This window comes from Myodes glareolus, chromosome 21, assembly GCF_982192425.1.
Source record: "Myodes glareolus chromosome 21, mMyoGla1.1, whole genome shotgun sequence".
Classification (NCBI taxonomy): domain Eukaryota; kingdom Metazoa; phylum Chordata; class Mammalia; order Rodentia; family Cricetidae; genus Myodes; species Myodes glareolus.
In genome coordinates this window covers 42,121,450-42,338,565 of record NC_142046.1, presented here as the reverse complement: position 1 = coordinate 42,338,565, position 217,116 = coordinate 42,121,450, and the positions used below count along the sequence as shown (strand labels likewise).

At 41.6% G+C, this 217,116-nt stretch overlaps 2 protein-coding genes and 1 long non-coding RNA gene across 19 annotated transcripts; 1 reads left to right on the top strand and 2 right to left on the bottom strand.

Annotated features, from left to right (window-relative positions):
* Positions 1–37,293: 37,293 nt before the first annotated feature.
* Positions 37,294–161,884, top strand: Ly75 (lymphocyte antigen 75). Of its 3 annotated transcripts, XM_087899998.1 has the most exons (39): positions 37,311–37,457; positions 44,174–44,545; positions 52,374–52,544; positions 55,136–55,300; positions 57,078–57,188; positions 58,633–58,773; positions 60,762–60,953; positions 61,857–62,014; positions 63,362–63,472; positions 63,984–64,072; positions 64,184–64,353; positions 67,076–67,275; positions 69,533–69,675; positions 78,145–78,226; positions 80,610–80,678; positions 83,728–83,842; positions 85,296–85,331; positions 86,012–86,187; positions 87,668–87,735; positions 87,996–88,075; positions 88,885–89,024; positions 90,515–90,620; positions 91,019–91,179; positions 95,492–95,621; positions 97,387–97,613; positions 100,614–100,779; positions 102,642–102,809; positions 104,830–104,946; positions 107,143–107,337; positions 108,453–108,679; positions 110,794–110,962; positions 113,841–113,990; positions 116,838–116,960; positions 118,605–118,772; positions 142,438–142,548; positions 153,341–153,457; positions 154,613–154,783; positions 156,810–156,836; positions 161,399–161,884. In XM_087899998.1, exons 1-39 carry the CDS (start codon positions 37,364–37,366, stop codon positions 161,593–161,595), a joined length of 5,613 nt encoding a protein of 1,870 aa, XP_087756124.1. In that variant the 5' UTR covers positions 37,311–37,363; the 3' UTR covers positions 161,596–161,884. The 3 variants fall into 3 exon arrangements, with proteins under 3 accessions (XP_087756122.1, XP_087756124.1, XP_087756123.1); XM_087899996.1 differs by lacking the exons at positions 142,438–142,548; positions 153,341–153,457; positions 154,613–154,783; positions 156,810–156,836; positions 161,399–161,884 and adding an exon at positions 121,273–122,900 and having other exon boundaries at positions 37,294–37,457; XM_087899997.1 differs by lacking the exons at positions 37,311–37,457; positions 44,174–44,545; positions 52,374–52,544; ... (29 more) ...; positions 116,838–116,960; positions 118,605–118,772 and adding an exon at positions 130,033–130,191.
* LOC148118717 (uncharacterized) lies at positions 63,471–68,415 on the bottom strand. The gene is made up of 3 exons (XR_015735856.1): positions 68,227–68,415; positions 64,860–64,954; positions 63,471–63,985 (listed from the first exon to the last, which is right to left on the bottom strand). It is a non-coding gene; the product is annotated as an uncharacterized LOC148118717 (long non-coding RNA).
* A 1,775-nt stretch (positions 161,885–163,659) lies between the features above and the next one.
* Positions 163,660–200,998, bottom strand: Marchf7 (membrane associated ring-CH-type finger 7). 15 transcript variants are annotated; one of them, XM_048426352.3, is made up of 11 exons: positions 200,820–200,967; positions 181,652–181,816; positions 180,848–181,058; positions 178,521–178,688; positions 175,709–176,807; positions 173,838–174,007; positions 171,089–171,198; positions 168,920–169,033; positions 167,454–167,502; positions 165,390–165,414; positions 163,660–165,015 (listed from the first exon to the last, which is right to left on the bottom strand). In XM_048426352.3, the coding sequence occupies exons 2-11, from the start codon at positions 181,802–181,804 to the stop codon at positions 165,003–165,005; spliced, it is 2,112 nt and encodes a 703-aa protein (XP_048282309.2). In that variant the 5' UTR covers positions 181,805–181,816; positions 200,820–200,967; the 3' UTR covers positions 163,660–165,002. The 15 variants fall into 15 exon arrangements, 13 of the variants coding, with proteins under 13 accessions (XP_048282309.2, XP_048282304.2, XP_048282308.2 ...); XR_014998838.2 differs by having other exon boundaries at positions 164,961–165,015; positions 171,066–171,198; XM_085681072.2 differs by lacking the exon at positions 163,660–165,015 and adding an exon at positions 183,130–183,229 and having other exon boundaries at positions 165,031–165,414.
* Positions 200,999–217,116: the final 16,118 nt, after the last annotated feature.

Below are 217,116 nucleotides of genomic sequence, written 5' to 3'. Positions count from 1 at the left end.
CCTGCGTTGTCTCAGTAATGACCTAACTTTACTGAATTTAAGAAATTTTTTTTTATTATTTCTTTGATTTTAGATGTTCCAGCAGTAATGGAGCATCCAGGAACAGGTAGGTTCGGAAGGAGAGAGAATATTTAGCTGTTCCTTAGAATCAATAAGAGAGAAAGCAGGTGTGTGGCAGCATCTCCTCTCTTTGTCTTTGTCTCCCTCCAGGACGGAACCACAGCATCGTTCCTCTGGCGGTCTCGCTGACGCTGATGGCGATCCTGGCCTTTGCCGTGCTCTGCTTCTGGATCTATAAGCAGAACAGTGGCTTCTTCCAGAGACTCACAGGGTCTAGGGGCCTTTACTACCCTACGCTCAGCTTCAGCACAGCACACTTAGAAGAAAACGTCCACATCTCTGATCTCGAGAAGAATAGCCCGTGAGCTAGCTACAAAAAACAAAGGCGGCTACAAAGGGAATCCTGTCTGCACTGCCCCTCAACAAGACACCATTATAATGTGAATTGTGACCCTGTTTTAATTATTTTTCAAGCACTGGTTTTTAATTTTAACCAAAGCAGATGAGGTTTAATGTATTCATTTCCTTATAACTGTGGCCCATTTTGAAAAGGGGCTTTGGGTTATTATTTAGAAAGACAAGAACTACTAAAAAGAATACCGCGTTGAGAACTCTCAAGGCAATCTGGCACACATTCAGACATGGAAGTTCACTCAATACATTCAAAGAGAAAGGGGGCAGGGCTCTGACTTTATTTGTGGGGAAGGTGCTTCTAAGAATCAGTGTTCTGTTTGATTCTGGTTCAATCAGTTTTAATAGCCTGGTTTGGGAAAGTCCTGAATCTAAACATCCAGGTTCTGGGCTCTCAGCTGATACTCCGGATGACATTAATTTTTATTAGGTCTGATTCTTAAGCTACACAGGAGAAACAGCACCTTCTCCTAAATACAATCTTGGTATGCAGGCGCTCTCGGGAACAACCATGTGGTTACAATTGTTGAGCCAAAATTATCTCAGGACCTGTACCTCGAGGCCTGTAGGACAGAGAAAAGCCCGGCTGGAGTTTGAAGGATAGTCTCAAAAATACCAAGTGAGGATGAGACAGCAAAATCTAGGTAGACGCCCCTCCAGCCAGAGGGAGGGGTTGGCTGTCTCTCATTGGCTAGAGAGACCCCTGCATCCCATCACCCCAACATCACTTAGCCTATATAAGCAGATGCTCACAGTAATAATAAACTGAGGTCCTGCTTTAACTTGACTCCCTACCGTGTCTGATTGTCCTGCATCTGATTGTCCTGTGTCGTGGGGCAGCAGAACAGGTGGTGAGTGCACTCACCTTTTCCTGGGAAATAAGGCTAAAGAGGCCTGGCACCAATGTGGCATAGACCCTCCATCGCTAAGTGATTACCATGTTAAAGGTATTTTCTAAGTAAGTTCAAAGAACTACAATGGAAGTTCAATATCAATAAAGTTCACAGACTTATTTAAAACTAAGGTAATAAAATAATATATAATGATCTTAACTGGGAGATACAGAATATGTAACTCAAACCTAAAGAGAAAAAAAGTGAAGATCTGAATTATACTCCCATTAGAACCAAACTAGAGGTGATGTTGAGAAATACTAACTAAAATGACTCTGTAGTAGTAACCTAGATACATTTGTCAAATGTTCACTTGGTGCGTTTAAATAAACTATCAGTTTTGACTATCTCTTTTTTGTGTTGGACTAGTTGATGCCATTGGCTGGTTAATAAGGATTAAAAGTATGATATTTGAGGCTGGGAAGTAGCTCAATTGGTAAAGTGCCTGTTGTGCAATTACAAGGACCTGAGTTCAGAACCTCATCACCCACATAAAGGCCAGGTGCAGTGGTGCACACCTGTAACCCAGCTCTGGGATGGGGTGGGATGCAGTGGTGCACATCTGTAACCGCAGCTCTGGGGGTGGGGTGGAACAAAACCAGGTAAATCCCTGAAGCTCATTTACCAGGCATCCTGGCCAAATTGATGAATTTCAGGTTGTGATGGACTTTGTCTTAAAAACTAATGTGGAAAAGACACCTAATTGTTAACATTTTGCCTCTACATGTCCACACACAAATTAAAAATTTAACGTATACTTTCTGTAAATTAAAAGAGTCACAGGTATGATATTCCTTTATTAATTTTTGCTAAATAAAGGTGGCTCCATAATCAAGATTGAAAAGTTACTTCTCATATAAATGTTCACTGAACATCCTTTTAAGACAGATGTTCTGTTCTAGAATTGGTCCTGGGTGTGAGCGAGTCAGGGAGGTCTCTATGCTCATGACACTTTACCCCAGAAAGGCGATCAATACACAGAAGACAGCAGTGGCTGTGGAAATTACATATAGTCCTGTGATAAACATGAGGTTTCTCCAGACTTGCCTCAGTGTGCATTTCCACCAGTACAGTCAACTGCCTTGGTGCTAGTGGCCACTAGTCATGAGGGGGAGCTCTGAGAAAAAATATAAATGTGTTTCTGCACAGCAAACTGGGATTGTTAGCAACACAACACAAAGTTAATAGTCCTTGTGGATGGACTGTTAACAGTGAATACAGCTCCTAGTCACGGCTCTTTGCTACGTCAGTTGTGTAACTAACACACTGGGACAATCTAGTTTCATTTTTTTCTACATCTTAAGACTTCACTTTTAAAATCATTGCATTATGTAGCAGTTGTATATTTCTGACTCAAAAGAATAATTGTCTTAACTAACCAGAGGGTATAAAAACTCAATTTAAAAATCTATCAAGTAAAATTAAAATTCCTTTCATTTCAGTAGATTTGATGAAGCTGTAATCAGTTAACCTCCCAGTGGAAGTCTATAGCCACACATAACAATGTGAGAAAGGTATGCCATTGCAGAAGTGGTTTTGCTGAAAGAACTGACATGACTTGCCAAGACTCGGCTTTGTAACATTTAGTGTGACCCTTATCTGCAGAGTCTGTCCCCATAAACAGATCATGCATTCATTTCCATTTAGGAAACTTCAGAAATAAATCATACTAAGGCACCCTGCTTTCCATGCTGTTGACGCTCTAAAGTCTTCTGAACACATCTAATTTTCTTCTTTAATTTAAAAGCGTTTTACATACAGTATATTTTGATCAAATTCGTTCCCCTCCCCCAACTCTTCCCAGCTCCTCCCCATTTCCTTCCCCACCCAACATCATGTTCTCTCTCTCAACAACAATACAATGAAAATGAAAACAAACAAAAATCCCAGTAAGACAAAAAACAAACAAACACACAAACAACATAGAACACACCCCCAAACATACATGACATTCATTTTGTGTTCACAAACTGGCTGATATACCCAGAATTACATCTCCCAGGAGTTGTCAATTGCAAATATCTTCTTGGTTAGGAGTGGAATATACATGTATTTTTTTTTATCAGAACCTAATTTATTTATTTATTTTATGTGCTTTGGTGTTTTGCCTGCATGTATGTCTGTGTGAGGGTGTCAGATCACCTATAACTGAAGTTAGAGACAGTTGTAACCTGTCATGTGGATGCTAGGACTTGAGCCAGATTCTCTGGAAGAGCAGGCAGTGTTCTTATCCACTGAGTCATCTGTCCAGAGCCCAAAACTTAATTTCATAGCTACAGCATAAACTAAACTAAAATAAAATTAAGGTAATAAGATTACAAACTCACTCATGATTAATATGCACCTCTTAAAAATATATTATTCTGTGAAGGGCCCTTAACCCTGTGTTGCCCTAAAATTTAATGGGCACTGGGACCACTAAAAATTAAAAGTAAAATATGTATATATGCAATTTTTCCTGTGACTGACCTGAGTATCTTTATAGATTCCCAAGGATTAGAAAGTCTTGAATTTGTTTCAGTTAATAATCTCTTGAGTCCTTCCCATTCTAAACTGATGACTCGTCTCATTGGAAGCTCCACACTTGAATGATCTCTTTAGATGAATGTTTAGCCTTGACGTCTCTTTACCTCTTTGAAACGGCCAAATTCATATATGGTAACTTCTGAATATCCAGGACAAATGACAATCACAGGAATGACATATATAATTACCTTGACATTGTGGTTAAATCTATTTAACATCACTTTTTTATATGGTGATATGGAGTGAGTCAGAAGAGGCAAGTGCCTAGCCTTCAAACATGAACTCACATGAAAAATATCAGTTTAACATCTATATCATGTCATGTGTTGCATGACCAACATAGCATATGCTGTAGTGTTCATAATTTTATAGGCATGAAAATAGCAGCACACATCCTAAGAAACTAAAGGTAAGTAAAATTAGAAAGAGCATTTAAAAGTTCCGTGTATTTTAGAACTACGTAAATTCCCTTTCCAATGGACTCCTGAGGCTCCTGGGGGTGATTTATGATACTGCATGGCATTTATATCTGTGTATGGTCTTACAATTCAACATAAGATAACTAAACTTCAGACTTGCCAATTGCTTATGTCGCAGAGCCCTGTTAAGCCTTCTGAATGTGACTTTACAGAGTCAGTTCAAAGAAAAATGCCAGTGTTGTAGGCATATTGTAAAGAAACACGTGGAACGTGTGTTTCATCTCCTAAGTCCGTCTCATTACTGCTATTGCATTTTCGTTGTCTTTAAAGAGTCAACAAAGGTGCCCAAACATGAAGTGCTAAATAAAGAAATGAAAGTCTACACAGGCCTCTAATTCCTGGTGAGGAATTCTAATTGCAGAATGCAGAATATCTCACTAATGTCACAAATTGAGCCCCACGTATGCCAGTGACCATCTCTACTCAGAGTTAATTAACACAAGCACTTGCTTCTTGCAGAGCACTTTGCTGTAATTTAGAACAAATTAAGAGAAAAATCGTTCAAGTGCTGTTTTCCTTCACACCATGAAGTGAGTGTGATGGATCAAATTTAATGCGTTTAAAATATTCTCATCCATTTCTTGTAATGGTGAATAGCAATAAATACCCATATCTTCTTCTACAAGCTATCCCAATCTATATTATTTTTAATGTTTCCTATTTATTAATGAATGCTGAGTTTCAAAATTAATAAATGTCTTTTCTATTGTTCCCATTAAGTCTCTTATTTACATTTGATTCGTTGTATGCGTCCCTGAATATTTCTTAAATAATATGACAAACAGTTAAAGGTTCATTTTGATTTTCTCTTCCCTCTTCCCCGCTCCTGAAATTACAGCTTTACTATGGTTTCCACATGGTTTGTGTCTTAACTGGAGTTCCTCTCCCTGGATCACACCTTATGAGGTCCTATCTTCAGTGGCTGAACTTTAACCTCTTAATAGGTAGGGCTAATCACGGGCGTGATTAGCTTTCTTAAGTAATCAATTAGTTAATGCTTGATTAATGATTAGTCCTCTTTCCCAGTAAACCCTGGAACCTCCCAGAGGAGATGTGGAGCAGAAGGAAAATCACGGAAAGACTCACAGGAAGGAGGGAGGAGCCAACAGGAAGTATCACGTAGGTGAGCTCCAATACAAGAAGCATTTCTGCAGAGGCCCGGGAGGAACCCATTGGCCGCTGAGCGAGCTTGATACCAGTGATGCTTACTCAAGCCGCCCTACTAGGAGTGCTTAAGCAAGATGCCTCTAATCCCTGCTCTAATTCCATTCTGGATGGCACTTCAGAGTAAACAAAAACTCCAAGTCTCCACACATCGAGCAGGAAAGAAGCTGTGCCTCTGAGCGCAGGGAGGAAACTCAGAGCTTCCCAGAATGATACTACAGTAGAAACACCCTGGCATTGATAGTGGATCTTGTGCTAAACTTCCCAATAGAAGAGCGGTGTGTGTGTGTGTGTGTGTGTGTGTGTGTGTGTGTGTGTGTGTGTGTGTAATCTGCTGCCCCCTCCATAACCCACTAAATAAACTTTATACCCAAACTCTCTCTGCATGGTCTACCTGTCTGTCTCCCGCCATGGCCTCAGGTTCCATCGGGACCCTTGTGGGGCAGACCTAGGGTCACCAGCATCATGAATGATAATGGGAGGATGGGGGGTGGCATATAAAGAAAGCCGTTAGCCTGTAATGGCATATTAATGGTAAATTAATATTACAGTCTAATTATAACTTGGGTCTGTTACCTAATGAAGTTTTACAGATGGCAGCCACTGAACTTATCACATGGTTATTACTCCTACTGCATATGATGCAGTTATATCAGACTCGGCTGAGACCTCAAAGAACTTTCTTTTAAATTAGTTATAAGAAGGGAGTCATGAAAATTGATAAATGTTTGGCTTATACATGTATCTTCAATTAGAACACACCCAGATGTACTCACTCATCTTTTGGTATAAGGACAGCACCATTCATTTTGCTATTCTTTAGAGTAGATCCAATCAGGTTTCATCCACAATCACCTGCTTTTCCATCCCTAGCACGTGAAAATGTCCTGGAGATGCCCGTGGACCAGTCTAAGTGCACACTCTAGATTTCTGTCCTCTCCACCCATATCCAAGATTCCCTCGTTCCATAACAGAAGGCTTAGATACTCACGTTTTTAAATCTTCACAAAGCTGCCAGTTTAGTTTTTATAAAAGAACTCTCACACCCCCGTTTTATGTCGCAGAATGAATTGCAAAGTAATTTGTGGTACCTAGACAGCTGGCACAAGTAGATTTGTTTAACAAACGTAACCAGCCAGTGTTGAGCACAGGGAAGAATCAGTGGGCATGGCAACAGGGCCACATCTCATATAGAAGCCTTGGCAATTAATTGAATGGAATAGTTAAGCAGTTAGCTTTGGGGGCCCTTAGTGTTGGAGGCTTTACTCTGGATTCAGAAAGGAGACTTTACCTCAGAATTTAACTCGGAATCCTCACTGGTTGGGTCTAAACATAAACAAGCCAGAAGACAAGACAGCTCCGAGGTAACCTGTCCAGAGGAAACTTGATGAGGCACGCCTGAAGAAGGAAGCGAGAAAATGCTGACGAAGCAGACGCCATGTCAGACGAAGCAGACGTCATGTCAGACGAAGCAAGCCCTGACAGAGCATCCTCAGCAGCCCAGGCGTCAGATCAGGGCGTCTGAAGGCAAAGCTCTCTGTGGCATTTCAGATTTCAAATCTATAAGAACATCCTCTGGCGAGATGGATGATATATCAGGCTGTCTTTCCTTCTGCCATGAGCGTAATGACTTCATTTGTTCTATTTTCTTGGTCACTAGAGTCACTAGTTAGAGAATTCGATCCTCGGGATGGACTCGCCTAATATGGAGAAAACATGTGATTCCCCAGTCTCTGATTCTTAGCATCCTAGAAAAGCCTTTGCTAAAAAGCAAACCACCAACAACAACAAAAGACCACAAAGGCTTGTGGTTGCAATTTAACTTAATCCCACGTAGCTTCAATAGAGGTATTGATATATAAAGTGGTGGTTCCCAACCTTCCTAATGCTGTAACCTTGACCCCCTCAGCCATAAAATTATTTCATTGCTACTATTATGAATTGCAATATAAATATCAAATATGCAGGATAATTGATATGCAACCCCCAAAGAGGTTTCAACCCACAGACTGAGAACCACTGATGCGAACATTCTAGTCTTAAATGTCTTTGTCTGTATGTGTGTGTACATGTATGTATGTGGAGTGGAGTGGAGTGCATGTGCCCATGTGCTTGTGGAGGCCCAGGTTCAGTCTAAGGAGCTCCTCAGACATTGTCTTCTCTTTTCTGATGGGATCCTCTCTGGCCTGGAACTCGCCATATGGTATAGGCTGGTTAGGCCAGAGAGAACCGCCTGTCTCCATCTCCCCAGTTCTGGGATTACAAGAGTATAGTACAGCGCCACACCTTCCTCCTTTTTGTTTTTATTTTCATTTTTATTATTTTTTCACAGGTTCTGGGAATCAAACTCAGGTCTTCGTGTTTCCAAGACAAACACTTTACCAACTAAACTATCTCCCCAGCCCTTGTCTGAGAATTCTATTTATCAACCAATACAATTGACATCATAGTGCCTTCCTTGGTCCTGTGTATGGCTTTGCTGGGTTGTAGTAGTTCTGGTGCATTGCTATAGAAGAAGGTCGATATAGGCACTGTAGTCTCACTGGGTAGGACATCTTGACCCCAGGAGCCTGTCCCAATGCTGTGACTTCAGAACAAGCATGCTCACTTAACCGGTCTAGCAGCCACACTTTGGGTTTATTATGCCTACCTCAGCAGCTGCGGGTGCTTAACTATAGTCAGCCAAGGTACCACACTTCTCATCCCAGAAAACGGTCTGTTTCTATGATAATCAACAAGCAATCCCTAAGAGCCCTGGCAGTCTCCAAGGTCCAGTCCATCTCTATTCTGACTCTCATTCCTGGAAAAACAGTGAGGCTTCCTAATGGATCACTGGTTCTCATTCGAACGACTTCACAGCAGGGTTTAAAAGATCACAAACCTATTGCAAACATCATTTTATAGATGACAAGAGACAGAAACGTTCTGTTTTGTAGGTGATAGACCGTTGACCTATAGTGAGATTGGACTCCAAATATGATTCGTGATTCCCAGTCCTGAGCAGCTCTCATCAGTAGCTCATGTTGCCTGCAGGAAGATTGACATCCAGAACCCAGGGCAAAAGGGTGAGGTTGGAAGAAGTCACGGGAGACCTGGGACAGGCAAAGAGACCTTGTTATTTGACCAGGAAATCAGAGCAGGGCAAACAGTCTCCTTACTCAAACACACAGGGGGTGAGGCAGTGGCAGTGGCGCTTTGGAATGCCAGTTGGCATTCGGAACAGGGCAAGGATGCCCCGCAAAGCTCTCAAACTGGGGAGTTGAACAAGGAGGTTCAGGGAGGGCAGATCAGGATCCCAGAGGAGCCGCACAGAACAATACAAACAAGCAGAAGCAAAGTTACACCTGTTATTGTTTCCTAATGAATCCTGCATGTGGTGATACTTTCTCCAAGTTCAGCTGGCACAGTATTGAGATCTGGTTGTTTCTAGTCTGGGTCTGTGCTCCTAGAAACGGATCCGTTCCCATGAAGGCAGGTGAGCTGCATTCCATCCAGACTACAGATGCAAGACAATCCCCTCTGAACGTTATGCAACCCCAGGAAACCGAGAACTTTAAGGAAGTCTCTTTGGCTAGTAGAGAAAGGAGAGAGGAAAACGGCAACTAGGAATGGAGTCTGATTCTAATTGATCACTTTTATAACAAATATGAATGAGGATTTTTTTTTGGCATCAAGGTTTTTAATTCATCCTTCTTAGCCTTGTGTGGGCAGCCTTCTCTTCCTCCCATCTACAGACCACCCACCCTTCATGCTTTAGGGAACATGACCAGAAAGACCCCATTTGACCTGAATAAGTCAAATGGAGTCTTTGTTAACCACCCAAGCAGAACAGCAAAAGTGTTCGTGACCTCCAGTTGGTTCCAGTTTCTAAGGGCAAAACGCAATTGTGACATACACAGGCCAGCAGCTCTGGACATCTGCAGAAAGCAGGCGCGTTTGCAGAAGTGGAGAGATAACAGTTAAATGGGCAGGCAGTTAACCTTTAGCTCAGGGCCACACTGCACAGGAGCTTAAGGCAGGGCCAGAGACCCGTACGTCTGATCTAAGTGACCAGAGACCAGTTTTACCCACGACAGTTTTAGTACTTAAAGAAATCTTAGGAATACTTTCATGAGATGTCATAACTATGGTTCATAAGCCAACTACACTACAAGTCACAGTCGTAGCCCTTAGATGTCCTTGTCTTGTAGCCTCAGTGAGGTCCAGCCCAATACAGACTAGGAAAGAAGAGTCAAGGACAAGCCAGAGAAGCAAAATTGAGCCTGTGGGTTCCCCAAATCCTTCCACGCCTTCTGCAGCCATGTGGAGGTGGCTTTCTTGCACTAGGTCTTCTATCTGTCACTTGCCTGTCCCTCAGTTACAAAGCTGAATCATTTCCAGGTCCGAGGCCACCAACTCCATGTGCTTCTCTAGACCTGGCCCAGGGAAAGCTGCCCAGTGCCTGGAGTTGGAGCTGAACTTTGACTTCACACCTTCACTAAACTGTTTTCAATTACCACCCCCTGTGATCAGACTTCTCCTGGGGAGCCCTAAGGACAAGCGTGGACCCCGCTTTGGATGTTGGGATGGTTACTGTTTAGCCGTCTGGACTCTCTGGGAGGGTGTTGCTTTCTTTCTTTCTTTTTTTTTTTTTTCCGTATGAAGCTTTTCCAACACAACATAAAATTCCAATTAAACACATGTTCAGCCCAACTGGACTCCAAACGCAAGCCTGGTAAATCATTCCCCAGTAAACCATTTTTGAGCTGAAATCAGAGTGGTCACTGCCGAGGGAGGAAAAGGCTATTATCAACTCAAACTGTTAAATTATACTTTCATGACTGAACACAACTGTAATCCATATTATTATTTTAAATTGCACTATAAAATGCAGTCATTTATCGCCTGTCCGAAACTGAGGGATAATGTATTACCAAATTATCAAGGGTCCTTTAATAAAGCTCTTGAATTTGATTCATATTGCATGATGTAGCTTATCCTTGAGGAAGAGCCACTAAAAGGTATCCTTAGTTTTAAACCTAGTGACATAAAATCTCCCTCTAATGAGCTGCCAGAAAGCTTCCGCTTCGATGCTTTGTTGATACTGGTGTCAGCAGGACATTTAAGCTTCAAGCTTTTTATGTTTGATCAAATACCAACATTACACTGAAGCAGAAGAATTAATTCAGAGTGAAGCTTCCAAAACCCCCTATAAGCCTCCCCCTTCCTTCTCCCCACCACTGAAGAGGTCACTTGAATCAGAGTTTAGTGACAGAAGAGTCTGTGAGCGTTGGATATAAACAAAATTGCTGCAGAACCAAAGGGGAACTGTGCACCGACGGACTTCTCTAAAAACGTCAGTCACATCTAAGACAGGAGGCTGGATCCTGTGCTGGGAAGGAAGAAGGTGGCCTGGATTTTACTTCATCTTCTAAAGAGAAGGGGAACACCAGAGAGGCCGAGAGGCTGCTCCAAGCTCTCAGCTAGTGCATGGGAGGCTGGAGTCCAGCACACACACACTGTGGGCCTTCCTGAAGGAAATCCCTCAGCAAAGAGGAGAAGAAGGAGGAGGAGGAGGAGGAAGAGGAGGGGGGAAGAAAAAGAAGAAGAAGAAGAAGAAGAAGAAAGAAGAAGAAGAAGAAGAAGAAGAAGAAGAAGAAGCCTCCAATCTTAGAGAAAAATAATCATTTTCTCACCTAACTTTAACTTTTTCCCATTGCTTTCTAAAGCTTTCTGAACCCTCTAAAAGGAAATTTTTATTATCCTGACATATTCACACACACACACACACACACACACACACACACAAATACACCCAAAAGAACAGATTGGATTTTCAGAGTCTCAGAAATCAACAGGAAAATTATGTCAACAATAAAAACAGTGTTCTTGAGAAATAATTTACACACAGAGCCCAAACTACTTGACTACCATCTATGCAGTTGGGATAAATGCTGACCCGATAATCTCTTACCTGGTTCTCTCTCATCCTTGAATACACACACACACACCCAAATGTAGCATTACTGTCCCCACAGTAGAGACCCTCCTCAGCCTCAGAAAAGCCTCCCACCACGCCCACTGTGTCACTGATGAGACCTGTCAGACCTAAAGATTATCTGGTAGGTTCTTTTTCTAAGAGCATGATTAAGAAAATAAATATCCCCTGCTACTTCAGGGTGAGAGGAGAAGGAGGAAAGATCATCGCTAACATAAGGGAGCACATGGGAATTGGGGAAGTGGGCTGGTATAGGAAGGACCACCTCAGTTTGTTGGGGAAATTACATAGTAAGGAGTTGAAACTGGATTGTTCTCTTTCCACTGCCCAAGTTCTACCCATCATAACTTTTTGGTCAATGTGTGGCATCAAAGGGGAGAGAGAAGAGAGAAATGACGCTATAAACAAATGTTATTCTTAGGGAATTTGAAACCTAATTGAATTTCTCTTTTAGGATCCAGGGACAGACTTTCCTGCCTTCGAAGGACAGTTCTCCATGTTTGTACCCCATACTCTCTTTTGTTCTGTTTTCCCATTAACCAAAATACAGAAAGCATCTTTTCAGATCAATGGGATTCCTTGTCAATAGCTGGCATGTCTCAAAATCTGGAGTATGAAACACTCGGCGTCAAATATTTTTCCCACTTTAAAGAGCCTAGGTAGCTCATGACATAGAAGCGTGGGTTGCTTTTGCTATTGGTTTTATTTTGATGTTTTATTTTGGTTTGGTTTTGAGTTTTAGGTTTTGGTTTTTTGAGACAGGGTTTCTCAATGTAGCCTTGGCTGTCCTGGAACTCACTCAGTAGACCAGGCCTGCCTTGAATCACAGCGATCCGCCTGTCGCTGCCTCTCGGGTGGCATTAAAGACCAGTTGCAGATATCTGACATGACTGGGAGCTCTATCATCGTCAAGCACTTTTTACTTCCCAGGATGTCTTGTGGTTTGTGAGTACTCATGATCTAGGATCCGCCAATACATGATGGATGTCCACATTTAAGAGATGTCCACACTTAAAACCTCAATTCAGAAGTGATCAACACCATGGCAGGCTTAATAACAGTCTCCAGAGATATACAAATATCACTTTATAGGGCAACATTTTGGCCAAGGTGATACTTAGATGAGGACATTATCCTGCAATTATCCAGATGAGTACTAGGTACCATAACATGAACCTTCTAAGAAGGGGTAGAAGGTCATTTGAGGGCAGAGGACGTACACACAACAAAGCAACAGAAAGGCAGAATAAGGAGGGTTTGAAAATGTGGTATTGGAAGGTTCTAGAAATGTAGCCACCAGCAAAAGAAACCCAGTGTACCAGATGCTGTGCAAGAAAGGACGGATTCTCTCCTGGTGTTCCAGCCCAGTGGGACCCCGTTCTGGGCATTCTGGTCTCTAGAACGGAGACAGAATGCATTACTGATATTTTAAACCACCTGGTTTATGGCAGTTTGTTACATAATGAAAATTAATACCAACCTGAAGAAGTTGGTCCTGCACAGAATCCAGTCTGGAAGGGCAGTGAGGGCACACAGGACAGGCTTACACACAGAAACTGCAGGACTACTGCCTTCCAGTCATGGTGAGTCGCTGCCTCTGCCCAGAGGATGTGACTGTGGAGTACACGGGGTGATTTCTGCTGAGCAGTCTATCACTCTGTCAATCATCTTTTGAGCTCATACTTTCTTAAAATTTTATTGATTTTTATCGAGCTCTACATTTTTCTCTGCTCCCCTCCATTCCTCTTCCCTCCCCTTCAACCCTCTCCTAAGGTCCCCATGCTCCCAATTTACTCAAGAGATCTTGTCTTTTTCTACTTTCTCTCTTAGGGTCCTCCTTGTTGTCTAGGTTCTCTGGGATTGTGATTTGTAGGCTGGTTTTCTTTGCTTTATGTTTAAAACCCACTTAAGAGTGAGTACATGTGATAATTGTCTTTCTGGGTCTGGGCTACCCCACTAATAATGATGTTTTCTCGTTCCATCCATTTGCCTGCAAAATTCAAGATGTCATTATGTTTTTCTGCTATGTAGTACTCCATTGTATAAATGCACCACATTTTCCTTATCCATTCTTCAGTCAAGGGGCATTTAGGCTGTTTCCAGGTTCTGGCTATGACAAACAATGCTGCTATGAACATAGTTGTGAGCTCATACTTTTACAATTGCCTTTTCTGTGGGAACTAGAGTGGGCTCTTTATTGTGCAACATGGAGCTCTGGTCATACAATTCTGGTTGTATTATCTCAGACATGCTGGGCTGTCCTGGAATGCAACAGAACCCAGTTTCAGTATTTTTTTTTTCCTACCGTAAGTTCATCCATGGAAAATGTCATTCAACTGAGATGTCCAAGTAACCGTGGAGCAGAGCTAAAATGGTGGATTTAGAAGCATATCCATTGTAATTAAAATAAACTCTCTGTCACCAATTTAGCCATCAAAGTCAGTCCTTGTTCATAAAGAGACAAAATAAGAATGTTAAAAACGGTAGCTCATTGAATGTAAATGCTAAACAGGTCCTGTTGTGCACACCTGTAATAACAGCTCAGAAAGCTGAGGCAGGAAGATTGCTGCGAAGTTGAGGCTTGTCTTGTCCACATAGCTAGTTCTAGGCCAGTTGGGGCTACATGGAAGATGCTGCTGCAGATAAAAAGAAAACTCTTGCCCTGTGCATTAGAATAAGATTGAGCTTCTTTCAAGGGCAGTGGTTCTCAACCTTCCTAATGCTGCGACCCTTTAATACAGTTCCGCATGTTGTGGTGACCTCCAACCTTAAAACTGTTTTGTTACTACTTCGTAACTGTAATTTTGATACTGCTATGAATCGTAATGTAGATGTCTGATATGCAGGCTACCTGATATGCGACCCCTGTGAAAGGACCAAGAGGTCTTGACCCACCGATTGAGGACCACTGCTCTAGAGATCTGCAAGTGTGGTCCGGGGAACTCAGTGTTACTCAAGAACTGATTGGGAAGACTCTCAGGCCATCACCGAGGATTCCTGAGCCAGATCCTGCATTTCAACAGGATGCTCATGAGATAATCCGTGTGCCTATTGAAGGTCGAGCAGACCTTTCCAAGGGGACAAACTGGACCTTACAGAGGGAAATTGCGCTTGAGTTGTGGCTTGGGTTTAGTTACAGAGAAAGGCACCCCAGATAAAGAAAATATCCAGAACAGCATATGAAGGTAGGGAAGCAATAGGCCACCACAAGGGATTGTGCAGTAGTTTTCAACCCTAGATAAAGGAGACGTGAACAGAAGGTAAGTTAGAATTAGACCGTGAATGATCAAATGGGAGAGTTTTCACATTAACCCAGGGGCACCGGAGCGACAGGAAAGGGCAGGTGAAATGGTGTGTACTCTAACCAAACGAGTCAAAGTTGATTCAGGAAACGGCTAGAGATAGGGGACATATGGCAGTTGTTCAGACAAGAACAAAGCAGCAACAGCAGGAGGAAAAGGAAGTGTATGTGTTACAGGGCAGGAAAAATAAACAGAACACAGGACTATTCATTTGGCCAAGGATGTAAAGGAGGGAGGAGATTGAAATTTTATATTAAGAGTGTCCAGGAAGGAAGAGAGAAACTGATTATCAAGATGAAAGTTAATGAGTCTGGGTTAGTCTGGCTGATTTTGATGTCAGGATGTCATCCAGGGAATGTGCACTTGGTAGTGGGAGATTATCCAGTCCTCGGGAGAGAAGGGGGGAACCTACAAAAAGACTGGGAGAAATGGTCACAAGGGGAGGGCTGTTACCTGAGAATTAAGTGAGTTTTTCAAAGGCCAACATTAGGTGGAGATAGGCAGGCAAGACGAGATTGTACAGAATTCCTTCACTTAGAGGGGGAGAAAGACAGTTTGCTGGCTACATAACTTAGGGGCAAACCACAGCTCCCTCCAGCTCTGGTGCCCTGGGCAGAAAAGGGATTCCATAGGAGCAAGAGCTGGAGAATAGAGATCAGAAAACAAGAGGAAGAGAAATGAGGCAGCCATCTGTGAGCTGCAGCCACAGGCTCAAGGCGGCCACAGCCTGTGCTGCCTGCAATGGGTGTGCATCAGGACTGACGCCATACTGCCTGAGTTTCTATCTTTCCCTGGAAAATATTTCCGATTGTCCCATGCAAGACAATCAGAAATTGTCAATCAGGTGGACGGGACACCAGTTGGGGCCTAGTACTTTAGCAGGAAGAGGAGGGGAGTAGAAGAAAATGGAAGGGAAAGAAAGGGAAGTGGGGAGGGGTGGAGAGAGAAGTTACCGCCCCCATCCAAACCCCATGGATTCTTCTACCTGCCTTCCCACCACATCCCAACTACTTCCTCAAACAGACGCAGGTCTGGAAGTTGACAAACGTTCACTAAAGCAAGGAGGAAGGAAAGAAAGAAATCGGTACTGCGGCCTCACAGGAGAGGAGAAAAGAGTGGTCACATGATCGCTACCCAGTCTGGCTGCAAAGGGTGGTTCACTATTAGCAGTTGAAGTCATGGAGCATCAGTCGGTCTGCAAATGAGGAAGTAAACGCCAGACTTTAAGAAAATAATATAGAGACAGAGTGAGGTGACAACACGGTCCATACATAAACTACCTTTTTTATTATTATTATTATTATTAAATGTGGAGGGAAGTGTCAGGGGCGAGCCACCCTACTAGGAGTTGATGGCCAGAAAAGTCCTTGAAGGACCCCCAAAAATATAAGCCATTGCCAGTGCCCTTGACTGCCCACTAGCAGTGGGTCGTAAGACCTGACTGCTGAAGACACCTCAGCATTTAGTCCCCAACATAGAGAAATCAAGGTGAAGCTGCGCTGGGCGCTTCCTCCGTGCTGGGCAGCCCTGACATTAGAAGCAGCTGTGCAGGCTGCAGGGAAGGAGACTTCCACTAACAGTCTGCCATGCTCAGCTGTGGACTCCGTGGGCCATACTAGTGACGATCCAAGCAGCATGCACACACTGGTGTAATAGCGGCATGCTCTAGGGGTACAACCACCTTCCTTCCAGTTGGATTTGAGGCCCACTATGCAGGAGGGAATTCACTTCTGCTACTGTAAACCTGGGCAGAAACCTGTGGTTAGGGAAGACTTACACCCTAGCGTGGAATCTACTGCTGTTGTTTTACTAACTGGGGACGATGCGCTTCTCAAACTCGCCTTCTAAATAGTGGGCTGTGCCCACATAGATTAGTGCTTCCGTCTGCTGTGGTAAGAGATGCTTGCTTTCCAAGTGGGCAGTGGATGTTGGAAGACCCATGAATGGTCAAGTGCTGAGAATTAAGATGACTGTGAAGTACTGAGCCCCAAGTGGGACACGGATATCAGTCCCTGAAAGACCCAAGGCACATCGTGGAGAAGAGGGTGGGAAGCAAATAAGAACTGGAGGAAGTGAGGGAGTGCTGTAGAGTGAGATCGTCCAGGCATGGCCTGGCACCGTGCTCTTGACCACTCAGCATCCGTGAGCGCATAAGGTGTGCGTGTGATTGAGCCTGTGGCATACTGTCAACAGGCAGATCATGAAGCTACCCCTCCCTGAGGATGTAAAGACAGCAGTGTTGCTGAGGGAGGAAAAGACGTGGTCTTCTGCTATACTACAGCCATAGGTAAAACATCCAAGCTTGTAAATATGTTCCCATAAGCAACCCCAATTAAACTCCATGGGTCATAGGGGGGGGGGGACCTGCCAGTGGAAAGGTGTCTTAGTTTCTTTTCTATTTCTTTGATCAAATACACTAAGTGGGGAAGGGTTTATTTGGTCCAAAGTTCCAGGTTACAGTCCTTCATGGCAGGGAAGTCAGAGAGGTGGGAGCTGGAGAGAAGAGGTCACATGACATCCACAGTTACAATCAGAGGACAGTGTATTAATACAAGCATGCTACTGTTCAGCCTATCATTCTCCGTCTTATATAGTTCAGGACCCCTGTTCAGGGACTGTTCTCACCCACAATTAAGATGGGTCTTTTCATAACAATTAACAAGACAATCCCACATATACATTCTGGTCTATTCTAGGCTGAGGCCCACTTTCGCTGCCATTCTGGAGCGCAGGGACATGAATTGAGTTTATCAGCTAAGCACAATTCCTTAGGATTAACAGCGGCAGCCATTAGCCTAGTTCTGTGGCAGGACTTTGCCTGGGTCATATCTACTGCTTGCTGCGGTTCATTCTCAGAGCTGAATTCTCTGGCCTTCCAGCAACTCCACAAGCCTAGATATACCTGAATGCCTGCCTACTGGATACCAAGCTGACAATACTACCATCACAAAGAGGAACAAGTTGTTAGAAAGAAGAAGGGCAGTGGGAGAGGGAGTGGGGAAGAGACAAATAATTGGGAGCAAATATGGTGAAAACATTTAATATACATATATGATATTAAATCATATATTTTGTTAAAACCCATTATTCTGCTTAGTGGAGATGAGTTATCCATTGCTTTAGACTGTGGAGGTAAAGTCCAAGGAGAGAAACATAAGAAGAGTTACTTATGATAAATGGACATCTGGAAGTATTTCAGACCAGTGTGCAGGACTCTGCAAAGGCAACAGAAAGGTCCAGATGAAAGAGTAAAATCTGATCCTAGCCAACACAAGAGAGGGAGCTAATTTAAAAAGAGATACGGGTAGAGGGGGTGGCTGTAAGCGGAAGGGCATGAGGACAAGCAAATCCTGGAGGGGTTCCCTGATTTAGTTTAACTGATGTGAAATATTGTCCCGGGCAGGTATTTCGCTGGAAGCTGCAGCGTGCATAGACCGGAGCAGGGCAGGTCTCGTGACTTCTAGCTGATGAGCTAGGGCCCATTAGATTAGATGAGCGCTAATGTTCATTCAGCCTTAAATGTGTTAGCACTTTAATATTTTAAACTGCAAACATCAATACAAACAAGTGAGAATTTAATAATGCCGAACAAGATGCACATTGTTATGGGAGTTTGGGACAGAAAGCAAATGCTTCTGGCTGCGGGGCTTCAAGGACAAAGCTGAATCCTGAAGGGCAAGGAGACAAGAAGACAAGGAATATTTGTCTGAAACCTCTCTGTCTCTCTGTCTCCGTTTCTGTCTCTGTCTCTCTGTCTCTGTCTCTCTGTCTCTGTCTCTCTCTCTCTCTCTCTCTCTCTCTCTCTCACACACACACACACACACACACACACACACACACACACACACACCGGGTATTAGAATAGACCTTTATATGGCTTGGGGATGTAGCTCAGTGGTAGACAGCTTATATAGTAGACAGCCTGAGTTTAATCCTTGTTACAACAAAGAAAATAAATAAAATGGGTGTTTACTCATCCCCTTTCTCCCTTTCTTTGAGTTTTCTTCATGGACAAGACAGAACCATCTCTCTTAGAAAGAGCTGAGTCTCAGAATTGAGCTCAGTGTTCACAATCACTGCCACTTAAGTATAGGCCCAAGGACATGGGTTAGGTTAATCAGTTAAGCACACATTCCTGGGTTCAACAGTAGCAGTCACTGTGCTAGGCCTGTATCATATCTACTACCTGCCAAGGTTCACCTCAGACTCTGGCTGTCTGCCCTTCCAGCCATTCTACAAGTCTTCTGAAATGTTTTCAATAAATTTATTTACATTTTTAAGCTACCTAGATTTTCTGGTGTTTGCATGCGAACATCCTGATTCATACCAGTGTGGTCACAGGAAGCCCACAACCCAGCTTTGGGGAAGAGGCAGGCGAACGTTAGCCATAGATGGTTATGTCAGAGAAACAGAAACCTCGCTACATGTGTCAAGCAAAAAAAAAAAAAAAAGGCATTTGATATAGGACATGAGAGGACGGCTCGATCTCCAGAAAGGACAGAGGAACCAAGGCCAGGAGATTCTCTGCTGAGATTTAAGAAATTAAAAATGTGTGGGCTGTGGAAACCACTGTGCTACCCAGGTGGAAATCGCAAGTGGGCTAGGCCAAGTTCATTCTTCTAGTGTTGACAGGCCCAGCCCTTGACTGCTGGAAGCCTAGGGTTTCTTGGCAGGCCAGAGACTTATGGCCCTGCCCACAAGGGCTGGGCCTTCCCATTCAAAATGGCTTTAGGCACCTGTCTCCCTTAAGCTGCTGCTTTCCAAGACTGCTGGGGACTGTCCTAAGTGGTGCCCAATGTCATATCAGCCCACCGATGGGATTCCTCAATCCAGGCTGGCAGGCTTCATTAGGGACAAAACTCCAGCACCATACAGTCTGGTCTGTTTAGTTGTTTTAGAGCCTGCAATGTGTCCCAAGGGAACCACAGCTCACCTTCCCCTCAACCACCTAACTCTTCACTAGGTGCCGATCAACTCTACCCCGTCTCTTCCACATCTCGGATTTTCTAGGCAATGGCCCGATGCCTACTCTACGGAGAAAGCAAGGAACAGAAATGTGGGTTTTCCTGTCTTCAGACCTACATACTAACCCGCATCTGCCTTTGGTCTTAACGCTCTCTGGAGTGGAGGAGGCAGTCTTTTCTTGCTGATGGCTTACCATTCCATGTATGATCCTAACCTTGAGTGATTGTCTCTGGTTTATTGTCTCTTACCTAAATACTCCAAAGTATCTCCCCTTCTCCATTCTCTGCACAAGGATATCTAAAGTATTCTTACACATTTAAAAAAAAAACATTTTGAAATGGTGATATAGTAGATGAAGAGGATCCTTCTTTAACTCTACACACACTCTTCTTCCCTCCTTCCTGCTGTCATTTTCATAGCTGAAAGAATCTTGAATTCTAATTCCATATCTCCACCAGCCTCACTCGGGCAGACCCTGCATCTTGCACAACCTTTGAGGTCAGCCTGGACTCAAGGTTCGCGAGAATTACTTACTTAACTGTGTGGCTCAGAGCACTGACACTGCATCTGATTTTCCTCTCACATCGGGGACAGTCATAGCATCCAAAGAGTATATGAAAAGTTCTTAGCACAGGGTCCACAGTTAGTATGTGTGAAACGAATTCAGCCCGCTGGCAAGCAGGCCCCAAACTCTAACATCTGCTGCTTTGCCTCTGATGCTGAGCCTGACCCACCCAGGCTTCCTCGGACTTCCGAGTTGATGAAGATTTTCTTTTTAGTTGCTAAAGCAGTCTTTTATTTACTCTCTTCAAGATGTCCCAAGCTTCTGACTCCTGTGCCGTAAACCCAGGATGCACAAGATGATCCACTTGGTTGTAAGAAGAAAGACTCACCACTCCTATTGATCGAAAGATGTGTGTTTGCTTTATGTATCACTCCGAAGAAGAAACCAGACTGCTGAGATAGCTCAGTGCACCAGGGCGCTTGTTGCCAAGATTGATACCATGACTTCAGTCCCTGGGAACCAACGTTATGAGAGGGGAAAGCCCTGATTTTTACAAGCTGCCCTCTGACCTCCATATGTGTGCTGTGGGACACACATTAATTAATTAAAACTATAAAAATAGAATTCAGGAAGGAAGAGCAGAGCCAGGCATGGAGGCACATGCCTATAATTTTAGCAATTGTCAAGTGGAGGGGAGAGCATTAAATGTTCAAAACCAGTCTCTGTTACATAGCAAGTCTGAGGCCAGCCTGGGCTACATGAGACCTTGTCTCTAAAAGGAGGAGAAGAAGGAGGAAGAGAAAATAATTGTATCTTTATCTAAATCTACAGGTCACAATATGATTATTGTGACTAAGTTCTTATTTGGTAGCCACCGATAACATCATTATAACAGGTCCCTAACAAAATGGGGAAATAAACACCTTAGGGAGGGAAAATACATTTTGTTCATGTCTAAATTGTTTTGTTAGTAATTACTATATGTATTGAAAATATATGCATGTAACTCATAATATACATATACTGATTGAACATAAAATCTAACTGATTTAAACAATATCCCTGCAAGTGATGGTCTCTTGTGACTTTCTTCTTACACTCTGGATTTTTATTTGTGGCTTCCTTCATTTCTCCTCTGTATTTCCCCTTTGTCTGACATGTAAGCATTCCCCCAACTTCTTCATTATTTGGACATTCCTGTAATTTTACTTCCTCTGCATTACTAGGGCTTCAGCCTCTGTCTTCAGGACAGACCTCCTCTTATTTCTGAAAGGATTAGTGATTCTTTTCTTTTCTTTTTCAGATTACAATACCATTATATCATTTCCTCATTTCTTGTCTTTCCTCCAAACCATCCCATATACCACCCCCCTTGCACTTCAAATATAGGGCCTCTTTTTTCATCAATTCTTGTTATATGCATAGGTAGACAGATAAATAAATAGATAGATAGATAGATAGATAGATAGATAGATAGATAGATAGATAGATGATAGATAGATAGATTTAGATATAGATAGTCCTAAATAAAATCTGCTCAGTCTGTATAATGTTACCTGTATGTTTCAAGGCTGACCATTTGGTATTAAATAACCAGCAGCTGTGCTCTTCCCTGGGGAAGACTATTTCTCCTACTTTCAGCATTCCTTAGCTGCCTGCAGTTCTTTGTGTAGGACTGAGGCCTCCTGGGCTTCCTCCTATCCACTTTGGCATGTCTATCATTGTCCTTGCTGAGCTCCTGTTTAAGCAGTCATGTTGGTGAGTCTTCATGCATGTAGCTTCTGCCATTATTAGGAGACACAATCCCACAGCAAACTTTCTGATCCTCTGGCCCTTCCAAAAAAAAAAATTTTTTTTTTTTTTTTGGTTTCTCAAGACATGGTTTCTCTGTAGCTTTGGAGCCTGTCCTGGAACTAGCTCATGTAGACCAGGCTGGCCTAGAACTCACAGAGATCCGCCTGCCTCTGCCTCCCAAGTGCTGGGATTAAAGGCGTGCGCCACCACCTTCCGGCTTCTTGCAATATTTCTTACTTCTCTTCCACTATGTTTCCTGAGACTTAGGTGCAGGAGTTGTACCCACTGAGACTGGGCTCTACATCGCTGTATTTTGATTGGTGTGATTTTCTGCAATGATCTCTTTCTATAACAAAGAGAAGTTCCCTTAATGAGGGGTGCAGATTACATTTATTTGTGGGTATAACGACAAATATTTCGAACGTAGTTAGAGATTATTCTGGTTTAGTAAAGTAGAGGTTCTAGATTCTCCTTCAAGTTCCATGACTTCACTAGCCCTGGGTAGTTGAGTGAGTTTCCAATGCCAGGCATGCTTTTCCTTTTGTTGATGAGGTCTTAAGTCCAAACAGAGAGCTGTTGGTTACCACCAAGGTATAGTGAGCCACTATTGCACCCTTACAGTTATGATGCCATTCTGGTCATCATTATATAAGTTCATAGGTGTCATTCCTGGGTAGGACTCTTGATTGCTTTCCTCTTTTGGAAACTTCCGTATTTTCTGGTACCATGAAAGCTAGTTCTATGGGAGCCAGAATTCAGATCAGTTTCAGCTCAGCACCCTGGGATGACATACATGATGTCTTCAGCACTTGGGGGCACTCTCAGGGGGCAAGCAAGTGATACTTTTTACTTATCTATATGATGGGTACTTTAAATTCATCCACTCTGAAAAAGAGCTGATCTGTGCTTGCATCTTCCTTTCCTCCTGAATCCTTTGTCACAGCTAATGACGGCAGCATTTGCCAGTTGCTCACTTAGAAGCCTGGGATTAGCTTTCCGTTCCCTGCGTTGATCATTTCCTGATGGCTGTAGAGTGTCACCTACTCTCCCTTCCCACCGCTACCACTCTCACTTGGGTGCCGGGTGACACAGACAATATGTAATGTTTAAGAATCAATGGCTGAATCTACGATGTAAAATCTAAATGAAAAAATAATTTGCATCATTAGTTTATCACGCTAGAGTTACCAACATCATCCAAATGGCCCCGAACAAAGACATCTGCTGTGGGGAAGTGTGTGCCAGAACTCAACACAATATTGTTTTAAGCCTATAATTACCTGGGATGTTGAATTGATTTTTTTTTATCTTATAATTTGGTGTCTAGCGCCTTAAGTATCCGACTGTTAGAGAAAATCCCATTACGATTTGGCAAGCGATTCCAGACTGGATTGATTAGCCATGAAATGAATGCAAGCACTCTGTGCAGTTTAAATATGCACTTAATAGTTTAAATATGAGATGACATTGACAGCTTTCCAAACAGTGCTGAAATTCTAATGAGCAATCCACCAGCATCTATCAATGCAATCCTTACATGGTAACATTTCACAATCATTTTTTCCCCTTTTCATTTGTATCTCGACTGCATTTTTAATTCTTCATTGTGGCATTTCTTAGGGACAATAGATGATCTCAAATACTAGTTAAACTACAACAGCTATCAAAAGATCACCGATTGTTCTCCTCTTCCAATGATTGCCATTTGAAGAGAAATAATTCCTTTAGGTAGATGTGACAGCAAGTCGGGGCAACAACTATGACAAGTTGAAGAGCCAAAAGTGTTGTCTGTACTCAGTGCGGAAACAGCAGTGCATCATTTGCAATCAGGAAGCGGTATTATAAAAGATATATGCACACTGGAAACAAATCCATGAACACAGCTTCAATAGAGAAAACACAACACGTATACAGATATGCATGTGTGCATGTATGCCTCGCCCCCCCCAAACACATAAAAGCCCCAGAAATCCACCCTTATCTCTGAAAGCAGCAGGAAGCTAAGCCACATTTAATAACTTTAACAATGCCTCCTTAGCTCCCGTTAAGTCACAGGGGAAGTCTGACCACCCATGGGGCAGAAACCTACTACAGCTATTTGCAAGGTAGCAAAGATACACCTGTATTTATTGCTGTCTTCCGCTTTTAGCTTTTGAATTGTTAAGTACATACCTTTCATTCTGCACACTGCACAAAGTAATCTGGTAAGTGATTCCTAGATTAAATTATTGTTCCCCAAGATTAAAACACTTCAAATTTAATAGCTACATAGCTCACAGAGAGATATCACAATGCCTCATCAACACTATAAAAAAAAAAAAACAAAAAGCCCAAACAATAAATGAAATCACAAAACACACGGGTGTCTTAGAAGGAAATGAGGTCAGAAATACTCTCCTGGGTTTTTTTTCTGTTGCTGTGATAAATGCCATGACCTAAAGGAAGTGGGAAGGAAAGGGTTTATTTCACCTTATGGGGCACAGTCGAGGAAGCCAGGGCAGGAACCTGGAGGCAGCAGGTGAAGTAGAAACCGTGGAAGAATTCTGCTTATTGACTGGCGCGCTCCCAGGTTCATGTTCAGCTACCCTTCTTGTGCACTCAGGCCTACCTGCCCAGATATCACTACTCAGAGAGGGCTGGGCCTCCATGTATCAATCACTAGTCAATACGGTGCCCCCACCGACATACCTCATGACTGATCAAGACAATTATTCAAGACCAGGTGTGTCACGTTAACAACAAAACTAATGAGACTAGATTCTCTGTAAGGACTCTGCCTAGGTTCCGTGTGGTGATACACACGTCATACAGCACAGGAGTCCAAGTGAACACCCAGAAGGGAAAGGAAAACCTAGTATCCATCAGTGGAGCAGAAGAAGGCTTTTGTTTTTACTCCCACACTATCAGCCATCATTGACAGGCAGTGTTCTCTTCCTTACAGTTAAGAGTCATTGTGAGCTGGTGAGACGGCTCATTTGGCAAAGGTGGTTGAGCCAAGACTCATCACCTGAGTTCAAACCCGGAGTCCCACATGGTGGAAGAAGAAAAGAGACTCCCTCAAGCTGTCCTCTGACCTCCACACACTGGCCATACCCTCCTACTACACACTAAATAAATTAATGTAATTTTTAAAATTAGTGATTTGTGCAAGATAATCGTGGATAAAAATATGTTTGTGACAGCTACCACAAGGATTTAGATACAAAAGAAACCCTGGAAGGCATCCTCATTTAAACTGATGGAATGAGAGTTGGCCTTATGGAAGAGGTCTATTTGCACTTGGAGGTAAATTTAGATTTCCCGAAGATAAGGCCAGACGCATGTTGGGACCATTTGGAGTCCTGGCCTCCAGCTGCTCTTCCCTCCTATAGATCTTTACTTCCCTTCTGGTTTGAGTTACTAAAGGCTGTGTCAAAGTTGCTTACCAGCTCTGCTTCACGAGCACGTGTTGCCTTGGCCTTGAGGATCAGAGGATAAGGTTTTCACCTGTTGGCCCACTTGACTGTTGGGTATTTAAGCCTCCATGGTGTTATTGAATAGAGGGCTTCTTACCAGTGACTAGAAGTCCATGTCTCTGTCTCTCTGTCTATGTGTGTTTGTGTGTTTCAACCTCCAGCCCCTTGCCCGAAGCTCACGAACTGTATGGTAGCGCATAGAGCGCAGACAGGCGTTGTGCACTGCAGAAGCACGATGGCCTTATTCCAGTGAGAACCAATTTTCTCAGCCACAGGTTAAGGCAAACCCAAACCTTGGCATCTTTTTCTTTCATTCAACTTTCTTACAAGAGAAGCAGAAAGCCTGTTGGTGATTTTTTTCTTACAAAAGAGAGTATAATTAATTTCTGGAAGTTTCTGTGAGGTATCTTATTGTCATTACCACTGCTACCACTAACATTCAGACTTCAATTATTTCCCTAGGCCCTTATAAGGTTCCTGACTGATCGCTCCATCAATCTCCAATCAAATTGCTACCCCTCTCAAACCAACACTATTCCTACATGGTTCTCATGAAGCCGCTCTTTCTACTCAAAAATCTAATGAGACTCAAAAAATTACCAAATCAGGCACATATTCCCAGCTAAGCATTCAGACAGATGCAAAAGCTGGCCAGAGTTTTAAAAAAAAAAAAAGCAATGACATCTTCATGAATTCATGAAGGAAAGATCAGCATGCTCCAAGTGCAGTCTCCCTTAAATTAAACACAGTTTCAACAAAGGCAAATAGTTTTTCATTAAATTACACTAACTTCGAAGTTCATAAACAGGAACAAGAGGGCAAGAATATCTAAGACAATCGTGAAAGGAAAAAATAAACCAGATGAACCATCTTACCTTACCAGAAAGTGAGATGATTTTTTTATAAAGACGTAATGTGGGCCTGGGGAGTGACTCTGTAAGCATGAGGTGTTCGTTTGAATCCACAGCCCCCACGTAATAAAGTCAGGCAGTCATGGCAGCTCACAGTGTTAACTCCAAAACTGGACAGGGCAGAGACAAGAAGATCTTTGGGGCTCACTGGCTGCTGGATTAGTTTGAGGTTCAGGGAAAGATCCTGCCTCAAAAGAATAAAACAGAGCATGATAGAGTAAGATATAACATCCTCCCCTGCCCCTGTGTGTACATGAGTGTGAGTGTACACCTCACACACATGCACACGTGTGCACATGCGCACGCACACACACCCCACTAAATAAGGAAATAATATTTTAAAAGAAGTTCAAAGTCATGTTTCCACAGTAAGTTCAAAAGTATACTGAGCCACATGAGACCCTTTCTCAAAAAGAAAATCAATTTAAAAGTAAAGATATAAGCTGGGTGGTGGTGGCACACACCTTTAATCCCAGCACTCAGGAGGCAGAGGCAGGAGAATCTCTGTTTTCAAGGCCAGTTTGGTCTACAGAGTGAGTTCCAGGACAGCCAGAATGCATGAGAAATCCTGTCTCAAAAAAAAAGCACATAAAAAAAACAGATAAGATATATAATGTATAAAAATATTTTGTTACTATTGGTGCAAAGATGGAAAATTTTTTAATGAAACTATATACAGAGTCATATATTGTCCTGTAAATTATGGGTAAGTTTATATAACACAAGTGGTACTACTAGACAATATGGAAAGAATGAGTTTGGTATACTTAACTAAAATAAAAATATTATTTTTGTTTGTCATCACATAGTCAAATATACGCTAGGCCCTAGAGTCTAAGGGAAGTGAAAATCTAAATGCGTGAAGGGAAGGTCAAAATAAGGAGTCTCAGCTCACAAAGATGTAAATACAAGCAGGAAATGTGAGATGGTGAACCAATTGCTGGCTTCAGTACAGGGTGATGGAAACACAGAACTTAAATTGGTGTAATTCTGAGAATAGCAACACTACCATGCAAATATCAAAGTATCTAGTTATTTCTTACCTACTTATATATTCCAGAAAAGAAACTTCTATATGTGGTCTCAAAGAGCCTTTTGGTCACCAGTTTTCTTATATAGGTCCATCAAATAATAGCTTACCTCCACTGTTTTGTATGATGTGGCCTTCCTCTACCCCTCACCCCTTTGTGGGAGTGAAGGTAATGAGGTGTGCCATGGGAGCAAAAAGATTTTGAGACCTCAAATTGGCCCTTGCGCATAAGCAAATAACTGTTATTGCTATTATCTATTCTTTTGCAAATGAAAAAAATGACTTTAATTGAGTGTCTTGCTTACCAATATATCTAGAACATTGTAGAGTGGGCTAAAACCCACATTTTTCTAACTTCAAAATCTACAATGGAAATAGGGACCAACTCAGCAAGAACGAAGACTCCCATGCCTACTAGTGGTCTCTAACACTTTCTGCTAAAAAGCAAAGAAACCAAGAAATGGCCGATCTGGAGTCTGGGACAAGAAATGCACAGACGGTGGCTGAGACATCCTCATCCAAGTCACAAAGAAGCCTGAAAGACTCCTGCATCCGTGTCTCCCCTCAGTGATCACGGGGCAGGAGCAGCACCAACCTCAGCAGCAGGAGCAAGGGATCTGAAGCACATCACGTGTGTTTAAGTGATAAATAAGGTATTCAAATCCCATTGTCTCTCAGGGATGCTATGGGAACCACCTCCCTACTTTCAAAATATATAAGCAAAGGGAAATAGGTAGTTAGATCTATAACCTCATAGATAAAAGCTTCCTAAAGAGAGAGCGTTTCTCCTTAAAGAAGCATCCAGCTAATAAATGAAAAGTAATGGAACATCTCTATACATTCCCATTTTTAACAGATGAATAGATTCAGGTCATTTATCAGGGCTGCTAGCATCATCAAGTGAGTGGGAATGATGTGTACATCCTGATAGGATGGCCCAAAACATATGAAATAGTATTGCTAAAAATAAATTGAATCTAAACCTCCAAAGCCCAACAGTAATTTGTGAGAAATATGAAGGTTAATGGAACATGCTAAACACGACAACAGTGGGTGACCAAGATCCAAGCTGCAGCACCCTCCAAGAGTGGGATTCTTTTTCGCTCAGTGATCATAAAGGAGAATAAAATTTAAAGTTTTTTTAAAAGCCCAAAAAGTCTCTGAAGATTTAATGATACTTAAGGGATATAGCAACTAGTCTTAATTTGTAAAAACTTGGCTTGAATTCTGATTCAAACAAACTGTGAACATTAAACAAGGTCCTTTTAAGGCAATTTGAGGTATACAAACATTGAATAGCTATTTAGCAGGACTAAGAACAAATAAGGAATTATTGCCAATGAGTTTATGTGAATCACACATTCAGGTTCTATTTTTAGAAGGCTTTGATGTGTATGTGTGCATGTGTGTATTACAGTGTATGTGAGTGTGTCTTTGTGAGAGATTGTGTGTTAGATGTGTGTGCTTATGTGTGTGAGCAAGTGTGTGTGAGTGTATGTATAATTGTGTATGAGTTAGTAGTGTGAGAACATGTGTGTGTATGAGCGGTGTGTTTGTGTTCGTGTGTGTGTGTGTTCATGTGTGTGTGAGTGGTGTGTGTGCATGTGTGAGTGTGTGTTAGAGTGTGTATGAATGTGTCTATGTGAGAGAGTATTATTAGAATGTGTGTATGTGAGAGTGTGCGTGAGTGAGTGTATGTATGATTGTACATGAGAATGTATGTGTATATGAGTTGTGTGTTTATGAGTGATATGTGTGTAAGTGTTATGTGTGTGTATGAGTGGTGTGTGTGTGTGTGTACATGTGTGTAGGAGTGGTGTGTGTGTGTGTGTGTGGTGTGCTCAAGAGACTGAGCTTCTTACTTGGTGTGCAATCACTCCGCCAGTGAACTGCGCTCAGGCCCAATCTTCACATTGTGCCGATGTATTCTGACACATCTGCAGATCAAACCCTCCGCCTCTGCCATTGACTTTACACTAACCTGTCGGGAGCAGAGCACGGGGAGAAGGAGAGATGAAACCGTCTGCGTTTGTAGCTGCTGGAGGAGGGCTCTCGGAACAGCGAATTCAGAACACTGTTTTCTCCAACTTTAGTGTAGTTCTAAAATTACACAGTAAAAGGCTACAAATAAAAAGAATTTTAAGGCATGCTTGACCGATGGCTGGAGAGGTCACGGGCCCTAGAGGAGAACCCACGACTGATATTCTGCTAAGTGACTTGCTGTCAAACTGTCTTCTAAATGTTTGTCTATGCTCAAAGATTTGTGCTGCTCTTGGACCTCGTCGGAAAAGCTTTTTGCAGAGGGTGGTGGAGAAGGTAGAAACTTATACCGGGTCAAAGTGCTGAGAACAAGTGACTGTTGGGTGCTTGGCCCTTTATGGGGCATCTGTGTCACTTCCCACCCCAAGGATCAATGAATGTTTCAGAGGAAGAGGAGCATATAGGAGTCAGAGGACACCGAGGAACGCAGGGAAATGCTGTCTCTGGAAATGACACAGCCGCTGTACGTAGGAATTCACACAGCAGTGGTCATCTGCACAAGAGCTGCATGACATTGGACTTGCCAGCTAGTCATCGTGGATGGGGGCTTTGCCTGAGATATTAAAGGCATTGCTGTTGAGTGTAGGGAGTGTGTGTGTGTGTGTGTGTGTGTGTGTGTGTGTAGTAATAAGTGAACAAAACCCAGTAGTGACAATGGCAAGTACAGAGATGCCATAATATACTTCTTGATGCTAAAATTTCTTAGTGGAACCTCACATCAAAAAGACAAAACTCAAGAACTCAGCTTTATTAAGCTTCCACTGACCTGAAAGGTTAGATGGTCTAACCTTGTCTCTGGGTTATGAGTCCGCTTTGGTAGAGGTTCACATCAAACTGACTCCCAATTTAAAAACAAAAAAACAAAAAAAAACCTGTCTCTCTCTTGTGCTAAAGTTGGAAAAATATTTTTTAATGTTTTGCATGATCATTTTCCCTAAAGAACTAAGTCCCCTGGGATTTGGTTATTTATCCTCTTAGCTGTTGTTTTCTTGGGATAGATTTTGATGATGACTGTAGTTAGTTATGAGCAAGGTTCTTCCAATTACCTACGTAAAAATCAAATGTGTCACCCAACTTTTTAACTCCCTGCCAAAGCAGAGAACATGTGTGTCTGTCAACATAAAATTGTCCCTTAACCACTTTTCCTCTATTCAGGAAGTGATCTGTGCCTCTGAAATTACTGTATTATTATTATCATTATCATCATCATCATCCTTGGGTTGCAAGTGTGCTAAAGCTGCTTCCTAGAGAACTGTCACCATTTGCGAGCTATTGTTCCATCCCATACACATTCCTGACACTTGTAAGTCAGTCCCACCAACAAAAGCATTCCGTTGATCTATGATCTATCCCTCTACGCCCAGATTTTTCTCTTGTTCTGTTAGACAGTTGGCTCAAAGCTCCTCTCATTGGCATTTTTGGACTCTCGGTAGCCCCAGGAGTACATATCTAACCTCTGATGCTTCTTGTATTCACACTGGATACTGAATTCTCTAGGCCTCTCTTTCTTTGCCTTTAATCTACAATCCCTGGAGTCTCTGCGTGGTTAAGCTAACAAGGGAAGGGGTCAGCCATATCCATTCCTTGTTCAGCCCTTTGGGTCTGTGTTCTTAACAAAAAGATTCTTCGTTGGAAAATCCTACAGCTTAAAGCCTGTAGGAAGGAAGTTTGATTTATTTATTATTGTGTATGAACCTGAATTATACCCTTATACTGGCCCTCTAAGGTCCACCTACATCTTGATTATAATCCCCAAGAGTTTAGTTATGACCAGGAATGAAAGCAGATCTTCATTACCATGATGCAGTGGGAATTGTTTAACATTTATTTTTAAACCAGGTCCTTATCTGAACCTCCTGAGTCTTGCTTACCACACCTGAGGCCATCTACGGGCGTCGCCATTGATGCCTTTCAGAGCCGCCCACACTGGCTCTCTCTGCAACACAATTACTCAGGCTGCTGGATGTGCTTCGTGTTTAGTTTTTCTCCCTCACATCTCCGTTTTGGATGCTGTCTCAGAACCACTCTTCCCTACACTGAATCAGTATTGGGACGGTTCAGTAAACCTTTTAAAATTCCACACGAAGTACTTCAACACATAAAAGGTAACATAAGGAAGTAACTCACTACCGAAGTTTTTTGAATATGTGTTAAGGAAGCTCCCTAAAAAGCATCAGTTAGAAGAGGCTACCATTATCTACTAGGGAAGCAGTGCTAGGACCCATGGCTATTCTGTGGGAGCTAGAACCCTGGAGACAGGACCACACAAAAGGAGCTAGAGGCTTGCCAAGAGCTGCCTGACGCAAACTGAGTCAGAAAGCACAGATCCCAGACAGGAGCCAGAGCCCCAAAGGGATCACAGCCCCTGGCAGACGTCTTCCCAAAGAAGAAAAGAAAAAAAAAATACCCTCACTTCTTCTGCTCATCCCTCATTTCTTGTGAGGGACTCCCACTGACTGAACCTAACCAATAGACAATGAGCAAGGGAGTCTGGGAAATTCAGGTTAACCCCCTGGAATTCAAACAGGGAAGGGCAGGGAACGACTCAGAGAAAACAGGCAAACAATCTGCCGAAGAACAACAGAGGTGGAACTAAGCATAGGAAGTTATGTCCAGTCTCATCTAGTAGTTAAGGAAGCACAGTTTTAACCCAGGAGGGTTTAAATACTGATGACTGTGCTCAGCAATTGGGATGCTTATCCACAATAGCGACAAGCCTTGTGTGATGTGGAGCACACCCTACTCGAACGTCTGCCGGCAAGGCAGTGGGTGCCGCGTACTGTATTCTTATAACAGAACGCTAAAATGAGCTAACTACAGAGATACACCGTGAATGTCATAGCCATAATTATAAGCAAAAAAGAAAGGCCTCAGAAGAACCTACCTCAAAATGAGATTTGTAATTTTTTTTTTAATTTACAAAATTAAAAGCACTATTTACAGGCTGAATCGTACATACTCAGCAAGACTATAAAAACAAACAAACAAACAAACAAAAACCACTGGAGTAAATGAGATGGCTCAGAGGTTAAAGGCACTTGCTGCCAACCTGATGATCGGAATTTAATTCCCGAAACCCAGAAACTGGAAGGAGAGACCCGACTCCCAAGACTTATGGTATGACAAGCACACACACTTAGGTGCTCGTGTACACACACACACACATACACACACACACACGTGTGCACATACATACACATTTAAATAAAAGTTATGAAAGAAAAACCAACTACCAGGAAAGGAATAATCCACTGGGGTCTAAGGTCAGTGGTTGAACACATGCTGAGCATATTTAAGGGCCTGAGTTCGAATCCCAACACTGAAAAGAGAGGACAAAGGATTGACAAATAGTTCAAAGCAGTGGTTATCTTGGCAGGAAAAAAAAGGCAGCAGCTATGACTAGAAAAAAACCTACAGTATATCAACTCTTGATTTTTAGGTACAGAACATTTTGTCACTAAAAGCAAGACTTTAGAAGCCCCAAGAGTTCATTTCCTCTCCTCCTTAACTGTTACTGGGAACATTGTTTTATTGTACTTAATCAAATGTTATCTCACCTGCTCACGCAGGTTCTTTACGGAGAATGCCACTGATATCTTAGCTTGTGGTTATTAACCTCGACCCAGATACCGGTCCTCCATATGTTCTTATTTTCCACACCCACAAAGTGAAGGCACCGGGAATGCCTGTTTCATAGGGAGATGACTAAATCAGATTGAATATGAGAAATGTTTATTCCAGTTGTCTGGTACCCAGAGATCTGCAGATGCCACTCCATTCCCACTGCTATCTTCCCACTGTCTTTTACGACTTAATGCAGCCATCTGAGGGCATCCAGTCCAGTATCTGAAGATCTCTCCTCTTGACCAAGCCCATTTCTCCATCTTCTAAATACATAAACTCCCGTTGCCTGTACCATTTTATGAGGCATCTCCTATCATTCATTCATTCGTTCCTTCAGGACCCCATGCCAGGTACTCCACACACAGAAGTCAGGAAGCAGTTGTTTCCCCCATGGAGCTGGCATTCTGGAGGGCGGAGGAGGAGAGAGAAGGGAATAGAGAGAAAAGAAGTGAGAAAGGAAGAAAATAGAAAGGGAAGAAGGGAGGGGAGGACAAAGGGAGGAAGAGAGGGAAGGAAGGACGGAGGGACAGAGGAACTAAGGGAGGAGTGGAGGGACTGAGGGAAGTAGAAAGACAGGCCACAATTATCTAACCCAGATGTATTGGGTTCTGTCAGGAAAGGGGGCGGGATGTTAAGGAACCCTGCAGCAATGGAAGGTCATCCAGACCATTCAGTTCAGAAAGACTGATTTTTTTTAATTGTCTTTATTGAGTTATATTTTTCTCTGCTCCCCTCCCTTCCTCTCCCCTCTCCTCCTACCCTCTCCCATGGTCTCCATGCTCTCAGTTTACTCAGGAGATTTTGTCTTTTTCTACTTCCCATGTACATTAGATCCATGTACGTCTCTCTTAGGGTCCTCTTTGTTGTCTAGGTTCTCTGGGATTGTACATTGTAAGCTGCTTTTTTTCTTTATGTCTAAAAGTCACTTATGAGTGAGTGTTATGATATTTGTCTTTCTGGGTTTGTGTTACCTCACTCAATATGTTGTTTTCGAGATCCATCCAATTGCCCACAAATTTCAAGATGTCAAGATGTCGTTTATTTCTGCTGTGTAGTACTTCATTGTGCAAATGTACCACATTTTCCTTATCCATTCTTTGGTCGAAGGACATTTAGGTTGTTTCCAGTTTCCAGCAAACAATGCTGCTATAAATATAGTTGAGCACATGTCCTTGTGGTACAATTGGGCATCCTTTGGGTATATACCCAAAAGTGGTATTGCTGGGTCTTGAGGTAGGTTGTTTCCTAATTTTCTGAGAAATCACCAAACTGAAATCCAAAGCCGCTGTACCAGCTTGCATTTCCACCAGCAATGCAGAAGTGTTCCCCCACAACCTCTCCAGCATAAGTTGTCATCAGTGTTTTTGATCTTGGTCCTTCTTACAGGTGGAAAGGCCGATGTCTTAACAAAGATGCCAACGAAGGAGTGACCTGAGAGATGCACCACCTTTCACTGTCACCACTAGCAATATTTGTCTAGGCTGTGTAACCGCAGCAAAGCATCCATGCACACGGACCCAAAGGAACAAAGAACATCGGAGACAACAATGCTCAATGCCAAAGGCAGAGTGAACAGAGTGGACGGCATTGTGCAGATGGAGGGGATACTTCTGAGAGGCAGATGTAGATAAAAAGTGAATTCTGCTGAGAAAGTTAAGAGAAGAATGGAAATAAGGCAGGGAGGGGGGGATCCTAGTTCTGTTTGGAGCCACACATCCATAATTCCAGCACTTGGGAGTCTGATGTGGGGTTCCCCTCTGCATGTTATGAATATGTTTTATTCCTATTGGTTACTAAAGAAACTGCTTTGGCCTATGACAGGGCAGAATATAGCTAGGCGGGGAAATCAAAACTGAATGCAGGGCGAAAGAAGGTGGAGTCAGGAAGATGCCATGTCACTGCCCAAGAAGCAAGATGTGAGGTAACAAACCACGAGCCTCAGGGTAAAATATAAAATAATAGAAATGGATTAATTTAAGATGTAAGAGCTAGCTAGAAATATGCCTGGGCCCTTGATCAAACATCGTTGTAATTGATAAAGCTTTTGTGTGGTCATTTGAGTCTGGGTGGCCTAAAAAACAAAAGCACAGTCTCCATTTAGAGGAGTCTAATATAGGAGGTTTAGGGGTTCAAGGCCAGGCTGAACGGCATAGTAAGATTTTATATTTTTAAAAAGAAAAAATAAAAAGCACTTTCTTTTTCTTTTACTAAAACCTTTTAACATGCAATATATTTTGATTCTTCCCCCTCCTGCAGCTCCTCACAGCTCCTCCTCACATCCCTGCTCCCTGTCTTCATGTTCTTTCTTTTCTCTCTCTCTCCTGCTTTCAAGCAAAACAAAAAGCAAGAAACAAAATCAAAATCCTCCAAAAAAGAAACAAAAAAAACCCCCACAAAAATAAAAGTTGGCAAAAGTCTAATAAGAAAACCAAAGCAAAACGAAATAAAAAGAGCACAGAAATACCACCTAGTTCATCTGGGGTTGGCCAACTCCTGCTGGGCATGGAGCCTGCCCTGGGTTCTGGTTGATAAACCCAGTGATACTTCTTTGGGGAAAACTGGTTTTCCCTTTGCCAGCATGTGTCAATTGCAGCAAGTAGTGCTTTGGTTATGAGTTTGGGCAGAAACTGAAAGAGACAAGACCCGTTTCGACAGGTTGATGGAAACAGGAATACATCGGAAGGGAGTCAAAGAGCAAGAGTCACATCATAGAGGGACTCGCTTTATCTTAGAGGGAGTTTTCTTCGGGGGGGGGGGGGGTCACTGCCTTCTTTGGCACTCTCATGAGAGTCTTGAACCCCTCTCCTAAAGTAGAAAGTGTATTTGTCAAGGCAGCCATCCCCTTCAAGGAGTTCGAGGTCAGGGGTGAGCATGCCAGTGTTGCAGCAGGTGTTATACTAAGGCTTTCTACTGTCTGAGCCTTACAGGGAGAAAGCCATTCACAAATACCATCTCCTGCTGCCCTTCCACTTAGTCCCTCCCTGCCCTCCTTCCTCGCTCTCTCCCTCCCTCCCTACACTAGACTTTGAAACCCACTTTTTATTCTTTCTTCTCTACCTCTGCTCTGCCACATTTCCCTCCCTTTGTCAGCTTCCCATCTGTTTTTTAAGCCCCCGTTGATCAGTTGCCTTTCTTGCCTTTGTCTGATGTTCCTGTGCATTTTGCCCTGAGTTACTGTGGAGGCTTCATCTCTACCACAACTCCATAAACCCCAGAAGGCTAAGATGCCGTTCTAGCATCCCGGCTCATGAAGTGTCTACTTACTGTGATAAGTGCTCCCTGTAGTCACTAAATGCCAAGGCCAGAGTCTGGGAGAAGGGGACGGAACCAGGATGGGTTTGGAGTCACATGGGCAGTTGGAACCTGGAAAGTTGACCTGGATATATTCTGACGGTAATAGGCACCTTTCAGGAAAGGGGATGTGGGTTATCTCAAGTATACACCCCCTAAACAATAAATATGAGTTTAAAATATAAAATGTCCACCTCTGGTTGATTTGGAACTTGCCCTATTGGTGATAGTGTTGTTCAATGGACAGAGTAAGTAGAGTTGAATTTCAGATTCTAGATACAGACTTCCACATTTCAACTGGGTTATTCCTCCTAGATTATCAAAGGAAAAGGCTTGCAGAGGACAAATGGCTAAAATGCCTTAAAGAGCAGTATAGTCGCAGGAATAACTGTTACTTTCAATACTGTTTGACAACTTCAGGTCAACCTCCCAGGGCCTTTTTTTCTGCCTTTGTTCATGTAACCAAAATGACTGAGATGTTGCTAAGTAGAACTGAGGTCTTTGGCTTGACCACAGACTCCACGGATCCAAGCGGACACTTCCCCAAGCTGGAGTGGGTAGGGTTGGGTGCACATTTCCAGCCCTCCACGGTACGAAGTTCTCTCTCCCTGCCTTGTCTATCTGCACCGAAGGGCAAGTCCTAGAGGAACAGAGCCGCACTTCCCCAACTTTGCTGCAGAAGAAGGGGAGTCGGTACCACATGCACTGTGGTTTTCCTGAGCACTCTTCCCGCCTTCTGGAGGTCCCAAGCCCTCACAGAGGTCTGCCGTGGGTGGGGGAATCCTAAACGCCCCCCCTCGGTCCCCGGGCGGCTCTGATTGGTGGAAGGCGGCGGGGGCGGGGCCTGCACGCCCCAGAGGTTGCCCCAGCGGCACCGTGAGCCCCGCGGGACTCACTCCAGGAGCCGGTGTGAGCAGCCGAGGCCTGGGACCGGAGATGGGGACTCGCTGGGCCACTCCGGGCCGTGCAGCGGGGCTGCTCGTGCTGTTGCTGCGATGCTTCGGTCTTGCGGAGCCTTCCGAGCTCTCAGGTAACCGGGCGGCCTCGACGCTGCTGCTCTGAGCGTTTGCCTCCTCTGGATCGGGTCACAGTCGCCTTGCTCTGTGTCTCTGGAGTGGACAAACAGGGAGGTCTAGCCTAGGAGAGCCGTGGGCAGGGGCCATATGGTGCGAAGAAACCCTCTGCATAGAGGAAGCCTTACCACAGTCTTCTCAGAGTCTTCTCTGCCCCTTGTTCCTCGGCTGTCCCCTAAAATCATGTTTCCCCGGGGTTCCCCATTTTCCCTAGCATCCCTGTCGCCCCTTGGTTATCTTGGTCCCTTCATGATAAGGTTGAACTTTCACCCACACCGCAAGGATTCCCAGAGATCCTGACTTCATTGTGGGCACTGAACGCATTGAAAAGGAAGCCAGGTTCGACCATCGTCTCCAGAAGTCAGCCAAGAGTCTTGGGATGCCCTTCCCTGTCAGCTGAAGCCCTTCTAATTTGGTTATTATCTCCAAATACTCCCCACTCAGGCAGCTGACCCCAGATAGAAGTGCAGGTTACTTCCTGTCAGTGGGGAAAGGATGTCTTCTGCGAAGCCCAAGGAAGTTGGTGCCAGCGCCACCAACAAACTTAGATTCTGCAGTTAGATTTTGCTTTTACTTTCTCTTTTTGCTTCAGCAAAAGGTGTGCCAATGACCTTGTTACTTGATTGTGCTGTATATAAGTTGCAAACATTAACCCACTGTTTCTGCTCTCTTAAATTAAGATGGTTAAGGTGGATTTGAGAGCTGTGTGACTCTTGTTTTCTTTGGAGTTAAGCTTAGTTACTCTACGATGTAGATTGCCCAGAGTTATGGGAAGTCTCCTGAAAGGGTGGGTGTCATCAATCTCTCTGCACCAAGAGAAGAACCTTTAATGAGTCCTGTCTTGACTCAGTCCTCTCAATTTTTCTTTGACCCTTTGCTCTGGAAATCGCCAAAGGAGATATTAATAGTAAAATGGTTTACTGATATGAGAGTTCAATTCTGTCTGCTACACAATCCAAGAAGAAAATTCTACCTGCAGCAATTTCCAGCGAGAGAGGGCTGACCTGGTGCCCTCCAGCTATTCCCCCTTCCACTCTCTTACCTTCCATCCTGAGTCCTGTTTCATTTCCTCACAAATCTTTAGATTTCCTTTATTTTCCAATGGCCTGGTTGGGGTCTATGTGTTTGTTGCCAGCTCAACACAAGCTACTGTTACCTGGGAAGAGGGACCTTGACTGAGAAAGTTCTTCCATCAGACAGACTGTCCTATGGGCAAGTCTTTAGAGCATCTTCCTAATTAATGGTTAATGAGGGAGGGCCCAGCACACCTGGACAGATGCCCCTGGATGGTAAAAGAAAGCAGACTGAGCAAGCCAGTAAGCAGCATTCCTCCATGGCCGCTGCTTTGGTTCCCACCCTGAGTTCCTGTGCTGAGTGTGATATGCAAGACTAAACTGGAATAAGCCCTCTCTTCCCCATGTTGCTTTTGGTTGTGGTGTTAATCATAACGATAGGAACCCTGTCTAGCACACCACAGTCTCCATAGTCCCTATTCTGTCTCACTGACCCACAGCTTACATCTGTTCCCTTGTACTGCATCCCTTCTTCACTTCTCACAGCTGCCCTGCTGGTTTTCTCTCATTTTCAGGCCAGATTTGTGGCTTTATATTGGGGTGAACATACAGAATCGTGTGCATGCATGCTCACACGCACGCATGTGCACATGCCAGAAAGCCAGAGAAGGGTGTCCCATCCCCTGTTCTATCACTCTCCACCTTATACTCCTGAGACCAGGTCTCTCGATGAACCTTAAGTTCACCATTTTGTCAAGCCTGGCCGCTCTCGAGCTCCTGGGATCTCTCTGCCTGTCTCTCCTTCAAGACTGTGGGGTTGTGGGCATTCCTCTTTTCTTTTTTTCCTTACTCTTAATATAATGTGGGCACTGGGGATTCAAACTCAGGTCCTCATGCCTGACCAGCAGGCATTCTTATCCATTGAGTCCTGTCTCGAGCCCAGAACTGGAGTTCGACCTCCCGTCTATTTTGTTAGTTTGTTTGGCAGTGGGTCAGATTCAGGATGCTAGCAATGGCATACACTTGTCACATTAATGCAGGAGGCTTGGGCAGCTGGTCCTGACTTCTCACATGCTGAAAGAGTATCTCTCTGTTCTTGGGGAGATGTCAAGTTTATTTTTATTTATTTATTTATTATTATTATTATGCTTCCTTGGAAAGCTAAGACCATGAAGTAATGTGATTCTTCAGGGATTTCTGAGCATCTCATCAGCCACACCGTCCAATCAGGATGATTGGCTTTCTGATACCTAGTGTACAGTCATGGACCCCATTGTTCCTCCAGGACTTGTTTTGAACTAGCAAACTCAGATGTGTGAGTCTCTCCTTCTACATCGGTATGCTCTTTACCCTCGACAGAGGCCACAAAACACTTAGCAAAGAAAACTCAGACATTCCCTGGGAGTGATCGGTGCCACCGCCTTTGGCCTCTCCTCTTCCCCAGGCCTTTGTCCTTCCCGTGGGTCTGTGGTTATGATGGGTAATATAATGGGTAGTTCTAATGGGCATATGCTCACAGCCAGCCTCCTTCCCAGGATGTGCAGAGCCATTTGTGCAGGGCCTAACAACTGGCCTCGTGACTATGTTGAAAGCAGCGATTTTCCTTGCGAGAAATAATAATGCTAAAATAAATTGTCAATTATGACAGTGCTCTTTGACTATTCCCTTAAACCTCACCAAAGTCTTTATATAAAATGAAGCATATAAAAAAGACGCCAAGATGTAGTTGATGTTTCTTGCCACCAACCTCTGCCCTTTAGATTTGTCCCAAACACAAATTTGGAGGGGAATGTGAAAACGCTATCAAAGATCAGTGCAGAGATAGAAAGTGGACAGTGTGTACTATAAAGCTATGGGCAGAATCCCCCTTGGGGCTCGGAAAGACCTCAGTGCAAGGGCACTCGCCTAGCCTGCTCAAGATTCTGGATTTGATGCATAGCACCGAAAAATAATCATTAAAAATTGCAGTTACCTCCTCAAAATGCATTACATTTCTCAGATAGTTTATATGACCTTATAAAACATTTTTTCTAAATAAGAAATTATTTTTAGTTTATCAGTTTTCTTCCTTTCCCATTCTTCAATCCACAATCCCATAATGCCACAAAACTGAGGCAGACTGAAGGACTATCGCTTAAGGATAAAAATGATATAGAAAACTATTATGAGAAACTAAATCTCTCCCCCCAGCAAAGATATTGTTTATTAATACTTACACATACTTTGTATAGGAAGGCTAATGATAAGTTTTCTAAAGCATTAATGATGAGTCACTGTCTTTAGAAATCTCACTAATGTGTCAAACGTTGGTCTTGATTACACACTCAGTTCACGTGCAAGTTTAGTCTGACACACATAACTGCACTCCAAAGCACGACTTACTTAAGATCCTTGGCAGCTCCTCCTTTGCTGCTCTACGCTACTCCACACCTGGCCTGTAGTCTGCTCCCTACCAAGTTGGTAAGCCCACAAGTGTCCTGGGAGTAGCTTAATTGTGGAAAATGAAAAGTGAAACTCACTTTCTTCTGATAAGTGTTGGTAAAGCGAGACTTATGTAATCCACATGCCCACTATAAAGGACACGAGAATGACTTCAGATGCCACTAGCAGTACAGCAGCAGCGTGAGCTAGTAATGTGGACATTTGCGAGAAGAATGCGCAATGACCTTAGCAAAGGTTAGTGAGGCCCAGGGAGCTAGGGCGCTGGTACTTGGTGAAGGCGTGGGATGCCAGCTCTGCAATGCTTTACCTATATTCCACAGCTTTTGTCTGATACTCAGAGATATGAGGACCGTGGGAGAGGGAGGTGGCTTCCACGAATCTCCCAGCGAACAGTTCAGAAAAGTAGGTCTTCAATCCAGGGAATCCACTACTGCGCTTCACTGCCCTTTCCACCACACTCGGACTTGGACCCAAGCTGGTGAATTTTATTAAGAAATCTGTAAAGCATAGAACTTCAAAAGAAAGCAAAGCTGCTGCTTGCCCAGGAAACCTGTTCAGGGTCAAGAGTCTGGAGCTGAGTGTCCAGGAAAGAGTTCAGTGAGATCCATGACAACAGACTTTTCTTACCTGCTGTGGCATGTCACACTTTGGAACACAAAGTATTTGGAGACTGGGCAGGGAAGGGGGGTGCAGTGTTAAAGGATAAATCAGGTATCTGAGGGGCAACTGAATGTGTTGGAGAAGCAAATAAGAGAAAATCTTCCTTTTGCTCACTATCTTCCCAACCTGTGACCATCAAAGAAAAAATGACAGAGGGGTGTCAAAGAAGAAAGACTGGGGACAGATGCTGCTGCCCACACCCACCTAACAGCAGCCCCATGCAATGCTCTATCTGTGTGTGTGTGTGTGTGTGTGTGTATGTGTGTGTGTGTATACATGCACACCACACACCAGCTGAACTATAAAGAGAGATTGTTGGTCCCTATGTTCCACCTTATTTGAGTTGTGGTGTGTGTGTGTGTGTGTGTGTGTGTATACATGCACACCACACACCAACTGCACTATAAAGGGAGATTGTTGGTCCCTATGTTCCACCTTATTTGAGTTGTGGGGTGTGTGTGTGTGTGTGTGTGTGTGTATACATGCACACCACACACCAACTGCACTATAAAGGGAGATTGTTGGTCCCTATTTTCCACCTTATTTGAGATAGGCTTTTTTGTTGTTGTTGTTCTGTTGTTTTTTGTTCGTAGGTTTACCTTGGTTTTTGTTTACTTGTTTGCCGTGTATGCCAGGCTAACTGACCCAAGAGCTGTCTGGAATCTCCTGTCTCTGCCTTCATTTCCTGTGGGAACATTAGGATTATGTATGCCCATGCTACAGGCCCAGCTCTTAGGCGGGTTTGATGCCCTCGTGCTTGTGTGGCAAATGCTTTTAACCAGGGAGCCAGCACCCCAGCCTGTGATCTTTTCACAATTCAAATTCGAAGGCGGAAATAACCACCGCAGTAAAGTTTTCTTTGTTGTTATTTCCCAATGTTTGTCTTGCTGCTGCTGTTACTTAAAGTGAAACAAAGCAAAATTCCACCCAAAGTCCACATGATCAGATAGACTTCTGTAGCTGTGGCTTACGTGATAAAATTTCCCCTCTAGCCAACAGTGCCTAACGTGATCGTTTTTAATTCTTTAACCCGTGACTTGAGGAACTTTTCAGGGTTGGTAAGCTGCGAAGCTGACCTCAGAATGAAACACCTTTTGAGAACTGAAATCTTTCACACTGTTCTGCTGTACTTTGACTCGTTGACAATGACTGTTTAAGCTTCTCTGAAATAGTCTGACTTTAAGTTCATCACCGAGACCATCTACGCCATACTTTTTTCTCTTTGTAAAAGAACTGACCAAAGTGTTTCACTGTGATTTGTTGTAATACACGTAAATCCTGGTCCTCAAACTCGGTGTCTAAGAAACACCGAATCACTTTGTTTTTAGAAAATCAGTTAGATATGGTTCTGAGTTCCCAGTCTACTAGAGTGAAAGAATTTTTTTTTTCTTTTTGGTTTTTTCGAGACAAGGTTTTTCTGTAACTTTGGTGCCTGTCCTGGAATTAGCTCTTGTAGACCAGGTTGGCCTGGAACTCACAGAGATCCGTCTGCCTCTGCCTCCCGAGTGCTGGGATTAAAGGTGTGTGCCACCACCGCCCAGCAGAGAGATTTTATCTCCATCTCTGTTGAGGTTTTCCCAGGTCCTGCAGAGTTCTGGGAGATCAGTCCAAGAGGCCCCATCACTAGGCTTCTGCTTCCACTGGTTACTGCTCATTTTCTCTGTCCACACTTGCCAGATGTTGGCCCTGGTGGCTCAGGTTGTCCCTGAAGTCGTGTCTGGTCTCCTTCAGGTGCTTTACTTGGTGAATCCCCAGCCTCTGCCTCTCCTGGAGGTGCTGCAATGGGACTGGGCACAGCTCACCACCCTCGGAACCCAGATCCTTTATTCCCTTCCATTGCTTTACCCCGATTTTTCTACCCCTGCCTTCTCGGAAGTGTTCCCATCTCCACTGATGGACCTCAATGAGGCAGGCTTCCACGGAAGGCTCCGGAGAAGTGGTTTCCGAGTAGATTCCCCTTTGCATGACCACAGTAACTCGCCACGAGCCAGAGGAACATAGATCCAGCCTTCACAATGGGTGATGGGGAAGGAGCTGAAGTGAGAGCAAATTCCGATTGCATGGCCACTGCACTGTGGACACTAAAGCTGCAAGTCAGAGGTGTGGTTCCAGGTAGATGTAGGATGCTTTATCATTGGCCACAGACCGCTTGTGGAGGAAAAGGGGACACTGTGTAGGCAAAACAGGGAACCTTCCGCGGGATAGCAACATCAAGTGCACACCCCACTCCCTGCTGATGTGGGTCAGCTCTTTTCCGCATCCCCACCCCACAGTGTGAAGTGGGTGCAGCCTCACAAATGAGAAATCCGAAGAAGAAAAGCTAAATAATTTGCTCGGATCTCATAGTCCAGCAGAGGTAACATATAAGGCCAAGAAGACTGGCTTGAGGGGCCTTGCCCTTCACACACACTGACCCTCACTCCTTGTAAAACGCGTAAGCCCAAGGGTCGGGGCCATCCTGTGCTAATCACTCTCCTCCACAAACAAGCAGGATCAAAGTGCATTGGTCATGTGACTCAGAATCCTGAAATGTGTCTTCCTTCGCTATCTTGGCCCAGGTAACGATTCGTTCACCATCATGGATGAAAACACTGGCAAGTGCATCCAGCCACTGTCCGACTGGATCGTGGCGCAGGACTGCGGTGACGCCGGAAGTTTGTTATGGAAGTGGGTGTCCCAGCACCGCCTCTTTCACCTGGAATCCCAAAAGTGCCTGGGCCTAGATATTACCAAAACCACCGACAACCTGCGCATGTTCCGCTGTGACTCCAGTACCATGCTGTGGTGGAAATGTGAACACCATTCCCTGTACAGCGCTGCCCAGTACAGGCTGGCCCTGAAAGACGGCTATGCCACAGCCAGCACCAATTCATCCGCTGTCTGGAAGAAGGGAGGCTCCAGGGAGAGCCTGTGTGAACAGCCTTACCATGGTGAGTACGGGAGAGGGATTTTGACCCTCTTGCTGGAACGGTCGTTTAATTTGGCATTAAATATCACACCCAGCACAGCTCGGACCTGGAAGCCTTACTGGGTTCAGTGAGCTGATGGAGTGGTTCTCTCTACTGAAGCAACCCAGAACCTCAGCGTGTTTGTTAGGAATAGTGCAGCGGGAAGGGCTGCCTAGCCCTGGGAGGAGGTCTCTTGGGCTAGCAGTCTCCAGCTATAAACGTCCACGAAGAAGAACCTGCAGTGCTTGTTTTTGCACCCACACTGGTCAGTCGTAGGTAATTACTTGTACATGAACCACAGGAAAGCCTTGCCTTTCTCAGCCTGATCGAAATGGAGAAGGCTTTGCCGACTTTCCGTGGGTCTGAGGCATTGGCCCTGGGCGTGGCTGTGCCCAGGTCAACAATCCACTCTTCACTCAGGCTTTCCTTGGTCCCCATGACTGAGTTTAAATGAAGTCACAGTGAGCAGGCACCGTGAGCTGCAGTCTTATGCACCTGTGAGGCTGCTGGGTACCGTACCCGTCCGTCCCCTTCGTAGATAGAGCTGGAAAAACTTAGGTGTGCTATCAGGAGGCACACAAAACCCAGTCCTTGAATTCCTACACCTCGTTTACTTGCTATGATGGCATTCTGAATGCTAGGGGCAAAGAAATGTTAAATATGTTGATAGGAAATACTTCATATAAGCTAAAGGCATATAATCTAATAATATTGATCTAATCCTAAATTTAAAAAAAAATAAGAAAGAAAAAGAAGTGTTTTTGTTCCATGCCTGAGAAATTTAATATAATGGAAATATTTTGAAAGTCTCCTGGGTTTTTATAATATTTTCATCTTTGGCATAGGTATCACATGTTGCTCTTTGTCTTTATGATTTGACATTTTAAGTGTGAACTTTTCTTAGGTCATTTCCAAAAACAACTATATGAATATTGCCTTGACATTTGCTCTAGATTGCAATGAGTCTTCAGTTTTGGAAAAGTACTTTTACTCCTCGAGAATTTAATGCAACGTGTTTTGGACATTTTTACTTCCACCTCCTTCTCCAGCTACTTCCCAGGCCCATCCCCCACCTACTTAGCTTCCACATTTATATCCTCTTTTTTTTTTTTTTTAAATAGTAACTCACTGACTCCAGTTTCCGCTGCTCATGTAGCCCCAGCTGTGGGACCTTCCTCTGGAATACAGTCAACCTATCTGTAACACACCCTTCAAGAAAAGTGGCTCTCCCTGCCACAGACACCATCAACTGTCCATAGCTCCTCTGTTAGCGATGGGGGTTCGAGAACCCGTTCCCACCCCACGCTAGAATGTCGACCGGCTGGACCTGGGCCACCTCTTCTGCAGGCGACCACAGCAACTGCACGTTCCTGAGTGCAGCCGGCCTGTCGTGTGCAGGAGACACTGTCGCACGCCCATCCTCCCGCACCTCTGGCTCCACTGTCATCTTCCCATCCCCTCCTCTGGGCTGGTCCCTGGGTCTTGAGAAGGGCTGTGCTGTAGATGGTCCGCCTGCCGCTGAGCACTCTACTTGTTCTCTGCGCTTGGCCAGTTTGAGCTTTTGTGTTGGCCCCCACCACGACTGCACAAAGAGACTTGGCTGACGGGGTCTGAAAGCTGTGCTGATCAACGGGTAGAGAGGTATAAATTTAAATGGAGGTTTTATATTATGTCCATTTTACAGAAGAATAGTAGATTCTCGCTTGGACTTGTAAGCTCTCCAACCAGAGGTTCTTGACCATATTCACATGCCAGTCCTTAAATCCAATCAGGAATTTATTGATCACCCATTACATGTGTGCCGCTGTCCTACCCATAGGCATTTTCTTGCCACACTGGTCACCATTGCAGCTCACAGAAGTCATAGCTGGGTAAAACTGTTAGCAAACTCCCTCGCACTCCTAGCAGACTAGAAAACATCTTCCAGGACTATGGAAGCTAACCAGCAAGGTGAAAACTTCCTGCTCTGTGCCCACTCGATTTCTCCACGTCCTGTGACCAATAAGTGTGGTAACTTCAGCAACAGGGTCTGACCCTCAGGTTCTGTTGGGCAACCGAAAGCAATGTCAGTAGCCTGATTGTTTGGGGATTTTGGGGACGCCTCTGACCAACAGCTTGAGGGGAAGTAACGCACACTTGGCACTGGGCCTTTTATTTGCAACCTATGGCGTCTGTGTAGGGTAAGGTCAAGTAGATTCTTGCATATGAAAATATGCAGATATTCATTTATATGAAACTTCTACTTTTAAAGTAGGTTTTGTATGGCTTTTTAAAGCTTCCTAAGTGTTAATTATTCTTCTCTCAATCCCTCCTCCACCCTAGACTCCCACTCCTCTCCCCAATTAATTCCCCCCCCCAATATTCCTCTTTTCCCCCTCCACATCGCCTGTGTTCTACCCTTCCCCCTCCCTTAAGATCTTTCTTCCCTCTTCCTCAGTCTGTGGCCATAGTCAACATCAATGAGTTTGAAGGGAAGATAACGGACCCCTCTTAAACTTGGCCATAGACTTAGGATGGCAACTTAATTCCCCATTCTAACCATGATCTGCTCAGGATTTTCCGCCTAGAGGATCTCTTCCTATTTCTTGTGAAGATCAAAAAAAAAAAAAATCAGGACTGTGTAGTTCTGCTCTTCATGAAGAAGTATTAGAGACGTGGAGATGGGGTTTTCCTTTCCTTCAACTTTTAATCTTTGAATCACTAAATTGTTCCTCTTGGCCAGCTTCCTTTGGAACTTCAGGATTGTTACCTGAGGGCCAGCTCAGTGCAGAAAATGCTCACTGTGCAAGCATGAGGACCCAGAGTTTGACTCCTCAGCACCCATGAACGTCCTGGGTGGGTGTGGCACCCTGCTTATAATCTCACTGCCCCAGAGGTAGAGGCGAGCGATTCTTGGCTAGCCAGTCTAGGCCAGTCAGCAAACTGCGGATTCAAGTTAGGTGAAGAGTGATGGAGGAAGAAAACCAATGTCAACACCTCGCCCCACACACTTGCATAGGAGTCTGTGCCCACACAATACAAACATAGAATCTCTAACATGACAACCAAAAGACAACACTGAACCCAAAAGAATGGCTCATTTTATTTGTTTGTTTGGGGATCAGGAAGGATCACTTCCCTGGCAGGACTTTATTGTCCTCCTGCCCTCGGGACTTTTGAGAGAACAGTTGGAATCTCAAACTCCCTCATTTCACTGAAACTTGTTGTCTTTCTCATTTTATGTGTTTTATTTATGCGTTAATAATATCCACACGACTGCTAACATGATCACCAGCACAAAAATGAGGGGGGGGGGCCTCGAACCCTCCACAGCACTGCCCAGGAGAGGGACAGAGCCAGAGGCGGCTTTGTTTCTTTACCTTTCCAAATGTAATACTTGAAATGTTAAAAAGTTTTTAGACCTGGAACTCAGATTAGCCACCTAATTTAGATTCACATCAGACTTTAGTTGCACAGAGGCCAAGGCCAAAGCAGCCACCCTTCCCAGAGCCACTGAGTTTCTTCAAGTTGGGAATCTACAAGTCCCTCTTGAATAGTCCTGCTGTCTTATTCCACTCAAATTTAACCAGATATTGAGTTCTAACTTAAATGCCAATTCTAACTTCTAAAATTTACCTGTGCCCCTTCCTGTTTGAAAGTGAGGGACCTTTTCCGGGTCCCTCTAGCTTCCGATTCGGGTCCATGCCCAGCCATGCTGTCTATCAAAATAAGAATAAGGAAAGAAGGGTATTCAAGTCTCAACCAAGTAAAGTCCAAGGTCACCCAGCTTGTTGTAGCCAAGCTGGGGATCAAAATTAGGTATTGTTTTTCCAAATGAGTGTCCTATTTCTCCCTTAGCTTTTGTCGCCTAATTATTTTTTTACATTGACTATATTAACATTTATTTCCCATTATGTTTTGGGTTTCCACAAACTTCATCATATAGTCATCTTTATACGAAAAATGATTTGACTGTAAAATTTCTATGAGTGAATTGCTTTTAACTATGATATAATCACAATTGTATCATAAAATATCTTGACCTAACTGGCGTGTTCACATCCCACATGTCTGCCAACTCACACACAGAATGGACTAACTGTGAACTCTGTGTGCTCGTGGTGACTCTTTGAAGCCTGCCAAACCCTTTAACTAGTTGCTTGGTGGCTAAAGCAATTTGTTTTCCCTGTGAACACCTGATTCACAAATTTGTGTCAATGACACATTCAGCTGCAAGCCTGAAGACACTGTCACCTCAGACCCATACACCAGGAGAGGAATCGTGTCAGGAGAAGCTGTCTTACAGAGAAAACCCGTGGGATGCAGGTGGTCCATCAACAGCAAGGGGCAAGAGGGAATAAGATGCCTAATTAACAGAGAGCATCAGTTAGCTGCCTGTATCCAGCATGGCTGTTGTTTGCTTATTGGTTCGCAAAGCACTGTGTGACCCAGAGAACTGTATAATGACAATGGTCTTTGAGCCATGTGTAACTCGAAACCTGTAAAAGCCATTGTTGTGTGTCAGTGAGCTGTCAAAGGGGCTGTCCTTATCCGGGGCTTCGCGAAGAGCCACCAAATGTGTCCTTTTCCTCAAAAGTGGGAATTTCAACAACTCTGATCTCACAGGTTTGCGGTGAGGACCAAGTACAGAAATGTGTCAGGAAGCACTGTGTACAGGGAAATGCAAAGCTTTGGGGGAACCTGATGCTCCCAGCAGCGGCAGCATCGCGTCACCTTCTGGGAGTGTCCTCTCTGAGTTGTGATAGGGAAGGAAGACTGGTCATGTGCCTCGGGGAATTTTTTTCCTTTTTCTTTTTCTTTTTTGCTTTTGGTTTTGGGTTTTTCAAAAATGGGATTTCCCTATGTAGCTCTGTCTATTCTGGAACTTGCTCTGTAGACCAAGCTGACCTGGAACTCAGATAGCCACCTGCCTCTGCCTCCTGGAGTGCTGGGATTAAAGGAATGTATGCCTCCGGGAAATTTTTCATGTGGTCACATCTGAAACATATGTGATGCGCATGCTCCTTATAAAGCAAAGGGCAACCACACTCTCTAGCAGAATTGTTCTCTGGAAAGCCATTTATGGGGCATAGGAAAGCAAAATCAATGACCTGTGAAAGATTTACTTTTCTTCAGAAAGTATTTAGATGGTTCTTACTTCTTCTTTGTGTGTGTGTGTGTGTGTGTGTTTATTTTTTTAAAAAAAAAAATCTTTTTATTTTATATAACAGTCCCAGCTCCCTCTCCCTTTCCTCTACCTGCTCCTCTCACCTTCCCCCCACCACAACCCCCATCCACGTCTCAGAGAGGGTGAGGCCTCCCATAGGGAGTAAACAAAGTCTGTCATATCACTTGAGGCCCTCCTCCCTGTATCTAGGTTGAGCAAGGTATTCCTCCATAGGCAATGGGCTTCAAAAGCCCAATTCATGCGCTAGGGATAAATACTGGTTCCACTGTCAGTGACCTCACAGACTGCCCAAGTCATGCAACTGTCATCCACATTCAGAGGGCCTAGTTCAACCCCATGCAGGTTCCCCAGCTGTCAGTCTGGAGTCAGTGAGCTCCCATTAGCTCAGGTCAGCTGTTTCTGTGAGTTTTCCCCATCATGGTCTTGACCCCTTTGCTCATATTATCACTCCTCTCTCTCTACAACTGGACTCCAGGAGCTCAGCCCAGTGCTTAGCTGTGGATCTCTGCATCTGCTTCCATCAGTTACTGGGTAAAGGTTCTATGATGACAATTAAGGTAATCATCAATCTGATTACAGGGGAAGGGCAGTTCAGGCACCTACTCCACTATTGCTTAGAGTCTTAGCTGGGGTCATCCTTGTGGATTCCTGGGAATTTTCTTAGTGCCAGGTTTTTTGCTAACCCCATAATGGCTCCCTCGATCAAAATAACTCATCCCTTGCTCTCCCTCTCTGTCCTTTCCCCAACTTGACCTTCCTGATTCCTCATGTTCTCCTCCCTCCTCCCTATCCTCCCTCCCCTCCTCCTCCTCTCCCACATTCTACCCCCTATACACACACACTCCCAATTTATTCAGAAGATCTTCCAGGGAGATCCATGTATGTCTCTCTTAGGACTTTCCTTGTTTCCTGGTTTCTCTGGGGTTGTGAACTGTGGGCTGGTTGTTCTTTGCTTTATGTCTCTAGTATCCACTTATGAGTGAGTACATATCATGTTTGTCTTTCTGGGTCTGGGTCACCTCACTCAGCATGGTTTTTTCGAGTACCATCCATTTGCCTGCAAATTTCATGATGCCATTGTTTTTTTTACCACTGAGTAATACTTCTTTGTGTAAATGTGCTACATTTTCTTTATCCATTCTTCTGTTGAGTGGCATCTAGGTTGTTTCCAGGTTCTGGCTATTATAAATAATGCTGCTATGAACACAGTTGAGCAAATGTCCTTGTGGTTTGAGTGTGCATCCTTTGAGTATATGCCCAAGAGTGGCATTGCTGGGTCTTGAGGTAGATTGATTCCCAATTTTCTGAGAAACTGCCATAATGGTTTTCAAAGTGGCTGTACAAGTTTGCACTCCCACCAGCAGTGGAGAAGTGTTCCCCTTACTCCACATCCTCTCCAGCATAAGCTTTCATTAGTGTTTTTTGATCTTAGCCATTCTGACTGGTGTAAGATGATATCACAGAGTTGTTTTGATTTGCATTTTTCTGATGGCTAAGGATGCTGAGCAATTCTTTAAGTGCCTTTAGGCCATTTGAGATTCCTCTGTTGAGGATTCTCGGTTTAGATCTGTACCCCATTTTGGTTTCTCACTTCTTTTGTACTACGACCTGATACTTTCCAAGCTTCAGTCTCCGTTTCAGGCGTGTGAGCACTGGTGAATAGAAAGGATGTAGGTCGGATCCAATGCTATCGTATGCATACTTTAAACCAATCCATGAGACTTCGAGGGACTCCAAAAGCCTGATGAAAGTTAATGAGACTTGATGACTATACTCTCCCTAATGGCCATTCTTTCATTGGATAATAACCAGAGTTTTTGAAGAAATTGAAGCTAAAGAGAAACAGATGACAGATACATGGTTAGCTGCTCTGTAGGATGTATGTTCAAGAGGACTGTTATCAGCACAGTATTGAGTACTTCCTCTGGGGCCACAGGCATATCTAAATTGTGATCGTTTTCCAGTGCCTCTCTGGGGACCAGAGAAAATTATTAAAAAGAAAGCTAGATCTGCCACCTCACTAGTCACTAGTTTCTCCCATCACTGCCTAAAGTCCAGTTCTTTTTCCTACCTGAATTACCATGTCCTGACTCTCTCCAAATTTCTACCCAGGAATCTAGCAGCTCTCTTCCTTCACTTCCTCAAAAGCCACAACCTTTTGGGCAGTGATGTCCTTTGTCCATCTGTCTAATTACATAAATGGTTCCAGGTATTTCTTTGGCCCCACATTCACTAAAGAAATGGAGGAGAGTTGAATCTCTGTCAAAATAGCCATTTTGAAGAAGTAGCTGTCTCTGCCACCCATGCTGAACTCAGTCTCTTCTGACTTGATCAAGCCAGGGTCTTTCATTACTTATATCACAGAAAAGGGATCTTACTCTGTCACCAAATATACAATGGACAACCCTTGAGGTAAACACTGAGAGTCTCAATGCAAAAACTAAGCTTGTCTCTAGGCACAAAGGAGACCCCAGCTTTCAAAGTACAGTCAGAATCTATGCTGTTTCTACAGTCAGTAGCCTGCTAAGTATTGCCGGCTCATACGTGAAACCAACTCTCTCTCTTTTAAAAGTTTGAGAAAACAGCTATCCTAAGATGATTGCTCAGTTTCTAACTCTCCTCTGCTTCCTCCCCATCCCGCAGAGATATATACCAGAGACGGAAACTCCCACGGGAGACCTTGTGAGTTTCCATTCTTGGTTGATGAGACGTGGCACCATGACTGCATTCTTGATGGAGACCATAAAGGGCCCTGGTGTGCCACTACCCTAAATTATAAATATGATCAAAAATGGGGCATCTGCTTAAAAGCAGGTATGTATGGGTTGGTGAACTCCAATAGCAAGGAGAGAGTACCCTTTATACAAGGCAAAGGGGGAAAGGGGTTGCTGGAGATGACCTCAAAGTATCTGCAACAGATGCTTTCCTAGATGAGGAATGCGCCTTTGCGGAAGGGGAAGACGTCACACGGAGCTTGGAATTGGCCTTCAGGCGCAGGTCAAGAAGAGAAGCAGGACAGTTTGGGTCCTGGAAAACGAGGAGGGGGAGAATCGCAAAAGCTCATATACATCAGGGGAGAGCGGAAAGGGCATGAGCAGATGGGAAACTGGGAGAAGAACGTGGGATATAGGAGACTGTAGCTTGATTAGAAGGATGTCACTTTGGTGCGTTTCATGAAGCCAACAAGAGCAGCAGTCACAAATGGGCTGAAAAGCCCTCTTTAGGATGGTGACTACATGTATTGATGGTCTGAAGCCAGGACTGGAAGAGAAGGAGATGCATATCTTGGACCCTCTCCAACTTAGTGAGAATGTTGGCTCTGCCATGCCCGTGTATTGATCCGAGCATGTTTTCTAGTTGCTTCTTATGAACAGCAAAGTATCCGGGATATACTAAAGCATTCTTTAGAGAGATTCTTTAGAGAGATGGTCAGATCAAAGGAGTGCTTTTGTTGTTGTCTGGAATATAACAGAGACAGTGTCTTAGCAAACAGGTGAGAGTTACAAAAGACCACACTAGCTGGCGTGTGATAGACGGTTAGGAAGTTTTAACTGCCAAGTGTGGTAGCTAACACTTTTCATCTCAGCGCTTGTGAGACTGAGATGGGAGAATGGTGAGCTTCAGGTCAGTCCGAGCTGTAGCAGTGTGAGAACACTATCTCAAATAAATTTATGACAACAGGTGGAAAGAAGCTGAGGGGTTCTGATTATACTTCCGCCACAGACACCTGTCGGTCCTTGTCCCCATCTACACATTTAGCAGCGGATATCTGAGCGCCTTTAGGTCCATGAGTGTAGTGGAGAGCTGCGGGTAGGCCTGCTTTTCGTCCCACCCAGCTCCCGCACGGCTAGTTTAGCCCCAGAAATAACAACACACAAATTGTATTCATTTGAACACTGCCTGGCCCATTATCTCTAGAGAGTTAGTTACTGGCTAAATCTCACATCCTGGTTAACTCATTTTTAGTAATCTGTGTACCACCACGAGGTGGTGGCTTACCGGGAAAGATTCAGCATGTCTGACCTGGTGGCTGGCTCCATGGCATCTGCCTCATTGCCCTCTTCCCAGCATTCTATTCTTTTTACTCCGCCTACCTAATTTTCTGTCCTATCAGAGGGCCAAGGCAGTCTCTTTATTAACCAATGGAAATAACACATAACAGAAGGCCCACCTACATCACATAAGTCTATCTGATGTGTGAGTGGGGATAGGGAAGTCCCTTGGAAACCCCTGGGTAGAGCTTAAGTCGTGTGGTCTAGCCTGAATTGGCTTTTCCCTCTCTCTCTCTCTGGGACCACATAGGAAATTGAATATATTTTTGAACCCGTTATCTCAAGATCTATATTACTCAGGGTACAGTTTGTAGGTTCTTTATTTGAAACACACATTTCCATACCTGTAAAGAATATACCATGGGTCTGGAGGGGTAGCTAAGTGAGTAACAGTGCTCACTATGTAAACATGAGAACTTGAATTCAAATCTCTGGCACTCAAGTTTAAAAATAGAAAGCCAGGCATGGCTGAGGATGCCTGCCAGTAACCCCAGTGCCATGGTGGGTGAAGACAAGAGGATTGCGGGGCTTGCCGGCTGCCAGCCTAGCTTCAGGTTAAGTGATAGATCCTGTCTCAGGGGAAGACAGAGACTGACAGAGCGAGACCCCTGGGCCTTCCTCCTGCCTCTGCTTGAACATACACCCACTAGCACAGGTATCTGCAGGCACAAGCATGTACACATGTACCACATACACACAGAGATATATACTATGGATGCTCTATATTGTAAGTGTTTATTTATGTTTAATATATGTTTATATGCCTGTGTATATATATATACATACATTTGTAATGTGAGTTCTATAATATCAATTCTATCCATGTATCCAATCTTCTATTTAAACATTAAGATTTAAATATTAAATATTAAGATTAATACTTAAATGTTAAGATTTAAATATTAAATTTCCAAAATAGAGGAGTCTCTATGCTCAATATATTTAAGCAGCATGTCAGCACCCACACAGGCTTCCAGCTCTTTCTCTGTAGACAAGCCTGTAGATATCTTTGCCAAGTTCTGTTTTTCCATTGGCTCAGTGTTCCACACCTGTATATATTAGAGTCCCATCTTCAGGCAAAGGTTACACAGGAAGACTAGTGAAAATCCAGCGTTGTAGTTAACAGGGGATTTAAGGAAGGTGGAAGACCCAACCATCTGGAGTCATTTGGGGTGCTCTGACTACCATTTCAGAGCATAATGAAAGAACCAAAACATGGCCCATGCAATGACAGCCTCCATTCAGGCACAGCCTAAGAAAATGCGAACCAAACTGCAGTCTAGTAAGCACTCCAAGTAACAGAAAGCCGTATGCCCCCGTTTGGCGATCACTAATTTATCTTTTTATCAACAGAAAATGGCTGCGCGGGTAACTGGGAAAAGAACGAGCAGACTGGAAGTTGCTACCAGTTTAATAATCAGGAGGGTCTCTCTTGGAAAGAAGCTTACGTCTCCTGTCAGAACCAAGGAGCTGACTTGCTGAGCATCCACAGCGCTGCTGAACTAGCGTATATTACGGGTAGGCTTAACTCGCACGTGGTAGGGCAGACAGCTGGGCCCGCAAAGGTGTTTGCTTTCTTCTCCATTTCTTATCCAGGCGTGCTCTTTTGACGATATCTTTTCTGGCCTCTCTTAAAATTTAGACCTTAGCACTGAAATCTGCGCACACACACACACACACACACACACACACACAGAGAGAGAGAGAGAGAGAGAGAGAGAGAGAGAGAGAGAGAAGGGAAAAAAAACAAGATTGAATGTAAACATAATAATTCCATGTGTTCAAAGCATTTTCAGATAGAAACTAGAGAGAACCTGGTGTTTAGAAACTAAGTTCCCACCCGATGCTTATATCTGTATCTAGACTGCGGTCTATCCAGCTTCTCCAAAGCTCTTCCTTCTCCCCAGAATTTTTATGCCTTACCAGCCACTGTCACACATTTCATGGCTATCACTATACCGACTCCCCAACTGCCTGCACCCCGTGTGAACATTCAGCATTGAAGGTTTAGCTCCTGGGGCCTGGGCGTCTGCCTCCTTTCTTAACCCAGGTCCTTCGCAAATCCTGAAAAGTCCTGCTTTATGCATTAGCCTTCTACAGTAATCAGTGAGGGGATGATTGTATAAAACCAAAATTGCTCTTGAGAAGTCCTCCTAGTCTGGATATGTTTTCTTTCGGTGTAAACCCTATAGTCTATAATACATACACATAGACACCTGCTAGGGACATAATGTAATAATATACATTACCCTGGGGGTAGTGAGGAAACAGTATTAAGTAATTTACAGCTGAAGAATACTCCAACAAATTTATAAAGCTCCCCATCTTAATGTCTGTCAGCATCCCCTTTGTCGTTTATAGACCATTTCATCCATTGCTCTGTCTCTTCTATCAGGCCTTCAATTAATTTTTCAAATTCTTCCCTTGTGGTTTTGGTAAAATCCTTCTTTCCAGGTTCATGACCCCCTACATGGTGGTAAAAAATCCTTACAATCATTCTTATATTCCTTCTGGGTTTTCTCCAGTTTGTATGGATCCACACAGGCATGGGCACATCCATATTTTGTGTGTAGCATGGGCAACTAGACTTACTATGGAAATTATTTCTGCTTCCCTGACCTCCTCCCTTCTTTTGCTGATGGTCTTGATTATAAAATAATAAAATTGAATGACGCATCTCCCTGGCAACAAGGGTACGCGCGCGCGCGCACATGTGTGTGTGTGTGCATGTGTGTGTGTGCGCGCGCGCATGTGTGTGTATGTGTCTGTGTGCATGTGTGTGTGTGTATGTAAGTTCCAGAGGACCAGAGGATTGAATATATAGTGAAACTGCTGCTCTGAGAAATTCTAGTACCTCAGAGGAGGGAGAACTGGACAAGCTATTTGGAAAGCAGAACTGAACACATTTATTAGACTTTGGTCTTCTCAAAAGAAAATGTATTGTTGTCTCTTAACATGGCCTGCCTCTGTTGCCTAGACATTCCATAGTGAGATTCCTGCTTCAGTCAAGATGTCAATAGAAACATTGTCTGATTTATATAATTTTGTCACTATTAAAAATTAAATAATTCCATGTGTCTCTGCATCTATATGTGTTTCTTGGCTCTTTTTCTGTTGTTTGTTTTCTTTGTCTTATTCTGGTATATTTTAATTTTATCATTATTATATTATATGGTTGTTTATGTGGATTTGGAAGTGAGGAGAACCTGGGAGGTGTTAGGGAAGGGGAAATCATAATCAGAATGTATTATATAAAGACCTATTTTTAATTTTAAAAATTATACAATTCCTGCAGGAAAGGAAGACATTGCTAGAATTGTTTGGCTCGGACTGAATCAGCTCTATTCTGCTAGAGGCTGGGAATGGTCAGACTTCAAGCCATTAAAATTTCTTAACTGGGATCCAGGTAAATGTTCTCCCTCAACAATGTACAGAGTAAAAGCTTCAAAACCGTAGAACTTTTTTACTCATCTGGAGCCTTTAGAAGCTTCATGTACTATCAGACCTCATGGTTGCTGTCTCAGAAGGTTTTTCTAAGACATTCCTAACTGTGCTGCTATTTTAGCCAAGCTGAACCACACCATGAGCAAAGGAGCTTTTCCTTCGGGGCTCTAGAGCAAGTAGCCCTGGAGTTTGAAGAACAGAATGAGCCGGACACTGGTGCCGCAGGCCTTTAATCCCAGCACTGGAGGCAGGGGCAGGCAGGTCTCTGTGAGTTCGAGGCCAGCCTGGTCTACAGAGCAAATACTAGTAGCTAGGCTACACAGAGAAACTCTGTCAAAAAAAATAAAGAAAGGGAGGAAGGAAGGAAGGAAGGAAGGAAGGAAGGAAGGAAGGAAGGAAGGAAGGAGAAGGGAAGGGAAGGGAAGGGAAGGGAAGGGAAGGGAAGGGAAGGGAAAGGAAAGGAAAGGAAAGGAAAGGAAAGGAAAGGAAAGGAAAGGAAAGGAAAGGAAAGAAAAGAAAAGAAAAGAAAAAAGAAAAGAAAAGAAAAAAAAGAGAAAGAATGAACCCCACAACATAGCCAGAAACCATTCTGTAGCCCATCAGGTCTCGACTGCCAGTGTTGTGCTCAGTCTGCAGCTTGACTTTAAAGCAGGACTATTCCTCCCTTTTCATATTCTTAGGCTTTCCCTCACTATGGCACCTAAACACTACGAGCACAGCAGCTGGACCTTAGTACACAGATACCTACCTCAATGGAAACACCATCCTGCTTAGCCAGTAGCTCCTTCTGCAAAAGAAAGGACCAGGAACATTTGAAAGCTGAAGTCTGATGACGGCCAAACCTAAATAGCATTGGTAAAAGTGTCCTACCTACAGGGAGGAGAAATGGATTCAGTACTATCAAAAGGCCATGAGGTTTTCATTAACTAAATCTTTTTATTAGTCAACAAAGTAATACTCTATTGTGCCCACAATAGACTACGCTAGGCTCTGTGGCTGAGTTCCAGTCCCAGTTCTTAACGCAGTATTTAATGCCTTAAAGGGCAGACTCAGGTGTCAGTGTTTCATTTGGTTGTAAACATTCACGGAGAGTAACTTTAGTACAGACTCAGGGGCTCTGACCACAGGGTGTGTCGTGGAAGGAGCTCTAAGGCAGAGGCCGATGTGTTTTCTCTGCTGTGAGTCAGCTATCATGATCAGAGCGCTTCCCCTCCATCCTGCGTTCTAGACCGGGCTTAAATGAGAGTGTCGTTGTTCACTGCGGCTTCTCGCTTTTCAATTTAATTCTAAGTTTGAACCACACTGTGAGTTTCCATAAAGACTTATAAATTATGAGTTTGTATTATTTTAGGCACCACTCGGACCCTTAACCGCCTTCCACCCCCTTGAAAATCTTTCTTCCTAAGGCACGCCCGTTGCACCTATGATTGGCGGGTCAAGCTGCGCGAGAATGGACACCGATTCCGGGCTGTGGCGAAGTGTTTCCTGCGAAACCCAGCAGCCCTACGTCTGCAAGAAGCCGTTGAACGAGACGGTGACGCTCCCAGGTGCCTTGCTCACTTCCTCATCTGTCCCAATAAATTTCGAGGCCACAGCTCTGTGAAGTCGAGTAAACGCATGCCAGACACGCATTTTGACCTTTCCTTCACTGGATACTGCCAATGTTCTCTCCATCCCCAGAACCTACGCTAGAATGCCATGGTTGTGCATGTTTGAAATCCGGGGACTGGGGATGCAGTCCTGGAGGATCCAGAGTGCCCAGCCACTCTGCTTAATTGATGAGCTTTGGATTAATGAAAGGCGCTATCTCAAAGAACAGAACAAAAATGATACGCCTATCATTTTAATTTTGTGAAACTATGTGTTTGTGGAGACAAAAACTAGAATATGGCAGTGATTGTTTGAGTGCATTTCCATGTGATTTTTCTCTCTGTTCCTTTGCCATAACTGAACTGTCTCATAGTAATAATGAATGTCATTTAGAGCCTAAGTTATTGCATTATCAGCTTGCAAGGATGAGACTAATTGGACCAAAATTTTATCAGTTTGCTAAAAAAAAAATACTACAATTTTTTGTATTTATTTTTGTTTGTTTGTTTTTACATCCCAACCACAGTTCCCCCTCTCCTTCTAGCCTCCAGCCCCCATCAACTCCTCCTCTCTTCTCTTCAGAAAAGGGCAGGCCTCCCATGTATACCAATCAGCCATGGCATATCTAGTTTTAGTGAGACTAGACACCTCCTCTCCTATTAAGGCAACCTGGTAGGAGGAATGGGTCCCAGAAGCAGGCAGCAGAGTCAGAGACAGCCCCTGCTCACACTGTTAGGAGTCCCACAAAAAGACCAAGCTACACAACTGTAACATATATGCAGAGGGCCTAGGTCTTTCACATGAAGGCTTGTGATTGTTGGTTCAGTCTCTGTGAGCCCAGGTTAGTTGATTCTGTGGGTTTTCTTGTGGCATCCTTGTCCCTACTGGGTGCTACAATTCTTCCTCCCCCTCGTCCACAGTGTTCCTCCAGCTCTGCCTAATGTTTGCCTGTGGGTCTCTGCATCTGTGATTGTAATACTCTACATGTTTAAGATGACTGAGTTTACTTGTAAAAGAAAAAAGAAAGAAAGAAAGAAAGGAAGGAAGAAAGAAAGAAAGAAAGAAAGAAAGAAAGAAAGAAAGAAAGAAAGAAAGAAAGAAAGTAAGTTCCAGAGAGGATCTGGATAAGTTGAATAGTTTCTAGTTTTGCTAACCAGAGTAGTGGCCCTGTACCTCTGAAAGATTAGACTTCTCTGGGGGATTTCGTCACGGTCAAGCTGAGACTCACTGCTCTTTCAGAGTGGATGAAGGTGTATGAAGAAACCATTTGTCCTTCCCTCCCCTCCTGTACCATCTGAGTGTACATAAGTACCACATCCTGTTCCTTACCTCTCTGCTTGCCCCGTATTCAACAGTTAGTGTTAACATGCAGCCAGTTGTTAAGCTGGTCACACAAGAAAAGAAGGCTTGACATGGGTGAGGGTGACCTTCCAAATCTCAGAGCTGGAAAATGTTGTCAGCGTCTGGCTCACTCCACACCTGTTTTCCACCTCTTAAGACTAAAGTCATTTCCTTTCCTGGCCATGTCTATGCCCCTTGAACAGTCTTGTCCATAGCCTGTTTCACAGCAAGAACATTTCATGGCTGGGCGGTGGTGGCGCTCGCCTTTAATCCCAGCACTTGGGAGGCAGAGGCAGGCGGATCTCTGTGAGTTCGGGGCCAGCCTGGTCTACAAGAGCTAGTTCCAGGACAGGCTCCAAAGCCACAGAGAACCCTGTCTCGAAAAACAAAAAAAAGAAAAAAATTTCATATCTGAATCTCTGCAAGGATCTTTATGATGTTAGACACACGTTAAGCACAGCATCAAATTCATGTCACCCTGATAGTCTCCCAGTTTTCCTGAAGCCTTGTGATTCAAGAAAGAAAAACTCACAGTGTTGTTGATTCTAAACAGGTCTGTCCTTACTGGTAGATAAATTCCTGCTTCCTCCCCCCTCCCACCCAGATGTTTGGACGGATTCGGATACCCGCTGTGACACGGGCTGGCTGCCAAGTAATGGGTTTTGCTATCTGCTGGCAAATGAAAGTGACACCTGGGATGCAGCCCGTTCCAAATGCGGCGCCTTCGGCGGTGACCTCATCAGCATTCATTCCTTAGCGGACATCGAGGTGGTGGTCACAAAACTCCATAGTGGCGGTGAGTCTTTTGGCTTACTTTGTTTTGCTTTAAACCTCTTGCTTTAGGAGTTAAAGACATTTCTAGTCTCCCGGTTTTCACACTCTTGGTGGGAATGGGAGGCTTCCGGCCTGTCCCTGGATCAGCCCATCTCGGGGTGGAGGGTGGGGCGGTCAGTGGAAATGGACTTGTCCCGGGCCTGCCTTGCCCGGCGCTGCAGCTACCACGTGGTGTTTGAACTCTTGAAAGGTAGTCAGGAAGAATGAGGAACTGAACTATGACTTTTGTTTTGTTTCCATCTCCTTGCATTACAGTTCAAATAGCTACTGCCGCCCAGCAGCCACGATGTGATCGGAAACCCTCCCCGCAACGGTTCTGCTAACCCTAATTTAAGTTCTTCTAGAACTTGTCCTGGTGATCATTTCGCTTTAGTGACTCTCTGGAACTAGACCGATAAACAAAGGCATCCTCGGCTGCTTGTGTCGGCCCTCTTCCTAGACTCGGGCTGCAGGGGTCCCTGTTCCGTGTCAGCGCGGTGCTAATTGTTTCCCTGTGAAGACCGCAGTCATTTCAGGGCAGCATGGACACTAACCATTTCTAATTGGGATCTCTATGGTTGGATTTACAGAGTTTCACTCATCCCCATGAAGCAGCATTTATACGGTAGGCCTGAGACACACTCAGCTGGCCCATCCTAGCTCACCCTTCTCTCTAGGTACCTTGCCTCCGTGAGTCCAGGGCATCAAGACCCACCCTGTCTGCTCATCAACATTCTTAGTGGGTGACTAAAAAAAAAAAAAAAAATTAAAAAAAAAATACCACAAAGCTTCTAAAACAACATTATCAGCGCGTAAAAATCAGTAGCACACATATTACAACATACAGCGGAGAAAAATCCAAACAAATAAACCATTTTTCTTTCAGATGTCAAAGAAGAAATATGGACAGGCCTTAAGAACATAAACAGCCCCACTTTGTTCCAGTGGTCAGATGGTACGGAAGTTACTCTAACATACTGGAATGAGAATGAGCCTAGTGTTCCCTACAATAAGACTCCCAACTGTGTTTCCTATTTAGGAAAGGTAGGAGCCTCCCGTGGCTTATTTATAGTCTTTTTTTGTTAGAGCTATTAATAAGAACATTGTGCTAGGAATTTGTGTGCAAGCTGAGAAGGAAGAGGTAAAATCCTGTAGCTTTTCACTCTGAGAGCTACCGAGTGGAGGGTAAGTAAAGGCAGTTGCTGAGTAAGCAATGTGAGCCCTCACTGTCTTCTCGAGACGATATACAGATGCGATAGAGGTCGTATGTCAGACTGTCTCGGACAAGCTGCTTTCTTCAAGGGCCTGAATCTCCATCGGCCTTTCTGCTCATTATGATTGACATTTGGCAGGCCACCCCAGGTTAGCCTGGAAGGTGCTATCTTTCCATGCTGCGATTAAATTTTGAATTAATCCTAATTTGAGGCTGATTGGAAAACACTTTTCAATATTTCAGTTTTCACATGACTTCCAATATTTTAATTTTTAAAATTTATATAAAATACTGCGTTAGATTCGTTCATAAAGCTATCTTTTCCTGAAATGTAGCTTGCTAAACTTTTGTTGAACGTACTCCGGTTAGGAACCTAAAATAGGCTGTGTCTTGTCCAGAAGGACTTAAGCACCTCTTTGGTTTATGATTGGATGGATGGCTTTCCTATAGGCAGCTCTCTCCTGGTACTCAGGGTGACTGTCACCCAGACATCTAGAGAGGCTTTAAATGGAAGCAACATATTTAGAACTGGGTAGAACTGGTTCAGTGGTGGGGATGTGTTTGAGAAGGTGTCACACTCGGTGGCCTACTTTAAAAGCCAAGATGTCTCAGAACATTGTCAAAAGTGGAAGCAGCGAATGAACAGAAGGAGCGCTCCGCAGCCTGCCCCAATTCCAAACTGACCCTCGTCACAGGCAAGCCGCTAACATTTCACTTCAGAAGCAATGCGACTTAGTCAATTCAGCAAAATTAATTCTATGTAGCGTATTTGAAAGAGACAGTTTTGATGTCTATACTGGAGTAGAATTAAAAGAATCTTTTGACCCTAGACCCCCAGTAGTAGCTCTCATAACCACCATTTTCCTCGTGCATCTGAGGAAATGTGACCAGACATTAGCTGATGCTTCCCCAAGAATTTTAATCTGTGAGCAAACTGCCCCCTGGTCATGGGGACGTCACTAGAATCCTGGCCTCTTGGGAGGTACTTTTCTCTGTTGGACTAAATGGTTTTTGGTAAGGTTTCATTGTTAAGCTTGTGAGAAAGGATGTGTGTATGCGCTGTGTAGTAGGGATGACAGGTTGACTACCTTTCCTAACCCCCCATAGTCATTGTGATTTAATTCTATTTGGCAAATATTCTCTTTGGTAAGAATTATTTTTGTTTTCTTCTTTAAAAGTTAGGTCAGTGGAAAGTCCAGTCCTGTGAAAAGAAGCTCAGATATGTGTGCAAGAAAAAGGGAGAACTAACGAATGACACACAGTCTGACAGGCTGTGTCCTCCACAGGAAGTGAGTAAATCCCATTGTGAATTTTTCCTGAGCGGAATGAGCCCTCCTTGGTTAAAGATGATATCTGAAGTTTAAACAGTTCAGTCTTGGGAAGTAAAAGCACTGGTTTCTGTTCATTTATCTGAGAGGAAGCAAGAAGGAAGAGAATCCTAACACATTGGTGTTCTTACAGTAAGAAAAGATGTACCTAGTCACAGATCCCTCTCAGTTTGCAAATATGGCTGCTATCCTCATTATTGATAGCTTTCCTCCAGTGACTGTGTTCTTTCTGAAAAAATAGTTCAGCTAACAGCTGCAGTATAGGGTGATTTGGGTACCAAGGACAAAGAAAATGAGGCCTCGTCTCAATCATACAGAGGTGATCGGTTCCTAGCCGTATCCAGTGAATAATCACATCCTCCACCTCCTCGGATTGTACGAGTTTGTCAGAGTAGCAGAATCCCTCTTATTTAGGGGGTGGTGGAGGGGCATCATTAAGTCTCAAACACTGGGATGATATTCCTCTTCTTAGGGCTGGAAGAGACATGGAGAAAACTGTTACAAAATCTACGGGAACGAGGTCCCTTTCGGAACGAACTGCAACCTGACCATCACTAGCAGGTGTGACCCTCAGTACACGTGTACTAGGAAACTTTCAACTGAGTTTGGGGGGGGGGTGCTTTTTATTGCAAAAACTGTGAGACATTTGTGAGATTGGTCCATCTTTTGTAGATTTGAGCAGGAATACTTGAATGACATGATGAAGAAGTACGACAGGTCCCTTCAGAAGTACTTCTGGACTGGCCTGAGAGATGCCAATGCCCGCGGGGAATACAGTTGGGCTGTCACTGGCGGACAAAAGCAGGCTCTGACCTTTTCCAACTGGAATTTTCTCGAACCAGGTGAGTGTTTGATTAAGGACTGACGGCGCTTCAGGGCCGAGTTCACAAGGACGGAGCGGGTGCAGCGCTGAGCCCAAGGCTTTCATGTTGCAACAGACTCACAGTTACTCGTTCCCTGGTCTGCGAAGCTTGCTTGTGTCTGTCTGTTTGGGTTTCCCAGGAGACAAGGCAGTTAGAAGGCCGTGTGGCACTAGGGACAGACAGAAGCAGTCTCAGAAAGAGTGACTCACAGGAGGCCATAAATGAGCATTGTGCCAAGTCCACCTGTGATTCTGATTTTATGATTTTTCCAAAAGCACATTGTTCTAAGGTGAGAGGTGGAGTGGGGAGCTTGGGGAAGCAGAAGCTGTTCCCATGCTTGGGATTCAATATTTATTCTAAATGCTGACACATCAAAGATTATTACACTCATGCCAAATAGTTGTAGTGATAAGGTGGGGGCAGGACGTTTGTAGAGAAGGATAAAAGAGAGAGAGAAAGTTAAGGCCCAGGCATAGTGTACATACCTTCAATCCCAGTACTCAGAATGGAGAGGCAGATCTGTGAGTTCAAGGCCAACCTGGCCTATGTAGTGAGTTCCAGGTAGCCAGAGCTACATAACCTATAGAGGAAAATAAAAGGGCACAGGCTCAGTTCAACCAAAACAAACAAAATAACAAAAACCTATGAGAAATCAATGGCTAAAACCAAAAGTGTCAACTGTAACATGAGGGCCTGCTTGTTGGGGTTTCTGTCCTGTCCAGTCCTACACAGCCATTTAACCCCCCAAAAAAAATCACACAAAGAGTCTGCGTTAATGATAAACTGATTGGCCCATTAGCTCAGGCTTCTTATTAGCTCTTGTAGCTTATATTAACCCATTATTTTTATCTATGTTAGCCACATAGCTCAGTACCTTTATCAGTGGGGCAGGTCACTTCTTCGGTGATCTGTACGGGACTGGGGAAAGAGCTTCCTTCTTCCCAAAATACTCCTGTTCTCATCGTCCCGCCTATGCTTCCTGCCTGGCCAATCAGCGTTTATTTAAAACATGATTGACAGAATCCAAACAATTCTCCCACACGAGTCAGCCTCACTGAGTTCTGCATGAAGCCCCTTGAATGGGCACCTTAGTATAACACTACCTCCTGACAAGGTTTGAGAGAGGAAGGGCCCCATCTCTGCTCTTTTAGTTTTAAAAGATTTAAAGGGGGTGTCATGGAGGATGCCAACAAAAGAATACTAAGTGCAATGGGAGGAAAGTCTAGTTTTGTATTATGAAGGTACTACTTAATTTTTAAGAAACAAGGTGGCAGACCAGGAAGCAGTGGAATATCATGTCCCTCCTAAGTACACCTGTCACCTGTGTTTGGGTATAAGAGAGCCGATGATCTTCAGAACTGAAGCCTGTGAAGCCAGGAACGGAAATAGGCCTGCCCACCCCCCACCCAGTCCTCTCCATGAAGTCCAGTGCTTTCCAAAGCCAATGTCTGCCTCCACAGAGCCAGCCCCAAGAGTGTGAGGGCTGGTTTTTGTTTGTTTGTTTGTTGTTACTTTGGAGTTTTGTTTGTTTTTTGGTGTGTGGGGGGAGAGACATTTTGTTTTCCATCTTTTTTAATGTAAGTCTCAAATAAAATCTAGATGTTTCCTGTGAAGTGTTTTACATTTTTCTCTCTTTGTCACCTAGTTTTATCTTGCAGAGTTAAAGGTTTATTTGTATTAGTCTCAGTGAGCAGAAATGAGGAAAGCAGTGTAAGGTGGCATTTATTTCGAAAGTTAGTTCATTTTTCTCCAAACGACCTCAAGCATTGGTCATGATTTGCTGTGGAAAATAGGATTTGATGTAGAAGGGCCTCGGAAGCCCCATCTGATTTTAGAGATGAGAAAGTAAAGGCTTCAGGGACTTGTTTACTAAAATATACCTGGTTATTGAATTAATAAAATCCAGATCTTTCTGACTTCTAAGCCAGTGCTGTTTAAATTTGGCTTTGAGTAAGTTAGAAGTCCCAAGTCACTCTATTTTTCCCTCTTCAAATGTTTGATATTTTCTTGCATGCTCTTATGTAATGTGATCATTAAGGTATTTTTCTATAGCATGGAAACTGGACTGTGTGGTCTTACAATAGAACACAGTATTTTAAATGGAGAGTCTCCACAAAATCTGTGATGCATGATCATGACTACTGGTGTAAGCATAATAATAACATATTCTACCTTACAGAAGGTAGAATACAGATGCTAATCCTGATTAAATATCACTAACGCCAGAAATATTCTAATGGGTAAAACTTCTTGGTGGCATATGTCTGTAATCCAGGCACTTAGGACTGAGTCAGGAAGACCTCAAGGCTGAAGGCAGCCTGGACTATCTAGCAAGAACTTGTCTATTTTTTTCTTAAGATCTACTTACTTATTATGCACACAGTGTCCTGCCTGTGTGCATGGGCATTAGATCTCATTTCAGATGGTTGTGAGCCACCATGTGGTTGCTGGAAGTGGAGCTCCTCAAGAGCAGTCAGTGCTCTTAGCCTTTGAGCCAGCCCCTAGGTTTTGGTTTTTCAAGACAGGATTTCTTTGCGTAGCCTTGGCTATCCTGTAATTTGCTCTATAGACCAGGTTGGCCTCGGACACAGAGATCTACCTGTTCTGCTCCTGAGTGCCAGGATTAAAGGCGTGAGCCACTACCACCTGGCTGAACTTCTGAAATTTTAATTTTTAATTCGCTTTTCCAATTCAACCCCAGCATCTCCAGGTGGGTGTGTGGCTATGTCTACTGGAAAGACTCTTGGCAGGTGGGAAGTGAAAAACTGCAAAAGCTTCCGAGCTCTTTCAATATGCAAGAAAACAAGTGGACCCCAGGAGCCCGAGGAGGCAGCCCCGAAGCCCGATGAGCCCTGTCCTCAAGGCTGGCAGACTTTCCCCTCCAATCTCTCCTGTTTTAAGGTAAAGTAGCATCTGCATTCAGTCCTTCGGTGGAGTCATCCTCCTCTCGACCTGGTTCATGTTATTACACAAATTATGGGAGCACACAGAGCCTAACAAGTGCTTGGGAGTATGGAGTCCTTAGCAAAGCATCATGAGATTCTCGTATCGGACAGCTCAACCCACACCTTACCCATGTCCAGCCCTCAAAAAAGAGACCAAAGCCAGAGTGACCCCATGGTGTTGTGTGATGTTTTACTCTTTTGACTCTTTGGGGGGCCCACCACCCAGCTCCCAAATAAATCATACACAGAGGCTTATTCTTAGTTAGGAATGCCCAGCTTTAGCTTGGCTTGTTTCTTGCCAGCTTTTCTTATTTTAAATTAACCTTAATTTAAATTAATTAATTTTAAATTAATTAAGATTAATTAATTAATCTTTCCATCCTACTCCGTGGCTGGCTGAGTAGCTGGTGAGTGGCCCCTGAAGTCCTCTTCTCCTTGTTCTCTCGTTGCTCCTTCTTTCTCTCTCCTCCCAGATTTCTCTTTCTATTTATCCCCTCTGCCTGCCAGCCCCACCTATCCTTTCTTCTGCCTCACTATTGGTCATTCAGCTCTTTATTAGACCATCAGGTGTTTTAGACAGGCAAAGAATCACAGCTGTAAAGAGTTAAACAAATGCAGTATAAACAATAGCCACACATCCTAAAATAATTTTCTGCAACACCGTGGTCCTTTCCTTCTGAGAAGCTGAGTGATGGGCAGCATGCTGACATCATGTGTAGGATTCTCATAGGCCCCTCATTCTTCTTATTGGATTAAAATTCCTTCTTGTATAATGAGAGCCAGTTCTAACTGTGTTAAAAAAAAATAGATTGGGGTCTGTGTCTTAGGGTTTTCATTGCTATGAAGAGACACCATTACCATTGGCAACTCTTATAAAGAAGACATTTAATTGGGGTGACTTGCTTACAGTTTCGGAGGTCCAGGCCATTATCATCATGGTAGGGAGCGTGGTAGCATGCAGGCAGACATGGTGCTGGAGGAGTGGCTGAGAGTCCTATGTCTTGAAGGCAGCAGGTAATGTGCTAAGATGCTGGATGGTTTCCTGAGCAGAAGAAACCTCAAAGCCCATCCCCACAGTGAGACACTTCCTCCAACAGGACCATACCCACTCCAACAAAGCCACACCTCCTAATCCTGCCACTCCCTGTGAGATTATGAGGGCCAATTACGTTCAAAGCACCACAGCCTGTAACATTCACCTAGTTCCATAAGACAAACCTTCCTGTGCCACTCCCAAAATACACGGTGATTACATTTAGTTTCACATTCATAGACCTCTTGCTCAGTTAGGGTTTGACTGATTGGCTGTGAATTCTTCTAGCTGTTAGCTGGACTGGGCTGTAGGCTGTGACCTGGTGTCTGCTGCCCTTCACTGTAGGGCTCAGGCTAAGGGATGCCGGCTATCAGACTTTTTCCTCATAGTAAATTTCTGGAACCCAAGAAGGCAATCCCAACCAGGTTGGTGCATTTCAGGTTTCTGCTCACCTCACTGACACTAACCTCAGCATACTATAGGGTCTAGCCCCTTGTAAAGGCAGAGAGAAGCATGTTCCTCCCTCCTGGAGTCATGGCTAGAATGTGTATGTACAGGGGACTGAAGAATCCATGCCAGCCATCAGACAACTGTGGCTTTATCGTCTCTGCCTGCTCCGCCACCTCTTTCTCTTCTTTGAAATAGCTAGGGCTCTTTTGGCATAGAGTTAATCATCACAAATCAAAGAAATAGTCAAAAGTGCGAGGTTTTGATTTGGCACCATCTGTCGATGTTCACACAGCCATGTAGATAGCTCTTTGATTGTTCTTAATCAGAAAAAGAGCCCTGTTCTTCTGCAAGCTTCCATGCTTGGTGCTCAGAATTACACTCTTGGCATATTTCTTGGCAGAATATGTCTTCCAGAGTGTTCCTATGTGCCCTGTTCAGCCTTGGCCCTTGGTGCACTTTCTCTGCAAGGTCCTGGGAATGTACTTGTTGGAGCAGTTCCCCAGCCTGGTTGGGGAGGGCCACTCACCTGGTGACAGTGGCCATCCCCGGGTGGGCCTTTAGTTAGTTCATTCTGGGTCGGGCTTGCCCTGTTTGCTGTATGTGCGTTTAGTTATGCTGCCATTGCCCCTGAAAGGATTCATGTCAGGAACCCACACCTTCGACTGAAACTGAACAAAGCTGTAAATGTTCTATGATTATCCCAGAAGAACAACATTCTTTTTTCATTAAGGTGTTCCATATAGAAAGAATTATAAGAAAGAGGACCTGGGAAGAAGCTGAGAGATTCTGCCAAGCGCTTGGAGCGCACCTACCTAGCTTCAGTCATCTGGATGAAGTGAAGGACTTTGTTCGTTTGTTACAGGACCAGTTCAGGTAATATTTCTGGAATGAGTATTTTCGACCTAAGCCTTTTGTCTGCTAGGTATTCAGGTTGTTGTGAGTTAGCATTTAGAAAGCCAGCCAAGCTTCACACTCAAGCCTCATCAAGCACCTTTACTGCAAAATACTATGAGACCCAAAGTGGACCAAGTCCCTACCCCTTTGTGTAGCACCTACCAATTGCTGGGTTAAGAAAAGGGTGGCAAAATACGGGGCAAAGATAAGGATGTAACATGAATTATATTGGTATTAATAATAAAAACTCAGAGTCAGCTATTGGGATGAAAGCTGAAGGATCAAATCAGCGGAGCGGCCTGCCAATAGAGAGTTCTTGTTTCCGCCAATGCTTAGACCAAAGGGGCGATCCTGTGCTCAGACTGCATCTCCAGACTGAATCCTCAGAATGAGGGCCTCAGACTGCACTGAGCTCCTGTCTCCTCCTGCTTTATAATCTCCTCTCTGCCCAGCCATATCACTCCCATCTCCACCTCCCTAGTGCTGGGGTTAAAGGCGTGGGATTCCAAGTGCTAGGATCACCTTTGTGTGAGCTCTGTTTCTCTTTTAGACTGGGTCAATTTTGTGTAACCCAAGGTGACCCTGAACTCACAGAGATCCATCTGATTCTGTCTCCCGAGTCCTGGGATTAAAGGTGTGTGCCACCACTGCTGGCCTCTAGTGGTTTAGCTCAGCACTCCAATCTTCAGGCAAGCTTTATTTGTTAAAACACAAACAAAATATCACCTCATTTCCCCCCTTTCTATCTTAAATAAAAAGGAAGAACTAATATAAGAAAAACTATATACAATAAATACCATAACTATATACAATTTGTACAGGCAATAAGTACATCAACAATATCTAGTCCATTTGCATTTGACAAACTCAGAGAAAATACTCCACTATCTATCCCGTCTTAGTGAGTCTAAAGTCTTGTACCTAATTCACTTTCTATTCTAACTTACATTGCCAACTCAAAATAATCTTTTTCTGTCTTTCAACCTTATATACTTTACATTTCTTTAGTGAATTTCTTTTCCAAATCTGGTAAACAAGGAAAACTATAACTACAACTATCTTGTCTCCAGAAAGTAGGAAATGCGAGCAAGCATGTGAGCAATGACAGAAACCACTGGTTAGCTGGACAGTTACCCAAGGTTCCTCTGCATCACTGGGGCATCCATCCTAAGCCTACAGGTCTAGAATATTTGACAGACTTTTCTATGAATCAGGATATTCTGAAGGGCTGTTCCTCCTTGTCTTGACAATGTTTGGCAGTCACCCTCTTTTGTGTTGTTTGTCCAATTTGGACAACAAACCATCAACAATCAAGGCAAGAGCACTTTCTTGCCCAGTGGCTTACTTTTGTCCCAAAGAAAGTAAACTCTCTGTGGAGTTTCTTCAAAGCCCATTATCTTCCCTGAAATAGATTGATGCTGCCAGGAGCAGACATGTTTCATTGTCTAAAAATAAAAACACAAAAAAGAACCTATGCTATTAAAACATCTTAAATGCCATATTGTGCAGATCTCTGAAGTGTTTGAAGATGACCTGTCAATCTAAACTATATCTATTTTGACCTTGATAACACACCTAAAGTGACTACAAATTTAATTATAATAGGTGGCTAATTACTAACCTGCATTTCCTTATTATCCTAAATAGTTGGTAATAATAACTTTCAAGGATTAAAAATTTGCATTACATCCTTAAAAGAGCTATATAGATACAATACCTTAAACAAGATTACAAATATATGTACAACATGTTTTAACAAAATTAAACTCAAATTTATATCAATAAACAAAATTTGCATATAATATACAAAATTTAATCCAATGTAAAATATTTAAAACTAGTAGTTTCTGTTTAAAAGTAGATTCAATCATCTACCTTTTATCTATATCCTTCCCTTTTTCTTTTCAGAGTAGATTCAATAATCTATCCTTTTATCCTATCATATCTATATCCCCCTTTTTCTTTTCAAAACAAGAACCCTGAATCTAATCTTCTATGTTTAGCTTTTTACCTGACCATTACGAATAACAGCTTGTAACCAATTCCCCTAAACAATGACAAGCATCCATAACTCAATGAAAAGCCAAAAATCACCCTCCCCTCCTCTTGGGAATGTGTGCATCATGTTCTGAAATTTACTTCCTGCTGTCTAGGGTGATGGCATCTTTAGGTGATTCTGAAAAGAAAATTTTGGGTTAATCGTCAAGTCCTTGGAGAGGTAGCTGTATCATTTGCTGTCCAATCTCTGTGTAATGACAGAGTGCAGGGCTTGTCTCAAGTTCGGCAAGAGTAGTCTGTGAGGCTGGATCATCTCAGCTAGCCACCTTGAAATTGTTCTGAGCAGTTTGTAGTCCAAAGCTGACCTTTAAGTGGTGTTTTTCAGGTTAGCGGTGTTATCATAGTCCTGAAGAAATCATCATTGTGAGGTCCCATCATCTTTTTGGAGACTTCAGAGATCACATTAGGTCAGATTATTCCTTTTCTTGATAATTTTTTCCAGGTTGTTCTCCCTTCTTCTTTGGATGCTTATTTGTCTAAAGGTCTTAAATTCCTCAAGATAGTAAGGAACCAAACAGGGAGGGAGTAATTCTGGTGCAATCAGGGCAAATGTCATGAGAGGCTGAATCTTAGAAGGCAGGCAGTATTTTGAAAGGTAAGATAGGAAGAGAAGCCAGAGAACCCAAAATATACGCAGGGGTATGAGAAGAGAATAGACAGCTGTGGACAAAAGAGCCACGCAGCAGAAAGTGGGGTTGTGTGAAGGTGGAATATACTTGCTAATCAGCGAAGAAGTCTGATCTTAAGGAAAAGAAATTAAACAAAGTTACTCTCCAAATAAGCTAAATTGTAAAAAGGCTAGTTGTTATAAACCACCTACGTTCCTGTGAACAAACACACTTGTGCACAATCACACAGACAGGTCCAGAGCATGGATCGGGGGCGGCATGCTCACCTAGCATCTCTGAGGCTCCAAGTTCAATCCCCAGGAGTGCACAAGTAAATTAATAGGAATATAAAGAGCAGGTCTGTTGGTCTCAGGCAACTAGTGAGAAAACTGCAACAACTACCCCTGTGGAAAGCCCCGTGGAAGAAGGACAGGAAGGAAGGAAACTGGGAAGGTATCAAAGTGGCTATAGTCATTGCGGTTGTCGTGTTAGTGTGGAAGGCTTTTCTGATGTCCCCGATGTCCTTCAGGACAATATAGAAAAATAGAGGTCATAAAATATGATGCTTTCCGTACAATCCACAGGGATTAGGGCCTTCAATATCACAAAATTACTTTTTCTTTACTTTTCTGAAGACGACAAGGTGTTTGTTTAATCAAGGTGTACTAGGATAAATGACTTTAAAACACACACACACACACATAAATATATCCTAGTGAGTAATTTCTTTATGACTCCAAATCCAACAAAAGCCCTTTCCACAAAATAAAAGTTTACTAGAAAATCAGAACATTCTAACTAGCCTTGTTCTTTAGGACATCATTAAATATAAAAGCTATGTGAAGACTGTCATCTAAAGTATATTAAGGTGGGAGATGCTTGCAATGTGTTTGGCTCCCACCTAACTTCACTTTTGAAGAAATTGATTTGAACAATGTGTATTGCATCCTTGGGAGAAAAAAAAAACATATCACAGGCATACCCTAGCTCATACGTGAATTTTAAACATGAAGAACACATAGAATGAGTAGTTTATTATAAAAGGAGCCAAAGCAAGAATATAGTATAACCCCACGTCCTGACGGTTAAGGTATGTCATTCCGAGAACAGAACAAAACGATCCTAAATCTTAAAGGAAAAGAACATACTAATGGAGCATTTCAGGGGCTGCGGCGTAGGCTCCGCAGGTGAAAGCACTTGCCACGCATGCCCAGTGATTTGCGTTCCAGCCCAGAAGCCGTTTAAAAAGCCAGATGCCATGCACACATCACAGGTCTCCAGTGAGCAGATGGGAGGTGGAAACGGAGAAATGGCCAGGAGCTTGTGGCCCACCTAGTCCAGATATGCAATGTCCCAGAAACAAGAAAGACTGTGCCTCAACAGGGTCAAAGGAAGGGCTGCGTCTTGAGCATGGTCCTCTGACGTACACACAGGCTTGTTTGGTTTTTTGTTTAAATCTTAAAAGGAATACTTTGTTAAATATCAGGTTTTAAACACTCTTTCTGAACAAAACCTGGAATGTAGAAACATAAAATAATTGTGAAAATATGAAGGCATAATAAGTTATTTTATCTGGAAACTCCATTTTAGAAGCACGGATCTTATAAATATTAAAACTTAACATTCAGGGGAGCTTAAAAGTATGTGTCCATAAATCAGATGTAGCAGGGGAAGAAATCTGTGCAGTATTCATGTGGAGAATTATAAAGAAATGAAATAACCAAAGATTAATCTAGCATAAAATAAGTGGGCAACGGCCCAATTTGTACGTTATCAATTTTGATTAAGTCCAAGTCTACAAATTTGTTCAATAATGAAATCCAATTCTATTTTGCTAAAACATAAATGAAACAAATCTGGCCATTAGCGCTTGTCTAGCCTTGAGATTATGGTGCTTCCTTCGTGGGTGGAAAGAAACACAAAATGCTTTAAAATGGTGCGTTTCAGGGATAGCCCTCTTTAAGGGTAAGAGAAGAGGTGAGGCTTGGTGCACAGAGCACTGAGTAGTGGCTCACGGACACGGGCGTCACTCCGTTTGCCGTGTCCCTGGCTTACGTTTTGCTCCTTTTGGCTTGCCTGTGCTATGTGGTTGTCCCAGGCTAATACAAATAGAAGGAATTAACAACCACAAGCTAGAGATCTTGTGATTACAATAGGCACTAAAACTGCATCTAGAAAATCCCTAGTTCATTTCTGGCTTAACATATAAATATGTCATGTATTTGATGTGTTTAATTAATATATAAATACTTATTACACACACACACACGCATACTATCTAGTGAAGCGTTCTTGAAAAATATTTACAAAACAAGCGCTCAGTTCTATACAAGGAGTTTTTATCTCCGACTGGAACAAGAAACGTCATAGCCCTGTAAGGGAGACGCAGCCATTAAGAACATCTGTGGGCGGAGTGGGTTCCTCGAGGAGGCAAAGCTGGGTGGAAGGTGGCTACTTCTATTGATCTGTTTCCTCTTTAGCACTATCGAACACCCTCCTTAAAAACTGATATGAGTTCATGTGTGAAACTTGGACAGTACTTTAAACAGGAAAGAAGAAAACAAAAACCGTTTCTGATATTACTTAGAGGCAACGTTTTGTGAAAATATTTTCCACTTTCTTCAATTCCTGTATACATTTTTATAAAATTGTCTGAAGCATATACCACTTTAAAACAATTTCTGTCTGCAAAAGTAGTGCGTATTGGAGTTGGAAAAGATGAAAATGTAGGGAGAAAACCCTTCACCCCCGGGAACTGAATTGTATTTGTACACGCGTGCCAGCAGGCCAACCGAAGGCTATCTCCGCAGACTGTGCTACCTGATTAATAGACACACCATTACAAAGCGATTGTTTGCCCAGGCTCTGCTTAGAAAGAGAACGTACTTTAAAACCAAGATGGCCACAATAGTTTAAAGGAAAGGAAGGAAGCAGAATCATTTATGAAGTTCACCCCTGAAGGTGCTGCTTTTGTTCCTGGAATTGACCCTCTCAGCAAGAAGCCTACTGTCCGCCGCAAATCCGCATCCCGTGCCAGGAGTTTAGACTGGTGACCGCTCTATTTCTCATAGCCGAGGTTCTATATCTCTGTTTGTGTTTCAATAAAAAGGGATCATGATACAGCAACTCATTAAAGCCCTTAGATCATTGCAACTCTTAATGGTATCCCAACGGGAGGCCATTGTGGAGCAGAAACAGTCCTGGGATTAGAGAAGAAAGCCTTGTGCAGCCACGGCTGCTGTGTACATCCCCTCCTGTGAAGAGGCATGAATGGCTTTCGATATAAATCTCGGCTGTGCAGACTGAGAGCCCTCATTAAATAGTATTTATCTGGGGCTGTGCCTGAGATACTGTTTTCCTTGGAAACCAAGTGCAGCAGGAAATTGGGTTGACAATCGGAATTTTAACACACGTACACTGACTAACCTTTCGCGCGGTGTCTCCTAAATAGCCTTAACGCCATGTGCTTAGGGGGCGGAGTAGAAACGGTTTAGGAAGGAAATAGGAAGGTTGCATTTTGATCTGACTCCCCAGTTATGGTCAGGAACGTTTGTGGGGTTTTGTTTTTTGTTTTTGTTTTTTTTTTTTTTCCCTCCAACATCCTTGAATTCTGCACCAGGGGTGTGCAGCGGACAGTGTGGTTTCGGCCTGTTCTTTCCTTCATCTGGCAGCAGCTAAGGAAGGTCAAGTTCAGAAGAGGCTGTAATGTAGAGATTATTTTCTCCTTTATCCCACCCCCCACACACACACACACACAGACACAGAGAGAAAGAGAGAGAGAGAGAGAGAGAGAGAGAGAGAGAGAGAGAACCTGCTCTTCTCTGAATTAATGACACTAGGGAATCCCTTGTAATGAAACTGAAAACTAAATTCAGGGTCGAAATGGAGTTCATTCTCTGAAAAGAGTGACGCTTAGAGATATTTTGGACAACTGAGCAAACCTTTCTGTAAGAAACTGCCCTCTGCACGTCAGGACTCAGGGATGAACTTAAAGCGGAGATGTTTGTCAGTGGAAGTACAGGGAGTTGTTGGCTAGGAGGAGACTAATGAGAGCCCCCCCCCCCTTCCGCTGCGCTGCCGCCCAGGAAGCCAGGAAGGATTGGGCAGACCTCGGCAGAGGCTGGGGTATTGGGTAGTTACCTGAGTCTCAGCACCAGGTGATCTTCAAGTGGATAACAGACTGTTACTAAATAAGATAAACGTTCTAAAGCACATGTTAGGGGAAGAATTTCCCACGCCCGAGCATGTAATAAACAAAGACTTGGAAGAAATAGTTACATCATCATATGAGTTTGAGAAAGGAAACTTACCCCACCCTGTTTTAGCTACCTGGCTTAAGGATGACCTGTGTGTAGAAACTGTCTAGACCTTGTGGTTTAGGGAAGTGTAATACAGTGGGGAGCCTGTGAGACAGCCGTCGGCCCAATAGACAACTGAAAATTGCAAACTCCTTATAGGCGCTGAATTAAAAGTGGAGTTAATTATCTCTGCTGGATTTAGCTGGTCTACAAATTAGTGACTGTTTTCTACAAACGTAACAACAGAACAATGAGAATATAAGTGGAGAAGTCTCATGTTCTCTAAATTAAACAAGTTGAAGTTGAACAGATGAGAAAATACGGACAGATATTAAACTTGGAGAATGTTGAGAAAAGGAGAGCTTGTGTTTGGTTTTGCTATTGCTTTGTTCTATCTTGTTTTGTTTTGTTTTGTTTTGTTTTGTGACAGGGTCTTGCTGTGGTGCTCGGGCTGAACTGAAACAGGCTAATCAACCCAAGCTGGCTTCACAGACACCCTTCTTCTGCTTCTGCTTCTGCATCTAAGTGCTAGGGTTATAGATGTGTGCTGCTGTGACCAGCGGCAATTATTTTATTAAAAAGTAAGAGGGTGCTGTAAAGTAAGGTTTGTACTTTAGGTCGCTAAAACATCGTATATAGATACTCAGGCTTGTTGGGTGGTGGGGCTCATGCCTTTAATCCCAGCACTCGGCAGGCAGAGGCAGGCAGATCTCTGTGAGTTCAAGGCCAGCCTGGTCTACAGAGTGAGTTCCAGGACAGTCAGGGCTGTTACGTAGAGAAACCCTGTCTGAAAAACACAAACAAACAAACCAAAAGATATACGAGCTTATATTTCTCAGTAACTTTATAGCTTACATTCCATATAGTTTGTATATTCTGCAAAGCTAAACAGGACAGATTATTTTTGCATAGCTCCTCCCTCTTCTCAAATATATATTCATTATATATATATACTCTTTAAAGCAGGAAAAGTGTAGTAAATTTTGAGAAATGTTTTCAGACAAGTTTACAGTTGGCTCACTTGTCATATCTGTAGCCCTGCTAGTGTGAAGTTAGTTTGAGGGAAAAGTATCACTTTCATGTATGTTCCTGCCTTCTCATATGTATAATCACCTTATAAACATGGTGTCTAATGCCTGTAATCCCAACACTTAGGAGGTAGAGACCAGAGGATGAGAAAAAACAAAAAAGAAAAAAAGAAAACAAAACAAAAAAGCCCAAAACAGTAGATTTTGCCTTTCATACACAGAAAATAACTTAAACTTTAGTTTTAAGCACGAGGTACCTTTTCTATGGTTGCTCTGGGCTAAGGGCTGGATTTCATTTCTTTCTTTGTGTTTCTTGAGGTCATCTTTTCTGCTGGTGCCAAATGTGAATACACAGATGTGTCTCAGTCACTTTCAACACGTGAATACTAAATATTGTCGCTAGCAAGTATTGTCGTAAGCTTCTAAATGTGGCCACTTCTTTTTTTTCTAACGCAGTGGGCAGCGTTGGTTGTGGATTGGTCTGAACAAAAGAAGCCCTGACTTACAAGGGTCCTGGCAATGGAGTGATCGGACACCAGTAAGTTCAACCTTCCATGTTGGGAGAACAGCATGGGAGGAATGTTTGTTTCAAAAGCAAGTAAGTTGGTGGTTTAAAACACCCACATCTAAAATGTGTGTGGAACTGCAGAGGGACCTGACTTGCCAACGCAGTCTGCAAGAGAAGAGCGACTCAGGGGATATAATTCTACCAACCTCTAATCATTCGATCTCAGAAGGTTGCAGGGACCAAAATAGTGTGCCAGTGTCAGTAGAAAAGGAGAGAAAGGACAGAAATAAATAATAAATTGAGAGCTAACCGATTACTGACAAATTACCAGGACACGCAAGAAGGAAAGACAGTCCCTTTCTGGAGTGATACCAGGAAAACTGTGTACCCCCACACACACCTATATGCACATCCGTGGATAAAAGTGAACTCAAAGTACACTGAAGACCCCAAATGCAGAACCCCAAGCTATGAAGCCATTAGGGGAAGGGTCGCAGGAAATCGCCACGGCATGGTCCGGATAAGGATTTCTTGAATATGAACGCAAAAGAACAGAGAACAAAAGCAAAAATAGTCAGATGGGATTCCAGCTCAAAGCTCCTGCGCAGTCCAGGATACCTGAGACCTTGTCTCAAAATAAGAACTAAAATCGCTGATTTGGGGGTTCTTGGATTTTTATAGAGAGGCATAAGATCATGTGTTTTATAGAGATACATAAAGGCCTGTGGTTTGGCACAGAAATAGTAGCACAACTGTGTGGAAAAACAGGGGAGGCCAATGAGAAGGATGGGGAGGAGGAAGGGTAGGTGGGGACTGTGGGGTGGAATATTTCAGTAGACATTACATACTGTACGAAAGTGTCCCTGTGTAACACAGCGCCGTGTACAATGAATACATACAAGAAGGAAAACAGAGAGAGGGGAAATAGAATGGCAGTTACCAGGGACTGGGGCAGACTGAGGCAGGGGAGATGTTTCTCAAAAGATACGAAATTTTAGGTAGATAAGTAATAAGTTCAAGAGATCCATCATTGTGCAGTGTGGGACCCTAGTCAACAACACACTCTTCCCACTACATCCATGGCTGCTGTGACAGGAAGTGCATATGCTCACTGGCTAGATTCCGCTGTTCTCGGTGTGTACTTTAAAACAGCAGAGAGTCGTTAGCACTTTGACCTCAACTAGAAAGACAGGAAAATACATCTACATCGTTAGAATTATTTACACACACATTTTGAAATAAAAAGAGATTTACTAATATGATGTAAGAAAGAAAAAGGAAAGTATTCATCTTTTTTTTTATTTACTTTTACTATTTTTGCATGTGCGCCTGCAGATGGCGCCGTGGAGTCTTCCGGGCGACTTTCAGGAGTCAGTTCCTCCCTTCCACCATGTGGATGCTGGGAATTGAATTCAGGCCGTCAGCCTTGGCAGCCTTCACCCAAACTGAGCCTTCCCACTGACTCCATTTATTTTCACTTTTTAAAAACTTGTATATTTAGTTTCTCTATATAGAGTTTTTTAATTTAAAAAAAAAAATTGGAGGTATACAGACATCATGGTAATCTTTGAAGAGCACAAGTTATTTTTCCAGAGCTTTCATTTGTACTTTGGGTTCATTTCTATTATCTATTAATAATAGAAAAGTACTTATTTTTATCACCCAAAGACATTAATTATGTAAGGAAGTATCTGTATTAAGCAAAATAGGTGAACCTAAAACGATCCTTAGATAATACTTTTAGTATTATTTTCTTATCTAAAGAGAGGTACATGACATTTCTAAGTGTCCATTTCCAATATAGTCATCATTTTCAGTTCAGAGTATTACTTGGGTCAGTTCATTCTGTGTTCTTGCTAAACATAAGCATCCAGGCTTATGTTTTTGAATTGGGGGATATCTGAAATTAATTGATCAAGTACACTGCTGATCAAATACACAAATACTGAATATAATTGGTCAGGGTACTAAAAAGTCACTGGGTGTGGTGGCTCACGCCTTTAATCCCAGCACTCCAGAGGCAGAGGCAGTTGGATCTCTGAGAGTTCGAGGCCAGCCTGGTCTTCAGAGAGAGTTTTCAGGACAGCCAAGGACAGAGAAACCCTGTCCTGAAAAACGAAAACAAAACAAAACCTAAAAAGTCCTTTTCAGCTGTGGCTTCCAACGCAGAGGTGACCTTAGCACCCAGCTGACTGCACTTCTGAGACTGCGAGTTGGTGGGACACGGAAGACCTTGTGGCAGTTCCTGAGTCCGCTCCTGATGTGGCATCCAGATCTTCCACAAAGTGAAGCACGGAACTGTTTACTTTCCGTGGCAAATGGGCGTGCTTGAGTTAGGAAGGCTGCCTAAGTTCTGTGTAAGTAGCAGAGGTCCCATCAGGCTCCCGCCCTCAAGGCAGACTTGTCTCTCCAGGTATCGACTGTGATCCTGCACCAGGAGTTGCTGCAGGATTATGACATCAGAGACTGTGCGGCCATCAAGGTCAGTACCATACTGGGAAATCGGCAGGAAAAATAAAACCCAAGGGCTGAAGTTGGAGCTCGGTGATTGAGTTTCTGCTTACCCGCGTGAGGCCCTGGGCTCAGTCCTCGACACCACACACAAATCTGACATCATATATAGTCAGGGAGAGCATCCATGGAACACCTTTCGTTCATGGAGTGCGACAGTGAGAAACATACCCAGACCGTCTAACTTACACTAATTGAAGAAAATGAAATGCATAGCTTTATCATCATTATGTAGGATGATGATGCTTCAGAAGAGTGGGCTGATGGTAGCTGAGGAAAAGTCCAAAGAGGAAGCAATCTCTAAGACCTTACAGAAAGAGCAGGGACTTGACCTTGGTCTCAAGGGAGAACAGAGTTTGTGCAGGGGCAGTAGGGCAAGGCTTTGTAGTGGGCAATAGTGCAGGAAATGCAAGTGGACTCTGATGATGGGCAGCAGGAGATCAGGGTATATTCGGAAGTATTATTTGGTTCTACATCAGAAACAATCCTTGGGGGACGGGAGATGGCTCTTCCAGAGGACCTGGGTTTCCTCACGATGGCTCACAAGCCTCCTAACTCCAGTTCCAGGGATCCTCTGCCCTCTTCTGACCTCCATAGGCACCAAGCATTCAAGTGCACAGACACATGCAGGCAGAAAACTCTTACGCATATAATTACCTTTTTTTATTTAAAAAAAAAAACACTGTTGGAAAATTAGGTTGCTGTCAAGTTAAGATAGTACTTTTGAGTTTTTTGGTTTTGTTTTTGGTAGGCAGCAGGATGTTTTTAAAATGGAGAAAGGGCAATGTGAACCACGATTGTGAATGTGAAGAAACTTTATCTTGAGATGGATTTCGAGATACAGCAGTTAAGACTGGGAAACATCACAAAGACATTAGGGATCTTGTACAGAATCTGTTTGTTTATCTGTTTTATACAGGATGAATCTGGGAGGTGCATAAATACACTAGAAGCTATTAATGACAGGCTGTGCTCTTCAGAAGAGCACAGCAATAGATAGACAAGGAAATAAGCCATGGTACTATTGGGTACTAATTGGGCTCCAATATGCAAAAGAGAAGGTATATGCCATGAGGTGGTTATTATGAGAATGAAAACGGTATTGGCGTTCTGGTGGCGGTATCGAATATACAGATTCTTTATGAGCAGGACACTGAGGTAGGCATGTTGCATACATTATTTCACCTAGTATGTACACAACCTGTGAAGTAGGTGTTGTTACCATACTCATCAAGTTGAGAAAGAAATCTCAGCGTAGATGTGTCACAAGTAACACTTCAGCCCACACACGTCCAGTGCCAGGATATTTCGTCACTGTACTGTTTTGGCACGTCCTAGCACATGGCCAGGGCTGGACCTGACCAGGGTGCTGAAGGAATGAAGAAAAGACAGAGACACTGACAACATAGAAAAGCCATCAGGAGGAGGACTGGGGGCTCTGCTGGAGAAACCACAGCACCCCGGAAGTTCACCATATTGATTATATAGAGTTCACCTGCAAGGTGGCGTTACTGCATCAGCTGATCAAACAGACAGGCTCAGCTCCTCTCAGTAGGAGCAGTCTCGGTAGTCGAGTCATTCCCAGGCTACAAATTTCCAGGGGAGAAAGCTATGGTACTCATTTCTGCACTGCCAGTATCTACATTCTTAACCCCTGGGGAAGGTTTGGGGGTCCTTGACATGACTGTTCCGTGTCAACAGAACACATTCCCTCTGGACTTCACTCGCTCATGGCTTTCTCGGCTTCCTATGTGATGAGACTTTCCTAGAAACAGGCAGAAGAAGCGGTGTCTTTCACAGACTATGATATGCTATGGTTTAAATATGACAGAGGGCAAAGGCATAGCCTACAGTAAGTCACAATCTAGGAACTAGAAGTGAAAGCGGAGGAATCGAATGTTTACGAAAGCAAAGGGTCAGGAGCAGTTTTGAGGAAACCACAGAAAGTAAAAGAAAGCCAGGGGTGAGGAGACTGTTAGCGCCTTCACTCCGTAATCCGAGAGGGTCGGGAAGGTAAGGTGGATGCGAGTGAAAACGGGAAGAATGCTGTCTTCAGAGTAACTCTCCCAGGGTCAGCATCACAGCATCGTCCATTCTACAGGATTCACAACTCAGAGCAGGCAAAAACCTCAGAGAAGCTGACGTAGTTTTCAGAATGGTCTAGAACACTGATGCAATGAGCTGGATTTGAAAGGTACACAGACCTCCACGTATGAAGAGATTTTTAAACTTACCGGAAACAAAATAAATGAATAGAGGGGGTGCCAATACAACCAGCATCAGGAAGAACCCCAGCCAGGGCCGTGTTCTCCTGTCTAGAGATGCAGGCCTCTCCCACCACAGTACCCATAAATTTGGCCCCAAGAGAAAAAGAATCATAAGAGAGATAGAGGTTCCTCCAAGCGCATGCCTTCAGCATTCTTTCCAATCCTGAACCATGAGCATAAATGGGTCACACATCCTAGAAGGGGCACAGCAACACCAAAGCCAGAGCCCGGGTTGCTGGGCCGGGTGTCTCTGTCACTTTCTGATCTGCTCTGTTATAATCTGGCTTAGATACCATCAAAATAAATATCTGTTTCTATTAGTCTTTCCCAAACTTGAAAAGTGCAAGATGCTCAGCATATAATATACACAGTAGCATATAACATATTAGCATATAATATACACTAGCATATAATATATACTAGTATAAGATCTTCTACAACACACTACAATAAATACATACAAGAAGTTTTTATTGTAAATTTAGAAAGAAATAGAAAAAAGTATAACGTTTAATGTCAACAAAAAAAAAAGAGAACAATTAGTCTGTTGAACATACACACAACTTTGTTTCCTTTGTCACTTGGAAAATTCTTGCCCAAGCTGCTACCGTTTAAACATTCCATGCCTTCATCTGTTAATCTTGAGAGTATGGCAGGCGCTGGAACTGAAGTAGAGATGGATCCCCTAGCTTACAGTGTTTGCAAAGAGCTGCAACGGGTTCAGAATATTCTGCCATCTTCTTCCTCCTTTAGGTACTTGACAGTCCTTGGCTAAGAAGCTGGTATTTCTACGACGAGAGAAAATTTGTTTATTTGAAGCCTTTTGCTTGTGACGCGAAGCTTGACTGGGTGTGCCAGATTCCAAAAGGCAAGTGGTCCTTACTGCTTTTTCTCCACCTTCAACATTGCAAACGCTGGACTAGGAGGCAATCTGGGAAGAATGAAGCAATGATAAAGAAACCAAAATCTGACAGATTCTCGTAAACTTTAGAAGCAGTTTTCAGTGAACTCCAAGACGCTAATATTTTATGTAAATTAAAATTCGAGAAACTAGTTAAAATGACAGTAGAGTCTGCAATGACAGAGAGGTGGGGGCGGGGAGACCAGGCAGAGTGGTGCACCCCTATGGGCTCCAGCGCTCAGGGGCTGAGACAAGACTGCCAGACTTGACGTCAGCCCGGGCTACGTGGTGACACCCTGTCTTTGAAAGATTATAAACAGGAAACCATGTACAACTTTAACTGTCTTGTAGCACTATCAGTGAAAATTATCCAAAACCTGGAGTGCTGTCTCAAAGATGAAAAACTAAACACACATGTTGTGTGGGCAGTCTCTGAGGAGGGGCTTCTGATGCTTTGGGGTTTTATGACCGCATGAATTTCAAGACCACATCAAACGAGGCTCAACAAATTTACCCCGTAATTTCTAAGGTTAAGCAAATTATTTATTTATTGCAATCAGTGTGACTGCAGCTGATATGCAAATGATGTGGGAAACCTCTGGACTCCTGTGAGGGCCATTCTCCTGGTGCCTCTTAGGCCCAATCGTGCGAACTTCCCCACCTTTGTGAGTAGAGGCACTCATTTACAGAGTAGAAACTGGAGGCCCGTGGAGTCAGGTGTCTCATCCAGAGTGTTGCAAAGACAAGGTGTGCATGGGTATCTGGATACTGACCCGGCTTTAATCCTATGGAGCATACCATATTTCCTGCTTCCATCCCAGAATCCTGAGTGACTTACTTGTTTTCCTCCTTTTTATTTAATCTTCTTAAAAGAGTCTCTACTACACCATTGTATATTTTTCCAATACCATCTTGGGAATTTGTAAAAATCCACCCCATGTTTACAGACTAGATACTCAGGATCCATTAGAACAGTGCCGGCCCTTGCCGTCCATTCCTTGGTGCATTGTGTGATGGCTACAGAATCATCATTTGCTATTTGTTCTTTCTAATTGCTGGTCATATATTCTTTGTGACTTCCTTAATACAAAAGGCTTTCTAAAAGACAGCCAGCAAGTCTTTCTTTCTGTTCTTATAATGGGGATTGACCCCATGGCCTTGTACATGCTAGGCAAGTACTTTACCATTGAACTACATTCTCGATACTAGACTACTAGTAATACTTAATAAGTCTGCCTTTGTAGAAGATCAGCATGCATTCATAGAAGTCCTGAAATATTCCGTTCAGAAATTCCTAACTCAATGTTCCAAAATAAACAAGCCCCCACAAGGCCTCATATCACCTCCTTGACTCCATTTACAGGATGCTTGCTTTATAAGCCGATACTCACCATAAGCCATTACTGTCTTCCTTATGCAGGTAGCACTCCCCAAATACCAGACTGGTACAATCCAGGTAAGCTGAGCGCCAAAATTTAGCGGAAGCTACTTCCATCTTTTTTGATCATGTGTGTTGTTTGTTGTTAATTGCTATTTTTTTTTCTCACATCCTCAAGTGAGATGCCTGCAGGCAGCAGAGGTGCCTGAATGGCATTGGATGAAGGAAGAGATGGAGTTTCTTTCTCTGAGCACAGGGCAGCTGGTCTAGCCACTGATTCAGAAGTGCTTTGTTAAGGACAGCACTTCCTCCGGTCAGACAGCCAGAATCTTAGTGGGTTACGGGGTTAAATTAACTGAGATCATTACATTTTTTTAAAGGCTCTTTTTGTCTTAGAACTTTGAGGTTTCAGCTTGGAGCCAACAGCACCTTGGCCTGTGGTGATACAGGATATCCTGTGTCAGGGAGGGGTGATATAATAAGCTGTCCATGATGCTGGACGGTGAAGGAGCAAAGGGAGGTCCCAGGGTCACAGTGCCCCCTGTGAAGACACTCTTCAGTATAACCAGACTTCCGACTAGGCCTTGCCTCTTAATGGTTCTTCCACCTACCAAAAGAATCTTGGGCTGGTGACCAGCAGGCCTTCGAGGCACAGTTATCTAAATAGTGGTGGCTACTACATAGGACCCATTTTGGACACACCCGTGCTTAGCCATGTTGTTTGACCACCACGGTTGTAATTCTGTTTTCTTCTTTAGAGCGCGCTGGAATTCACGGGCCTCCCGTTATCGTCGAAAGAAGCGAATACTGGTTTGTTGACGATCCCCACTTAAACTACGAAGAAGCTGTCCTGTACTGTGCCAGCAATCACAGCTTTCTTGCCACGATATCGTCTTTTGCAGAACTAAAAGCTATCAGAACCAAAATAGCAAATGTAATTGAAACAGATGCATTTTTTGAGATTTTCCTTATTTTTATTTTATGTGTATGAGTATTTGCCCAAGTATGCCATTTCCACGTTCATGCAGTGCCTGCAGAGGCCAGAAGAGGGCGCCCCCTAGAACGGTAGTCACAGCCGGTGGTGCGCTCCAGTATGGATACTGGGAATTGAACCTGGATCCTTGTAACCTCTGAGCCATCTTTCTAGCCCGTCAAATGCACTTTAACTTCTTATACTAACATTTATTTCACTAAAATATTTCTAAACTCTATAAAACACAAATCTTAGCCATGCATGGTAATGTATGTCTATCATCTTAGCACTTAGAAGGCTGGACAGGAAAATTGTGAATTTGAAGCCTTGCCAGTCTGAACTACGTAGGTAGACAGACAGAGAAGGAGTTGGGGGAGAGATTGTAAGGGGGGAGGGAAGAATGGAAGGGGATGGGGAGAGAGATTAAATGTTCATTCAAAATACAATTTGCTTTACAACATCCAAAACCATTGTTCCATGCTAGGAAGGCTAAAGAGGCTTGTTTAGCGTATTAAAATACACATAATTGATAATAAGTATCAGCTTGGTAGAGATCAGTAGAGAGTGTAAATAATCCTTATTCTTTATTTATTATTTATTTATTCTCTCATTTATTACATCCTGACCAGTTTCCCCTCCCTCCTCTCCTCCCAGGTCCCTCCACAGTTCCCTTCTCCCCAGATCCACTCCTCCTCCTTTTCCACTTAGAAAAGCACAGGCTTCCCAGGGGTATCAACCAAACATGGCATACCACGTCTCAGTAAGATGAGGCTCCTCCCCTCCAGTTAAGGCTGGATGAGGTAACCCAATAGGAGGAAAAGGGTCCCAAAAGCAGACAAAAGAGTCAGAGACAGGCCCCCGCTCCTGCTGTTAGGAGTCCCACATGAACACCAAGCTACACATTCATAGCATATAGGCAGAATGCGTAGGTCACACCCATACAGGCTCCCTGGCTGTCAGTTCAGTCTCCAGGAGCCCCTATGAGTCCTGCCTTGTTGAATAATCCTTATTCATTTTTTAAAAGAATAAGGGTTTCTTATTTTCAAAATTTTGTAGTTAATTTCTTATTTCTCCTAGTAGAAAATTAAATTAAGAAATAAAATTAAATTGCAAAATAGCTTTGGGAGGGCAATTAGTATTTTAAACAATTTATAATTACCCGTAATAAGACACTATATGCCCAATTAATACATTGGTCCAAGTATATGTGGCTATGCTTATAGCAATCATTTACGGAATCTCAATAGAACCTATGAATATATAAAACAAGATACGTCCAATTATTTTTGCTGGAAGGTCCTGGTGTATATAATTTTTTGAGACCAAGTACTGGAGTGTTTAGATATTTGCATGACTTGTGGTTACAATAAGACAGAATTTTAGATCAAAAGTCCGCTAGACTATCTAGCACGTGTAAGGATGGTGTGTGGTTGGTTTTCAGATATCTGGCGAGGAGCAGAAATGGTGGGTGAAAACAAGCGCGAACCCCATGGACCGTTACTTTCTCAGGTACGTCACGCCTTAGATACCAGCCCCATCCACTGATCACAGAGAAAGCCGTCCTGCGTGCCCCGTGCCAATGGATCGCTGTTCTAAACAGCTTTAAACACTAATCCAGACATCCGAGAAACTGAGTTCTTTTGCACGTTGGTATCAAAAGGTGATATAAAAAATAATGTTAACATGAAACTGATTAACTTCAGTAATTTAGGGTAAAGATGGAGAGGACATGTAATTACACTGGGAGTTGTCTCCTTGCTTTCTTTCAGATCGCGACACTCATGGCATCGTTTTTCCATACCTTTTGGAGATGAATGCTTGCGCATCTCAGCCAAGACGTGGTTTCTTGGTAAAGTCTATTCTTGTTTTGTTTTGTTTTGTTTTGTTTTGCTTTGTTTTTCAAAACAGGGTTTCTCTGTGTAACAGCCCTAACTGTCCTGGAACTAGCTCTGTAGATCAGGCTGGCCTCGAACTCACCTGCCTTTGCCTTCTGAGTGCTGGGATTAAAGACGAGCACCACCATCGCCCTGCCAGTAAAATCTTTTGTGATGCTTCAGTGTTGACCACATAGTATGTGAACTTCAAATCCAGTGGCTGCCTAATCTGTCTCCCTTTTTGATTGAAGGTTCAGTGGGTTTTTTTTTTTCATTTAACACTGATGACTGTCGCTCGGATTCCAAATAAAAGCTCCTCCCAGTGTGGACATTTTCAGTTATTTTTATCCTCAAGAAGTTACTTCAGCCTAAGCTTAGCACGTTCATAAATGATAAACAGATAGATGAATTTGCAAGGCTGAGCAGGCAGTGGCTCTGCCCCCTTATTAGACAGCCCTGCCAACTCCCTTCCTGTCCCATGCCATCTTTCTTCGGGGGGCGTGGCTGCATTACCAAGTGTGTAATTTTTACAGGCTATATCACTGCCCTATAACCTCTTAATATGATTATAGTACAGTCAAAAATGAATAGAAAAGGCCCAGAATATAGTTAAACTATCAGGAATGACTGCTTTAAAGAGCCTTTCTTGGGGTTGAGGGTAGACTTCAGGCCATCCCTAGCGCCAGAAACTGAATGATAAAAAGGAGCCCATCTTTGTTCGCAGTTTGTAAAATGCACTGAACAAAAGATTCTCATCATCGCAATTCCGGCTCTCCTTTTTCAGACTTAAGTAAACTATCAGACTGTAATGACAAGTTGCCGTTCGTCTGTGAAAAATATAATGTGTCTTCATTAGAGAAATACAGTCCAGATTCTGCGGCCAAAGTACGGTGTACTGGGAAATGGATTCCGTTTCAGAATAAGGTAAAAAGGGAATTGCTGCCCTGTGGAAGCCATGATTGCTTTCATTCTGCTTGTACGGCCTGGAGTAGAAGGGCAGCCCAACCAGACGCCTCTCTGAGAGGGGCCTCCAGCATGCCTGGTACCAGAATCACAGGCACTATCGATCTCCTCTCTCAAGTTAGGGATGCCTATAGGTCTTTGTATTCTGTTGTGCCCAACACCAAAGTTGCTGAAGTTGCTCTAACAATGGCTCAAGTCCACTGAATGGTTGCAGCTAACCCCACTTCCTGAGGGAACTGACTCCATTTCAGGCTGCCCTTCCCTTTTCTCCCTGAAGGAGGAAATCCGAGTACCTTCGTCAGTCACCTTAGGTCAGAGAGCACAGGTGTGCTACAAAGGGCTTATCTTTGAATTCGCCCCTGTGAGAGTTTAGTGATGAGTTAGGTTTGGGGAACGGTGAGTTCTCTGCCCGCCTCTTTGTAGTGCGTGCTACACTGCTGTCTCCCTCCATTACAAGATTATTGGGTTGCTAAGAAGAAACTGTCACCAAATGTGACCACTTTTTTTCTCTCTCTCTTGGAAGTTTAAAGGGGTTCCGGCCAGGCTGGTGCAGGAACCCCACAAAGCCATCATTGGCAGCGAGCTCCTTGTTTCTGCTCTGCTATCCTCAACACTGGGTTTCTCTGTTGGAGCCCAGCATGGTCCTGCTGGCACTGTTTCTGGAAATCACCAAAGTGACTGCTTGTGGCTCAACTTCATTGAAGCAGCCTGTCTGTAAGAGGACTGAAGAAAACTGTAGAATGATTCAGGGAGCGCTATTTGAGACAAACTGCTCCTCCCTAAACTGTCCATAATCTCAGAGAAAGGAAGAGATATGTTTGAAAACAGAAGCGCCTGTAGCAAGGCTGGGACTAAGTTGATGTCTGGATTAGTCACGGTGGGGCAGAACAGCCGGCAATGTAACTCTATTTCTGAGCTATACTGCCAGCCACATTTTAAAATTGAAAGGAAAAAAAAAAGGATGATCTTTTTAAGTCCCCCCAAGGTGCTGGGACTATGCTAATGTGCATAGTGATATAAGCTTGCATTAGAATGTCTTACCCAGAAGAAAAGAGATGTGTTTACTATCTAGAGGTGGTGACTAAGAGCCCGGGTTTGGGTGTCAGATGGCATAGGATCGAAATGCCCACTTTACCACTCCGTAGTTACTTTGCTCACAGATGAAGTTGTCTCACTTTGCTGTGCCTCAGTTTCCTCATTTGTTTGAGAGCTAAATGAGATTATGAGATGGTCAGCAGAGTACAAAAACTGCATCACAGTGAGACATCTTTTAAAATACACATGCTAGCTTGAAGGCTGCCCATCACTTGTTTACATCCAAGGTATAAATCTGAAGTCATGCGAGAGTGCTTTGTTGATTCCCATAGCTCACAGCTTGGTGAGGCGTTTTCTGTTCGTGCGGGTTTTCTTGCGTCTGAATCTGAGTCTTCATACGTGTCTCTTGTTTACAGTGCTTTTTAAAAGTCAACGCTGCGCGGGTTCCATTTTCTCAAGCAAGTAGCATTTGCCATAGCTACGGTGGCACCCTTCCTTCTGTGCTGAGCAAGAGTGAGCAAGGTACCAGGACTGCTGGCAAAGCGTGGGTTTTGTTTGTCTGAGTAAGCGCTGTGTGCTGGGAACCTTGTTTCATTCCGGGTTGGGAGCCAAGTTAGTTTTAGGAGGCTCTGGGGAATTAAAATAAAGTTATATAATTAAACCATTTTTCCGTAGAAAAGGTAAAAGGCTATCTTGATAGATAATCCAAATGCTTTTCTATTGTTTTTGAATTTAATTTGTGTGTATGTGTATGTGTGTGCGCGTGTTCACATGCATACGTGTGAAAATGGGAGAACAGCATGCACTAAGGAATCTGTCCTTCCTTTCCAACACGTGGGTTCTGAAAATCCAATTCAGGTCGTCAGGGCTGTCTATCTCTCTGGCACCAACTGCCTTTTTAAAAATTCCTTTTTTAACAGATTTTATTACGTCCTTGCTTCCGGAAATGGCAAGCAGTTTGTGGATTGGTCTGCGCTGGACTGCCTACGACAGGATCAACAAGTGGACAGATGGCAGAGACCTGACCTACAGCAACTTTCACCCGCTGCTGGTCGGTCGGAGGCTGAGCATACCAGCAAGTGTGAGTGACGTTTCAGTCATTGAACATACCAGCAAGTGTGAGTGACGTTTCAGTCGTCTGTGGACTGCTGGGGACACTGGCGTCTCCCGTAATGACTAAATCAAGAGCAACAGCCCAGGGACTGGGGATAGAGCTCACTTGGTAAAGTGTTTGTCGAGCAGGCACAGATCCCTGGGTTTGATTCCCAGCACCGCGTAAACCAGGCAGCGTGGCACACGCCTGTAATCTTACCACTCGGCAGATAGAGACAGGAGGATCAGATGTTCAGCTATCCTCATCTACATAGTAAGCTTGAGACCAGTCTGGGACATATGAAACCCTATCCCAAAACATTTTTAATAATAATAATAATAAATGAATAGCCTGTTGCTTAGTTCCATTTCTATGGCATGATCCAAACAGGCAGATTAAGAAAGATGGCGTAAAGAGTGGTTCCCAAAGGAGAACACTTCCAAAGGAGGTTGGAAGGGGGATGCTGTGGGGGTACGAGGCTCCTTTAGGAAAATCACCTAACACCGACTGAGGTGATGGTTGAACAATTCTGCACATACATTCAAAAGCACAGGCTGCACATGCTAACCAGGCGAACTACATCAGGACAGCTGTGAGCCCGCAGTCTTCAGGTGGGCGCCCTGGTTCTCACAGTGGCGCAAACTCCCTAGCACACACTTCACAACCTTGTAACTATCTGGAGACCAATATGAATGCTTGACCCGAGGTGGGGGATGTGAGCGCCCCACCTCCGTCTGTCAAGAGGAAAAGACAAAACAATAACCGCCCATCATTCCTCTCTCTTGTGAGGAGGCCGTAGGTTTAATTTCGGGTCGATGGTCTCGTTAATGGGAAATAAGGGAGGGAAGGGAAAGGGGCCCTGTACTGACAGCAGCGAAACAGAAACCTTGCGATGGCCGCAACAGTGAAATCCCTGATGAGATTCTGCCTAGATTTTAGGGGAAATCAGACACTTGTCAGTCACCCGAGTTGGAAATGTGGGATACAGCATCTCATCATTTCCTCATCTTCCTTTAGGTCACGGTGAAATGTTCTGTAATTCCACGTTCCTTTTAAACCACTGACAATGGTGCTTTTTTTTTTTCTTGGTTGTCTTACTGATATTTAGAAAGATGTTGCCTGAGGATTTTTGTGTGATTTTTTTTTCCCCTATAGGCATCTTTATCAGTTAGGTACTTTTGGGTCAAGGTAACTACAATGACTGGACAGCTCAGCGGGAAAGGTCTATTGTGAACTGTGGTTCAGGAGGTTTCTGTCCATGGTGATGGGGCACACGGTGCAGCAGAGTAATTCACATTGTACTGGGCAGGGAGCAGAGTGGGGAGGGCTGCCGGTCCCTTCCACTTTCCCTGCCCCCCCCTTTATCAGGTGTGGGTCCTCAGCCCATGAGTTAGCTTCACCCACATTCAGGGTGAGTGTTTCTCCTTCAAGTACTCCCCTCTGAAGCGGTCCTCACAGACACGCCCAGGGAGGTGCCCTATCCGTCTTCTGTTTCCTTTTCGTTTTTATTTTTCTAGACAGGGTTTCTCTGTGTGGCCCTGGCTGTCCTGGAACTCACTCTGTAGACCAGGTTGGCATTCAACTCAGTGATCCGCCCACCTCTGCCGGGATTAGAGGCATGTGCCAGCACTGCCTGACCATTTCTCCCACTTTATATAGGCAATTCTAAATCCACTCCAGCTCACAGTGAAGATTAGCCCGCACAGCATCCATCTCGCTGAACTTCTTAACCACGTCTCAAGATTTTATCACTAGGTCCTTCGGGGATTCTAAGTTGGTCATTTGTAATCTGCATAAAACTGTGACCCCGTTGTCCCTGTGTCCACCCCCTCGCACCTCTGGCTTCCCCACACCTGCTTGGACGTCCAGAAACAGGGACCCAAAGGGAGTGGTTGCCACCACCCTAGACGTGATCTGGAGGTCAGCAGGCCTCTCAACAAGCTTTGGTTGCTTATCTTCTGATAACTGTGAGACACAGCGTTCTGTTACAGGTGTATTTCCTAGTTTTAATAAGAAACATTAGATTCTAAGTCTCGTTCCCGTCATCTGCAAAATATCACCTAGTTTTTCGCACCAGACTGGCTGGCAGGAGGTGATTGTGTCTCAAGCTCCAAATCTACTTCTTCTGAGTGGATTATTACTTTTCCTGTTGTCCCTGCTCTGGTTTGTTAGCATTTGTTTGGGAATGTTCTCATCTTTGTTCGTCCAGTGAATTTTTGACGCTGTGTTACGAGGCTTTCTTGCAGTCACGCTAGAATCACAAAATGAACCGTGTGGCTTTCTGTCCTGTCCGTGCTCTGGAATTGTGAGCCCACCAGGGCTAACGAAGGAACTGTGTGCAGCATGTCAGAATCCTCTTTGATGATAAAGGGACTTGGTGTAGGGGGTGGGACCCAGCTTGAGGCCTCCACCTGAGTTTACGGTGCCTTTGGAGGTTTATTTAGAGCTTTTTGGGATCGACTCCCTGTGCTGCTGGAGGGCCTCTATGGACCCTCTAATGGTTGATGAAAATCATATTTCAAGTCTTAGTCCAGTACACATAGGTATTTTTCAATATCCACCAGGGTAAATTACCAATTTTCTCACAACTTTCTTGCACATTTAGGTTCTTGATGGTTCCTTATGAGTAAAGAAAGTTGTCTGTATCCCTAACGCTCTAAAATGTGTTAGGATAAAGATGTGTACGGTTTGTGTGGTTTTTAATCCCCATACCTTAGTTTGTGCCAAACAAAATCAGATGCACATCTTTGGTCCTTCACACTCTCCTCTCTCCAACCACTACTCCAGTCCTTCACTTATAGGTATTATTCAGAGTACTGATACATTTCTCTATTCTATTTTTCTTGGAAAATATTCTATTCTATTATCCTGCCTCTCACATTGAATTGTTCATTTATTGCCCCCTTTTCAAATACATTTAATAACACATACATCTCTCTATGTAAGACTTAATAACATCCCCTTTTGGATATCTCTCATTATGTTCTATAATTACCTTATTTCTATTTCGGTTTAATAATTATTTAGTAATTTAATTTTTTAATCTGTAACTCCTGGTATAAGTTTGTTTTTCTTTGTTTTTTACATATGTGTATTTATTTTGTGTATGTATGTGCGTGTATGTTTGTATGTGAGTTCATGCCACTGCACATATATGGATATCAGAGGACAACTTGTAAGAGTTGGCTTCTTCTTTCCACCACATGGGATCCAGGTGCCCACCCCCAAACACCATGTACATGCACCCACAAGCATGCTCATGAGCATACACCCAGACATGTACACATACAAAAACGTATCCACATCTACTAAATTTAATTAATTAATCGATTTTGCTTACTTGGTTATTGAGACTGAGCAGTTAGTTTAGAATTCTTGTAGTCCTTAGGATTTGCTAAAGGAGGCCGTGGCAGAAGGATCAAGAGTTCAAGGCCAGCCTGGACTACACATTTTAAAAAAAAAAAAAAAAAAAAAAGTCTGGGTGGTGATGGCACATGCCTTTAATCCTAGCACTTGGAAGGCAGAGGCAGGTAGATCTCTGTGAGTCTGAGGCCAGCCTGGTCTACAGAACAAGGTCTAGGGATGGGCTCCAAACCCTGTCTTGAAAAACAAAACAATAGAAAAAATTTTGAAGAATTCCTGTCATCATTTTTATCTTATTTCTAAGAGGTTTTCTAATACGTGTATCTATGTTAACATTTTTTTTTAATTTCTAAAGTTAATTCCATTATTTTTTAATGTCTTAAATGTTTGTCATGGTGTAGGCAGATTTTTCGGTCCCTCCTGCAAGCTCCCATATCACGACAGGGAGACTAATATTAATTATAAAACCTCAGCTGATAGCTTAGGCTTGTTTCTAGCTAGTTGTTATAACTTAAGTTAATCCATATCTTTTGATCTACACCCTACCACCTCTATCTCCACCTCTGTCCCATTTTGTGTGTCTGACTCTTTCCGAATCTGGCTGGTGGCTCCTGGTCTCTCTGCCCTGAAAATCCTGCTCAACTGTTGGCCATTCAGCTTTCTATTAAACCGACCACAGTGCCGCCTCTTCACACAGCGTAAAGGAATATTCCACAACAGCATGGTTTTGTTGTTGCTGTCGCTTTATCCTTTAGAAGTTTCACGGTAAGTTCCCTCAAGAGTTTTGGTTTGCTTTTGACTTTGGCTTGGTTTTGGCCTTGGCTCATTTGTTGGTTTGTAGGGGGAAGAAGAAACACCAATTTAAGATGCTAACTTTTCATCTTTTTGCATCTTCAGACCAGTAGTCCCGTAACTGTGCTACTATTTTCTTTTTTAGTTCTTTGATGACGAGTCTCACTACCACTGTGCCCTGATTCTCAATCTCAAAAAGTCACCGCTCACTGGGACCTGGAATTTTACTTCCTGCTCCGAACTCCATTCTCTGTCTCTCTGCCAGAAGTACTCAGGTATCAGGTGTCACCTAGATATCTACTATACTTTATACTGCTAGATAGGCTTCCTTGCTAAAGTCTTATGAATAAATTTATTTAATTTTATAGTTATGTAGCTTACATTTCTAGCATAGACAAGTTCATATTGACACAGTGAAGCAGATTATCACTTATAGACTGTGATTTTTTTCAACTATTATTACCACAGTTAAATATAAAAATTAAATCTATAGTAGAACATGTTAATAGTTGTCTAATGAGAGTCATAGTTCAATATCCTAGTAAGCTGTAGTTAAATGTTCTTTCTACTTAGACGTTTTGCAGACTTTTGTTTTTATCCGAGGAAAAATTCAGTGCTGTACAAACACTGACTGCTAAATTTAGCTGACAGAAATTTGAGGAAACTCTATGCATGAAGCCGTCTGTGTCTTCCCATAGTCAAGATAATGTAAAATATGTTCTGCAAAAGTAGAAACCACCCATGCTAGATGTGGAGGCACACCCCTCTGCACTGGGGAGGCAGAGGCAACTAAATCTCTCTGTAAGTTCAAGGCCAGCTTGATCTACATAGTGAGTTCCAGGACGACCAGGGCTACATAGTAAGAAGGAAAAAAAATTAAATAAAAACTACCCAAGTTTTGAAAATACATTGCATTATTTTTAATTGACCATGGTAAGTTTGTGACAAGTGTTTAAGCAAAAGTTTTTGTTACACAATGAGAAGTTTAAGCATGTATTTCATGTACCTTAGCAAACTTTTTCTTGCTAAATTAATCTTTGCCCCTTTGTCACACCCTCTCTAATGACTTCCTTATTCAGATAAGAACCCTAAGGCAGTAACAAGTGGCTATGCAAATCTTTTTCAGGGTAGCTCTGCCACTTGAAATAAAGGAACACTTTTAAAAAGTAGTTTTATTGATTCTTTGAGAATTTCATACAATGTATTTGGCACACACACACACACACACACACACACACACACCTCCCCTCCTTCCACATCCATCCTCATCTCCCTACTCCCTCCCAAAACTTCAGTTCCTTTGTTTTGTTTCTCAATAGCCCCTTGACACCATGTTGTGTGCCTTGTGTAGCCCTGGCTGTGGAGCCAGCAGCCAGAGCCTGGTTAACCTACTGGTAGCCACACTCTTAAAGAAACCTGCTGTCCTCAGAAATCCTCAGCTGCTCATAGGTCTTCAGCTGGGGCTGGGACTGGTGAAGCACTTCCCAGTCCGTGCTCAAAGTGGACCGGCTTGGTCTCATGCAGTCTCCTTCAGGGACCCGAGCCCTGGGAGTTTACAAGCTCGGCAATCCTGCCGTGTCCCAAAGATGCTGCTTCATTCCAGTTCAGCCCAACCTCCGGCTCTTACAGTCTTTCCGTTCCCCCCTTTAGAGAGGGTCCCTGATCGTTCGGGCAGTGGGGATGATCAAGATGTTGTAAGGGGAAACTTTGAAATACTTTTCCTGGCAAAGCAGTTCCCACAAAGGAGGTGTTTGTCATCAATGTGGGACGATAATCTTATTGCGAGCGACTTTTCTGTGTAGCTTTTCTGCTCCCAAATGAGAGCAGCTAAACGGAAGTGTCTGATTTCAGGAAGTTGCAAGTCATATAAGTTTTCCTAAGCCATTCAGCAAGATATAGCTTAATCTCTTAGAAAAATTCTGCACTAAGTAGGCAAGTGATGTCTGAAGTAAACCAGGAAGGGATGAGCTCTGGAAATCCGACAGACCTCGATGACTTAGCAGAGTGCGCGGAAGGAACTCTTGTTTTCTTCTTCAATAGACGTTGAAGACGGACAGCCCTGGGAGAGCAATTCAGAAACTGTAAAATATCTAAATAACCTGTACAAAATCATCTCGAAGCCTGTGACTTGGCACGGTGCTCTGAAGGAGTGTCTGAAAGAGAACATGCGTCTGGTGAGCATCGCAGACCCTTACCAGCAGGCCTTCCTCTCCGTGCAGGCCGCCCTGCGCAACAGCTCCTTCTGGATCGGACTCTCCAGTCAAGATGTAAGTTTGCCGTTCCTCCGTTAGCTCCTCTTGTAGACCCAAAGAAAGCGGCGTGTTAAAACTGTATGCAGTTAATTCCAGGGATGTCTGTTTTTATGCCCGCCGTCTTTTGACATAAAGTGGAAGACTGGGGTTTTCAGAAACGCTGTAGTGGGTATGGCTTAATGAGCGCTTCTTTTTGTTCATCTTTGCTTGACCGAGCTAGAATCAGAAATTGTCAGGTCTCCTAGCCAAAGATGAGAAAGGAAGAATTTCAAAGTCTGGTAGGGTTGGGTGTGGAGGAAGTGTGGAGAGTTTTCCATCACTTTCAGAGTTAGCAGAAAGACATTAAGTCATAGAGGCAAGCAAGAGACCATTTCTTGCACAAGGTAAAAGGTAAAGACTGGCACCTGAGGCTGTCCTTAGACCTCCATACCCAAGCCATGGCACATATGTACCAGTGTGTGCACACACAAACCCAGATGCACACACACATTATACACAGAGACATATACAAGCAGCATACACACACCGCACACACAGACACACACAGAGACATGCACGCATCACACACACATTACATACACACTGACATGCACACATCATACACACACATACATATATGATTTAAAATTTTAAACGATAATAAATTAAAAGAATGAAAATTAAAATCACTTGTATTAAAATCATTGTTAGTGAAGTGTAATGCCAACATTTAGGAGGCTGAAGCAGGAGGATTGTATAAATTCAGGGCCAGCCTGTGCTCTGGGATGAGTTCCAGACCAGCCCAAACTGCTGAGCAAGAGTCTCACTGTTCAATAAAAAGTTACTCATACTAAAGTATCAGTAGTTTACCTGTGGGTTAGTGTTTTGGTGTGTGTTCTTGAGTTACCATATTTATGGGTTTATTTTTAAAGCAGTCGGAGTTGTGTTACATAACTTTCCTCACTTTCCACTTAATGATTTTAGTATTTTTCCTTTTCTATCATTATCATCATTATAGTGTGTGTGTATACATGTACGTGTGTGTGCACATGTGTGTGAGATGGGGGCACACATGTGGAGATCAGAGGACCACTTTATGGTGTCTTTTCTTTCCTCCCACCTTTGAATGGTTTGCTCTACCCACTGAGCCATCTTGTGTTTTCAGCCTTGACCTGTGGGTCTCTTTTCCCTTTGCCCTTCGTTTTACATATCCTGTGTACCTGTTGTCTGTGTGTCTTCACAAGCTGCCTTTAATGTTCAGAACTTGACAGGATAAAAAGAAGTAACAGTGTATATTGAAAACAATTAAAAATAGTATCCCAGAATAGAAATAGTGTAAGGCTTTTATTCAAGTAACATGACACTCCCTAGGGAAGTATTGTGGGAACAGGGGCAGCATGGAGCCTGAGCTGGGGCAACAGTCGTTTTTATATACATTTTTAAAGAAAATAATGTTGACATGAAATAGAGCATGCTCACTGTATCTCAAGTACAGCAATTCTGGGTTAAATGAAATCCAGAGCAGGCTACAGCAATTTGTCATTGAAGTATTGAAGACATCCAAAAGTCAGCGGTTGGAACAGAACGATGAAGCAAGACTCAGGACACTGTAGTGAGTATCGGGATGGAGCAGGGGATGGGGACCAAGTCCTCGTGTAAGACTCATGTCAGAGAGAGGCACGGAACCTGGAATGGACAGCAAGGAATGTCAAAGGAGCTAATCCCCACAGCCTGCCACTTACAGTCCTTTGGTATCTGAGGACAAAAAATGAACAGGCTTCCCGTGTGTAGCTAAAACAGATTGTTAGCTTAGAAAAACCAAGTTCAGATTAAGATCAAAGATTAAATGTTAGAAAGTTTAGGCATATAGTCTTGATCAGGAAGTTTCACATTCATTACAGACAGGGAGCACAAGAGGATTTATCTGTGGGGGAAGGGCGTTCCAAAGGCCATTGGCAGGGGCTGGTGGCACAGAGGAAGACTGGAACCGTGTAGGCCAGCGTGTAGGCCAGAGTGCCCCCTCCCAAGGGCAAGTTCCAAGCCCACATTGGCTTTCCTGATTAACTGATGGAGCATTTGCTAGCAACCAGGAGGCCCTGGATTCAACCCCTAGCATGACCAAAATAACGAAGCATTTAGTAGCACTAGGTTTGGCTGTTTCCTGGTTTTGAAATAAGGAACCTGTGTGTGACCTTCCCTCAGGCCTCAGAAATGCTTAGCCCTGTTGTACGGTTGGGCCAGCATTGGTTGTTAAGACCTAGTGCGTTGTTATTGTTATTATTGTTGTTGTTGTTAAGGCACAAATGGGAAGTGTCATAACTATCCCTCAACCTCATAAATCCCAGTGTCAACCACATAAAGCCATTCTCAAGACAGGTGGGTGGTCAGGCCCTGTCAAAGACCAGTGTTTAGAGGCTTCCAGAATGACATAAGCACTGTAAAGAAAGCTACTTTGCCCCCGAGACCAATGCGAAAGCAGCAGTGTGAGCTACACTGGTCTGAGTTGAGACTAAGGAAATGAACATTTTACACTTGGCCAGTCTTGTGTTACAGCCATCTCACAGATGGGGGGCTGGAAGTTGGGAGGGTCGGGCTCACACATCAGAAGCTCGTATGTGAGTGCACTGCTGTGCACAGCCAGCTCTCTGGTCTTTCTAGTATGCCATGTTGCTGCCATTGTACCCCATGCAGGTACTCCGCACTTCACGTTAGCTTTCTGGTCTCCAGCTAACAGTTCTGATGATCTGTGGGTGGCAGAGCATGGTGGTTAGGACCCCAAAGTCTAGGATCTAAGAGCCTGAAGCGGGGTCCTAGCCCAGCACTCGCCCTCACTTTCCTGATCTGTTCAAGGGAGACAAGAGGGACCCTCTCAGACACCCGTTCCGTGGATTCAGCAAGTCAGTCTTTACCAAGCATTTAAAATAGTGTTTAACACAATATAAAATAACTGATAATTATCAGACATCATGGGTTAAAATAATATGGAAAGGATGATGTGAATATTGTCTCTTTGAAATGACGTTCTGCACCCCGTAGGATGAGCTCAACTTTGGCTGGTCAGACGGGAAACATCTTCATTTTAGTAACTGGGCTGACAACAATGAGAAGCTGGATGACTGTGTGATCTTAGACGCGGATGGGTTCTGGAAGACAGCGGACTGTGATGCTAACCAACCCGGTGCCATTTGCTACTACCCAGGAAGTATGTAGATCTCAAATGCAGTCGAGTTCTGGGCATTTGGTTTTGCAAAATCTTATTTGGGGATGGCAAGGAAATCGCATCCTTTTTAAAAATTTATTTTCACTGCGTTATTATGTGTGTGGGTGTTTTGGCAGTATGTGTGCCGGTGCACTGTGTGCGTGTCTAGTGTCCATGGAAACTACATCCCGGAACTGGTTACAGGTGTTCTTAGCTGCTGGGTAGGTGTTGGGAATCTGAACTGGCTCCTCTGGGGAGCAGACATCTCTTAACCCTTGAGCCATCTCCAGCTCCATCGTGTCCGTTTTTTTTTTCCCCAACAAAACTTTGATGCAAACATTTATACGCAAGAATTACTGATTATAAATTGTTTTGTAATTAGTTTTATTCTGGACTTTGTCTTTCTTACATCAGCTGACAATGCTGACTGACATATACAGTCCTGTTGTCACTCAGCCTCCTCTTACAAATGTTTTTATTCATAAATATTTACAAAACTAACTCAAAGAAACGCTTTCTTAATTCATTCTTATCATTGACAACTAGCATCTTAAGCCACCGGTAAAGCTCCCAGGCGTGGTGGCACATACTTTTAATCCCAGCGTTCAGAGGTAAAGCAGAAGATGGGCAAAGCCTAGCCAAGCCTGGGCTACAGGCAGCCCCCACCCCCCACCCCACCCCGTCTCAAAAACAAAGACTCAGCTGATTGTAAAAAGCAGCAACACAGGCGAGGGAGCTTAAGTCACGAGGGCATTCTGACCACCACCTTACAAACAAGCGTAGGTCAACATCTGGAGAAGGAGCGTCAGAATCCTGGCACTCGGGAGCCTGAAGCAGGCAGCTCTCTGTGAGTTTGAGGCCAGCCTGGTCCACGTAGCAAACTCATGGTCTACGGGCCATCCAAAGCTACATGGTAAGATCTGTCTCAAAAAGCAAAAATGAAACAAAGAAAAATATCCCAACACCAACAAGAAAACATAAAACCAGGACGTGCCACATGCCTGTCCTTTCTGTTTCTCTGGGTTTTCGCTCTGCCCTTGTGAACTTTCAGCCCTCTCTGCGTGTAGCGGAACAGGGCTGCTCTGCTACGTTCACTTCGGCCTGTTAATGATCTCTCAATCCCACATTTCCAACTCGCAGGACCCAACAGGCTCAGCCTGAGCTGGCTATGAAATCCCCAGCCCAATCAGGGGCCCACATTTGTGTGTTTGTGGTAGGAAGTACACATTATTTTCAGAGACAAAAGGATTGGTCACAAAATGGAAGAAAAAAAATTGCCCAATAGTCTCTGTCTATGACATAGTAAATCTTTCTCAATTATTTTGAGTTCTACATATCTATATTTGCATCTTCTAGACTATGACTTTTTCATAAAATGAAAAAGATTAAATATTCTAGAGGCCATGTTTTAAATGATATCTCTAATTTTGCTAGGGGAATAACTATTTCATTAAGTTATCTCATTAAAATTAGAGATATCAATAAGAAGAACTGTAAGAGTGAATCTCACAGTTAAAGTTAGTTGCCTATTGTTAATTAATATGTTTATAGAGCTCCCCTGGGGAAGCTCCTGGCACTTGACATTTAATAATGCAGGAAGAAAGAAACTCATGTAACCTAAAAGCACCTCATTTTTAACATTCCTCCACTCCACAGCAGGGGTAAGAAAATTATGTCAAATAATTTCCTCCCCACAGAAAGCCAGCATTCTTTATGCTATATTCGAGTATAAACAGAGCCAGCCTCGCCAGGCTGCTACTTCCTCGCTTCCTGCATGTTTCCCACAAATCAAATCTAATGACTGTGAACAGGATCTAACATTCACGTCCGAAATTAGAATGCTCACTGCTAACCCTTCTTCCTAGATGAGACCGAAAAGGAGGTCAAATTGTTCAACAGCATTAAATGTCCGTCTCCTGTGCAGAGCACGCCATGGGTGCCGTTCCAGAACTCCTGCTACAACTTCATGATCACGAAGAATAGACATAAGTCAATCACGCCAAGGGAGGTACACGCCATCTGCCAGACACTGCGTAAGCATTTTCTACTGCCCTCGAGTACTGGGAGGTGGCTTGCTTTGCATGTCACCCGTTACAAAGATTCCTAAGTAGCACCAGTGACTGGCTCTCCTGATTGTCACACAAGAGGGCAGAGAACAGGTTGTGGAGCACCTAGACTGACCCTGACCTTGTACCACCAGACTCGGAGCTATTCTCAGCTAAACCCTGAGGGTCTGTAACTTTTGAATGATGAACCGGAAGAAACTATGAACTTTGTGCAGAGTTCCTATGGAAAGTATCAAGTCATTATCCCTCAAAGTGTGTTGTGTCTTAAGAGCACGTGTTTTAAGAGAAGTTCTAAATACTACTACAACTACTTACTACTAATAATAATAATATAGAATAAGGGTGGGGAAACACTAGATTGTATACCCTCTGTATCAAAGTATATCAAGATATATTTTAAGAAATACTGGCCTAGCTTACAAACTCACAGAGACTGAGGCAGCATGCATAGAGCCTGATGGGGTCCTAGAGCTGAAAGGCTAAGCGGACGTGTGCCTGCCGCCGTCCCCAATCAAAAAGCTATGTCCAGTTGATAACTACTTGCAAATGAAAATTTCGTTTTCTTCAAAGGAATCCGAACCCCACCCCAATCCCCTGCCCAGCAGGAGCTCCCTCGTGGGTCCTGGGTGAGGCACAAACCACACCCAAACACCTGTTTCCTCAGAGATCCTTTACTAAGTGGGGAAGAAAGATTAAAGTGACTGCTTTCTGACTCGGGCACCAATTAGCAGCAAGAGACCTGGAGGAGAAAAAGGGGAGGTCTGGGTTAGAATGGGCCAAGATGTGGTGGTAGAGGACATGAGAAGGGGAAGGGAAAAGAGAAAGTGGGCAGGAGCATTTGTCCTGGGGGACAAAGGACTGTCTCTGGATAGAGAGGAGACAGACGTGGCACCTAGGCAAATGGAGGTTTATAAAGGTAAAATGGGAAACCCCATGTGAGGATGCGGTGTTTAACTTTAATTGGTCATGTTAATTAGGTGAGCCAAAGGGGGCTTCTGATTGCTGGATTCCAATACTTTGATAGCTGAACCTTGGTAGTCAGCCTCAGGAGGAATAAGTGGCCCAAGTAAATGACCAGCTTTAGGAATATAATCTAATGGTTTTTAACAAGGCAGAGGGAATAGGGGTGAGGGGCAAAACCTGTGTGGGCTGGTGTCCCTTCAGAGTCTCACTGGGGAAGCGACTCTTAAGGGTAGACTGTGTGCCCAGCAGCGGATGGACAACAGCAAACAGACTCAGTGGTATCTTTAGAGGTTTCTTTCATGGCAGGGCTTTTTCTCTTTATTCTTTTTTAGTTATTGTTTATTTTATCTTTTTATTTCTTATTGTTATTTTGGCCCCACAGGTCTCCTGTATGCATTATGATTTCTGGTCCTGTGTTTCTCTGGCATTCCTGAGCGTGTGCGTGAGCGGCTCTCTGCGTCTGTATCTGTTTCTTGTGCTTTTCCTTGGGTTCTTTCCTTTCTGTTTGTTTAAATCTTACTATGGCTTATTTTATTCTTATCCCTTAGATGCCTGTTTGTTTTCTAGTGAGAGACAGAAAATGTGGTGTATCCAGGTGGGAGGGCTGGTGGGGAGAAACTGAGGGAGTAGAGGGAGGTGCACCACAATTAGGATATAGTGTATGAAGAAAAATTAATCTAGTTTCAATAATTAAAACTATGCTAAGGAAGCATTATTACAGGGTAGTCTTTAACAGCATTCCATTAATACTGTGTGGATTTGTGCCCTTTAGAAAGTGACCTTTAAATAAAGGCAAAGAGAAGTGGGCATCTTATGTTCTCAGCTCATCTCCCAAATCCCTGTGTCCTGTGGGGGCCAGGTGGACATCAGAATATGTGAACACTGCATGGCCTTGCCGCCTCAGTTAGCTGATGGCCCGTTCAAGGTAGCTGCGTCTGGGAAGTGGGACTTCCTGACTCGTTCAAGGGAAGACAAAATACTCTGTACAAAGTCATTGTTAAAATGGCCCTTTTGTTTTTGACAGATTCAAAAGCCCAGATTCTGAGTATTCGGAATGAAGAGGAGAACAGCTTTGTGGTTGAGCAGCTTCTGTCCTTCAATTATATCGCTTCCTGGGTCATGCTAGGGATAACCTATGAGAGTAAGTGGGGACTGTGGCTTTCTCTGTTAGCAAACAGCTGTCCTAGAACTCTGTAGACTAAGCTGGGCCTTGAACTCATAGAGCTCCACCTGCCTCGACCTCCCAAGTGCTGGAACTAAAGGTGTGCGCCACCATCGTCCAACTCAAAATGCAATTCTTTAAAGAACATCTTCATTGTCGCAGCAGCACGTGTTATGTATTTAACGTGGCGCGTAATAATACCACAAAGGTTTTTGTGTCCCTGCTCTGCCACTAAGCACACCCTTACCTCAATCTTAGATTTAAATGGTAGAGAGTAATTTCCCATCTCCGCCCTTCCTTCTCGCAACTCAAGACTAATTAATGACCGCACTTCCATACATATCCCCAATTTGCATTCCCGTTATAACTATGTGGAAAAAACAAACACAAGGTACATTCTAATGATGCTGCCCCTTTGGGTTTCCAGCATTATCTTGGGTATAGTAAGCAACAGAAGGACAAGATTCTTAGTTCAAGAGTGGGAGAGGATATTTGAAATTTGGATTAAATACCATGTCTCCAAAATACCACTGATACCAACAAACCCTAAAACCTGTGTCTAATAGAAAGTAAATGAGACGAATTTAGAAGGAAAATCAGAGGTATCCTGAAGTTCACGGAGGTCTTGCAATTAGGGAGGGAAATCCGTCTATAGGCATGTCATGGAGGGGTCTGGTGTTTCTTCTCGCCTCTACCCTAGCAGTAGTCGTGGCTCTTGAGCTCCAGAAAGAGGAAAGAGAAGAACCCAGATGGGACACAGTGATCGACCAAGCAGCAGAGTTGCATTAGAGCAAGCAAGGAAGCAATACATCTGTGAGAAAAAGCAGCTCCAGGCCTGATCCCAGCAGGCCTGATCTGTTCCTCTCCTTGTTAGGTTCTCTCCTGTTCTTCCCCTAGAGTGCACACTTCCGGGGGAATGCCTGTGCTTTTCCAAGAAGACCATTTTACCCAGAGTTCAGTCTGTTTAAATAGATATGTAAGATGCGAAAATATATATAAAAGTATAAACACTCCTAAAGCTGAGACATTTTTCTAGGGGAAAGGGTCAGGGCACTCAGTACATGCTCCCCTGGAAATGATGGTATGGTCTGGAGGACACCAAACTCAGGCACACATATTTGAATCGTACCACCTGGGAATGGAATGCATGGAATGTGAAAACAGAAAGGGATGAGGAGGAAAAGCAACAAAAGTGAGGCAGGGGGACAGAATGTATCAGGATGCCATAAAAGGAAGCCTTCGCCTTTGTCTAAAAATATAGTAAAATTAAGTTATACCCTCTTTCACACTTTGTCATGGTGTTATCAAAAGTAACAATTTTTTTATTTTGATTGGTTTTTTTGAGACAGGGTTTCTCAGTGTACCACTGGCTGTCCTGGAGCTCACTCTGTAGGTCAAGCTGGCCTGGAACTCGCAGAGATCCTCCTGCCTCCCGCGTGCTGGGATTAAAGATGTGCACCACCACCACCCGACTGAGTTAGTTTTTTATTGCGGCAACAGCAAGGAGCTCACATTCATAATTTTGTGTGTTAATATCCAACGATTTAGCACAGTTTGTTGAGAAACCTGATCTCCACATTGAAATGAAGCGTGCTAAGATCTTTCACACTCGGAATATGCACAGTTGTGTCCAGAGAAAATAATTTCTTTCACTAATATTATACGATACCAAGAATTTTAGAAAATAAAATAGTTATGATTGTTTATGTTGCAGTTGAAAATAGAATGGATAGTTGATGAAAGAAACAAATAAGCTACTAAAGAGTGGAATTCTATTTGGGCGGTGGTGGTGCACGCCTTTAATCCCAGACTCAGGAAGCAGAGGCCACTGGCCTTCTGTGAGTTCAAGGCCAGCCTGGTTTGCAGAGCAAATTTCTGCACAGTCAGAACTACACAAAGAAACCTTATCTCAGAACTCCCCCTTTCCCCACACACACACAAAAAGAGTGGCATTCTAGTTAATTTTTTTCATATTTATAATTTATATTTTCAAGTTAAAAAATAAGCATATTTTCCTGCTACAATTAGAAGACATTTTTTTAAAAAGGTACCATTAACTTGATAGTCTTTTAGAAGGTAAGGAACGGAGGAAATAAATCAGTAGTCTGAAATACTAACATTGAAACTGAAATCTTGATTTAACTCTAAGTCTAGAAATATGTGCTTCTTTCCTAGACAACTCTTTGATGTGGTTTGATAAGACAGCATTGTCGTACGCACACTGGAGAACGGGAAGACCAGCTGTGAAAAACCACCAGTTTTTGGCCGGTCTGAGTACTGATGGCTTCTGGGATATTCAGTCCTTCAATGTTATCGAGGAAACGCTTCATTTCTACCAACACAGCATTTTTGCTTGTAAAATCGAAATGGGTAAGAGTCTTAGTCGCTTCTCTGTTTCTAATGGTAGAACAGCCTGGCAAGGCAACTTAAGGGAGAAGGGGTTTGTTTGGGCTTGTGGTTCTCGGGGGGGATATGGTGGGCAAGACATGGCAACAGGCAGGGAGGGCGTGGTGGCCGGAGCAGGAGGCCAGCTGGTCCCACCGCCACCCACTCGTGAAACCGCAAGGATGCAGGAAGTAGAGCAGGGCCATCAAGTCTCAAGGCCCACTCCAGCGAGCCACTTCTTCCAGTGAGGCCTCCTGAAGGAAGGCTCCACAACGTCCCCAGTGTCAGCAGCCAGGGACATTTCATATTCAAACCACAACAGTAAGCAAGAGAAGTGTGGTCTCGCCCCAGGGAAACAGGGTGCAAAGGCATTCGTTCCGCTGGCGGGACTCGCGCCTGTCTGGAGAGCTAGCTCCCGTGACGGTTAGCCCACACACGGAACCCTAGAAACTGGCAGAAGAGAGCAAAGCTCTGGCCCTGGGCGTCCTGGTCTCCACCTCCAGAAGGAAACCCTTGCTGCTGAGACAGCAGTAACTCTTTTATCCTTGTAGGAAGTCTTAGAAGTTTATCTGGTAAACGAAAGCTCAGTCAGAATTAGGAGGTGGCCGTGGATTGAGTCTTGAAAGAGGGATCGACCTTTTATAAAAAAGAATGTTGGCCTAGAATGTGACATTCCAGGCAAAATGTGTGTCTTTCAATCTTGTCTATTCCTTACCTAAGCCTATTTTGAAATGTAGATTGTGTGTAAATTATTATCAGCTTGAAGAGTTGAGTAGTAGCAGCCTGCTCTGGTAAGCCACGTGCTTACCAGATGTGGGGCCCCATGTCCCCTGCACTACAGACCTGAATGTTTGTCCATCTTTCGGATTCCCTGAGTCCCTTACAGTCGTCAGTCTCATTTGGTTAATCATTTGCCATCATGTCACAACAGCTGGTGTGTCTCTCTGTGTGTGTGTGTGTGTGTGTGTGTGTGTGTGTATTTAAGAACCTTATATGTGCTATGGAAATAGGAAAGACAAAGTTTATATTTGACCTGTTAAGTTATTTTGTCCATTTGAAACTATTTAAATTTAACGGCCCTTTTGTTTTTGGTGTTGCAGTCGAGTACAAGCAAGAGCACAATAGTACCCTGCCAGACTTCATTACGTATGAGGATGGCATCTATAATGTTATTCAGAATAAGGTGACGTGGTATCAAGCGTTGAGCATGTGCTCTCAGAGTGGGGGACATTTAGCAAGTGTTCACAACCTAAACGAGCAGCTCTTCCTGGAAGACATTGTGAACCGTGATGGATTCCCTCTCTGGGTTGGGCTATCGAGTCATGATGTAAGTCTCGCTTTGTTTCCAGAGATTTTTAAAAGCTGTGGCTTTGAAAATCGGAGATTTTTGGCATACGATATTAACTCAAAATACAATATCTGTTTAATTCCTGGTTGTTTCTTATCTTTTACAGCATGGAATAAATACAATTATAAAGTGCAAATATCCAGTGTCAGGGACCAGCCTCAACAAAAATACCTCTTGCCAGGATAGAGGCATGGGGATTTTGAAATATAGTAAAGAATATGAAGATGTGAATGAAAGTAATAAAACAGAGAAACATATAGGATAGTATCGGGAGGAAATTCTAGAGAGTACTGAAATTTGCCTGCATTTAATTTTCAATTGCTTTAAATGTCGCTGACCCAAAAAGGTAGGAGTAAGACAAAAAAAACTGCATTAACCTTATACAAGGAAATAAAGAGACCAATTGAAGGTCGTGGGCTACAACCACAGTTGAATGTTTTAGGAGGCTAGGACAGAACAAGTCAGGCTCACACCCTAGACCAAAACATTCTTTAGGCAAACCGCTCCCTGGGCGGAAACCAAAGCTATCTCTGTAATGGAAATGGACCCTCAGATGGATCTTTAGACTCCTGTTTGAGATGGGAACACATCTACTTCTCTATTTCTGGAGTACGAGGTCTGGCTGTTAGCCACACCTGTTGATAATAACCAGGAGAGAGCAGAACACTCTGGTCTCTGACTAGGTGAGACCTTTGTTTGAGAGAGAGAGAGAGAGAGAGAGAGAGAGAGAGAGAGAGAGAGAGAGAGAGAAGCACAGTAACCTTGAAGGAACTAGAGATAAGTCAACTTGGAAAAAGACTCGTATTTTTTGGCCTCCACAGTCCAGGCCATCACAAGGGTTCTGTGGGTTAATAACTCCAATAAATTCGTGTAGTCTTTTGGTTCGGAGTTATTTCTGTTGTGGGTGTAGTGATCAAGCTCCTGTGTTCCACATCTGAGCTCCATCTTTGGTCTCTGGAGTTTGCTTCGGAAGGACCAGTTGGAAAACTCACATGAAGTAAATAGCATAGAATCAGAAAAGCCTTTCAGTATTATTGTCACGGTAGTTAATGAATTATCTACCATTTGCAATCCTATCTCCTCATCAGTAAAATCACCTAGTAATATTTTTCTTTCATATTTTTAACACAAAAATACACATAGTCGGCAACCACAATTCTTAATATGGTCCAGACCTCTTGGGTTTGAGAGGGAGGACACAAGAGGCATTGGAGACAGGATGGGCAGGGGTGGAAATAATGTAAATACAGCACTTTATTGTGAAATTCTCAAAAAACAAGATTAACTAAAAAAGATTAGTATATTGATATCACATCTTTGGTACCATCATTTGAATCCTATATCTCTATGCATGTACATCTAATAATGCCTGGCATACAAAAATAGTCATCCATTGAGAGTTGTGGCCCTCATTAAATAATCTTTTGAAAAGAATGGAGAAAAATGAAAGAAAGGAAGAAGGGAGAAAAGGTGCAGTAAGATTATGGATTCAAAAAAAAAAGATTATGGATTTAAGTAAAAGCTGAAAATAGTCTCCACATGTCTAGCTCCTTGGGGAAAGGCTGCCTTTTCTAGCCTCTGCTGTGTGATGGCCTCCGCAGTGTTGCCAGACACAAACCACAAAGCTATAGCTCTCAGAAAACAGCTTTGGAGACCAGGATACAGCTCAGTGGTGAAGTACTTGCCTAGCATATGTGAGCTCTCTAGGTTCACTTCCCAGCACCACTAATAATGAAAAGAAGAGCATGAAAAATATTTCAGAGCAACACAGTGGTTGGAGTCTAAATCTTGAATTATGGTAAGAGGTAAATGGAAGCCATTTGCATGTGTTTCCTAAATCCAGTCTTTAAGTAAATCCAGAGACAGAATATGATGACTCTGTTTCTAAATTTAAAGTGCTGCTTACATTCTGTCAGAGCAAATGCTCTAAATTACTATATCAAAAGCAAATCTCTGGTATTATAGATAGGCCTAAACCTACAATATTTATAAGGAAATCATTATCACTCGTGTCTTACCATGCATGCATTCTTCTTATATTCTTTCTGAAGTCACACGCCTGAGCTCAGGGTGTCTATACTGTTCTTAAACAGGGAACCGAATCAAGCTTCGAATGGGCTGATGGCAGTGCCTTTGACTACATCCCATGGAAAACCCAAGGGTCTCCTGGAAACTGTGTCATCCTAAATCCGAAAGGAATTTGGAAACATGAAAAATGCCTGTCTGTTAAGGATGGTGCTATTTGTTACATGCCTACAAAATGTAAGACTTGATTGTGAGCAACTGTGTATTTACTATAATTTGATATGAATGTACGTGCATCATTACTTAATGAACATTTTTATAGGTTTTAAATAAGGCTTACCCACAAATTCTATAAAAAAAAACACTTTCTGATATTTTGTGAATAGATGTATAATTGTTGTATCTGTCAGGGAATTTGTTCCCAAGGAGATTCATCATTCTATTGCAACATTTTCCTTTAGAATCTGAAAATTCTTGCTTCACATAGAAATGGATCTCAAGGGCTGTGGTGTTCCCTTAATGGCATCATCAAAAGCCAGCTTCTCAGACATAGGGAGAAAGGAAATGTTAAGAAAAACTGTTGGGATATACGATAAAGCACACAGAGACAGAAAAAAAATCCAAGAAAAGAGACGTCACAGGGTGGGGAATGGCCGTTCAAAATGCAAAGTATTATTTAATGACCCAGCAAGTCCACATCCAGGTTAGACTAAAAAGAACTAAAAACAGATACTCAAACTGATATTTGTACCATATATCAAATAGCAGCATGATTCATAAAAACCAAAGGCAGAGAGGACCCAGTCATCTTCCAATACATGAGTGGCTAAGTAGAATGTATGTGTGTGAAAATGTGTATCGATATGCATATGTAAAACACACACGGGAGTAGACTTAACCTTAAAAGGGAAGGAAATGCTAACATATGGCTAGATCTTGAAGACAGTATGCTAAGCAAAATAAGCTGGTGATATAAAGGAGAATTCTATATGATTTTCCTTATATGAAGTACCGCCAACCCTCAGGCTCACATAGCAGAACGTCTAAGGTCAGTCTCTTGGAATCTAGAGAGGGTGAGGTCTAAACAGGTACTGGGTAGCTGTTTCAGTTTGGCAAGATGAAAACATTCTGCAGTTGGGTAGTAGTGACCGCTGTTCCGTGAGTAGGCTTATGCCACTGACGTGCACACTGAACTATGGTGAAGATGATGCTGTGTGTGCTGGTTCACACACGTAACCTAGCACTCAGGAGGAAAAAAGTGAGCTCAGAGCCTGTCAGGGCTGCATAGTGTGTTCTAGGGTAGCCTCAAGCTAGGGAAACAAGACCCTGTTTCAAAATAAAACAGAAAACAAACAAGCAAGGTTAAGGCGATGGTATATGTTATGTATGTTTTCCTGGTAGCATGAAAATTGGGGTCGAGGCTGTATATGGTAGCTAACTTCGTAGATCGTTTACCTAGCATACAGAGAACACAGGTCCTGTTCCAGCTCTCATAAACTGGACCTGGTGATGCATGCCTATAATATAATCCAATCCCTTGGGAGTTGGACTTGGTAGGATGAGAAGTTCAAACTCATCTTGAACCAACCTGAGCTACATGAGATAACATTTCAAAATCCATTAGATAAGTTTTATCCCTGACTAGGAACCCAGCAGGGCTGGAATGTAGATCCGTGTTTAAGTGTTTGCCTAGCTCTTGCGAGACCCTGTTTTGGATTCTCAGTGTCAAACAACAAGAAAAAAAAAAGACAATAACAAACTTATCACAATGCAAGCTTTAAAAAAAAAAAACAAGCATTGGAAACACAACTTCATAGAGATCAGGAAGGAAAGGAACGTCAGCTGCAGATAGTTCTAGATGTTAAGAGGCCATATGCCCTGTGCTGCTGCTGGGTGAACGTCTACTGAAGCACCACACAGCTGTGCCCACAATCACAGGGCAATACCCCTTTGGCCTATCAGCTACTTCCACAAAGTGGTAAAGGTACCAATTTGCAGTAGCAGCTCCATCCTTCCACCAGTGAGGAATTTAACGGTCGCGTTCATTCGGTCCGCAGCAATTCAGAGACTCATCCGCTCCTCCAGCTGTTGAACTGGCTGGGGAGTACGGTTGGGGGTCAGAGGTACTCAAATAAGAAGGCTAAGACAAACAACTGAACTTGGAAAGGATTGGTCCTGCCTCCTGACAGAAGACAGAAGCAGAAGGAACGCGTCAACCCAAGGTTCTTGATAAAGGAAATGGCAGAAGCCATTTTTTTTTTCCGGAATCACAGAAGCCACAAATAAGAAAAGTCCTCCCCCCCCACCCACCCCTGTGACCTGCAGAACCCACAGGGAGCTTTTAAGGGTGCAGAATGCACGGTGAAGCTGAAGTCGGGACTGAGCTCACCACCTGGGACAAGGCCAGAAATCTGACTCAGATGAGCTGTGTTTAGCCTCTTTCCAGCTCTGTGCTCTTGAAAGGGAATTAATCACGAGTTCCGAGGGACCCAACCTTCCTCCATGGGAGTCTAGCATTACTCAGCACAGCTAAGACACCAACAAAACAGGGTAAGGAGAAACCAGAAGAACTTTTAAGAGCTTGAAAAGATAACGTCTTTAGTTTGAAGGAGATTGACAAATTGCCAATTTTTTCTAACCTGTGGCTGCAACTTTTAAAGTCAATCTTTGGGTATCTACACAAATGCTGGTTTCCATTTTCACAATAAAAGGAAAGCCAAGGGAACAACATTTAAACTATTGGTTCAGAGTCCTGACAGGCCTGCCGAAGCCTGTGTTTTCTTCCTGTCCCAGTCTGTGTGTCTGCTTGTGCTAAGTCAGTTGAACTCCATCCTCAGGGAGAAGCGTTTACCTCATCTACCGTGGAGGTTTGGAAATGGCATCCCAAACAGCTAACCAGAAAGTATCTGTAGAATCCAGATGGTGGTTTTTGCTGGTGTATGTATTGTTATGTGTATATTGTATATATGTATTGTATGTATGTATTGTATGTATTGAGTTACAGGCTGCTTATCCAAATGCACAGGTCTCATATATAGGAACACTGAATGAGATTTGAGGGAAATAGTGACCTTCCTCTGTGCGTTATGACAGCTGTGTCTAAAACTTTTCACAGCTAAAGAGTTGTTCCAACGTGCAGACTCGTCAAAATGTCCAGTGGCCAAAAGGAATGGTTCCCAGTGGGTCCAGTACGAGAATCACTGTTACTCGGTGGAGCAGGCATTGTACAGCTTCTTGGAGGCCAAACAATTGTGTCAGGAACTCGGTAAGTTAAAAATTCACTTGTGTTCTTTTGAATAATTTAGCTCTTCAGAATTTCTTTCTTAAGGAAATAAAGGGGGAAATTACTATAGCTTAGACAGTGTTTTAAAAGCATTTTTGTTTTATAGTAACATTATCGCCATATTGTCCAGTAGTAGGGAAATAGTTAAATATTTTATGTGTATGAGCTCAATGGAATATTGCAATCGTCATTAAAAATGATTGCTGTAGACTGAGGATATGGCTCATTTAGCATATCCACACCAACCCCCTGGGCCTGATCCCCAGGACCACATATTCTGGTGGCGCTTGCCTATTTTACCCATTCCTATGAGGTCTGAGAATCACAAATTAAAGGTCATCCTCAGCAACATAGTCTAGGCCAGCCTGGGTTACTTGAGACCCTGAAAATCAGCCAGGGCGGCCCTGAGCTTTCCTTTTCCGGTGGCAGCGCCGTGCGGTGAGGAGCTCATACTTGCCGCTCTGCAGGGCCAGCTGTAGTCTGTGAAGGTCTTCAGACGCAAGCAGCCCCAGCCATGGCATACTGCAAAAGGGAAAACGGGCTCATCTAGGTGACCCGGCATCCCCTGGAAACGATCGAGACACACATGCTGCAGTACAAGTTCTTGGACCCCGTTCTGCTTCTGAGCAAAGAGCAATTTGCTGATGTGGATATTTGGGTCCGTGTGAAGGGTCATGTGGCCCAAATTTATGACCATCCATCTCCAACGCCCTGGTGGCTTATTACCAGAAGTATGTGGATGAGACCTCCAAGAAAGAGAGCAAAGATACCCTCATTCAGTGTGTTCGGACCCTGCTTGTGGCAGACCCGCCTACTGATAAGCCTATCTCAAGGATCAGGGTTTACCTTTATAATAAACATCCTAGGATTTTAATGTTAAATAAAAAGTCGGGTGGTGGTGGCGTGCACCCCCAACACTCAGGAGACAGGTGGGTCTTTATGAGTTCGAGGCCAACCTGGTCTACAGAGTTCCAGGACAGCCAGGGCTACACAGAAAAACCCTGTCTCAAAAACAAACAAGTAAACATCAAAAATGAGAGTAAACATATTGAAAGTTAAAAACAGAAAGAAGTTGAAATGCTAAGTGATCTATTAACGTCAAGTAGCAGAGATAACGAATGAAACCGTTTTAAATATACTTCAGGACCCTTAGGAAAGGAGGTTAAGGAGCAAACTATAATTAACTCTGTAATCTATTACCGAGTTTTTTAATATTAAGCTGATACTAAAGAGGGCACTAAAATCAACTGAGCATAAGTTGTCCATCCATTCTGAATAGGGTTGTCCCACATCCTAAGAACCTAAATAATGGACAGGACTTTAGTCTGCATCTTTAGTCATCTCAGAAGAAAAGCAGCGGTGACCGACTGCCTCCCATGAGGGACCAGTCACTGCCTCCAATCAGAATGTAAAATGACTTCTACAAAAGCCACCTATGGTATTTCAAAAATCAGAACTATTTCATTTCCTCCTCGGGCCACTGTGTACCCAGGCAGATGGCATTTAGCTCATTTATTTTGCTAACTATTGTGGAGGCAGTTGGCTGGTTAGGAAACATTTTAGTCACTGCTTAACTACATAGCAGGAACATTGTGTGGGAACCTTGGTAAGCTCCACATGTCTAAACATGATGAGAATATTATAAGATAGATCTGTGCATATGTGTCTGTGCCTCTTCCCCCCACGGGGAAAATGAGAACATTGGCTGTACATGTAGCATGTAAGCAGGTAAGATGTTTAAGCTCTTGAGGCAGGCAGGCTGAGTTCATTTCCCCGACTCGCGGTCTCATGAGTCTCACGGACACCACGGAAGTTACAGACTGGTTTCTCTTCTCTAACCAATGAGAATGGAAACCTGGGAGTCTGGACGCTTGGAGGCATCATAGGAATGGCATAAAGTGTGTGCATGTCGCACAGAGCCCTGAAAATGGTCAACTCAGAAACATTCTTCTTTCAAAGGTTTCAATCCCCTTTTTAAGTTCTCGAGCCAGCTGGCTCTGTAAGCCCAAAGAAATTACTGCATCTTCTTGACTCTCAGCTTCCTGCTCTGTAAAAGGTGATAGTACCTTTGATATTATCTCCTGGACTGCTTGATGTTAAACACATTCAATGCAGGGGCGAAGGCTTTCTTCCCTTTTAGGACAAATTTCATAGCCTACTTATTTATTTCTATTCTATGTGATATAACTTGTAACACTATTTTCTGTATGTGCTTAGAAACATACTAAGCTGAAAGAATATCCACTCCTTCATCCCCGTGTCACCTTTAGGAACTTATGAGGGTTGTGACCAACCACATTTCTGTGGACGATAGGGTGGTAGGAGGGTGGGTGCTCCCTCAGGTCACATGCCAGGCTTCTTCAAATTCTATTTCGAGCATAAGCAAGTTTAAATCCAAGCTACATAAAAATACTTTTTGAGGCGAGACTTAGAAATGCACAGGTAGCATCTACCCGTACAGTCACAAGCTCCAGTTAGTGCAGCTGTTCAAACACAAAGGCCGCGCTGATTTGGCACTTCCAGAACCAAAAAACATTGCCAGATTCATGCTTTCAAAATTATGAAATTCCTTTATGCAGATTTTGAATTTAAAAATATTTCTGATTTCTTTGGAACTATTATTCGTGGAAGCACCTTTAATTTTTGGCGTTAATACCAAAAGTTTAAAGAAAATCTCTGAATGAAGCTTGAATTTCTCAGTGGTCTTCTTCACGATAAATGCTGTTTTTTGTTTTTTGTTTTTTTCCAAATGGGCTAGTTCTGAATAAAACCCTTGCTTTACATGGTTCACATGGAGTTAATTAGATACAATTTGTTTCCTTTCAACAGATCATTCTGCAACTGTTGTCACAATAGCAGATGAAAATGAGAATAAATTCGTGAGCAGGTTGATGAGGGAGAATTATAATATAACGATGAGAGTTTGGCTTGGACTATCTCAGCATTCACTCGGTAAGTGGTGTGTGTGTGTGTGTGTGTGTGTGTGTGTGTGTGTGTGTGTGTGTGTGTGTGTAGAGCTCTAAAGTTGGGCATGATGGCCCATGCCTGTTTTCCAACACTCCGAACAGTTTCACCATAGTTCAGAATTAAGCCTTATGAGTCTATTTTTTCCAATAAGCTCAGTTAAATCTAACAGGAGTTTGTGGGAGAATTTTTCAGTAAGGAACAGATACAGGGTTTGAAAGATGAAGCTGGAATTGATAAAAAATGAATTAAGTGTATAAATTTGGTAATCTGTTTCAAACTTTATGTAAAATTGACTATTAAATAATTAAAATAAATGTCAACTCTAAAATATCGAGCCATTTTGAAAAAATGAATGGATTCAATATTAGCTGTCTAAATGAATTATTAATGGTGTTTACACACTTATCATACGCTGAAAAACAAAAATGGGGGTAGGGTGATCCCAAGCTCTTGTGGTTCCTAAATGTATTTATCGCAAGCAAGCATTCTGTACCTTTATCAAAACACATGTTTGGGTGTCTAATAGAACACTCTATATAGATGAAAATGGGGGCCAGAGAAATGGCTTAGTGGCTAAGAGCACTTGCGGCTTTCCCGAGGACCCTAGGATTTTCTCCAGTACCCACATCAGTTGGCTCACAACTGTCTGTGACTCCAGCGCCTGGGGAGCTGCATCCACAGACGCTGCACTCGCATGTACAGAAACACACACCTACACATAATTTAAAAGAATAAAAGTGCATCATTTTAAAAATGAAGACCTTCTATTAATAGCCACATCGACTACTAAGGCTTAAAGGCCTTTGCTAATTTCTAATGAATTTCATTGGGTGTATCCTTGTTCATTTGTGTATATATGTATGTGTGTGTGTGTGTATTTGTATATATATATTTGTATATATAAATGTGTATACATTTGTGTGGTGGCTAGAGGTCACTGTCAGGTAGCTTCCTGAATTTCTCTCCACCTTATTTATGTTCGTATGCACATATGTTCATATGTGCATGCACATATGTATGCATGTGTGTGTAGGTCAGAGATCAACATCAGATATCTTTCTCAGTTGTTCCCCCACCTTATAATTTGAGATAGAATTTTTCACTGAGCTTAGTGCTCACTGATTCGACTAGAATGACTGGTGAACAAAGCCCAGGGATCCTGTCTGTACCTCACCAGTGCCGAGCTTATAGGCACGTGTCGTGATCAATGGTTTCTTTACGTATGAGTATGGGCTCAGACTCATGCCCTTGTGCTCTCCTGGCCAACACTTTACTGAATGAGCCATCTCTACAGCCTGTGAGCATTATTTTTAAATAATAGCATTATATGAAACAACACCATGGGGCTGGAGAGATGGCTCAGCAGTTAAGAGCACCAGAGGTCCTTAACTCTCCAGAGGTCCTAAGTTCAATTCCTAGCAACCCCTTGGTGGATTACAACCATCTATAATAAGATCTAACACCCTTTTCTGGCGTGCAGGCATACATGTAGAGCACCCATACATTAAAAAAAAAAAATTAATTGAACAACACCATGCTAAGAAAACGAGTTCTTTCAACCTCATGCTTTTTTTTTAAGCTTTGTAATTTGTCGCCATCAATATAATCACATTTATTATCTTTCTTTAGATCAGTCTTGGAATTGGCTAGATGGGTTAGATGTGACATTTGTCAAATGGGAAAATAAAAGTAACGACGATGATGGAAAATGTAGCATTTTAATAGCTTCAAACGAAACCTGGAAAAAAGTTGAATGTTCACGTGGTTATGCAAGAGTTGTCTGCAAAGTTCCTCTGAGTAAGTATGCAACCTGTCCTTAAAGGAATAGTGAGCAGAACAGGCTAAGGGATCAATACAGGGATGTTCTTGTAGCTCAGTGGGAGAGCCCTTACTTAGTGAGCATCAAGTCCAGGTTCATCCATTGCTGCCAATGAGTAAATAAATAAATAAACAGCCCGTACCTGGGTTTTTTTTTTCACATAATTTTAAGCATTTATAAAGCATATCTCAAATACCATTAAAGCACAGAGATTTTATATGATCTATAAATATGTAATACATCTAGAATTCCAAAATAAAGCTATTAACCTAAATTCTATAGAAGTCTCTCCTAACTGGAAATGGAAACTGCCATAGAATTGGGGAGGAAATTCCTTTGAGAATGTCCTCACAATGTATTTCATTCTCTATTTTCCCCATGTGAAAACTTAAAGGTCTGCTTTTGTGGCTAGTGTTTTAGTTACTGCTGGTTTCCTGTTGCCTCTTACAGAAGCAGCTGCTGGAAGAAAGGCTTTCTTTTGGCTTGAGCAGGAGGATAGAGCCCCAGATTCTGGGAAAGGCATGGTAACAGGCAGGCGTAGCAGGGGGAGCAGGAAGCTTGACTGATTCCATTGCCATCCACACACAGGAAGCAAAGAGAGCAAGCAGAAATGGGGCACAGTTATAAACCCTCAAGCCTTCCCACTGTAGCATACTTTCTCTACCTAGGTGTACTTCCTCCAGCTAGGCGCCAACTACTAAAGGCTACATAACTTCCCCAAACAGGGGGACAAACTAGAACCAGGCATCCCAATTCACGAGCCTTTTGGAAATATTTCTCATTCAAACGATCATAGCTAGTTTGCGTCTTTCTCTGGTCCCATAAAACTTTAATAATATATTTTATTTTATTTTATTTTATTGTTTGGGGATTTTTTTTTCCAAGACAGGTTCTCATTATATAGCCCTGTCTGTCCTGGAATCTCACTGCGTAGGCCAGGCTGCCCTCAAACTCACAGGTATCCATGTGTCTATGCCTGCCAAGGGCTGGGATTAAAGGCGTGCGCCACTACATCTGGCCAAAAAGAATTTTAAGACCATCTAAAACTAGATCTAACTACTTAAAGTGCTCATGGTAGCTGTATAAAACTGTGACTTGAAGTTTATTTTGTCATGAATTGATATATAAAAGAGCCATAAAAATATTATTGGGCTTCATTTATGGAGAAAAGGCCCTAAACCTTACATTAACATTCTAAAACCGCTGGCATAGGCTTTCCATGTGGGTGTTTTAAATATTAAAGGTAGAACTCCAGTTGCAGTAAATGGTATATGTTTATACATGCATTGATGTGCGCCACCCTCCTTTGCATGTTTTGCATGCTGACATGCACCTGAACAAGGCAGACCAGCTACATGCCATCACAGACTGTCCAATTCCATGAGGAAGATGAATTAGTGACAAACAAGTCAAGATTTTTGGGTTTTGTTTTTTAAGAAGTGCAAAGAGAGGGAAATAACAAATAGTTAGAAACTCTGTGTGCTGAAAACTAGGTGGGTGGTTATTACATACTTTCTAGGAAGGCGTCTCTAGTGGAGGCACTGAGTCTGAGCTCAGGAAGGTGAAACCAGCAAGTTCAGGAGACAGGCACAGCAGAGGGGAACCAGCCGGAGCAAATCCTATAGCAGAAGGAGCGCTGAAGCTCAAGGAAGAGCTGGATGCTAGGCAGAAGGACCCTTCTTAGTAGGGCTGCAAGCAATGGTCCGGGGTCCCGGGCTCTTTGCAGTTTGCATTTCGGGAAGCTACTAGAGCTTTTGTGGGGAGAGGAGACAGCACTGGTATGATAAAAATGACAGTTCTGGTCTTGGCCATTTTGAGTTGGGAATATGGAAATCTGTATGGAAACATCCAGTCTGCAGCTGAATACGTGAGGGAGATGGATTGACAGCATAAGGATGACATTTGAAATCCTGAACGAGTGGTAAGAGTGTAGTTTGGTGGGGAGCTTGCCTTAGCATGTGCAAAGCCCTGACATCCACTCCATTAGGGAAGGGAGGGTAGAAAGTGCAATAATACACGTTAAGCTGTTCTCCTAAGGAGGGTGTTGAGTAAAGGGTAATAATGGCAAGTCTTTAATTTCTTTGGGAGAAAAATCTTTCAGCAATAAAAAGAATTTTGATGTAAAGAAAATCATTTATACTTTAAAAAGAAAGGAAGGAAAAGAGGGGGGAGAGAGGGAGGGAAGGAGGAAGAAAAAGAAAGGAAGGAAAGGAAGGAAGGAAAGAAAGAGAAAGAAAGAAAGAAAGAAAGAAAGAAAGGAAGGAAGGAAGGAAGGAAGGAAGGAAGGAAGGAAGGAAGGAAGGAAGAAAGGAGAGCAAGCAAGCAGTTTGGTGTTTAATGGTGGGTTTGGAATTCTGTCACGGCTATGAAAAATATTTAATCTGTATAGGATTTAGTATCTTACACACAGTTTACTGAATAGAATCAGAAACAGTGGTAACCGTCGCATTTCTCTTACAATGTCACACTGGATTCCAGGACCGGATTACAGAGGCATAGCCATCCTGTTTGCCGTGCTCTGCGCCTTAGCGCTCATCAGCGGACTCATTTGGTTCCTCGTGCAAAGAACCCATTTCCGCTGGACAGGCTTGTCCACTGTTCGCTATGAACATGGAGCCAATGAAGACGAGGTGATGCTCCCTTCGTTCCACGACTAACTTCTCCCACGAGTCTGTTCACTGGCACCAATGTTCCAGAAGAAAGATGGGCCACTCAACATTGTGCGGCAATCAGTGTTTACTCTGTTGCAAAGTAGAAGTCTTAGGGCCACTTTTAGTTGGCGCATTGCTCTGCTGAGGCGCCACGATTATGTAACCCGCTAGCCGCCATGCTAACTCCTCCAGTTACCAGAGCAGAGAGGATTTGGAGCCAAATGGATGTTCAGATTGTTTACAGGGGGATAAATGTAACTAATGTGAATTTTCTCTGTAAGAATGCAGTTGCTAAATAGATGTGTGCATGTCTTAATGGCGCTTTAACAGCTTCACAGAAAACTAAAACTGCCAATGCTACTAAGCTCCTCATAGACCTTTTAGTTTACATGAGCATAGCGCCAAATGCAAACTTAGTACTTCAGGCACAAACGAGTACAAATAAGATCAGCGATGTTTCAAAGTAGCCTTTCATGGCACTAGGGAAAAATGCTTAGAGAGGTATCCTTTTTATACAGAAAATGGAACCTCTTGGAAAATGTGTCTTGTGTCTTATATTATTTCAAAGATATTTATACCAATATCAATTAGTTGTAACATTTTCTGTTTATAATTATTCATATTCGGTGGGGTTTTTTTTTTTGAGAAAACAGAATTTAATGTGAGATGTTACTATTAAATTGACTAGGCATGCTGTATCAGCATGTGTTTGATGATTTTCTTTTTTACAAGAACCCAACTACAGATGAGATTTAAACTTTTACAGTTTATATATTTCACACAGCACATCAACTTTTGATGAATGTGTTATTTTGTTATTTTGTTGCCTTTTTACTGAGCAAAACATACAAGCGGTCTTTGAAAGGTGGTGTTTGCTAACTTTGTATTTGTAAAATGACAGAGTCTGTGAGTGTGCGATTTGAAACTTAGTGATTAATATGGAAATATTTAAAACCCAAATGACTAGGGGAACATTATTTTGTGGCTGTAATTTCCATTTTAAGACCTGGAATATATTCTTACAAGCCGTGTCCACTAAATAGGGTAACTGTTTTATTCATATTTATACTTTAGAATATTTTTGTACAAGATCCAGATTTATTTTGTTTGAGCTGTTTATACTATCATAAAGTTGTAAATAATTTTCTAAGACGGTTTTAATATGGTCTATAAATGTCCTCAATATTTTTATTGCGGCGCCTTTTAAAGGATCATTAAGAGTCTCTTCAAAGAACTAAACCAATGCAACTTGACTACAGGCCTTGCCAAGGCTGATGCCATGGTAAAGTTGTCCTGCCTTTTAAAAGTGTTGGAGTTGATCCTTGTGTGCAATGCATCTCTGAATTGATTGTGTACCATGTCTAGGATGATGAGAATGTGTCCTGCTATTACAAGTTGAGGTACTGAAGATTTTCAAGCACTATTTAGAGAATAAATCCCTATATCTCTAAATGATTTTACTCTCCTTGGCTCAGTGCTTCTTGTGTGTGTGTGTGTGTGTGTGTGTGTGTGTGTGTGTGTGTAGCACATGCACATGAGTGTATAGGTGCATGCTTCCTTGTGCACTTGTACAGAGACCAGAGGGCATCAAGGGTTTTTCCTCTATTGCTGTCTGTCTATTTGCTTATCTTGTAAACTGGAAGCCTGCCATTTTGTCAGAAAGCTCCAAGGATCCACTGGTCTCTGCCCAGAAATGTTGGTGTCTCAGAACTCCAGCATGTACAAAGCATGTACATCTCTTTACATGGCAGCTGGGGATTCGAACTCTGGTACTGAGGCTTGCACACTAAGTACTCTTACAGAGCCTTCTCTCAAGTTTTCATTGTGCCTGTCATCATCTCTCAGCAGGGCTCCCATCTGCGTTATGTTAATTTCTCATTGTTTGTGCTCCTCCTAGAGGATCCTTCATACATGTTCCCTCCAAGTTCAAATGCACAGTTCCAGCGATGATCTATTGGATAATATACTTGAAAACTTTTCTCAACAAGTCTAGAACTGCCCCCTAGTGGTTCCTTTTCCCATTTTCCAGTCCCAGATGTCTCAATAAGGCAACCCATTCCAGCGTTTTCTGGCTAACTAATTCAGTTACTACATCAGGTCTGGTCAAATTTGTCTCTTTAAGCCAGACACCTAAAAAGGCAAGTCAGTGGCCCCAATAAATAAGCATAGGAAACAAATACAGAAGCGTTACCAGCATTCACTCCCTTCCGCCCATCCCTGTCCTCAGACATCTGCAAAGTCTCCCTGGTAAAGGGCTGATGTATTGTTTTATTTTTGAGACAGGGTTTCTCTGTGGAGCCCTGGCTGTCCTGAAACTGTTTGAAACCAAACTGGCCTCTAACTCAGATCTACCTGCATCTGCTTCCCAAGCCACCATGTCAAGCTAAAGGAAAAAAAAGATTTTTTTTTTTTTTTTTGGCTGTATTCTTAGTAAGCTTCACATGTCTGACCCCTTGCTGAGATTTTTGTGGAGAATGTTGGATATCCCTATTCCCTTCATCTCAGGCTTCTCTTAATGCTAAAAACCCCCGTGGCAGAAGCAGAAACCCCATTGCTATTAATTAATGAAGAAACTGTATCTCACTTAGGAAGAGAAATTTGAATTAGTTCTCAAAAGAACGTCTTTTCAAATTAAGCCTTCATGAAAACTCTGTGTCAGAAACATAGACAAACATGGTTGTGACAGTGCACAATGTCAGACTTCACTGACTATTAGATCACAAGGCCCAGCAGTTTCAGTGACATGTCTGCTTCCTTCGTAATTCTGACTGAGGCAGACATGGCGTTCATCTGTTACAATCTCAATTTTTTTAAAAAAAATGCATTTTGTGTTTATTTTGTGTATCTTTGTTGGCATATGCACATGAATGCAGGTGGCTGCTGAGGCTAGGGGTCTTGGATTCCCTGGTTTGGGCACTGCAGACACTGTGAGCTTCCCAACAGGTGCTGGGAGCCAACCTCGGGTCCTCTGGAAGAGTAGCACATAGCCTCTGCGCTGTCTCCGCAGCCCCTGAGATCTACTAACTGGTAGGTCACCTATCACACATTACATAGTGTTATCTACCTATCTGTATGTATGTATGTAAGGATGGATAGATGGATGGATGGATGGATGGATGAATGGATGGATGGATGGATGGATGGAAGGAAGGAAGGAAGGAAGGATAGATGGATGGATGCATGCATGGATGGACGAATGGACGGATGGACGGACAGACGGACGGATGGGCGGGTGGATGGATGGATGTTACAGAGTGGCTACAAAGGATTCAAGAGACAAGATGTTTCAAAAAGGCGTAAGAAACCAAAGCCCAGAAGCCAGGCAGATGATGCTGGTCACATGTCCACCCAGTGCACAGTCATCATCATCCTCAAAATAGTCCACAACTGCTTGTGAAATAAAGCCTCTGAGGGCAGAGTACATCGGAGAAAACACTGCCTTACACTGTGTAGAGTGACTTAGAGGGGACCAGCCTGACCTCAACATAAAACCGATGATCGGTGCACTCAGCTCTAATTCCCTGAGTGTTTGATTAGAATGTATCTACCCCTCCACGAACTGAGTGTTCATACATTTCTCTCTTTCCCCCAACTAAGTTAATCACAAGCAGGATTTGAGAAACTAACCCACTTCACAAGCCGTTATTATATTAATATTAATTAATATGGAGAAGGCATAATTTTTGTCTCCAAGCTAGAAACCCAGAAGTCTCCTGTAAATCCTTTCTCATCTTCCCAGTCCAGCAATTTTCTCAGTTTGACCTGGACTTCTCACAAGAAGGGCAATTGCCGGACACCAACTATTATATTTCAGAACTTTGTCAATTTCCCTCCCTGGACCTAATGCAGATTGAGAATCATTCCTGGCCAAGGAGTCTTTTAATAGAAGATAGCATCAAGTTGGTACTTATGAAACAGTAGAGAGAACTGTTAGCAATAGGAGAGTGTGGCAATCGGGAAACCTTTGGTGAGCCTAGCTGGTGGAAATCCAGCAGCAGAGGGGAGCCAGAGTCCAGAGGGAGTAAGCAGAAAATAAAGAATTGGGAAATGGGAGAAATTGAGAAATACAATGAAAGTATGGCAGTATTCTGAGAGGATCTATTCTGAGAAAGTTGTTTACAAAATCTAGTAGAGATAGCCATAGGAGGAGAAGACTGGTCCATGGCAGGTTTAAGGGCTTCCTTCTTTCCTCCCTCCCTCCGTCCCTCCTTTCCTTCCAAAAGGGATGGAAAATAAAGGTTTGTTTCTATAATGATAAGGACCAAATACAGGGACTTAGCTGTGCATGCTACACAGATGTGTTGCCACTGACCTAGAAGCCTAGCCCTTAGTTCCTTTGGAAAGGCTATCACTATGTGGCCAAGGCTGGTCTCCTTATCCTCTTGGTTCAAAGTACAATCATACATCATCATGGCAGGTCCACGGGTTTAGAAGACAGGAGGAAGGAAAAACTCAGTTTCATTAAACAGTGGGTAATGCAGAGGAGACAGGGGAGTCATCAATGGAAGACAATTTTGGAGAAGAGGACCCAAGAGGGGTGGTTCTCAAATCACAGAAAGAGGAACTGGGCCGGCCTGTGATGAGGAACCATGACTTCCTCTCGGAGGCTACAAGGGAAGTGCTGCAGATAAGCCTTTGAAGATGTTCGTCCCTAGCTGAGAGTTGAGGGCCTCCATTTTCTTGTTCAGCAGAATGCACTACACACTACGTTTTTAGGAGGAAGCAGACGAAGCCTAGCTTGGAGATAGCAATAAAAGTTTGGTGTATACAATGAGAGGGTTGGGAGAAGACAATGAACAAGGTAAAAAGAAAAGGACTGCAGAAGAGGGATCTAAGACTCGGATGCACTGGGAATGACAAATGTTGGAAGAATGGAATTGCTCTTGCAGTCCTTAGTTATTGCAGTATACCTGACGGGGGTTGAGGGGTTTGAAGACAAAAGAGGCTCCAGGCTGAGAGCTGGCGGGGTGATGTAGCAGAAGAACGGGGTGGAGATTGATGGAAATAAAAGGGAGAAGTGGAAGGGGGCAGCAGATAAATGGAATGAGACCAGAGAGGAGATAAAAATTGGAGAGAAAAAGTTAAGGTGGGAGGTATGATTAGAGGGAAAGATGCCGAGTGATGCAGGAAGATGGCTTACGTGTATCCTGCATCCTCCCACAAAGCAATAAGTAATCAGTTTCGTGTCTGAGCAGGAAAAGAGAGGCAGTGTGTACCAGAGTTGCCTAAGGGAAGAACATGCCCTCCTTTAGTTCAAATGATAAAGTAAAACCTCTGCTGAAGTAGGTCACAGCTTAAATTAAACCAATTCATTGGATCGTCAATTCTAGTCCATATCTAAGATGTCTTTGAAAATTAGTTGAATAGAAACTAATCCGCATTCATGAAAATGCTTTGGAGCCCAGGATGGTAGTGAAGAGAACTTTCTCAATTGCATGAGTCCATAGAACTGCTGGATAGTTTAGTGGGCAAAAGAGTCCAAACTCACGATGTTCCCGTATTTAAACACAGAGTAGTTTTAGGATTTGCTTCCAGTGTGAATTTAGTGCATGAACCCGTTATTGACTACTTACTAAGACTGAAAATAAATAATGAGCAAAGTCTTGACTCTGGGCAAAGAGACTGAGCCTGGAGTGCTGGGAGTGAAGACCCACCCACTCTGTCTCTAGCGCTTTGTGATGCCCCCTGTAGGTCCTTTGGTGAATTGCATTCTGTATGCATTCTCACCAGCAATAGGCCGCTGCTCCACGTCTTCCCTCTTGGGATTTGAGTCATTCAATAGGTGTGTGGTAGTATTTAGTTTTTGCTTTAATTGGCAGGCCATTTAATGCCATCTTTTCATAAGCTTGTTTTCTGTCTGCTCGTTTCCTTGAGTGGGAAGTCTCTTTCAGCTTTGCCTAGTTTTCAGTTGGGTTGCTTGTTTTCTTTGTATGAAGTTTGACTTCATTTTGTACACCAATGACGTAAGGCTTACCCATGAATCCTTGCATCGTTCTAGGTCCTGTTTCTGGCTCCATTTATTAAAGCATAGTTTAAAGAATCTGCTTGTAATCCTAGCACTAAGAAAGAAGAGGATAGTACCATGGTTTGAATCCAGAATGGGATACATACATAGCAAGTCCTATCACAGACAAGCAAATGGACTTTAGAAAACATTTTATCAATTATTTGAGAATTTCATACAATGTGTTTTGATTATAATCAGTCCCTTCTCCCATTCTCCCCTCCCTTTCCACCCAATTTCCTTTATCTCACACCCACACCACCGAGTCCAGTTGGTATTGCCCTACCATTCTTGGGAGGGAGGCCTGCCCTAGATTGTGATTGACCAACTGGGAGGTGGTATCACATCATTAAAGAAAATGGACTCTCCCTTTCTCAGAATTATCAAACACTAATAGCGCCTCTGATGTGGGATTTCCCCTCTCTATGCTGTGATTATCATTAATGAATAAAGAAAACTGATTTGGCCTGATAGGGTAGATAGGTGGGGAAAACTAAACTGAATGCTGGAAGAAAGGAGGCAGAGTCAGAGAGAAGTCATGTACCCCCGCTGGACACAGATGCCAGAACTTTACCTGGTAAGCCACAGCCTTGTGGAGATACGCAGATTAATAGAAATGGGTGAAATTATTATATGGGAGCTAGCCAATAAGAAGCTAGAGCTAATGGGCCAAGCAGTGATTTAAATAATATAGTTTCTGTGTGATTATTTCGGGTCTGAGCTGCCGGGTGGTCGGGAAACAAGTGGTCTCCCTACAACACTCCTCATCTAGCAGTGGGACTGTGTGCCCACCTAGCCCCTCTGTGCTGGGATTTTGTCTGGCTTGAGCTGCCACAGGTCTCATGCTTGCTGTCAGAATCTCTGCAGGTTCATCTGTGCCTCTGCCCTGGTGTGTCTGGAGAACACTGTTTCCTTGGTGTTATCCACAACCTCTGGCCCTTCTTCTCCAAAGACCCCTGAACTTTGAGGGCAGGGATGTGCATGCAAGTCCCACTAAGTACTCCACAGCTCTTATTTTCTGCACGTTGACCAGGGAAGGGTCTCTGCTAACCACCATCTGCTGTAAGGATGTGGGGAGGGAGATATACCCATGGACAAAGCAATAAGCCACTAGGAGTTACTTTAATACTATCTCCATTTAGCAGAAGAGCAGTATTGTGTTCTCCCTTAGGGCCTATGACCTAGTTAACCACAGGTTCTTGGCACAGTGCCAGGAATGGGTTCCATTTCATGGAGCGGGCCTTATATCCAGTTGTAAAGTGGTTGGTTGCTTTCATAATCTTCATGCCACTATTGCAGCAGTAGGCATAGTTTGCTAGGCCCGTCGTTGTAGCTGGCAGGATTGACATCTGGATGAGATAGAGGTGTTACACGCACTCCTTCTCCTCCAGCCATGCACACAGCAGGCATCTCCCGGCACTGTGAAAGCTAACTGGTAAGGAGGAGGTTTCCAGGCTCGTACCACCTTGAGTTCCCCAAGTTTTGTGACTCTGGGATGTGGTGTCTTCAGCAACAGTAGTTTACCGACAAGTTCTGAAGATAGTCAAGCCTTAACTCATGGGGCTCTGTGGGACCCCCATGGCAACAGTGAACCAGTCCACTACAGTCACCTCCTTCCTAGTCTATTGCTCAGGGCCTCTAGCGGACATCAGGAATTTTCTGTTTTGGTAACACTTAATTTTTCCTGAGTTGAAATCGGACTCCAGAGTAATGCAGTTCTGAATCTGTCAACTCAAGAAGTAGCCCATTCTTGGTATGGGATTTTTTTTATTTTCTAGGTTGAGGTGTCTTTCCCTCTTGCAAGGTAACTCCATTAAAATCCCCCACCCCACCCTGCATAGTAGCCAGTCATCCCACCCCACAGCCCTTCCTTCTAGCTCCCATTCCAATTAAGCCCTTCCTGTTCCATTATCCTGCTTTTCTCTTGATGATAGTGCAGCTAGCGATGAAGTTTTTTTTTCCCTAAGAGACATAGTTCACTGGGAGGAGCTTGTGAAATAGGAGGCTCTGGCTGCCGACACCACCTTCAGCAAATGACCAAAGTACATCACACCTCGTCCCTTCAGTGTGACTCTTGCCAAAATGGCACAAACTGAATTCTATCGAGAAGAAACAGCAGACAAACCCAAACTGAAGGGCATTCTTCAGAGGGATCAGAACTTTTCCGGGACAATTTTTTTTTTTATTTTTTATTTTTGGCGGGGAGCGGGTGCTGAAAGGCCAAGAGTAGCGGAGGGTAGTCCTCGACAAAAGACATTGAAGAGACGTCACCTATGACCTATAAATGTAACGCTTGTTCCTGGATTGGGTCCTAGAACAGAGGTAGCTGTCAAATGCCACAAGCTCTACTGTGCTCCACCATTGGTCGGTTCCCTGTTCTGATCATTGCCCCGATGTTATGTAAGACGCTAATATTTGGAGAAGCTGGCTGAAGAGGTTACAGGAATTTCATTTTGCAACATTTTAGAAAGTCTGCGATTATTCAGTCCAAATGAAAAGTTTATCTTTAAAAGAGAGAAGTTGGAGCCTGCAGCGCGCCAGTCGCTTGGGACTCTGGACTTCCCAGCTCTGCGACCCTGGCCTCCACTCCCCCGCCTCGAGTGGGAGGTGTCGCGGCGGAGCTCAGAGCTCCGCACGCCCGACAAGCGCCGCCCCCGGCCCGCTCTCGGCGCCGCGCAGTCATGCCCCACGCCGCGCTCTCCACGCTCCTGTTGCTGAGCCTCGCCACTGCCACCGTCGCGGGTAAGCCGCCCCTGCCGCGCCCCCGAGGGCGCAGACTTCCCGTTCCCACCCTAGCTGGTGTCTCACCGCCCCTCATGCCCTGTGCTCACACCACCCCGCACCCATTTTTCTGGCTGGGTGCCTTCCAGAGCTTGACCCGGGGCAAAGGCCAAGGCGGAGGATCTTCCTCCTGCTTCCATCCACCGTGTCTGCATCCTCAGTTCCGACTCCCAAGACGGTTGGCTAGCTAGAGGGCAGGGGAACTTAGAGTCCCTGGCTGGGTGGCAGCAGGGAAGAGATGAGGCCTGGGGGTGGAGAGAGGAAACAGGCCCTGTCCCTTGACTGGTGGTCAAGTTGTTAAAACAGAAAAGTTCAGCCAAGCAATCCCTCATCAAGAGAGAAAAGAGGTCAGCCTTGGAAGCCACTACAAAGCGGAGTTAGAGAATCCCTTGCTCGGTTGGTATACTAGTGACATCTGAAAAAATTAGACATAATTGGTTACTTGCAAAATGACTCCTGAGGAAGACAGAGAGTTCCACCCACCACGTGTTTTTCTTTAAAGGAGCTTTCCGTGGAGGCATGTCGAAAGTATGTTAGTGGGGAAAACTCTTTCCAAAAAACACTAGCAATCGACCATTTCCGAGAATGAAAGGACAAAATAAACAAGAACTAAGTGAAAGCTTGTGTGGGCTTCAAGAGCAGGATTGTGCAAGAGATTTTCGCCTCCTGGGTTCCGCTGGACTTTTAAATGAGCTTCTATATGAAGCCTGCTGCCCGCGGGGAATGTTTTAAAGGCCCTGGCTGATGGAGACCAACTTACTGAGCAGCTCAGAGTTTGCCTGGCTCTTTTCCTGGGCTCCTGGGGAGCAGCTCTTAGGACCACTTAGACCATCTGCCGCCTAGCTGAGAAGCAAAAGCAAGATGTGCAGGTTTACGCCATTTGAATGGTTTACGTTAGTTCTGACTCAGGCTGTACTAGGATTTCTGTGACGTCCTGGCCGATTCTGAGCCCTCCTTGGGCACCCCTTTGTTAAATCTAATCCATCGGAACCTCTCCCCCCCTCCCCTTAGCTCACTCTCCACAGTTCCAGACCAAAAATTTTTTAAAAGTACTTTTTTTTTTTTAAACCAGTGAAATGGTACATGGGTAGAGATGCTTATTTTGCAAGCCTGGTGACCTGAGTTGATTCAATCCCTGAAGCCATGTAAATGTAGGAGGAGAATAAGAACTCCACGAAGCTAACCTCTGACCTTCCCGAAGGTACACTGCACACATACACATGTATCATACACACACACACACACACACACACACACACACACACACACACTCACGATGCTAGCAAATTAAAAAGGGAAGAAAAATACATTCTCAGCCACTCTGGAAAGACACGGCGTTTCTAGATTTTGGTATCACCTGTGAAGCTGGTTTGGACAGAGTCTGGTCTGGACAGTTCAGGCTTGCCGAGAGCGTGAGGCGGAGACATTCACTCTGCTAGTCAGCTTGTCTCCGTCAGGCGACTTGACTTTAAAGATTAACGTAAAAACGAGCACAAGTGCTTCGCTCACTAGTTAGCCAGCTTCTCTGGGCGTCAGGAGACTGGAGATGACATCACTTCATAGAGCTGTTGTGTGTATCGAGGGAGAGCCCTGTCTCGTCCCTAGGACCGGCCTGTGAAATCCTGGTCTCTTTCCTTTGGATCTGATCATAAAGCATGAAAGGCGATTGCATCCATGGAAAACATCCTAAGAGTGCCACTCTGTTGCTGTTTGTGGTTACCGGGCACATTTCCACTTGTGATGGAGAGAGTTTGTCAAGACTTAGAACTAGCTGAATGGCCAGACCTCACCACAGAAAGGAACGTCAGTGATCCAGCATAAAGTCTAAACTTAATGCTGAGGTGGAAATCGTTCTTATTTTCTCTATTACTCTGGAGTGGACTAGTGAAAGTGAGCTTGTTGGTTTTAGTTATTAGCTCAGAATTCACAGTGGGCCTAAAACATTGCTTAGCTTGCGAAGGTTCCGAGGCAGACCTTGGTGGAGCCTCTCTGACTTGGGTTTGTTTGTTTTCTGTGAACACTGTTGGGTATCTAAGCACAAGGTCTTCACCCACCGGGCCACCTCTCCAGATCTGGAGCCTCTCCGTAACTGTGCATTTGCACACAGGGATGTGCCTGGGACTACCGGATCAGTGATTTCCCATGAGTGACGTGGAAGGAGTGAGTATAAGTCACCCTCTGTGCTTATCATGTGGGTCAGAATCTTGGCCTCTGATTTTGAATGGCTGCTGCCTACAAGCAGTGGTTTGGGGACCCCACCTTCTGTCTAATGCTGTCTCCCTACCCTCCCTGCTCTCCACGGAGTTTCTCCACACCGACCTGGTGGGAACGTCAACCTTCTGTCTTCTATAGAGGCTGCTAACCCCTTTTTTTGGCACGGACATTCCTTCCCCTACCATTTAGACCTGTGTTATTATGTCATATCCTAAGACCTTCCCAACACCTCCTCTTGGTTATGGTGTTTTATCTCCAAAGCTTTTCTGAGTGTACTTTGTCTGTCTGTATTCTTGACCATCACTCTCTTCCCAGGAACAAGCTATTGAACAGCAGGAACTTGACTGTCTATATGGTTTTGTTTTATTTTTATGTGTCTTAAAACTTTATTTTGTAATAAAATGATGAAAATTGGATGATTGAAAAAGTATGGGGGAAGCTGGGCTATGGTGGTGCACGCCTTTAATCCCAGCACTCGGGAGGCAAAGGTAGGTGGATCTCTGTTGAGTTCAAGGCCAGCCTGGTTTACAAGAGCTAGTTCCAGGACAGGCTCTAAAGCTGCAGAGAAAGTCTGTCTCGAAAAACCAACCAAACAAACAAACAAAAAAAGGATGGGGGTCTTGGTTAGCTGCATTGTGGTTTGTTCCTTCTGCCTGAACTTGTAACTGGATTCAAAACATTTGCACCCCATAAATTCATAAAGGCCACTTTTTTCTCAACATCGTAGATGGAGCAGTTCTATTTCAGAGGAAATTATCTAAGATTAGATGTAAGAATATTTTTATGAGGACTGGAGAAATGACTTAGCAGTTAAGAGCACTGACTGCTCTTCCAGAAGACCCAGGTTCAATTCCCAGCACACATATGGCAGCTCACAACTGCCTGTAACTCCACTTCCAAGGGACCAGACATTCATGGCAAAACACCAATGCACATAAGATAAAAATAAATAAAAAACAAAAAGAGATTTGTTTATTTTTTAAAAAAAGAATGTTTCTATACATTTTAATTTTAGTTTTCCCAACAAGAAGTTCAACTCTCAGATAGTTATTATTTTAGGATTTCTTTCATTGTTGAGAAGCCTTTGAGAATTTGCGGCTGTGTTAAAAATCATTGCTACCACTCAAAGGCATGTCTTCCACTCTGCATGGCTGGGTAAGCTTCTAGACCAAACTCAGATGTCTGATCTGTTTGATGGCTGAAAACTCCTATAGATGGCTTCCGGCACAATACCTCACAAATCCACCCAGACGGTAGAAGCCGAGTTTGGCTTAAAATGAGGTCAAGAAAGAACAATCTTTGCATCATCCATGTCAGACATGTGATGGATAGCCATGATTTCTAAAATATCACAGGATGATTTGGATTTTGAGGAGAAACCAGAAGATTTAATCCATTAAAAAAAAAAAAATGGACCGGTGGTGCCCAGTGAGAAAGGTCCAGATGACGCACGTCTTGTGTGGATAAATGCATAGCAGCTCTTTGAGGATGGGTGTGATCACATCCGGGCCTCTGTTCCTCCAGGACTCACACGCATGTAATAGACAGCGAGCGCCCTCTTGCCTTGCTGAAGTTGGCCTGTGGAGGGTGAGTGAGCGTTAATGCGAGAGCAGAGAGTGTTATTATGCTGCCTTGGTCATACAAAATCCACTGTGGGGACAACATTTCCTTCTTCTAGGTAGGTGGGTAAGGCAAGGGGTAGATGGATGAATGGATAGATAGATAGATAGATAGATAGATAGATAGATAGATAGATAGATGGATAGATAGATGGATAGGTGGATAAATAGATGATAGATAGAGAGATAGATGATAGATTTATATAGATAGATGATAGGTACATATATAGATTTATATAGAGAGATGATAGATATGTAGATAGATACATAGATACATACATAGATATTTACATAGATGCATACATAGCTACCTACATAGATACATACATACATATATGCAGAGATACATACATACATAAATACATATATGCATGCATACATACATACATACATACATACATACATACATACATACATAAACAGATAGATACATACATAGAGAGATAGTTGGCAAATTTTTCTTATATTGGTGCTGGCTCCCTGGAAAATTCTAATACAATAGCCAGTAGGCTATTTCAGAAGTGAGGGAGTGTGACAACCAAGACTGCATTCTATGAAGCTTTTCACTTCTGCCTTGCACCACGAATCCCTGACTCTTGGGAAGCCAGCTGCTTGATTACTTTTCTCCTTGCTGGGACCAAATATCTGACAAGAACAACTTAGTGGAGGAAGGATTTGGTCTCCCAGTCTGAGAATAAAGTCCGTCATGTGGCAGGACTTTGTGGCTGGGACGGGAGGAGTGTGAGGTTGCTGCCCCTCGTGTCTCAGTAGACCAGAAAACAGAAAAGACAGACGTCAACCCACATCTTGCAGCTAGGCACCGTTTTTAAAAGTTCCACAACTGTCCAAAACAGAGCCACGGCTAGGGACTGAGTCTTGAAACACATATACTCAAACCAGGGCATTCACACTTGGTTTCCATAGGCTGGTGGCCATCTCATAATGCAAAATGCACTCAGCCAAACTTCTAGCGTCCTCGTAGATTCACATTCCCAGTGCTGTTATAAACTCTTGTCTTTGAGTCCCTGTTTTTTTGTTTGTTTGTTTGTTTTTTGTATTTTTTTTGTTTTTTGGTTTTTGTTTTCATATAATTGGTGGCTGGAGAGACAACTGTGGGTACTAGGAACCGAGCTCTTATATTTTTGGTTGTGAGCCTAGCCTTTAACGGCTGAGCCATCTCTCCAGCCCAAATCTATGCTCAGTCCTAATGCCCCCCCCTTTTATTTTGACAAGGTTTCTCTGTAGCTTTGATGCCTGTCCTGGAGTTAGCTCTTGTAGACCAGGCTGGCCTCAAACTCACAGAGATCCACCTGCCTCATGCCTCCCGAATGCTGGGATTAAAGGCGTGAGCCACCACCACCCTGAGTCCCTGTTAAGTAGAAAAACAATTCTGTGTTTTTAGTATACAGTAGCAGTGAATATCTCTTATTTCTAGATGAAAGGTAGCAAGGAAATGCTGGACCAAAGCAATACTGAAACCCAACAGGGCAGGTACCAAATCCGCAGCTCCATGTCTGGCAGCTGGAAATCCAACATCATGGCAACAACTGGTCTCCAGCAAGCTTTGGTAGCCCTGTCCCTCCAGCCTACAGCACACGTGATCATTCCCTTGGATCAGCTGCACTCAGTGTCAGCAGCTTTAGTTGGTAGATGTGCCATAGGCATCTCCAATATCCTAAGATGGTTAGCGTAACCTAGGCTCCACCTTCATAGCTATATACAGAAGTTCCAAGCTCCATGCACAGACTCTGACCATATCACGCATTTCCTGGCTCTGGTAGCTTTCTAAAATATTGGCACAATCCTCCATGAATCTCTCTTTGGCTTGTGTCTTTTATGTCTACAAAAACAGCACCATATAGGCCATGGCAAATTCTACCAGATGAGAGCCTGGCCCTCTTTGACCACAATCTACAGTAGCCTTTCTGTATCTCTCAGGCTGAACAGAATACAACACTTCTCCAGGCAGCTTGGCTGCCCAAAATGATTTTTCTTCAGAAATACTGTTTCAAGTGAAAGTTCTTAAAATGGGTTTGCACTGCTATAGCCCTCAAGGGATTGAGTCTTGGTCTTAGGGTGCCTTTCCTACTGACTCCATGAGAAGTGTATGGGTGGGGAGGACCCCTTGATAACACAGACCTCATTAGCGGTTACTGATTCTATATCCACACCTGCCTTGGCCCAGCTTCTACCTCCACTTTCTATTAATGAACTGCACGTTTTCCATACCCTTGGGCTTCACTTCCTGCCCACTGTCACTGGAAATCTAGCCAAGAACAATTAGCAGTACAGCCACACCACAACCTGAACACCATGTCGTCCTGAAATTTTCCCGACCAAACAAATCAGTCCTCTGCCTTTTAATTCCCCCTGATTCAAGTTTTCAGGATGGAGGCAAAATGAGGCCAGTTTCTTTGTCAGACTATATAGCACTATTGGTCTCTGAAACCACATGATCACAACTTCTCTGCCTATACTTCCTTCATCATCCTTCCTTCCCGTCTGTACTTCCTTCATCATCCTCCCTTCCCATCTGTACTTCCTTCATCGTCCTTCCCGTCTGTACTTCCTTCATCATCCTCCCTACTCCAACTGGGATCACCCCTTAAGCACCGTTTAAAGCATTCTAGGGCTTCTCTAGCCTCTAGCTTCAAATTCTTCCACTTTTTCTCCTATAAACCTAAAAAATATAATCAGGTTTCTCCCAGCAGCAACCATGACCCCAATTCTCATCATCAATTTTATGTATTAGTTACTGTTCTTAGCTATGACAAGACACCTGATTAGAGCAAGCTAGGGGAAAATTCATTTGGTGCAGTTTGAGAGTCTAGTCCAGCATGGAAAGAGAGGCATGGTAGTAAGGATGGCTCGTGACTCCGGTAGCAGGAGTGTATGGATGCTTGCTCATTTCTCTCATCCAGAAAGCATAGAGAGAACAGGACAGGAAAGATCCACACAAAACAATGCCACTTGCTTGAGGATTAAATGATCCAACACATGAATCCATAGGGGCCATTTCACATTCAAATCATGATATATAGAACCTCCTCTACACTACTGTGGTGAGAAACTGAGGTCTCCATGCCACACCAACTCACCGTTCCTAGGAATCTGCCTTCTCAGGACCAGTATTCCAGCTGTATTTGAGTGTTGAGATGACTGCTGCCCTAGCCAACACGTTCACTGTGTCTGCGTGGGAAAACCCCAGCCTGACAACCCACTGCTTCCAGTTCTTAACCAGAGACACTAGCTGAGGTGCCATTTCTTGCTTTAAGCTGATCATTTGTTACACAGAGGAAGATTGCTAATACGTTAGACTATTAGCTCCAGTTTGACGTAAGATAGAGTTACATGGGACAGTGCGTCTAGGGATTATCTCAATTGCACTGAGGTAGGGAGATTTACATCTATTGTGGGTGGTCCCATTGGTTTCTACGGGGACTGTAGAAGTGAAGAAACGCTAAGAGGTAGCAGACATTGATAGCTCTCTGCTTTCTGATTTATGGGGGCCTTGAGTACCAGCCACGGCACCCCCTCAGGGCTCAGAATAGGATATCTATGGCAAGTCAGGATCTGAGGGTAAAAAAATTGACTCAAGCATGTTACCTCTGCTTGTTCTTTGTTTTCCAGGCAAGGGGAAAAGGTGAAGAGAAACAACGATCTCCACGAGGTTTTTAGTTTTTACGATGTAGTTGGAAAGATTCTGTAGGAAAAGACAATGATATCACACACATTTTGGCTTATGAAAAGGGGCAGGTAGAACCTGATAAAGCAATGCTCCGGAACAGGTGACACCAGCCAGGAAAGAGCCAGCATCCAAAAGGGAAATATCTGTCATTCCAAGCCATTAGATGAAGTTACTAAATGTCCCTGAAACTGGATTTCACCCACACCCAGACCTGTTGTCTGGTAAGGGAGGCACGCCACCTTCCTGCTCAGTGCTCGTCTTCTATAGAAATTTCTTTGTGGTGTGTTAGTAAATAACTTTGTGGGATTGACTCTATGTAAATTTGACTGTTCGCACAAAAGAGTGAATGTTATCGCTCTAAGGCCTCATGGTGTGGGGGGCATGGAAAGGAACTGGAGCAGAGGACAGCCTAAGTATAGACCAGAGATCCTGTTGGAGTCAGACTTTTCTCCACAACCTAATTTGCTTGCCCAGAGCCATGCACCGCCTCACTCCTACGTGTGCTTTTCTGGGCTGTGTTCCGCACAGCACAGGACTTGTTACTTATGATATAATTAGATTTAAGGCCGGATCTCTGCTGACTCGCAGTCAATAATCCACTGAGGAAATAGGTGGCTACAATAGAAACCAATACTGAGTGTGTTCAAGACATCAGGTGGTAGGTAGCACAGCCTCTTTTGAATAAGGATGGCTAGCCGTGGGTCCTGGTTGTTTGACACAGTCTTATGTAGCCCTGGCAGGCTAGGACTCGCCAAACCTCTTGTAGCTTGTGTGTTTTTACCTCTTAATAGTGTTAAAACAGTAATAAAATTTCAGCTGATCTCAGCATGAATTTTGAGGCGGGAGAGAGAGTATAGCTACAGTATTCTCCAATCCAGTGCTTCCTAGTGTGAACCATGCAGGACGGTGAGCCATGCAGAGAAGGCTCAGGAAGACATTGCTTGTTATTGCCAGAAGGCTGTAAACTGGAAGCTAGCCTCACATTCACCAGTGAAACAATGCACACATTGTATAACAATGAGAGATGATAACCCACAGATACAAACTACAAAACACGTGACTCTCATAAAAGTGATATTTGTCAGAAGAAGCTAGACACAAGAGTACATTGTGCCATGCCTGATTTTATTACTGTAAAGTCCAAAACAAGCAAAATTGACCCATGGTGTTCAAAGTTAGGGAAATGATTTCATTTTGAGAAGGGGTGTTAACCAAAAGTGGATAATATTGTGTTTCTTCATTTTGCTGATGATTGGGTGAGTGTGTTCTGTTTATGAAAATTTACCAAGCTGCATAGTTATGGCTTAGGCTTTTTTGTGCTGCGTTCGATGAGAAGTTTCCTCTTAAAAAAGAGTAGTAGTGTATAGTACTGGCAGTGAGGTCGATTGAGTTAAATTTGGGGCTGGGAGAAACTATGGAGTTTCAGAAAGGAGCAGATGAACTCGGGGTAAAGCCTTCGAAGAAGACGGAAATAAATTGGTATGTGAAGGTGAAGAACAGGATGTATGCGCTCAGCCAAGTGTTTTAAGTTCTTACTGTAGGTCCCTGTCCAAGGAAGGAAGACATCAAGAGTGACCGTGGTTGATGAAAAAGCTACACGTTATGAAAATCTTGCCTCAGACTTTGTGCTGGGTGGTTTGCACGCTTTATGTAACGTTAACAACAGTAATCCAGCTGTCTTAGCTAGGGTTTCTGCAAAAAGACACCATGACCACAGCAACTCTTATAAAGGGAAATGATTTAATTAGGGCTGGCTTATAGTTCAGAGGTTTAGTCATTGTCATCATGGTGGGAAGCATGGTGTCACAAGGCAGATGTGGTGCTAGAGAGGTAGCGGAGAGTTCTGCATCCAGATCCAAAGGCATCGGGAAGAGAGGGAGACCTGGGTTTGGCTTGAGCATCTGAGGCCTCGAAAGATAACCCTAGTAACACACTTCCTCTAACGAAACCATACTTACTCCAGCAAGGCCTTACATTCTAATAGCGCCATAGTGCCCCTCCCTATTGGTCTATGGGGGCATTTTCATCCAATCCACCACACCAACTAGTAGATGTCCATGCTTTTTATCCCCTCAAAAAAGCAGGAAACCGGATAAACAGAACAGAAAACATTTCTGTCGTCTAACGCTTGCTCTGTCTGCTCATTTGCATCGACAATGAATGGGGGCTTAGGAGAGAAAGGCCTGTGTGGTAAAACTGCTGGTGAGAGCTGGCACTCCAGTGCTGACGTCTCAAAGGAGGCGATGCAGAAAAGGCGTCTGGTCCTCCCAGGATGAAAAGATGATGAAAATGCTTCACGGCCTGAAAGTAGATTTAAAGACATTAAAGTCTTTCTTTTTTAAAAAGGCCAGATGTTCACAGAAGGAGCAGAGGCATAGGGTGAAGCAGAGGTGGCTGAGTGCTGCTTCTCAGGAAGAAAGGGCTCCTGGCTGCTCCGGTACAGCCTTCCACTAAAGTACCTTGTTTTCAGGCCCCCTCGACTTTCCTCCTGTCCATATCTGTCACCTCCAACCCCTCAATCTTTCTGGATGTTATTGCTTTGTAAATCTTAGGTTCATGCCACCAGGTTGTCGCAGTGTGTGATGCAAGTGTTTATAAAACAGTCAAAGACTGGCAAGATGGCGCAGCAGGTAAAGAAAGGTACCTGCCACTGAGCCTGAAAACCTAGGTTTGCTATCGTGAACCCACATGGTGGAAGCAGAAAACCGACTCCTGCAAGCTGTCCTGTGCCCTCCACTTATGTACACTGTGGCATGTGTGCATGGATCTGTGCATGTGTCATCTAGCATACACACACTGAAAAAAAAATGTGGTTAGTTTTTTTTGAAAAGATATCCAGGCATGGTAGCACACGCCTTTAATCCAAGCACTCAAAAGGTAGAGGCAAGAAGATCTCTGAGTTCAAGGCCAGCCTGGTCTACAAATAGAGTTTCAGGACAGGGCTACAGAGTGAGACCCTGTCTTGAAAAAACAAACAAATAAACAAACAAGCAAAAGATAATAGGAAGGAAAACTACTTGTACGTAAAATGAATTGTGTCTTAGAGTACTTCCTCGTCCTAGAATATTTTGGATAAATTTACTATTACAAGTGGCAAATGCAACTCACACTTGGGATGATGATTTAAATTGAAGTAGGCTTGAGTTTGTCCTGACTGACATATGAGTGGCCTGAATTAGTGGATCCCTCCAATGTGAGTATGACGCCTCCATCTTGTTGCTCTGGCGTCCTAGGGTGCTTCCCTTGGCCACATGGTAGCTAATATCGTCTAGCCAGCAAGTAAAGGAAAATACGGCGCGGGAAGAAATCTTGGCTGACTTCTGCCCACCCCTCATCCTCCAGAAACCTGGGAAATAACCTGTTTTGGTGGCAGTGAACTCTGTTCCATCAGAGGCCGAGGTTAAACATCAGGGGTAATTAAGGTCATAGTTTGACCTCAGTAAAATCAAGAATGTTGACTCAATTGATCGTACTGTAGCTGATTACTCAACTCTGACCTCCCTAGGAGTGCTTGCTTCTATTACTCGATATTAGATTATAACACATACAGAACTTAAAACTATATAGGTGAGATCTTGCCAATTTTATGGAAACTTGCAAGAATATGTAAGCTTAATATTTTTTGTTCAGTTGTCCACTAAAATTAACAAATCCTTTTGTAGGCTTCCAATTTGTTTCTGTGAAATCAAGTTCTTTTTTGCATGATGTTCTTTTGGGTCCTAGGCTTAAAAGTTCTATATCCTCATAATGAACAAAAGAAACGAGGGTAGATATAGGACAGCCTTCCTAAATAGCGGGAACAGAAATGCTGAGGTTCAGCTTTAGAGAGCTATACAATCCCTATCAATAAAATACTAAATTAAGAGTATACAGGGCAAGCCAGGTGGTGGTGGCACACACCTTTAATCCCAGCACTCAGAAGGCAGAGACAGGTGGATCTCTGTGAGTTCAAGACTAACCTGGTCTACAGAGTGAGTTCCAGGACAGCCAGGGCTGTTACACAGAGAAACCCTGTCTTGAAAAACAAAACAAATTAAACAAAAACAAGCAAACAGAAAAGAACATACAGGGCTTGAAAAATACAGCCGAGTGGGAGGTCACATGACCAAGTGTACGTGAAACCCCAAGTTCAGTTCCTAACCCCACCTCTCACACACGCAACATACACACACTCAGGAAGAAAATGAAAGAAGACAATTTGAACATCAGTCTTGTTTGCTTGCGCAGCACTAAAATTGCCTGGATATTCATAATCTAGATGCCATCTTCTGTTCTCGTAAGTAGAATTCTAACAAAAGGATTTGGCAGAACTCTTAAGACTTTTAAAACTATTGTTATATTTGACGGAGATAGACTTCAGAGAGGCTTTGAGGTCTGACTAGTTGACTTCTTTGAAGCCAGTTGGCTTGGCAATGACACCTAATTTGCATGTCTGAATTGCTAAACAGTCAACATGCCTGTAACTGCCCTGCAATGTCAGAAGTGAATCATCGACACATTTTTTTTCCTTTATGTAAAATGGAGAAAAATGAATTCCTTTACCCTGGTTGATTTCTTGTTTTAACAAAGGAAATGACTTGTGTGTGTGTGTGTGTGTGTGTGTGTGTGTGTGTGTATCAACTTTTAATATGTAATATCCTTAGCATCAAGAACTCAGATTAATGTTATTTTTCTTTTCCCAAATAGACTGCCCTTCATCCTCCTGGGTTCAGTTCCAAGGCAGCTGCTACACTTTCCTTCAAGTTACCGTCAATGTGGAAAGCATAGAAGATGTCAGGAACCAGTGCATTGGCCACGGTAAGGAACTACTTTAAAAGTAGTAGCGATCCTGGTATCTTCGGATGCACGGATGTGGATGTCATTTATGATGTACACAGAAATCTCTCTGCACCTCAGAACAAATTCCCAACGGAAATGGATTCAAGGAGCAAAGCAAGAAGGAAGGTTGGGAAGATGAATATGGGTAATTCATCCCTTGGTGAAGAATCCAGGGACACGAGAGCTGCCGCTGTAGAACAATGTTACGCAGCAGGAATGAGTTTTATGGTGGCAGAAATAGCACTCAGCTTGTCTGAGTCCTATAATACGGTTCTGGTTCTTAATGTTCACCTACAGTTACTGACAAAATCAGCTCACTGTAAAACAAACAAACAAACAAACACAAAAACCATGGGATTCCTCAAAGCAAAGTTAATGCTTGTTACATATCATGTCAAATCATCTTCTTTGTATTGCAACTCCATAATGTGTACCAAGTTAGCATTATTTATTTTATAGAGTAACAGCAAACAAAAAGCCCACAAAAACTACAGCCGGCTTGGTTGTTCACATGTGTGAGTGTGGGCAAACGCAGAAGACAGCCTCCGGTGTGGGTCCTTGCCTTCCATCTTGTTCGACAGGGTCTCTTGTTGCTCGCCGCTTCATATGCCAGGCTGGCTGGCCTGGGAGCTTCTGGAGGAGTCTGTCTGCTGTCTAGTCCTGGGAATCCTGTGGTTCCATACTTGTGCTACGGTATCAGTGTTGCTGAGTTCTGGGGATCCAAACTCAGGTCCTGATGCTTATGGGGCAAGCACTTCATCCATTGAGCCACCTCCTTATATGGTTCAAATTTAACCAATAACTTGAGACAGGCTCTCATGATTTACACAGGCAGGGGTCACCCTTCTTTGTAGCAGGGGCTACAGCATGCACCACACTCTCAGCAAAATGCTTTTTTTTTAAAAAGACGGATTCTCATTGTGCACATTGTCCAGGCTGTCCTTAACCTCCTGCCTCGGTCTCCTGAGTAGATAGGATTACAGGCATTTGCCATAGGACCCCAACAACATTTCTGTTGTTTTGAGTATCCCGCAGACACCCTGGGTGTCGGTATCGAACCCAGGTCCTCACACGGGCAGACTATATGTGCACCTGCTCCACCAGTAAACTGTCCCGCCAGTCTTCTTTGGTCAAAGGTGTGCTTGGTATAGTGACAGCTTATGTACTTGGCTCTTTGTCCCCAAAGGCATGCTTCTGTTAAGTGCCTTGTTGTTTTGAGATTCTTTAGTGAAATCTAAAGTCACACAGCCTTGGGTGAAATATGAGTTGGTGCGTTGGTCTTTAGTCCTTTAAAAGTACTCTTACTCTTGTGGTAAGCCTAAAAATCCACTTGATCATCTCATCACACGTTTCTCTCGGTCCAACTCCCAACTCCATTCCTTATAAATGCCCTGCCTACCTTTGATTCCAGCATTTGGGAGGCAGAGTCAGGCAGATCTCTGTGAGTTCCAGGCCAGTGAGGGATACATGGTGAAGAGGAGTGGAGGAATAGGGGGAGACAAGAAAGTATCTGGGTGTGGTGACGCCCTCCTATAATCAGGAGGCAGAAACAGGATGCTCAGGGGTTCAAACCTGCTTGGCCTACGTAGTGAAACATTCTTTCAGAAAATAAGGACTGGGGGCATACTGGCGTGGCTGAAGCACTTGTACAAGACTCTGAGTTCAGTCCCCAGGGCCACTGGTGTAAACACAGAAACAGAAGCAGACCATGGTGACGAATTCGGGTTATCAAGTTGACTGGATTGAGGAATGCTTAGAGATTCGATGAATGACTTCTGAGGATGCTTGTGAGAGTGTTCTCTGGGGAAGAAGGCCTACAGATCCACATATTCACTATGGAAGACCCTGCATTGGGAGTGTGTAGGAGCCATCTAGTCAGCTGGCGCAATGAAGCTAGAAGGACAGAGTGGCAAAGCGCCCTCCCTCTTGTCCTTCCTTTAAAAGTGGGCGTGTGGTCCACTGCTACAACCTGTGGACCTGGTTCCAGGTTCCGCAGCCTTTGACCCTAGAACTCAAACTATTTGGGGGCATATATTGGACCCTTGGTCCCAGATGTAGGACCTGTGCTAAAGCGTCTTTTCTTGTTCTAAGATGTCTTGGACTTTGCCACCATTAGCTTCCCTTGGCTCTCCACTGTACTAATGGCCATTATGAAATCTCATAACCTCTTTGATCATGTAAGCCAATATAATAAATCCTCTCACATAAAAAAATAAAAACTGCAATTTCTGAAAACCTACTAGCACAACATTTTGGAAGACTATAAAATTATACAAAGTATATTTAATTAAAATCATATTCATTGCAGCGGGAATAAATGGAAATATACTTTTATTGATTCTAGTGAAGGACCACAGAATTCTGTGTATTTTGACAGGCTCTCATTGTGTACATAGGCTGGCCTGGAATGTCTGATCCTCTTGTTTCTGCCTCTTGATCCCGGGATTACAAGTGCATGGCAAGACTGTCTGACCACATTGTACATAAGCACATTTATTTCCCCTTGAAAAGTTTATAGCTGCTAAATGGTGTTGAAATGTTGGCTTTTAGCAGGGGAAGACACAATTTCTAATATGCCTATATGGGTTTATTTCAAGGCAACTGGGTAGAACAACTTTTTTTTTTTGAGTCTTAAGAGATTTTTAAAATGAGTTTTTTTTTTTTTCAAAAACCATTTTTAAAATAGGGTCATACCACATAGTCTATGTGGAAAGCCCAGGCTGGCCTCCTGCTCCCTCTAGCTCATCCTTCTCCTGCCTGCACCTTCCAAGTCTGGGGCTACAGGCGTTCACAACCATGCCTGATGGCTTCCTCTTTCTCAACAATTCATAGTACTTATATTTAGATGCAAACGTAGATTTCAGTAGCATGAACTATATTGGAGGCTGCAAGCCATGAAAAGACATGATCCTACATTAGCTCATTGTCAAGCTTTTTTCCCCCTTTATTGAAAATACAGCCTTTATATGTATCAGGTAAGTTGCTGTTTATTTACACAAGCAAAATTGGCTCCTTCCTGGCTTCCTCTATGGTGCAAATATATTTCCTTAAGCAAAGCAGATAAAACTGAATTTAAAACACCGAACAGTTTTGTAGCCTGATTCCCATTGCTAGTTCTGAACTCTTGTTGGGCTTCTGTCGAAGCAAGGAACCTCTCTGGGAATTTTTTCTTTTTCTGAATTAAAAGTGAGTTCAGGGGGCTGAGAGATGGCTCAGAGGTTAAGAGCACTGACTGCTCTTCCAGAGGTCCTGAGTTCAATTCTCAGCAACCACATGGTGGTTCACAACCATCTGTAATAAGATCTGGTGCCCTCTTCTGACGTGCAGGGATACATGCAGGCAGATGCTGTATAAATAATTGATAAATCTTTAAAAAAAAAAAAAAGAAGTAAAAGTGAGTTCAGGGACATAGTGCAAGGTTTTAGGTTTAATCTCCAGCACCCACCCCACCCTTAAAACATAAAGTCCTACTGATTTGATTTCTTTTTTTTTTTTTATTATGTGTACAATATTCTGTCTGTGTATATGCCTGCTGACCAGAAGAGGGCACCAGACCTCATTACAGATGGTTGTGAGCCACCATGTGGTTGCTGGGAATTGAACTCAGGACCTTTGGAAGAGCAGGCAATGCTCTTAACCTCTGAGCCATCTCTCCAGACCTGATTTGATTTCTTAAAACTCTTTGTGCGTTTCTAATAATCCTATGTGTTTTCTTTAAAAAGCTCATTATCTTCATCCTACAAATTCCCACTTAATACGTGAATTAGAAAGCTAACAATATCAGCATTCTTACTTTGGGCCCCGGTGGTGTTTTGTTTAGAATCATAGATCATCATGCTAATTTGGGAAAAAAATACTGTCACACCGAAGTCATATCTTAAACCTGTTATTGGGGTTTAGAGAAAGTACGTAACATTTACTTTAGGGGCCGTAGAGAGCTAGATCTACAGTCTGCCCAGGGCTTAGGCTCATTTACTCGTTTATACTGGTGTAGCGTTCACTGAAATGTGCGAGTGGTAAAGGGAAAGGCTGGTGAGATGGAGCAGCAGGAGAAACACTCACTGCCATGCGGGCCTGACGACCCAGCGCAATCCCCAAAGCTCATGGTTCTCACAGTGGAAAGGGACAAGCGATTCCAGGGTTGCCCCAACTCCACATGTGTGCTGTGGCCCATGGGCATATGCTCTCACATCTCTCTCTCTGTCTCTCTGTCTCTCTCTCTCTCTCACACACACACACATTAAATTGATTAAATAAAAAATGGCAGGCCCGGCATCATGGCACACATCTTTAGTCCCAGACCTCAGGAGGTAGAGCCAGGTGGATCTCTGTAAGTTCGAGACCAGCCTGGTCTGCAAGCAAGTTCTAAGACGGCTAGGGCTGTTACACAGATAAATCCTGTCTTGAAAAAACAAAAACAAAACAAGCAAATAAATAATGGTCAACACTTCAAACTAAGCTGAAGTCTGTAATATTCACTGCCTGTTGTAACAAATGCTTTCAGTTTACTTTTTGTGAGAAAAGACCTGTGTCAGAAAAAGAGGAAAACTATCAGATTAAATCTCATTAGGTGGTATTACTAGTAATGTGCTGTTAAAAAAATATTTTGCCTGAGCACATATATTCATTGGGGATTCAAGACGTCATTTAAGAGAAGGAAAGTGTCTTATTTGCCAAATACAATCATTTAAGTCTCTATAACAATTAATTAGATTACAGTGCTTAAAATATTAAAGTTCCATTGGCTGCAGAAAGATCAAAGAAAAGGTGGGGGAAAAAAACTCTTTACTGAATACTGTAGAACCAGCCTGCTTCCATCTTAGGCTCAAAAGATATATTAAAGACAAAGTTCATTCCTGTTTATAATTAAACCTCTGTTTTTCAACGATTGGGCTATGCCCCGTCTGTAACCTTAACTACAAATGATTCTGTGTGACCTGTTCTAGAAAATGGCAACCACGTCTTTGTTCCAAAAGTTGTTTATAACCATTTTGCAACCCGACCTTTGTTTCAAAAGGTTGTTATGACTACCTGCTATTATGACTTCCTTGCAACCGTGTCTTTGTTTCAAGAGGGACTAACTTGATATGCTAATGATCTGCTCCTGTAACCCTGACTATTTTTTCCCATCCAATCCCCCTGAACTCTAAAAACCTTGTCTTCCTCACATCCAATGCTGACCTTAGGAGGAGGCAGCCCATGCACATGAATTAAAAGGCTTGCTTTAATTAATTTGGCCATGATGATTTGGGTTAGTGATCTTTTTCCTCCCATCTTTGAGATTAACAATCTCAAATTATCTTTTGTGCTGTCAGTTTTATGTCAACTAGACACAAACTAGAATCACCAGAGAGAAGAGAACCTCAGCTAAGAAAATGCCTCCAAAAGATCTGATTGTAAGGCATTTTCTAATTAGTGATCAAATGGACAGGGCCCTACTGATTGTGGGTAGTGCCATCCCTGGAATAGTAGTACTGGGTTCTATTTTTTTAAAAAAAAAAAAAAAAGCCGTCTGAGAAAGCCATGAGAGGCAAGCCAGTAAGCAGCACCCCTCCATGACCTCTGCACCAACTCCCGCCTTCAGGTTCCTATCCAGCTTGAGTTCCTGTCCTGACTTTGTTCAGTGATGAACAGTGATATGGAAGTGGAAACCCAATAAACCCTCTCCTCCCCAACTTGCTTTTGATCATAGTGTTTTATTGTAACAATAGAAACCTAACTAAGACACTTCTATATGTTAAATATTTCTCCCAAGGATTTTTCTAGAATAGCAGTTTGGTTGCACCTCACCATTAAGTACTAAAATATATTATTAAAAGTACACATGACATTTAACACACAGGAGGTGTTATCATCAACTTGCACTGATAAAAAAAACTATAATTTTATAACAGTTATTAAAATATTGCTCTGGGTTAATAGAAATATCGGAGAACCAAAGAATTAAAGTGCAAACTACATAGACTCCCAACTAACATCCAGAAGTGTCTAATGTATTCATTCAGCGGTGTAACTAAAGGTCAAAGAAAGATGCAACACTACACATAACAAAGTACTGCAAAAATAGTTGGTAATTTTCAGTTATGAAAACTGTTGATTCCATAATTTCTATCCCTTTATTAATCAAGAAGAAAACTTTTGAATGTTATATAATATACATATGAAACAAGATATAAAAATGCATTATAAACTTGTAACAACAGCTGAAAATATAATACATGCTTCTCATAGACAATAGGTAGGATATTGTGGCTTGAATGAGAATGGCCCCAGCAGGCTCCTCATATATTTGGATATCTGGTTCCCAGTTAGAAATTATTAGGAGACGTGGCTTTGTTGGAAGAGATGTGTCATAGGGGCGTGGGCTTTGAGGTTTCAAGCGCCCATTCCACTCCTAGGCACCTTTCTCTGCCTCTTGCTTTTGGATCAAACTCTCAGCTGCTACCCAAGCGCTGTGCCTGCCACGCATCCCCCGCCCCCATGATTGTCATGGACTCTAACCTTCTGGAACCATGGGCCCCAAATTAAACTCTTTTTTAAAACACTTTCTTTCATAAGTTGCCTTGGTCATGGAGTTTCGTCACAGAGATTGAGGAGTAGCTAAGATGTTTCCTCTTCCTGGCTGCACAGTTTGTGGTCATATCATAATGCAAATTACACTTAATCCAGCTTCAAAAGTCCCAGAGCCTTTCAACATGGCTTCAAAGTCCAAAGTCTATTCTGAGACTCAGGAAAATCTCTTTATTGTAAGTCCCTGTAAAATCAAAAGGCAAATTACATACTCCCAACCTACAATAGGGCAGACTATGCGTTATCATTCCAAAGGGAAGGAATGGGACACACTGAGGAAATCGTGGACCAATGTAAGACCAAAAGCAAGCAAGGCAAACTCCAATCCTGGAGTGCCATGTCTGATTTCAAAGGGTTGAGCAGCTTGGCCCTTCCCGCTTCTGCTGCTGACAACACACTTCTCTCCCGTGGGCTGGCTCCACTCCCTGTATGCAGCGCTCCTTGACAGACTGCCCATAGCTCTGGCACCGCCAATATCCTGGGGTCTCCCATACAGTCCAGGCTTCATTTAACAGCTTAAAGCAGGGACGTCTCGAGGCCTTCAAGTAGGGACTCCCTTGCCACACACTCGGCCTCAGCGGCTCTTCTTAGCTGTGGAGGACATACAAACCCCTTGTCTTGAGTGTCTTTCAGAACTCAAGACAGAGCCACACAGCAGATGCTGCCAAGCTGGTTACCTGCTTGGGTTGGGGCCTGGACCACTCCTTGAATTACATTTGCATAAGCTTTGATTTCTTGTTGCTCTTTAGGAGAAGAAAATCCCCTAGACCTCCAAGTTGAAGGTCGGCTGGGTAGCGCCTCAGCCTAGGTTTACCTTAGGCCTCTGCTTGTGTCTTTCAGCACAATCCCTGCCTCCGACATTAAATTTCCTGGTGGTGTTTTTCTCTTCAAACTGTACATTTCCATTTCTTTCTGCCCTGCTTGGTCCTTTCCATGGAAAGCCCTGTGAAAGTGACGACTGAGAACACCACAGAAGTCAGTGTTAGATGCCTTGACATCATCTCTGCTAATGAAATTGCTCCAAAACATCTCGATTGAACCTCTGGCATATTCTTAGGACAAGGAAGGGGGGGGAGCCACATTCTTTGCTAAACTATCATGCACATGGTCTCTAGCCCAGTTGCTAATATTGTTCACCTCTAAAATCTCTTGAGCTGGACCACCATAGTCCAATTTGCTCTTAACACTACTCTCTTCCCAGGCCCTACTAGGATGGCCCCTGCCCCTCTTATAGCATTCAACTGCTTTCCTAGCCCAAAGTTCCAAAGTGTTCTACATTTTCCAAATGAAACAAAACAAAAAACCAAAACCCCCCACATGGTCAGGCCTATCACAACGATAGCCCATTCTCTGATACATTCTTAGCAGTGGGACAAAACACCATGACCAAGGCAACTACAAAAGAAAGTTTTTAATTTGGGGCTCATGGTTCTAGAGGGTTAGAGTCTATGACAATCATGGGGAAAAACATGACAGCAGGCAGGCAGGCGTAGCTCTAGGGTAGTAGCTGAAAGCTTACATCTTTATCCACAAGCAAGAGACAGCTAACAGGGAATGCCATGGGCTTTTGAAACCTCAAAACCCACCCCCAGTGACACATCTCTTCCAATAAAGCCACACCCCCTAATCCTTCTCAAATAATTCCATCAACTGAAGACCAAGAATTCAAATATATGAGTTTATGGGAAGGGGGGCGTTCTCAGTCTGACTACCACAGTTATGGTGTGCATAGCATGAAACGTCTAAGAGATTAAAAATGGTGGACTTGGAAAGCCGTGCTGCATTCTGACTTTAAAGTGTATTACGACTTCATTTTTCAGTGTAAAAGCCCTTTCATAATCCCACAATTAATTATCATCAAATACTATTTAGAAAAACATATGTAAATAGGTTAACAAACAAAGCCTAAATTGGACCACCCTGAGATAATCATTGCTAACGTTCTGGTAACTGTGGCCCCAATATTTCAATGTCATAAAAGAGCTGTAATGATTATGTCTGGGAAAAGCAATCTGTGTACAGTTCAGTGTGTGTTTAATCACTGTGCCTGTTTGGAGTGGACAGGCAGGGATTAACACAGAATATGCTATTAAGGATTGCTCAAAGTGCTTTAGGTTTTCTGATATGTCTCACCAGATTTTCCCAAAGGAAGTTGTTCTTCTCATTTTTACTGACTGTCCATATGTCAGTTCCTAGTTTTCTACAATAAATGCTGAACTGGCTAGTCTGCAAATCTGGAAGTTTCATTTTCATTCTTTGCAAAATTGTCACTTCTGTGTGGATATATGTTCGTGGGAGCATGTGCACCACATGTACACCTGTGATCGGAGGACAACTGTTGGAAGTTGGTTGGTTCTTGCCTTCCCCCTTACTGAGGCAGGGCCTCTCTCATTTCTGCCACTGTACTTCATACTATAGGCTCTGGTCCACAAACTGCCAGCCAGTTCTCCTGTGTGCACCCCTATTTCTACATAGGCATGCAGGGATTACAGATGTGTGTAACCACATTGGACCCTTTATGTGCAGAGATTGAACTCAGGGGGGCAGGCTTGCAGGGTGAGCTAGCGCTTTACCTGCTGAGCTCCCAGATCCCAAATTTCATCTATTTTTCTTTAAACCAGTGAGAACTTTTCACACATTTCTAGTGACATAATTGTGATAAGTTGACTTTTTAAAAACATTTTCTTCTTTTGTTCTTTTTTTTTTTTTCTTTTTCAAGTCAGGGTTTCCTCTGTGTAGCCCTGGCTGTCCTGGAACTCACACTATAGACCAGGCTGGCCTCCAATTCAGAGATCTGCCTGCCTCTGCCTCCATAGTGCTGGACTAAAGGTGTGCACCACCACTGTTTGGCTGAACTCTGTTTCTATTAAAGTGTTTGCTTCTATCTTATAATAGCCTGCTTAGTTTCTGGTTTTCCTTCTTGATAATTGTTTTAGTGAGTTGTTTTTTGCTGTAAAGAGACATCATGACCTTGGCAAGTCTTATAAAGGATGTAGTTAGGATTGGCTTAAAGTTTCAGAGGTTTAGTCCATTGTCATCATGGTGGTGAGCATGGCGGCACTCAGGCAGACATGGTGCTGGAGAGGTAGCTTAGAGTTCTAATCCAGATCTGTGGGCAGTAGAAAGAGAACAGCCACTGGGCCTAGCTTGGTGTGGTGTTTTAAAGGGAAATGGCCCCCAAAGGGAGCATGTGTGTGTGGTCTACTAGGTATGGCCTTGTTGGAGGAATATGTGTCACTGTGGGGGTGGGCTTTGAGGTCTCTTTTGCTCAAGCTTCCCTCAGTGTGACAGTCAGTTGACGTCCTGTTGCCTGCAAGATGTAGCACTCTCAGCTCCAGCGCCATGTCTGCCTGCACACTGCCATGCTCCCTGTCATGATGATGGACTGAACCTCTGAAACCCTGAGCCTCCTCAATTAAGTGCTTTTTTTTAAAAATAAGAGTTGTCATGATCATAGTATCTCTTCATAGCAATAAAACCCTAACAAGACACTTGGGCTTTTGATACCTCAAAGCCCACCCCATGACAGACTTCCTCCACCAAGGCCACCCCTACGCCAACAAGGCCACACCTCCGAATCCTTCTCAAGTAGTGACACTGGTTGAAGATTAAGCATTCAAATATATGAGCCTATGGGAGCCATTCTTATTCAAGCCATCACAGATAGGTTTTAAGAAATCTATTATTTTTGTGTATGTATGGTGTGTATGAGTGCAGGCAGGCATGTGCCATAGGACTGCATATAGGTCAGAGGACAATGTAAGAGCTGGTTCCTGGGGATTGGACACAGCCAGGCAGGTTCAGCAGCAGGTGCCTCCAATCTGCTGAACCATCTAAACTGGTCCATAGCATGCTTTGCCTTTTGGACAACAGAATTTTTCCTTCTGTAGCTAACCACCTAACTCCTGCTATTTTAAAATATGTAATGGTAAAACATGTCACAATTTTTATATACTTCATGCTTTCAATTGATTCTTTTTTTGTTTTATTTTTTGGGGGTTTGTTTTGCTTTGAGACAGGGCTTCTCTGTGTAACAGCCCTGCCTGTCCTGGAACTAGATCTTGTAGACTAGGCTGGCCTCAAACTCATAGAGATTTGCCTCTGCCTCCCAAGTTCTAGGATTAAAGACATGTGTCACCACCACCTGACTTTTTTTTTTTCATTGATTCTTGAAGTTGGTTTTCTTTTAAAATTATTTCAGGAGCAGATATGATAAGTATACACAACGAAGAAGAAAATGCTTTTATACTGGACACTTTACAAAAGCAATGGAAAGGCCCGGATGACCTCCTGCTAGGCATGTTTTATGACACAGATGGTAAGTGGTATTTACCTTGTGAGACATAATTAACTGTGAGACTTAGGATGTTTGGTTCCTTAATTCTCTGGATAAGTGGTTCTCAACCTTTCTACTGCTTTAATGCAATTCCTCATGTTGTGGAGACTGCCAACCACACAGATATTTATTGATGTTTGATTCATAGCTCTCATTTTACTGCTGTTATGAATCAAACATCAATAAATATCTGTTTTCCGATGGTCTAAAGCAATCTGTGAAAAGATTGTGTCCTCTCCCCCGGGGTCGTGACTCACATGTTGAGAGCTACTGCTCCAGATGAAATGCATGTCTCTGCGTATTACATTTCCAGTGTAATCAGTGACTAGTGTCCACGGTCTTTTCCCGAGTCACTCCGAGTGCTTCACAAATGGGAAACACACTTGATCCTCTTACTTGAATCAAAGTGTCATTAGAGGGTTAGTATTTTCTTAAGATGCCATGGATTACAAGAAGTGTTAGTATTTTCTGTTAATAGGGTAGAGATAAATTATCTTTTCCAGGTTACATAATAGGAATGTAAATTTTATTAGTATGCAACACTATAAAGCATGTGTATTTTATAGTGTCTATATAAGTTTATAATTTATATATTATAGTATAATATACAAATATATAAAGCATTTATATGCATGTATACAGAGGTATTAGTCACATATTTTAAAAAAGATTTTATTATGTATGCAATGTTCTGCCTGCATGTTTGCCTGCACGCCAGAAGAGGGCACCAGATCTCATTATAGATGGTTGTGAGCCACCAACCATTTGGTTGCTGGGAACTGAACTCAGGACCTCCGGAAGGGCAACTAGTGCTCTTAACCTCTGAGCCACCTCTCCAGCCCCATTAGTCACATTGTTAAATGTCATGAAATGACTGAGGTTATTAATGTTAAGATTATTTAACTATTTTTAAATTATTTCACCAAAATGTTTTTCTTCACAAAAATGATACCTTTTCCAGAATTCTCTTTAATTCACCTTTTGATAGAATATAGTGTTCCTTCTACAACTTTTACTCCTATAACCAAAAATTAGATCATAAATATGTAAGTTTCTACCTTGAATCTAAATCTTTTCCTTTGCGTCGTAACACCTTCGAAAACTGTCATAATGTTGAAACTATTCCTCAATTGACAGATGCAAGTTTCAAGTGGTTTGATAACTCGAATATGACCTTTGACAAGTGGGCAGATCAAGATGGCGAGGACCTAGTTGACACCTGCGGTTTCCTGTATACCAAGACAGGCGAATGGAAAAAAGGAAACTGTGAAATTTCTTCTGTGGAGGGGACACTCTGCAAAGCCGCAAGTAAGTGAGACTACCTTTTTCCACTCTAGGAGGGGTGAGGTACACAGTTTTGGAATACTTTTCTTAGACATAGTATGTCTCACAAGGCAAGGGATTGACTTTAGAATACAGCTTGATGGAAGTCAGCAATCCTCTTACATTTCAGAAGTGGAGCCGGATCATGGGAACCAGACATAATTTATTCTATGTGCCTATTCTTAGGAGGTCCTAACAGTCCATAAATTTCTTGTTTTTCAAATAAATTTCCATGTCCTCTTTGCCTGTGATCTGACTGAGAAGTGGTAAAGAATAATATTGAATAATCTTAAAATTCTAACATTTCTTTAAGGAATTAGATTTCCGACAAAACTAATATCTTTTGTTTAGGCAAACAAAATGACATATTAAAATTGCATCATATTTCATGATTTATTCTGTATTAAAATATACTTTCTGATATATCAAAGTTTAACAAAATTAATATGTTCCACAATATTTTCATGTTATTTGTTAAACCCCGAGTATAATTTGTTTTAAATTTCTGAGTAGTTTTTCAGTCAGCAAATGAAAAATGAGAACTATAAATGGTATGGTATGCTTAAAACGTGATTCAACTGTTTTCCAGCTCAGTTCCTTTTTTTGTTTTGTTTTTCAAGACAGAGTTTCTCTGAATAGACTTGGCTGTTCTGGAACTCGCTCTGTCAACCAGCCTGGCCTTCAATTCACAGAGATCTGCCTCTGCCTCCCGAGTGCTGGGATTAAAAACCACCACACCTGGCCCCAAATCCAATCCTTAATAGTCTTTCCTTAACTGTGAAGCAAACTGCCCGTCTGGCTCCGAACTTTCCCATTTCTGAACTCCACACTTAGCTTACTTGTGGTTCAGCCCTTGTAGTTTTACAGGGGTGACATCCCAACTTCCAGCATTTTCGTTTGTTTTCCTCTATGTGTACGGATGCTGTGAGCTGAGTCTGGAGAGATGACTCAGTGGCTAAGATTGTGGGCTGGAGAGATAACTCAGAGGTTAAGATCACTGACTGCTCTTCCAGAGGACCCTGGTTTAATTCCCAGCACCCATGTAGCGGCTCACAACTGTCTGGGACTCCAGTGCTCTTATGGCCTCGGGGGGCACCAGGCAGGCACTCACATGGTGCAGAGAGTGCATACAGGCAAAACACTCATTTGCATAAAAATAAAAATGTAAAAATCATTGTTTTTTTAGCCACCAGATGGTGGTAGGCAAATACCCACCTACTTCAACTACCTCCATACATGCACACGCAAATACCCACCCCTTCAACTACCTCCATACACGCACATGCAAATCGGCTCCTTTCACCTACTGTGTTGGAGGGCACCATTACATAAAACAAACACTAATTAAAAATACCAGGGCTGAAGAGATAACTCAGAGATTAAGAGCACTTGTGGCTCTTACAGAGAACCAGGATTTAGTTCCCAGCACACACTCGGCCAGTTCCAGTTCTGATACCTCTTCTGACCTCCATGGGCACTAGGTATGGGATGGATTGCACATGTGTACATGCAAAACACTCAAATGCATGAAATGTAAAACTATTAACTAAAACAAGAAGCACTGAGCAAATCCACAGCTGATTTTGTTTTCTACAGATTCTAAAATCAGAATCATTTTATTTCTATAATCTACTATTACTTTTTATAAAGTTCCTTCATTCTTTTTCCAGCAACCAAGTCAGTATACATTTTGCCCAGCTTAGGTATTTAATTTTAAAAAATTAAATTTGACAGCGGGCAGTGGTGGTGCACACCCTTAATCCCAGCATTCAGGAGGTGGAAATAGGTGGATCTCTGAGTATGAGGTTACAGAGTGAGTTCCACGACAGCCAGGATACACTAAGAAACTGTCTCAAAACAAGGAAAATAAAAACTATATTCAAAACAGGTAAGATAGATACTTGATGAAGCAGTAAAGATGGGAATATTAACCTCATAGAGTATCCATTTTAAACAAGTGTATATAAAATAAATCCTTAAATGTTTAATTTTCATTTCTTTTGTATTTTAGTTCCATATGACAAGAAATATTTATCAGGTAAGTAACGTTCTGATCTTAAAATTTTCCGTACATTAGAAATATATATTTAAAATCTGGTATGTTAAGATACCACTGTTGATCCATTTAAAAATATTATGTTGGTGCATGCCTTTAATTCCAGTACTTGAGAGGGAGGTGAATCTCTGAGTTGGAGGCTAGCCTGTTCTATAGTGAGTTAGAGTAGGGCCTGTCTTGAAAAACAAAAAACAAACAGAATATCTATGTAACATAAAGACCTTTTATCAGAATATAGAAAGGTCTAAATAAAGCATCACATTAGGGGCTGGGGTAATGGTTCCGTGACTAGGCCATTGGCTGCTCTTCTAGAGGACCCAGGTTTGACTACCCAGCACCACAAAGATGATTCACATCCATCTGTAACTCCAGATCCAGGAGATTGGATCCTGTCTTCTGGCCTCCACGGGCATCAGGCATGTGCACGGGGCAGAGACATACATACAGTCAAAACACCCATATACATAAAGTAAAAAATTAAATTTAAAAAAGGCCTGACATTTAAAGTAACACATTATGCATTAAAGTTAAGTCACGATAGTTACCATTTCCACCACCGTGTTCTCACCCTTCCATTAAAAGGCCCATTCACCACCCAACCACTGGATTCTATTAACACATCAGCCGGGCATTTTTGTTGCATTGTCATTTCTATACCTGCATATTGCTCGTTGATCACAAGCACTCCAGGCACTCCTATTAGTCACTCTTCATAACCCCCATGAATACAATATTGTCTGGCTAATTTCACTGAACACTTCCTCTCCATACCAGTGCCTAACACCAGATTTCTTCATGAACTTCACTGTTGTCTACAGTATGCGGATTTGTTGCTATTGCTTTTTGTTTTGATGAGACAGCCTGGAACTCAGTATGATCAAGGTGGCCATGAACTCACATTGATTCACCTGCCTTTCCTCCTCACTTTATACATTACTCTTGCTTCTTTCACTCTGAAACTTTGCATATACTCTTTTAATTTTTCCTACGGCTTAGATGTATTATAAACATTTTGCTCTTGCTTCCTAATGGTTTAATTTCTACTTTGGAACGAACATGAATAGAGCAACCTACATTCTCTTTTCTTGACCAACATTCTTAAATATATCCCCCAAAATATCTTGTAACACAATAGTTGTTAGAAACCATGTACCTGTTCAGTGGTAAGCTGGGTCACACTGCCACTAGTGAGGCACTGGGAGCTTGATATGCTTTATACTCATGATAGTAGTGCCCATTTCTGGTTTTGGTCATTCACGTAGATGTATACTGAACTTACTAATTGTTTTATTTTCCTGATGCCAGGCACTTCCATATTTTGTGAAATATTTGGTCAAGTCTATGCTTGACCAAATTACTAGATTGTTCATATTGATAGACATTTAAAAATGAACTTTATATATTTGAGTCCTTTATATATTAAATTTGTTTGATGGTTAGTTTGTCATCATACAACTATATGACTTATCAAGAATGTGTGTGAGACACATCCTCGGTCTTCTATAGGAAAACAAAGGGTACCATTATAAAGAAACCACATCACAGTTCTTATCTGGCTCCTGAAAGACAAAGGAAAAGACAGTGGCTACAGTGATGTGCAGAAATTACTGCCTTTGTGAACTAACATGGAATGTAAAAATGGTGAAGCCAGGGTAGAAAAAGCAAGGCAGTTCTACTTTTGGATACACACCTAAGGAAAGCTGAGACTCTACACACCTGTATTCACAATACTGTATTTCTAACTGTTGAAAGATGGAAGTTACTCAAGTGTGCATCAACAGATCGATGAGTAAAGTGTAGTAAATACTATTATTCAACCACAAAGGGAATTAAATTCTGACACATGCTACAACATACACATACACAAGTCTAGAGGACACAAGATTGATCCAAATCAATCCCAAGGCAAACGTGTCTTTAGTGATCTCATTACATAAGGTACTCAGAATAGTTAAAACTTCGCAGACAAACCTGGCATGAGTACGTTTTTATATCAGAGCTAAGGAGAGAGTGCCAGTCAACCTGACTATATTTAATGATAATGAACTGCACTTGTTTTTACTATTCATTTATAAAACAAAAGCAATTTAAGCGTGTTATTTGGAAGCATGAAGACAATCAGCAGTCGATTTTGAGGAATATATGTCGGATTAACAGTGGAATAGGAGCACAGTAGGTTTTTTTATTCAGACCTTGTATTTATTAGGGTTTTTAAGAGTGACTTAGAGGCTTTGGTCCTGCTAGTCCAATGATGGCTGTCTACCATTACAACGGTCAGGAATCCACTAGCGGTTCAGTCCACAAGGCTGGATGTCTCAGCTGGTCCTTAGTATACGCTGGAATCCCAAGAAGTAGGTGCTATCGCCACTGAAGGAACCGACTTCCCAGGAAGAGTGAGGGCAAGTAAAGAGCAAAGCTTCCTTCTTTCTTTATATAGGCTGCTATCACAAAGTGTGGCCCAGATTACAGGTGAATCTTCCTACCTCCAAAGAACAGGGTTCAAGGTGACTCTTCCCAGTTGAAATGATTTAATTAGGAAAATGTTCTTCACTCATGTACCCAACCACTTTGTTTTTTTTTTCAGAGACTTCTAACAACTAATACATTTTAGCTGAGAAGACATTAAAAAATATGTATGAGGTCAAAATCTGAAGAAAAAGAGCAACAGTCCTAGCGTGGCTCTCGAAACCACAGAAGAGTGGGCAGGCTTAGATTGTGCACATTCCAGGCAAAGTTTAAGTTAGGTCTCAATCATATAAGGCTGTAACAAAGAAGAAAGACTGAAGAAAAACTGCCTGACGCATTGGCCGGTTTTTGTCAGAAATCAGTAACTGGATCACTGAGTTGAAGCAAGGAAAACAGAATTATAGCAGCAATTGTAGTGAACAAGTTATCTACACAAAGTAAGATGGAAGGCTTTTAGAATGTTCTGGATAGAATAAGGACTATAGAGGGATGTCCTTGGTGTGGTAAGCTCATGGAAGTTAGTCTACCCAAGGATGCATGAAAGTATACTATAGATCAATCAGGTTAGCTGATCACAAAAAATTAAAGTATATTACAGAGGAGACAAAAGCTATCCTAGTGTGTACAACCAAGTGTTTGGAGCTTTTGCTATTGCCTATTAAATGGGATTTGGGAAACTTGTTTGAATCATGCCCAGAATAAATTGTGAACAGTAAACAATAAATAACTTGAAATTTAACAGTTTTAAATGATGAACTGTAGCTTTGGCCTCAGTGACACTGTATGACACGTTGGTATGAAGATGGCACATTTTAGCTAGTCAACAGAAAGTCTTGCAACTCACTCACAGGCCACTTGCATAACATGTGAATACAGTCATACTGTGTCCCATCAATCTTGGCTGCTGTCCCACAAATAAATCAAAAGGTCTTTTGAATCAGTGAATATGTATCTCGACACAATCCTAGATTATCATGCTGTTTTTTCAACCTAAAATGTACTGTTTCACTACATTTCTGTGAGTATGTTATCACTAAAATATATCTTCCTATGTTATTATACGTCACTCAGTGTGTCCATGTGGGTAGAGTCAAAAGTCAAGCACTTTTAAGACTGTAACATGTAAGGTAACTATAAAAATTATCATTTGAACTAACAATTCGTTAAGTCTTGGCTTATTTTCAGGTGCAAGTTGACCTCAAACTCTGTAACTGAGGATAACCTTAATGTTTTTATGCTTTCCTGACCTTAACAAGACACTTGGCCAGAGCTAGTCGACTCATCTCTAATCCTTTTAGTTACCACTTTAAGAAGCACTAGTTAAAATATTTAGCATATTAAAGTAAAAATCCATCTGCAATGAAGTTGTAATTTAGAATCCTTTATTATGTATAACACATCTACCATCCCAGTTACTAGATGTTAAACTGCATTTTTAGAGAAAGACCGAGTTTTGACTAGGCAACAACTGAAAGGCCGCACACATCTGTAAACCAGGGGATCCACAAACAGTACTATGTGAAGAGAAACAAAAATGTGGATATTGTAGCTCTTAATGTTATTTCTGTGAGGCAAATTATAAATATGAAAGGCAGACAGACCATCAGACCCCACTAGATCCTCAAGAGAACGGTAGGTGTGAATTCCAAAATTTTGAAGGGAAAGAGAAATAGGTCATAGACAATGACACTCAGTAGAGCATAAAACTATAATGCTTTAATTCAAATTTCAAGCATGGCTGATTTTCCCACAAATGTTTTATAAACTTAAAACTATTTCATTTTTATTGTGTATACGCACAAGTGTGCACCATGACATGCACATGGAGGTCAGAGGGCAGCTTGTAGAGGTTAGTTCGCTCCCCTCCACCTTGTGGGCCTAGGGAACAAATTCAGTTTATCAGTCTTAACCACTGAACCGTTCTGCCTAACAGGAAGAAAAATCTCTAGTAAAGAACGTATTTTTTTCTCATCAGTTGGGAAATTGTACATATAAATACAAATGATGAAATGACTGCTCCAAATGAAATATTTCCAGCTTGTATTCTGACTGCCTGTAATTTTTTTTTTCCCTTTTAGATAACCACATTTTAATATCAGCTCTGGTGATTGCTGGCACAGTAACTCTGACAGTTTTGGGAGCAATTATTTGGTTCCTCTATAAAAGGAACGCTTGTTCGGGCTTCAGCGTCTTCTCAACCGCAATGCAATCGCCTTACAATGACGACTGTGCTTTGGTAGTTGCAGATGATGAATATGCTGTCCAGCTGGACTAAGACTTCAATATTATCAAACCAGCGTTATCAAATACCTTGAATGATTTCCTGTGTAAGGCTTTGATATAAAAGTTACCACAGAAAACTGAAGCTTTTTCCCCTTTATTTTCGTAATATTTTCATGTACTCGCTGTGACAAAATAGTAACGTTTTGGTTCATTTTTTTTTTTTTAAAAAAAGGTTTTAGAAAAGAAACAACTATAGATCTCACTTAGAAGTTTTCTTAGGTAATTTTGAGTAAATGAAACCTCCGTGTACAATAAAGCTGCTAAAATGCTGTGTCTTATTACTCCTTCCATTAAGTTCCATTTTATCCTACAACAACTCTACTTCTTACTGATAACACCAGGAACAAGCTGAACAAAGCCTGCCCTTTAATAGTGGTCTCGCTGGCTACGGTGAGAATCAATTTTTTTGTTGTTTCTCTTAAAGAGGAAGACATTTTACAGATTGTGATACTCCACAATGGTTTATTGTTTTGTATAGAACATTTGGAAAAAGCAGTATTTAATTATAATCAAATAATTATATTACAGATTCTTCCAAAGAAAAGACAGCTCTAGCTAAGAGGTCCTGGAGATGGTGGCCAGCCGGGTTAACCTGTGTGTCCCTTGAGCCAAGATTTCCTAGACTACCCTATCTTTAACAACACAGGGTAGATCCTTCTCCAACACTATGAGGAAATTACATATTTTGACAACATGAAAACCATGCATGCCAGAACTGAGGGGGCAACAAGTACAACCCTAGAGATAATGTTCAGTTTTTGGTATCTAACATACTTTTTTTTAAAATTTATTTATTTATTTATTATGTATACAGTATTCTGTCCGCAGGCCAGAAGAGGACACCAGGCTTCATTACAGATGGTTGTGAGCCACCATGTGGTTGCTGGGAATTGAACTCAGGACCTTTGGAAGGGCAGGCAATGCTCTTAACCGCTGAGCCATCTCTCCAGCCCCCTAACATACTTTTAAACAGTCATCATCAGTATAAAAATGGAAGAAAGCTCAAGTAATTCTGATTCCTTCAGAAGTTTTATTACTTCAGAGATAGTACTAGAAAATACTTCATCTAATATTACATGTTTTCACTATGAATCAGAAATATGCCTTATCACAATTAGCGACACTACATATTTCAGTAACTCTGTTTTTGACACAGTCTGTATAGCACAAGGTAGCTTCAAATTGGCATCTTACCTGCTAAGATCATAGGTATGATGGATTACAGCATCTAATGGCACTCCTAACCACAAACTGGTGACAACTTCCAAGAGTCACGTGACACTAAAGCAGCAAGTGTTACAGCCGGTCACACTAGCTGTAGCATTCTGTAAAAGATCAACCTTATTGTCAGCTATTCAGAGTGATAATGGAAAATTTATTAGCTGGTCGTTGTCCCCTCCTTTTCTTACTATTCTTTTAAGGACTGGTATCAAACCTATTACCTCCTATAAACTGATTATAGCCTGAGAATATGCAGTTAGCTACTATCTGATGTGGCTATTTAAGTTAATATTAAATGCAGTTTAAAATCATCCACTCAATTATATTAACTGCATTTTAAGTGTTCAAATCACACATGCCTTGTTATTATATGAGAACCCTGTCTCTTAAAAAAAAAAAAGTTTTTTTTACTGAAGACAATATGGATGGATGGATGGATGGATGGATGGATGGACGGACGGACGGACGGACGGACGGACAGACAGACAGACAGACAGACAGACAGACAGATAGATAGATAGATAGATAAAGTTTAGAGTGTGTTCAGGGGATGCAGAGATGGCTCAGGGTTAAGACTATGTGCTCTTTTTGCAGAGGACTTGACTCCCATTATCAGCACTTTCATGGCAGCCCACAACCGTCTCTAGTTACAGTTCTAGGAGATCCAAAACCTACTCTGACTTCCGGAGATAATGCATGGACATGGAGCAGTCATATATGCAGGCAAATCACTCACACACATAAAATAAAAAAGTTGAGGAACTAGTTTAAAATCATTGCATGAAATAGTTGGAATTTCTCATTGGAGGCCAATTTAAAAGGAAAAAGTTCAAACTAAATCAATCAGTATCACTTTATTTCAAGCCAAGGTTTTACATTAATACCAACAAACTAAGCGTAGACAAACTGCTCATTCACATTTGAGAAATTACATGGTTTCTATTTAGACTTTGAAAAAGTTGTTGCCACAACATTGGACTAATCTGAAACCACCAGAAAGTATAAGTGTGTATCCTAAGGTGTTGACAGTGGAAACTGTTATGAAAGTTTACATGACCATGACCATAGTGCAAACTCATTCATGTTGAATAAGTAATTCATCTGTTTTTGCAAAGGTCGTGAAAAATATTAACATCATCAAAGAAATGCTCAGAATTACCAAGAAACAGCTAAAAATGACCAGGACCCAAACAGGTTCTATATATTCTATTCCTCTATAAAGAAGTGACCAGGACCAGACAGGTTCTATATACTCTATTCCTCTATAAAGAGGTGACAACACTACAAACACAGTGAAAACCAGGGTTTTAGACTTTGAATGTGGGCTTTAAAAAAATATTCTGTTAACTTGAGATTTTCATTAATTTTTAACCAAATATCATTTGACTGGCAATTCTGATATAATTTACAGCTGTAATATTCCTGAAAGGAATACATACATACCATGGCCTATCAAATATAATCTGCATTTTTGCAAATCAATACAAAAGTTATCCATCATTTCTACATCTTTTACATACTTTTTTTCTTAAAAATTACGTTTTATTGCTAAGTGAATTTAGAATTCAAATTAAATTTGGAAACCTAATATAATTATGCTCTTCAAACTTCCTGTTCTTTAAAAAAAAAAATTAAACACTGGAAGTAAATGATTATCAAAATGTGGCTGTAACTTAAGGCATTTAAAAAGGAAAACTAATTAGGTGCCATTGGCATTTTATTTCAAAAGTACATTTTATCAGAGTTTTCTCACTAGCAAGAGACTAATACACAAACATTCTCCCCCATAAATATGACTACAGTAATCGTAACACAGAGAAAAAGTTGATGAGCATTGCTTAGATATTAAAAGGAAAGGTGATGCTTTACCACTCACCTAAAAGAAAACAATGCTTCTGATTACATATTATGAACATGAGATTTGCTGGCCAATGTTAAAAGGTCCAGCTGAAGAATTTCAATTCAGCAACACTTGAGAATGAATATATATTTACATTTATACATGTATGTATATATATTCATTTTATATATAGTCAATATTTCTAATAGACATTCCCCCCACAAAATTATTCATACTTAATTGCCACTACTAATAAACATGTTCAAGGATCATCCATTTGTCTTAAATGAAGTTAGGCAATATCAAATGTTCTGTTATGGTCTCCATCTTCTTCAGACTCATCCTCTGAAGCTGTTGAGAGAAAACAGGATTATCAAGAATGATTTTAAGGGTGACAAGAATGTGACTTGTAAACATGAAGCCAGAACAGCAATGACTTGTAAAAACAAAAATCCCAATTTAGTATACTGTTTGATCAAAATGATAAGTTATCATGACAGTGTTAGGGTGGCTTGTTGTGGGTGATGCCCATTTACAATGTTCCCACCCCCACATCTTTACTGTGATGCTAGATAATTTCCATATAATGAAAATGCTTAAAAATGTGGTTTAAGAGCATCTTTCAAAAATGTTTCTGAGACCAGCTTGTGTTCACAGTAGCTAATGATATGTATATAAACATACACCAGAGGAAAAGTGAATTTAAGGCAAGTGCTCTCACACACCTGAGTAGAATCTGGCTTATTACCGCTGCATGTTTGATGCATCCGATGAGAATGAAAAAAAATGTACATAGAATAATAGGTTATGGATGTTCTTGCAATTTACATCACAGCTATGTCTATACAATGCCAAGGAAAAGCTCTATTGAATAAGTAAAGCTTTATATAGACACAGCCTAACTTAAAATAATTGGCTTCAGAAAAAAATAAACTAAAACCAGTAACAACAAAAAACCTGCTGCTGAGATTATCCCCATGTCTCCAAATTCTCAGAAACATTGTTTTTATAATATTTCTGACCTCAATTTACTCAATGGCCATTAGTGACACAATATTTAATATAAAACATCCTGGAATGTCTTTGGGATAGCCAAGGCAATAAGAAGCTATGTACTACATAATCTGCTTTATATGTTAGGGAAATTTTAAGTTCTTTAAGTTAAACATCAACTAATCTCTTTAGTATTATCAAGAGCAAAAAAGCTTAACGAATGTTCTCTAGGATACTAGATCAACCCAAACTAAGAGCTGGAAAAATGTTAACATTTATGGATAAAATCTACTTGAAATAAGTGCTATCCAGCTCATGACTGACATAAACCCTGCTGTGATGTTCTATGTTATATCACACTTAATTGTGTTTTAGGGAGTATCATGTTTCTAGTGACTGATTCCACAGGAAGATACAACTCGGCTAGTTTTCAGAATGTAGCAATACTCCAGTCATTTGAGATTCATTTGAGGCCGCACCATCTTCCACTGTCAGCTAAAGTTGTCTATATTTTACTTCTAGCTTTTTCTTCTCTCTTGCATACAGAAAAAAGACCATGTTATGTTTCGGAAATTATGTTTTAAATGAAAATACTTTTTTCAAAGTGAGAAAGCTTGGGGAAAAAAAACACTGAAACAAATAACCACAACAGTAGCTACCAAAACAGAAATTAAAATTTTCAGAAAAAAAAAAACCCTGTACTTTTGTATTAGCTAATGAGCTATTTTTATGAATATTATAAAGAAAAAAATTCACAGCAAGCAGTAATTCCAACTAGCTCCTTTACTTTCACATATGCTAATAAAAACACCTAAGAATGTGCTGTCTAATTTTCTCTTAAATCCTGTTAAAACCTAAAATTAATACAGGCATAAAAAGTTATAAAGGCTAGATCTTAGAATATTTAAGGAAGTAAAAGGTTTTTATGAGGACAGAATCCTTCTCACACTATCTTCCAAGGATGCCAGGCTTTCTCTATAGGTAATAACCTTACATGTCTTCTAGATAACAGGTATTCTGAAGGTTCTATCAACATGAAAACACACATTTCAAACACTGGAGACTGCACTGGGAGGGAAACCTGTTGCTGAGGGTGAAAAGCAAACAGGTAGGGGTCGGATGGGTTTAATTTTCCCCACAAGTTGTTCTAAAGTCAATTTTGCCCCCGCCTGGTATGAAGCACCACAAATGTGCTATAATACATTAGAAGATAGATAGCAGGTTGTGGAAATGCCTGTAAGATTTGGGATTAAGTTTCTTCACCTAACGAGACTGACAAAATGACCCTAAGAAATTTGAGCTGCTTGGAATTAAAGGTCCACAAAGAAATACCTATAAGTAAACAAAGAACAAGCAAAACCATTTTGTTCTGGGCTCAAGCCTCACTTCCTTATATTCCTGGAACCAAACACACACCTAAAGAATTCCTTCCATGATCTTGAATTTAATTAAAAAGTAATTGTTTTTATATATTAAAAATAAAAAGCCTTAGCAGATAGGACTTAGTAGTTAATTTTATGTTTTCCTTTTAATCACGAATAGTAAAATCAAAGTGGTTTACTGAAAATGAGTGACTAAAATTACCTCCTTCCACATATTAAACATAACTTAAAAAATACGTTTATAAAACTAGAACCTATTTTCCAACCCATAGTATTCAAATCAGTTAACTGTGGTAGTATTAGATCTATAACCAAAACTCAATTTGGTAGAAAAGAGTACATTTAGGTTTTGTTCTGTGGGTTTAATTTGCAAAAGTAAATTCAACAAGTCTGGGGAGGGGAAATTCCACCTACTTTCGAGATCTTCCATATGTGCCTGAAGAGTTCTTGCAAGGTTAATAAACTAGAAACAATGCAGAAAGAAATACAGTAGTTTAAATGTTGCAAATGGATCTAAAGAGAATCACTACAGGAGATTTATTTCTACTTAAAAAGCCAAACACCATTTTAATCCTTTAAACAGGGGTCTTTCTTCCCCAACAACATAAATTAACATTAAGGGTATTATGTTACATGTCTTACATAATCAGTTTTAGTTACTCATGGGGAAACCAGTACCATGAATAGGTGCAGATATAATCAAATAATCATATCTAATAATACTGTCTTCCTCACACTTTCAAAAAACTTATGAAATCAAATGGGGAGACAAAAACTTGGTTTTCTGGGCCTACATGAACTAATGTTTCCCTACCTAAACTTAATAGCTAACTCAAAGCTTGTAAAATAAAATACTAAGAATGTCTTCTAATGTATTCTTAACATTTTTTTTAAAAAAGGCTGAATAGACCTTACTTATATGCTTTGTATGTTATTCATTCATTAGAGTTAACAGCATACCATTTTAGAAATCATTTTATAGTATTAACTCCAGATGGGGCATATGACTTCTGAAGTACTTAAGAATTAACAGAAGTTAAGAGCATTCAAAATGATAGCTTTCTTTATTCTTAATGCAAGTAATTATTAATTAGGTCACGTAAATATCTATATAAAAATGAAGCACAATAGTAATTTGTAAGTAACATGTATTTTGAACTATACATTTTATCATTTTCAGATAAAAACAGGTTATATTAACAAACTCAAATTTTATATACTTAAAATTATAAAAATGGTCAATTTTATATATATTTTATTGTGTTATGGACACATTTCAATATAGGAAGAATTCAGAATGTTGCATTAAGACTGACACACAAAATGGCCAAAGCAACAGGGTATAAGTGTCTTTTGATTCATTGAGATAAAGAGCATTGACTACATATATCTCACAAGAAGCTAGCTTAAATGTACAGCTAATATTAAATATTATTTATTGCAACTAGTTCCTTCCTTAGTTGGTAATATTATTAGTTCAAGGGTAACCCTTTACAGGATAACATCAGTAAATCTTCCATATTCTTTTGACCTCTGAAACTCAATTTTATGTTTCTAAGATGTAATGCTAATAAGATCTTTCTTTCCACATGTTCAAATTAACAAATTTTTCTGGGTGTCCAATTCTCCCTGAAATATTTCACTTGCAAGAGCTGAAAAATCACTTCTTTCTATAAACAACCTATGACAAATTTAGGGTATCTGTTGTAGAAGACAGACAGCACTTTCCTTTAAATATATGCTATTTTTACTGCTAAGAAACATTTACTCCCCGCCACAAAAGAAATTAGGATTTGAACACATGAATCAACTCGCTTTCCAAGACTAATTCTTGTAGTATTGTCTCCCCTCCCTCCTTCCCCAATGCTAATACTACTTACTCGGACACGAGTGCTTGGTTCAATTGTATTTCCCATCATATCAGAAAAGCTTTGCTCACACAAGTGCAGTAAGACCACCAAGTAGAGACCAGAGCTGATAAACTCATACTCAGCCTTAAAGGGGAAGCAAAGAAAAGAAACAAAGAATCAATACTAGGATTGTGACTGATGGCCACTGTTTACTGGCAAACTAAAGAAACGTATTCTAACACAGCTCCTAGAAAGGTATACAGTCAGCTACTGCCTTACACAGGTGTGATCTTTCCTCATTCTATTTCTCTAATTATTTATAACAAAGTTTACCTTTTAAACCATTTGGTGAGATAACACATATTTTGGCTTTCTGTAAAGCTGCTAACAGACTTCCTTTTACAAACAAAAAATTATCTCAGTCTTCTTTAAAATAATCTAAATCTGTAACATGCATTATAATTTATACTGAAAATGATACACTAGTGGTTTCTGATTTTTTTTTTAAAAAAATTCCTGTTATTTTAAAGGTAACAATACATGCAAATACACACTGAAATTAGCATGGGGTTTTTTTGCTATTTTTTTGGTCATGTTGGTAATGGAAGACTCAGAACTTCTAAATAGTTTCAAAATTGTTATGAGTATTCTCCTCCTTTATCTTTTTGCCTTCATGGCCTTGGGGAATGAACTCAGGGTTCCAGAAATACCAGGCTAGCATTGTACCAATATAAGTAAGTACAGCTCTGAACACAAATTAGGATATAGAGATTAAAAAGCCAATCTGTCCTTTTAAATTTTACAGTGAAAAGGTCAAATGGATGATAAACACATTTGAAATTAAGAATTGCACGCTAATATTAATTTTAGAAACTATTCATCAAATTCTACCTGTAAGTAAGAATTTGAAATGAGCTGGGCAATGGTGGCACATGACTAATTCTAGCACTCGGGAGGCAGAGGCAGGCAGATCTCTGTGAGTTCGAAGCCAGCCTGGTCTACAAGAGCTAGTTCTAGAACATAGACTGTTACACAGAGAAACCCTGTCTCAACAAAACAAAAAAAAAACAAAAGAAAACAAAACAACAAAAAGTGAATTTGAAATAAAATCTTTAAATGTTTAATAATTCTGACATTATTTGAACTGAAAAGGAAATCATGTATCCGGGAAAGTGGTTTTTATTATTTTACTTTAGATGGCTATAATGGCTGTATCAGGCATGGTGGCACACTTTTAATCCCAGCACTGAGAGTTTGGGGCGGGAGGGGTAGAGACAGGAAGATCTGAGTTTTAAGGCTAGCCTGATTTATATAGCAAGTTCCAAGTCAGCCTGAGATTTGCTGTAAGTCCCTGTTTCAAAACAAAACAACCCAGTGACAAAAATGGTTATCACCTTGCAAAAGATAAACTTAAAAAAAAATTATATTGAACCAATCACTTAAAATTAGGATAACTCTAGCCACTAGAATCCATGATTCATATAAAATAAGATAAAGCCAAGACTATCATTGTCTTTACAATGACTATACCTAGTATCTTCTAATACTTCTTTATTATGAAAGAATGCAGGTCATTAAAATGATTAAATAAAAATCAAAATCCTTTTTAATGAAAAAATATGTGACTTAGGTTTTAGAGAGACACTGTACTTCTAAAAGTAGCAAGAGAAAATAACTCTTTAGTCTAAGACAAGAATACGTCATATCTATATGCTGTAAGTCCATAGAGTTCATCAGACTTTCAATGTGCATGTATGTAAATTTGTATGTAGGTATATGCATTTGAGTTTAAGCGTTCTCAGATGCCAGAAGTATGAGCCACCCAACATGGATACTGGAAGCAGAACTCAAGTCTTCAAAAAGTTTTTCAAAAAAGAACCTTTTATTATATGGTTTCATCAACATGTATTATCCCAAGCTAGTCAACAGACTGTAAGGTGGTGCTGCCACCTACTTTGTTCCCAATTTCCTAAACTTTTATTAATTTTTAGGTTTACTTACAAAGTCTGACAGTTTATCATAAATTAGTCTTTTATTTAAAGGGAAATTTTTATGAAATTATAAACTCATATATACATATATATATTATGGTAAGAATATTACTAACGTAGGTTTTCTGACCATGACTTAATCTTTTCTTCAAGAGCTGTCCTTTAAGCACAGAACAGACACTTACCAAACTAGGCAAAATATACTAACTTGTTCATTTGCATGAGCTCTATGTAGTTCATGAATATCAAAATCCTCCAGGTTAAGTTGCAACTTCTCTTTACAGAGTTCACAGGTGGTTACAGCTTCTAATGAAGAACCTGACCAAAAAAAAAAAAAAAAAGTAAATAGTATAGTTTTTCTGTCCTAAGATCAAGTTTAAAATACTGGAGGTAGACAAGCATGAAAGATATTGCATGATCTTGCAATAAACACATAATGCATATAAAATTAATGACATACAATGACAAATGTGCATGTCATGCTCTGTATTGTAACATTCATGCCTCCACCCATCATTTGGAGACCTTTTTTTAATCCTACACACTCACACATCCTGTAATTATGGGATGCTGACAATGAGGCAAAGGAATGTCACTTGTACTTCCTCCTTCTTCCCGAAGTTGGCAAGTTACAAAAGCAATGTTTTGTAGGTACCAAGGTCTTTTTTCCCTTCTCCTGGAGATTCGCAGGGCCATGTTCTGCACTAGCACTGGCTTGAGGGGTTAGCTTAGGAAGAACCTGGCTCTCTTTGTTATGGTGATTCCACCTGTATTCAAGGTTTTAGCAGTGGGCTCCACAACCCTGGCCTCCCCCGGCTGATTCTGCCTGAGGCGCCGCCGAGGCCTTTATTCTCCTTCCTGCTTCTGTTGGGAGGAGGCTTTGCCTTTTTGATCCCGCTTGCCCACTTCTATAAATACCCGACTTGAGTTTAATAAAGTTGCCATTTACTCTTGGTAATGAGCAAGGTCCTTTTTTGTGTGTGTGTCTCTTTAAACTCTCAGGACAGTCGTCCATTCTCGTGGGCCCGAGTTCGGGAAGGCGTGCACCTGGATCGGGTGTGGGTATCCACAGGAAGGCGGGGTCTAACAATGTTTAATGACATAGCATCTTAAACACTAGTTAAGGGCCAGTATTTTTGGTACCACAGCATACATATGTAGACCTTGTATATAATCTAAGCAATGTGCCTACCCTGCTGACTCAAAGAGGAAAAAAGAGATCCACCTTTGTCCAGATAGAAGTAGCTCATTTCAGCCAATTAATAGAATTAAGTCCTCATACATTTTATAACATGGCTCAACCCAAGATTCACTAATAAAGAAGATGTTAATGGTGCGAGCAGGATACATAGCAACAGGCTGAACACTATCATGGTTTGGGAAGAGGATGAAGTGCAGAGTTACAGCTTACTGACTATAAACTTTCTATGTTGGGTGATGGAAAAGTTTTTGAAGTAACTACTCAAAGTTACACATTGAAAAACAAAGTGGTTAATTTTCCTCACAGTAATTTTGGTATAATTTTTTTTTTTGGAAAACAGAAAACAAAAAACTTTTTGTTCTGTCACACCCACTTCACTTTAGCAGGTGGTTATGTCTAATGACATATGTGGGCCCTTCCAACATTTGGGGATTATTAGATATGGCTACCAATTGAAAACTGTCCTCAAATAAGTTTTATGAGTAGCAGTGAAGAGATCCAGCTCCTCTTACACTTTTTGAGTGAACTTGCACCAGTCTACAACTAGAGACTGTGGAGACTGGGAAGAGTAAGAACATCATCAAACTTGTTTAAAAAGGTAGTCTTAAGGAAGTGTATGCAGTAAAGAATCTGCCAACATCACCACTCCATTATTAGTGGAGGGGGTTTTACTTGAGTAAGAGAGAGAAAATAAACAGAGGCATCTGGAGGAGTCCAAAGCAAAGAGAGAAAGAAGTAGACTGGACACGGTCAGCAGACTGAACATGGTCGGGGCTATCTGCAAGAGGGGAGAAGAGCAGGGGAAAGACCACAGAGAAGGCATAGTGAAAGTACAAGAGCAGGGGAAAGCTCTGCCATTGTGAAGAGAGGAGAGAACTCTGACAAGACGAGAAACCAGCATGTTGAGGGGAGGCTTTGAGATGATAACCCGAATTTGTGACACTGAAGGAGCTTGGAGGCCAGCATTCACAGGTTGCTGAGTGTATCAGACCCACTTTTACACAATTATTTCAGCTTACACAAAATATAAACTTCTCTCACTTTCTTATCACCATTCTGACCGGAGGTCTGGTCTTACCCTAAAATCTTTTCTCCAAAACAGCCAATAAAAAAAGAACATTTCAATTCTGCCCCCTTTAGTGGCTTCCCATCATACTTAGATAAAAACTTAAGCTCTAGTCTCTACAAGTCTTGCATGAACTACTACTCTTTCTTATCCCAACTGCATCTACCTTTACCCAACTATTAACTGATACTAGTCATACCATACACTGCTCAGTTCCTCAAATACAAGTCTTTCTTATGAGCTCTACTCTGATAAAATGTTCCTTTCTTTCTAAAAGCCAGTTCTGTATATCAAGGTCTAAAATTAAATGGTGTTTCCTAAGAAAGGTGCTCTCTTAATGACAATAAGATGGGAACAGGTGCTTTTTATGTCTTATGTACCACACTCTAAACCCCACTTTTGGAACTGTACCTGACTCTCCTACCAGTACACACAAAGGAATTCCCTGACAACCTGCTAAATGACACAGGCAATAACTATCTCAATATACATAGCTGCTATATGGTGAATGTGCTTGACTCAAAGCACTGCATATGCCATAACCACTGGTTAATTAAATTATATGGATTAAACAAGTATGAATAAATTTAGTAATACAATAGGAAAAGATTGTTAGCCAAAATGCCTACAATATGTATTATCTCTTGGGAAATGATTTGAAAACAAAGTATCTAAAAGGGTGAATCTTACCAGAATTAATTTTGGCCTGTAACCACTTTTTCATACACTCTTGATGGACATACTGCAGACTCCCTGTGCATTTGCATGGCTCTATCAGTAAATTAGATGACGATGCAGCTGCCATTTGACAAATTCTACATAAGTCTCCTTCTTCTTCTTCAGAGTCCTCTAAAAGGAGGCTGAAAAATAAGGCCCAAATTTCAGAGATATCTTAATTCCTCCTAGCAGGATATCTTCATTACAGAAAATTTCAGTCTTCCATTTGTACTGAGTACAAAAAAAGTAAACAGTAAGAATAAAGCAACAATAGTAACAATTGAGGGGTCATGTTATTATGAATACAAACTGTTATATTATATGACCAGTCATACTGTAACTCAGCTCCAAATGGTTTACCTTTTGTCTTTGGTAACACACTTTAAGTTCACCTTTTCACAATCACTAAGATTTTAATTACTGAAGTCTTCTAGATTATTTTAAATACAATAGTAAAGGGGTAACATACACATCACTTTGCCCATTTTATCAACTGCAAAAGAATTCTGAAGCTACCTCAATTAAGTACAGACTGACTTGTAGTTTCTCATTGACATATCAAAACTGACAAATTCTTTGTATTCATTGAATCAAAATTTTAAAAATAGAAGATTTAAAAATTCTCTAGAACTCTACTCTGAACAATCTTACAAAATCATTTTGGTATATACATGTTTTAAAACAAGCAACATTTTCTATTATCCTCTCTCTGTCCTCTATTTAACAGGCTAACATGTACTATTCATATGTGAATTCCCTTTAAACAAGCAAAGTTGTTAGTTTACTGATAGCACATGAAAGAAGACTCAGTAAACTGATAGTATTGAATGACGAACTGCTACTGACACATAACCTGGACAGTATAAGTGAAGACAGCAAGACATTTACTGAAAGAGGCACACAGACTATAAGGAGACTTTTTGTCCTAGTTTAATCAAAAACATGTTATCAAGCTATTCTGAAAAGCTGAACATTTTGCTCTGTATTGAATGTTCTTTCCTTCATAATTTCAGTTACTTTTTAATAAGTAGATCCAGTTTTTCTGTTTATTGATTTAACTGGTCAAGTCTTAAATTCTCATATATAAGGCAAAATTATTACAATAAACACACATACTATAAACTCTGTTGAAATAAATGTTCATTTAAAACTACGGAAGTAGGACCTGGTATGGTACATTTCTTTAATACAAGCACATGGGAAACAGAAGCAGGTAAGTCTCTGTCAGTTCCAGGTCAACCAGGGTTACATAATGAGATCCTGTCTCAAAACAAAACACCAAAAACCAAAATTAAGCCTATCTAACTAGATAGAATAGTAAAGAATTATAGACCAGGCAAGATCAATAAATAAAACTATCTTTGAAGGTTAGAACTCTTAAGTTATTCTTTAGATAGCTTACAATCAGAGGAAATTGCTATAATGAACAAGTATTAAAGCTAATATTACTAGGGGAGAGGAAAGTTTAAAATCAGGAAAATAGCCCATGGCAAAATATATAAAAAAAGGAAAACTGAGAAATACAAAAATCAGTGGTAAACCAGGTAAATCAGGCTAACTGAGACTGGTGATGCATTATCATTTGGTTCCTCTCCCCACTTAAATTCCAGTTAGCAGCAGCCTAACTATAGAATTAAGGAATTAATTTATGTCTGTGTGTATCAAGATAAATTAAGATACCTTAGATTGTTTCTTGATAAAATTCATACCCTAGAACCTACCTTATTATTATCACCATTTGTCTGTCTCAGTAACACCATGTTTAAAGAAGAAACCAGATAGAGAGCCATTTTAAAACTTTAAACTGATCTAGCTTTACAATGTAAATGAATATTCAAATTTACCTTTCTTTTATTTTTTGCAGTTTTTCTGGGTCTCTTGAAGGTGCACTTTTAGCTTTATCACTTTTCCCATCAGCTGCGTTCCAGCCTGAAGGAATAATATCTACAGTAATCATGACATTGTCGGTCAGACTGCTTCCGAGTGTTGGTGGGACTGCAAACCGGAATAGGGAACCAGGAAGAATCCCTGCTAGTCCTGTACTTCTTCCACCCTGAGGCAAATCTGGTGTGGGGCCACCTGCAGAAACACTGCTCGCTGCTCCAGATGCTTGTGGTCTGTTGGCAGCAGCCCCAAGGGGATCACTCTGTGCTTCAAGGTGAACCACTTCATTTGATTCTCTTCTAAAAAGATGAGATCTAGGTGGAACATCTGACACAGATATTCTTGAAGATTCATCTCTTCCCTCTCGCCTCCTTCTAGAGAACAAAGGTGTGCATCTATTTCTAAGGGAGGAAGACAACCACGGTCCTGTACTTCTACCTTCTGATTCTTGATTAAAATTTTCCGCATCTGGTTCAGAGCTATGATTTTGGCTAAGAGATGACAAACCCCACCTTCGCCTAAGAAATCTAAATCCCTGAGAAGCTTCAGATGTCCTGCTATCACTAACTTCAGAAGACGATGCTCCATTACTCCGAGACTGTGAAGTCAAGGTTCTTGGAGAAATATAATTTTCAGAACTCAATGATCTTGTATTCAAGGAATCTTGACCAGATCTTCGTGAAAAAAAAGTTGATGACATGCTAGAAGCTATCCGTGACAGCAATCTCCTAGTAGTACGCCTACCTTCATTGTCAGAGGATTCTTGAAATGGTCTCCGAGAGGAACCAACTCTTTCTGAATTGCTTATAACTGAGGTTTCATCTCTACTTGAAAGGTATGAAAATGTGGGATGTGAAGCATTTCGAAAAGATTCTGATTGTCTTGGAGAAAAATGTGATCTGAAAGAATTTCTGCTAGAGTCCCTAGAACTCGATACTGTTTGATGTTCAGAAGGCAATTGGTGATTGGTGGATGATGAATTCAACTGTAAATTGCTCACTGAATTCTCTTTTGGTCTTGCTCCCTGTGAATATGAAGAAGGAACTCTTTCTTGAACATCTATTTTTGAAAGAAGGGAAGGCAACCAATTATGAAATAATTTAATTATTATTAAATGTACATTTATCGACTACTGCCAGATTGAAAGACTAGGTTTGAAATGAATACTGCTATCTATAACAGCTTAACTATTATAGGAAAAAATTTATTTCTGAAGTATTCCCAAGTAAAGTCAATACCACAAATTTACATCAAAGTATGAAAGCTTATAAAAATAAGTTGCTGAAGCAAGTTGAATACATTAATGAGAGACTGATATAATAGAAGATTCTCAAGAATTGACACAGAACATTAGTCCAAGTAAAATAGTGCAATGATAAAAAAGCAAAACCATCCCAGAGAAATAGTCTTGAAGATTCTTATTCTAAGCAAAAAGTTATTTTATGTGAATGCTATTGCCTTATATTTTCATAATATTCCTTGCTAATTAACAGGTGAGGATTTCTTTCATTTTGTTTACTCATCAGGCACACGTCAGCCCTTCAATACAGGTTTGGAGCTGTGAGCCAATACTCAACACAGGCTTCTGCTATCTGCATTTTCACAAGTGGGGCAGGGAGGAGGATCAAAGAATTCCAGGCCTGGCTGGCTTAGTTTGGCCTTGTCTAAAGGTCAACAACAAGATAAAGACAGAACTCCTCAACAGGATGTTTCAATCTGAGTGGGGATAAGAAACATTATTACTCTTTTGTGAAGAATACTCCCTATAACCCTTGTATAACAGGTACATTTATTATTGGGCTAATATATGGAGACCACAGAAAGGATAAACTCCAACAGGTTGAATCTATTCCTGTTCTGTAATTTGACTAAAACAAGCACAAACCCCACTTCTGCTCGATCCTTTTGTTAACTCTGATTAGCATTCTTTTCCTTCTGTTACTTAGGCTTCTAAAAAGCTTAAGTCTACAGAGACAAAAACTGTACATGCTTGAAATTTTAATAAAATCAAAACAACCATACAGTTCCAAATAATCCTTAAAAAGGTTAATTTGGGAGCCAGAAAGATAGCCCAGCAGTTAAGAGTACTAGCTTTATCAGAGGACTTGGGTTCCATTACCCAAACCCACATGGTGGCTCTCAGTCATTTGTAACTTAATTCTAGAGACTCTGTCACCTTCTTCTGGCCTCCCTGGGCACCAGGCAAACAAGTAGAGCATAGACATACACGTGGGCAAATACAGCAATATACATAAAATAATTTATAAAAATGGTGCAATAAACGGTTATTTCATAATTCAGTTAGAAGTACACATTAAAACTGTACAAGTCGTACTGTAGTATGAAAGAATTATCTAGTTGTACTTTATTAACATATAAAAATGTTTTTTCATGTATAAAAATTTTGAAAGCAGACAGAATCTGACTACTCAAGAACATCTGTTTTAAACTATTTATTTTTTATTGTATTGTTTTTTGAGGCAATAGCTTTGTAGCCTGCCCTTCTTGGAACTCATGCTATAGACCAGGCTGGCCTTGAACTCAGAGCTCTGCCTCCCAAGTGCTGGGATTAAAAGCATATGCCACCACTGCCCAGGTACATCGCTTATATTTTTTTTCAAGTAAATCAAGATGCTAAAAAAAAAAAATCAAGACAGTTCTGATATGTCTGTAAGAAATTAAAATTTAATTTCCTCCACTTTATTGTTACCAATGACAGAGATCATTTGTACTAACATATAAGCTATACTTAACAAAGTAGTTTATACATACATGATGAAGTTGTGAAATCACCACTTCGGTGATTATAATCCATAAGATTGCTAATGGAGGACTCTGTTCTCCTCTCCAAATCTCTCCTTTCTCTAACCAGGTCTGTTCCAAATGAACCAAGTACCATTGATGAAGATCTGGGAACTTGACTATGCCTCCAAGAAGAATCTTAAAGTAATGCAAGAAATTTTATTTCAGAGAAGGTTTCCAAGGTTCATAAATCTTTAATACAGTAAAGATAACTATATCATTATAGTTATCCCCAGTTATACAGCCAAGTTTAGCAAAACAAAATCACCATTAATGAACTAATCATCTCTTAATTACCTTCCTGTTCAAACATTCTTCTTTTTTGGTACTGGGGACTAAACTCAGGACCTTAGATATGGTAAATCTATGTATGTTAAACATTAGATCCTTCACACTGCAAATCTATCTTCATACATAACTTAAATGTCTCAGTCATTCTCTATTACACCTGCCCACGTATAGCGTAACATTATGTTAAAATAATTGAGTCAAAAATGAAAATCTGTCAAAAATACACTTCATAAAAAGTCAAAGTAATGATGGAAAACCATCCAGACCAGAACCAAAGTCTGGCATGGTGGCTTAATCCTAACACTAGGAGGCAGAAGCAGAAACAGGCAGCCAGGCTTCTGTGAGTTCAAGGCCAACCTGATATATAGAATGAATTCTAGGCCAGGCCTACATAAGGAGACTCAGTTTCAAAATAAATAAAAATTAAAACCAAGCTATTTTGATATGGTAATTCAATTATAGAATTAAATACAATTTTACCAGAAAAAAAATTTTCCCTATGCGGGGAATTGGACTTAAACGTTTACATATTCTAAGCATATATTCTAACAACCTCAGAAATATTTTTACTGTCATATTTCAGTTTTAACAGTAAGAATTAATGTATGTTTTGCAATGATGCTCCAAATTTTATTAGATATGATTTCATTACAAAGTAAACTAAAATTAATTCTCAGACCTATTTTGTTTCTTCCTTTCTTAGCTTTAATGATTCTTCTACATTGCAGGAAATTACCCAGTGAGTTTAAGGTTATACCTTCACATAGGATAAGAGAACAAAATTGGTTCTGCAAAGTAATATGTATCTACAAAGGTCAGTCTGCTCTTATCCAGTTCAATTTTAGTGCCCTTCTGAAGTGCAATGTCTTTCCTTTGGAGGTCCTAGCTATAAAAACTGAAAGGAGTCACTTACACTTATTCAGTTGGTAATAATGTACAAGCATTTTATCTCTGTGCTATCTGTGCTATAACTGTGGTATCGCAAGTTTTGTCTCCTTCCTTTTACAGCTTTAGGGGTGTCTGCCATTTTACTGGAGGAGTTTCAGAAGGAGGAAATCTGCTTTCCTAGCAAAGATTGTTTGAACACCACGAATACATAAACCTAAGAATAAAATATAGGGAAGCACTGGGTGGTGGTGGCGCACACCTTTAATTCCAGCACTCGGGAGGCAGAGGCAGACGGATCTCTGTGAGTTTGAGGCCAGCCTGGGCTACAGAGCAAGTTCCAAGACAGGCTCCAAAGCTACACAGAGAAACTCTGTCTTGATAAAACAAAAACAAAAAACAACCCAGTGTGTGTGTGTGTGTGTGTGTGTGTGTGTGTGTGTGTATGGAAGCTCAGAGCTTTATGGATAAATCATGCAAATCCCACGGTGGTTAAGTGACATGTTCAATGCCATTCTTGTATACTTATGTGGAGCTCTTAGTTTCCAACTTTTTTTTTTATTTAAGAGTTCTGACATTTTCTGAAAAGTATCATATACTATGTTTATCAGTTGAAGGACACATGATGAGGAAATATTTAATGTTTTTCAGATGTGGCTTGTGCACTATCACTTTAAAAACCTCTCTCATAATAACCAACAGAACACTCATAACTTTCACCAACTTGAACTACATACTAATACATAGTAATGTTAGAGTCGAGCGTGGTGGCACACGCCTTTAATCCATATACTCTGTAAATTCTGTGCTAGGCAAGGCTATATAACGAGACTCTGTGTCCAAAAAGCAAACAAACCAAGGACAAAACAGTTATTCTACCTAAATAATAGCCTACTAACATTCTCTGTTTTGTAAAGCAAAAAGGCAAAATCAATAGTCAACTCAGTTTCACCACCAACTTAAGGTAAAATCTTGAAAACTAATTGCATTTCCAGATTCACTATCACATACAAACTATTTTATTAAAAATAGTAAGATATTAAGAATCTCAGAGAGGGAAAAGACTTTGATCCAAAACATTTCATAAAGTGGCTTTTAACAGAAACTGAGTAATTTCTTACCTGATACTGTATTTAAGCCACTTCCAGTACTTCTCCCAGCTGAGGTAGATGTACAGTTTGCACAAGAAAGTTTAGGTCGTTTTGAATCATGATCCCGTTGCGGGTTCTGTGCTCTCGATCGTGCTCCCTGAGTTATCTCAGATTCACTGTACCATGCAGACTGAAATGGTGATGCAGATGCTGATGCAGACTGTAAAATAATTAAGAAAAACTGCCTTTTAAATTACTCAGTTTCACAGAAAATACTAATATTCAAAAAAAAATCAAGCTAAAATCAAGCTAATGGTTGTTGGTAATGTGGCTTCTAAAAGGCAGGTGATTATGAGGTAGTGAGATGGCTGTGCTGGGGACTAACCAACCCATGGATTTTGGGATGCTAGGTACACACTACTACTGAGAGAAACCCTGAGACAGACTGATCAATCAACCAACAACAAAAGAAAAGTATTTACCAGCTGTATTGTTATTTTACGCACTGCTTTGTACATATATAGTTAAATTAATAAGTATTCTCACTGGAAGAAGTATTTATCCACAGATAAAGCCATCCACCGACACCCACCACTTCAGCTAAAATTTATTTTAGTAAAAGTTTTCTAATTTTAGAAAGCATTTTATAAAGACTATACTCTTAGTCACAATTCTGAAGACCCCCAAATCATTAGCTATTAATTTGATCTCTACTTCAATAATTTAAGGTTAAAATGCCTCGGGTGTAGTCTTTTTTTTAAAAAAAAAATCTAATAAATGTGCCCAAAGCCTTTTGAATTTGAATGTACATATATATTCAAGTTAAAATACTACCTGATATTCAGAATCCAGTCTAAAGGAAGAGTCTCTAGAGTGATAGGAATCATTTAAACTAGCTCCTCTGTTTCCGGACACCATTCTAGCACTTAAAGAGCCAGAGGGTTGAACAGAAATTCTTCTTGGAATCCTGGAAGGTTTAGACTCCATGCTCAAGGTTTCCTGTGAAATGCAAATTTGTGTTAATTTTATTTGGGAAGACAAGCAAGCACTTACATCCCACCCCCAACTACATACAGCAACAACTTACTCTAAAATATTCATTTAGTTTGAGACACAATTCAGGTGTCATAACAGAAAAGGAGCCATTGAAGAACTGGCCCCGGCCACCACAAATTAGCAGGTAAAAGTGCAGCTAGCCTTGTAAGCCTGAGAGCAGAGTTCCATCTCCAGAGAGAGGCAGAGACAAGAATCCCCAATTCACCAAGAAGTTCTCACATCAGCTAGCCTGGAGTAAACATTCACCTGGGAGACAGATGAAATTCTACCTCCACAGGGAGGGAGGAAAGAACTGACTCCAGCGAACTGTCCTCTGCCCTCTGCCCACGCACATACAAAATAAATTTTAAAAATTAAAAAGCATCAAATAGTCAAATCAACTATTTGCAACAATATTAATCTATGAAACTCTCACCTCCCTTCTCCTTGAAGGCAGAGGTTTGGTAACATCCAGTCAAGGTTTCCTAATGCCCATTTAATAGATACAGAAAGATGTTCTACACAACACACAGATCTGTCTTGCAATGCCTCAACTTTTTCCTCACATACATTTATCCTTGACTCTTGCGCCATCCTTCTTAATGTACACGCCTCTTATACGACTTTCACATCCTTTAACAAATTTACTCTCACAATCTGGGAAGCCTGTATATTCCTTATCTAATTTCTGCCCATCAGAGTAAATCTTTATTCTGTATAATTCCACTTTTCACATATTTTTCCCTGAGAAGATTTCACAGTCCCGACATGCTGATAAACTACCTGGCAGGAGAGACTGGAGCACAGACAATGATTGGTCAGAGATGGTAAGGACCACACTTTCATCATAACTGCTTAGTTATGCAAACCTCTTGCCTTTTACTGAAATCTAAAGCTAGAGGCCAGAGATCCCAGCACCCACAAAAGAAAGCTTACAACGACCTTTAACTCCAGCTCCAGAGTATCCATCCTCCTCTATTGGCCTCCATGGGCAAGCGCATACACATATAAATAAGTAAAATAAAGAAATAAACCCAAAGTTATGTTCGATGTTGAGAATGGAGTGTGTGTGTGCGTATGTGTGTCTTCTTTGTTTCTATTACTTCTTTGTGTAATTGGTCTGTTAGGACAGGTGGCTGACCCTAGCTTATTAGGGTTGCCAGACTCTGACTCAAACAATGTGGAAAACATGTCTCCAAAATAAGTATTTTCCTTTTATTTACCACTGACATGCTCTCTTAATTCTAACATAGATAAATGTAATAGCTGGCATTTACCAAACACCATGTGAGGGTCAGGACTGACAAATCGATCCCGTGAGTAAGTGCTCTACTAGTCCTCCTTTAGAACGTCCTTGGAATATCGGAAAGGAAAGACCTATAAAATATATAAACCAGAGATGGAACTAATTACATGGTGATTTACCAGCTCAGCTGGTAAGGCACTTGTGCAGCAAGCATAAAAACCTAAGTTCACTCACAGCACTCACAAAAACTGCAAGGCTTTGGTGACACACCTGTAATCCCAGCGTTGGAAAGGCTGACACAAAAATTCCAGGTTTAATCAGAGATTCAAAAAAATAAGGTGGAGCACATGTGACAAAAACACCTGATGTTAAATCCAGGTCATGTAAAATGTGGAACCAAGTGCTTTCCACTTTTGCAGATTCATAATTAAATTCCTAAATTTTCTTCACTGAGCACTTAACACACAACAATCACCACTAGCTCTACAGCATCGCAACACAAAATAATTCTGTCTGGCTCTAAGAGTACCGAAGACAACATTCTTCAATTTTTTTTCTCTGTTCCTGTTTGCTCCTAATCTTAGATTAACTGTGCATCACATCCCTCCAAGAACTTACCATCCCAACCTATGGGAGAAAGTCATACCTTAAAGGTTGTTTCCAGAAATAGTGGGCAAAAACAAATACTAAATTAAGTTACTTTGGTCAGCATAGAAACCTTGATCTTTTACATCTTTACTTTTAAGCTTGGAATTTGTGCTGACCTATGTGAAGATTAGAAGTACGTAGCCCAAATTCTAGAAGCATCCATTTTTCAAATGAATGCTCAATTAAGGAACCCACCAGTCTAATATCAAGATATCATCTTTTGGAAAAAAAAAATTGTGGTGCACATCATTGGAATTTGGGAGATGAGCAGGATTCCATGCCATAGGGTTTTTTGTTTCGTTTTGTTTTTTGTTTTTCTGTTTTTCAAGACAGGATCTCTCTGTGTAGCCCTGGCTATCCTGGAACTCACTCTGTAGACCAGGTTATCCTCTGTCTCCCAAGTGCTAGGATTAACATCATGCACCACCATGCCCTGTTCTTATGCCTGCCCACTTCAAAGCTAAACTAAGCCTAGTCATGGGATCCTTGCCTAGATTTCACACTAACCTGTTATTTAATTACCTGCAGTGATTGACATTAGTATCAGCCTATACCTTCACCATCATTACTGGCCACTTAAACCCTTTCTTGGTTTTTCTGTGTTCATTGTGTATCATGGGATGCATGACCAGGTTTGCTAACAGATAGTACCAATTAAGACTGGAATATAATAAAGTACTTGAGAAATCAATGGTAATCAGCAAAGTAAAACCAATAAAGCCTAAGTAGCTTGTGAATTGGTTATTAAATAAATTTTGACACTGTGAAAGAATACAAACATATCAGTCTGTTTCTGGCTATGACACAGCAAATATTAGGTAATAAGTCTGTAGTAAATAAGAAAACAACATGTCAAGTGTCTTATTATGTAACTAAAAAATTTTCAGCAAATGAGAAGTAAGACTGAAAGCAATACCGGATGTGGTTAAAGCAATCATATCAGAACTACTGAGAACAGGCTACCTTCTATCTTCAGTTTTTTTGCTCACCTTTCAAAGCCTCATAAATGTAACCAAAGACTTAAATCTTAAAAAGGGGCTGAGATGGCTCAACAGTTACGAGCACTGGCTGCCTTTCCAGCCAGTTCAGACACTCCCAGCACCCACATGGCAGCTCACAACTGTCTGTAACTCAGTTTGGATCAGGAATCTAACACCATCACACCAATGTACTTAAAGTTAAATAAATTATAATAAAAAAATTCAATGAGGGGAGCTAAAGTAGGACAGATCCAGAAACTCAGCGAAGGATGGTGTTATAATCTAGGGACCAGAAAAATATAAGAACTAGAAACAAAGTATTTAACCTCATCATCACAGAACAAAAATCTGTCACTAAAGCAAGAGTAAGTAATCAAAGACTTAAACCATTTAAAAAAAAAAAAAAAAGGGAAGAAAAGACCATCAGAGCAAAATACAATTTCTACGGAAAGAGTAATGACAATTCCTCAAAAATAAAAACAGAACTATCAGAGAACACAGTAATTCCATTTTTGGGCATTAACCAAACCAAACCAACCTAACCAACTGAAAATAAAGGTCCTGAAATATATGTACATCCCCAAAACAGCAATATTATTCACAACAGAACTCAAATGTTACCGATAAATGGGTAAATGGCTAAGTAAAATGTGGTGCATACATATAACTCGTATCAATCAGTCTTAAAAGGGAGGGAGGGCCAAGCAAGGTGACTTAGCAGGTAAAGGTATTTGGTGCCTTGCTGGACAATCTGAGCTGGAACTCTGGAATCTACAAGGTTGAAAACCAACTGCTACAAACTAGCCTCTGACTTCCACGCATATGCTGTGGCACACACACACCCATGAACATACACATCACTCACCTACCAAAATAAACTGGGTGTCGTGGTGTATACCTTTAATTCCATTACTAATGAGGCAGAGGCAGGCAGACCTCTGAGTTCAAAGCCAGCCTAGTTTACACAGTGAGTTCCAGGACAGTCAGAGATACACAGAAAGACCCTAGTCTCAAAAATCCAAAAATAAAATAAAGTAAAATAAAATAAATGTAATAATATTTTTAAAAAAGCTTTAAAGGGGGCATTCTGATCCATGATAGAATATTAATCAGTCTTGAAGAAATTATACTTAAACAAGTCAGTCACAAGGCAACTATTAATGATTTCACCTATCTATTTAACATAGTCAAAGTCTTAAGGACAAAAAAACAAAAGGGCAGTTACCAAGGGGAGTCAAGATTTACCACTTAAAGTGTGTACAGCTTTAATATTATGAAAAGAACTATGGAGATGGGTAGTAATAGTGGTTATATGTCAAATAAATATATCTAATAAAATCAATTGTACACTTAAACACAATTAGGATGATAAATTCTACATGTCATTTTACTACAATCAAAAAAAATTGTGCAGAGAAAAAAAGATGACGCATGGGGCTAAAAAGTTCCATTTGATTAAAAACGTTCATTTGGAAAGGCTAGTGAGACAGATTAGTCAGCAAAGTACTGAAGTAAGTCACGTGATTTAAATTCAATCCTTAGTAGCTACACAAAAAGGCAATGAGGTGATATGTGCTTTTAATCCCAGCCATGAGGAGTTGGACTAAGTCTGGTTAGCTAACCTAGCCTGCTTGCCAAGTTCCAAATCCAGTGACAGACTTGCCTGACTCTGACTCTCTCTCTCTTTCCTGTCCCCCACACCAATGAAAAAACAAACAGAAAATACAACTCTTGAGGAGAGATACCAGAGTTTGACCTCTGACCTGCGCACACATACAAACACTTAATCCCTATATTTGGAGAAGTAGAATCTCACATGCTTGCCTAACTCCATTCCCTCAAAGACAGAATTTTAATCACTAGGGTGGGCAGGGGAGCTCACAGATATACTATGTATCCCCCACTATCATCATAATCAATTTGTAATTTTCACAAACGGATCAGTATGAGGAATTTTTAAAAATCTATATATACTTGCTATTGAGACCCAAAGTCTCTTTTATAGTCCCGTTCTCCAATGTTGTCAGGAGAATTATAATTTTCTATTCTTAAATCACTAAGAAACACAAGAGGTCAGAACAGGAAAGATGGCTTAGCAGTTAAGAGGGCAGAGATCTGGGTTCCATTCCCAGCATCTACATGACAACTCACAACCACCTACAGGCATATACATGGTGCACATATATACATGAAGGCAAAATAATCATACACATAAAACAAACCCAGAAAGTTTTTAAACAGAAACAAACAAAATTCAGAAGATTTCCAAACAATAATATTTGGCATATTCTCAAAAAATGTAACAGGGTAACCATGTATAGTTCAAAGTAAGAGCGCTTTTGTGGGGCTGAAGTGATGGCTCAGCCAAGACTAGGATCACAACCAAAAATAAAAGAGTGCTTTGCTGGCATGCATGCATGAGGCCCTGGTTTGATTCCTAGCGCAGGGAGAGGAAGAAAGGAGGGAGGGAGGGAGGGAGGGAGGGAGGGAGGGAGGGAGGGAGAGAAGGTGGGCAAACAGGAAAAAAAAAAAACCAACCTAGCTCACCAGAACACCAGAACTATTCTACCCCCCTCAAGACCGCTATTTATCCTAGTACATCAAGCACAATGAAACTAAATACTCAATGAATTGATATTATATAAAGGACAAATCAAATAATGATAATAAAGAGAATTTACAGATGACATAAGAAATTGAGGAGAAAAAGAAAAATAAAAGGTATCAAAATAAAGATGTTTGAGATTATGCAACCAGGACTGTAAGAGTTGTGGAGCTTCGAAATGAAACACACGTAAAAATGAAAAACATTAACGGACTAAGCATAAAAACTAAAATAAACCAAGGAAACCTCAGAAAAGGAAAAAAATAAACGTAAACATGAAAAGAATTGTTCAAAAGGATTACCATTTGATTATGGTCTAACAAGAAGAAAATTGCCAGGGATTACCTTTCTACAGCTGAAACACACCAACCTCCATCATGAAAGGAAGCAGCATCCAGCCAGGAGAGTAAGAGCAGCATCGTAAGCAACACCATTTTAACACTGCACTGCTTTTCTCATTGCTGTGACCAAAAATCAAACAACAAAAAACCATAAACCAGAAGCAACTGAGAGAGGAGGAAGCCGATCTTCTGACTTTCAGTTCAAGGGCTACAGCTCACCAGAGAGAACAGCAGGGCAGCGGGACACGAAGCAGTGACAGACACAAAAGCATTAGCAGTGAGACAGTAACAGAAAAGGGAAGTGAGGTTAATGTATAGAACCAAAGGGCTCACTCCCGTGACCCACTGCCTCCAGCAAGGCTCCATTTCCTAGGGGTTCCACTGCCTTTCAACACAGCTCTAGCTGGGGACCAAATGTTCTAACACATGAGCCTACAGAGGACATTTCACATTCAAGCCACAACTATTTCAGTGTGAAATTCCAGAAAGAGAAACAAAGCGAAGATCCTACAGTCTGTCACAGTAGGGAAGTGGCCCCGCAAAGGGACGGTAACAAGAGAAATCTGGCAATATTCAACTATTAAACAAAGCATGAAGTAGTGAAAAGCATGTATAGAGCCATGAATTCTAATCCATGACTGTGAGTTAAAGAACAAAACATTTGATTGGTTAAATCAAAGAACAAAAGGACTGAGGGCATATCTCAGCACTCCCACAGAGAAAGCCCCACCACAGTATCTCAAGTGAAGACCATGTCCTACCAAAGTAAACATGTGAAGCATGAAACAACCACATAAAGAACCCAGGAAGCTGTGACAAAGGGGAGCATTCAAGAGAACAGCAACAGGAAAGCTTAGCAACAATGGGTCACAATGGAGTAGGAAAAAGGAAGGAGCGATTCTAAGAAATAAAGCACCATGTGGAAATTTCATGGGCAGTGTGGAAGAAATGATGGGCGGGTACAACTGGAAAACCAAGTACCTACATCAAAAGGTCATCTTTTTATTTTAATGGGAAAATTATTAGTATTAAAAAAACCCCTCATACTGATCAAGGAGTCATAAAATTAAACGTTGACTACTGCAGAATATCAAACCTATAAAAAAAAGAAATCTCAAGAAAACTCACTATGATATGAGCATTGTGGCAGAATATTATACATTCCAGTACCGCATTAGCAAGCAAAATATATTTGCATTACTGGGCCCAGGACAAAATGGCACTGCATATAGTCTAGGGACAAATTCAACCGCAACAAATATCTATCATTATAATAAATATTGAACAAAGCAGCACTAATTCCAGATCCTGGTTACCAACCCGAAGTACAATAAACCCAGCATAAACATGGTTTATTTATTCATTTCTGATATTTTAAGGACAAGGACCGAGGCTAGTTTGTTTTGACACGAGAGCAACTACTGGAGCACTTAGTCTCACCATCAGGTACACAGGAGGCACTCAGAGTCAACAGTTTTCAAGTTTACTGGCCTGACCCTCCTTTTCCACCTCCAATAACCAGCTTAAAAGATCTTTTTCTTCCTTAAATTTTTATTTATTTATTTGTTTGTTTGTTTGTTTGTTTTGAGGTACAGTTTCTCTGTGTGTTTCCCTGGCTGACCTGGAACTCGCTCTATAGACCAGGCTGACCCCAAACTCAGAGATCTGCCTGCCTCTATCTCCCAAGAGCTGGGATTAAAAACATGTGACGCCTGGCCCAAAAGATCTTAAAGATTATTTTTGTGGGACCAGTGAGATGGTTCAGTGGGTAAATACACCTTATGCAAAACCTTACAACCTGAGTTTGATCCTTAGGACTCACATAATAGAGAAACCTGACCCTCTTAAGTTGCTCTGACCATATACATGCATACTCATACATACAAAATAAATTAATTTATAATATTTTTAAAAGGCAGCTGAGTAGTGGTGGCACATGCCTTGAATCCCAGCACTCGGGAGGCAGAGGCAGGCAGATCTCTTGTGAGTTTGAGGATATCCTGGTCTACACAGTGAGAAAACCTGTCTCAAAAAAAGGTATAAAAAAATTAAAGGCAATTGTGATAATCTGGGAAAGGAGGTATTCTTCTATTTGAATGACTCCTAATATTTAGTCAGAATAGTATAAACAGGCTACTCAATTTTATTATGCTATAAAGAGGAGGAATTTAAGAGAAAAAGACAACGATAAACAAAAAGAATTGCATGAAAAAACATCCTGAAGTAACAGTACACACAAATCTTTTAGAAATACGAAGGTAAAGAAATCCTAGGACAAACAACAACAAACCAGCCAACCACCAGAAGGGGGTAAAAATGGAACAAAATGACTGATTTCCTTCTAAAATGTACATACTTCAATTACCTAGAAAAGTCTAAGTTTATAATCTGCAGGACCCTAGTTTAGGATTACCATACCATGATAAATTCGTCTAGAGACAAGGGTCACACTATGTAGCTCTGGCTCTCCTGGAACTCACTGTGTAGACCAGGCTGGCCTGGAACTTACAAAGATCTGCCTAATTCTACTTTATAAATGCTGGGATTAAAGGCTCATAGCAGCATACCTATTTATTTCCCAGGATAATTAACAACAATGCCTATGCTGTTTTAAAAACTGCAGCTGTTAGATAATAGAGGATATGGTCGCCTAACTCAGAAATCTCCCTACCACTTGCTTTTTCTCATTTATATATATTTCTCATTTGTTAAGTCCATACAAAACTGCTCATTAGAAAGAAGCGAAATTCTGGACTGGAAATCCTAGCTCTTTCTTGTACAAAGTAACTTAGTAGGATGTCTGTTCAGAACAAACCTCTGGAGAGGAGGCAGAGAGGCAGAGTCCTTCGAGAGATAGAATTTGATACTGTATGAAGCTATTTTTGGCAATGCTACTACATAAGCTGATTGAATTTTGACAATGTAAGTGTTATATGAAAACTTACATAATTTGATTGCATAAGTTGTGGGTCAAAAGTACAAAAAATAGCAAGAAATAAAATGTAGTCCTTGAAAAATGTCTACCATAGATTTTTATGAGATGTTTACTATGTGCTTAGCAATTAATTTTAAATAAAGGAATGGTTAAGTTGAGCAGAAAACAATATTAAGCAGTGTAGCCTGGTGGAGAATAAACTATAAGAACTGCTAAACACCGTACGAGAAAAGGAAAGGCACAAGCAAGAATAAGAGGTGGAACACAGAGCACTGCATTTGTATACAGTTGAGACTGAAATGCAACTTTCATTACACTGAACTGTACTTTGAGGCTCACAAGAAATCCCCAGTCATGAAAAATATCGAATCCCATGCTCCTGTCCCTCAAGAACAAGCAAGCACTGACTGGTACAAGGGACTGCATTTTCTGATCTCTACAAATTATTCTGAACGCAGAAAAAACATAATGAGCCACAAAATCATTACAATCTTAATAAAAGTTTGAACTTGTCATTCTACTGAACTCTCAACTCCAAAGATGAAATCTCTGGATAAATTAGACTCTGTAATTATTACTACTTACTGAATTGTTTGTATTTTTAATGTATCCTCCCTCACCATAAAGCATTTTTTCAGATTTTTAAAAATTTATTTTAGGTCAGGTGTGGTGGTGAACACCTTTAATTCCAGCATTCAGGAGGCAGAGACAGGAGCATCTCTGTGAGTCTGAGGCAGCCTGGTCTACACAGTAAGTTTCTAGACAGCCAGGGCTACACAGAGAAACCCTGTCTCAAAAACTAAAAATAAGTAACTAAATAAAATTTTATTTATTCTAAGATTTAAAGCCATTTTAACAGAGACTGACAAATGCACCAAGAGTTATGTGCACCAATTCCCATATTGGTGTACTCAGTAGCTACTAAAAAAGATGAACTTCATTCATCTGAGAATCCTAGGAAGCCCTTCAGAGTTTTCTCTACAATTAGTTTACGCTTTTGGTTGTCTGTTACACACTACCGAAAGTGTCTTTACAGACACACAGACACACACATACACACAAATAGCATTAAATGTATTTACATCTATTCCACAGAAATAATCTTTAAGTTTTCTTTCATGTAAATTCCCCCAAAAATCCATGTCATCATCTGTTGTTAAAATCTGAAAATTAAGTGTCCATCTGATGTTAAGTGCCATCTACCAAGTTCCTGTTAAACACAAGTCTCATTAATAAAACAGTATAGACCTATTGTAATCACTGAAAGTTTGTGAGATAGTTTTTTTTTTAAAACAGCATTAATTATGCAGGCAAAGCCTAAGTACACGTAAGAAGAGAATCTCGAGAACCCTGGCCAACTTCCAAACCCTTCAAAAGAACAGGATGGAAATCGGCTGTTGTTAAGGAAAGACTAAGAAACTGCATTTCCTGCAAAGATTCTGTATTGATATAGGGCAGAAAGGTCTGTGGACACTGGAGAAGGCTATGAAATCCACTCAGCTATCCCTTCTGCCAATTAAAGGCAGAGATCAGCTGGCACAAAGGACAGGGGCTTACATAAAATCTGACTGCACTCTAGACTCCAGAATGGACAGAAGACAGAAAGGGGAGTAGAAACTGAGAAACTCTCACCTTTCAAGAGAATCAGGCAGAGAGAGCCCACCTAAGACAGAAGCACAAAAAACAAAAACAAAACCCCACCTTCCCTAAATTGGATTTTGCTCAGTTAGTAAAATGCAAAAGTAGTCTGAGACCCCTTTATGGGATAAGGCCTTCACAAAACCAATCAACCAAAACTGAGCCTGGGGCCAACAAGATGGCACTGGCATGCCTCCAAGTCTAGTATCTGAGTTTGACCCTTTGGACCCACAACATGGTTCAAGGAAGAGAACCAATTCCCACAATCTTCTACCTGACCTTCAGATGCAGTCTGTGGCTCACTTGCACCACACACACAAAATAAAGTGAAAAAAAAAATTCCTATGGTCGATGCAGTAATACTGAGAAGAAACCACACAGGCTTCTAGGTCTCTAAGGACAAAGCAGTGGCAATCTACTACTTTAGTGGTTTTAGGTAAACAAGCAGTATTACAGTTTAGACTCAACTACAAATTAAACCAACGCTACTCATTACACTTACACCCTGGCAGAAATAGAGCATACAAATACGAACTAGGATAATTAATATCACACCTACATAGAAGGACAAAAATAATGATTACAAAACCCTCAAAATGTGGGCCAGTGAGAAGACTGTTCAATCCCCAGAATTCACATGGTGAAAGGAAAGAAATGGTTCCCACAAGATGTCCTCTTACACAAACAAAAAATAAAAGTCTCAAAAAAGAAAAATTTAACCTCAAAATGTTATGGAAATACCAAAGTGTCAAAAGTTCCAAAAAAGATTGAAGACAACTTTACAGGTAGTATTTGAAATAACTTGTTGATAATTGAAGCGAAAAAAAAAGTACACAAAGATATAAAGCATTTTTTAAGAATAAAAGCCAGAAAATACAAAGGGTGTGATTCAAAGCACAGAACAGGATCCAGGAAGAGTTCTGAAAGTAGTAAGTGCAAAAATCAGATTATTCCAAACAGTAAAAGCACTGGTATCCTCTGTTCAGGTACATGTAGGCAGGATCTCTCACTCCAAGGCTCTTCTAGAGTTTTCAGAGATGAAATAATTAGTATCCAACAGAATTTTTATATCTGTTTAACATTAATCTGTTCACTTACAGCTTCTGTACTTTTTATGCCACTAAAGGAACTAAAAGTTAGTTTTCCTGCCTTTGTGGAAGACCAACCTCCAGTTTACAAGTCAATGCTATCAAGTTAAGTGGTTACTCAAGACTTTGAAACAACCTCAGTTAAAAACAAACAAAAATCCCCCAAAGAAGGATAGGCATCCAGTTAAGATACAAGAAGATAACTGGCTCCAAGTCAATGTTGAGGACCCAAAGAAAAAAAATGAAATGCATAGAAGGCAGATTTAATACATACTTCCAAAGAAGAAAACAAATGACCTAATAACTAGAGGGAGAAGGAAGCAATTACTCAGAATACTAATGGACTAAATGAATATTAATGTTTTCCTTTTTTTTTGAGATTGAAAGCAAGCAGCAATAAAGTACAAGGTAAGATAGTTTCAAGGAATAGGGACAGAGAAAGACAGTTGCTCAGTAGTTAAAAGCGCATAATATTCTTGCAGCAGACCCAAATTTGCTTCCCAGCATCCATATTGGGTATGAAGAAGCAGAACAAATTCCATTTTGAAAAAGAACTCCATTTTCGACAGGACCGAACTAGGGGAGTGAATGCAGCCCAGCAAAGTCATAAACACTTCCAAGAAACTATGTCAGCCCCGGTCAAAGTGACCCACCAGGGTGTCCAAACAACACCTGCTTGTTTCAAACATCCTTGTGGGTATCTGATAAACTGCTGTTCTGAAATTCTTGTTTGCTGACAGTCACAGTTTTAAAATTCCCCTATACCCCAACCAACAAATTCAGAAATTGTATATTTTTACCCAATCACAAAATGCCAAGGCTTGTGCCACTCTGCTTGCGGGATTTTCCCTTTAAAATCCCCTTACCCTGAAGCCTCAGGTGGTTCTCCCCAACGCACTGTGCCAGAGGGTTAGCTAATAAACTCTAGTGTGTTTGCATCAGATACCAGCTCTGTGGTAGTCTTGTTTGGGTGTCCCTTGATACGGGCCTAACAGATGACTCACAACTGTCTATAACTCCAATTTCAGGGAAAAATGCCCCTTCTGGCTTACACAAGCAATTGACAAAGTACACAATTATAGACATGCCCAATACATTTAATAGGAGGAGAAAGCTATTGGCAGTACCTATTAAATAGCTCTTTGTATTAAAAATACCTGCTGCCAAGCCTCATGATCTTGAGGTTGATCCCCAGAAATCACCTGGTGGAAGAGAAAACTAACTTTAAATTATTAAGTTATTCTCTGACTTCTACAAGTGCCCACATACAGTACACAAAATAAATAAAATACAATTTTTAACTGAATAAATAACAGCTAGACATCATGATGCACCCCTGTAATTCCAGCACTCAGGAGGCAGAGGCAGATAGATCTAAGTTCAAAGCCAGCCTGGTCTACATAGTAAGTTCCAGAAAGACCCTGTCTCAAAACAAACAAAAATAAATAAGTAGTAAGAAATGACTGAAAGTCCAGAAGTTGTTGTTAATGAAGCTCTGAAAGCATAGCAGGGCACTGTGGGATGATTAGCAGATTTTTAATCATGCCCATTTTTACTCTTTGACCAGCATTATCCCTTTGTTTTCTGTCTGTACTGTACCTTTTACTTGATCAGCCTTAGCACTATTCTTCCAACTTATCTTTAACAGTAAAAACTGGGATATAACTAAAGCTTTGAATGATAATGCATGTCTACAATCCCAGCACTCAGGTTGAGGCAGGAAGATTATGTGTTCCAGGCTAGCATGGCCAACATGGCAAGACATTCTATCAAAAATCAAAATAGAAGATGGGGAGATGGCTCAGTAGTTAACTTGCTGCTTGAAGACTGGAATTCAGAAACCCACATCAATGAAGGGCAGCTCACAAATGCCTTAACTCTAGCTCCAAGGAACACACTCCAACCTCTTCTGGCATCTGCAGATATATGCAGGCACACATTTCACACACATTTGTTTTATAAGTTAATGGAAAACACTTGAAGCAAGAAAGTTCTGTTAACTGATTATGAGGACAATTTTGTTTGACCCGTACCACAAGTTGCCTGTCAGTGTAAAACTTGGATTTTCACTTAACCAAATTTGAAAAGCTAACAATTTACAAAGCAGAGAAGTAATCATACAACCCAGAAGCAGTTATTTTCCTTTTTTTGTTGTTGTTGTTGTAGTATTGGAGACTAAACTTGGGGCTTCTCACATGCCAGGCAAGTGCTGTACCACTGAGATATAGACTTAAACTGTAATTTAAAAAATTATTTTAGTCAAGCACAGGTGGCTCATGCCTTTAATCCTAGCACTCAGGAGGCAGAGGCACGCTGACTTCTGAGTTCAAGGTTAAACTAATCTACAAAGTTAGCTCCATGCTAGTCAGAGCTATATAGATTTTTAAGATAGTTAGAGCTATTTTTACTTTTAGACAGATCACACTAAATTGCCCAGAATGGCTTTGCAACTGTGATCTCCTACCTCAGCCCCCATGGTGGAATTACAAGCTGTGTCACACTAAACCTGACCAAGTTCTGATTCAGCTTTGTCTCCTATCATAACACTGCAGATGACTGTCCTAGTAACTTAATAATGGTTTTCATTATTCAGGTTGTCAAGTCATACTGTAACGTAGTAGACACAAACCACACTACAAGACTAACAAAAAAAGATCCAGCCTATCCATATCAACCAATATTGTTTCCCAAACCTAAGTCTTTTCCTGTATTTTAATGCATTTCTTAACACAAACATATTTAACACATTTACTAGTAAAATTCACCTACCACTTTACAAAACAAGACACTGAAGTTTTGTAGGAAATAAACTGACTACTACCTAATTTTTAGCACATGCCAACTACAGACAATTTGTAGAAAAAAGATAAAATATAAGATGTGAAATCATTATAAATGGTATGATTATTTAATCTCTAATGCTTAGGCTTTTTACCTACAAAATGGCGATACTACTTTCAAAGTGTATTGTGAGATTTGATAACCCTGTACATATAGAACAAATGCTAGCTATTATAAAACACCACCAGCCGAGTTAGAAATTTCACATAAATAGCTCAGAAAATCCAATAGCTTTTTTATTATTTGAAATTTGTCTTTATCATATAATAAAAATATTTTAAGACTCGGGTTTATATACAAGCCATTCTCTGCAAAGAACGTTCTACAAGCTTAGTTATCTTAACAGTATCTTTGAACTAAGAATAATTCACTTGGGGCTGGAGATGACTCTGCAATGAAATTGCTTACTGCTCTTGACAGAGGACTGGGTTTGGTTTCCAGGACCAACAGGGCAGTTAACAATCTGCCTTCAGTTCCAGAGGATCTGATGCCCCCTTTGACCTCACTGGACTCCTATACACATTTGGTAATATATATATATATATATATATATATATATATATATATATATACGCATACACATAAAATAAACAAACCTAAATACCTCATCTCAGCCCAACTCCTGCGAGCCGTGAAGACTTCTAAATTGGGGGGTTAGAGCTAGAGATATATAGCTCAGGCAGCAGAATACTTACTTGCCTAGCATGCAGACATACATACAACTGGGTGTGGTTGAGGCTTCCTGCAATCCTAGTTTATAATATCAGCATCTAGTAGAGGCATGAGTAATAGAAAGTCAAGGTCACCCTCAAATATTTAAACCCACTTTAGGCTAAAAACCCTATGTTAAAAAATAAATAAGAGATGGGGAGATTTCTCAGTGGGTAAAATATTTTCTGCTCACAAAGAAGGCCTGAGCTTAGATCTGTAGCGCCCACATATAAAGTAAAATATGGTACTGCACAGCTGTGCTGTGAAACAAAGTCAGGGAGATTCCAGGGGCTCCCGGTTAACCAATCCATCCCATGATCAGTGAGCTCCAGTCCACTTAGAGACTGTAAAGACCTTATTTAAGACACTAGATATTGATCTCTGGTTTCCACCCACAAACAGATAAGCCTGAGAACCAACATACAAATGCAAACACAACACACAAAATATAAATAGCTCTTTATACCTTTACCGTCTACACAGAAAGTAATGCAATTATAACTAAGATCAGGTCATAGTCACAAACAAAAGAGAGTTTAGATCATGGGGTGTGTAGGACTTAAGTTTTCTATTAAACTCTTAAACATACAAAAAGTAGGATTCCACATACCAATCAACAATGTTAAACAAATTTGAATTACGTGACAAACTTATTTATGTACCATTTCTTTTATTAATTATTTTAAAGCAATTGCAATCTTGGCATTTTAAAGAATGTGTATTCTTAAAATGATTTAAATCTTCAGTGGATCATAAAATACAGCTACAAATTTCTCCCATGTCCCAGTAAGAAAACATGCTGGCAATGTCACATGCTCTGGACTGGACAGAACATGGCCAACTTTTACTTTTCTATCCCTTGAATACATATGTGTATTCAAGTGATACTGTATGATTTGAAAAAATCCTAAGAGGTCTTGTAGTTTCTATTTTCATTCTTCAGATGCTATCCTGAAACATCATACCGTAAAACACTCGGAATATCAAGTTCCAAGTATCAACCAACACCACCTAAGTGGCAGGGAAGCTAAATGTGGCCAAATGAGGGGAGCTCTTTGACACACAAAACTTCTAAGGCCTTTTAGAAAAATCTCTCTTGATACTTAGCTATCACAGACTTAAGATTTTCCTAATATTTTTCAGGTTTTCTTAAATACTTTTAAAAAGCAAAAATTTAGCAACACCACCAAAAATCTAACTGTGATATTATCTATCAGTACTACAGCCCTTAAAGATATAACTTATTCTCTTTGAAGTGGTTTGCTGTTGAGATGTCACAATTCAATCTTCATTCATCATTTAGAGTTCTTTTTTACAAGCCTACCCTCCTTTTACAGCTGTGAAAAAATGGGTGAAAAAGATTAGGTGATTTTAAAACCAGACTTTCAAACTTATCTAGCCTACCCAGTAGTCACAGGTAAAACCAGCTTTGACCACAATAAGGTTCATCACGGTGTAGAAAACTAAAATTAAAATCAGGCAACATCAAATCTCAGTCACCTCTTAAATTATAAAGCAATTTCATCAATTTTGCTCAGTCATTTTGGGTTCACTCCCAGTAACTTTACTAATGATACAAGTTTAATCAAAAACAGGAAAACAGAAAAGAAGATAAATGAACTCAAACGGAATTATTTTTTTCAGTGATTCATCAACTTTAGTAGGAACTTGTTCAAGTTAAATTGTTATCTAATTTGGCCCATTGTTGACCTAATAATTTAATAGCTCATTACTTAATACTTAATCTGTTACTTAAAAACATGGCTTGATACAAGCCTATACATTCTACATAAGTCTTCCCAGGTTTCTGACACACACAAAACAATCTGTCAACAAAGCTAATCTTTAGATCAATTTTATTGGATACAACAGTTCTTCCTTCCACAGCACAGGGCACTAAACTTCCTAATGTATTACAGAAGGTTTCCATGCCAACCTCTAACCCCTTCATTTCACCTTTGAACCACTGTCACCTTCTAAAACCACATCACCACAAGCAGGTCCTAGCCACCCCTACCCACCCCTTGGAAAATGTTCTCCCTTCAACATTTTCCAAGCCTACACATACCATTTGTGCCTCCACAGCATTTCTGCACAGTGTTTACTGCAAGGTACAGACAGCAGTTGTTTACACATCGGTCTGATGACTAAACTATGAGTTGTCGAAAGATAGAGCAGAGAGCTCATTGTTGCAAAGGGAAACCCTAATCTAGTAACCAAGCAGTGCTTTATACCACTGGATACATTTTCCACATTAAGAGTACCTTCTTGAAATATATTAAAATATGGACAACTCATGTAACAGATGAAAGAGGTGTGTGAGATGGATATAGAATTGACTAAACATTGTCTACATAAATGCTATGGATGGCTTATGTATAAGGTGATTATCCAACACCTTCCTGTAGAACAGAGGAAAATTTTGCAGTTACGCAGAAAAACAAACCTCCTTATTCCAGACACCTGATCTGGGTTTGGGGTTATAGTTTGGTCAGAGAGTAAATGCTTACTTAGTATACCTGAGACCCTACATTGCATAAGACATCTGATCCCATGAACTGAAAATAAGATAATGGGGGGGAGTGACACTAAATTCCAATATATACATATATGACTGTCAAAGAATAAAGAATAAAATCTATAGGTGTGGGGAAAAAGGCAATGGTGTACCATTTAGGGCAAAACTAGAGCTGTGTAGTGGTGTTGGATCTGACGGCACACTCCAGGAATGCCAGAAGGCTTAGGCAAGAGTATCTTAAGTTAGAGGTCAGTCTGGGCAGCATTATAAATTCAATGCCAGCATGAAATACAACGTAAAGAAAACAAACCCATACACATGTGAACCTATGTGGATACAACTCACAAAGTCCAATTTTAAGTTTGTGCTGAGCAGAATACTTGGTTATAGACCCGTGGTAAATTGTGTTTGTTTACAGTCGTTACAAATTCACACTGCAAGTATTTTATGCCTTGTAGAGTGTTTGCTGACTGCTCCACACACTAGCTCAGCTCATTGAAAACACATCTCAGGAGCAGGGGAACTCATCTCAACGAAGAAATCTTAAGAGGTTAAATAACTAGGGTCATGATAGTGACCAGAACCTCTGATTCCACTGTTACCCCTCACCGCCACAGCACGACGGCTGCTTCCCACTCACAGGAGCTGGAAACGAAACACTGACCCCATTTCTGGTTACCTTGTGAAAATACAAAAAATCTACCTTCTTAGTGATACTACTACAGTTGGATTTGAAAATCAGAGATTTATCTCTATGCTCATCTTCATTATGTAGCTTCATTCTTGGATACAAAAGGAGTAGAAGGGAGCAAAAAGTAAGGCCATTTAAAATATTAAACAGAGTACTTAAAAACTACAAAACGATGTGTGAACCGAGGTCGGCCGGCTCTTATTAAATTGTTTTCACACTGGTCTTGAGGATGTGTTTATCCCACACGGATCTCCCACACATATATTAACATCTATTTTGTGGAAAAGGAGTGTTCATTGTAGTGGTTTCGATGTGTGTGTGTGTGTGTGTGTGTGTGTACGCTCTTCGTCTTCGCTACGCAGCTTCAAGATGAGGGAGCATTTTATTACTCACACCTTGCGTGTCTAGAGTCGGTCATTTACACCTCTCGCCCCGGTTTGACTCTCAAGAGCCATCTTTTGCCACTCATGCCAGTGTCACGCCACTCACGGCGCGGGGCCACGCAGAGGCCTACCGTCACCGACCCCGAGGGGCTGGGAACCTGACCGAAATTCCAGGTGGCGTTACCAAGCGTACTCCCGCCGTCCGACGCCACAGGCCGCCGCGGGTCCCCGAGGGACACGCACCGTCCGCCCTCCCCCGCTCCCAGGGCCCGGGGTTTGGGGGTGGGGGTGGGGGAGGGCACGCCAATGCTCCCCTCCCCCACCGCTGCCGCCGCTCTTTACCCTCTTCCAGCTGGCACACCGCAGGGAGCGTGGGGCTCACCGCAGCCACACCGCCTCCTCCTCCTCCTCTCCCGGTGTGCTCGGTCTCAGGCCACGGGGACAGCACAGCAGTCGGCGACGAAGCACAATGGCGGCCACCCCTCCGGATGCAGCGCACAAGTGGCCGCCGCCGTTGGCAGCCCCGCCCTTCCTCCTCCCCCGCCCCCTTGCGCGCTCTCGTCCGCCCGCTTCTCGCGAGACTGGCGGCGTTGCGGGGGAGCCGGGAGCTGCGGGCGGGCTAGACGTGCCCCGCCGCGGGGTGGTGCTCTGACTGCGGCAGCCGTTGAGGGCCGCTTCGGGGGAAGCTGCCTGGCGCCACGGTAAGCGGCCGCGGCTGGTCGGCGACGTGCGGGCGTGCGGGCGCCGGGAGTGGCGCGGGAGGCCGGGCGGGCTGGTCACCGCCCGGGGTGCGAGGGGCACGGTGCTCGCCTCGCTCCCGCGCCCGCCGCGGGCACCGGTAGGCCCGCCGCTCCGGGTCCCGCCCGGCTGGTTGCGTGGGTGGATTTTGTTTCTTTGCGCTTGGCAAGTGGCGCAGTGACAGTTGACGGAATCGCGTCAAACACTTGCCTTCTTCCACCTCCCCTTCGAGCCCTGGCGCGTCCCTGCCCACCTTGTAGGGTTTGACAGCGCTCCCTGCATCTACAGCCTCCTGATTGATTCCGACAGTACCTTTCTCGTAGTTTCCTTGGAGTCGAGTTTTTAGTGTTTTTTACGGTCACTTCTATCTTAAAATTATGCTGTTAAGCTTTGAGAGCGCAGCTACAGGTTTTGCAGCAAACATTCACTTATGTAGAAAGACCGAGGAAATTCTGTGACGTAGTCTGGTATATATGAGTGAAAACTTTCAAAGCCGTTTCAATGTGGTAAACTAAGATGTAAATGAGAACTAATAAATACGAAGGAGTGTGGGAAAGCCGCAAATGGTGGGGAGTTTGACCGATGTCCCAAGCACCAATTGTTTGACGGTAAATTCTTACTGAAACTTGGAAGCGTGGTGAAGACACGGGATTTTATGAGTGACATTTGATTTGATTTAGCTTTTTGTTTGTTTGTTTGTTTTAAAGAATCCCTTGGATCCAAATAATTCCACGAAGTGAAATGCCACGTGTGTGTGTGTCTGTATGTGTCTGTGTATCTGTATATTTGGATTTGTCATTTCATATGAACAAAGTGGAGTATCAGTCGGCAACCATCTCTGTTTCATTGGTCTGCGGTCATCACTATAATAAATTTTAGCTAGTACAAACTTCAGGGGATTTTTGTTTGCTTTTTGTTGACACCCAGGCGTCAGCCTTTTAGGGTGTTGAAATGTAGACAAAGTATCTGGTAGGGAATATAATTAAATACAGATTACTTTTAATTTGTCTTTTTAAGAAAATTAATTGTTCTATTATGTTTGATCCACCGTGTAACACCCTTAAGATTCAGAATTCTTGGGTTCAAATCTCATCCCTGCTTCTTACTACCTTTATCTTCAGCAATTGTTTAAACTTGCTAAGAATTTCTTAATCCGCGCTTCTTTCTGTGGATTTAGGAATCTAAATCCACAATACTGCCTAAACATCATGGTGTTGTTGAAAGGATTAAATGAGGTGATAGTTCATCAGTTCTTAGAACATAGCAAGCATTCCATAATTGTTCATAGTTACCTGTCTAAACCACCCCTTTGCCTTTCTAGAACTTAGCATTGTATAGATCCCTAAACATCTTTTTGAGTGTGTTCTGTGTTTCCCTGAGTTATAGTAGTCAAACCTGTTAGTGAGAACTTTCCTCCATAAGCCCTAAATCTGGCAAGGATCGTATGTGGGTTTTGGCAGATTATGGCTTCATCTCCTCCCGGTATTGAGGATTTTATTATGAGAGGTGAGTGTGGTACCAGATTTCTATTTCACAGAGATTTCAGATGTTAATTGTTTAAGAACGTTTAGATTTCTTTCTTTCTTTAGTGTGTGTGTGGGGGGGGGGGGGTAGGGTACTCACACAGAGAGCATGTGTGAGGTCAGAGAGCAACTTGTAGGAGTGGGTGTCCTCCCACCATGTGCGTCCTGGGGATCAAACTCAGGTCATCAGGCTTGGCAGCAGGTTCCTCTACCTGTTGAGTCATCTTGCAGGCTCCAGGTTCCAATTTGTAGTTAATGCTAGGTAACATCTGAAAACCACGGGCATACTTTTTTTCCTTTGAGAATGGTTAGGAGTGTGTGTGAGGGGGGGATTCATTTACTCCCTACTGTGTATTTTTAAGCAGTTTATCGTTGTCAACAAATAATTACTGAAATTTTGTTGCGTTAAAGACATTTTAGGTTTCACTTGAAATTATGAATTTAGGTAGGTATAATAGTGTCTGTATGTTCCCAAACAATTATCAGAGCAAACAATTTGATAGGCAAGCATCTGAAATCAGAGCTCTTCTAAACAAGCTAGACTCAATCCCCTCTCATTTGTACAGTTTTCTCTCTTGGCCTGTCTTTGATAATCTATCCTCTCTTTGGCTCCTTTCTGAATTAGTGTCTCTGTTGACTCTTGCCAACACCGTTCTTAGTAATTTCCATCTCTTTACTTCTCTAAGGCAGTGTCTCAGTGGCTTTTACTGACATCATCCCTCTGCTTTATAGACTTGTCTGTCAAGCTAGCCATGGTCATACAGTCCTTTATCCTTTGGTTTAAGTGTTGTTATTGTTGTTGAATACACTGGATTACTTAGAATTCTCTTTCAGGTATTACATTCCAAGTTACCTGTTCTCTTTTCATCGTTGGACCATTAAACCTTCGTAGAAGCTCCTGTATGTGAAAAGCAATCATAAAGATATTCTTTATTGCTGAGAAGATGGGGCACTATTAGCTTTTTGCAAATTGATCATTTTCAGTTGTAGATTATTTTAATCTTTTGAGAAACCTGTTTCTCTACCATGAGTACTTTTTGGGGAATACCAGTTTCTTCTCAAATGGAAATCTTAATAATCCCTAGGCTAGAGAAGGGAATTTGGGGTCATCAACTAACTTGACAATCTACTATTTAAATTTATAGGTAGTGCCTGACATGGTGATGCACACCTGTAATCCCAGCACTGGAACTCAGGAATCGGAGGCAGGAGGATTACAAGTTCAAGGCCAGCCTGGGCTACAGAGTTCCTAGCCAGCCTGGGCTATGAGACTCTGACTCAAATAAACAAAAAATAATAATAAAAATAAACTCATAGGTAGGTTCCATTTTCTAAATCAAAGATCCCTATTTGCAATAAATGTTATGAAAGTCTTGTGCTGTAAATCTTTGATAAAAAAGAGTTCCTTTTGTGCCTAAAATTGTAACTCTTGTGTTTAATATTTCATAATTTTTTAATTTTTCTTAACTATTATTGAAAACATGCAAAATTTAATAAATGAATATCTAAAACATTCCTTTAATTGACTTCTGCTTTTTTTGGCAGGAAAATTTTAATCTCCAAAGGTAATAATTAAAAATATAAGAACATGTGAAAATAATGCCAAAACATTAGAGATCATATTCACTCATAGTTTTTCCAGACTATTTGTCCTAGCAAGGATGATTTCCAATTCTTGGGCACAATTTCCACTACATGTATGACACACCTTTTGCAGTGCTTAAACCCTAGAATGTGGGGCTGGAGTGCCCAGCATCCACATCCATTGTCTCACAACTGCCTGTAACTCCAGTTGTAGGGCATCTGATATCCTCCTTGGGTCTTCGAGGGCCCTGAATTCATATGCACAAACCCTCATACTGACATACACATCCATGCCTAATTAAAAATTTAAGTCTCAAACTAAAACGAGCTTAGTGAAAGCAGCTATTTTTTATTAATGATATAACTACGGTTTGGGAAAACCCAAGCTAGATCTTATCCACCAGCTGTTACTGTAAATAGTTTTAATGGAACAGTCATGCCCATTAGTTTACGTATTGTCTATGCATTAGTCAAGGTTCTTCAGAGAAGCATAGGCAGTCGTCTACCACACATTACCTGTCACTTACCAGGAGATTTACTTTAAGGGTTGGCTAGTACAATTGTTGTGGCTGACAAGTTAGAAATTTATAAGGCAGGCTGGCACTTAGATTCAGGAGTCTGACAGTCTTGACAAGGAAAACAAGAATTTCCTTGTTCCTAGGAAACCTCAGGTCTTCTGAGCCTGATTGGACAAGGCTCATGTACAGTGTTGAGAGCCATTGTCCCTTCCAGTTAACAGGTGTAGGTGTTATCCACAACTACTGAACTCCTCCACAGCATTTACCAGATGAGTGCTGATTGTCTAACTGGGCACTCAAGTCTTGTCTACACAGTGAAGTCAGCATCACTTGGCTGTGATTAGTGTCTTCCTACAGAACCAAAATCGAGAACCCGAGGCAGTATGACTGAGAAACACTAAAATATTCACTATCTCGTCCTGTATGTTACTTTTCTCGTTGCAGTGACAACATACCGGAAAAAAGTAACTTCAGGGAAGAAAGGCTTTTGCTGACTGTTTTGATGTCAATTTGGCAGAAACTAGGGTGATTTGGGAGAGGGAATCTCAACTGATCAAAGGTTTACTACCAGATTGGCATGTGGGCAAGGCTGGGGTGCATTTTCTTGACTGATGATTGATGTAGAAAAGGCCTAGCTCAGTATAGGTGGTGCTCTAAGAAGGCAAGGTGAGCGAGCCAGTGAGCAGTGCTCCTCCATGCCCTCTGCATCACTTTCAACCTCTGACTATGACTTCCTCAGTGACGGAGTGTATTGAGGAACCATAGACTAAAGTCCTTTCCCAAGTTCCTTTTGGTCATGGTGCTTTATCCCAGCAGTAGAAGCCCTAAGATGGTATAATTTGTGTCACAGTTTGGGGTGGTACTCCTTCATGGGAGGGAAGACATGATGGCGGGGCAGTGAGTTGGCTGGTCATATTGCATCTGCAGCCAGGAAGCAGATATACAGTATAGAACTCTGCTCAATTTATTTAGTCTGAGAACTCTCACCCATGGAATGATGATAGATAGCTACATTCAGAATTGGTCCTCAACCCCATCTAAACCATCTGGAAATGCCTTCACAGGTACACCCAGAGGTTTGTCTCCTAGGTAGTTCCAAATGCCACCAAACTAACAATATTAACCATCACAGTTTACCGAAAGTCTACAGACTTCTGCAGTGAACCTTAAACCTAATTGCTGTTAAAATTAGATTAAACTAATAACTGTTCCTGTCATATAGTCTAGACACACACACGTTCATGAGTACACATAACACACACAGCTTTTGCTGTGTTAATAAGAACTACACTTAATCTCCATTGCCTCTATATTTCAAGAGGCTGAAAGCAGAAGTGGCTACGGATTGAGATTCTGTGGGTATTCCCTCTGACAGATTTGGTTGTGTCCCCCTTCTTACATTTTTATATGTCTGTATGTATGATTAATTTTAATTATCAACTTGATACCGTCTCAAATCCCCTGAAAAGTCTAGATTAGGTTGGCCTGTGGGCATCCCTGGAAAGAATTTTCTTAATAGAGCTTATTTGGGTGGGAAAACCTACACTAAATGCGGGCTGGGCTCTGGTTTGGATGAAAGAGAACTTGCTGAGCATGTGTGTGATTTCTTGCTGTCTGCTCTTGATTGCATGTAATGTGGCTATTTCTCTTCCGGCTCTTGCCGTAGTGACTTCCCTGCCATGATGGTCTGTCTGTAACTTGAAACTGAGCCAAAAGAGCCCTCTCTTCATTAGGTTGTGTTTGTTAAAGTATTTTGTCATGCTAATAGGAAAATAAACCAAGACATTTATGTCCATTTGTATATAGAGATAGTGCTTTTTGAGGGGGTCTCTTTCTTTCCTTCCTCACTCTATCTTCAGCTTTTTAATTTGGCTCTCCTGCCTCTACTGCTTCACAAGCATCCTTGGCGACCACTGAGAAGCTACTGTGTGTCCTTTCACTGCTCTGTGCATGGCCATGCAGCCATAGAAGAGGAGAGAGAAAAAGTGTATGTGTTATGTATATATGGTACTGTTTGTGGAGAAAAGTAGAATTTTTACCATTTGGATAAAACAGAATAAAATTAAGCATGTATCTAAAGGAATTGAAGAACTATATAGTTGGAGAATATTGCCTAGCATATGAAAGGTTTTATATCAGTCCAAAGCACCATAAATTAATAAATACATAGTACAAATAGTATATCACACGTTTAACTAGCAACTCTAAATAAAATGTAGAAATTTAATATAAATTTTACTTAGACATGTTTTTCTAAGAATAAATTATTTTATCATGTGAGATTGAGAAAATATTCACCCTGCCCATTAATACAAAATATTCCAATAATAGAAATTGCTCTGTTGGCTTTTTTTTTTTTGGTTTTTTATTTGTTTGTTTTTTGTTTTTTTGTTTGGTTTTTCAAGACAGGGTTTATCTGTTTAGCCCTGGCTCTCCTGGAACTTTACTCTCTGTAGGCCAGGCTGTCCTCAGACTCACAGAGATTCACCTACCTCTGCCTCCCAAGTGCTGGGATTAGAGGCACACATCACCACAGACTGGCGAAGTTTTTCTTTTATTATTGTTTATGAATTGCACATCTCCTGTAAGGAAAGTGACATAACCTAACTACAATAAAAGATATATTAAAAAATTTAAAAATTGTTTCCATGTGTTTATTTTGCATGTGTATGAATATGGGTGTCTGTGGGGAGGTCAGAAGAAAACTTGCACGAGTGGAATCTCTCCTTCCATGTAGATATTGAGGATTAAATTTAGGTCATCAGGCTTGGTAGCATAAACCATCAGCTGCCTAGCCATCTTGCCAGCTCCTATGTGTTGAAATATAATGGCCAATATAATTATATTAAGAACTGGAGACTTTGAGTTTCATTTAAATTGTAAGGACAAAGCTCCCATGGACAGGGTCAAAGTCCCGATAAAACATTTGAGGGCTGGGCATAAGGTGGTATGGGTCTATAGTCCCAGACTAAGAAACTAAGGCAAAAGAAAAAATTAAAAAAAATCTTCAGCTAGAGGCCAGCCTAAACTATGTTGTGGGACCCTGTCTCAAAGCAACCAGAAAGTATGAGGGTGTGGTGAGAGGAGGTGATGTAATGTGGGATTCCCCTCTGTATGCTGTGAATACCATTGGTTAATAAAGAAACTTTGAGCCTATAGCAGAGCTATAGGGGAACAGAGCTAGGCAGGGGAAACTAAGCTGAATGCTGGGAGGAAGAAGGCGGAGTCACAGAGAAGCCATGGAGCTGCTGCCGGAGATAGATGTGCTGATACTTTGCTGGTAAGCCACTGCCACATGGTGATACACAAATTAATGGAGATGGGTTAAATTTATATGTGAGAATTAGCCAGTAAGAAGCTAGAGCTAATAGACAAGCAGTTATTAATACAGTTTCGGTGTGGTTATTTTGAGGCTGAGCAGCTGGGAACCAACAAGCAGCCTCCTTCAACAGTAATATGTGGCTTAAAGGAATAGAATTACTCTTCACATAAATAGAATTACTCTTCACTTTATGCCACATAAAGGACCTTGTGGAAACAGTGTAGTCTCTATCAGATACTAGTCCTCTTGACATCTAGATCTTAGATGGCCTAGCCTCCAGAACTGTGAGAAATTAATCTCTTCTGTACATAATACGCAGTCTGTTCTATTTTCATGTAGCAGTGCAAATATAGTAAGAGAAGTAGCAGGTGGTTCTGAATAGCCAACTTTTATTTAAATAATGAGTGTTTAACTACAAACTACTGTATAAATACTAGGCTTTAGTAACAAAATAACTCAACTGTTTTCTATGCTTAATGTTTTAATAGCAAGCCATAACAGAATGACATTTTTCTATAATTAAAAGGAAAATAATACTTTAAGGGTTGGGATAGAGCTCATTTGGTGGACTACTCGCTTAACATACTTGAAGCATGATTCAGTTCCCAGGACAGTGTAGAACTGGGACCCATGATAATTCATGCTTGTAATCCTAACCTGTTATGCCAGTACTTGGAAGTGAGGTGGAAGAGTCAGAAGTGCATAGTGTTCTGGGCTACACAGTGAGTTCATGGGACACATGAGAGAGACTTGGAGGAAAGAAGGAAGGAAGGAAGGAAGGAAGAAAGGAAGGAAGGAAGGAAAAGGAAAGGAAGGAAGGAAGGAGAAAGAAAATGCAACACTTAAAAACATTTTTAAGGGCTGGAGAGATGGCTCAGAGGTTAAGAGCACTGGCTACTCTTTCAGAGGTCCTGAGTTCAACCATATAGTGGCTCACAACCATCTGTAATGAGATCTGGTGCCTTCTTCTGGCCTGCAGGCATACAAGCAGGCAAAACACTGTGCACATAATAAATAAAAATAAAAATAAACATTTTTAAAAGACTTTTTAAAACTTATGTATACACATGTATGCCTGTGAGTGGATTTGTGCATATGAATGCAGTTGCAAACAGAAGCCAAAGTTCTATTCTAAATATTTTAATAATTGCTATTTTTTTCATATTTAACACTACCTTTTTGTTCTTTTTTTTAAAAAAAAAATATTTATTTATTTATTATGTGTACAATATTCTGCCTGGGTGTATGCCTGCAGGCCAAAAGAGGGCACCAGACCCCTCTACAGATGGTTTGAGCCACCATGTGGTTGCTGGGAATTGAACTCAGGACCTCTGGAAGAACAGGCAATGCTCTTAACCTCTGAGCCGTCTCTCCAGCCCCACCTTTTTGTTCTTGAGAATTACACAATATTTTTAAATTTTTATGCTTACGAAAGACAATACAAATTTTTCAGAATAAATATATAAAACTTCCTCTACGATACTTGTATTATCATAGCTATCTAGGTTATATTCTAGAAATACAGTATTAATGCCAAATCTCAAGCTTTTTTTATTATTACCTTGTGCTAGAGATTGATCCCAGGTTATTATACATGCTAGGAAAACATTCTACTACTGAGCTTTGTCCCAAGATCTCTCAAAGCTTTTGAAAAGGACATTTATCTAAAAGAACAGTGGCAGGCTACTTAACATTTTTTCTGCTTTACTTACAATAAATGTATAGATAATTTTTAAGTTACTTGTTTGTGTGCACATGTGTGGAGGTCAGAGGACAACTGTCAGGACTGGTTCTCTGCATCCATAGTGTGGGTCCTGGGTACTGAACTCAGGCAGTCAGACCAACTGAGCCATCTAGCTGGTCCTAAATTTCTTATCTTTAATTAAGCATATATGTATGTATCTGTGTGGGGGCACATGCACATGAGTGAAGTACCCATGGAGTTCAGAAGACATGATGGATGACTGGATGTGGGGTTACAGGCTGTTGTCAGCTGCCTGTAGTAGGTGCTGGGAATCTATCCAAGGTCCTCTAGAGAAGAAAAATGTGCACTGTTAACCACTGAGCCATTTCTCCATCTTTTAAATAATTTTTAAATTTTGTAAATTGCTAACATTAGTGAAGTGTGAGACATGGGATTTTAAAACTTTGTGCACCCTTTACTATGTTATTTGACTCCATAACTGTGAAATACACCTTCTGTATGCTTTTCATTGACAGGTTGGACATTCTTTAGGGTCACTTAAGTGGTTTCTACTTAGTGCGACATAGTATTGATAGCTTATCTATTTCACACTCAAAAGAACAACTGGAAGTCTATCATGTTTTTATTACTTGACCTCCCCAGTGTTTTAGAAAATTTTTATGTTCTTCATATTTGATTTTTTACACTGTAATGTCCTATATGTAAATATCCCAGCACTGTTGACTTCTATAGTTCCAGTGAGGAACTATGATCAGTACAGTCATGTGATTTCATAGTAGGGGTAAGTTCTAAGAACAATGTTAGGCAATTTTATTGTTGGGCAAACATTATTGTATTTCTAGGTCGTATAATCTTATGATACCACTGTAACATATGGAGCCTGTTGGGAAACATCATTATGTAATACACGACTATAAAACTAAAAAGAAAGCCCTTCAAACAGTATATTATTGGCTTGGGATGTGGTTTAGTTGAGTGTCTAGTGTACAGGAAGCTGTGGGTTTGGTCCATCAGCACCAAATTAAGCAAAGCATATGACACAGGTCTAATGCCAGCACTCGGGAAGTTCAGGCCGAAGGATCAGAGACTCAGAGTTTAAACTACATAAAATCCTGTCTCAATAAATAAAGAGCATATTTCAAGTGAAAAGTGGTATATATTAGATAAGGTCCTAGGAATTCTGAGTTAAAAAATCATTGAAATTTTGCATGAATCAAATTTTATTTTGAGACAGAGGTTCTCTGTGTAACAACCCTGACTGTCCTGGAACTCACTCTGTAGACCAGGCTGGCCTCAAACTCACAGAGATCTGCCTGCCTCTGTCTCCCAAATACTGGAATTAAAGGTGTGCGCCACCACCACCCAGTTCGATGAATCAGTTTTAATGTAGCTTTGTAGATATGGTATAAAGTTTGTCAAGAAGAAGGGTTAGGGAAGTAACTCAGAGAAGTAGAATGAAGCAAGAAGAAAAATGCAAGTCATTATTGGTCACAATGCTGGTATGCCCTGAAATTTACTGTATTCTCTATAAAGAATAGAATTTGAAAATTCAAAATGTTTTTAATTTTTAATAGTACCTTTGATGTGCTTAGACCACCTTCGATAGGGATTTGCTGTATAATCCAAAAACATCCAATAGAAAGGGCATGTCAGCCTTACAGGAGAGACTTGTGGTTGTGGCATCACCCTGTTTGAGGGCACTGCATGTGACTCCATCCTGCCTTGCTACTTCTGTCATCTGAAGTTTCCAAAGCGTTGTCCAGGCAGGCAGTAGGCATTCAGTGTATATTGATGGACTCATCAAACTCATTGAGTTGACATTTGTATTTTGGTTGCTTATGGAAATTAAGTGATAATTATCTGATAGTATTGCATATGTACTTGTTTGTAAAAGGGAGTAAAATATTTATTACTAAAATATCTTCAGTTCAAGATACTGTTCCATTTTTTTTTAAAATTTTGTTGTTGTTATTTTTGTTTTGAGGCAGGGTTTCTCTTTGTAACAGTCCTAGCTGTTCTGGAACTCACTCTGTAGACCAGGCTGGCCTCAAACTCACAAAGATCTGCCTGCCTCTCCCTCCTGAGTGCTGGGATTAAAGGCCTGCACCACCATCACCCAGCTCATTATTTTAAATTTTTATAGCAATTGAAAAACTTAAAGTTATTAGTTCTTTGAAAAAAGATTTTAATATTTAGGTTTTAATTCCTAAAAACTGTTAAGTGAGAAATAAAGCATTGATTCAGAGGATTATTGAAATCATGTATAGTATAAATAGTTCATATGGAAAGTTGAACATTCTGGATGTATGAAGCAACTATTTTAAATGAAATATTTTATATTGAAGTAAAAACAGACTATTTTTTCAGTATTACATAATAGTATTTGTTAGCATGAGCTAAACGTTCTTAGAGTGTGTGAAATAGTAGTACTAGTTTCTAGTAAAGTAAAATATTTTTTAAATTCCAGGGATTGAATCTAAGACCTTGTGCATACTAGGTGAGTGTTCTATCATGCCCTAGTCTTCTTTTACTAAAGAACAGACAAACAAAAGAACAACAAGAACAAAAAAATGGGTTTTTTTTTGTTTTTTTGTTTTTTTTTGAGACAGGATTCTCTGTGTAACAGTCCTTGCTGTCCTGGAACTTGCTTTGTAGACCAGGCTGGCCTCAAACTCACAGAGATCCACCTGCCTCTGCCTTCTAAATTCTGGGATTAAAGGCATGAACCCAAATGCATGGCACTAAAATATTTTTATGATGAGGAAAAAGAGTAGATATTTAAAAACTGGGCTTTTTAAGATACCATGGTGACCATGCTGCAGCTTTGGAATCTGTTCTGGAACTCTCTCTGTAGAGATCGTCTGCCTCTGCCTCCAAAGTGCTGTGATTACAAAAGTGTGCTCCACCAAAACAATCTAAAGATTTTTTTAAATAGTTGTGTGTATGCGCACATGTCTGTGCTTCAGTGTGTGCACAGAGTGCAAGTCCCTGCAGGGGTCAGAGATGTTGGATTCCCTTGGATCTGTGGTTACAAGTGGTTGTGAGCAACCCAATATAGGTACTGGGAACCAATTACTGAAAGAGCAGTGCAAATTCTTAACTACTGAACCCCTAAAACAGCAATTTAATTACATATCTTTAATACAATGAGTATTCTCATTTAATTTATATATAAATGTACTTACATAAGATTCAGCTTTCTTTTTAACAGCATGACCTTTAAGTTGTTTATTTGGGCTCTTTTGTTGTTATTGTTTTGAGACAAGGCTTCTCTGTGTAGCCCTGGCTGTCCTGGGTCTGACTATGTAGACTAGACTGGCCTTGAATTCACAGAGATCTGGCTGCCTCTGCCTCCCAAGTGCTGGGTTTAAAGGGCTGGCTGGCTTCTCTCGCTCTCACTCTCGCTCTCTCTCTCTCTCTTTAACGTAAGTCATAAAAAACAGAATTGTTTAAGACTCTGAAACACTAATAGACCTTACAATAAACTGTTATTAAACTTGACTATTTAAATAAAAAGTTTTTCTGATGGAAACTCCTAAACAAAAAGAGGTAATTCCTTTCAATTAGAAGAGTTTTGGAGCTGGAGAGATGGCTCATAACCTGAGTTCGATTCTTAGACCGAATATAAAAAGTCTGCTTTGCAATACCTGTAATGCCAGCCCTCTGGAGGCAATTCTAGACTAGTCTGCTAGTCTAGGCAAGTGAGGCCGTATCTTTAGAAAAAGGTAAAAACAAAAGACATTATCGAAAGATCTATTCATGGAGATGGAAGTAGGGTAGTGGTTGTTGGAGACTAGGAAAAGCATGAATTGAGAATGCTAACTATTGAGTATGGGTTTTCTTTCAGGGTGATTAAAATTTTCTGCACCTACATGGTGGTGACAGTTTTATGAATTTGAGAATGTGCTAATAGCACTAAAATCCACAGATTTTGTTTTTATGTATTTATGTGGATAGGAATGCTTTAAGAAAGACTATACAGACCTGGTGGCTAGAAATCTAAGATCAGCCTGTCATAAGACTTGATTTCATTCTGAGGCAATCTCTTGGTAGGTGGCTATCTTGCTGTGTGCTTGTGTAGTTACCCATTGGTCTGTGTTTTGCCCATCTTAACAGATTTTTAGAGAACACATCTTTTAACTTAATCACCTCCTCAGGCTGAGGATAGATCAGTGCTCAGGTGTTTGCCTAAGCATGCAGACGCTCCCGGATTAGAGCTCAGCATTGAGAAACAAAGAAAAACCTCAGGTCCCTACATCCTAACTCCTCTGTCAGATAACCTAAAACCAAGACAAAAGATAATTTAGCAATAAGGAATATTTAGATAATTAGGATATTTATAGGATTTAATATTTAGGATAATTTAGAATTAGCAATAAGGAAAATAAAATACTAAATAATAAACATCAAAGAGTATACAGAAATTATTGTAGAAAACTTTACAAAATATATAAAACTAAAGTTGACTAATAAAAAGATAGTTCTAATTTATACATGTAATATTACCTTAGCTCTAAGACCCTTGTTTGGATTGGCCCTGGCAGGCCCTGATCATGCTGCTGCATCTCTGTGGGTTCATATGTGCATCAGTCCTGTTGGGTCTTGAGGACCTTTTCTTTGAAATCCTGCTTATCCTCGTTTACAAGTTAGCCAAAGAAAGCTGTTTTCCATACTTTTAACACCTACTGATGTGGTTGACAGTTAGACCTATTTTGATCTAGCTTGAGTTAGCTCCACACCACACAGGTCAATGGCTTGGACCCCCAAGGTTGATTTACTTACTTCAGCCACCACTGCAGGTCCCAGGCCTCCTATACAAGTGTGAGGTTCCCATGATTCTTTTGTATATCTGTAATTTGGTCAAAGAGCTTTCATAGCTAAGGGAGGAGCATCTGTATTCTTAGCACAGGCACCTCAATTTCTTTGGAGTTTGAGGCACATGTTTCCTCCTCTAGTGTGTTCAGCCTGGAAGTTCTTTTCTGAATCCCTTTACTTAGGGGGTTATTGAGGGATCTATTATGTAGGCATGATTAATTAAATATTGACCACTCACCAGTGACTTCAATCTTTGGTTCTTCTCCCCTCCTAAGAGGTCTAGAGTTAGGACCAAAAGTCTCCACTCTCTAATCATATGCTTAATTTCTCTGTCAATGAGCCTCCGTTATTAGGCTAGTCACATTATTAGCATAAACTCAGAGTTTGTTTATGAATTACAAAACAGTGCCCCCTCACCTAATTTCACACTAAGAAGTCCACAAAATTCAAAGAATCCTGAAAGCGCTGTACCAGAAACTGGGGACAAAAGTTAATTATTGTATTTACTAGAGTTGGAAAATAAGAATATCTGAAGACTGAGGACATAGGTCAGTGGTAGAGTATTTACCTGCTATGTTTAAGGCCTGGGTTCAAGAGTAACAGTGAGAGAAAGACAGGGATAGAAGAGGGACGAGGAGAAGGAAAGGGAAAGAGAGAGAAGCATATTTGAAAGTTCTGGTACAGGAATGAAAACAAAGTCTTTTGGACAAAGGGGATGGATTTGGGCAGGAGAGGCTTTGAGATGAAAGGCCTTACAACTAACTCCTCCATGTTCTTTTGAATAAACTGTCCAGAGAGTCTCATTGACAAGGTCTGTGGCACCCTGGTCATTCAGTTTCCGACCACTACAGTGGCATGCAGTCATGTCTTTTCTAGTATGATTTGTTCCAGGAGCCACAGGAGCTCCTAGAACTGCCTTCAGCTCCCCTCCTCGAACCTTGCTGTCTTAGCTTTATCCTTGGGAGCAGAATAATGTGCTGTTGCAGTTCAGTATATAAACCATAGGAATCTCCACCATCCTACCTCCACTCCAAAGTCTGGGTTCTAGAGTACATCTGTTTCCGAGATTTCAACTAAAAAACATTAGGTTTCAATATTGTTATCTTCTTACTTTTCCTACTGCAGACGCAGTGTCTCCTGTCAATTATCTGTTTTGTTTTGTTTTGCTGCTAAGATCTTTCTCTTTATTCATACTACACATATTTCAGCTGTACAGTGTTTGAATATGACTATCCTGTTTGACACTGGATGTGACACTGTGCGTGTATTATTTTAATCATTAATCTCATGGAAAATTTGGATTGTCACATGTTAAATACTGTTCCTCTACTATTCTAAACATAACATAGTTTCTAGATTTATCCTATCTCCTTTATATTGTTACCTTTGAAATTTTTTTTTGACAGGGTCTCATCTAGTCCAGGCTGTCTAGCTGAGACTGACCTTGAATTTCTGATCCTCCTGTTTGTACTTACCAGTGCTGGGGACAACAAGTGTGCACCTCTGTAACCTGTCTCTGTGGTGCTAGAGATTGAACCCAGCCAGAGCTTTGTACCTGATGGGCATGCTCTACCTTCTGAGCTGTATCCCCACTGTCTGCCTTTGAATAGGAAGCTCATCATCCTATTCTTGTGATAGATGGTATTGTCCAACTAAACACGATCTTCTTCATTTTTCTCTCAACTTACACTTTCCTTTGTTTACACAGTGAGTAACTATGTACTCCAAATAAGTAAATAAATAAAAGATCCAACAATGTTGGAGACAATTTGGCATTCTCTTAGAAAGCTAAACACTGACCATTCAACCCAGTTTCATTCCTAACTACTTACCCAAGAGAAGTGATAGTTTTACATTCACATGAAAAAAATGTATATTGATGTTCATAGCAGTTTCACTCGTACTTGTTCAGCAATCAAAACACCCCCAAATTCTTTACTTTGTGAATGAACAAAGTGTGGTATATCCATGTGTGGGAATTCTCAGTGATGTGGTAAGCTACAGTTATCCCTCCATGCTTGTGTTTCTACATCTGCAATCTCAACTGTAAGTAAAATACATTTAGATCATAAGTAGTAAATATGAACAGGCTTACCAATATTCTCCAAACATTACAGTATAACAAGTATTTGCATAACGTTTATATTGTATTAGGAATTATGAGTAATACAATGATGTTTATAGAATATGGTAATGGATTTTGAGTTCCAGTGAGGGTTTCTGGAACTAAAACCTTTACAAGTACCAAGAAATAACTATGTGAAAAGTGCAACAATGTGGATAAATTTCAGGTTCATCATGAGATGTTAAAAAATCCAGAGTAAAAAATCTATATACCGGGAACTGGAGAGATGGCTCAGAGGTTAAGAGCACTGACTGCTCTTCCTGAGGTCCTGAGTTCAATTCCCAGCAACCACATGGTAGCTCACAACCA

Excerpts from the sequence above, each read along its gene's own strand:
- Marchf7 (XM_085681076.2), bottom strand. The coding sequence starts at position 181,804 with ATGGAGTCTAAACCTTCCAGGATTCCAAGAAGAATTTCTGTTCAACCC. Across the intron at positions 171,199-173,837 it reads ACAGGCCAAAATTAATTCTG|GTTCTTCATTAGAAGCTGTA; the intron begins GTAAGATTCACC and ends TTTTTTGGTCAG. Across the intron at positions 167,503-168,919 it reads AACCAAGCACTCGTGTCCGA|TTTATTAACCTTGCAAGAAC; the intron begins GTAAGTAGTATT and ends CATTGTTTCTAG.
- Ly75 (XM_087899998.1), top strand. The coding sequence starts at position 37,364 with ATGGGGACTCGCTGGGCCACTCCGGGCCGTGCAGCGGGGCTGCTCGTG. Across the intron at positions 91,180-95,491 it reads GGCTGAGCATACCAGCAAGT|TTCTTTGATGACGAGTCTCA; the intron begins GTGAGTGACGTT and ends TTTCTTTTTTAG. Across the intron at positions 142,549-153,340 it reads GAACCAGTGCATTGGCCACG|GAGCAGATATGATAAGTATA; the intron begins GTAAGGAACTAC and ends AAATTATTTCAG.